The 288,358-nt window shown below is 38.5% G+C and overlaps 2 protein-coding genes across 14 annotated transcripts; one reads left to right on the top strand and one right to left on the bottom strand.

The window, feature by feature from the left end:
* Nucleotides 1-97,819: 97,819 nt before the first annotated feature.
* Nucleotides 97,820-281,754, bottom strand: HIVEP2 (HIVEP zinc finger 2). Of its 12 annotated transcripts, none has more exons than XM_074333647.2 (11): nt 281,617-281,754; nt 240,733-240,807; nt 178,719-178,830; nt 127,337-127,431; nt 121,151-121,195; nt 114,921-120,471; nt 113,769-113,923; nt 110,015-110,190; nt 106,261-106,362; nt 104,583-105,478; nt 97,820-100,268 (listed from the first exon to the last, which is right to left on the bottom strand). In XM_074333647.2, exons 6-11 carry the CDS (start codon nt 120,087-120,089, stop codon nt 99,453-99,455), a joined length of 7,314 nt encoding a protein of 2,437 aa, XP_074189748.2. In that variant the 5' UTR covers nt 120,090-120,471; nt 121,151-121,195; nt 127,337-127,431; nt 178,719-178,830; nt 240,733-240,807; nt 281,617-281,754; the 3' UTR covers nt 97,820-99,452. The 12 variants fall into 12 exon arrangements, with proteins under 12 accessions (XP_074189748.2, XP_074189749.2, XP_074189744.2 ...); XM_074333648.2 differs by lacking the exon at nt 281,617-281,754 and adding an exon at nt 281,457-281,541; XM_074333643.2 differs by lacking the exon at nt 281,617-281,754 and adding an exon at nt 280,062-280,875 and having other exon boundaries at nt 240,733-240,810.
* On the top strand, nt 281,071-282,628 carry LOC109460843 (uncharacterized). 2 transcript variants are annotated; one of them, XM_074333653.2, is made up of 3 exons: nt 281,071-281,847; nt 281,964-282,256; nt 282,337-282,628. In XM_074333653.2, the coding sequence occupies exons 1-3, from the start codon at nt 281,563-281,565 to the stop codon at nt 282,524-282,526; spliced, it is 768 nt and encodes a 255-aa protein (XP_074189754.2). In that variant the 5' UTR covers nt 281,071-281,562; the 3' UTR covers nt 282,527-282,628. The 2 variants fall into 2 exon arrangements, with proteins under 2 accessions (XP_074189754.2, XP_074189755.2); XM_074333654.2 differs by having other exon boundaries at nt 282,333-282,628.
* Nucleotides 282,629-288,358: the final 5,730 nt, after the last annotated feature.

Genomic DNA, 288,358 nt, shown 5'->3' with positions numbered 1-288,358 from the left:
ATATACCTTCTCATTACGATGGCCATTACACCTTTGATCTACTGTCAGACAGATATATGTTTCTTTGTCTGTTTATTTACTTACTTACTATAAGGAATAGGCTCATGAAGTTGTTGAGGCTGACAAGCCCCCATTATCTGCATTCTGCCAGCTGGAGACCTAGTAGAGAAAATTGCATAATTTCAGTCCAAATGCTGGCAGGTTCAAGACCCAAAAATAACCAGTGTTTCATTGCAAGCCAAAAGCAGTAAAGAACCAATGTTCTAGCTCAAAGCAGTCAGGCAGGAGAAGTTCCCTTACTTGCAGGAAGGTCAGCTTTTTTGTTGTATTCAGGCCCTCAACTGACTGGATAAGGCCCACCTACATTGAGAAGAGCAATCTGCTTTATTCGGTCTACTGATTCACATGTTAGTTTCACCCAGTAACACCCTCACAGACACAGGCAGAATAATGATTCACCAAATGGCTAGACATTTGGGCCCATATGTCAGTTAAGCTGACATATACAATTAACCATCACATGTACCTCCCATTTAATTCCCATAATTTTTCCAGATTCATTGAGAGAATAACTTTTTTTTATTATCAGTTTCATCGATTCCTCCAACAGACATTCATGAGTTACTATTATGTGCAGAGGTGTATGTTTTCCTATACTTTACGTACAATTCTGCCCTCTCAGAGCATCCCTTTATTTCTTTCATTTATCACTTTAGCAGAAGAAAGAACAATTGCTTTATATTTTCCTTTGAAAGAAATAAAATGTTTGGAAAAATAGATTTAGTAGACTACATGTTGTGCTCAACAGAGTATTCCAACATTTTAGGCTTACAAATAAGTGACTTCTCCTCTCACAGATATCGAGACTGGCATCTTTGAAACCCAGGCATGCATGAAAACCTACAGTGCAAGATATCTAATCACATGCAAATGTAGACATGTGCGTATGGGAAGGGAATGAAAGCTGGAATCACCAATCACTTCAAATTATCTGAGGGCCCTGCCTTAGCCTTGACTCTGTTTAGAGAAGGACAGGTTCCCAAAGGGTGTTGAATCTGGGAATTTGGGGCTTCTGACTCTGCAGAGGTCAGCAGAACTTGTGTTATTAAAAAAAAAAAAAGTGTTGATGTTAGCCTTGTTCAAAGAGTCACTGGATGACAATGATTCTTGACCTTTGCATGTTTCTGTTAGATTGATGTAGATAGAAACCAACAAACAAAAAATGTTGACCAAACTAACTTCCTTCCAGAAAAGGTAAAAGGTAGTAGGTAACTCTTGATGCTATTTAGATATGGACAGATGAGAACCACAATAAAGAGCCCCAAAATCTAATGACTGTGTAATCTTCATGGCAGCACTGTTTGGGTTTTCAGGGAACATGCCTCAGTCTAATCTACTTTCCTGATGTTTATTTTGGAGTCCAGTGCAATATAAGCATTATTATTTTCCATTTTAGAGGAACCTATAAGAAATGATAGAATCATTAAGTATTTACTAAAACTTTAGAGGGAAAAGGAACATAGTTTTCTAACGTATCAGAGAATTCTGACGTAAATCAATTTATAGGTAAAAGGGAACTCAGTAAATGTAATCTGAACATCCAAAAGCCTTCAAAAAGTTTCACTCAAAAACCTATCATAAAAATTTAGTCAAAATATGACTATTCCTACAGTTGCGTGGTGACTGGAAAAATAGGTTGATTTATCAGGAACAGAGAAATGCCTTAGGAAAGAATAAATGGGCACTTAAATGGATGAAGGATTTTAAACCATGGAAAAGACCAGTACTCAGTAGTCTCATGTAATAAATATTTGTCAGGAGGAATCGAGGAGGAATGTCAAAGTTTGATGATGATATTAAATTCTTTGGTGTAGTGAAAACAACCAAATTAATGAAGAGTATGTGGATTGATCTTGGTGCAATGAATGGAGACAAAACTGCAGATGAGCTCATTGTGAAAAAGTGAAAAAGTACTGCAACTATAGATATAAACTGACAGGTACTGAGCTATCATTTACAGCACAGGGAAGGGTTTGGGGAAGCTGTGAAGGGTGTTCTGAAAACATGAAGTTTAAAGCTCATTTAGCAAAAGGTGGGGAATAAATAAATAGAAAAAGAAAACCTAAATAACTGACCCATTGAGGTGCTGTTTTTAAAGCCAAGAAAAATATTGAATACCATCAGAGTTCTCAACCCTAAGCACATCTATTAACACTTATTATGTTTATAAAGGTACAATTTAATACAATATGGAGTTCTATATTACTTGTAATATGGAAAGCTAAGTAATCAGACCAAACCTTCCACTGAAAACATTTTAAAATGCCTAAAAAACACTGAAGACATAGCAAGGTAGTGAATGGGAGCAGAAACCCAGAGAGTTAAATAAAGCACTAAAGCCACTTTTGCCCTGAAAATATTTGCTAGTCTTTGGGAACTTGAGCTCTGATTTTGGTGATTCTATATGGGATGGAGGTCAAAAACACCAAAGCCCAAAGCCAGTCCAAGGTGGGGAGTCTAAAAGGAACCCCTCCTTATACAAAGGGCTAGCTAGGGTCTCGGAGCCAGGGTGAACAAGAGTTCCCCTTTTAGTAACTATACCCACAAGCCTGCTCTTGACTTGCTTCACAAAATCACATCACCTGAGTGTTCTCTAAACCTCAAGCCAAGAATCTGACATTTTAGAGACACAATATAATAGTTAAAAGTTATCTTCTAGCTGGCTGCTAGAGCCAGATTGTCTGCCTTTAAATGCTAACTCATCATTTGACCTTGGGCCAGTCACTTAAGCTCTCTGTGCTATTACTTTCTCAACAGTATATTGGTATGATAATAATGTCTCATAAAGATTAAATAAATTAGATCACTTAGGGTAGGGTCTGGCACATAGTAAGCCATATAGAAATGTAAATAAACTTTAAAATGTATTTAAGAATAAATCAATAAAAGATGGAAGGGAGGGTATGTGCTTAGTAAAGACAGGCCAGTGCTTTTGAGGAATTGCAAGGTGTTCTTGACCACAGTGAGGTTATATGGAAGAAGTCCGTTTAATAGCTTTTGTTAAATTAAACATATAATGCACTTTTCTGTATGTGGTTGTATATTATTTTTTAAAGTGGAGTAAACCCTGTAGAAGTGGTTCTCAAACACTTTGGTCTGAGTTTCCCTTTATACTCTTTAAAATTATTAATCACTGAAAATAACTTTTTCTTATGGGGTCTTTTTATCAATATTTGCAGTCTTAAAAATGAAAACCAAGAATTTAAAAATGTTTATTAAAAATACATTGAAAACTAACGATAAGGCCATTATATAGTAACATGAATAACAGTTTGATAAAATGTTGTCATATATTCCAAAACAAAAAAATAATGGAAGGAATGGCATTTAAAAATATTTTTAGCAAATCACTTTAACACCTGGCTTAATTAAAGCCAGCTCCATTCTCATGTCTTTAGCATTCAACATCTTGCAATATGTTGTTTCGGTTAAAGTATAGGAAAAAAATTCAACCTTATACAAATATACCTTTGGAAAGAAGAAGAATATTTTAATGGTCTGTAATAAAGGGTGTCATGCGGGGTCTCTGGTTCCGCTCCCCACCTAAGAATGCAGGATATGGTGAGGCCAAAAAGAAACACCCATGGAGCCATAGATAGGGGAATCATACCACTATAGTCTCACTGGCAGCTCTGTTGGAGACACAGGAGGCAGGAGCCACAAGATCCGCAACCCACCGTCCAATTGTCTCTGCCAACCAACCTCACTTGCTAGCTGCAATCTATCGTGCTAACTGCAGTCAGCTCTTGCTAGCTCAGCCACCATCTTCTTGCTAGCCCCCATTTTCTGCTAGCATAGCCACAGCAGTTATATTAGTGGCCAATGGCTCGCTGGTTACAGCTGATGGCCATCCAATCACAGTTGATGGCCATTTACTACCCGAGTGAGCACCTTTCCACGTGAGGGTGAGAGCCTGGAAACTGCACTCCTGGCTCTGTCCCCACAGACTGACAGTCTAATTTCATTAATTTTCTAGAAAATGTGTGCCAATACCCAAATCTGAATAATCATAGCTAGGTATGTGTCAGTTGTTCCTTCAAGAAACAACATCAACGACAAAAAATCATGAATAAAAGCAGAGTTCAGCTTGCAACTGAAACAATCTCTCAAGCATTTTTTTATACTTGGTATCCAACAGAAATACTTTGTGTACATTTCCCACATTTTCATATCAAATATTAAAAAGATGTGTACTCAAGGATCAGGATTTAATAAATAATATAGTTTGCTACTTTATGTAAAACTTCCTTAGAGAAACTGACTTTTCCTTTTTTTCTTTTCTTACTGCAAATGAGTGGCTTGGAGGTTAAGGAAGACAGCATTGGCCTTTTACCCTGTGAGTTCCAGTCAGAGATGAGATACAGACTAGAAATGCCCAGCCCAGTTTGGAAAGTCTTATGCGCATCGGTCTGTAGGACATGCAAACCCCTGGAAACACCACGTCCTATCATAACGCTATGAAACCAGATGATTAAGTGTTATGCATCTTTCTCATTGAACACACATGCAAACATTCACCTTGAAAGATACATTTTGTGTTTATTTCAAAAACAAACAAACAAACAAACGAACAAAACACGATTTAGCCCAATTTAAGTAGAAATTATACGTCTACTACAATATTGCAAGCCTTGATTCAGGCAGTCCTAACTACATATCTGAACTGTCCTAGGATCAAAAGATCCATTAACTGATAATTTTAATTTTCTGAATGCTTCACAGCTGGATCACTAAAAATACGCTAAAAAGACAAAGTTTAAAGGAAAAATATTTAAGATACTGTTTATTCGAGTATTTAATTTGAAGAAATGTGAAATCATTGGCAAGTTGAGGTTGAATCCCTCCCATCACAGGCTCCCTCACGCACACACTTCTCAGATGTGATTTTGTGAAAATAAAAGTTTTACCCTCAGACAGATTAGATACCATGTGAAAGAATGTGTGAGACTGAACATAAAACCTGGAGTATCTACGCAGGGTTGGCACTGATGGGGACGTGAGGCCCTGTGTGTCCTGGGGCACAGACTGGGAGGAGGAGAAGGCGTGGGGTTATTTGGCAAGGTCATGCAGTCATTCCTAAGATTTGAGTAGAGTGTAGTTTATATGCACTTACTGTGGGAAGAAAAAAGTCTAGAAAAAATATTATTAACCAAACACCATAGTTCTCTACATCATTTAAAAAGAAGAAGAGAAAAGAAACAATGAAATAGAATCTTAAATACGAGCATGAAGTTTGGAATCTCTATCAGTTTCCTATTGCTGCATAATAAATGATCACAAACTTAGTGGCTTAAAACAATACCCAGTTATTAGTTTATAGTCCTACACACCACAAGTCCTGGCACAGTGTGACTATGTTACACCAAATTATATATTAGTGGCTAGGGTAGCCATAACAAAATACCACAGGCTGGGTATCTGCTCCATACTTTTTTGGGTCATTGACCAAACTCAGTTCCTTGCAGGTGAAGGACTGATGTCCTATTTTCTTGCTGGATGTCAGCTGGGGGCCACTCTCAGCTTTTAAAGGCCTTTCACATTCTTTGCCATGTGGCCAGCAATGGAGAAACTCCCTGGCATCCAATCTCTCCCACGTTTCACATCTCATTCACCAGGAAGAGCCCCATCCCTTTTAAGTGCAAGTGCTCGTCTGCATCGGGACCACTGCTTCTCGCGCGGGTCCTTAGTGGCTGACAGGAGACGGTCCTTAGTATCTTGTTTACTAGAAAGGAGAGAACTGCAGTTCTCAGTTCTTCGAAAGGAGAAGAGAGCATTCCCCAGGTCTCACTCACAGCTGCACTTTCTTGACAAAAATCAGGATTCATGTCACAGCCATGGGTGGACATTTTAAAATGCTTGTGGTGCAAAAAATGACTGACTTCTTGCTTAGTGAGGGAGTTCGCCTAAATCCCTTGTTGTGTAAAAAGATACATGCACTATATCTGTAACAAAATTAATCCTTCTCCTGGCAACTGATGCATGGAACATTAATGTTTAATCACTTTCCACCCAATATAGTGTGGGCTGCATTCACTTTTCTTGAAAGCTAAAATTACAATAAAATTAGTATAAAGTATAAGGGAAGGCAGCATGAGTGTGCTTAGGGTCTAGCATCTTTTCTTTTAGGATTTATGGGGGTTTTGTCTCAATGGTTCTGAATCTCTTTCATCCCACGATTTATTCCTAGGCATTAATCCTGTTGGCTCCTTTCTCAGGCAAAAACAAATCCCAAGTGTCTAGCTGTGCGCCTACGAGTGAGGCAAAGGAATTCATCTGAGGAGTGGCAGCCATTCTGTGGAAGGAGAGAGGGAGCAAGGCTGCAAGTGGGATAGAAGTAACAGGAACTGGAGGGCATCAACTCCGAGACACACACACACACACACACACACACACACACACACACACAGCATTGTGACAGCATCCTTCTTTTTATTTGTATTTTTTTTAATTTCTTAACAGAATCCTTGCATTATTATTTTTTTTTTTCCCCAACCTAACCTCAATGCCAATACCCAGCCCACTGAAGGAAGCAGCCAGAGCTTGAGATACTAGAATTTGGGCCTGGAAGGAGAGCTGACCTCAGCCATGCTGACAGATTGGAAGAAGAGAAGTGAAAAGGAACATCTTGGCTCTTCACCTAGACTGAGAGTCTCTTGAATGAAAAGACTATTCTTACATTTTTATCCTCAAAACCTAAAAATATTACTTCCAAATGGACTCGATAAATGTTGTGTGATAATGTGATTTTTTTTGCCCGTGTTGTTGTCTTAGTGATAATGATGTTGACAGAGATGGCAACGATTATGGTAAAGAAGCCAAAGCCGGAGAAAGAAGAGAGAAGACCCACACAGGAGGGTCTGCTGAGTTATGGCCCTGAGTCAAGGGAGCATTTGGGGCAAAATATTTTGTTTTGTGGACAAAAGTTGAAAGACACAGGAATTATACATATTCCTCTTTAAAGGGGTGAGCAATATTTAATGAAAACAAGGAGGAATTAATGAATGTCCTTTATGTGTCAATAGATTCTCAAGCACTCCCACTTGTAATTCATCAAATTTCCCAGGGTCTAAGTATTTTATGCCAACTTTTCACTTGAAACTGAGTCCCAGAGATTTGGCCTTTCCTGAGGTCATCTGTAAAAGGAAGGCTGGAGTTTGCAGCCTGGTCTTCTGTGTTGGAAGGGCTCACTCCACTGTTCATCATTGCTGACCCTCACCCTAATGGAACACAGTGGACAGTTCCTACGGATGGAGGATGAGTCCAAGTAGTATTTATTTAAGACAGAACTTCAGATTCTTTCCAAACAGCAATAGCATCTCAGTCAGTTGTTGGCACAGACATCTGTGAGGCTATCCAGAAATCTGTGCACATCCTTTCGGTGCTTCCCTGCCCTTAGCTAATGCTGTTCTGCCTTAGCAATAAAGACAAGGCAGCCTGCGGCGAAGACTGGACCCATGCGACTCTTGGTTTCTCTGTTCACAGGCATGGGAGGTCACTGGACCATGAGCTGGAGGGACCTCTGGCCTCAGGGAAATGCAGCTCATAAACCAAACCAGAAAGATCACTGTCTGCCTTTCTGTGACACTCAGATAAGGAACTCCTATTGATCCCCTTGGGGATTCATCCTTTTCAGTCAGGATGTTTGCCCCCAAATGGCACCAGCAGTAAAAATAAAGAATAATTAGTAACCTTAACATAGGGATTCCAGATGGCAATCTGGCCTTTCATCTCTACTGAAGAGAAATGGCAGAGACAAAATTCAAGAGATGGAAAATGGAAGAGGCACTGCCTGTGGGGTGCTTCAGCTTAGCATTTTGATGGCTTTAGAGCTGACTCTCTATCAGGCAAAAGTGAAGTCTCTTCTTGAAAGGTGGACTGTGGGTTCAACATACGTGGTAGGATGTTGACAGCTACTTCCTGATCCCTCGAGCACATGTATGGCAAATGCATCTCATTACACAAGAAGATGGCAAATAAAATTGCTTCCAATATTTTTTGGACGAATACTGTGGAAGGCCATTGAGAAACAGAAGCCAGATTTCACACATATTTAATTTAAAAAATTCAAATAGTATTTAGCTTTCCCCACATCCATATTGGCTTAAAATTCATAATGTTATGATTTGAAGTACTTTTTTTAAGCTTAACGATTCTAAGCATGTGATTATTAAAGAAAATGTATTATTCATTGACCTTTTGCATTATTCTAACTTTCTTGGATTTTAATAGCATAAAAGCATTGAATGGACAGAAACTTTGCCCGATAGTCAGAAGACCTGAGATAACACTATTGGCCATAGGATTAAGTAAATCAAATTCGTCTCTGTATTTCCCTTGACTCACCAGTGCTAACATCCGACTAGAGCCACTCTGAATACTGAGAACTCTTGCATACTAATTGTACATTCCCTATTTTGTTAGAAATCTTATGAGGCAATAGCTGAGGCTGTGGAATCAGACAGGACCAACATCAAACTACGCACTAACTGGACCTACTTGAGCAAGTTATTTTACCTCCCTGAGCTTCAGCTTTCTCTTCTATTAATAGGGATAATAACGATAAATACTTCTTAAAGTTACCATGTGAAATTTATTAACTAGTATATGTAACAAGTAGGTGTTCAATAAATGGTAATTATTTTTATTGCTGTTGTTATTATTTTCATCGTTTAATTCATTCCTTCTGCCAGAAAATAAATTCTCTCTCCTTATAGTTTCATCCACTGAAATTCCACCTATTAGCCAATGTCCTTTCTCAAGTACATGTTCTCCCTGGGGCCTTCTCCAATCCCCACAGCTAGAAGTAAATTTTCCATAGTTTCTAATCCTATGCCATTTCTCTTATGTACCTAGTGTAGCACTTGTGTCACTTATTGTCTTGTACTATAGTTTTGTTTTGTTTTTTTCTTTTCCCAAATCTGAGCATCCTAATTAGACTGATAGCCTCTGGAAGGCAGGAAGCAAAATGTTTCTCCCTTAAGATACTTCTTGAATGCGTGTTGAATGCATATATTCTAGAATAGTGACATTTGCTTTATACATTAATTTGTTGAATCCAAGCAGAAATGATACTTCATTTTAGCATTTTTTTTTCAATTTTAGCATTTAGACATTTCAATTTGGTAATTTTTCTTTTTTTCTCCTGAAGTTACAACATGCTAGTTAAAATCAGAATGAAGAAAAAAAATGTATTGCTGAAAAGTCTGATTCTTTTGCTTTGACAGGGCACTGCAGCTGTCAATCTTTGAATGCCTGTAAGTAAACATGATTTCTTTCAGAGCTGGATGGCAATGCTTCCAAAATAACTGGCAATACAGCCATGTAACCTCCATCAAGCCACTTCACCTTTTTCTGCCTCAGTTTCCTCACCTGTGAAATGGGTGGGAAGAGATGATTAGATGATCTTTTAAGAGACTTTCCATCTCAAAAAATTTCTACTTTGCCATTTTTAAAATGAGAGCATTGAACTTAGTGACCTTGAGTTTTCCTTTCTGTGGTGTGATTTTTTTGCTACTATTCAAAACTTCCTCAGCTACTTCTGAGAGCTGCCTTAGGGTTTCTCATATGTATTCACAAATAAGTTTCTCTCTGCTCCCTAAGGATTCCGTCACTGTTTTCCTTTATTCCAGCCACATCTTCAGTGGCTCCCACTTTGCATAAAGTTGGCTGTGTTGTGGGAGCCTCACTGTTTTTAGAACACGATTTTTGCCTTGGCTTTCTCATCTTTTAAATGAACTACATTTCATTTCAGCATCTTTAAAATGAACTACATCTCCTTCAATGCTCGTATGCAAAGCTGGGGCTGCTTGTATCTTAGGCTAAATTTTTTCCGACCACTAAGAGAAACTCCCATTCTATAAGGATAAGATAATTTAGATGTTCTGTAAGATGTTCATAAAAATAACATTTGTATAAGAGTTTGTCAAAAGTAATTATTATTAGGAATCCTCAAATACAACCAAGATTGAAGTGAAGTGTCACCTCGGTTTGAGTGATATGAGTCATTTCATGTATTACCATTAGAAGGATGACGTCAGCTTGCCTAGCCTACCCTGAACACTGTATTAACAGTGGCTTGGAAATGCTCACCCTGTACATACGAACTTGAGATCTGGAGAGAGATGTGCAGAGGAAGAATGTCTTCTTTTCTTCATTGAGTCACACAAACTATGTGCGAGATACTTATTCTAACCTCCACAAAGAGTTTGAGGTGTTCAAACCCTTTGTCCAACCACTTACCCACGATGACAAAAATTTGGAGGAAGGTCAGAGATTAAAAAATGAAGCCAGGCTACTAGAGATTGGAGCATTCATAGAAAGGAACAAAAAGTTACTGGAAATGCTTTTGCTTCATTGGCGTCCCGCTTTGGGGAATTCTTTGGGCTGTCTCTTTTCCTTGCAATAGGAAAATGGTGGTGTCAGCTGCTTGGGAGAAAGCACCCTCTCTGCTGAGTGATAAGACCTTGTGAATGAAGCTACAAGAAGAGATTAAGGGTAGGGAGACTGTCAATGATTCCCCTCTCCAACTTCTCATGTGGATAACAGATTTCTGTGAGATAATGCACAGTGCAAATCATTTTCTCGCTATGAAGCTACATAAAAGTTTAGGGGCCAAACCTCTGATGGTAGCAGAGTGTGAATTTTTCCTGCAGGGTACCATCTGCTTGCTTCCCTGTGGACCTGCAAAAATGGTAGGCAGATGGTGGAGGATTCAGGGTTTTAGGATCCTAGCCATCTCTCTCTTTCATTAAAGACCCCACTAACACCTACTATGTGCCTAGCACTGGGTTCAGCACTGAAAAGATGGGGAAATAAGCGGGCAAAATCATTGCTGGGAGTTGTTACTTGGCCACAGTTCCAAAAGACTTGTTTCCATCCAGGTTCCCCGCATCCAATCTGCTCAGGGGGCTTAGTTGCAACAGAAATGTGTGTTCACCACCTTTGGGAATGTGACTCCTACCCTGGGAGCTGCAGCAGGAACCCTACTGCTACACAGAAAACCACAGCAATTTAACTCTCTGTGTGACATGCTGGCTACTTTGCTAGGCGAAAAAGAAGAGATTCAGTCAACTGAAGAATTATCCAGAGGTTGCAAAATGGGACCCTTTTTTTTTCTTTTTTGGAGACTGTCGTACTTTGAAGTATTTTCCTTTAGAAAACCGATCTCTGCCTTCTCTCTCTCTCCATTATTCCTTGATGAATTTGTAAGATCCTTTTTGGGAGGTGATATTCTGGCTATTAGAGCACTGTATGTTTATATTCTTACATCAAGACAGCAGGTGCAACTAGCAAGACATGTTGTTAAGCTAGAAGAGAGACTTAAAAGCACAATACAGAGAGCTTATCACAAGTGAGGTGAAGCATTGAGTGATAGTCAGCATTTCTGAGAAATTCCAGGGAGAAAAGCATTTGGCACTGAGGTGGAAAAACGGCCCAGTAGCAGAGGGCTTTTCTATTCCTCACCAAACCTCTCACCCTAGCTTTCTTCCTGTGAGTCATTCTTGCTGTGCCCATCTTCCCACTGGAGAATAAAACACTCAGTTAGGTAAAACAGCCATTCTTTGAGCATCCAAGGTTGTAGAAGTGCTAATAAATGCTGTCCTTGTTACTTTGAATCATTTCCCCAGGGTATTTGTCATTTGTACACTGAGACATTCTGACAGCCATTTGGCACTCGCATTTTGTCATATTGTAATGGAGTGCATTTCCATTGCCTTCAATATTTTTTCACTCCAATTACATGCGCTGAATCAGACCCTTGCTGTGGTGAAACTTGTCTGAAGCCCTCCCCAGAGCCAAGATCCACTGGAGAACCCTGTCTGTGAGTGTCAGTGGGTCTGCACAGTGCCTTCTCTCAATTTGAAGAGCAGCTAATTTGATTTGTTTCCTTATTTGAGAGTGAACCAAATCATTTGCATTGTAAATAAAACCATTTCTTGTCTTTATTTCCATCATTTTTTATTGCTTTTGGCTGCTTGTCATGGATAATTTCATCATGGGCCATACAAAAGAAAGCAGAGAAAGATTTTTCCCCCCTTCTTCCACCTCACCCCCCAACCCCCCCACCCCACCCCTACCCCCACCCCCGCGCGCGCGCACACACACACACACTCCGGTTCAAGCCCTTGTTTCTTAGTCTAGTTGTGTAGGACACAGCTCCCTGGCCCATGCTGGTGTTATGAGCCTTGCCTTCCTCCTGGCTGAGGCAGTAGGTTGCTCACAGCAGCTCATTGCCCCTTATGCAGATCTCTGGCAGCCCAGCTCCAGGGAGAGCCATTGTTCACAATCTTAGCTGTAGAGGGCGCAGCTCACTGGCCCAAGTGGGAATCGATCCAGCGACCTTGGCGTTAGGAGCACGACCACCTGAGCCACCCGGCCGGCCCAGCGAAACATGTTAAATTAGTTTAGGAGTGAGCTCAAAGCAACTCTATGACAGTAACAGATGAGTGAAGTATCTCTGATTTCTGACTTTGTGAGTATTAGATGGCACGTGCGTTATCATCTCAGCTGCTATAGAAGTAATAGAAAAACTGGAATATTGGCCTCTCAAAATACATCCCTGTGTTAATTTCAGGCTAGCTATGGCACATGGGGCAGCATTTCCGTGAGACCCTGGTGCTGTATCAGCAGTGGAAGAAAGAGCAGTTGCTCTGCAGCTAGGCGGTGAGGTGAGGGCCACCTGTACCCCACTCAGCCTGGAACCCACGTGAACACAGGGAGGCTCTGAGTGGGATTTGTTTTCTGCAATGATCATTATGGGAGAAAGTGGACAAAACAGCTTTAATAAGTATTGGTCTTTTTGCTACAATTTAATAATTTTTGAGAAAGTCGCCATTCCCCAGGATAGCAAAACGGAAATGAACTTAAAATAGCTACACAGGTTATTTTAAAGCCTAATTTTTTTTTCTGCTGTACTGAGTCATTATTGATTTGATATTCCCAGGAACTGCAATGATTTCTCCAGATGCTTATGCTTCAAGATGGGGCCTTCTGCGTTCCCAGGGAGGACTCAGAAGTGTTTCCTGCAAAGTTTCCAGCAGAGATTTTCATGCCTTCCTTGCTTCATGTTCAGTCTTGGCGATGGCTGTGGCTCCTTCCCTTGGCTACTTACATTAGTGGTGTTTGATCTGACTTCTGATTCATAAGGTGCTGGATCACAAGTCCTATGCAGAACAGTGTCAAGATTCTTTTCCCACTCATAGGTAACGTGAAACATCTCAAGAAGAGCTAGCTTGCCCTTGGAAGTTTCAGTCTAACCCAGCCTCAACTGCTTTTTCCAAAAAGACAGGATTGCACCCACCCACTGGAGACTCTCTCTTTGTGGGAAGGGTAATGTCCCCAGACACAGCTGACTCTGCAGACATCTGAGGGCCACACTCTGTGAACCACTAGGGGACTCTTGGGTCTAATCTAGGCAACATGGGGCCAACGAAACCCACCGTGCTCACCTCCCTTGCCCCTTTGGTTCTAATCATCTCTCCCCTTTCAACATTTTATCCTCATATTGCTCTGAGCTTCCTCTTTTCTTACCCAGACTTCAAACATTTTATTCTCTTCCTAACATTTCTTCAGTGCCTCCTGGTCCCCCATATCCATCCATGGAGACCCAATTCTCTTAATTTTAGGATTATTCCATTTACCTCCTAGCTTCTACTGAAAACTGAACCTTTCTGAGGATTTCCCACTCCAGAAAGCCGCTCCAAATGGGAATCTTCACAAGCCTCTGTCCCATGAGCCATGTGGTTGAGAGGTTGGATCAGCAAACTCCTCACTTCCCACCGTTTCTTCAGATTGTTACTTCTCTTCTCTCATGCCAATGCCCCTGCTCATCTGAGGCTCCCACTAAGCATTCATATAGCCCTGAACACCACCTCCACGTTAGATGTCAGCGCCTGCTGGGATCACTGCTTCATGTAGTATCTCATTGTGAATGTGCCGAATGTTGCATAGATTTGGGGTTCTATCTTTTGTTTAGAAGTAAAATTTTTAATGCCTATCTATAACCACAATATTTCTCTGGTCCTTGCACACACATACTACTCCTTGCTTCTGCCATCTTTACGTGTTGACCTATCGATTTGCTCAACCCCTCTAGTCTATTTCTTTCCAATTCATGAATCTCTGTTCCAGTCCTTTCTTTTGCATGAAATGCCCTCAAGCAGAACAACCCAATGTGATCTCTCATCCTGCCTATGCGTAGCATTTATTATCCCTACCAAGTGATCAACAATAAAACATGAAATAATCGTGACACCTTCTGATTCTGTGAAACTTTCCATTGAATTCCCTGCCCTTTCAAATATCCTGCTGTTACTGTTTGGTGCCACACAATAGGCCCTCATGTACTAGTCCATCGTGCTCATCACCACCATGGGGTATAAGAGGTAACCCTACAAGGGGCGCACAAACCCTTTGAACCCAAACAACAAATTTATAGTCACCATCACACATCTGATAATCAGTAATAATAAAATGACATCAGAACTTCTTCCAAATAGTAATTTAATCATTTCATTTGCACACTTAGGGTTTTTTTCATAATTGCAGAATAGACTGCTAATTCGTGTTTTGAATGGATTTATAGTGACGAAACTGGTCTAGAATCATACAATTTTAGAGATGAAGGACCTTCACTTCCTACATCCCTCATTTTACAAAAACAATTTAAGGTATGTTATTTTATCAGACAGTATAATTTTAAACCAGCAAAGCTTTGCTTTTCCACTCACGTTATGTATTCAGCACGGGAGTGCTGTGCATCACAGTCTCTCGGGAACCCAGGTGGATCACGTCTATATCTCAAGACACGTTTCCACGACAGGGTAGAGAAATCAGTGCTTTGCAGGGTCTTTCCCTAGTGACTCAGAAGTCCTGGCCCAGAAATGACACCTGTTGCTTTTCTACAGAAGCCAGAACCACTGGCCAGAATCAATCCGTGACCTACCCAACCACAACGGGCCACAAAGTTCAGTCTCCCTGTGGTAGAAAGCGCCGAATTTGTGAGCAGCTACCAGCCATAATGACAGCTGAGGTTAAGCCACTTGTGCTCTATGTACGTCATGTCAGTATAATGTGAATAACATAATGGGAAGGCAGTAAAATGAGTATACATTTTGGAGCTAGAACAGCCTACGCCCAGAACACTTCTTCCGCTTGTCAGCTGTGCCTGTGTGGCCTCGGGCAATGTATTTGATGTCTAAATGAATATTTCACAAGGCTGCTGTGAGGATTCAATGAGATAGATAGAATGTTTTTAAAAATCTAGGACAATTTCTAGCAAACAATAGGTACTCAATTACATATTAGTTTCCTTTTTCTTTCCTCCTCTCTATTAATGCTTTGTTCACCCTTTGTCCTTCCTTCCTTTCCTTATGGCTGTGGATTTATTCTTGTCCTGGGTTTGAAAGATTCAACCCCATTTCCTTCTTGCGCAGGTGAGCGTGTTCACTTCAATGCCGCAACAAGCCTGTGTTTTCATCAATATTTCCATCAGATTTATCACTTCCAAGACTGTATTGTGTTAGGTAATCTCTTTTTGATCTGACAGCTGTTAGATCAATCCCTTTAAATCATTTGTGAATCACTCCTCACCCCATTCTCACTTAAATTCTGTTCATTTTTCAAGACCATATTGTATATCACCATATAGATCTTAAGTTTTTCAGGGATAAGAGCCACATTTTAAACTTTTATGTCACTCACAGAGTTAAGCATTTTCTCTTCTGTCACCTACACAATATCAGATGTAAAGCAGTTCATTAGTGACATCCATGGTATATTATAGTAGTTTTCTAGGGCTCTTTGAACAGCATACCACTAACTGAGCGGTTGAAACAGCAGATCTATTTCCTCACAGTTCTGCAAGCTAGAAGTCCAAGATAAAGGTATCCACAGGGTTGGTTCCTTCTGAGGGCTGTGAGAGAGAAGATGCTGCATGCCTCTCCCCCAGCTTCTGGTGGTTTGTTGGCAATCTTTCACTTTCCTGGGCTTGTAGAAACATCTCCCTTGGCTCTACCTTCCTCTTAACATGGTATTCTGTGTGTGTGTGTGTGTGTGTGTGTGTGTGTGTATCCAAATTTCCCCTTTTTATAAGGACACTAGTCATACTGGATGAGAGCCCACCCTAATGGCCTCATCTTAACTAATTACATCTTTAATGGTATGATCTCTAACATTCTGAAGAACTAGGGGTTAGGGCTTCAACATATGAATTTTGAGGGGACACAATTCAGTCCATAACACATAGATTACTGTTAGCTGGATGAATATTTAATGATTTTACAGACGGAATAGTACGACATCAATATTTCTGCCATGTCAAAGTACACTTTTCAAAATGTCAAAAACTTGATACTAATATAGAGTGAACATACGTCAGAGATTAATTTACCTAATACATGACAGAATTAGCAGAATGGTAAAACTTATTCTAAGAGCATCTGAGGAACAGGAGTTTATGTATCCCTCAGCAAAAACAAGCTGAAGTAAGTTTACTAAGTTAGAGACAAAACTGGAAAATAGCCTACAGATCATAAACCCACAGCCTTTGGGATCATCTTTTCTGCCAGACATAAATTATTTACATCTCTACTGGACAAAAGGCAAAAATTACCATGTAACTTCTCAGAGTCTATGTTCTAATCAGTAGTAGATAGCAGGTCAAACAAAGTTGTGTGCTTCTACATAATTAAATAATTCTTGGGTAAAGCACTATTATATGAAAGGATTCTTAGCCATCCTTTTCCCTTATTTCCATGTTTTGGATATACTTTCTTAGTAGTATGCTCTAAATAATCCCTAAAGATTATTCTAAATCACAAAAAGGCTGGTTTCATAATGTGTCAGCTGGATTACTTTATAAAGATGAAATAAGAGGTGTTATTTAACTATATAAACTTCTTTATGGTCATCAAATCTAGAGCAAGTTACCAAGGTCACAAAATTAACTTTTTCTGGAAATTTCATACAGAATCCTGAACTCGGAATGGACTTTGAAAAGCCCCATTATCTGTTCTTCTATTTGGAAGCTAGGACACCAAGCCCAAGAAACTCTACCAGGTTTCACTTGCACTATTGATAAATACGTGCAAGTTCCTCTCTCTTCAAGGTTTCCAGTACTGCTAATCACCTGAGCTGAAAAGAAACGACCTTCCTTCTTAGCTGTAATGCAAGGACTCTGTTAGTACAGACCAGGTAGAAGTCCAGTTTCCTGGGAGGCTTTATCGGCACACATTCCACATGTGAATTAAGACCCTGTTCTTTAGTCCTGGTTTTATCATAAGGTATTAAATAAGATGAATTTTACAGCTTGGTACTCCAAGCATGCCTGGGTTACACAATCAATTTGTCCAATTATATCCTGGTGAAAAAAAGTAGTCAGATTCTTATTGAAACTATGCAAATAACTATCTTGCCCTGAAATGTGGAGACATAGTAAAAATACTCTTTCTGCATTCTGAGAGATCAGAAAGAAAAATATACATTTTAAAAATGTTTTATTTCAAACTGTAGAAGTATTTCGTATTGAGTTGAGGCATAGAGATACACTAAGAAAAAGTAGAAGAAACTTTCCCGAATACCAGTTAAAATATAGAACATTAAAAACAACATTAATAATATTTCAAAAATCTGCTTCACTCCTCATCCATCCTAGTTAGTCAATTTTTCCTCCCACTGAATCTTGGACCACTTGCTTTTATGAAATCATCACATTGTGGATTGAGAAGAGTTCTAGAAAATCTCACTTACTTCCCAAATACAGTGAGCGTTGCCCAAGTCAATCTGAGAGCCTAGACTATGAAATAACTATAGTTAAGTATATTAGTTTGCTGGGGCTGCCATAACAAAGTGGTACAGAATGGGTGGCTTAAACAACAGAAATTTATTTTCTCACAGTTCTGAAGGCTAGAAGTTCAAGATCAATGCATGGGCAGTATTGAGTTCATTCTGAGGTCACTCTCCTTGGCTTGTAGATGGCTGCCTTCTCCCTTTGTCATCAAATAGTCTTCCCTACATGTGTCTGTGTTCTAATCTCCTCTCCTTAAATGGACACCAGTCATATTGGATTAGGCCTATATGACCACCGTTTACCTCAATTACTTCTTTAAAGGCCATATGTCCACATACAGTTATATTTTGAGGCGCTGGGGTTAAGATTGCAACATTTGAATTTGTGGGGGGGGATACAGTTCAGTTCATAACATTAAGAACTTTTCCAAGAAATTCTCAGTTATCCTTTGTTGACCACCAAATTCATTAATTTGGGCAAGTATGAAAGAAAAGTAGAAACAACTTGTTGATAATAAGATTGAATGGCTATTAATTCATTACAGTAATCAACAATATCATAATGGAAAAGACTAAAATTCTCTATAGAAGTAAATAAGATACATAACTCTTATTAAAGGATTAGATCAATGTTTTCACTGAGTGTGAGAGCATATTATATGAACTGACAAATTTCCAGGGTCTTCCAATGAATCTTATAGAGAATACAACAAATAAAGCATATTTATACTAACTTTTTTCCCGTGCAAAATTAATTTGAGAAAGCTAAGCTTTTTCTTTTATTTAGCAACTTATCTCACAAAACTCATACAACAATGTTGAGCTAGTTAAGAAAAATAGAACATATAAAAATGTCTGATTATTTTTACCATCTCTTTTTTATAAGGTGTAAGACAAAATCTTTATGAATTTCTAATATCCATATGGAAAATCTGAAAAACAGTTTTAGGTGTAAAAGACATCCTGATTTTTTTTTTAAGACTTACTTTTGGGAAAAGAAAATGAAATGTGATATTAGGAGAGAGATCATCATTTGATTGAGATGGAAGCTTAGGTACATAAGAATAATGAATAGTTGAACTAATACTGGTTGAGATTAAGTACTGGTAAATTGAAATTATAATATTTTTAAATGAACATAAAGAAAATATAATTGAAAGAAACTGTAACAGTTCTGAAGTGAGAAACTTGCTTTTTAAAACAAATCAAGGATATAGCAGTCATTATGAAGCATAGAAAGTTATTTTGCCAACATATAAAATTCTATGATTACATAATGAGTGTAGAATATCCTTTCATTAACTTTTTGTTAAAAGCTGACTGGATATTCCATGACTAATTTGTCTTTTTAAGATTGAAAAGAAGGTGAGACTAGTCTTTTTTAACAAAACAATTTTATGAATAAACATCAAAATGAGTCAAAATCCTCTTCTAACAATAATGTAATGACACAGATAGGATTTGCCACTCCACCCTAAACAACTAGAAGAATGAACAAAATTATATAAAGCAACATTTTTTTTTTCAGACATGGGACAAGAGCAAGCACAGAACCATGATTCCTAAGAGAGGAGAAACAAATGAGGTGAGCTCTATGATTGCCCCAGTTTCCTGCTTAGGTATTGAATTTGCAGTTGAAATTTTCCAACAAAAAAAATTTCCAGACTCAGATGATGTCACTGAATTCCTCCAAATACGTAAAAAAGAAATAATACAAATTCTATTTAACTTATGCTAGAAAATTGAGGAGGAGAGAATACTGCCTAACTCATTTTATGAAGCCAGTATTACCCTAATAATAAAACCAAAGATATTGCAAGAACAGAATCCTAAAATTTAATGCCCCCCATAAACACACAAACAAAAATCCTTAACAAAATTTAAGCAAATTGAATCAAGCAATTTATTAAAGGGATAATATTAATCTCTTCTAGACATAATCAACAAGTTATCATGTATCTTCACAAAGCGTGTTTTTTTTATTTAAATAAATAGAAAGCCAAATAAATATATACGCCTCTAGAGCATTAGGTAACGTTTGGATGGACACGTTAGACAATTCTCCAAATGACAGCCTTCCTGTCCTCTAATTTCCATATTTGACATTTTTTCCCCTAACCGTTGCATGAGAAGTATTTGTTTTTAGCATGGACCCCAATCAGAAAGTGATTCTTCCCACCAAAGTAGCAGAATTTCCCCTACCTTCCATTGTCACATTATAAATTGAAATATAACACAAAGATGAAGATGAAAAGAACATCCCAAGATGCAGGACTATGCAAAATGGAAAAAAAAAATTTCTAGATCATCAAAAATCTATGGCAGGGGTTGGGTGTGTGCTACAGTGCACTGGTGAGCACAAATCTAGGGGTTTCATTAATGAGGAAACCACTTGGGGTAAAATTTGAGACATTATAGAAGCCCAGGCTGAAGGAATTTATATTTAATATAATTTGTAAAATCTCTTCAGTCTGGATAAACTCTCTAGGAGCAAAAAGAGGACAGCAGAGAAACACAAGAGCTATGGATTTCAAAAAATGTACTCATTTTAACAGGAAGGTACCAAAATAGAATGGACTCACATACACAAGAAGACACACAATTACCAAGGGAACAGAGATTTTCCCTGTCTTTCTTCAGCTTTAATTTTCAAAATGAAAGAATTATTTTTAAAGTTTATATTGTACACTTACAATATGCATATGCTGTGCTAGTTGATGAGACATTCAAAGGTGAATGAGACAAAAGAGGGCTGAGTTTTCATTTAGTTCCACTAACATGTTATGTGACATCAGCAAATCTCATCAGCAAAACTGGGATTCAGTTTCCTCATGGGTAATGATATCTTGGGTTTCTTAAAATTTCAAAACCTATAAATCTGTAATTTTATAATTCCTGTTCTCAAAGAACTTAATGAAGTTTTTAAAGACTTTTAAAGATGTACAGAGTGGAGCAGGGGTCCCAATACAGAGGTTATTTCATTCAGAATTTTTCAATTTTCAATATTTTACTTTCACCACAGAACTAGTTGTTCAAAAGCACTATCAACTAGAAACACAAAGAAGTAAAACAAACAAGTAGAGCTGTTCTGATGGAATCAGGTGGGAGCTGCTAGGACTCCTTCTTGGCAGACCAACGCACCTTGGTCGTTAGACTTCTGTGGTCCCTAAGCAGCTCCATTGAACCCCCCAGCGATCTCTAGGTCACATCTGAAAATAATTTTAAGTCCAACCTATGTCGTTTAAAGATAGGAAAAAAAAAAATAGAGAAGTTTCTTTAACCAAAAAATATTCTTTTCCAAGTTCATAGAGATCAGGGACAGAATTTGGGCCAGACCACCCAGCTGTCTCCTCTGCAGGCACTCCCTGTTACTCTGTCATCTCTCTAAAATATTGACCCTTTTCTGTACAATACCAACTCATTCACCCTCTTTTCACAATAGCTCCTTAAAATGCAAAAGGGACTCATATTTGCTTTCAAATCTACTACAGGTTGTTATTTTTATACTTTTGCAAAGGGACTGTTTAATAGCAAGATCAATATATCTGAACATTTTCATGTGAGTTATCTGGTAAATAAAAAGAACAAAGGAAACCTGGCTTGGAAATGATATTACACTATGCTTGGATAACACTTGCCTCCTAAAACATTTTGTAGAATTTTCATTTTTGCTCATGAACACACTGATGGAAGACCTGTAAGTTTTTTCTAAAGCTTCAAAGGTCATTTTCAAATCTGTTCACTTTCTCTGTCACTTTACATGTGTATCACTTCCTGCTCCAAGACCAGGTTAGATAGTTCCTGTTATGTCTCGGTGTTTCCAGTGAGGAAGAGCCTCATTGTTCTTTTAAGTATTTTTCAATTTAATGAACTGTTTTATGTTTTAGACCCAAATAATGGGTTTTTTTGCAGAGAAAAGCAGGGCAAGTAGGAAGGAGGAAAGGAGAGAGGGAGTGTGAGGTAAAGAGATAAACTCTAGCCTATTGGGATTGCCTTCTAAAATCCTACACAGATTTTTTTTTTCCCCATTCGGATAACTTGCTGACCTTATCCTATGCTGCATCTGATTGCAATTACTTCAGTTTGTTAGGCTGAGCAATTTTAGAAACTTGGACAATGTACTTCGTTGCAATCAGATCTGCATTAAAACACAGAAATGAAGGATAAATTGGTTATTGCCACTTAAGTTGTTATGATGTATTTTTCCCTAAAGAAATACATCCATGTCAGCAGGCCTGAACTTTCATTTCTCCAAACTTCTAACATGTCTTCTCCAAATAAGTCTGATATCTTCTACATAAGTAATCTATAATCTTATGAAACACAATTACAAGCTGTTTCAATAGCTTTTCCTAATTTTCCACTGCTCTACTCCTTTGTAAATTTTATAGTTATTGACAAAATATTTTAAGGTACAAAACACAGAGAGAGGAAAAAAAATTGGGGGAGAGATATACCATAAAGTTTTCAGCATTAGAATATAGACTCTCCCTGTTCACTGAGAAATTTCAATCTATCTTTCTATGAGGCTGCCATGCCTATGGGTGGAGTGATCTGGCAACTTCTTAACACAATGTGACTTGAGGGGTACAAAAGACGGTTTCTCTGAGTTTTAAATTTCCTCCACAAATTGCCTTAGCCTTCAAAATCCCCACCCTTTCTCTCTAGAGTGGGGAACTGGTTGCAGAAATCTGTTACAATACAGTCCACTTACTGGGAAAGTAGACTCTAATCTAAGATCTGGCTCAAGGCCTTGTAATTTCACAAGCAGAAAGCAAATCCACGAGGAGAGGCAATGGGACTTCGGGAGGGTAGGGTAAATCAAAGAAAGGTGCAGAGCCTTTCGGGCAGCTAGTCACACTCTCTTGGAATCAAAAAATTATATATGTTTTTGTTGGTGGGGAAGAGCCGGCCTAGGTGAAATACTTTGGCAGGGCCACCAACAGGTGTGGGATAATGAGAGTGACAATTACTTGCCAAATGCTGGTGCTCTCGAATGCATTACCTTATCTCAATCCTCAAGGCAAACTTGAGTATTACGGGCTACTCTACTAATAGGCAGAAGAGGAAATGAACCCCAAAGGACCCAAATTGACAAAGCTTTTTTATGTTAGCATCTGGATTTGAATTGATGATCAAACACCTTCACTATGTCACAGAGAAAGCAGGAAGGCACAACATGTGGAGGATGACGCATGCCAGGGAGATGGAGGAAGCTGAAAGCCACTGGTGTCTACTTCCCAATCCTGCTTCTTGTGATGCCTGGTATGTGAATGTGAAATGATCCGTAAGTCTGATTAATTCTGAACAGTATAGAAAAACTGGTTTCCAGATGGGTAAATATTTAGCTTCAAATTCATTAAATGAGATTCCTCTCCCATCATCTCCCTGGTTTCATCTTATGCTCCAATATTCTATTCTGCCCCATCTATGCTTTTGTTCATGTCATTCCCTCTACCAGGAGGGTTCTTTTCTTCATCAATGTCTGTCAAACTTCTATAAAGTAGAGTAACTTCTGGTACCCTGGTTAGGTTGTAAAGTCAACATGTAGGCATAAATCAACTCAGTCAAGGTTAATCTGTACAACTCCTAAAATCACCTTTAAAATATCTTTGGATTTGTCATTGCAAACCTCTATGGCACAAGAGAACTGAGAGCGGGCAGATTTATGGCTCCCATCTCACGCTTCCTCCAGGATGTGCTCTCATTAAATAGAAGAGTGATTGAAAATGGTCCTGCCCTAATTGAGTTGCTTTGTTTTCTTCTCCCTCCCTTCCAATTAGAACATGTGTAATTCAGTTTAAGTACATTACTCATATGATATAGCTTTGCTGTAATTCATTCAAAGTGGATTTATTTAACACTCATTTCTTCAATAGGTAGGACACCATAGCTTTTCACCTCTGTTGGCACTTAATTTATTCTTCTTTATGATGTTATTTTTATTGGACTCATCTTCTGCATGGATTGTAAGATTTCTGTGGTCACAGATTGTGTTTCACTCATATTTCTAGGCCTTACCACACATAATCAGGTGTTGAATTTAATCAAATTTAGAAGATGGTTGTATATAGATAGTTCTGCTGTGGCTAGCCAGAACCACTTGCCAAAAGGGGCCCATATATTAGGACTCCATGGATGTAACAGCGGCATAGTGGGGTCAGGTAGAGTAGGAAACTCCTACCAGAGGAAAGGTGCCAGGGCTGGCCTAACAGCAATTTTTAGCCTCGGAGCATCGTGAGGCAAAGTCAGTGATTCCAGGTTAAGGGAAGGCAAGGACCCAATCTCCCTGCCATCCCTCAGGAAGTACCAGAGACTTCACTATGTAGAGGAGGCCCTACCTGGAGACTGATGAACTGGTTACTGAATCCCATGTGGCCTCAGCACAAACAGAACACTGCTTGGGAAGGGAAGGGGACTGAGGAGATCATTGGAAGAATTTTAGGCAGAAATGTCAGTGAATAAGACAGATTTTCAAAAATATTTCTTTGGGAGGCCAATAGGAGTATAAACTCCATCTGAAGAGATTATCTAAAGTACACTAGGAAGACATTTTCTCTGCACCCTCATATGGACTCAATGCTGGCCTCAATGTTTAAATATATGTTCATCCTGATTTGTCTTTCAATGTTGGAAGCTTTATGGTATGTGGCCTTGAGTGAGTTTTTAAACTGTTCTGTGCCTCAGTTTTTTCATCTCTCAGGTGGAAATAGTTATCATACTTACCTCAGAGAGTTGTTTGATGGATTAGATGAGCTAGTCCACACAAATCACATAAGATAGTGTTGACCATTAGTAAGCTGTCAATAAAATTAACATAGTGCCTTATCCATCATCGATTCTTTGACAACAGCTTGGCTTTATACTGTTTCCTATTGCTCAATTTCACATACTCCAGCCTCTGAACTTGGCCTACACCATCTCAATTTCAAAATTATACTTGCATCCCTCTCGAGTGGCAGAATCTATTAGTTGGCACTATTGTCTGTTCTCTACCTCGTTTCCCTGAGGAAGGCCACCCAGCTAAAGACTACACTTCCCAGCCTTCATTAAAGCTAAGCATGGCCACATGACTAAATTCTGGCCAATAAAAGCTGAGATAAACTGGTATGTACAATTTCCAAAATACGTCATTAAGAAAGAAGAAGTATGCCCTCCACTCTACTGGCTGAAATGCGGTCATACCACAAGATGGAAGCCACATGGTGAGGGTAACAGAGTAAGAAGACAGAATAGCTTGGGTTCCTGATGACTTCATCCATATTTAAACAAGCACAGGAGGTTAACTATCCTCCCACTTATGACTTATCCTTTTCTACGTGGTACCTGTATTTTTTTATGGTCTATTATAACTCATGTTAGAGATAAGGCTATCTACACAAAGAATCAGTTTCAGGCCTCCAAAAACTTTAAATCTTGAGGGATCGTAAAGTGAAAAATATCACAAGACCCAGATTCCACTAAAATACACTTACTAAGACTAGCTTTCCTCCTCTTTGCTTCCTTTTTGGTTTGAGGAAAACTGAATTCTTGTTCCCTACCTCTCTTTCTTGCTAATCAGTATAATTTTTTTTAAAATAAAAACAACTTGCCTAAATCATAAAAGTTTTATTAAAATACCTTCTTTGTAAAAATTTGCCATGACTCATTTATGATTGTTCCAAAGATTTATGACTGATTCATGTCAGTTTTTCCACAGCATGATCTTCCTTCTTTTCTGAATATCTGTCAGCACACATCTGTGCTGTGTATACAAAAATATGTCTCTTAAGAGGCCCACGTTTGACAGAATCAAGTTTGCTTCATTTTTCAAACAATGTTAATTCAGTTTAAAACCACTTTTCTCTTTATGTGATTTCAAGGGTCTTCTTTTATTCTATCTCATACTTTTAGTCTATCCTGGATCTAACACTTATTTAATTAAAATTTTACTGTTTGGGAAGGACAGGGCTCAATAAAATGTGGCTACCACTTCCCAACCCCTGTAAAATTTCTTGTGGTGCATCAAATGGATGAAGGAAGGTATTACTTTCTGCAGATAACACAAGGCAAACACTAGAGATTCAATTCATTTGGAAAATATCTTCCTCACATTTTATTTATTTATTTATTTATTTATTTATTTATTTATTTATTTTTTTAATTAATTAGTTTCAGGTGCACAAGACAAAGCAAAACTTAGACGTTTATCATTTATATCCCTCACACTGTGTGAACCCCCCTCCCCCCATCCACTATCCCTCTGTACGTTCCCAAAACCTCTCACCTTCCCCTTATCCCCATCCCCCCGCCCCTCTAGCAACCCTCTGTTTTTCCTCCATGTTTCCAAAACTGTTTCTGATTAGTAGGGTAATTTCCTGTGTAGTGGGTTTCACAATGCAAATTAGGCACAGTCGATTTATACCCAAGTCCAGGGAAATGAATTTATATACTCCCCAGAAGAAAAGTTTTGTGGAGACATCTACTATTCCTCACTTTAAGACTATAAGAACCTCTGCAATATATCCCATTCCAGAAAGATTTTCGGGGTACTTAACAGAGCCAGTTTTCATGAAGCAAGATATCACCACTCCAACTCTTCATGGAAAACTAACTAGAATCATTGTTACCACTTCAATATCTCTTCAATTTGTTAGTGTGTTGTTAGCAGTCTAACTCAATCAACCAATATATATTTATTGATTACCAACTAGAACAAAGTCTCTGCCTTTTATAAAAGATACAAGTAAAGACATTATTTCTGCCCTTAAGGAGTTGCCAATCCAGTTACAGAAACTTGTGACAGTTCCTAGCTCTTCAAGACGTCTTTAGAAGGACAAAGTCAAGGGCTCCAGGTGCCTCATAAAAGAGTGTCCCTAAGAATGGCTACACTCTCCCTTGCCTGTACAAATCCATGATGTTTGTCATCATATCACTTGAATTTGAGCATGTTTTTTTAATCTTCAGTGAATTAAGTTCTTACCAGGGAGTGTGTTTCATAAATCTTTTCACTTATGCCTAACCCGGTGCCATACACAGTATACAAAAAACATTGATGAATGAATGAATGAATGAATGAATGAATGAGTAAAAGAGTTTATTCACTTTGATACAGTGTCAACGTAGTTTACAAAACTATCTAATTCATCTTCAGGTCTACATCCAGGACATTATGGCACAATAATTTCTATTTATGCCTAAGAGGGACTAAAGACAACTTGCTTCCATTTATATCCATCCAAATCTTCAACAAGTATTTACTGGGGACTCAGTATATGTCCAACAGTGTTTTAAATGCTGGGGATAAAGTAATTAATAAGCCAAGAATTTTCCCGAAGGAAACTTACCTTCTAGGGCGAAAGTAATATTGAGGAAAGAATTTCTCTAGAGTAAATGAAACAGCCAGTAGAGAAGGAAGGAATATTACAGCACCATCAGCTTGGGCTTACAGGTAAACATAATTTGTTTATTCAAGCTTTATATAATTCAACCACAAAACGGTTTTAGTCTCACAAATTAACTAAAATGAATGACTCCTAGAAAAGTAACAATGAAAAATTATTACCAGTCTTGGGTCGGCCGGTTGGCTTAGTTGGTTAGAGCTCAGTGCTCATAACAACACCAAGGTCACCAGTTCAATGCCCACATTGGCCAGTGAGCTGCACCCTCCACAACTAGATTGAGAACAACAACCTGATTTGGAGCTGATGGGTCCTGGAAAAATACACTGTTCCCCAAACTCCCCAATAAAAATTAAAAAAAAAAATAATTGTAACTCTCCTTTACCTAATTGGTATATCCATAAAGAAGACATTTTGAAAATAAACTAAAATAAAAATTTTAAATGCCCCTAAAAAAACAGCTGAAATACACTCTGCATGAAATTTTATCCTGTGCTTGAAGCCAATGTTTCTCTAACTTATGTGCTATTCTTTGTTATTTCCTTCTGTCTCTTTTAACAGTCTTTTACCAATGCATTAATTTCTTCACTGAAACTCTCATGAGAAAAATGCTGATAAGATGCTCAAGTAAAAAAACTTACTTATGTCTTATGTAATAAAAGTACTGTTAATAAAAAACACAAAAGTGATGCATTTAACTCATACAGAACTTTAACTGGTCTTAGCTTCCTCCCTGTGACCCCCAGTCTCCCCATGCCCCCCCCGAATGAGTAACTGAGCTAGAGATCAGCAATAAATGAGGTTAAAGTTTCTTTCTAAAACTTAAATTTCTAATTTACTATATTTGAATCAATATCAGGCAGTGCCTTTGATCACCAGTGGTAAGTAAAAGTGGACAGTAAAAATCCATCTTTCACTAATTTGATAAATTATATTTTTAAAGTAGGAAATTTGAAGTTAAAATTATCCATTAGTTTAGTTTATTATCCATTATACATATTGCTAAATATTGAATTCGGCTAGATATAGCTTTCTCCATCTCTTTGTGACTGCTGAAAATATTTGGCTAAGTTCATTTTGGAAACATTTCAATTCTATGACAATCTATGTAAAGACTATGTCAGGAATTTTGTGTCTTTTCTGCTGAAAATAATATACTGATGATATATATATATATATATATATATATATATATATATATATATATATATATGTCAGCCATATTTATCCGTTTATTTTCACTTTTATCCTTTTACCTCCTAATGATTAAACATTTAAAAAAGTAATCGTATCTGAAATTCCTTCCAGACCATGTGCTCATCACTGAGTTATGTTTCCCAATATGGAAGTTCTGGTACCCAGATCATTCAGATACCTCAGGAAGAGGCTAGAAACTGTAAACACCTCACCAAAGCACCTAGAACTCAACAGGCTTTGAGAAGGAAGGAAGGAGTACAGAAGGAAGGAGAAGGAAAGAGAAGACGTCTGGTATCTGAGAGAGCTGGCCTGCTATTCACCAACTCATTTCTTCTGCTGCGCTCAGAATAAAAGCCACATTTGCTACCTCCCTTGCAGTAGGGAGTGGCCATTAGACGGAGTTGTGGGGGTGGAATGTGGGAGGAATATCACCGCCTCCAAATGCCCCGCACACATCTGCACTCACCCCGCTTCTCATCCAGGCCAGTCGGCTGCAGAGGATAGGGGAAGCCTTTTCAGGAGGCTCTAGGGACTGTTAGAGCCACTAGATGGAGCAAGGGCAGCAAAGCATCCACATTGGATGTGTGATGTGAAAAATAAATATTCACTGTGTTAAGCCACTGAGGCTTGGGGCTTTTTTGTATAGCAGTAGCCATAAGATACACACCTAAAGAAATGAACTGGTAATGACAAAATCCTTATCCGCGAGTCCTATGACGTAGTTGAGCCTCATCCACAAAGCTTAGCTATGACATCTCTACTGAAAAAAAAGGAGCAGCAGGAGAAGCCTCTCCACATACACTGGGTAAGGGATGCATCCTGTCCATTTACACACCATAAACATCGGGGGAAGTGTTTCATTTTTCCATATAGGAATTTAATAGTTTCTGATGCTGTATTGATAGCCAGTGATCTCTTTATTCCTTTGGGGGGAGGCGAGAATCCTGTAACGTTAGATATCACTGACATATGAAGAGATTCTGGCAAACCTAGCGAGCCTTTTGGTTGTGATTTATATCTAGTCAGAGAGAAATGACATCTGGGTTGTCTGATTTATTCACTAGCAAAATGCTGGCTGAACCTAAAATAAGAATATAGAGATTTATGTAACAGATTGCAGTGCCTTAATTTAAGAATGGTTAGGAAACCAGCAGACACTCTGTGGCTCTGCTCAGCTTGGAATCACATGCTGCAAGTGAATACTTTCTCAAAGTATTAAGTCACACATGGAGAGTTAGGGCATTTTTTTTCTTCACCTGAACATCGTCTAGATGACTATTTCATATCCAAATAAGTCCTGGCATTTCAATTCTACATCGACTGCCATAAAAAGAAAGCAAACAGGTCTTGTGTCGTTTCACAGACAGCTATGGCTTATTGTAAGTCTACTTGGGAGCACACAAGCTTAGTATTAGTTTCCGTTACGGAAGGACCCGGGAAATACTGGGGCTTGATAGTAAGGAATTCTGTCCCCTTGGTTAAGAGCCTACTTGAAGACAATGTCATAATTGTTTCCTTTTCAAAACTTAACAGAATTTTCCTGGAATATTCTCAGTGTTGTAAACACCAACATGCAATTTCTCTCTGATCTGACTGCCCTCACTATATGCGGTGGACCTCCCGAACTGCCAGTGTCTTCTTATCTTGGGAATGCTGAGTCAAGTAGCAGAGTGCTTTCCTGCTTTGCAGTGGCTGTGGGAAAGCTCAGAGCCAACGCGAAATCCCCTCTAGAGAATGCAGAGGACTCCACAGCGTGACTGTGGTGCGCTAACTTTATTCTGACTTCTCCCTGCATTTCTCTCTCTATTCTGATGTTGTCACCCATGTTTTCATCAATGCATTAGTGGATCAAACAATGTTTATCATGCTAGCTGACTAAAACTTTTTTTGTGAATGAAGCTGAGGAATCCACAGAGAGAGCAAAAACTGGTAGAAGAGAGAACGATGAAATAAGAAGGAAATAAAGGGAGAGAGGAGGAAAAGAAGATAGGAGAAGAACAACAGGACAGAGGGTGGTGTACAGTCCATATTTCCACCAGTGTTCAGCGGATGGCAAAGTTGCGTGCCTTATCAAAGGATCACTGAACAGATGTATTTACCTTTTTCCTTTAGAGAAAATGGAGGCTCTTGCAATTGCTTTTTCTTCTTTTCAATTCCCCATACAGTGAAGGGATTGCACTGCCAAACCCCTCTTGCAATATGAGATTTTGTTACCTCGTTATGCCTTCCTTAATGTCAAGGTTTGGGAAGAGTCATTGTTGTAATGATTAGGGATAAGATTTTTATCCCTAGCAAGATTGATCTTGGAAAGCCAGCGGGGCTGTTTCGTTGCCCCCTTTCAGTTATACTTTCTGTTACAGACTGTTGAGTATCTCAGGAAACACGGTTTCAGCTTCTTTACAACATTTACTCTGGGTAGCACAGCTCCCTGAATTAATGGTGAAATAAGTAACTCTTATATATCTTCCTCCTCTCATCAGGAATTTAGCCCTTTGCTTAGGCAGATCGTGCCATCTCGCTGACCCTGGATACTCCTGGCTTTGCCATGGGGCTCTGTCTCTGCATCTAGCCCAACCAGACCCAGGAGGAGGACTTGATTCTTTCTTTGGTTAAATTTTAATAAATGATTTCACCATTAAGTGCTAGCAGGTTCCAGTTCTTAAGGCAGCCATGGGAGGAAGATAAAGCTATGTAGTCTGCCAATATGGACTTTTATAAGCATATAGAGAGCATAACCTGACAAAACAGGCAGGTGGCATTGAAGGTGAGCCGGCTCATTTCTTGTTGTCCATCTCTTGGGGTGCTTGATTGTAAACACTAGGTTGTACAACTTCCTGCAGGAGTATTTGTCTGCTTAACAACAACAAACTTTTCCTCTTTAGCCAAAGGAACGAATCTGTAGTGGATATGAAATTTGGTCCACAAGAAATGTCATATAAATTTCTTTATATGTCATATAAATTTCCTTTAGAGAAAATGGAGGCTCTTGCAATTGCTTTTTCTTCTTAATCTGCTCCAATTTCACTTTTCTCTGAGGTTCTGAGAAATCCAGTCACTGCCATGACAGGATTTCGTCTCTCCTCCCAGTCATGCAAAGTTCCCTGTAATCTGATGCATTTGACAAAGTCAGGGGAAGGATCCTAGTCTTCTTTTCATATGTGGTCGTCACTGATATGCAAACTTCCCAAGCTCAAGATGTCTCCCAAAGGCAGAGAATTCCTCAGCTTACATGTCAAGCCTGGGCTCCCAGGGGCTCAGCTTTCCTGTCAGCCCCTCCCCCCTCCCAAGAAATCCATCTTCTGAAGGATAAGTGTGTGATAGAGACAGTATCTGGCACTGTCTTGAGCCTCCAGTTTCCTTTCCTCCTCTTCAGCCTAGTCAATCCTCTTTTGAACTTCAAGCACAATTCATCTGCCTGCTTCTCTTACAGGACCATCCAATGTGACAAGCCTGAGGCTTCACAAATGGACATTAAGCATCTAAAGAGAACTGCCTTCTTGACTTGTAACTCTTGTTTTTCTTTCTGTACCACACATGTTTTCAAGATAAGGAAACAGAGACCTGGCCACAAGAACAAATAACAGTCAACAACTCAATAATGATCCCTATGCGAACAGCCAGAGATGGAACGACAGGCATCGCTGAGTAGCTGAAGTGGGAAAAGATACGGTGCAGTGTGGCACATGCCTGGTACCACGTCCCTCCCCTGAGGGAGGGGCACTGACCCTGTGCATCCAGGCAGGAGGAGGAGAGAACCTCCCTGGAAAGGGACCCGATTTAGTCTCGGACAGAACAAAGCTTTTGACTGAGAAAAATTGGGGCTCGAATAATGAATTCTATCATTTTAAACCTGTGTGACATTGTGCAAATTAACCTCTACCCTGTGGCTTAGTGTTCTCTCATTAAAATGGGACAGCAACACTTTCTTGCAAAATACTGTTGAGTAAATGAGTCCACTTTCTCTGAGAATGTTTTGTACCAAAACACTCTCAGGTGGATGCTGGGCAGAAAGGCAGGAAATGGCAGAAAGGCCAGGGGAGGAATCCTGAAAAATGTCCCAAAAGATTTTCCTCTCCAGGCCAATGTCACATTAAGTCCACATTCCTGATCAAGCAGATGAAAAGAGGGGTATGAGAAGCTGCTATTCACACCTCCCTTCCACTTCCCGTGGCCCTGAATGTTATCCTCTTCCATACAGCGTCATGGCTAAACACCCAAACCTTGGAGTTAATCAGACTTGGGTTTGAATCTTAACTTCATCAGAGACATTCGGAGTGAGCCTACTGATGTGGGAAACAGGGACAGTCTTACTCATCACAAGAAGTATTGTAAGAAAAAGAAAAGGGATGACACACAAAAGGTTTAGCCCACTGTCTGACAATAATAGTGGCACTCCTATGATTCTTATTGTCGTTAGCATCTTCTGTCCAGTTGCTCAGAAATCTTTAAATAAACACAAGCACTTCAGTTACTGAGACTTCTCCTTTTCCTTCTGGTTTAGTTGGTTTTATTCTCAAACTTCTTTTTAGCCTCTTCCTGATTATGTTCAGCCACGTGTGGATTCCATTCATTCACTAATATGGAATCCAAGTAAGTATCAGTCATTCCAAAGTAGCTCCAAGGTACAAGTATTTGCAAACAACAGAGAGCTGCTTCCATGGAGCTGCAGAGAACACCCTGCCCCACATTGCAGAGCAAAGTGTGCACAGGATACATATGTACAAACAGTCTCACCTTCACCCAGGATACCATCTTTTATTATTATTATTATTATTATTATTACTATTATTATTATTACTACTACTACTCTATTTTTTCCTCTTCAAGGCTGACAAGTTGCACCAGATACTTCCTTCTCACTTAGATACCAAAATAAAGTATCTTCCAAACTCCTGGCTTTTGAGTTCTTATGCCAGGGTGTCAGAGCCAGCCCCTGAGTCATGTAGCTGAAAGCCAAGCTGAGGGAAGGTGGTTTTCATTTCAGGAACTCAGCTCAACTTCCTGGAGACTAAACACGCATTAATAAATAGGGTAGAAAGGAGGCAGTAATAAAAGAAAATTTTAAACTTCAGTTTCAATCGCAATGAACAAGCATACAATAGTTAAATGTGGCTATGCAATAGAAAGCATTTTTATGGGGTGGAAAGAAGGGATCAAAATCAGAGGCAGAGTAAGACCTGATTCTGCCATCAGGCAGCCAACATTGATGGAAATAACATTTTCTTAAACACATAGCCTTTTTATTGAAATAGCCCACACTGTTCTTAATGGGTATTTTGAAATACTATTTTTTTATTCATTCATTATGTAAATATTTATAAACAAACTCCTCGTATATACCAGATGCTGGGGATAAAACAGAGAACAAGACACCAGTGGCCCCTAACTTCATGGAGCTTATATTCTACTGGGAAAGACAGATCACAAACAAGGATCTGTCCTTCAACATGGAATGATGAGCAAACTCATTGAACCTGGGCAAGAGTCTTGACCTTCTTAGGCCATTATTTCCTCATTGCATAAGGAGGATATTAATGGTACCCTATGCGAGAGGCTTGGTGTGGGGGTAAAGGAGACACTGTGTGTTCAAAGCTGAGAGTGAGGCCTGGCACAGGGCAAGTCTTAGCTAAGTGTTGGCTGCTAGTACCCCCACTGGAATGCAAGCTCAGAGGACAGGCGCCTTTTGTTGTTTTGTTCACTGCCATATTCCCAGAGCTCAGAACAGAGCCTGAAAATAGAATAGGTACTCAATAAATATTTGTTGAATGACTAAAATAAACTAAAATCATAGATTGCATTTCATGTTATGAAAGATATGAACAGGGTCCTCTAAAAGAAGAATGGGAGCGTAGGGAGCAGGGATGATATGGCCAGAAGGGTCTCTCTGTAAAGAGCTAGGAGAAGAGTACCTGAGGAGGAGGGAACAAAGAGAAATGCCCTGTGGCAGGAGACGCTTGCTGTACCCAAGAATCCCCTGACACTGTAGGGTGAGCCCACACATCTGCCAGCTGCTGGCTTCCAGGCTATACCCTGGAGCACGTCCGAGGTCCATTTCCTGCTCTCTTCCTTCCCTTAGTCTGTTTTTCCCACATAGGAACACACACCTTCTCATTTCTCTCAATTTGAATATTTCCTTTAAGGAATAGTACTGGAATGTAAAGGGAGCAGGAAGTGAAAAACTATGTTGTTCTCAAATATTTCAGCTCTCAGTAGGCTTGGGGGAACCTAGTCAGTCACAGAGTCAGCCATGAGTTTCCAGACATTTCGGCCTCGTGTTTCATGCCATTTCCTGAGGATGTTTGGCAACTTGGAATTCCCAAGACTTGTCCTTAAGCTCTTAAGCAAAGAGGTTGTGTTGTGTCTTACAAACTCATTCCCCAGTAAGGGATTTCCATTCTATGTGTTCCCATCCTTATAAACTCAAGTTAGAAGTTGCTGATGTGTCTTTAGAAATACTCCTATTTGCCCAAAAAAGAAAGTGGTATTTATTTTGTCTTAATGAATAATGCAGACTTCCTTGTTTTATGATGAAACCTCATATAATCTAGTAGGATTTGCTTCTGACTAGAAAGACAGGAAGGAAGAAGGACCCTCAACTCCTCCTGAGAGTTAATTTTTCAGGTCACCAATGTGCCCATCTACACAATGAGAGAGATCAGCTGCCATCATGCAGTTTGCAAAACTGTACGGTTCCCCCAACACTCTCACTGTCAGCCTTCTCAAATTCATTGTTCCCTACCTATGCTGAGGAAAGAGAAGAGGAGTAACTGAAGAGATACCCGTTCTCCCTGGTAGCCGGAGTATAAGAACGGAGCAAGAAATCTTCCAAGTAAGTTCTCTTCTGGATTTTTTTTGTCATGGTTATTTAATAACCAGGATATGTTTCTCAAATTAAGAAATGCAATTCTTTTCGAACTGGGTATAAATGTTTGCAGTACACAGTAGGTTCCTACTGGAAACCAACCAACATTGAATCCCCTTTCCTTTTTCCAGGACTGTTTAGTATAGTTGTTAAAGCCTCCAGCTGAGAGTTGAGGACAAGGGTTCCATTCCTGGAGGGTGAAATTCCATTCCTCAGAGGGTCCCGTTGGCCTGCCACATCCTTGCCTATAAAATGAAGGGCGTTGGGCTTAGTGTCGGTTCCAGTTCTCAAACATTCCATGGATCAATTTAACAAGCATAAACTTGTGGATGTTGAGCTGACACACCCAAAGAGGTATTCACCTTGTTCAGGCACCATTTAGTGATGTCTGTTGCTTATTGTCTCTGCCAATATCAGTTGAATTTAACTACTTCAGATATCTTTCTGTAACGAGTTCAGATAGGATTATTTTGGATTTAGATTTTTTTTTTAAGAAAAAAAATAACACCTGATGGATGCAATAAAATATATGATGTGTGGTTTATTAATATTATGCTCAAAGATCCAGAGTTGCAACAACCATTATACAGATATAACTATAGGGGGGCTTGTTGTATTTCCTCACTAACGTTTTCATAAAACACTTAGCCAGATACTTCTAAGGCAACTATTTGTATCATGGGCCTGTTCCTATCTTTCTTTTGTAAGCCTTGTTCAGAAGAGGGCAAGAATTCTCCTGGATTCTATACCAGTCGGAATAGAATATATTTCTTTACAGACTTCTTTATAGACTGACTTGGAGAATTCTTAGCGTCTTCTATGATTTCACAACATTCACACATTAAAGTTCAGAGTCTTCATCCATTGCCTCTATATAACTCTAGCTATTTCTGCTCCTACTTATGGAGGCACAGACTCATGCAAATGAAAGAACTATGAAAAGCAGGGCCAGTATCCAGGGCCTACTCTATAACTTGGGAGGGACGGCTGCCACTTGCCTGCTACAAAATACCTTTTTCTCTCTAGCCCACAGACATGGAAGGGCTTTTACAGACCCCTCTTTCTTTTTGAGAGAAAAGAACAAATGAACTGAGTGTTGCCTGAACACTTCTTCCCCATTATGAAGAAGCCATGACCCCAAGTACTTCCTGAGTCTCACCAGTCAATGGCCCCAAAAAAGACAGCAGCTGTGAAACCATAAAATTTCTGGCTACAGGGATTTTCTTGTTTAATAGCTTTACCCCCACTTATCCACATTATACTCTCTTGGTTGTCAAGGATTTGTCTTCTTTAGCTTGTGTCTATGGGACTCACGTTATCTGTAAGCATCAAGTGATTCACCACTTGTCGGGAATTACAGAAGAGGAAGCTCGGCAAAGCCTTTTTTCAAAAGTTGGCCCAGAATTATGCAAGTGTGTTGAAATGAGTAGTAGAAACAGATGATTTTAATTCATCTCATCTGTCCATTACCTGCAGTGCACACGCATGTGTTTGTAAGTATTGTAGAATATGCTCCATCTTTCTTTTCTCACATCCCTTTACCTCTTCAGTACACTAGAGATCCTTAAATTCCCGTTCTCAAAAAGTTGTAATCTAGGCATTCCTAAATTTCCATCCTGTGCTTTCCACATGACCAACAAAAATATATAAATAATTGTAAAAGTGTGACAGCTACTTCTGCTTTCTACTGAGAAATGGATTCATTCCTAGCATTTCCTCAGTGTATGCCCATGTCCAGTCCCTTCAAAATGGGTGACTGTTCATTATTCTTTCCTTTTCTGTTACTTTCAATATAACCACCTGTTCAGTTTCAACCTGAGGATTCATCTGTTCCTGGTGCATGTATATAGACTACCTTAACCTTACCAGGGGCTTATCACTTAAGAAGAAATCATCTTTGTACCATATACTCAATACATCTCTAGGAAATGTATGCAGTGGACTCCATCCCCTACAATAGATAGGATTCTTGTCCTGGATTATCCTACTTGAGATGTACAAATGAAAGCCGAACAAAGCACTAACCATGTTGCATGCTCAGCACTAACCCCTGCATAGACGTTTCCATAGTGACTCCTTGAAGGCAGGAGACTTTGTGGACCGCCATCTCCTCTGCAGCCCCATAGCACAAATGCTCTGTGTCCCGTAGTTAGTGCTTAATCAGATCCTGTGTCTAATCGATGCCTGTTGTTTTGTGTGGGGTACTCTTCTCTTGCTAATTACATGAGGATTTCCTGAAGGCTGTGTACATGTAGCTAGCTTTTGAACTCTTCATTGGTCCTCTGCCTCCTCCCCTAATAAGGAGTATAATTAACACTTTCTGTGATCCCCTCCGATCCCCTTTCACCCTCTAGAATAAGAGTTTTCATACTGAATGTAATTTTTCTTCTGACACTCCTAGATATACCACTAGATTTTGAACTCATTGAAGGCAAATCAATGTCTTGCTCATCTTTATATCTTTAATATCCAGTGCAGAACAACTCTTCAATAAGTGTTTGTTCCACAATGAATGGATAAATGGATGAAGAAATAAATTTTGTCAAGAATTTTTAAATTGCTTATAGTGCTTTCATGTAATGTTTTAACAGAGCACTTAATAAATATTAGAGAATCAATAAATACTACACATTAATAATGATTTGTATATTTTTGATTGGGCAAACTTATTTTCCCTGCTCAGATTTTCCCAAATGAGTAAAACATTCAATAATGTGCAAGAGGAACTCACCCATTGCTAAGATGCAAATAAAGTGTAGCAAGCACTCCATGCTGAAAAATGTGATCTGAAAATACTTGCTAGTTTATACATAACACACTTAGAAAAGTGAAGAAATGTTCAAACAGTGATTCCTATGTGTTTGATAGCACCAAGAAAGACATGGAAATATCATTTAAAAAAAATCCTACTAAATGTGAAATCCTGACAGTCTGCCCTATCTCCTGCTGAGGGTCTGCCCCCTGTCTGGTATCTGGAAGAAATGCTTTCTTTGTGTCATCAAAGTTGACAGTGAATATTGCCGTGGACTTTCACCTTACCTGAGACCTCTAAAAAAAGACCCCTCTACCTCTGCTCTCTAAGCTCTTTGCAAACGAGCTAACCTAAAAAATCACATCAGCTTGTTCTACCCACTGTTATTTCTAAGTGCAACCTACATGTGAGAAAGGAGCCTGTGGCAAGCCGTTCAAGGTATTAAAACCGTGACTCACTGCCAGACAGAAAAAAAGTATTTCTCTGCCCAGAAATTCAGTAACATGTTATTGCTAAAATTAAAAATAAAAAACTCTCAAAACAGGCCTGCAATGAATTTTTATAAATGATGGCATTACAGCATAAATCTGAAAAGAAAACGGACTATTTTTCCAGTAAGTTCATGGAAGAACATTAGATAATATCAAATAGCAGCAGCAAAATAGAGGAGATCGTCCCTGAAAAATGCTTTCTTTAACTGAATGAAGTCATAGAGTTATGAGAGGGGAAGGACAGTCTGGCTTTCTTGGCAAGACTGTTCTTAAACCAAGTTTGGAAGTAATTTAAAAAAGAATTATCATTCCACCAAGAAATGCACCGGCCATATAATTTTCAACAGCAGTTACTTTGTGCCCAGGACAGAGATTCCTTCTCATGTCTCTGGCTCATCGCTGGAATTGATATGGTCATTAACAGTAACTGCAGGCCCTGGGTTGCCCTTGGTACCCAGAGACTCACTACATTTTACAACAAGCCACCAGTCTTTCTGGGAGTTTACAATCGTGTATCACAAAAAAGCACATCAACATGATACATTGAGGCAAAAATTCAGGAAAAGAAATCAATGTTCCTGTTAGAAGTTGCTTTACCTTTTTTCCATCCAGGCAGTGATTCAAGTTTGGTAAGAACAAGGAAAGGTCAATACATGTCTCTGCAATGTCAAAATCAGTTGACAAATAAAAGATTCACTGAATTTCTCAGTTGTTTGTATTTGTGGTGTAAACAGATTCATGACTGTTTGGGAAATGAATAGGTCCCTTTGGATATTGCAAATCCAGAGTGGGACTTGGAGGAATGATGACCACACAATTATTTAAAAGGGCACAAAGAGTATAAAAATGTGGACAAGAATAATGGAGGAACTCTGGGAGTGGAGGCTGTAGCAGGTGGAAGAAAACAGTTTAACACGCTCATCCACCAGCAGAGAGCAGTTTCTAAGAACTCCACCCAAAGAGCCAAGAAGCTTGAATGGCAGACATGTTTCATTTCCCAAACAGGGCACCAGGAGGTGATGTGAAATGTTGTGCCTACACTTGATGCAGAACAAGCCTTCGTGGTCTTTAAGCATATAAGTGCCTTAAGTAAGAGCTCATAAAATAAAAAGTAAATTCAATTTTAACTGTATTCTTTACTGACTGCAACTAGATTCCTAGAGAAAATTTCCTTAAAGCATAACACAATGAGATGGACCTGGAAGAATTTGGGGGAGGGTTTATGTTGTCACAAAAACCTGCTGTGTTCACCATTTCTCTGCAATTCATATGAGAATGTAGATATCGTTTCTATGCTTCATGAAAACAAAAATTATAATTGAATTGAGATCCGGAATTATCTCCATGGGCTGGGATAATGGGTTCAATCTCATTCCTCCTTCAGGAATACCTAAATCGTATTTCTTCAGCAAGTCCTTACCCAACCCTTAGACAATGCAAGACCTCCCATGTGCTTTTGTAGCATCTTGTCTTGTCCATTTTTTCCTCCACTTCAGATGGTAAGTTTGTTGAGGGCCAGAGAACACATCTGTCTCATTCAGCATTGCGCTCTTTGTGCTCTCAGCAGTTCCTGGCACATAACAATTACTCAATGAACATGTGTGGGGTTAATGCAAAAATATACAAAAAGTTGTGTATTCAGACTGAGTGCATAATGAGAAGATGGATCAGGGTGGTGGAGGAGATTGTGATTGCTATATAGCAGCAGGTCTGAGAGCAAGACATGGAAGACTCAATATTTCAACAATGAGTCACGACTTCAAAAAGTGAACACTATACTGGCTACATAAATAAATACAAAGTTCCACCAAAAATGGTAATAGTTCTCTTCTAATCTTCCCTGAAATATTGTACCCAATTACGGGGAAAATGATAAACTCAAATTAATCCAGAGGAGAGCTTTCATGAGAGTAGGGCCTGAGAATCATGAAAGATGCCTGAAAGCCTGAGGACGATTAAAACCAAAAAAATAGGACTCGGGGGACCTGAAAACAGTCGTCACATATTTGAAGTGCTGTCCTGAAAAAGAAGGACTACACTTTTTATTGCATGTAGCTCTGGAGGTCAGAGAAAGAACCAATGCATATACATTTTAAAGAGGTAAGTTTTGGTTTGACAGAAGGAAAAATAAAATCCTAATAATTATAGCTATTTTTAAAAAATGAAATGTGCTTAATAATCCTTTGAAAGTGATGTTATAGAAAAACACTTAATGACAAAGGATGATAAAAGCTGGTTCTAAAATAAGGCTGTATGATTTTTCAAAATAAAAGTATACACATGCATACAAACCACACACACACTTAGGCATATGCATCAAAATGTTAATAGTGGTTATTTCTGGGTGATAGCATGATAGGTGTTGTTAATTTTTATTTTGTGATTTTCTCTTTTATTTTCTAAAATTATTACAATGAAGATAAATTATGGTTCTCACAGAAAAATACTATACAACAAAAATGAAGGTGCTTATTGCCATTATCAGCCTCTATGGTGCCTTTAGATTCTGAGAGTCTATTGTATAAAATATTAATTTTGAATAACTGTTGTAGTTGTTAATAATTTACAATATATAGTCATTAATACCATTTATCAATCATTAATAAAAAGTCATAGATGCTCAGATTTGTCAGGGAATTCAGAAGTCATCTTTTCTAACCAATACAGACAGAATTAAAAATCCGTTAGGCAACAAATACAGGTAGGCGATGGGCTATGCCCAGAAATAGGCATCTTCTCCTGGTACCCATTTCAACATGATCTACTACATGGTCTACTCCAGCATGGCAGGTAAGAGACATGTTTGTCTTACAAACACCCAGCCCAATAGTACATGAAACAAATTAATCTATTCGTTACTCAAGCATCAGAAGATGGCCTACACTCAAGCCTGTGGCATTGCAATCCCTCTCCAATCTTTCACAATGAAAACAAAGAAGAGTACTTTATCATATTTACAAAATATCTTTTCCTTGACTTGAAAGTCTCACCTTGTATTTCCTCAAACAACACATGACTTTTTCCTTAATCGTGTCTTGGTACTACTATCAAATCTTCTTTTTGTTGTTCTCCCTGCTCAGGATACCTGAACATTTTTATATGGAGTGATTTTAAGCACAAACCTAAGTCGAATTCAAAACAAGATGCCTAACTCTAAGGCAAGCCTTCGGTGAAATTTTGAAGTCTAGAACGTATTTATCTTGAATGCTAGAAGATGTCCAAACTCTCCCCAGCATTCTCTCTCCGCTTCCCTCAGGGACCCAGTGCCTTCTCCACCCTTCCTCCCTCTGTCACCTCAGAATGAAAGTTCACTATTAAGAAGGAAAGGAACCCTTATACACTGCTCGTGGGAATGTAAATTGGTACAACTACTATGGAAAACAGTATGGAAGTTCCTCAAAAAAATTAAGAATAGAATTACCATATGACCCAGAAACCTCTCTTCTGGGTATCTACCTGAAAATTTTGAAAACATTTATTTGTAAAGGTATATGTACCCCTCTGTTCATTGCAGCATTATTCATGGTGGCCAAGATATGGAAACAACCGAAGTGTCCTTTGATAGATAATTGGATAAAGAAGATGTAATACATACATACAATGGAATACTACTCAGTCATTAAGAAACGATGACATACTGCATTTGCAACAACATGGATAGATCTTGAGAATATGCTAAGCAAAATAATTCAGATGGAAAAAGTCAAGAACTATATGACTTAACTCACATGTGGGATATAAAGTTGAAAGCAACAAAGGAACAAGACAAATAAAGAAACAAAAGCTCATAGACACAGACAACAGTGTGATGGTTACCAGATGGAAAGGGGGCAGAGGGAGTTAAAAAAAGGGTAAAGGGGGTCCAATATATGGTAATGAAAAGATGTTTGACTTTGGGTGGTGAACGCACAATGCAATATGCAGGTGTTGTATTATAGAACAGTACATTTGAAACCTATATAATTATATTAGCCAATATCAACCCAATACATTTAATGAAATTTAAAAAAGAAAAAAGAAAGAGATCAGAAATTTTTTTCAATCAGAGTCTACAATGGAAAACCACTCAACTAATTTTGCAATTATCTCTTATATGTCCGACACTGTGCAAGACGCCATGGAAGAAACAAAATAATATAAGACAGTCCTATGAGCAGACAACTTAGTTGGGAAAACAAAACAAACCCATGAATCATGAAATCACAAATTAATATGCAATAATTAACAATCCAGTGTTTCAAATAGTAAATGCTATTGTTACATACTAAAGTTAAGAAAATAACAAGAATTATCTTTGAGCTGACAAATTTCCAGTGCTACAAAGTGGATGAGGAAATCATTGCACAGTGTGCTAGTAGGGCGGGGAGGAGGGTAGCTGGAGATAGAAACTGTAGCAGAACTTCAGGATACTACAGAGCAGCCCAGTTGGAGGGAACAGTCAGGCCTGCATTCTACTTAAAGGGCTAGCAAAGTGTGGTCTGCGGAAGATGCATTTTCTACACCACCTGGGAGCTTGTTAGAGATGCAAAATCAAGGGCCCCACCCAGCACTACAGAATCAAAACTCAGTATTTTAAGAAGATTCTTGGATGATCCACATGCATATTAAAGTTTTAGAAGCTCTGGTCTAAACAATGAAGTATCTGCCCACTTTCTTCACACTTGAGTACCGAGTATATCAAAGTTGCTTGTTTTTCTAAACAATTACTCATTTTTAGCCTGAAATTGTTGCAGTTGCAAATTTAACGCATTACTAACTTTAATGTATTTCTACTTTGTTTCCCTTCAATATCTTCTGTTCATCAAAGGGAGAAATTAAGAATGGCTGACATATTTTCAGTTTCAACCCAGTAACCAAGGAACTACCATGAGTCCTACACTAGGGGGTGCATGAGGACTAAGATTTGGAATCTTCTAGGCCTTCTCCTCAGTGATTTTTATCAGCTACTGCCCCCTTTCTCCAGAATTGGTTTTCCAATGTCATTACTTAGAAGAATAAAAAGAGTTACTAGAAGCCTCCTCTACACTCACAAACCAGACATTTCCTCAACCATGGCTGCTTTCTCCACTCTCCACCACAAGCTCATTTACCTGGGACAGGCATGATATGATCTACCCACAGGGAGGACCGCCGCTGGGACATCCTGCCTGGAACTGGTGACCAAGAGAAGGAAGAAAAAGCATTGCTTTAAACACAAAGGCAGATCGGAGAGGTTTTGGGGTCAATAATGCCATTTTCTTTTCTAATGAGTTTCTTGCTTGATCAGGTGACGCAGCCTTGAGAGTCTTTGACACATGCCTTCTTCTCTCTGATTCTCAGGTTTTAAATTTTTCGGAAGGTCACAGCCTTTTGTTACCTAATTTTTAAAAGCCCCAATTCTGTTCTTTTATTCAAAGATATTAAGAAACCTCCAGACAGAGAATAGCTAAGGGACGAGAGGACAAAGAATCCAGAAATGACTCTGGATCCCTACTAAGTTACTTTTTATCCTTTGGACTGGAACATAACTAGAAAATTTAATGTTTCATTCCTTTCAGAAGCCTTCCCTTTTCTCCATTGGAACCCAATAATACTCTCTGCATGGTTGTGTTTTAGAGAGTATCTAGTAGAGATAATTTACTAAGTCCACAATGGTTATCATTGCTTGCAGACATTGCCCTCCACATTTTGGCAGCAAGAACTCACAAATGCATTCTGGAAATTACTATAAATTTTCAGTGTTATATGGGTCTTCCACCCCCTAAAAGTTTTTGTCATGGTGGGATTCTTTAATCAGTTATTTAACTGTATGAACTGTATTCCTAATAGGGCTTTATTTCAAACTTTAAAAAATTTTGACTATTTGTATCAAACCTACACTTAAACAAATTGGAGCCCACTCCAAAACAAAATTCAAATGGTTTCAAAGAATGGCAGAAAAACATTTTTTTTGGCAGGGAACAACAGGAAGCCAGAAGGAAAAAGAAGAGAAATCCAGCGGAGAGTGTAAAGCAATGAGAGACCTTTTCCATATGTGTGGCCACTAAAAAAAATTATTACGATCCCTTACGTTACATATGCAGGCTACAACTCTATCTTATAATAAAACAATCTTTTTGCCATTCCCATCGTTATTACCACATAGGGTTTCTTCTAAAAGAAAAAGAATATGATGAAGCAACCAGAAGAAATACAAAAAATTAAGACCCAGAATTAGATAATACATCTAACCAACACTCAGTATATTCAGGTGGATCAAAGTGGTGACCTTAAATGTGCCTATGTCACAGAGTGGTTTCCTTTTGCATAAATTTAGAAATTCAGAATGAGCTTTCTCTGGCTTCTTGTCACATATGTCATATGAGACCTTTTACAGAACAAATTCATGGTACAGCCCCCTGGATCCTAAAACACTCAGTCCTCAGTGCTGTTGTGTGTGAAAGGAGCATTTGCCCTTACCTATTGGGCTCCTCAGCAAGAAAACATGGCATCTCTAGCATCTCCTTGGTTATATTTCCAAGAGATGGTTAAGCAGCCATTCACTGGCCTTTCCCCCCATTACAGGGGCTTTAATTTCATGATGCAGTTTATTGACATCAAACAGAGAAAGAAGTTAGATACACTGTGTATTCAAACCAAAACCTATCCTACCCTTTATACATTGGTGAACTCTGGCTTTGCCCAGTTTCCTTCCTTTGGGCTGGACATACCCCTCAAATCTTCCTCTATTGGAGAATCTAGCTCCCTGGATGAGCCTAGGATGCAAGCAACCATCCCCTTAGCCCACCCATTTCCTCAGGAGTTCAGATCTATTTTTCAGTTGGATAGTTCTTTCATTACCATCAATGCAAATATTAGCAAGGCTCAGTTTCTGTGTCAGGCACACAAAAGCCAAGGGCCTATAGGTCTGGGCATGAAACGTCAGTTTTTTTCATTGTTATGATTTCTGTTTCTTTAACATAAAGTCAGCATGTAGAAAGCATTTGATTTACATAAAAATATATCTCGTGTTCAATCTAGATGTATTTGTATGGCTGCATGGAAAGGGAAAGTCATTCTAATGCTAGGGAGCAAACCCAGTAGAAACAGAGAAAGGAAACCCGAGGAGTGGGTTCAGAGAACTGTGAAGACAATGATCAGACTCAAGCAAAGCTGCAGTGGCAGAAAGAAATCGTGTTGGATGGTTGGGCGGGACAGTGTAGGGAGTATGCTAAGAGTTAGAAAAGGGGTCATGGCATGGCGACATGGGCAGTTGGGAACCATGCAATTCAGAGACCAATGGGGCATTGAGATTTGGAATACCTCAGAACATCACATGTACGCTGGTTTTCTCCTTCAATGTGGAGATGGGTGTGGAGCACTTAAAGAGCTAAGCAAGACCTGACAATTCCCAAAACATGGAGGAAGAGTTTGTACTCAGAACATCCCTAGGATTATTAATCAATTCCCCAAATATGTCCTACATCCCTATTCGGTGCCCAGTTTTAGTGTGGGGTTTGGGCCTGTTGAGATAGAAAGACCATCCCTAAGCTGTGCTGGGGAAACTGGGTCCAGTTGCTGTAGAAAGTCCCTTCTGGGGTTCTGAAGGGTGTTCATTGCCAGGAAGTTTCCAGTCCTCTCTCAGCTTCCCTTTCACAACTCAAAGGAGCACGGGCTCCCTCCACCCTCTACTTCCGCCTGCCAGAATTTCCAGATTTGTTCTGTTTTGCAGTTGCATCAAGCCACACTCAATTCCAATCCTAGCAGAAGGCATAAATTAACATTTTATTATGTGTGTTTGTTAGGGTCTCTTAAAGTAGACATGCAAATGTGAGGCTCCCATAGTAAATTAGACCATACCCAGATTAACTGAAAATAAACCAGGTTGCCCTGGCCAAACCCTTGGAAAGCAGCACCTTGCTGAGCTATCCTGGGACAGAGCCTCACCTCAGCTTCTGCCCCCGGTTGTTTACCCTGGCCCCTGGCCATTTCCTGCTCCCTTTGGCATCCCAGTCTTCCCTGTCCAGCTGCCATTGGCTCATATGACTCCTGGTCGACTTTCATTTACAAGGAACCAATTTCACAGGCAGCTGTAGGTGAGCCTTTTACGGGCTTCTGGCAAGTGAGTGAGAGGCCTCGGGGCCTTCTCCATCAAGCAGCTGGACAAATACATCTGCCTTGGCCTTCCACCGGGAGCAGGCTATTTTGAGTCTGCCCTCTGATTGGCTCTTCCTGTTATTGTGCCTTTAATTCCAGCTTATAGCTCATAAAACCTTATATAACAGGAACTTCAAGCTAGCTGGAGTTTGATTTGATTTGGCTTGGCTCTAGTGGAGGAATTAGTAAAACTAAAAGTGAGAACTACTGGATATGCCACTCATACAGCTCTATCAGGTTAAATTTTAAATTGTTCTAAGGTACAGTAGATCCCGCTTATCCACAGGAGATCATTCCAAGACCCACAGGGGATGGCTGAAACCACAGACAGTACCAAACCCTGTATATACTATGTTTTTTTTCCTATCCACACATACTTATGGTAAAGTTTAATTTATAAAACAGTTTAAAAACAATAACTAATAATAAAGTAGAACAATTATAAAAATATACTGTAATAAAAGTTATGTGAATGGCTTTGAGGCTGTTATTAAGTAAAATAAGAGTTAAACACCGGCACTGCAATATCCGCCAGTCGATGAAGTGACTAATGGGTAGGGAGCGTCTAGAATACGGAGACACTAGACGAAGGGATGATTCACATTCCAGGCGGGAAGAAACATGATGGCGTGAGATATTGTCACGCTACTTAGAATGGCGTACAATTTAAAACTTACGGATTATTTATTTCTGCAACTTTTGTTTAATATTTTTGGATCACGGTTGACCATGGGTAACTGAAACCATGGGAAGTGAAGCTGTGGATGAGGGGGACTACCGTATTTCTTTTCTAAATGCCAATTTGGCCACAAAGTTTTGTGTATTGGGTGAGGAAAGACAGATGATAGAGGGCAAAAATCTTTTCCCGTTTGCCATTTTAATTTTCCAGCTTCTCTTTTGTATCCCTTGTTTTTTTGTTATTATAAACATCTGCCTTCCTGTGAGTATGCATGGACAATCCCACCCAGATAATGAGAGAAGGCGAAGGAAGACAGGGGAGCCGTCTGCAGAGCACATCCCCAGGCATCAATCATTGATGGGAAATCCTGGTTCGAACCTCACAGACTTCCGGGGGTCTTGGGCTGGCTTGTGTGTGCACAGTGAACATTTGCAGGGTATACGATTTGAGATGCCCTACCTTAGAGGTTGTGCCAGAAGCTACCTTCCCGGGAGTCTGTGTAGTGAAAGTGTCTAGAGATGCCCCCTGCTTCTGGATGAAGACGGCCTGACACTCCCCACCCCTCTGGTTCTCATGAAGTTGGCGTGTTCTTTGAGTGCTCATGGACGCTCTTATCCCGATGGCTGCCACTCTGAGGGCCCCAGTTGTTGCTTTCCATGTTGCTGTCTGTGTTTTATTTTTCCTTCCAAACAGATGCTTCTTTATCTCACTCCTCCCTTCCATCACCTCTATTCCAGCTTTTCCGCTTCCTTTCTCTTCTTGTTTCCCTGAGTTCTTCTTAGTATCTCATTTCACTTTTCTGCTCCGTAGAGAGCTATGTGTGGTTTCTTACCTTCCCCCAGTGGCATTTAAAGTGTTTCTTAGTGCAAAACACCCTATTCATTGCCATAGAAACAGGAAGCTCAGTGTGGAAGAAAATGAAGAAAAGAAGTCTGGGAGTCTGAAGCTTTGCAATTCTGTTATTTTGCCCAAATCCATAAATGGCAACATGCTGGGAGATATGCAAAAGCTTGCTCACTGCAGGAACAAGAGAAGGAAGGGACTCCCATTTCTAGGAAACTTTCACCAGTTTTAAGCCAGGAGAGAGCAGGCTTGTGCAGAAAGGATCTCTGCTTTTCCCTCACATGGAAGCTCCCCTGAGTCTGGGGAAGTTAGACAAAACTGCGTTCTGTTATCAATTCTGCATCTTAAAAGCTGTAGCACTTTGGACACTTCCTTAACCCCTCCCAATCTCTTCAATTATAAAATAACCATATGAGTATTCCCATGGCCTTTTGGTTGGGGTCCCGTGAGAGTTTGGGGAGCTGCAGCTTCGTTGCCTCCCTTCATAGACTTACCATTTCCTTACCAGGCCCTGGACAGCACTGAGATTGGCTCAATTGTTCCCAGCTCTAAGCCCCTCCCTGATATAAAACTAAGAGAACTTCACACTCATGCCTTCCATAAAATACAGCCAATCTTCCACAGTTCTCCTTGAAATGCAATAAGCTATGTTTAATTTTTACTTCTTCATGCAAAACCTGGAGAGAAGTCTGCTTCAAACCATTGATTGCAAAGATGTAGCTCCACCTACCCTCAATGCTGTCCTTTTTGCGGGGCCATTATCCTTAAACTGAGAATGGGCCAGCGAATGGTATGGATCAGAGATTCAAGCTAATGACGTCAATTATAAAGTTTCGATCCCCACTGTGGCAGTGAGTTTCTCAGAGACGATTTTTGTTCCATTTCCAGAAACGTACCCTACCTTCAAGCAACTTCCTGTGTGCTAACTGTGTTTTCTTAGATTCCGTCTTTGTCTATTTGGCACACATTCATCACAGAGCCAAACTAATAGCCAAAGTTGTTTACCCGATTCAACTTTTACAAGGGCACAAAAATCATATTACAAACCCTCCAACCAATTTCAAGTCTATACCCCCTAACCACCTCTTTTAACTGACTCACACACCAAGCCCATATTTCTCCTGCTGTAAATTACCCAGAGTTAGGTACCAGACAATTAAAGACCATGGCTACAGCTTAGAGCCCACCAACATCATTCCAACCAACCATTTCCCATGCCCTGCCTTGCCTGTCCCACGGAAAACACCATAAAGGTTCTGGGCCGTGCTTTCCTCTAGATCCTGAATCTGCCTCCTGAGCACACCCGGCACTTCCCTACGAGGTCCTGCATGACATTTCATGCCCCCTATCAGAAACTGTAAGTAATAAAAACCTTCTTTCGATACCTTCTTTCAGCATTAGCCTTTCTGTGTCATCACTCAGTCACCTTTATAAATGAAGACCCAGGCACAAATCAGCCTTGCCCACATCTATCTTATCAGCTACAAGGAAGTCCTGGTAAGGAGATGTGACTGGCTCATCACCTACACATCACAACCGGGGAAGGGCTGTCCCAGGGGCATGCTTTGTTGGTGCTAGTTCAGTATTATCTTCATCCATAATGGGGTGACCATATGTCCCACTGGGCCCCATAGAGGCCAATTTTGCCCCCATCAGCCTGTGCAATTATCCATAGTGCCCTCGTTCACTCTCAAAGCTGCCCCATTTCAGAATATAAATCATATGGTTATTCTAATATAAAGAACCAACAATTAATCGCCCATTAAGTAGGTAAATATCTTTGCTCCAGAGGAATAATTGCAACTTAATCATTTAGTTCCACATTTCCAAATGAAGAAAGGGTCAAAATGAATGTTAGAGACTTTCTAAAAATACAACTGTTTGTCTTTGCAAAATATGCAAGAAGTTAAGGAGGAAAAAACAGCTGCATGAAGTATGTATACAAAGCAGAGAAATGAATTATGATTACTCCGAGGTTTCTTTCATGAGTATTGAGGGAGACGGCTGTGTTGTCCACAAAGACTGACAAGTGAGACAGGGGTAGGAGTCACAAGGGGCCAACCAATCGCTTGAACATCTCCATGTGTTTTAATGTTTGGTGTCTGACATGAGAGATCGTCACTCAGTCATTTCCCAAATGTACTTTGTCTTTAATATGTATAAGTGCTGGAAATACAATTAAAATCAGCTTCAGTTCCTATCCTCACGGAGCTCATTCTATAACGGAAGAAGTTCACACACAGGAGAAGTTTTACAAAAGAGATTACAGAATTGTACACCTGAAACCTATATAATTTTACTAACAACTGTCACCCCAATTAACTATAATTAAAAAACAAATGTACAACCACAGGTTACTATCCTAGTCCTGGGAGGTTTATAGAACATTACAATTGAGATTTGGAGTGGGTGGTGGAGAGATAGGAAAGTAAATTGCAAGACCCTGGTAGTTCAACAAGTGACAATAGAGCCCATTATTTAAAGTTCCAGAAGTGAAAGGACAGACTCTGAGGGTATTGGAACACCAGGTTGGGGGCAGTTTGATATCAAACATCCAAATAAACAGGAAATAATGCCGTGTTTCCCCAGGAAAAAGACCTAGCCGGACAATCAGCTCTAATGAGTCTTTTGGAGCAAAAATTAATATAAGACCTGGTATTATATTATATTATATTATAATGTTATATTAAGGACTGGGTCTCATATTATAGAAAAATAAGACCGGGTCTTATATTAATTTTTGCTCCAAAAGACGCATTAGAGCTGATTGTCCAGCTAGGTCTTATTTTTGGGGAAACACGGTGATGACCGAATGCTGCTGAAGGTCTGGTCCCAAGTCTTAGCATTTCTTGACACGTGGAAATGAGGAATCTTAAGGACTGCTGGTAAGAAAAATTACTAAAGCCAAAGTATGAAAGAACTGATGCTGAGTGCTCCACATTTTTAGTGCCCCTCTAGTCTTCATCAGGTATGGATAGTTGCCCTTGAAATCTCTAGCCTCACTTCTGTGGAGGACAAGGATCAGCTGTGTCACAGGGACAGCTTCCTCGCCATTCTCCCAGGGATGTCTGTCTGAGGTTGTTTGTAATCAAGCCCTAAGTCTATGAAATGCAGCTGCACTGTCTGGGATGACATGCACATCAATGAGAAAAATTCATGATTTAGGAATGCATCTCAACTATGTTTTGTTTCTCCACATCCTCGTCAGATGTAGGGTTGTTTTGGTCCTCTACAGAGTTATAAATAAAGAGCCAGCTCTAAGGATTTGCTGAAGCAAACCCAGTGCTGAAGGAGCAATCCTTCTGAATTGACCTGACTTACACACTATGTTTGGCATATGGTCTTGCTCTCCCCAGGAAAGGAGAAATCCTATGAAAAGAAATATATAATATTGTCCCCAGCATTATTTTAGAGACATGGAATGTTAGACACAAAAAGGATGTTGGAAATCTTTTTGACCTGTGCTTTCATCTTGGAATGAGGACAGACAGAAGTTGTAGGGCTACTTAATAGAAGTTCTCAAACTAGGATTCTTTCTTATTCCAAAAGCAAACACAATTAGATGCAACACCTTGGAAAACATAATTTTGTTATATTGATAAGTTACAGACAACAGTCTCTATTGTATGATTAGTACACTTCGACTAGGCAAAAGAGCAAAATGGACTGTGTTATGTACCCCAAAGTACTCAGTGCCTCATAGTACAGCCCACAGGGCCCCCAGGGCCCAGCATGGGGCCCTCCTAATTAGTGCTCCCTGCTTGGGGTCATTCTCTCCATTCTCTTACCCATCACCAACTTTCCTCATTATGTTCCCTGTTAGCAAAGTAATCTCCATTCACAAATCCTGGATATCACTTTGGCAGGTGAGAAGTGGTCTGATAAATCACTCACCCCAAGATGTTCCTATATGATAACATCTTACTAAGGGTGAATTTGTAAAATATTTACCGACTAAAAAAACACTTGAAAATGTTTTGAGTGTGAAGAGTCAGGCATTGCACTATTTAAATACATCATCTTATTTAATCATGAAACAACTCTACAGAATAGATACATTATTCCCATTTTTCAGATGAGGAAAGTGAGGCTTAGAGTGGTTGTTCAATGTCATACTATGCATAAGTGGCATTACTGCGGTTTGGAACCAGGCTATTTGAATCCAAAGTCTACGGACTTTACCACAGTGCCTGGAATGAAGCAGGTACTACATGAATTGTGACGGCTATAAACAATCACAACAACAAAAGCAATGATACTTGCGTGTCTGCTCTACTATGTTTCCACAAAGGCACAAACTGTAGTCTTCCTGATTCAATCCCCTGTCAATAGCCTTCATATCGAGAGTTTAAAAACTACTCCAAATTGCTGCCTTGGCAGCCACTTCATGTGGTCAAGGGGCCTTGCCAGGCTCTTGAACGAGACCCTCCTTTAAGCATGCCCTAGACAATAGCTCGCAGAGTTACAAGTAAATGAAAGTAGCTGATATGACTCCCCAACTACCCTGTGATAACAAGTCACCCGCACCTCCCGGGGACCCCCTTGGGCACCGCTGATAAGAACCCTGTGAAGCTTTCCAAAAACCCACTCTTTTTACTTCAATTGACTAATCTGGCTTTAGCCCGGGACCCTAACAAAGGCATGTGTCCCAGGTCTTACCACATTCTCTGACTGCACCCTGCCTTGACCTTCCCCTGTTGTCTCTGGAGGCATGCCACGGACCTCCTCCAGACCTGTGCACAATAAACTTCTCCATTTCAATTCCCTTGTGGTCTTTGGTGGACCCTGTGGTTCACCATCTCAGTGGCTCTTCTTAACGAATGTTCATTTAACAAAGTCACAAAACTTCGTTTTACACCTTGTCAGCAGTTTCCTCGTGTCTCCATTCATTAGTTTGACCCCAATAATTTCAGTAAACATAAAAAAAAAACAAAAAAGCCAATAAAGACCCTCTCTGACGATGAAGCTGCCTCCTCTTTTCCAAGATGAGGAGCTGTAAATTTTCCTCTCTGCCCTGTTTTTAGTCATATCATCTTCATCATTGTCATTACTGTTCTCCTTCCTCCCTCAAGACTCTGTTCAAACTCTCCTGACTCCTGGAAATGTTCTCGTTACAGTAAGTGGCTGAGGAGAAAAGGGAGGTAAACTTGCCCTAAACCACTCCAGAAAACCCATCATCCCTTCAACTTCCCCTTTCCTCACTCTTAGCTCTCTCTGCTCTTTAGCTTCCTCATTTGTGGCAGGAAGGTGTGCCAGGAAACGAGCACAAGACAAATCCTGGATATCACTCAACATTTTATGCTTCATGAAGAGAATTGTCACCTCTGGGCCCAGAAGCTCGCTGTTGGCCTCTTGGGCTCTGAGGAGAAGGGTCTGTTACGTCAGGCCCTGAGACAGACTCAGCCACCCTGGCACCACAGCACATGGCCACACTGCCTGTCAGGGACTGTTTTTCACTGTCTCTGTCTCTGGAGCTTCTGCAGCTGCCTACAAGTTCTTTAATCCAATCAGTTACATTGTCCTGTTTCTGTTATCATCATGCTCAGCTTGCCAGACACAGATATTTGTCCACACTGGCAAACCCCTTTCAAGACAGGCCACCTCTAAAGTTGCCTGATCTTCCTTACCTGCCCAGACTGTCTAGAGACCCCACTCTCCAGATCTTTTGCAAATCACTCATGTTCTCTCACTCTCTCCAGGATCCTTAAGGCAAAATATTTAAAGTGTCCTTGATAATGTCCTGCATGTGAGGGAGTGTTCCACTTCCTGCCAGGTAATAGAAGGGCATGACACACAAAAGCTAAGCTCTCTGTCCACAGTATTCAATCAAGGACCTACTGCTGTGTTCTGTCTAACCAGCCACCTCCAAACTCTCCTCTAGTGGAAAACTGATCTACTCAAGGGCTAGTTGCAGACAACACTTGGAAGCTCCCTTTGAAATTTTTGTTAAAATTAGTATTCCATTTTTTTCTTTCAAGATAGGCAGGAGAATAGACATGAGACATTACTGGCTTGGAAGATAGAAAAGGGGGACACAAGCCAAGGAATTCAGACAGTCCCCACCAGCTGGAAAAAGCAAAAAAAAAAACAAAAACAGATTCATCTCCAGAGCCCCCAGACAAAACCCAGCCTTGCAGAAAGTGTGCCAAATCAAGGTAGACCTTGATTTTTACCCCAGTGAGACCTGTGTTGGGCTTCTGGACTCCAGAACTATAAGACAACCAACTTGTGCTGTTTTAAGCCACTAAGTGTGTGATAATTTGTTATGGAGCCATAGAAAATTAATACAGACTGAAAAAGAACTGGTGATTCAAAGCCCTTGTCTTTGCACAGTCCCATTAGAATAGACATTATCAAATGACTCCCTCTCAATGAGCAACTGTTAACAACTATGAAAAAGATAAGGTCATTGTGTCTCCAAATCAGACAGGAGAAATTCTGAGAAAGAAAGAAAAAAAAAATGTAAATGGCAATATTATCCAGGCTATCTAGGAATATATATCGCTACTGATGGGGAAAGACATGAGTGGTAGGTATACATTAACTCCTGAGATCACTTTCAATGCCCACTGTTAACTTTGAACACAAATGTTCCTTTTGACAACAAACTAAATGAGTACATTCCAAAGTTATACATTTTGTTTGCTAGGGTCTGACAGACAAAAGAGTGAGTAATCTTTGAGATCATTTGGAATCAGGTTATCTTGGATAAAAATCTCAACTCGCTATTGAGCCTGAAGAACTGGGCCGTAGAACCCCGAGCACTCCAAATCGTGGCATTTGGCAATTGTGGGAAGTCCAGTCACCAAATCCTTCAAGGAGAGAAAGATTGGCTCAGTGTTATTCCAGTATGAAATGAAGCTTCTCCAAATTTGGTCAAAGCATTTAAACAAGTGTCAAGGTAATTGATGCTTTCTCTTATCATTACCAATTCACTTCATATCCCCTTCCAAATATGAAAAAGTGAATTTCCTTTGCCTTACCTCACTACCCTTGAATATAGTCTTGAAAAAATAGCTTCATATTCCCTCTTATTACTTACTATTGTTTATGAAAGTGTGAAAAATTGAGTTAATAAAAATTCTTACCACTCACTGAGTAACTACTATTGGCCGACGCCTGATATTCACTTTCCATTAAATCCCTTAATTAAGGATTATTATTCCTATTCATTAGAGGATGAAACCAAAGCTCAGAAAGTTCAAATAATTTGCCCAAACTCATGGAGGTGAGATGTGGCAAAAGCCAGAGCACCTTCCTTCCTTAGTCAGGGGCCTTTTGGTTTCGCTCATTATGCTCCGTGTTTCTTGAATGGGAAATATATTCAAAAACAACAGTAAGAGTTGCCATGGATCAATAACTGGTCGGTTAGTGTTAGGTCATGAGTCCATTTCCCCATCCCAAGTTTGGGGTTGCTCATAGCAGTGTACAGAGAGGGCCACTGGCTTCCCTCTCTCGGATGGACAAATAAGGAACTCGTAAAACTCTTCCTTGTTTTTTAGTATGGCTTCCATCAGTCAGTAATTAAATTTATTTTCTGATGGGGACTCCTGAGAACACTGGAAGTGTAGGAATACCTACATGGTCCGAAAGAGAGTTTCTGATAGGAAATATTCCCATCCGATAGGAAAGCAATGTTGTTTGGTTACTAAGCCAGCATCCCCATTCTTTACTCAGTTGCTTTAATTTCATTGCTCTTCCCAAAACACCTTTTCTCCAAAGAAATATTTAGGATCCCGGTGCCATGCAAATCGATCTCCTTAGTCAAGATATTTAGCCCTCAAATATTTCCTCTCCTACAGTTCACAACTCACATCAAAATAATCATTTCATGCGTGTTTTCTACAGTAATGATTGGAGCATAATTCCCAAACTTGTTCTCCTGTCTTTCCTTTCCTCTAGATGCTTTCCTTTTGCAAGTTCAGAGGCCAGTCTTAATTTCCCAAGTTAGCTGTTCAGTGGCCATGATGTTGTGACATCCCTGTGAACCACAGTACACTGCCTGGACCCCCTTTCAGGTAGGTGAAGTATTTCAGGCAAAGAATTAGTAATAACAGTATGATTGCATTGGCTGCTATAGGAATGACCAAGCATAAAATAAAGTGAATTAATTTCTGTTTCCATTCACCAAGGAGCCAACTTTAGCTCATTTTAAAGTGATAAATACCTGTAACATTTTACTACTTAAACAAGTATATAATTAATATAATAAAATCGTTCTTCATATGCTGTGGCAGTACATAAAAGAAACAGGAGAGGTGATGAGAAAAAAAATGGAGATTTTGATGGGATCATATTTATAGTTTCAGAAGCATCACCTTCAGAAGAGACCATGGGCAAGGTACCTGTAGATGGGTAAAAATATAAGTAATGGCGTGTGAGAAAGTAGGTCACTTCTTGTGGAGGTTATCCTAACACTAGGAATAAAAGAGAAAGCAAGCCATCTGGGATCTGGCCTTTCAGTTTTCTGATTTAGAGTTCAGGTTTAGAAGTAAGAAAACCTGCGTTCTATTCCTGTATTTGGTCCTCACACTCCCAGGGTTCCTCAGGGACCTAAGTAATGAAACAGGAGGGGATTGTAAGCAAGAAAAAAACAAACTTCTTCTAAAATATTGGACAAAGTTGGGACGATCTGCTAACTAACGCAGAGTGAAGTTCAAGGAAAATGATACCAGCAAATGAAAATAAAATTAAAAAGCAAAAAACAAACAAAACTTTATGACAGTTCAACATCAGGAAATCTGGTTACCTACGATTTGCCTTAATAACGACTAAAGTGAAATGTAAGAATTATAATTAAGAGTGATAGAACATAAATTGCAGAATTTTCAGGGCTGGTCTAAGTGTAATCAGACCCCAAACACATCCAGATTCAGTTAAATGTCTTAATGCAAAATATTTCACCAAGAGAAGCTGAGAAAAGCTTAGCATATTAAAATAACAGTAGAACAAACATTATGTCTCTGTTTTAAGAACAACTGATACCTAAACTAATAACATATAGAATCTTATTTGAGGTTATTATTCTCCCCAAATCTCAATGTTCCTAATGCACATCTCAAGGTAATGGTTTTTCTCTCATTTCTAAAGTTTACCAAGCATATTACAAATTTACTTGAAGGGACTATATAGCGTGGGAAGTTTAAGACAACATGCTAATATTTTCTTCAGGTAACTGACCAAGAAACAGGCAAAGACATGTTGAATGATATTTTCAAAATCATATGTACGACTTACTTCTAGCTAAAGTGAAGCAGCTTGTACCAGAGCAATTGTTCTGGAACGAACAAATAGAAAAGTCAACTAAAATATAAAGAACAGAAACAATAACAACAGCCTTCTGACTGAAGGCATTGGAAAACGACTGAGGCAGGCAACCAAAGATTTGAGGGGTAACATCCAGAATAGAAGAGAAATGGGAACCACAGGGAGGTAAGCTGATATTCTGCAAGCAGATTCCCCCCTTAGGGCAACTGCTAGTTTTGTGCTTGGAATCAGAGGCTAAGAATCAACCTAGAGAACTGTGGCTGGTAAGCAGAGAAACAAATAGAATTTATGGAGCTTGTGTGTGTGTGTCTGCTGCACAGGACAAGAAACCAAGCAGGAAGTCACAAAAAATCAGAGCAGAATTTTGGCCTCACAGAGTTGAAGAGACGGAATAGGAGTTCAGAACATGACCAGGAGGAGAGGCCTCAGTCAACGCTCCTGGCTCTCAGTTGGGACACCTGGAAGCTACACCACCGAGGAGGAGCAAACCAGCAGTAAATAGAACTTTAAAACTTCAACCCAGCCCTGAGTAAGTTTAGTTGCTAATTGAAGCAAAGTGATCTGCCCACCACGGGCTCCATACTAGGAATTAGCATGGAGTTAATCCAAGTTTGTCCTCTGCCCTGTCTAGATACTCCCATGTATCTTTTCATCACTCCTCATCAGCTCCACCCACTCCTGCCAACAAGCTCAGTACTTCCCCTGTGACCGATGGAAGTCTCACGCTACCAATATCCGAGTAGGAAGTCATTCATTAACCTCCTACTTTTATAACTTTTCAGAGCAGGCATACCGAAATCATGGTTCACTCCATGCTATCACCATGCAGCAGCCCCACTCAACAGTCAGGATGCACACACTCTGGCCCTTGGGTACAGCACACAAACCAGGCAGCATTGCTGATGGAAGCTCAGAACCTGTCGAGTTAAATGTGTCAGTGACCAGCTGTTTGCTTCCTGGCAAGCCAGCCTTTTCCTGACTTCAACTCAGTCATTCAGACCCTGACTAAAACAAGCCTCCAAAACCATTGTTGACTTGAAGCCCGTGGTTTAATTGCTGTTTTTATGGGTGTCAGGCAATAATGACTCATATCTCACTTAGTTGAATGATACCAGTTATCAATGGTTTCAATAGGTGAACAGCATGAAATTATCTGCAGACTATGAAGCATGATTAATATGGAAGTTCTGAAAGAAATAGTCCTGAGATGGCTTTTGATGTTAAGAGCATAGCATGAACATCACACATTCTCCTTTCTTTGATAAGAGAAGGGAGACTATGAGCCTTTTTATGTGGGGTCAGGAGGACCCCAGAAATATTAGATTAATGTCTAAGATTCAGCAAACTTTTCTCCTTAGTTAAGTATGTCTGCTTTCAGGAAATGGATATCTAACACCAGTGTAATGCAGGGACTCAGCTCCCGCTCCCCACACAAGAATGCAGGACACTGTGAGGCCAGAAAGGAACACCCCCGGAGCCATAGATAGGGGGTTCATACCACTACATTCTTACTGGCGGCCAGTTTGGAGACACGGGAAGCAGGAACCACACGATCCTCAATCTACCATCTGCTTCTCTGCCAACCCACCAACTTGCTAGCTGCAATCCACGCTTCTCTGCCTGCCAGCCAACCAACCAACCAACCAACCAACCAACCAACCAACCAACCAACCCCTATGTAGCCACAGAAGTTACATTAGTGGCTAATGGCTAACTGGTAACAGATGATGGCCACCAAGCCACAGCAGATGGCCATCTGATTACAGCTGATGGCCATCTAATAACCAAGCCAGCACCTTTCCACATGAGACTGGGAACCCAGAAACTGCTTTCTGGGACTCTGTCCCCACACTCCACCCTTCCATGGTCTTGCCTCACAATCTACACGACAAGCGTCTTCCATGAGGGGCCCTGTGTCAAGAACCCAGCTCATGAGAAAAAGTTTCAGTCCAGTTCAAGTAATGTCCCAGGGGGGTCCCTCGATGTTCACCTACTTTCTGGGCACAGCCAAGGTTCTCAGGGTACCATGCTTGAACAATGGTGGCTCACAGCCAAGGTGCTTACATATTCTCGGCGGTGGCCGGGTGAGACACAGGAAGTAAACATCCACCTGCACCCCCAACAAGGGGTCTTCATGCACCACAGTCTCGCTATCGGCTGGGCAAGACACAGGAAGTAAACATCTGCCTGTACCCCAACAAGGGGTCTTCCTGTACCAGTCTTGCTGGTGGCCAGGCGAGACACAGGAGGTAAACATCCACCAGTACCCCAACATGATGATACGTTCCCAGGCAAACAGTCAAGCAGTCCATAAAATCAGGGATGGAAGGCAAGTCCCTATAGTCCACAGTCATTCACCAGGGCTGTGCACTGGCCTCACAATATGTGCCCTCTCCACAGGGCGAGGGCTCCAAGTCCTCCCCAACCCAGGGATGAGGGATGACCTTGACCTCACCCTCATCTTCCACCGAGGACTCAGCAAGTACTTCCTCCTGGGACTACAAGTCCCGCATCTGGGCCACCTCAGCAAGCACTTCCCAGCCCACACAGCCACAATGACCTTCGCTTTCTCTGGCCTGTGCTGGTTGGAGAACCGTCCACGTCTTCCCACCCCTCCATGGGGGTCCAGCTCTCTGGCTCCTGCATGGCTCCCTCCATGCTGGTCGGAGAGACATCCATGTCCCCCCACCCCTCCACGGGGTTCCAACTCCTGAGAACAGTGGCCACTGGGCACCACACACTGTGTGGGGGCCACATATCCTCCTACCCAGAGTCAGACATCGTTCTTACCTGGCCGGAATTTTGCTTGCTGCTCCAGGTATCCGAGTGCATGGTGGCTTCCATGTAAGATGTCCACAACCCTCAGAGCCTACAGCAGCAGTAGATTACCAAAAGGAAGGTGACACCCACCGTAGTGAACAGGGTGGTGTGCCATCTGGAGGCTTGAGAAGACCACCAATTCACCGAGGGGTCACGTTTCCCCAAGACAGATCGCGTTTCCTGCTCTTGGTGCCACTCCTCAAGGGCCTCCCGAAACTGAGCTTTCATACATATAAACTGCTCCATTAGCCTGTGAAGAGCTTTGGCTGGCACCATACCCTGCTCGCTGTGCCATGTGTCATGCAGGGTCTCAGCTCCCACTCCCCGCACAAGAACTCAGGATATGGTGAAGCCAAAAAGGAACAACCACAGAGCCATATGTAGGGGAGTCATACCACTATAGTCTCACTGGAGGCTGGAGTCACACAATCTGCAACCTGCTGTCCGCTTTTCTGCCAACCATTCCACTTCACTTGCTAGCTGCAATGCGCCCTGCTAACTGCAATCCGCGCTTGCTAGATCAGCCACTATCTTCTTGCTAGCCCCCATTTTCTGCTAGCATAGCCACGGAAGTTATATTAGTGGCCAATGGCTCACTGGTTACAGCTGACAGCCAACTAGCCACAGCTGATGGCCATGCAATCACAGTTGATGGCCATTTACTACTCAAGTGAGCACCTTTCCACGTGAGGCCGAGAGCCTAGAAACTGCTCTCTGGGGCTCTGTCCCCACAATAGTCTTACTGACCAGAATCTTTTGTGTATGTATATACACACATGAGCCTACAGATCTGCACTGTGAAGGGTTCTCCTGAGTTTTAAATCCACATTTTGTTGACAATCATGATAGTCATATTAGAATCACCTGGGGAACATTAAGCATATTGACGCTCGGTCTCAACCCCAGAAGAATTAAGTAAGAATTTCTGCAGGGAAGACTTTGACATGTCCCAAATGTCTTTATTATACTACCAAGGTCAAGAACTACTGAGTCAGAGGGTTGAGAAGACTCCCAAAAGATGGGGAAGAAGGAATGAAAGGGAAAGCCCCAACCAGCCAAAGTGACTCAATGTCAAAGCAAACCGCCTCAGTGTTGAGTGATTTGTGTCACGTATAGACCCCGCTAGGAGCACGTGGCTGCCTTGTCACCACCCTAGATGTCTCACTATTCCAGTGCATCTCCTCAGGGTGAAACTGCCTCTGGAACTCTGCCTGAAGTGCAACCACCCAATTCTCAGTCCTGACGCCTGCCTCTACTTCTAGGAAACACTACATTTCCCTCCCATCTACCATGAACAATCAAACCTCTCACTGAGTATATATATATATATATGCACTGAGTATATATATATATATATATATATATATATATATATACACACACACACATACACACACACATATATATACAGATATATACATATATATGTGTATATATATATATACATATATATGTGTATATATATATATATGTATTTCCCCACCATTGGAAAATAAGAAAACATCCCCAGATACTACTGTATTTTTTTATAAAGCACTAATGGAATCCTTCCAGTTACTTTTCACAGTCTTTGTCTACCTATAAAGGCAAAGGGAGACCCCTTTGGTAATGGATTTTCCTTCTTAACTGAATCCATTTTTAACCCTTTCATTTTCTGAAGCTATGGCTGCTTAGAGAAGCTGCAAAACCAAATGAAGAACAACACAACAGCAACAAAAAAAAAAAACTCCAAACATCTGTGCTAGCTCTGGTGAATGTTCACATGCTACTGCTCCATCTCTGCTTAGAGGTCCCTACTCAAATCTGCTCATAGCCTCCAAATTGTCCCCTCATACAGTACACGGGGCAACATTCCCCAGCACCATGCAAACAATACTGGAACAAAGCAATTTTTGTCCTGGCAACTTGTTTCAAGCTGGGACTGCTCAGCCTTCTGGTAGACCTCTCATGCTTCACTGTCCCCAAGAGGTCTCCTGACAGCCCATGATTCTGCCCCCAGGGAAGGGAGCTGGAGATCTGAGGGAGAAGAACTTGGAAATGGATCCAACCTCCTATATATATTATTGCATCTTGGATATCTATGTCTTCATTCAGTTAGCAGGAATTTGCTGAAGACTTATTCTGTGGTGTGAGAGAGAGAGAGAGAGAGAGAGAGAGAGAGAGAGAGAGAGAGAGAGAGAGAGAGAGAGAGAGAGAGAGATTGGAGAGAAATAGAGTTCTTCTGAGGCAGATGGGACAATGAGATGACAATGATTCCAGGAGTTTGGAATCATGAAATCTGGTCCCAGCTTCATCACTAACATGCATGGGACTAAGGGAAAGGGTCCATTTCCACATTTTCCTAAAGCAAAACTATCCCCAAGGAAAGCAGTGGAAATGGGTGGGCTTGGCATTTCTGCAGCCAGATATCTGAATACGAAAACAACTGGAACACAAAGGAAATTATTGGCAAAGTGTCAGTGGGCAGCATATACAAATTTAAAAGCACTACCTCTAATGCCTTAAATGAATAAAGGAATAATTACGTTAAAGGAGTGGTATGTGAAAAAAGAATTGAGGGCACGGAGTTCCATGAAGAACCACAGTTACTGCAGATATAAAAATTGACTATTTCCATTTTCTCAACATGCAGAGCTTTTATTCTCCATATGCTGTATCTTTGCTCCGTGTGCCTGCTTCACATCAGAAGCATTCAGCATGCCCAAATCTTGAAGAACTGGGATGATTTTGCATCTAACAACTTGGCTTCCAATTTGGATCCCTGGGAAATGAAATTCTAAAGGGAGATTTCTTCCAAATGAAGCCCCTACAGGAAACGCTTGCAGGATGCCAGCTCCAGCTTTTCAGAGCTCCCTCAGTAATGCTGAGAATGGCAGACAACCATCAAGAGGAGACAAAGAACCAAATGTGTTTCACAGATATTATCCATGCTGTGAATATGCCAGTGAATATCTAAAGATGTCCCTGACAGCACAGACTGCCCCACATGGACCCAAGAAAGTCCCACTACTTGAGAGATCGAAAACTGGCTTGAGAGTTGGCTAACACCCACCCTGAGTGCCCTGCACTGTTCTGACAGGGAAACCCACAGTGTGTCCTCATCCAGAAGGTCTTTTCCTCTGTGGGTATCTGGGCATCTGCAGGCTGGGAGCTTCCTAGAATGAACAGAAGGACGGGTCTGTGCATGTTCACACATCTCATTTAATTCATTCACACTTCAAACGGCTCCAGATTCTGTTAAAATTTTAGCTCGCACTTATTCCCAAATCCATTTTTGAAGCTGGCAGCAGCATGCCTGAGTTCCAGGTATAATATATAGCTCCTCACTGCCTCCCACTTCCAAGCCTTGCTACCAAGTATGCCACTCACATTTTCCTCCTTTCAACACAAACACGATGCTTCTCATGCTTTCCTTTGCAAATGATGGATGGTAGCTGTGCTAAATATGGAGACAGGGGTTACAGAAACATTTCATTTCTGTTAAATGTTCTACTTATTGTGTTATTGCCTTCTCTGCTTCACATTAACTCACTTCCTGCCTGGTTTCTAAAAAGTAGGTAACTATGATTGGAGCCCTGAAGGTCAAGAGCTTGATTCCATATTCTAGATCTGTCTTTAGGTCTAAAGAGTGCCTCTATTTATCTGTAATTTCCCATTAAAATGAGGTAAATCACCAGTCACTTTTGTGGTCTAAGGTAAACATGCTCCTTAAATTTTGGGACATCTGTTGTTTTGTGGTCAACTGATGAGATGAAAGGTCAATTGTGAAAATGGCACTTCTGGAAAACCAATGTTTAAAATTCTCCTCTAACTTTTAGCAGGCTAAACATAGAGTCTTGTGAAAACCCATGCATACTGACAGAAGTTTAGCATCAGGCTTTGGAGATGAACACAACCAGTTTAATCTCCTGTTTCTGCCTCTCTCTACCTTGTGACCTTGGGCAAGTTATTTACCATTGGGAAGCCTCAGTTTTCCAATCAAGGTTTCCACATTCCATTTGAGTGTCATATATGTCGTGTCTCTTTTAATATAGAACAACTCCCCTATCTTTAAAAATTCTGTTTATTGTTGGCTTTCTTGACATTGACGTTATTGAGTAATTCAGGACAATTATTTTGGAGAATGTCCCACATTCTGAATTTGTCCTATTATGTCTTCATGATTAGATGTATATTTATTATGTTTGTGTGTAATATATCTCCTTTATCCATTAGTCTATCTATGGACACCTAGTTTGCTTCCATATGTTGGTTTTGTAGTACATAAATAAAATGGAATATTACTCTGCCACAAAAAGAATGAAATCTTGCTGTTTGTGACAACATGGATTGACCTAGAAGGTATTGTGCTAAGTGAAATAAGTCAGACAGAGAAAGACAAAGTATGTGGAATTAAAAAAAAATGAACACACAAAACAGAAACAAACTCATAGATTCATACTAGAACAACCTGGTATGGTTGCTAGATGGGAAGGGGATTGGGGGATGGGAGAAAACTGTGAAAGGGATTAGAATACAAATTGCCAGTTATAAAGATAGTCATGAGGATGTAAAGTACAGCATAGGGAATATAGTCAATAATATTGCAATAACTATGGTGCCATATGAGTACTAGACTTACCAGGGTGATCATTTTGTAAGGTGTATAAATGTCTAATCACTATGTTGTACGCATAAAACTAATATTATATATCAACTGTAAATAAAAAATAAATTTTAAAAGATGTTTGGCAAGAATACTACAAAAGATGGTGTATACTTGCCATTGCATCTCATGACAAGTGGCACATGAAAACCCCTTTACAAGTGATAACAAGTGTGGTTACCTGTTAAGGTAGTTTCTGCTGAAACTCTATTCAAAAGGAACTTCTTGTCTTTGTAATTAACAAATAATATTTGGTAGAATAAAAATTTGAAACTGTGAATATTCAGTTCCTCAAAAACCTTTCACCCAGTGGCTTTATTCCCCATTAATTGTTCTTACACGAAACATTCATTTATGTAGGTTTGCAAAACATCAATTTTAAAATGTCTATCATTCCTTCTGCATGCACTAATTGGCGTTCCTTTGTAACAACAAAACAAAACTTTTCAATTTTTCTCGTTCTTCCCCTCTACTGTTTCTTTCTCCCTTTCTGAGCATCATTATGAAGTGATAGATTGCTTTTAATCAATGTGCCCCTGCTGTCATTATTCTTATCGACATTCAAATTGTCACAAACATGATCAGTAGAAGCCCCTTCAAAGGGGCCCTATGAAATTTTAGCTATTTCTCTTTGTTTTTGGTGGTTGCCTCAGAGTTTACAATATGCATATCTAACTAATTGCAGTCTATTTTCAAATATTATACTGCCTTACAAATACTTCATGAACTTTACAAAATGCTTCCATATCTCCTCTCCAGTCCTTTATTGTTGTTATCAAACAATTCACTTCTATATGTAGTATAAACACAATAACAATTGTTATTTTTGCTTTGAACAGTCAGTTACGTTTAAGGTAATTGAAATGAAAAAAAAATTTCTTTTATTTACCCACACATGTATCATTTTCTAGTACTTTCATTTCTTTGTATAGATCCAAAAATCTGTCTGGTATTTTGCATCTGCCTGAAGAACTTTCTTTAACATTTTTGTAGTGCCAGTCTGCTGGTATGAATCCTCGTGGGTTTTAATTGTCAAAAAAATAATTTTTGCTTCATTTCTGGAATATTTTTGTTGAGTATAAAATTTTAGATTATTTTCCTTTCAGTACTTTAAGGTACTGAAAGACAATGTCATTCCATTGTTTTTTAATTTGTAGTTTCTGACAAATGGTATCATTTCATTTGTTACTTTTTAAATCATTACTTCATACTGTTATCTTGAATTCATATCCAACTGCATTCTCTTCACGTTCCCTCATGTCATATGTCTGCCTCATTTTTTTCCACAGTGAGAACCCTAGTGCCCAAAACATCAATATATTTATTCATTCAATGTTAGGGTTTGCTCTTATTTCACTATTTTTAATTCAGTTTTATTTTTTGATAATGTATAATATTTATATGGTACATAAGTCAAAACTAGCAGAGAAATCTCACTCCTATCTCAGTCCCCTCTACTTAATTCTCATAAACCCTTAGAGTTAACCATTTTAATTATTTATTTTTATATGTTTCTTTTTGAAAAATAAGCAAATATGCATATATGAGAGGATATATATTATATATATTTACATTATATATAATATATATAATATATAATATATATATATAGTTTCATTTACCCTTTTCTTTATTTCACATACAAAAGGAAAACCACTATATATGCTCTTTTTTTGCACTTAACAATGGGTGTCCTGCATATAAGATGTCTCCTAGGCATCCAATTATAGATATCAAATAGGTAAGATAGACATACAAATATCAAGTTTAGAATAGAGTTTAGAACCTTAAGATTTCTTCCTGATAAATTTCTCTACCAATTATCAAGTAATCATTCTGGTTTTGTTAGTCATCTCCTCTTGAAATTGCCTATACACAACTTTGAAACAATTACCAGTGGTCTCCAAAACAGTTTTAAAAGACAGACTTCTCTTCATCCTGACAAATTGGAATTACATTATCCTCTTATCACTGACTCCATTTTTCAAAACGCAATTCTCTCTAAGTACAACTTTTGAAAACTTTCCAAGTTAACCACAGTTTGCTTAATTTGAGGAGGCCAGTGAATAAAATTGTCTCAGTTCAGATTCAACTTCCTTGTTTCCTTCTAAACATCTCTCTAAAGGTCAGGGACATTTTAAATTCTATATTTGCTCTACAAACAGATTTACAGAGAAGCCAACTTGAAATTGTGGGCAAAAAAGGAATTTCTGTTACTTGATCAATGAAAGTGATCTTAGTGCAAAACAAATTAACTAACACTGTATTTGCTAAAGAACTATCATTGAAAAAGTGTTGGGGACATTACACAGTAAGAGCAGCTGATATTAATAAATTTAATTGACAGTCTTAAAGCACGTTAGTGCCATGACCTTTTCATTTTTTCAACAGTGTTATACAACCAAGCGGACAGTGTAGGCGACGGGCTGAGCAATTGCACACCAGAATAAATCAGAGCTTTTGCCCTCTAAGGCCTTGCTGACAGTTGAGGAATCAAGTATATTCACAGGTATTATTAAAGTAACATATACTGTATATTATCCTGAGAAGAGCCTTAAGTAAAAGGCAATGAGAGTCAGTGACAGAGACATTAATTCTAAGGGTAGAATTTGATAACCTCTTAGAAGACATAAGATTGAATCTCTATCTCTGAAAGATGAGCAGGATTTTGACAACAACAAATAACAATGGTTTTTGCCTTCCACTGAAAATACCTACTGGAAACTGTTATAAGACACAAGACAGCTCTAATTAAGGCAATTTTAGTGTGAATGGGGAGGACAGAGATAATCAAAGGTCAAATGTCCAAAAACAGGAAGATTTACCAAAATGTCGTTGATGATACCACATTGCACATTATTAAAAAAAAAAAAAAAAAAACTAAAATGAAGATTTCATATCTTGGATTTGCTGAAAAAACAAAGTGAGTTTTCTGATAGATTTGTTTTGCTTTCTTCACAGGGTTGTTATGAACATCAATGAAAGTGAATGTGAAAATATTTTGTTTGTTACGTGGTGTTCCTATTATTTTTATTAATAAAAAGAGCAATAATAATATGGTTACTGAAAGAGTGTTTGTTTGTTTGTTTTGTGAATGCCAGGAAGTGAAGAGAAACTAAAAGCTGAAATGAGTTTTACTCTAGAAAATAATCGTGCCACAGGTTTCAAAGTAAACCGTTTGTAGCTGCTGGGATTAAACATACTGGGTTCTAAAACGGTAGAAAAGCGGTCTCCAAACTTATGCTTAGCAGGAAAAGAAGTTTTTTTTTTCCCCTAATGAGAAGGAAATCTGTTGGAATTCCAAACAGTTCAGTTTTTTTCAGTAGTGCAGCACCGGTTGCGGTAATCCAGAGTTTTCAGGAATTTTTATTTATCCATAAGGAGACAATTGAAGACTAGGTGTGTCACAAAAAGTCTAATTCCATGACCACCTGTGATCTCTTCTGTACTATATAGGGCACATCGTCTCAGAGGGACAAATTCAGGATTAAACTTCCAAAATAACGTACCATTATCATCATCCTCACTGCTATGGACTCAATGTTTCCATCCCCCCAAAATTCATATGTTGAAATGTAACCCCTAATGTGCTTGTGTTAGGAGATGGGGCGTGATTAGGTCTTGAGGGTGGAGACCTCGTGAATGAGATTAGTGCCATTACCAAAGGAATTCCAGAGAGCTCCCTGTCCCCTCTGCCATGTTAGAACATAGTATAGAGATAGCCATCTATAAACCAGAAAGCAGGCTCTCATCAGACACTGAATCTGCCTATGCCATGATCCTAGACTTCCCAGCCCCCAAAACTATGAGAAATGAATGTTAAGATACTCAGTCTATGGTATTTTTGTTACAGCAGCCTGAACAGACTAAGACAATGAATGACGCACAAAGCATTTTGGTAAGTATCTGGTTTCACACGACAATGAGGTAAGTGGTGCTTGTAGAATGACCGTGGTCTTACCAGTCTCTGTTAGTACAGATAACTATAGGCATAGATTCTAGAAATATGGCTCAAGGGCTACAATGCAGTGTATGTTTCTTCTACACAGAGAAAGTAATAATACCTAACATTTATTGAGTACAGATTACACATTCAGAATCGGTTTATAATAAACAGTCACGTTTTGCCTTATTCAAATTCACCATCAAATCACCATTTGAGGTAAGTCTTAATCTTCTCCTCATTTTACTGATGAGAAAACCGAGTCAATGAGTGATTAAATAACTTTCCAAAATTACACAACTACGTGATGGAGCCAGGACTTAAACTGAGGCAGTATGGCTTCAGAGTTCACGTTTTCAGCCACTAAAGTTTATTGCCTCCAATAGTGCTTTTGAAGGATGAAGAATAGGAAGTATTTATAATCAATTGGAGTCTAAGAACAGAAACAAAAACCTCTATATGTGTATATATTGGGTAAAGAGATAATGGCAGCTTCCAGGGCCCGAGACGAGAGAAGATTACAAATAAGACATGCCTGGACTTCAATTAGAGCTCTGCCACTTACTAACCTTGTAACTGTAGGGAGCTACTTAGCCACTGCATGTCTCAGTTTCTACATCTGTAGAAACACATACAGCAAAGACTTGCGGTAGGATTTAAAGAGTTAAGGCATGTGAAGAGCCTACAAGTAGTGGTTGGCACATAGAACATATTACAATTTTAGCAGCAGCAGTAGCAGCAGTAGCAGCAGCAGCAGCAGTACTAGTAGTAGTAGTAATAGTAGTAATAGTAGTAATAGTATTAGTAGTATAATAGTAATAGTAGTATAATAGTAATAGTAGTACAATAAGAATTTAGCTGCCAGGAAAGAGCTTTATATTCCTGTACTAGATTGGTCGTTCACAAGCGCTAGAAAATTTTCTCCTCAGGTAGGGAAGATTTGAATGTAAGAGGAATTGAGGGAGACGGTGTTTGGGGGATCCAAGGCTCACCCCAGCTGAGACTCATTTCTCCATCATCAGTTCCCCAGTCATGACCTTGAAGTGCACCTGTGAAATGTCTTCCTACTTTCTCTAGGGCTCTAGTCTGGCTTTCTTAGTCACTTCCTCCTGTGACAGACACAGAGAAGCACTGCCACTCACAGCCTCCTGGGTGCTGGCCTCTCACAGGAACACACGGAGATGTCGTCTAACCAGAGAGGCTCAGCCTCTCAGAAAATGGAAAAAAAGCTGAAAGAAAGTAGGAGTCCTAAGACATAAACGAGAGAGTTTATAACTTAGAACAGAAAAGGTCTGAACAGATCTAGTTCCAATTCCTCATTAAGGAAAGGCAATGCACACCTCACTTAAGATAAGGAAATTAAAAACTAGAGCGTGATTTGCTAAAGATTGATTTGCTAAAGATTGCTTAGGCAGGGTTAGCAGACCTAGAATGGCCAGATTTTGGTAAATGATCAATGTTTTCAAATAGTGCTCCCAGGCTTCTCTGATGTTCCTCAGAGACCTCCAAGGGAGAGGACAGCAGGGAGGCTTCCAGAGATTTTCACAGTGAGTGTACCCCTGATGATATGATGTATATAGTGGGGTTTCTGACTAAGACTGTGTGGGGCCAAACCCCAAAAAGTAGTTTCCAGGCTCTCGGCCTCACATAGGCAGGTGCTGGCTCTGGTAGTAAATGGCCATCAACTATGATTGCATGGCCATCAGCTGTGGCTAGTTGGCCGTCAGCTGTAACCAGTGAGCCATTGGCCACTAATATAACTGCTGTGGCTACGCTAGCAGAGGAGAGAGAGAAGGAAGATGGGGGCCAGCAAGAAGATGGTGGCTGGGCTGGCAAGTGTGGATGGCGGTTTGCGGACAGTGTGGATCCAGCCTCCAGTGAGAGTATAGTGCCGCCAGAGAGAATATAGTGGTATGACTCCCCTACCTATGGCTCCGTGGGCGTTCCTTTTTGGCCTCACCATATCCTGCGTTCTTGTATGGGGAGCGGGAGCAGAGACCCCGCAGGCCGCCCCGCACGACAGACTGGTTTTGAAGGAAGAGCTCCAGGGCTAAAAGAATGTGTGAGAACCACTTTCTTAGACCTTGCTGCTTCTCAGACACTCATCATTGAACAATTTCTAGAAAGAAAACTGGACAGTCTCCCCAATTGCGAAGCCTTTTTCAAAAAATGCAGGGGCCATTGAGGGCATACAATTATACTACAGATTAATGTTCAAATAAATCTGAAGCTAGACGGGGACAAACCTCAGTATGTTTCTGTGTGGCTTACATATGTTTATGAATTTTATTATTTTTATAGTAATAAAAATGGTAAACAATTTGTCTGAATATGACAGATATTGATAGCGTAATAAAAACAAATATTAAGTGCCTACTATGTGTCTCAAGCTTTGCCTGTATCCTGAATCAATTCTCACACATATGTACTATTATTTTTCAAATGTATCTATCTTTTTAGCCTGATAAAATCCAAATACATTTTAAAATGCTATTGAATTTATAATAACTTTCAGCTACTCTAATGTCTTCTCTTATAATATAGAATTATAAGGTCTATATTTTTTGGTGTGGTTGTTAGTATGAAAAAGATATTTCCACATGTGAAAATTTAAGGAACTCTGGTTAGACTACAAGATTGGAGTGAGCCTTGAGTAATCAATTTTTCTTTGCCATTAACATAAGACAAGGGAAAGCTATCTGAACCTTTCTAGGTTATTTCAGGCCCTCACATGTTTTTTATGAGACTGGCCATCACCAACCGTTCTTTTATATATTGTTGACACTTGAATTCAACAAAGTCTTCTAAGCAGAAGGAGGCGGGCCTGGGGAAGTAAACTGGTTACATTATTATGTTATTGATAAAAATAAAATCTTTTGAAAGAAATGTAATATAACTGTTTTATTTCTTCCCAACACATGACACTGAAATGGGGTAGGGGACAAAGCCCCATACAGAAAAGTTAGCACTTGTTTAAGATAAAAGTTGATTATGAAAAATGAACAAGCACAACAGATAACCGAGTCACTTTTCGTCGTCAGTATTAGCATGGGAGAGTGGAGTAGGCAGTCTGATGACACTAAATGGAAGTGAAGCTGTGCACTCAGTGTTTATGTGGTGGCTGGGGGAAAATCAGAACTGGGTTCAGTTGTAATGAAAATCTAAAGTAACTAGGATATCACCATACAACCTCCTTGGGAATATTGGGAACATTGGAGAAGCAATTATCTTTTTGTGGTGGTTTATCACTTTCTTCATCTCCAACCACAGTCTGAGTAGTGACCATGAGACTAGTTGGAGCTTGGAGGAGCATGGTCTCAGGAGTGAGGAGGCAGTCCTGGAGTGAGACGCAATGTTGTAGCCAGGAAAGCAGAGCCCAGGAAGGCAGAGCCCATCACCAAAGAGAAAGGCGGTGAGAGAATCTGAGAACACAAAATCGCATCAGTAGACTGGAGATATTTGAGCAGAAGGCAGAGCCAGAAGCCCCAGATTCTAGAACAAGAGTCTCCTTCTCCTGAAACTTAGGCAGACATAACTCTAAAAGGTGCCTCATGGGCTAAGCTGCCCCGAGTGTTTGAGTCACAAACATAGCTTCTGCAATTAAAAACTGTCTAGTTCCACTGGGCTTTGAATGAATACACTGGATTGCAGGGAAACTCCCAACACCTCAGCCAAGTGCAACAAAACATTCTACTGAACTTAAACTTCTTGAAACCATAACTGCTTAGGGTGTTACTTTCCCAGATGACAGATATTCTCTTGTCAAATTATTTTATTCAGCCCTCAACAAGGCTCCTTCCAGGATTTATACTCTCTAATTGTACAGTGTTATGGGCTGAATCTTTGTGTTTCTTTAAAATCCATGCACTGAAATACTACCCCTCTACCTATCCATGTGATGGTATTTATAGGTGGGGCCTTTGGGAGATAATTAGGTTTAGATGAGGTCATGAGGGTGAGGATGTTGTGATGGGATTAGTGACTTTATAAGAAGAGAAAGAGGCATCATATGTCTCTCTGCCATGTAAAGACACAGTGAGAAAGTAGCCTTCTGCAATCCAGGAACAGAATGAGCCAGTACCTTGATCTTGGACTTCCCAGCCTCCAGAAGTGGGAAAAATAAGTGTCTGTTGTTTAAGCCACCCAGTCTATGATATTTTGTATTTGTAACCCAAGCCGACTAATACACAGTTACAGGAGCAGGTCAGGTAACTCTTGACAATATATCAGTATCTATTACATTCCTTTTATTTTCAAAGACCCACTGAAAAGTCTTTTGAGAACACATGGAGATACGTGAAGAGCTCTTCAAAGATTCCCACAGCTCTTGAAAATTGATGCTATAAGCACTATGGGGATTTGAGTGTGTGAACTCATGCTACCTAATTTTTCTGGTTCAGAGAGTATATAAAAGGATCTTCAAGAACTAAACAGAAAAGAATTGTACCAAACTTGCTTAACTGGGGTTCCTCAAGTGAGGGCAAGCCCAGAACACTTGCCAACAGTTAAAGATTGTGACCTACAGTCATTGTAACAAATTGCATAAGACCAAATTGGCAGAATTCCAGGTAACACTTCACTGAGAACTGCTACCAGGAAATTGCTAGTGAAATGCCAAGAAAAAGTGGCTATGAGTTGCAAGTGGAAGCCCCCTTTCTACAGAGTAAGATTCTTATTTTTCAATCTCAAATGTGTGTGGCCCTTTGGGTTTAGAGGTTCAAACTTTGATCTGTTTAATAACATTCTTTTAGAATACATGCTAAAATCCCTTGCCTCATAAAGTTTTAAACATGTCATCTCCTGGGGAGGGGCAATGAGGGCAGTATGCAGGAAACAAAGCTGTAATGGGAAAACAAGTATGAAATCACATTCCCAGAGACTTCACAGTTTAAAAACAATTGACTTTAAGTTCTGTGTTGTTTCCTTTGCCTCAACTTCCTCTGCATATCAGTAAACCCCAATCAGATTTCTCAAATAATCGGAGGTTATATATATTCCACACCAAAAGAATCTTTTTTTTTTTGTTTTTACATTTTCTTGGTGACTACATCATAGATCTTAATGTTTCTCCTTAAGCAGAGCATATCAACAGCCATGCAGAATGTCTAGGGACTTGGTGATGCACTAGCTATTGCATCAAACAGCTTATATAAATCATATTTTCTGTGTTTCCTATTCCTGTAATGCAGGAAGTGCTGGTTTCACAGGCCCCTGTGCTCTCAGAGATAAGGAAAGTTCTGCTCCGTTCGGAGTTTTTAGATAGACCATTGGAATTTTGCAAGAGATATGGAGTGTGCAGTCCTACAGTGAATAGACAGGAAGTTGTTCTTAAGGTGTCATCACCCACTGGAACTGTCTATCAGAACCTTGGAAATGTGGCTAACTGGGATTCCTGTCAGGGCTTGATACAGGCCATTGTGTATGTGTACGTATAGATAAATATATATCCAAGTGCCTATCAAGCCACTGCTGTGGAATTTCATTCACGGGAACAATGTCCATAGTAAATGAAGCAGATCAAACTGCGTTTGGTAGGTCTGCATAAGCTTAGCTTTGACAGCTCAGAGTATGATTAAAGGATCAAATGAATCACCTGATACATTATTAATCATTTTTCTTTACATAACTTGAAACACATTCCCACCCTGAAGCAAGGTAGAGTATAAGCAATAAGGCAAAATATGATAATAAAGTTTATGATGTCTGCATGCCGGAAGCTTTTATTTGTCTGGAGGATCGTGGGGGCGGTGGGATCAGAGAGTACAAGAGTGAATATCTATATGTCGAGAAGATGACATGAATAATCCCAAACAGGGGATAGTCAGATACATTAAAATGCTTCTATTATAATCTTCAATAGAAATATTAGTAGAAAACAAAAATGAGATGCATCGTAAAGTGTGCGATGATGACTTCAGCATAGAAATTGTCTACTAACGTGGCTGAAGGGAAACATAAAGAAATGAGAGTAGTTATATTCTCGATGGGCAGGGGGTCTTGTTGTCCTCCCATGAACGTCATGTGCATGGTGCACAACTGCTGTAACAGTGGACAGAGTAATTCCTGCTTTCTTTGGCATTTCTTTGGAATGTATGTTGAATGTGTTCTGATGTTAGGGAATTACTTAGAGGTCTGCTGTATAACATTGTACCTATAGGGAACAATACTATATTGTACACTTAAGTTTGTTGAGAAGGTAGACCTCATGTTAGGTCTTATCACAATAAAATAATATTAGAAAAATAAAATAAAATAAACGAAAACCTAGAGAACAGTCTGGTTTTCTCGTTTTGTTCCCAGAACTTGTTCATATTGGGAATATCAGGGTATTTCCCTTGGCCAGACAGTCTCTGCTCTAGGACTTCTGTATCCAAAATACTTCCCTGAAGTGGTTAAAGGGAAGTATTTAAATGTTGGACTTATAACCTATTTTTCTAAGGATACACTCTGGGTTTATGGGGACCTCATTTGTCATCGTGAACATGGGCTTACATCCACAACCTAAAGGGATCCTAATGAAGGCCATTTTTCTTGGTCTTTTATGGTGTCAAATCTTCAGAAAAATTTCACTGAAAATTCAGCTAATTGAATCCTACCCATCGCAAAGATTAAATCTCCAAGAGTAATATGTGGTTTCTCTCCGTACATGCATATGGATAGAGTTACATACACATACATACATTTCTTAATTCTATCTGTTGAAAAAACCTTGGAGTAATTGGCACTCCCAGTAACAAAATGAACACATTTAGCATCCAGACCTCGACTTCTGACACCATAGCTACTAAAAGGAATCAGGGATTTTCAGAGAAATGATTGTTTCTCGGGCTGGGGTAAGTACAACACGATATTGAAAAGTTCCTTAATGTGACAGATTAAGGAAATACCCTCCAAACATAATGGGATTTGTCACAGTGACAAAGTGAACAGTTCACACTAGGACAATTTGAGAAATAAAATAATTAAGGACAGTGATGAACATAAACCATTTAAAAACTCTATCTATTCACATCAGTAATAAGCAATGAAATAAAAAGTAGAAGGGAAGCTTCTTGCTAACCACAGAGTGTGGGGTGAGTACTGAATGTGGAAAAGCATCATTTGCATGCATCGCAGTAAAGAGGGATTCAGGCGAGGATCATCAAGATACACTAATCTAAGGAGAAAATGTTGGTGAGGACCGGGATATCTGCATGATTTCTGATTAATAGCAAGAAGAAAATAGTAACGATACAGTGGACAAGCTGGATAACACCTTGGCTATGTGGTTAAAATTAATAAAAGTAGGGGCAGATGGACATTGTGCCTCTCTAGATGGGATATCCTGAGAAGGGCAAACATCAGTTCTAGTTATTCCTGCCAAGAATGCATAACCTGAATCTAATCATGAGGAAACATTCGTTGAAACCAAAACAGGGACTGATCTATTAAAAAGGAGTAGTGGGGGCAGGGATGGTAATGGGAGGAGGGAGAATGCATGCTTCAAAACTACCAAGAGTCATAAAAGCAAAAACAAGGCTGAGGAACTGCTCTAGTTTAGGAACTAAAGAGACGTGAAAACTAAATTTAATATGTGACTCCTAAACCAACTCCAGTACTGGAAGAGGAAAACAAAATGCTATAAAGGGCATTATTGACTCAATAGACACACTTGGAATACAGATGGTAATTTGGATAAAATTACTATATGAATGTTAAATTTTACTTCAGTTGGTAACTATTCTGCGGTTGTGTAAGGAGTATTAGTCAAGGTTCTTCAGAGAAATAGAACCAATAGGAGATAGATAGATAGACAGACAGACAGACAGACAGACAGACAGATAGATGATAGATAGATATAGATAATAAGGAATTGAAACACAATTATGGAGGCTGACGAGTCCCAAGATGTACAGGGTGAGTCAGCAAGCTGGAGACACAGGAGATCTGTTGGGATAGTTAAGTCCCAAGCCCAGCAGGCTTAAGACCCAGAAAGAGCCAACATTTCAGTTTAAGTCTGAAAGCAGAAAAAAAAAAAAAATGATGTTCCAGTTCTGAGTCCATCAAGCAAAGAACTTTCTCGTACTCAGAGGAAAGTCAGCCTTTTTGTTTTATACAATGAGGCCCACCAACATTAGGGAGGACAATCTGCTTTACTCACTGTACGATTTAATGTTACTCTCATCCAAAACACTGTCACAGCAACACTTAGAATAATGTTTGACGAAATGTCTGGGCACCCCATGGTCCAGTTAAATGGACACACAAGATTAACTGTCATGTAAGGAAATGGCCTTTTTATCGGGAAACACACATTGTAATGTTTAGAGTTTAAGAGCCATGATGTATGCAATTTATTCTCAAGTGGTTCATAAAATGAGTTTTTGAGAGACATAGAGATAGAAATAGTAAATAGTGAAGGAAATTGAGCCAAATATTAATAATAAGTAAATGTGAATAAAGGGTATAGAGATATTCTTTGTACTCTTTAAGCTAAATTTTCTGAAAATTTGAAATTATTTCCAAACAAAGTTTTCTTAAAAGCCTTCCAATGTTCTGCTAAAAGTACTCCTGCACTTTCCCATGCACTAAGGATGAATCCAACTCTCCTCACGTGGCTTGCAGGGCTGTAAGTGGCCCAGCTGTTGCACACTGCTCACCTCAGCTAGCCCTGCATACGCCCCCAGTCACCCTGCATGTTTCCCACTCCTAGGATAGGCCAAATTCATTCTCTCCACAGAACTTTCACTCTTACGCTCTCGCCACCTGAAAGCTCTTTTCCAATCTTCACGTGGCCATTCCTCACTGCTCAGCAGTTTTGTCAGATGCCACTTCTTCTAACAGAGCCCCTGCCTGAAAAAGCCTATCTTCAATCACATTGCTCTATTTTACTTTATTGTCTGAATTCATCATATTTGTTCTCTCCTTTACTTGTTTATAATACCTCACTGGGATATAAATTTCAGAAGGGTCATCTCCTCATCCATCCTGTTTACTGCTGTATCTCTGATACCTAAAACATTGCTTGTCACGTAGTAGGTGGTAAGTCCTAAACAATCAATAGATAAAGTGCCTACAGTTTCAGTGCCTATAGTTCTCAAACCTTTGAAATTAAAATTCTTAATCTATTAGCTATATGTCCTTCAGATATATATGTATGTATATATATATGCATATACATATATATATATATACACACACATATATATACATATATGTACACTTTTCAGGTTTATGACAAGAATTTTAATGATAAATGTTTTGATGTTATAGGTGAGTATCAAATATAGAGTGTTATAATAGAGAACTGAAGAAGAATTACTAGTGGCTAAACATAAATTTTTTTAAGTAATTCTGATGATTCAAATACTGAAGTACGCTGACCTACTGAATGTGAAAAATCTGATAGACATAGCAGTAATAAGGAAACCTCTTGATGGCAAGTCCTTGAATTCTAAGCATCTAGTACAATACCAGGAAAATAGTAAAGGATTCATAAACGTTTAACAAATGCAAGAAATAACCTATCAATAGTTCATAAGCAGATCATTCCAGGGTAAGTAAAAAGAGAGAGTTGGCTAGTTTTGCGCCTTCCAACACTAATACATATACTTTTTTTTTTTTTTTTTTTAACTAGAAAAAGATCTCATGATAGTCAGAGGTAAGGTTTTCCCAATGGAATAGGAACAACGTTAGAAATAACAATAACAGCATCTTCCTCAAGATAGTTGCCACCTTCTTAACATTTTTGTTTTGTTTTGTTTCTTGTTTTGATTTTCTTTGGCACCTCTGGTTCAACGGATGACTCAGACTTCCCAAGAAGCCATATGTTTCTGCACACGGCATTCACTCTCTGCATAAACTGGGGATGAGAGTCAAGCAAGTATAGTATAAGCCCTTTTTACCCATCAAAAGTAAGAATGAAATTCCACTTGCAGCGAGATTAGTAGGCCATAAGCCATTTTGGTATTGAAAGCATGCACTCAACTGCGCAGTGATGGCCCGATTTGCACCTTCAGACTCCGCTCTAACGTCACGTTAGTTATACAATGCAAAGGTGCTCCCATCATTTTTAGAAAAATTCTAGAATGTTCCAAGTTCCATTCATTTAGGTGAAACTATAGTCTCTGGGATCCTCTTTGGATGCCATGTCTTGCATGTTCACCTCCCCTGTTCCCCAACTTCCAACAAGCAATACTCTGCCTCTGTGGCAAGGACAACATTTACTTAACTACAACTGACTGTATTTGTAATTAACTTTAAAACTTGATCGAGTTTTGAATCATGGTCTTCTGGATGTACAGATGTATTACTCTGACCTCTTCAATAATGGAAAACCAATGTCATTATTAACATATCCTAAGCTTAAGAGAAAACTGAATTATTGACCCAATCTTTCTTTTTCCCCCCTGAAATTGGAGTACAATTTGAATAGAGTAAAATTCACCTTTTTAATGTATAACTCCATGAGTTTTGATAAATGCATGCAGTTGTATAACTCCCACCACAGTCAAGATTTAGACCCATTCTATCACCCCTCAAAATTCCTTCATGGCCCTTTGCAGTTAAACCTTCCCTCCACCCCCAGCCCCTGGCAACCACTGATCAATCCAATCTTTGTATATGAGCATGTTTATCATACCTCAGTCCTGTACCCTAATAACAGGAAGACTTATTAGAAATAAATTAGGGATAGGGATCAAAATGAAATTTCACCTGCAGGAAATGAGAAAAGGCAACGTAATGATACCTTTCCATTTGTTTCCATCACATTTATTTTTTATTATTTTCTCTCTGTTACCAATAGGAAAAACTCTTAGTTAATAAAAAAAAGGATGATGGTATATGTCATGGTAGATAAGCAAAAAAATCATTTTGGTGCATAAGCTGAGCAAATGTAATTTTCATAACAGTATATAAATTATTAATTGGCTTATATTGACACTCTGAAATGACTGATATTAATAATAATTAACACACCATTCTTCCAACCAGGGGTGTGAAAATAGTCTCAGTTTGAACCTTGACTAATTGCTAATAGCTGCCAAGAGTTTTAGGTTACAAAGAATTCGGAGGCTTAGTAGAAAATAATAATACATAACATTTAAGTTTTAGAAATTTTTAAGTATTACATGTGTATTATTTAATCCTAACAAGGAGCCCAGACCTATTGTCATCCCTGTGCTATGAGAGAGGAAACTGAGTTTTAGAGAGATTAAGTAACTTATTCAAGGTCAAACAGAGGAGAAGTGATAAAGCTAAGATTTTAACCCACTTAGATCACAAAGGTGAGTGTTTATCAGCTTTACCACAATATTGCACCCAAGCAATTAATCACACAATGAGGGGGGTGGGGTTCTGTACCTTTTTCTGAGGAAGTTAATCTGGGCTGAAATGAGAAGCATGTGCTAAGCAAGAAGGAGGAGAGGGCACAGAGCAAGGAAGAGAATTTTAGGCAGAAGGCAGAGCAGGTTCAAAGCCCCAGTAGGTGGAAGAACAAGGCATTTGGAGGAACTGACAGTGCCAGTGCCGGAAGCACAGAGGCCCAGGGGATGAGCCATGAAAGAAGACAGTGAGAGAGAAACCTACTCACTAGAGCACTACAGCCTTGTGAATGACTTTGATCTTTCTCCCAAGGGCATCTGGAAGCTCCTGCATAATTTTAAGCTGGCTAGTGACACAATCAAATATAGGCTTTCGAAAGGTCACTCTGCCTGCAGGGAGAAAAGCTTATTCACAGGGTAAGAGAGGTGGAAAAAGGGCATTGCAGGCAGTCCAGTTGAGGGACAGTGGCTGTGTGAAATCTTTTTACTTTCTATATTCTAATGCTTTAACATCTTGGGGCCCTGGCTGACCTTGGAGACACTGCCTTTCCCTGGGTTAGCTAACTCCTAGAGATTGTAAACTGGCCTGCAAGCATACCTTTCATATGCAAAAGAGCCAGTTCAGGGCCCATACCCCCCACTGCTTCTTTTATCTAATTCACACATTCTGGGCCACTTTCTTCCTGCCCAATCACCCCAAGGACAGGTACCAGATAATGAGAGACAGTCCCAGAGCCCAATGAAATTATTCAAACAAGCCAATCCTAAAACCTCTTATTCTGCCTCTCACATTCTGTCCTGTGGAAACCACAATGAAGGCTTTTGCTCATGTGGTCTCCTCTCTCCCTCTACTTCCTAATCAACCCTGGTGCTTCTCCTTGTGCCCCTCCCCCTCCCTTAGAGGGGTATGTCCCCTCCTTTTGGGTCTTTGGGTATAACAAACTATCTTTTCAACAGCAGTCAGCTCCAGTTCTGTTGCCCTCACCATACCTCAATAAAAGTAAAACCTATATTTTAAAACCATGGCATATTGGAGAAGAGAAGGCACATATGAGAGCTATTAGCAATCAATAGAACATGGTGACTGATTGAACATGGAGGTCTGGGGGAGTGTAGATGTCACAAAAGGATATCTATATTTCTAGCCTGCAGGCAAAGAAAAATAATAGTAAACACCTGTATGGCACGTACGTTGTTCTAGGCCTTGATGTAAGCTATACACACACACATACACACACACACACACACACACACACTGGGGGTGCCAAAATATGTACACACAAGACATATTCATCTTTTGTTATTGGCGTATACTGAGTATTACATTTTTTTGGCACTCTGCTATATATATATATATATATATATATATATATATATATATATTCAACAAAGAGATAGCAAGCATAAAAAAGGACATAGAAACCATAAAAAAGAACCAGTCAGAAGTGAAGAATACAATAACTGAAATGAAGAATGCACAGAAGGAATCACCAAAAGCCTAGATGAAACAGAGAAACGAATCAGCCATTTGGAAGACAAGGTAGCAGAAAACACCCAATCGGAACAGTATAAAGAAAAAAGAATCTAAAAAATGAGGATAGTTAAAGAGACCTCTGGGACAACATCAAGTGTAACAACATTTGCATCATAGGGGTACCAAAAGGAGGAGAGAGAAAGCAAGGGACTGAGAACCTATTTGAAGAAACAATGACTGAAAACTTTCCTAACCTGGTAAAGGAAATAGACAAATAAGCCCAGGAAGTGTGGAGAGCCTCAAAGAAGATGAACCCAAACAGGCCCACACCAAGACACGTTATAATTAGAATGCAAAGGCTAAAGACAAAGAGAGAATCCTAAAAGCAGCAAGAGAAAGGAAACTGATAACTTATAAGGGAGCTCCCATGAGACTGCCAGTTGATGTCTCAACAGAAACTTTGCAGGCTGGAAGGGATTGCCACAAATTATTCAATGTGATAAACAGCAAGGACCTACAACCAAGATTTCTCTACTCAGCAAAGCTATCATTTAGAATCAAAAGACAGATAAAGAGCTTCCCGGACAAGAAAAAGCTAAAAGAGTTAATCTCCACCAAACCAGTATCACAAGGACTGTTACAGGGACATCTGTAAGATAGAAAGAAAAAAAAAATCAAAATTATGACCAATAAAATGACAATAGCTCCATATCTATGAACAATTTCTTTCCATGTAAATGGATTAAATGCTCCACTCAAAAGAATTAAGAGGGCTGAATGGATATGAAAGAAAACAAAACAAAACAAAACAAAACAAAACAAAACAAAACAAAACAAAAACCAGAAAAACCTTATATATGCTGCCTATAAGAGAATCACATCAGTTTGAATGACACACACAGATGGAAAGGAAAAGGATAGAAAAAGATATTTCATGAAAATGGAAACAAAAACAAAACCCCCAAAAAATTAGGGTAGCAATTCTTGTACCAGACAAAATAGACTTTAAAACAAAGGCTATAACAAGGGAAAAGAAGGACCCGGTAATCTCACTTTAGGGTATTTTTCTGAAGAAACTCAAAACCCTCTTCCAGAAGACATGTGCATCCATATGTTCATTGCAGCATTGTTTACCATGGCCAAGATGGGGAAGCAACCTGGGTGTCTGTCGATGAATGAATCAATAAAGAGGAAGTGATATGTACATACAATGGAATATTGCTTTGTCGTGGAAGGGAATGGGTTCTTGCCATCTGAGGCATGAATGGACCTGGAGGGTATTGTACTGAGTGGAGAGTCAGACAGAGAAAGACACACGCAATGTGATTTCGCTTATATGTGGAATCTAAAGAACAAAATAAAGAAACAAAACAGGAACAAACACATAGATACAGAGATCACACTGATGGTTGCCAGATGGGAGGGGGTTTGGAGTGAGTAAAAACGGGGAAGGGATTAATAAGTCAAATTGGTTGTTACACAGTAGTCCTGGAGATGTAGGTTATAGCATAAGGAATATAATCAATAACAGTGTAAGATCTATGTATGACGTCAGACGGGTACTAGTTTTGTTGGGGTGATAGATGTGAGACGGTTGGGGGCAGGGTGAAAAAGGTGAAGGGATTAAGAAGTACAAACTGGTAGTTAACAAAATAGTCATGAGGATATAAAGTAAAGCACAGGGATTATAGTCAATAATATTAGGTATAACTATGTATCAGATGAGTACTAGATCAGTCAGGGAGATCAGTTCTTAAATTATATAAGTGTCTAGCCACTATGCTGTACACCTGACATTAATATAAAATAATATTGAACGCTAATTGTAATTGAAATTTTAAAATGGGGGGAAATGGTGAAGGGGAATAAAAGGTCCAAGTATAAAAGTTTCCAGGTATAAAACAAATAACTCATGGGAATATAATGTACAGCATAGGGAATATAGTCAATAATATTGTGATAGAATAGCACGGTTTCAGATGGTTGCTGGACTTATCATGGTGATCACATCTTTAGTTATAGAAATGTTAAATAACTATGGTGTACATCTGAAACTAATACTATATGTTATATGTTAAGCTATATGTTAATATATATAAGCTATATGTTAATAAAAATCTTAAAAAAAAAAAAAGAATAGTAGCCTGTCACTGTTCCTGCAATTCAAGAGTCCACACGAATCTGGAAGCATAATGCACTTCTGCTGAAAGGAGTGGAAGGGAGAGATGTGTCAGGCCTGGCTCTGGGATCATCTCAAACTTTCCAAGATCTACATCCCTTAGAGATGCGACATCTTACTTAAAGTAACTGAAGAAACAACAAGGATTTGTTCCTGGAACTTTACAGAAAGTAAAAATGAAAGGAGGTTAGTCTGGTATAAATCATCCTGACCATGTCCAGTTCCCAGATGTTGGATGGTGTACAATGTACCCCCAAACAAGCAGGTCTTCCTGGCATAAATTTGGAAAGAAATAAATTAGCCTTTAAAAAAATACCTCTCCTGCTCATTCCTGCCATCTTTCCCCACTAGGCAGGATTTGTTTACACTGGTGTTTATAGTTACCAGTTGGCCTCAAAATAGATATTTTAATTCTAAGATCTCACTCACGGATAAAGAATGTGAAAAGAAAGTTTCTGTGATGATGTTTGCATTTTTAAATTAAGGGTGCAGCTAATTAATCTCTCCTACTATCTCAGGAAAAAGATGATTAATAGGAAAACAGAGGTTGTTAGAGGAGAAAACAGTTAAGTGTTCATTGTGGAATTTTCCTTTGACCTTTTTTTTCTTTCCTTTTTTTTTTTTTTTTTTTTTTTTAGTTCAGGAAGGTAGAAGAGAACAGTTATTTTTATTTATCCTGAACCCAATGTTACAAATAGAGACAAATGAGGATCTGTGTCTATATACTTTTCCCTCTCTATGAATACTCCATTATTTTGTTGTGGTTTTGTCCTGTCATGCCAAATTCTAGAAGTGCAATGCTCAGTATAAGTTGCCTTGCACAATGCAACCAGAACTTGTAGTAGTTGGTTAATTTAAGAAGTCAAAGGACCACAAAAACTTGCTACACCTATCTTTAAATACTTTCTTATAACTTAAAAGTTAAGAATGCTCATACATTTACCATCTTTTAGTGTAGTGTAGTGGACCATGTTTTCTTTGAGCATGAGTCTGTGATTGGAGATCTAGCCAGGTAGCTTGAGTAAAACCCAACCGTAACGTATTGTCTAAATTCTAATTTCACTTTATTTAGAGAAGCATGAGAATGTAAAGACATTCAGGAATCGATTGGAGGGAAAAATCATTTTTATTTTTTAGTTTGAAACTTTTATACTTGCATCACCCACACATAATTCAATGGCCACTTTTAATGATTCATTTATTGTCTTTCTAAAGCATTTAACTTAGTAGTCAAAGATATAAGCATGCTGTCTTTTTGTACTCATACTTCATAGGTTTGTGGGAGATTTAAATTATGTACTTAAATAGACACAAAACTTGCATAAACCAGTTTGCATATAATTTAGCTGGTGATAGCAAAAATGCACAGATGTATAGAGAGCAGCTTTGAGCATTCAGCTCGGTTTGTGAAGAGAATGAAGAAATGCAGTTACTATTGTGGAGTCTATTAAGTAGCGGTTAATTTGAAGATCTTTGAATGTGTATGTAAAATTTGCATGTTTGTAGGTTTTACAAACCTATGTGATTACAACTTAATAAACATGGTAATAGTGAGATGGCATGGACTCTAATAGTGTAATAGAAACACTAGTGATGGTGGGGTCTGATTTACTTGGATTTGAACTTGATTATCTTAGAAACAGTGGCAACACAGTAATAAAAAAGCAGTTATTGCCATCATTATTTTTAAATTGACTTAAATAGCAGTAGTTTTCTTAACACACTATACATGTACTTCTTGTCAGCAGCTATATTCAGAATAGACTTACAGAAACTGTCAAGTGCATTGACATATTTTCTCAGACACAAAACCCAAAACGTTTGATTCTATGATGCTGAGGATGAGATTCTTAGGATAAATAAATAAGTAAATTTTTGTCTAATGAGCTTCTGTTCATCTTTATCTACTTCTGCCAGCTTCAAACAGACCAGTGGTTCTCCACTGGAGAAGTATAACCCCCCACAGGGCATTTTAGAAATTTATGGAGGCTTTTTGATTGATGCCATGTGCTCAGGGTACCACTGGCATTTAGTGGACAGGGTACTAGAGTACCAGCAATGTGTAGGACAGCTTTGTACAAGTTTCTAATGACTCTCCAGACAAGACACTCATGAAAGTAAAACATCTATTTATATTTAAATGAACCTAAAACCTAACTCTGTTTTATTATAAAAACAAGGTTTTTTGATGGGGGGTATAGATTTTTAATAAGTCATTTCTGCTCTAGGAAGACATGTGTGCTATTAAAAATCACTGTGCTATCAAAATTGTGCAATAAAAATTGCAGGGCTTGTGAGATAAATGGGGCTAAGGGCACAATACTCAAAAATTCCATAGGATAGGATCCCAGTAACAGTAGTAGCCCAGTGTTAAGTGGGAAGAAATGCACAAGTACTACAATAAATATAGCATTTAACTTGAAAAAGACCATAGGTTTGCTAGTGGAAGTAGGCAACAGAAGAGCTACAGTTAGTGAGCTATTGTAAAGTGGTGGCAGGAGGATTATCTAAAATGGAACAACACCATATACTATGTGTGTGAATGTGGCTCATCACACAGATGGTGAAATGAGGTAGCTGGTAGGTGTTTGAAGTATGCTAGTGTGTGCATGTGTATATTCCTACACAGCTCGTGCAGCTAAGGACAGTTTTCTGGGTTCACATAATGTTTCTCACCGAAAAAGTCATGGATAAGCAAATGTGTTCTGTTCAAATTGTTTCTTAATATATCAACTGTATTGGAACCAATTTTAAAACAAATATTACAGCAGAACTGACTGTGGGCTGAAGTTTTCTAGGAGGGCAATGACCGTGTAAAATTTTTTTAAATTTATATTTTGTTTTGTTTGGAACTTTCCAAGATTTATTCATCATTTCACAAAATTAAGGCCTTGAGGCATTGCTACTTGTGGTACTGAGTTCCCAACACAGCACTCTATCATGAGCCTGCATTTGTAGCTGTCATATTCATGGTGAAGTATGCAGAGGTGCAAGCACTTAATTACTTCATTAGATCTTCTACTGGAATAGTTTAAAACAATTTAACTATTACATAAGTAAATAAGATTTATTATAAATTACTTTCCTGTTATTTCTCCCTTACATACAGTTAGGATACTATATCAAAATTTTTGAAATGATATATATGGACAAATTTTATGATATAAAATGGACACTATAAAATATGTGTTAGGAAGATCCATAATGGTGAAGTAGATAAGCACTGTGCCTGCTTGCTTCTGTAAACACATTAAAATTACAACAAAATTATAAAACAATCAACCTGGAGAGCCATCTGAAGTCTGGCTGAACAGTAGTTTTATAATTAAGGATATAAAGAAGCCACGTCAAAACTGGTAGGACAGGTGGAGACACGAAACAAACTGGCCCCAAACTTGTGTGTGATGGTTGACAACGGGGAGGGATATCTCAGCTACAGAGGTTACCCCCAGAGGACCGAGAGCCCCCATCCCCACTCCCAGACTACTGGTGCTGGGAAGAAGAGACCCCACAACATCTGGCTGTGAAAAACTGGGCATTCCAACCATCTGGGTAGGACAAAAGGCTGCGGGAAACCCAGCCATCCTCTTAAATGGCCCACACAGACTCACTCCCTTGCAGGCACTCACCTTGGGCTCTAGCAGAGAGACGGTGATTCGGGGTATATCAGAGGCATACAGGGTCAGACTGAGGTGTGTGACTTCAAGGTAAGGCCTGTAGGACAGTCGGAATTTTCCCTGTGTGAGATCCTCTTTCTGTGCAGCCGGCAGGTAGGCGCCATCTTTAATGTGTTGATCCCTCCCCCTCATGGCCATATCTGAATCTGATTGGCCTGGTGAGATCCACTGTTCCACCCTGCTGACTCATTGAGACTCTGCCCCACCAAACTCCACCAACACCTGAGGCACTTTCTCAGCCAGCAGCCAGCTGCCCACATTGCACTCTTTCTTCACAGGACTACAGGAGTACATGGGCCAAAGGCAGGCGTCAACTGGTCTTAGTAGGGTCTGACACTTTTGCTGAGTAGCTCCAGGCTCAGCATTGGCACCAAACCAGAATTTACATTAACCAGGTGACCACAACTCTTCCTAGTCTAGTGTCTCTGAGACCCTGCCTCACCCAACTTCTGTACCACAAGATTTATCAGGGGCTGATCCTTAAGGGAGCTGGCAGGTGGCTGCAGAGCTCTGGGTGTCCTGGCTTTTTGCAGAGCTACCCCAGGCCTGGTAGTAGTGTCAGCTGTCCTCACTTCACAGCATGGCCTCTCCCAGGTGCCTCCAGCGTTAGCACAGTGAGCAAACAACCGCAGATCACTTTGTAGCTTCTACCAGGTAGTCCCTGGTAGGTCACAGGCAGTGGGTGACCTGGGCCTGCACAGGAGCCCCTCCCAAGAGGCCCCAGAACCAACATACTTTGAAGTTAGCTTTAGACCACATCACAGCATCACCCAATTAGCCCCACAAGTGGCACACCCAAAGGGTGATCTCAAAAGGCACCAGAGCCCAATGGGGCAAATCCCACTCAATGGGGTAAGCCTTCCACACAGCAGCCTATAAGCTGGGGACATGGCCATACCCCATAGCCAATCAGCCTGAGGGTCAATCCCACCTATTGACATGCCAATAGCAACCAAGACTCAACTATAAAAGGAGGGCACATACAGGGACACTCCTGGAGCACCCAGAGCACATGACCAGAGAGACTGTGCCAGAGCCCCACAGGGCACCTGCTATATAAGGCCACCTGGCTAAGACTGGGAGACATAGCAGATCTACCTAACACCCAGAAACAAATGGAGAAGCACCAAAATGAGGAAACAACAACAAAAAAATATGTCCTAAATGAAAGAATAAGAGAAATCTCCAGAAACAGAACTAAACAAAATGGAGGCAAGCAACCTACCAGATACAGAGTTCAAAACAATGGTTATAAAGATGCTCAAGGAACATAGTGAGAATTCCAACAAAGAGGTAACAAGCATAAAAAAGGACATAGAAACCATAAAAAAGAACAAGTCAGAAGTGAAGGATACAATAACTGAAATGAAGAATGCACCAGAAGGAATCACCAAAAGCGTAGATGAAACAGAGGAATGAATCAGAATCAGCCATTTGGAAAACAAGGTAGCAGAAAACATCCAATCAGAACAGAAAAAAAAAAAAAAAAAAAAATGAGGACAGTTTAAGAGACCTCTGGGACAACATCAAGCATAAAAATATTTGCATCATAGGGGTACCAGAAGGAGGAGAAGGAAAGCAAGGGATTGAGAACTTAGATGAAGAAACTTAGTAGAAGAAACATTGACTGAAAACTTTCCTAACCTGGTGAAGGAAATAGACATACAAGCCCAGGAAGCGTGGTGAGTTTCAAACAAGATGAACCCAAACAGGCCCACATCAGGATACATTATAATTAGAATGGCAATAATTAAAGACAAAGAGAGAATCCTAATAAGGGAGCTCCTATAAGACTGTAAGCTGATTTCTCAACAGAAGCTTTGCAGGTCAGAAGGAGTTGCCACAAAAATTCAACATGATGAAAAGCAAGGACCTACAACCAAGATTACTCTACCCAGCAAAGCTATCATTTAGGATCAAAGGACAGATAAACAGCTTCCCAGACAGAAAAAGAAAAAACAAAAAAAGCTAACGGAATTCATCACCATCAAACGAGCATTACAAGGACTTCTTTAAGATGGAAAAAATATATCAAAATTATGACCAATAAAATGGCAATAGCTACATATCTATCAACAATTACTTTCAATGGAAATGGATTAAACGCTCCATTCAAAAGACATAGGAGGGCTGAATGGATAAGAAAACAAAACCCAGGGGATCGAATATATGGTGATGGAAAGAGAACTGACTGAGTGGTGAACACACAGTATAATATATAGATGATGTGTTACAGAATTGTACACTTGAAATCTATGTAACTTTACTAACAATTGTCACCCAAATAAACTTTGATTAGAAAAGAGAGAGAGAGAGAGAGAAAACAAAACCCTACCTACAAGAGACTCACTTCAGAAAAGACACACAGAGATAGAAACTAAAGGGATGGAAAAGAAATTTCATGAGAATGAAAAAAAAAAAAAAAAGCTGGTGTAACAATACTTATACCAGACAAACCAGACTTTAAAACAAAGGCTATACAAGAGATAAAGAAGGACCAATAATCCCATTTTAGGGTATTTATCTGAAGAAACCCAAAGTGCTACTTCCAGGGGACATATACATCCATATATCCATTGCAACATTGTTTACAATGGCCAAGATGTGGAGGCAGCCTGGGTATCCATCAATGGATTAATGGATAAGGAGGAGGACACAGTGGAATATGGTTTGGTCATGGAAGGGAATGGGTTCTTGCCATCTGCAGCAGCATGAATGAACCTGGAGGGTATTTGTGCTGAGTGTAGTATGTTAGACAGAGAAAGACATATACACTGTAATTTCAGTTGTGTGTGGAATCTAAAGAACAAAATAAACAAATAAAACAGAAACAAACTCATAGATACAGAGAACATACTGATGGTTGCCAGATGGTAGAGGGTTTGGAGTGAATGAAAAAGGGGAAGGGATTAAGAAGTACAAATTGGTAATTACACGGTAATCATGGGGATGTAGGTTATAGCATAAGGAACATAGTCAATAATATTGTAATATCTATGTATGGTATCAGATGGATACTAGATTTGTTGGGTATAGATGTGAGGGGGTTGGGGGTAGGGTGGAAAAGGTGAAGGGATTAAAGAGTACATACTGGTAGTTACAAAATAGTCGTGGGGATATAAAGTAAAGCACAGGGATTATAGTCAATAATATGGTAATAACACTTTGTAGTGCCAGGTGAGTATTAGACTAGTCAGAGGGATCATTTCTTAGATTATATAAATGTCTAAACACTATACTGTACACCTGAAATTAATATAAAATAATATGGAATGTCAACTGTAATAGTAAAATTTAAAAAGGGAGAGATGAAAGAAAATAAAAGGTCTAAATTTCCAGGTATGAAACAGATAAGTCATGGGGATGTAATGTACAGCGCAGGGAATATATTCGATAATATTGTGAAAACATGGTACGGTGTCAGATGTTTTCATAATATTGTGAATACATGGTACGGTGTCAGATGATTTCTGGACTTACCATAGTGATCACTTCTTTAGGTACATAAGTGTTGAATAACTATGATGTACCCCTGAAACTTATATCATATTGTATGTTAGCTATATTTTAATAAAAATTAAAATATATTTTTAAAAAAAGAAATCAAGACATATATTGGTAGAACTTTATGATTTGCGAAGCTTTTTCTATGTGGTTTTCAAAGAAACTGTTTTGGTAAAATATAATCCACTCCTGACATCAAAGTGTGTGTGTGGGGTCTGTGTGTGTGTGTGTGTGTGTGTTAGGAAAGGAGAGTGACACCGATTTTGATGGGATTGTAAATCACTGATATAGAGACATTTAAAAAAAGAAAAAGAATGTTGGCATATTTTTATCCAATAATACATATAAGGATTAAACGAGCTATGTATGACATATGATAGAATTTAAATACATTATAGGTGGTATGATTAAGATTATTGATATAGTCCCAGAAGAACCAAATATTCAGTTTCTTCCTGGATCTTTCCTTTTGGATGCCCCACAGGTCCCTCAGACTCAGGAGTTCAGGGTCAGTAGACGGCCCCTCCCCCGGGGGAGTAAAAAGACATCATCTTTAACCCAGTACTGACTGGATAAAAATGGGAAATATCTATGACTCTTCTTTTTCCGAGAGGCTTATATCTAATAAACCACTGTTCCTATAAACTCTACGTCTCCTATATGTTTGAAATCTATCTGCTTTTTCCATCTCAGCTACTACTATATTATTTCTGGCTACCATCATCTCCTGCCTTCATTATGGAAAGAGACTGAGCTGAGCTCAGTCTCCCTCATCATCCCATCAGACCTATTCTCTCCCCCCGGTATCATCAATAGAAATGCGATGTGAGCCATACTGCGATTTTCAATTTTCTGTACCAATATTTAGAAAAAGAAACATGGGAAATTGATTTCAATAACATTTTATTTAGCTGACTATATCCCAAATTTTTCATGTTTTAAAAATTGTTACATGTTTACAAAATTTAAAAATGACAGGTTAGTTATTTTTACATCATCAATATGAAAAATTATCAATGAGATATTTGGCATCCTCCTTGTGCTATGTCTTCAAAATCTGGCATTACTTTGCATATATGACACATACTAATTTGAACTAGTAACATTTCAAGTACAGTTTGAAACAATTTTATGCTGTCCTGTGATACTAAATGTATAATTTCTGGTAAACCAGATCTGATTATGTGACTGGGCTTGAGTTGAGTTGGGAAATGTATCATGGTCCATCCCTTCACAAATAGGGTTCCGTAAGAATAAGAATAATAAACCCTGGTGTCCTAAGATATTGACTGTGTGTAAAGAATTAATTTCTATCCTGTGTATAAGACTGGTACTAGTTATGTATGCTCAGGAGATTTGAAAAAAACAGTTACTGAAATCATTTTCTAATTAACTTAATTCTTTCTGGAAAAGCCTGCATAGTCTAATTATTTACCTAAGATGCAGTTACTTAATTTAATGTCTTTGTCTAATTTGTTTCAGTTGAATATCACCTGATTTATAATCTCACTGATTCCAAGAGGATAACAGAGAGCCATAGAATGTGCTTAGGGGGAAGCAGTGGGTTCTTGACAATAGTGAATTTTCTCCAAAGGGAAAAATTCACAGTATGGTTGTCCACGAGTTTAGCTACTTAGACCAACAGCTACTTAGCATTTTCCCTCAGTTCCATCACTTAAGAGGAAGGAATACCCTCCCTTAAGAAGAAGGAATGCCCTCCCTTTCTTCCCTCTCTCTCCATCCCCTTCATTATTGTGGGGGAAAGGAATGGCAGAGCTGTCCTATGACTTCAAGATAAAACCCTTAGACTGACTCTTTTCTTCTGCTTCTCTCCTGTTTACTTATATGTGGTAATCAGAAATGCAAATGGGACTTCCAGGGGCACAGGTGTAGACAGCTTTCTCCCACAGACCTGTATTTCCTGTGCAGAAGCTACAGGCTGTCAGGGACCTTCTTGGAGCCCAGTCATGTCTCTTTCTCCATAGACCTGCTGGAGAGTGTGCATTTACACTAAGGCAGAAAGTGGAGACCCCATCCATCCTGACGATGTGATATAGCCTCCATCCTATCTCTTAACAGAGATTTCCAGCAGGAGGAGTTGCCTAGCAGGAGCTTGTCTACCCCTTCATAAAAATCATGCTTTGGCTGTTGTTCCTTGGGTGAGTTCCAAGGTCTATAACTCAACAGAAAGAGGAGCAATCAATAGCACTGCATCACTAAAATCCTTAACTGGATATTTAATGTTAAGCATGAACTCGAGTTCTATCATGGTAGATGTTTGTTTTGTTTTGTTTTTGTTGTTCACCGCTATGTACCCAGTACCAAGACTAGACCCTGGCACATGACAGGAACTCAATATTTGTCAAATGAATGGGTGCCTATGGAGGTCCGTGGTACAGCTTGTCAAAGGTAAGTGTGCAACCTCTCATGCTCGGCTGTCCAATTTAGTAACCACTAGCCACATGGGCTAGTGAAGCTTAAATTAAGTATAATTAAATAGAATGGAAAATCCTGCCTCTCTCAGTTACACTTGCCATATTTCAAGTGCTCATATCCATAGGTAGCTAGAGGTAATTGTATTGGAAAGTGCAGATATAGAACAATTTTATCATGCAGAAAGTTCTGTTGAATAGTGTGCTCTAGAACCCAACTGTCTGCTTTTCCATTTACTAGCTGTGTAAACTTAAGCAAATTATTGCTTTCAGTTTTGTGACTACTAAATGAGTGAATAGATGAACACTCTTAAAACAGGGCTATCATTATTAGCTAAAAATGCTTTCATCTTGGGATGCTGTCCCAATACAAAGAGCTGGGTCCCCAGACAATGTGCTGTGTGTGTGTGTGTGTGTGTGTGTGTGTGTGTGTGTGTGTGTGCAGTTTTCTCTACGTGGTACAACAATAATAAGAGATTGATTCAAGGGTAGCAGTTTTGAGTCTGCAAGGTCTAAAGCCGTTACCTACCCATAAATCATGACAAAGAGTACTCTTAGAATTGAAGGTTAACATCTTATAATTAGACCTGAATGAAACTCAAGACAAATTCTCCCTAAGGTAGAGATGCTCAAGACTAACTGATTCACATGGTCTTTGCCCATCTTAGAGCTGGAAACGTGGCTATATAGGGCCAATACCTGTGAGGATGCAGATTTCCATCAACTTTGATGGGCAGACCAAGTGCCTCAGAGTAAAGTGTCCCAGGCTCCAGCTGCCATGCTTTCATTTAATATATGTCAACAGCCACCACAGCTATTCAGGTAACCCCATATTTAGTTCCCATTGAAGAAGTCCTGCTTTAATATTTTATTTATTTATTTATTTATTTATTTATTTATTTATTTATTTATTTATTTTTACTTTTTTTCCTCTTCATTATCTGCAAACTGCTTGAACTTTTTACTTTGATTTCAGGATATGACTTGATCACTGATACCATTTTATGACTCATTGGGCATTTTTCAATAGAAAAGTTTTAATTTTAAAATACTTTATCCAGTAACATGATTTTTAATGAATTAATAAAATGTGTCATCATTTAATTATTCTATTCTTTTGCTGGAAAGAAATTATATTCACCTCAAACTACAATTATTAAACTTGTATTTCAACAAGATAACAAAACTTGGAATCTACTTGAATTATAAAACGTGTCAGGGATCTATAGCCGAATTCAAAATACATTTTAGGCATTTCATGAACAGAGAGGAAATCTGATGGTTTGGTTCATTTTGATGATCAACATACATGTGAATGTGATCCTAGCTGTTGCTAAGCAAAGGTTATGTACATATAAAACGATCCATGGAGAGTTCTAGAGAACTGAATTTTGGTACCTTCTGCTTATTATTCCTTGGCACCTTTTAATGCCACATAAAATGTTTTCTGTCATTTCCCCTGTTCTCTAGGACAGCTACTATATGGCCAAACCAGCTACTATATGTCATGATTGTAATACTGGTCTAAATGAGAGCAACATGAATAATCAGAAACTGTTCTTTAGGCACATGTGAACAGGGAGTTGAGAGATCTTGGTGTTAGCTTTGGTTCCTCGATGAACCACCTATTTCTCCTTGAAAACTTCACCTAACTTCTCTGAACCACAGGTTTTGGCAACGACCATTGTAAATGACAGACTAGTTTAATGATTTCTAATTGTTTAATAATAAAGCTGCTATGATACTATACCAAGGAAATACTGTAGTTGTATAATTCACAGGTGGAGTTGGCCTCTTCCCTCGTAGAATGATGTTCTTAAGGTTTTGCTTTCTAGATGTTATCAGGGAGAATTTAGGAAGATCAAATGTTCACAAATCTCACAAAATTATGTATAGTTCTCTGTCTTCCCTTCGGGAATCCTGAAACCCACTTCTACCTTTCCTTATGCCCTGAGTGATTTCATTCAATTCAGCACTCTCAGCTATGACAAAAAGAACTGACAAAACAGCCTCCAGGTTGGGCCTTTCTTGAGCCTGAACTCCTCATTCTCAATCACTTAGGGGATCTCATTTCATGACAGTCGTCTCCCCTTATCCATGGTTTTGCTTTCCATGGTTTCAGTTACCTACAGTCAACCACGGTCCAAAAATATTAAATGAAAATTCCAGAAATAAGTTACTTGTACGTTTTAAATTGCCCGCTGTTCTGAGGAGCGTGATGAAATCTTCCGCTGCCCTGCTCCATTCTGCCCGGAATATGAGTCATCCCTCTGTTCAGTGTCCATGTTGTATATGCTACCCGCCATCTTAGTTATAAGATGGTTATGGGCAGGGGAGGGGGAAGAGAGAGAGAGAGAGAGAGAGAGAGAGAGAGAGAGAGAGAGAGAGAGAGAGAGAGAACGCATTCCCGTCACTTGTATAACAGCATACTGTTACAACTGCCCAAATTTTATTATTAATCTTTGTTGATAATATCTCACTTTGCCTAATTTATAAATTAAACTTTATCATAGGTACTTATGCATAGGAAAAAACATGGTATATATAGGGTTCAGTACTATCTGTGGTTTCAGTGATCTACAGGGGAGGTCTTAAAATATTTCCTTCACAGACAAGGGGGGACTACTGTACCTACATCTAGTACAAATCTACTTTATTTGTTGATTAATAATACCACCTTCTTTCCATTGCCCGAGTTAAAACTCCAGTCATCTTGACCTCCTCCATCTCTCTCAGCCCAACGCCAAATCAATCATTAGTTATTATCAATTCCTCTTCATTGAGCAAAACTGTCCCTTCTTTCTTCATGACCCCATCATCTGTTTGGAAGGTCAATGCTCTTCTTCCCATGAAAACAACATAGCTTCATAATTCTCCTGATTGGTCTTTCTGCCTCCATGCTCTCTCCCTCAAATCCATTATCTTCATTGCTGTAACAGTGATTGTTTTCTAAATAATAGCAATAACAATGGCAACCCTTCTGTTTCAACCTTTCCATAACCCATTACTTACAGAGCCAGACCTGAGCTCCTTAGGCTAGATTAAGAAGTTGGATTTTAACTTTCTAGCTTACCCCTGTAGCACCCTGCCACATACCCAGGGAGCCAACTACACCTTGCGTTTTGCTTGTTTACTGTTTTGCACATCCTGGATCAACTAACATGCCCTTTCCATAGTTTTTAAGACCCCCCAACCCTACTAGAATATAAGCTCTATGAAGGCAAGGACTTTATATTTTGTGTTGTACTGTATACCTAGCACACAGAACAGTGTCCCAATGTAGGTGATGAAATTTTATTGGTTGAATGAGTAAATCAATGTATTGGTTCAAGGTTCTGTTTCACAGCCACCTTTGCAATGAAGCCTGTCCATCCCTCCTCCCATTTTCAGCAGGGTTATTGTTTTCTCCTTTGTGATTACAAAACATACCAAATGTACCATTATTTTAGCACTAACATCATATCTTACACATTTACTCGCATAACATGTCTTTTATTTACTTGAGCTTCTTGATAGCAGGAATGTTCTTATTCATCCTAAATGCCCATCATAGTATCCAGTTCACAGCAGGCACTCAAAAACTGTTTTATAAATGAGTGAATGCATGAGATAAATTAGACAGAGGAGGAAATGAAGTGATTTAATTTGGCCTGTAATCACATGCACACACACATACCCACAAACACCCCCCCCCCAAAGAGAGGTAAGACACATACATGTCACTCCATGTAATGAAATGTTTCAAGGATTCTTCTCCAAGAAAGACAGATATTAGGCTGGCTGGCTGTGTTGATCTTTAATTCACCTTTGTTAAACATAGTTTAAAAAGACAGTCTGGCTCATGAAACAAAACAGTTAAGTTGTAAATCCACCAATCTGAGATTTTTATAAGGGCAATATTGATAGATTTTGACCATTAAGGAGCTTCTATTTTCATTATTTAAAAAAAGTTCTACCGTTCTATGATAGAAAAACTGTGATTTGTGGATATTTTTTGGCATATTTATTTCAGTTGGTTTTTGCCTTCAGTCACCTCAGCAAAAATTATAAAAAGGTTTCCCCAGGGGAATTTCAGATTCATACTGAGAGGGAAGCAGAAGGGGAAATGATGATTTGCTTTATTCATGACTTTTTTCAGATACAGTGTGTTCTGCCCATGCCCGTGTTTAGGTTGCAATGACTCTGTTTCTAGAGCTCCACCGTAGTGACCACTATCTGTTCTAATCGGATGACATATGGAAGTCAATGTCTGTCTTCTCACTTGCTAAAAGCATTCGTATCAGCATACCTCAGATGGGCAGAGCTTAGCAATTAAAATCACAGATGGTATGTCGGTAGCAGCAAAATATTCTTTAGAAACAAAATTGGGAAATTAAAATGTAAAACAACACATAAAAACTAGACACCTCAAGCATGTAATTGTATATTTATTTCTCTTTTTAAAGAACACTCCTTAATGTAATTCAATATACAAACTTGGTTTCACAGAATTATAATCCACTATATAGCACAAAGATAACCCATATTGTGTGTGTGTGCACACACACGTGTGTGTGCACATGTTGTACCCTTCCCTTCTTTCCGTTCTTCTGGACCTACAAAGGCTCTGCCCACCTCCAATACTAGCCAAAGCCCACTGTCAATGTTATATACAAAAGACATCACCTTCCCACAAGTTCTTTTCCCTGGAAATCTTCTTCCCCCCATTCACCCTGAGATAGCCAGAAGTGTGACACTCTTCCCCTCTTCCAAAGGGTAAAGTGGCTTCTCCTAAAGCTGATGCCAACCCTGCTACCCTGTGGACTGGTTGACAGGAAGGGCTGGTAAGCAGATAGGTCTCCATGCCTCTTCCCCACTTCCACACCCACCCCTCAGAGTCCAAGCGTGACTCCTGTAGTGCCTTAGTTCCAGTCACCATGTTGTGCAGCAAGAACCAAGGAGATTTCTAAGCCCAGGTCTTCTCCATGGGCAGCGCACAGCACTGCCTGCCAAGCCACCGGGCCGGCCGATAACCAAGCTCTACACAGTCCCATGTGCTTTGTCACTTTAATTTTTAAAGACACCCTAGCATAGGTCTGTGGCAACCTAGTGTCCAACTGAGTTACATAAAATTGTACCAGTGATGCACTTGTACATATTTACATGGGGCGGAATGTTTTCCCATATTTTCAGATGAGTATATAGATCAACATGTTCACATAAGACCAAATACTTTTAATATTATTTATAACTGATTTATAAAGCTTTGAAAAAACTCACAATAGCACATTGTTTACTTTAATGCTTTACGGTACTATCAGTTTAAAATCACAATCAGCACTTAAGTTATAGTCAATCCAGCAAACAAGAGACAAAAAAATTTACAAGAGTTAAGAACTGACTGATACATCCTTTGTCTTTTTGTAACTAATGCATAAGTGCAGAATAAGATACTCTAGTTTAAATATCTTGTTTACAATATACATTTTTGTTCTAGTTACGCAACAGTAAATCCCATGCTTCACATAGAAAAGCAATCCACAACATTAAGAAAAAATGTACAATTTATGAAACAAAGTAAATAAATATTAGTATTACAGAATCAGAGCTGTACATAAAAGCTGTTCAGTTTTAATCATATAAAAATATGTTTTAGTGCAACCTCACATATATATTGATGCTGTTTTGCTTTACATCATTTAGATCCAAGTGTCCAAAAAAGGAAAGAAATTACATTTATTACAAAGCAGATACACAAATTCTAAAATATGTACAAATTACTGCTAAAAAATGCTTATAAGAATATAAGCAAAGTAAAGAAAAGGCACAAACATCTGTACAATTTTAAAAGTACCAGACCCAATAGGTTAATTTCAAATTTTGTTTTGGTCAGGCTCATGATGACTTGTTAATTTACCTAATTCTTTTAATATAACAAAAGTATATATAATAGCAAACTACTGTAACTTAGGACAGGCATGCTATAAAGTTGATTACCTCTATTTCTAGAAAAACAAAACAAAATAAGAAAATGTGGAAATGACAGTCTCCATGCATCTTAGATCAATGTAGCTGACTCTTTTCTGATGAAGGTTCCTTGCCTTCCTCTGTGCTTGAAGGAAAGTCTTTGCTGCCATGGAAGCCCGACTCTTTGTCATTCACACAACTCTTGCTGTAAAAGGTGGAGTGAGCTAATGCAGTCTGTGATGTACCAAAATTGTCCTTTTCACCATCATGCAAGTCAGGGTGGGTAGCTGAGGTACAGGCCTGACCTGGCTCAGGTCCACTAAAGTGTCTAATGGTAACCTGTGCACTCTCCAAGGGTTTCTGGTGGGGCCGCACTGGCTGGTCTGCCCCAAGCAGAGCGGCCTCTTCTGTGGCAATCCGGAGAGAGGCGATGGCTTTTGTACAAGTCTGGATATTTTCCTCCTGTTCCCTCTCTGTTGAATTTAGGCTGTCTTCTGAAGTGCTCTGTTTCATCAATAGCCGAGGAGAGGATGGCATGCTAGGTAGACCAGATGACTGCAAAACGTGAGGAGGTGGCTTCTCGTGCTGCTTGGAAAGAACATAGGGATCCTTAGCGAAGGATTCCCCAGACGCTCCTTTCTTCTCCTCAGAGCCCTCCATTGGCAGAGGCAATGTGGGTGGAGGATGTAAACCAGAGAGGGCCGGCGGCATGGAGTGAACCATTTGGATCCCACCAACTGGCACCATAGGGATAGGAGCTCGCACTTGCTGCTGAGAGTGGAGTGGAAGATGACTGAAGACATAGTCAGTAGGACCCTCAGGGAAAAGCCTGGAGCCTGGATGTTCATAAGCACCTTCTTGGTCTCCATAGAGACTGAAGTAAGGAACCTGAGGTAATCCTCTTCTTAAATTCTGCAAAGGGAAACAGAGAGGACACCATTTAGGATCCACTGCTTCTGCTCAGGTCAAGCTATTGCATTCGTTCACTCACTCATTCAAAACACTTTAAGACTACCCAATCCTTTTATGGATTTTTCATTTTCAAGACAAAAAAGATTTCTCAGTTATCTTTTAGAATCCTTGAATGGAGTTATCTTTGAAAAGTTATTTTTGTTTTTAAACAGCAATGTGATGAAACATGTCTTCCACTTGGTACAGAGACACATTTCTGCTTTTTTTTTTTTTTTCATAAGAGAGAATGAAAAGAAAATAATGGATAATTGCCAAAAAAAAGTGTACCAAGCCAAAAACAACAACAACAACAAAAAACCACACACACTAATATTTAATAGATTTTTAAATTCAAAAGAAATAAGTTTGCCATCTGTTTATATACTGGGCAGAATTTTAATACTTTTCTTAAGTGTTGATAAGTATAACCAGGGTGCCAAGCCTGAAAATTGGCTTTCTTTTTTAGTTTTCTACAAAACAGATGACAAAATGGTGGTGATACACAAACTAGTTCCTCCAAAGGGCAAGTTATTGGTCTAAAGGAATAAATTCCTGCTCAAGAGACACCCCAGAAGGAAGATCAGTATCTTCATCAAATCACAAATCAAGGCTGACTTTGTAAGGAAACTATCCATCAGATAAGCAGTCAACATTAAATGTTTCAAATAGTTACAACTCATACTCAGCTACATAGCTGGGAACCAAAGATGATTGTGTCTGAATTCCTCTGATTATATTATTTCCACTTACATATCTTCTTGGGAATTAATGAATTAAAGACACTTAAAATTTGGGGCCAGAATCAAGATTTCATGGCTGCAACCATGAACACGGAGGACTTTTTTTCTGGAGTAAAACACAACTTAGACTGCGAGATTATCATGTTTTAATGAAGTTATCCGGTTTCAATGACTGAGATTCATTCTTTTAATGGACTGTCATCCAAAAGGGACTAAGTTTATTTTTAATTTTTGAGAACTTAGAATCAAACATATATAAACCTGTCAACTATCCAGGAGAGACCAAAAAAAAAAAAAAAAAGAGTTCTAATTCATTTCATCAGTTTCAGTTCTAAAACTCAAGGTGTGTTCTATACTATTAATGATTCATCCAGTTCTATTGAGACTGTGACCAGCTCAGGAATGATAAATTATGCATCACTTCTGTTTATCTGTGCCATGCTTGGCCCTATCCTGCTCTGGGCTACACCTTAGTCAAGCTAGAAACAAATGATTTGTCCTGGAAGTGCAGGAGAAATCATGTCATCATCAAAGCTGTAATCACAAGGACCTAATAAGCTAGGTAAGGTGAGAATTTTTATGGTAGGGGAATCATTTAAATGCTACAAAAAGCAAACAAACAAACAAACAAACAAACAAAATGCCTCTTGTATTTGCTCTGGTTCAGAAAAAGGCATGTTTCCTTTATCAAACACTAGTTAAGGTGGAACCGTAATGCCTACAATAATCATCTCTGAAGACAATGGAATGAATCATCTTTTAATCACAATTATCACAGATTCAACATTTAAAATAAATGTAGCTTGGTTATTGTCTGCCTTTTGGTTGCTATTCCATGATGGTCACTGCATACCCCTAATCAGAATGGAGTCTGAGAGGAAGGGAGGGAGGGAGGGAGGGAGGGAGGGAGGGAGGGAGGGAGGGAGAGACAGAGAGAGAGAGAGAGATCCCATTATGTGAGATCTCTGACTCAAGGCTCACAGAGGGAGTGATGACTGTTCTGTAAAACTAGGATTTATTCATTATGTTCAGAATCTGATAAAATTGTATTTGTGTTAAGAATAAACGTTTCAGATTCAGGCCTTCACTAATCAGAAATTAACTGATTACAACCACAGAAGTACACAAGTAGAATTCCCAACATGTAAGTACCTCCACTGCTCTAAAGGCTGCTGGTCCTGTCCACACATTCTCCTCCCATTCACCCTTCTTCACCCTCAAGTAAATTCTCAATAAGGTTTTCCTACTTTGGTTCTACTCTATTTGCAACCCTATTTTATTGCATAATTTGGATCTTATCATTATCATATGGTGAACAAACTCCCACCTTACTTAAATCTCAGTAAGAAAAATCTTGATGTGGAAATACAAATAATGAATTCATGTGGGTTGTGTTAAGTGCATGTGTATTTGTGTAAATATATATATATATATACATATATACATTATATATATATATATATATACATACATATATATACATACATATATGTACATATGTATATATATCCCTATGTTATTTCTAAGGAGCATGAGAAACTACCGCCTCATGTTTTGCAGTCAACTGGTCTACCCTCGTCTGCTCGGCTATTGATGAAACAGAGCACCTCAGAAGACAGCCTAAATTTAACAGAGAGGGAACAGGAGGAAAATATCCAGACTTGTACAAAAGCCATCGCCTCTCTCCGGATTGCCACAGAAGAGGCCGCTCTGCTTGAGGCAGACCAGCCAGTGCGGCCCTACCAGAAACCCTTGGAAAGTGCACATTAGCTTCATAAATGGTAAGGTTTAATAATTCTATTAACTATCCAGGTGAATAGACATTAAAAAAAAATAATAATAACACCTGGTGCAAGCACCATGACTAATAAAACCAATATCCTCCAACAACATCTTTCTGGGCATATCCAAAAATGAGATGAACTCTCTTAACCTACCCCTCAAATTCCTCTGTGCGAGTTGACAGTGACTTATTATTATTTTTTAATAAGAATAGTGTGCTGGCACTAAAGACTTCTTTTTTTGTGACCGCAATTGACTGAATATGCTCCAACATCTCACAAATACCTGGGCAATGGCAGAACAGGAGAGCCTTGTCTCTCACACTCCTCCAGCATCATGGGGTCTATACTACCAGAGAGAGCACTTTACACCCCAGATGTGGTATCTTGGCGCTCTATTTATGCAGCAATGACATGACCTTTAGGCGATTCCCCCCTTTCTACTTAGCACTGCCAAGACACAAAAACCTGTGGAAATGTATTTTTCTCTTAGCTTGCTAGTTCATTAGCTTGGCAAGTAAATTCTGTCCTGCTCACTACACGTTTTCTGCAGTAATTACACGATGAAAACTAAGTTGGTGGCAGGCTTGTGTAGAGGGTGTTAGGAGTGGGGGAGGGGCATGCAGCAGGACGCTTTCCTGAAGTTAAAAAACAACAACAACCTAAGCTTATGATTCAGGGTGGTGAAAAGGTGATGAGAGGGAGGAACCTGGCCACCAGGGCAGTGAGAAGACAGAGCTGGGAGCTAGTAGTGCTTCCTTTGGTGGTGATCCACAGGACAGAAATCGAGAGCAAAGACAGAAGAGCAAATAGAGACCAGGAAACAAAAAACACACGAAACCACATTTACAGCAAACAAACTCAAGATGTATCATTCCTCTGTCTCTACTAAGAACCTGCTTCATTCATTTTTTTCCTTTTTTTTTTTCTTTTTTTTAATTCTACACAAACTGAAAGAGACAGCAAGGTCTACCATCCTTGGAATGAGGCAGGGCAGGTGCTTTTCAATAGATGCACATTGAACCTTCTGCCTAAATGTCATCTGTGATTGCTATTGTTGTTACCTTAATTTATACCAAGGGCTTACCATAGAAATCTCCTTTGCTACTTTCTCCCTTAGCTCTCTCAACTTCCCACTCTCTTTGGGCTACCATCTCACTGAACACTGGGTCCCAGGAGGTGGTAGTAATGGCAAGGAAAGCACATATGTTCATGCCTTTGATTTACAAGCATGCGGAGTGAATCATTCTGTCCTCTCCTAGTCCCTCACTAATTTCACATGTCCACTCACCATGAGCAAGATCATGAGTTGATTAAAACAAGTTATTGCAAGTCAAGGCTAATACGTGAATCAGAATCCTTACCTGTCAAAGGGTTATGTAACTCTGACACCTAAATGTCCCCAAGAGTGTCTGTCTAAGCAGACATTCCAAAGACTCTACCTTTTCTACTCATATCAAAGTTTCAGCTCGTGTTTATAATTAGTTCAGCTTAGAAAGCATTTAGAAAGGCCTCACCTGTTACCAGCTGGAATGCTCTACTGCTCTGATGCAATACTACTATACTTGGGGTCATGCCACTGCCATGTTACTGACAATAGCTTGCAATAAATATGTCTTCCTGCTCTTTTCAGTAACCGAGTTCACTCCTCCCCATGAGAGATACCCGTATTGTAAATTTCACACTGGTATGTCATCAAGAGGTTCCAATGTGCTACACTTATATATTAAAAAGAGAAAGCTACTTATACTCACAGGAGGCCCCAATACAATTGGCTCTGCTTGCAAATACTGCCCCATGGACAATGGTGGGTTATGGTACAAAGCCCTTCTGGGAGATGGCGCCCTGATGGAGGTCATGTATTTCCTCTCTCTTCTGGGAGAGAGGTCTCTTCTTGTCGTGATATCTTTCCCAGGTGACAATGGCCTCCTTGGGGATAGATGCCTTCTTGGTGAAACATCTCTTTGTGACATCTCTCTTCTCAACGCAGCTTCCTTTCTTGGTGAAAGATGCCTCATGGGGGATAGATCTCTCCTAGGTGATAAATGTCTTCTGGGTGATAAATCTCCCTTGGGTATCAGATACCTCTTTGGTGAATTATCTCGACAGGGTGAAGAATCATATCCAGGTGAGGAATGGTGGCTTGAGGGGGAGAAGTCCCTCGGAGAGGAGCTGGGCTCTGAAGACAGCATACACTCTTCATCCATACAACTAGGTATGTCTAACCTGTCTTTGTCTGGTTCTGAGTCTGTACTTTTACTCTGGAATAACCTCTGGTATTCTGTCATCTGGGTATCTTCACATGAGTCACTTGGTGTCATAAGCTGAGTAACCTGAATACTTGGCAAAGTAACCAAATAGCTGATCAATGAAGAATGCCCCAGGGAATTATCTGAAGGAACCCCATGGGGTACGGTGCCAACATTCACAGGCAAGGAGGAGAATCGAGGAGGCTGAGGACTGGTGCTTCTTGATCTGGTTTTTGGCGTCAAATCTCCCTGGTCATCAAAGTCATCATCATCTTCATCGTCATCATCATTATCGTCTCCATCCTCACCATCTGACTCTTCGGCATCTGAGAACTGATGATCAGTTGAAATGCTTGACATGCTATGCTTCTCGGTTGCTTTCTGCAAATCTTCCATAGTTTCTGAAAACATTGAACAAAGATAGTGATGATCAAGATCCAAACATCAAGGTTAGACACTAATTTAGGCCCCATCTCTTTCCAAAAGCTTTCCTCAACCCTCCAATCCCTAGAGATAGTTTCATCTCTGCACTTCTGTAACACTCACTGGACACTTACCTCTGTGATCCTGCATTGGTTCTTATCTTTTTATGTCCCTATCTGATTTCATCCCCATCCTGCAACAAAAACTCCAGAGTAGGACCTTATATCTCAGACCTCACACCACTTATCGAACACCCTCAACAAATGGGTATGTAATGTTGCAAACAATGATGTTAGAGGAAAAAGAAAAGCAACAACCTGTCTATACAGGTATAAGCTTATAGGTAATTGGTGTATCTTAGGAGGTTAGGCCGACCCTCGGGTTTTCTACTGAGGTTAATGATGATTTTGTTTTTCCTACTAGATTTCCTCATACAAGCAAAATTAACACATTAAAATGCTTTTCAAATTTCCCAAAAAGTTTCATAAAATTTAAATCACAATCAGATATCCTTTCTTGTTCTAGATAGAAATATTTTCATAGTAAGACCTCCCTCCCTCTCTAGGTCAGAACTGAAATGCATTTATTTCTTCTCAGTAAGTTTCAAGCAGTTCAATGTGTCAGACTTCTTTTCTATATTTAGTATTTCATCAAATGAAATGTGATCAGTTTTTTGAAAAAAATATCTAAACCTATTTTATCACTTTGAGCTCAAAACTGCAGCATAGAGAAGAGGTCAGTCAACTAAATTATGAAATACCTGCTTCCTCGGTTTCTGTATCATCCACGGATGTCATTGAGACTCCCAACTCCAGGCATTTTTTCATGTGTGCTTTTGATTTCATATGCTTTGTTAGGTTTCCTAGAAAACATAGCCAAATAAAGAGAAATCAATTAGTTACCAAAAGGTAATGATTGCTCCAAAATTCAATGTGAAATAAACTTACTTGAGATAACACAAATTTGTTTTTACCCACTACCCTTCCTTGCCTCAAATTTAAGAGGGACAATCTGGTTTCTGCAGGTATGAACCCCTGAGAGCTTTGGTCCAATCTCAGGTTTTCTTCATTTTAAAAGACTTATAGAAGTCTAGGGTCACATCTGCAGCTCCAAGCACGACTGAGAATCCCAGGCTTTCCTGGCTGAGAAGGGATCTAAGATCCTTGGCCCAAATGGGCCAACCTCCTAGGACTCTATAAAAACCTAAGCTGGGTCATATATCTCCGAGATACTACAGAATGAAATATTACCAAAACACCCACCAAACCCGAGCCCTACTGGCATTGATCAGATACAGATTAAATTTGCAGGATCCTAACTAGTCAGAAGTAAAAAATATCCAAACTAATGTTAGAAGCAACCTTGTAAATGAACTCAAAGATCCATATAAATATTTAGCTAACTACTTATAGGGAGCATTATTTTCAGTATTTAGCATCTATCTGTCTGGCATATGTTAGCCAACTTTATGAAGCAGTTTCTCAAGTTCTGGAGGAGCAATATCCCCTCGTGATTTGTCTTGAAACTACCATTGTTCTAAGAAAAAAGAAAGGTTTTTATGTCAAATATGTAGTATGATGACATAGATATATATATAATTATGTTTATACATAAAAATGCCTGTGTGTTTCTGTAGATTTATATAATTGCTATATGAAATGTAAGAAATTATGAAAACATCAAGCCACCACCTTTCACTTAGGATCTATGGTATTATATATATTATTCCATGTCGTTAATATGTACTGGGATGCCAAAAAAATGCATACACATGACTTGTATTCATCTTTTGTTATTGCTATATATTAAGGATTACAAATTTAATACAGTTCTTTCCTTTCTTAAAATATGTATACATTTTTGGCAACCGACATCTATATCTATATCTATATATCTATATCTATATCTATATCTATATCTATATCTATATCTATATCTATATCATCTATATCTATATTTATATCTATAGATATATAGATATATCAAAGGAGATCCAGGAACTAATTCAGTTGTAAGGGCCATAACATTATCTATGACCTTTGATGTTGCTTTAGCAATGTACCAGCAAATGCCTTCTTTTTAAGAGTAGGCTCACTGAATTTGGGTCGAAACTCTCAGCCAGCTGAAATAGTATGTTTTCCTTGTAGGGGTGTTCAGCTTACTATTCATGTAATATATGAGTCAAAATTCTGAACCTGAACACTGTTGTTTATTGTTTTATTTATATTGCTTTATTTTTTACTTCACATTTTGCTTATTGCTTATATACCTATGAATTTTAAGAATTTTATGCTATTTTGATAACTCCAAACATAGAAAAATTTCTAGACCCCTATTGCTTTTATTTATAAAAAAATTAAGTCTACAATTTTCCTAAAAAGCTCAAACATTTTTACAGACAGATCATCAAGAAGTGTAAAATCTGTAAATTAATTAAATGTATCTATAAATTAATGGAAATTAGCTGCTTCTGCAAGGGTGTGAGTAATCATGTATGTGGAGGGGTATGGATGTTAGGTGTGTCAAGATAATTTATTTAGATCTTAATATCCATTTCTTCTCCGATATTTTTATCTCTACTGGCTTCAAGGCTTTGAGCTCTCACCTTCAAGGAAGGTTTGTAGTTAGAAATCGGGCTCTGAAGCCAGGGGGCTCTGAAATAACCCCATGCTGGCTTTGGTTCATTGAAGTCTTAAACTTCTGATGGGCTTATAGCAAGGAGAGGAGAGCAGAATGGCAGGGGGAGGGTGCTGAATAATGGCACAGGCATGGAGAAAGTACTGGTCCTACAAGTGCGCTTCAGTATGAGCGCAGATGCAGAGTTTGGACAGTAGACATTTCAGCTGAAGGTAAAATCTGGTGGGGTTTTTCAGCATAGTTGCTTATTTTAAGATTCTGAGACATTTCCACATCCCCAAAGGGTGACTAGGAAACTCAAATAATGACCTAGAATAAATTATTTTTTGCTAAACTCAAGGACAATGGTTCAGAGCCAAATTTAATTTGATTTTTTAAAAAAATCTAGAATTGTGACATTTCTTCACCCAGTGTTTCACACCGCTTTCCCTGCAGCCAAATCATCTGCCCAGTGAAGATGTATCAGTTGCAATGACTGGCGGATTTGCAGTGTTTTCTACAACTGAAGTTTATATTTTCTTATTTCCTGGCAGCGTCTCAGTGAAATGGTACATAAAAGGCTTGATTGTGCAAAGGTGAATGGTATTTAAAGGACCTTATGGTTATTTCTTTTGAAATGCCAATGAACACTCCCTTCCCCCTTTTCTGGCTTCAGAGAAAGCATTCTTGTAATACAGATATCTTGTTAATAAAGAAACAGATATACAGGAGTGAGGGGTGGTGTAGGGGAATGGGGTGTCAAAAATTGTATACACATGACTTGTATTCATCTTTTGTTATCGGTATACACTATTACCCTTTTAATACAGTTTTTTCCTTGCTTAAAATGTGTATACATTTTTTTGGCACCCTCTGTATTGAGAGGCTACACATTTATACTTCTGACAAACCAATGAAACAATTCAGGATTTGAGCTGTAAGAGAAAATAGGTACACATTTCTCTACCAAAGATTATTTTATTTGACATTTAGTTTTCTTGAGGGGTAGTGGAGCAGATTAATTGGTATGCAAATTTAAAGTTAAAACACTGCAGATGCAACAAGATTAGTGAGGGGGTGTTCAAGAATCCATTCGCTCTAACGTACTTCTACAGTAAATAGTAAAATATACTTCTACAAAAGTCAAACCACCTCTTAGTAGTTGTATTCTGAGAACACTGGGCTTATGAACATTTTTATGATTTTATAAAATGATAGAAACATAATCAAAGTAACCTTCTTGGGTAAAATACTTCATATAAATCTACCTGTTAAAAACAGACCTTTTTTGAAAAGACAGAATATCATTTCAAGGCAAGTCCTAGTTTTGTGAGATTAACAGTTGTGGCCTGAGAGTAAAAAAATGTCTCTGTGCTGATAAATACACGGAACCCAAGCTATCAAATTTCTATGCATAATTAATACAACTGTGGATGGAGGGGCCCACCTGGGAGTCTATGCATTTCTACATTATTTATAATCTTGAAACTGACCATGGGCATATGTTTTCTTCCCAGCTGCTGCCTTGCTTTTCTAATGCCACTGCATGGATTGTCTCCCTGCAGTATTTCAATACTGGCACAAAGATTATCTAGACCACATAACATTTCCAACCTGAAGTAATAACTATCCAGACAATTCTGAGCCACTTCCTTTGGAGACAACTGGCCCAGGCCCAACTCTATAGCTCATACTTAGGTCATAAAAGGAGCCTCACTGTCTCATGTACATCCTATGATCACTTACATGAGGGAGAAAACACATTTCACGGGGTTGTATTTTCACAAATAAAACCGTCTTATTGTCGATGAAAATTAGTTATAAAATGCAATTCAGAATCTGAAGTAGCCATAAAAAAGTGTTTTTCCTCTAAAAAAAAAAAAAATCAGACCCCATACCTTTTGTTTTGAAGGCGAAGTTACATAACTTGCATACATAAGGCCGGACATCAGTATGAGTCCGGATATGCTTTTTGAGCATGCTTGGCTTCTTACAGCGAATCCCACATTCTTCACAAATATACTTTCCACGACCACGTCCTCTGACATATACATAATCTTCATTTGATTTATACCTGTTTTAAAAGGGAGGATCCAGTGTGTTTTCAAATGCTTCAGCACATTATATAATCAAACCGAAAGCTAAACATTGCGTGGCAAATTTTTTGAGGGACTTTTACACACAATTATTCAACCTCACTTCTAGGAAGTCTATGAAATTTAGACTTCGGTAAGTGCCTGAAAGAACTAGTTAACAGATTTGGCATTGTAAACAAAATGAAATTTTTTTCAACACGGTGTTCAACATGGAATTGGCTCTTCTATTAAGTGTAAATATGTGGACATGGTATAGATGTTCAAACAGGCTCATATAAGCCTCAAAGAGTTGCAGAGTTTTGCCTTACTACTTCTGGAGTCTAGTAAAATTTCCAACCAAGAAACATCCAGAAACTTATACCAACATATTCAAATCATCATACATCATTTGTTAACATTACATCATTTAAAATGTGCATACACAACCCACGTGCCCCTCTAAATTTGCTAAAATTAATATAACTGATAATGGAATTCTCTGCAAGTTTCTACTCTATTTTTACAATCCTGGCACAAAAGTGTCTCAGAAATTTCTAGCTTAAACAGGCTGAACTGAGCGCACCAACTGTTGTCTGCAGATTTTGATCTACGCTTCCCAAGGACCATGAATCCATACTAAAGTGGAGATTAAATTTCAAGTGGCTTCTGAATGGTAGTGTTACATAATGAAAGCTGGAGATTCTATTTTTCAATCAAATATGTATTGGTTTCCAGAAGGATTTAATTGACAGGTTTGAAAGACTGTCTGAGGTCATCTACTTGAATAAAATTAGATAGATGTCCTAGGTATTCACTGTGGTAATCAAAAGAAAAACCTACCCGGTGTGCAAACATCACATTTTGTTTAGAATACAATGAAAGGTGACCTATCATGGAGTCCAGTAGCAGTCTACTGAATAATTCAATAAATATCATTTTGTAAATCACAGCTAGGTTAGAATTATGGGTCTAACGTCATTCTTGGAAAGATATTTCTTTTGAGTTCTCTCTACAATTTCAAATGGTAAGCTGACATACAAAATGCTCTAATTCACTATGGATTGACTTAAAGGCACTAGATTTACAGTTGTTTTTTTACATTCTAAGACCATTGCAAACTTCTCTATTTGTCCTGCCTAATCCACCATCAGGAAGAAAAGCAAATTCAACTTCATTCATCCCAAGCACTGAAGGATTTTTAATAGAGAAAATCCACCCACATATTTAAATATCAACCCTGCTATGGATGCTATTTGATCCTAACATTATCTACTTTTTGGTTAGTAGCAATCCAGGTAAGAATTAAGTAGTATCAAAGATATGAACAGTTAATTTTGCTTCATTTTTACTCCTTTAAATCTGCCCCCTTTTACAAGGATTCTAGTGTCAACTTGTTCTTCAGAACTATTTTTGTCTTATATTGTCTTTTGTAATAAAGTATAAAAGAACCTAAAGAACCTAAACATCTTTCACCTTTTGATTTCACTATTTTGTGCCCCTAATTAGATGAAATTACACCTAAGGAATATAAGATAAAACAAGTAATTTCATAGAAAGCTAGTTTTTATTCAGGGAAGGATACTTTAAGTTTCTTGTAGCCCATCATTATAGTTGATGGAAAATACATTTCATCTTCAAATAATATAATTTTATTATAATATCTTAGTTATTAATTTGATTCCAGAATAAAAATACAGTGAAATTCTGTATGAAATATAACTGCATTAGAAAAATCTGTAGAAATAAAATATTTACCATTCAATAGTTCTGTAGACCCATGCATCTACTTAATATGTGAATTAATGGATTTTGCAAAAATAATTAAATGACACGTTTAATTAAATCACTAAATTTATGAATTAGATAATGTAAGAAACACTTAAAATATTGGTCAGTAATACCATATTTTGCCATGTATAATGCACTCCCATATATAATGTGCACCCACATTTCTGGCCCAAACTTTCAGGGAAAAGGAATTAGTACTACCCATGTATAATGCACATCCTTATTTTTCCCTCACAAATTTGGGCAAAAAAGCGTTCATTATACATGGCAAAATATGGTACTTTCTTTTTTTTAAGTTATCGTTTTGCAATCACCAAAATAAAGAGCTGGTAATACACTGCTTGGAGTGAACACCTGGTTACCACCAGGCAGAAGTTGGGTCACAGATTAAGAAATAATTGAGACCTAGCCCACAACATGGGGTAATGAAGGGAGGAAGGAATGAAATATGGGCACAATCCTTTGGGATCATCAAAACACAGCAATAAAATGTTCACATACGCTTTTTCACTTGTGTCCTTCGTTAGTGGAGATGGGTTCCCCAAAGCATAGAGTAACTGATGGTCTCTCTAATCTAGTACAAGTGTACTGCTATGAAGATTGCTGAATGTAAGAGGGTTGATTCAGTCACAGGGACCTCTCAGTCTCTGAGGAAAGATAAAATCTATATTTCTCTCGTTTGTGTTAAAAGATGAGGGATGTCAAAAAATACTGAGACAAGCTTCATGACTACATACAACTGTGGTTTTAGTGGTGAAAATACTAGACATCCATCCATAGGGGGCCAAACCTAAGAGGGAACCAACTTGAATCAGCCATCTCCAAACTTGTAATCTATGTGAGAAATCAATATTTCATATCACTAAACATTCAACATTCTACAGTCAACCAGATAACATTATTTTGTCCTCCAAATATAATTGGAATAGATTCATGCTCATGGAAATATTTAAATTATAGATCTGTTGTTTAAATAAGGACATTTACAGCATAATCCTCTAAATGGGGTTAATATACTTTAAACTTTTTCAATTTTGAAAGCAAAAATCTGGGGTTTTTTCCTCCCATTGGTTGAACTGAAAATACAGTTCTATCAAAATGAAAAACTAGAGATTACATATATCTGTAATTTTACTTAACTACACAGATAACAAAATCATTGAACCTTATTACTTGTGTTTCTACAACTCAGAAGTCAACATTTAAAAAGAAATTCCTAAAGACAGAGAAGTGTCATAGACCAGAGGAATTTGGGGAAACATGACAACTAAATGCCATGTGGTACCCTGGCCTGGATCCTGGAACAGAAAGAGGAAGTGGTGAAATCCGGAAGTGGTCAAGTTTGGAGTTTAGGTAATAGTAGAAGCAATAAAACAAATTAACTAGCTCCTATGATTATACATGAGCGTGCATGATTGCATTTTTGTAAGCATAGAATAAAAATATGTCCATTAATAGCACAACAAATACCCATTAAAAATAATATTAAAGAATAAACAAGCTTTCAAGATTACACCAACTTAGTCGATTTCATACTAAATTAGAGGCATGAAAATTTAAAGTAGAGGCTCAAACCATATACAACAGGGACATTTTCATTACAAGCAAGTCACGAAAGCAAGATGAACTCATTATCTATTACCAGCCAGACCACAGAAATATGAATAGAAAAGTAATTCGCTTTACACTTCCAACCCGAGTAGATACAAATTTTTTCCATGCAGACATTCAGTACCATTTGCTCTGACTTAAAACTAAATAGTTTACATTTGCACTTATGTGTCCTTACCCTCCTTCAAAGATTTTAATTCGGATTGGCTCAGTGTGTTTGGATCCAATATCTTTATCTCCATGAATATCTCCTTTCCCTCTTTCCTTTAAGATACTTCCCACTAATTTCCTTTCTAATTTGCTGCCAAATAAAAAGGATGTATCAGGTTTCATCTGTAGAATAAAAAAAAAAGAGAGAGAGAGAAAATCATTGCATATGCTTTCTCTAAGACAAAGGGGAAGCCCACATAGCCAGCTCTTCTATGATCCCTGAAAATTAGCCTCAGTTCCATACTAAAAGACTAGTTACATAAAATAAGGGACAATCGGGATAAAATGAGAAAAGAATGACAGCATCTACTGAATAAATTCAACATTTTGTTAAAGAAAAATACTCGTGTAACCCTTACACTGCACAACACTAATAAAAACTTTAAAAACATGTTCTATATTCTGAAGTAGCAATTCAAAGCCATCTTTATTAAGGAAATATTTTCAAAAATTTTTGAAGGGCAATGGTGACTGAAATAAGTAAAATATATATTTTAAATCCTCCATTTGCTTATTTAATAATGGCATAAATTCCAAAGAACCCCTTATGAATAGTTTTATAATTTTACATGTAAGGCATTAATTGTTCATTTTTTAAACAAACCAGATAATCACTTCGGAAAATGAGTTCTGAGAGAGATCTATAGAAAACACATTTTAGTAAAAAGTATTGTCAATAGGAATAAGCCCTCTGAAATTTGCAAAGTTCAATTCTCACATCCTGTACGTCTCCTGCCTGATCTTTTCTTTCAGCATCTACTCCCTGTTCTATATCCCCATTTAACAATTTCCTGAATTCCTCACATCAAAAGCAAAGTCAGTCTGCTAGGTCATGAACATAGGTCAGAAGGAAGAAGAACCCAGAGGAACTGGTCCTGGAGGTAGAATTTCATGGCACCCAGGTGAAGAAGATACTTTGTGGTGGGGACTTTCCTGAGCTCCTCATCACTAAGTTCATGCTCGTAACTTTTCTCATCCATGAGCAGGACCAGTGCTGCAAAGGACTCCCCCAGCTCTGACCTTCATTTCCCTGTATTTTTAGACCGTATGTCCTTCACTATGTATTCTGCTCAGCAATCAAATCTACAATACAGAATGCTTTCAGAACAATATTCGTTACCTGAGTGAACTGCTTCCAAGCATTGGATGACGTCAGCTTGCCAGTTCCAGGCCTGTGCATAGCAGCCAGAGTATAAATTTCGGTGGTGGTTTTTTGCTTGGACCTCAGAAGAGCCAGAGTGGTCTTGGTGTTCAATCCTGATGGGTTTGGGTTACAGGAACTAATGCACCATGAAGCATAAACTGAGGATTTGAAGGTGGCCTGTTGCACGTAATTGGGTTTTGTATAATTCAAGAAGCACCAACTCACAGTAGTTGTTGTCCGAAGACTAGGGAACTGAAGAATTTGCTGGAAATCTGCCACGTCCGTGAAAACCAGAGTCGAGTTTGCCACTTTCCCGCTTGGGCCGGAGGCCATGTGAACCAGCATGCCAACAGGCAGCTTCTGGCCCCTTCCTTGCTCTTCGAGCTGACTGTCCCCCTGTGGCAATGACGAACTCTGTGGGCTCATGCTCATATCTGAGGCTGTCTCATCAATATCTAGCTCATCTGAGGACTCTCTGCTTTCAGAAGGCCCACTGGACTTCTGCCCGAGAGAAGGTGCCCTGGAGATGGGCGGGAATGGCTCTCTCAAGGGCATACTGGCAGGCGGGTGGTCTTGAGAGGAGGAGGGGGACAGCGAGGAGAAGGAAGATGACCCTGACTGCATGCCATCCTTTGGCTCAGAAGCACAGCCTTGGCGAACTAGTTGGGGTTTCTGTGGGCGGACGAGATCCTTTTTGATATCTGAGTTGGTTAGCTCCACAGCACTAAGCTCCTCCACAATCTGTCCATACATCTTTTCTTCTTTGACCCTTTTCTGCTGCTTTGTTTCCATGAAGAGTTCTAAGCTGCTGGCTGGAGAAAGCATACGCTTGCTACCTCCCAGGGTGGCGACACCATCAGAGGTGGAAGGTAAGCATAAAGGAATTGAGGATTCTAAGTCAAGGGGTAAAGTCTGAGGTACTTTCCAGATGGGGTATTTTTCCAAGCCTGCATGCTGCCCCAACATCTGGGCAATGTTGAACCCTATTCCTTGCATGGCCGCATTGGTTACCAGTGTTCTCTGAGTCATGTTCTCATCAACTTTGCATATGACAATTGCAGGACTGTTCTGCCCAAGTATCTGAGAAATACTTGTGTACATGACACTCCCATAGGATGGGACATGGGTCTGGATCCTAACAGGAACCACTGTTCCCGGTAAGGACTGTAAAGGCCCAGTGTTTGCCAAGGCGAAATCTTCTTGAAGAACTTGCTCAGAGGGAGTATCAGGTGATTTGGTGCTCTGGTCTGACGGAAACTTTGGGAGAAGGTTCTTTGAGTGTAACCCTGATGTTCCTGAATAACACGGGTACATTTGCTCTTTTGTGTGTGTATAATCAGTGGCTTTCTTTCCAGTGTGCTCTGCAATGTGCTCTAAGGGATAGCTAGGATGAATTTCCGCCTGGAAAGAAGGTTTGCCATAGCTCTTCTGAGGGTGTGGCACAAGGGGATGTGGGAAATGGGCTTGCCACCAGGGAGGCTGCTGAGTGGGTAAGTGAACCATACAGACAGTAGGATATTGAAACTGAAACAAGGCATTCTGGATCGGAGAAAATGGAATTGTTTCTTGATGCGGAAATAAATGTGGTTGTTCAGACAAGTGCTTGCTTGTAATATAGGATGTCGGTTGTATCAAGGGATTTCTCAGAGACTCCTGACTGTCCATGTGCATGATCTGTTGCTGGGCCAGGTGGAGTGGCCCTGAGCTCAGCTGGGCACAAGGACCCACAATCTGCTTCCCTGGGTCCTCTGCCTGGAGAGGAGGCAGCACAGAGGATGGGACATGGTGCCACGTGGACCTGAGGCCAACATGCAGGTGCTCTAGCTGCTCCTGCTTTACGCCCAGATCTGTCCCAGCCTCCCCCTGGGCAATCTCAGGAGAACCGCTGAAGGAAGCCTGACGCACCAGGAAGCATTTCTTCCTCTCCCGTGATGGGGATAATGTGGAGGTCGGTGCCCCTGCCACTGGAGCATGGGACAGATTCCCATAATCAAACGATTTGCTTCGAATTTCTGGGACTTCAGTTGGGTGAGGGCAAGGCATCTGTTCAGATGAGCAGCGTCGCATCTCTTTCTGGTGGTGGTGGCCTGGGACAGACAATGAGTATGAACCAGCAGGGACAGTCAGAAACTCTGAATGCTTCCCAAACTCATCTTGCTTACCAGGAGCAGTGAGCTTAATGGTTTCTTCTCTTTCAAAAGACATCGAGAAGCTGGAGCTATGGGACAAGTTGCTGTCCTGACTGGGGCTACGAGATAGGCCTGTGCCGACGGATTCAAAGCTGGACTCCCCTGAAGAATGTTCCATATCTGCAAGTCGCAGACGCTTCTTTTTGGGTGGCAGCTTCTCTGCTGGGAGCTGGGACAGGGTCTCACTCCTCTGGGGCCACTGAAATTCCTCCACAGGCTTCTCTGGCTCTTTACTCGGAGCTTCTTTCTCCTTCTCTGGCTTATCAGGTTCCTCCGTCACTCGAATCTCAGGAACCTGAATGTTGTGCTGGCGAACCAGCCTGGGCTGTGCATGGTAGGACTGCTGTTGAACTTGCTGAGAAGGGGATGGTCTGCCCCCACTTTCTGCACTCTCCCCTGCAGGAGCCCACTCTGGACTCACAGGGGCTTCTGAAATCTCACTGTCACAGGTCTCGGAAGGTGAAGAGGCTTTGTCTTGTGCACTAGTCGCCAGTTCAGATGACTCAGACCTTTCAAATGAATTGGGTCGGCTCAGCGAGTTTGTGTGTTGAATCACAGAAATCACATTTCCTGGAGGTTTCCTCACCCCTAGGTCTGACGTCTTGTCTGAATCAGTGGCTGAGGGCGACTCTTCTGACCCAAGAGATGGACTTCCAGATTGTAGTTGGGGTCGACATGGGTCAAAGCGCTCAGAGTGACCATGAGAAGAGTTCTCATGCCCAGCCATGGCAAATCCACTTCTCACGCCTTCTGGCATCTGTACTTTGGGGTCATAATCTGAGGTCATCATGCCCACGGGAGTGCTTACAATGCTGCTGCAAATCATGGGGGTGTCCTCTTCATCCCCCACACTCTTCTCTTTCCGGCGTTTCCTATTTTCACATGTAGTTCCAAACATGGTTGGCACTCCCTGTGATGGCGCTGAGGGATCCACAAAATATTCTCCACCATGTTTTAAAGAACTTAAGCAGGAAATGTCCCTGTAGCCTTGCTTTGGTGTTTCCATGTCTTCCCACTTCTTGTAGGGTTTCCGGGAGACATCATAGTCATACCCAACCCTTTCCCCAGGAACCAATTTCTTTTCCTTCAAGGATGAACCTGAGATGCTCTTCAACATCCTGCCATGGTGCTCTGCCTCCACGTGTCCCTCCTGGACAGAAGGCAGCTCAAATGCAGCTTGTCTTCTTAGCATGCGCTGAGGGGGTATTCCTACAGTCCCTGGATAGAACACATCATCAGAACCAGTCATCCTCTCATCAAATGAGTGACTTCCTCTCAAAGAAGGCGGGATGCTTAGATTAGTTGCTGAAGAAGTTGGCATTGAGTTGCTTCGAATAAGGGGTGAAGAATCCACAGGAGCTTCTAAGAGGACTGGGCTGCTGCCTTGGAAATTTGCAGGATAAAGTTTCCCATCATTCCTGATAGACGATGGAATCGTCTGGGATTGTCTGGACTCATTGTTGAATTTGGTGGATTTGAGCATGCTAGTCTGATTGGGGTCGATTTCTCCTTGGCTTGGGACCAGCTGTGAAACAGGATCTTCAAACATCTTGACGTCTAACCTGGTGTTCACATGAGGTAATGATTCCATCACATCCTTCCTACCCATGCCGGCGCGCTCCTGACTTGGGGTTGTAACACTGAGTGTGTTTCTGGGACTAAGCCTATAGTATTTTCCAAAGATGATTTCTTCATAAGACTTTGCATTTGTGTTTGGAGGGCTTATTTGCTGCTCTGCACTTTCTGAGCGAGAAAAGTAACCAGAGTCAGTGCTTCCTTTACTGTGCGGGCTCAGAAGGTTTAGAGATGGCTCAGAATCTTGTCCTTTTTTCTCTGACAGTCTTAGTGCAAGTTTTTGTTTCACTGTGTGAGAGTCATCAGCCTTAGTACTTAAAGATGGATTGGGTAGCATATCAGAGCCAATATACTGAGAGCTTTCGTTAGGTAAAGGAATCCCACTTTTGGGAATAATCAAAATCGGCACCTTCATTGGACCTCCCAGTGATTCTTCCAATGACCCATGATAGCCCCCTCTGCTGGCAGCATCCAGTGGGACTGGTGGACCAGGACTCATTTTGTCAGAAGACTCAACAAATAGAGAGCTCTCCTCATCTGTGTCTGTACTCTGTTCACCATCTGAATGTATTTCTGCTTCTACATCAATAAAACCAGCCTCTAGGTCCAATTTAGCGACAGCTGACTCTGTGAAAGGGACCAGTCCTGCCTTAATTGCGTGGGCATGTGACTTCCTGTGCTTGTATAGATTGCTCTTTGTCTTGAAAGAGAAGCCACAAGGTATGCATGGGTATGGCCGCTCCCCAGTATGGGACCTGATGTGTTTCTTCAGCACGCTCGGTTTGGCACATGCCCTGCTGCAGTAAGGGCAGATATACTTGCCGGGCTTCTTGGGTTTGTGCTCTTTCTTGTGAGCATCTTCTGACTGTTCGATACTTTTCTGGGAGTATTGGCTAAAAGCGGGGTTCAGACTTGAAATCTTTTTTCTGGGATAACCACCACTGTGACTGTGGATAGGAAAAGGAAATAAGTCCTCGGAGGCAATAGATGGCAAAGGGCCAGGGAAAAGCCACGGAGGGCCTTCGAGGCTCTGATGTGGCTTGCTGCTGTGCATGACCCCGTGTGGCAATGAGTGCTGAGGGAAAGAGAGTGAATGTTGGCATGAATAAGGACTCGGACGGTGCGGTGGGTATTGCTTCTCTGTGACTTGCTGTGCCACTTCGCCGGGGGAGGCCAGTTTCCCAGAACCAAAGAGTTGTGCTGATGCTGTGTTTCCAATTTGCTCTGGATCAATTTGTGGTTGCCGTTGTCCTTCTTGACTGCCAAAAGTGCTCATCTTAATAACAGCTGATTGTTCCTGTCTCCATCTACCTGATGCTTTATCAGTTTCTCCAGACCTTGAGGTAGCTTTTTGTCCTAGAGCTGTGTCCCCAGTGTCCATTTTGTTAAACAAGGTCTTAAGTGCTAGTTTGCTTGAAAGTCGTGTAGACTCATGGAGTGTCTCCAAAGCTGTGCTTTTCAAAGCTTGCTTGTTTCCATGTTCCAGGATATCTGCAAACTCGCTGAGCGCCCCTTCTTGTAGGACTCGCCCACACCCACCCCGTAGTCTATGGGCAATGGGAATGTCCTTAGACCAAGGCTATAACACAGTTCTCTCCATTGTAGAAATGTCCATCCAAAAGCTAAGTGCAAATCTATAAGATTTCTTATGGCATTTGAATATTTTCAATTAGGATGAAATTGCGATGATGAATCGTCTAGGAGAAATTTTGCCCATCAACTAGAGCAAAGTTCAATTGCCAGTTTCACTAAGACAAAATGATCTGGGGGAAAGAAAAAGAAAATACAAAGAGATTTTCATAACAGTTATCAAGTAAGAAACCAAAACCAATCCAAACTAACCAACAAGAAATTGGATAAATTGAAAATGACTTTTACTCCAAGGAATTCTTTTTATAGCTGTTATATTAATTCCACAATTAAAGGATATTAATATCAAGCTTAACATTAAGTCATAAGCATAAATCTCTTCAATGCTTGAATTGTGGTCATTCTCTTAAATACACCTTAATTTTGGTTAAAAAAGAATTTAAAGAAAAACATTTGATAAATATTTTTTATAAAATCATGGTATTTTTAAAGCCTTCATTAATATAAATTTAGAGCTATTCCGAACCAAGTTTTATGACTTGCATGTTGAAGTGTACTACATCTTTCTCTATGTAGATACATTTTATAGACAATACAAAATATATATTTATAAATATATAATTATATAAATATAATATATAAATATATAAATACATAACATAATATATAATATGCAATATAGATATATTTTATAGCTTAAAAGCAGTGCTTAGTAGAGCTAAATGAAGGCTATAAGAATCAAAGTTTGTTACAGAACTTTGGAAAAGGAAGAAAAGTGAATCTAAACAAACAATTATAAAACCTTCATAAACAAGACATATTTGTGGGACAGTTTAAAAATGTAATGATTACCTGACTGGTTTAGAGTTCTCATGAGCATGATTGTCTTGACGCTACCTGGGTGGAAAATAAATTCAGTTAGGAAAAATTGTTCTATTAAACTGCAGCATTGCTGTATACAAATGTCAATTTGTCAATTTAAAGTTCATTACATAGAGAGCTCGTAATGCTATGTGCCAAAAACAAAACAAAACAAAAACCAAAAAAACACACAACAAAAACCCAGCAAGTAACTTTTTTAGAATACACTATATTAAAGCAGTAAACCTTATATTAACACTGTGTCCAAAACTCTTTGAGTTCAAAGAGAAAAAGTTATAAAAACTTCAGAATAATATTTTCTAAGGTATAAAATTATTATATCAAAACACCTTGGTTTTTTGCCACAATTAGCCTGGTTCTAACACCTTAGATAGCAAAACGTTTAGAATAGCGGGGTTTTTTATTGAACCTATAGGTTTGAACATTTAAAAGAATAAGTTTCCTTTTTAGAAAACATGCATCACAGCAAATAAAAAAGTTCTCTAGATGACTGTGAATGACTCAGGAAGAAAACCTGACAATGTAGAAACTATTAGATTTTAAGTAAACACTCAGCTTCCTAAAGCGAATGGCCAATGTATTGCCCAGAGGATTCTGAGAACTTTAATGCTCAATTGTACCAATTATGATGAAAGCTGAGATGTTTCCTTGATTGGTAATGCGGCAGTGCTTATCAAAGTAAGAAAGCTCATGACTTTTGGCCCAGAAATTCCATTACTGGAAATATATCCTTACAGATATACCTTCACAAGTGCACAAAGATATGCGTACAAAGATTGCTTAAATACATTATGGTTCCACCATAAAACTCAGTCATTTTTTAAAAAATGAAGTACAGTTATAAGTACCGATACATAAACTCGTACAGAAGAGAGTAACATTGAATGCAAAAATGTTTATTGTACCTTAGGATGTATTTAATAATCCCATTTGTGTAAAAGAGAAGCAGACAAGAAGCAGAAAATGTCTTCAAGGATGCCAAACAGCTTTTAACACTAGTAAAATTACAGAAGCAGAACCAGGGAGTCAGAGGGAGGGGCAGGGAGGGATTTCTACTTTTCATCTTATGACTTTGGTGTTTTTATTTTTGTTTATTTTCTTTTAACACAAGCGTGTTTATCTTTTTAATAAAATATTCGTTAAGAAAAAGATGCAAATGTACTACAATTTCTCAAACTAAAACAAGTACCACTCTCACTGCCATGTCCAATTTGCTCCCTAATACAGAATAGTACTATGAAGATCATAATAGCAGGTACGCTTAGAAAAGGGAAAAGAACATGGAAATTCCCACAGGAACAATAGGTCTTTTGGATGAGAAATCAGTAGCCCCAGCTATGTGTAGCAAGACATCTGTAATCAAGATGTCTTGATTAGAGCCATATAGATTCGTAAAGCAGTCATTGGAAAAACTAAACAACAAGCATATTAACTTTGGTTTGCTAAAAAGTTTTGCTCCTGGATTGAAGTTTTCCCCCACAGTGATTTTTCTATACATCCCTCAGTAGGTAATAAGGCAAAAATTGAAAGACAAGTGATGGCCTCAATACTTCAATGCAAATTTACATAATACGTTAATGCAGATTTACTTCTTCAGTTAGCTCCAACAACCATGCTAACAAGAAGAATACAGAATGTCAAACTCAAACACACTGACATTTTAATTTAATCAACTAAATATTTCTTATAGACACAACCTCTGTCAGACTTTCAGAGGTGAATCACACCCTCTAAAATTGAAGTAGAGTGTATTTTCAATTCAAGACAGAAACATTTGCAACTATTTCCTTAACTAGGAGGCAGAGCCTGACCTGAATAATTTCTAAGTGACTTTTCATATTTAATATTTTATCGTGGTATTGATCTATGCATGCAGTTCCATTGCTAGTAAAGAGTGATAATAGTTTTTTATTATGCATTTACTGTGCACTGAATACTGGTATAAAACTTCATATACATTATCTTACTTGATCTTCATGACAACCCTGTGCAATAAGTGTTATTACACCTATTTTACAGCTGAGAATTACACTTAAGGAGGCTGAGTGTCAGAACCAAAATCAACTCCAGGTTTGGCTGACTTCCAAGCCCATGAGGTTTCACCTCTCCCATCCACCTCTGCTGTTAAATTTTATCACAACTCAAAACAATCCATCTTCAATAATACTTTTTCCTAAATATTTTCACTTGACTTCAATATTTCCAATGCTTTAATTTTTCATGGTACTGGGAGAATATATCAGTTTTGTATAGTTGTGGTGAAGAAATTGGCCCCAACATGCCATTTCCTAGAAATCAAACAAATCCATAATTTAAATAATGCTCAAAATGAGTATATTAATGCTCAAAATGAGTAAATAATGCTCAAAATGAGAGGTATTAATGAGGACAGCTCCTTATGAGAATACGATAAGTTCTCATGACAAACAACTCTTTTACTTTGTTCTTTAGAAAGCATTACTTTTAAGGAAAGTAAAAATTTCATTCACAAGTAAAAATTAGGGATAGGATTACTTTCCATCCATTGGTTTACACATAATTATAATTTTGCTTAAAATATAGACTTCAGGTTAAACAAGTACGTAAAATTATATGAAAAACAGGACTGGAATAATATATTTAATAATTAAATAGAGTACAATATTTTCAGTGAGCAATGAGGTAATACCTTTATAAAGCAGATGTTTTTAATTCTTATAGTTTACAGTAATAAATTAAAATGATTACACCCTAAACAAAAATATATACAATAGTTATCCACTAATGACATAGCATATAAAAGAGATGCATCAAATAAAATTCATACAAAAAATAGCAATAATATTTTGCTGTTAAAGAATAGACCAGAAGATGAAGAAAGTTGATTTACATAAAAATTCAAAAGCAGATATTTAATGGTCAGAACAAGAATGATCTAAAACATTTAGTTAATTGTTGTTGGGTATAAACTTTAGGAGAAGGGGAGTAATCAGAAAAAGTCATATCTACTATTTTACTGAAAAAATAAAAATCAGTTTTGCTGATATTAACATAATGCCATCCTATATTCCAATAGCATTTATTTTCCAGAAAATTTTTAAAATTCAAAACTTTGATCCCAGTAAAAAACACATAAACTCAATTTTGCAAATAGCTTCTGTCAAAAAAACCTCTTCCTTTTAAATATCTAAGACATGTCTGCCTAAGATGTCCTACCATTTTATCACGAAATTAGATGACACCGAAGCCACGCTCCCTTCCGGTCATTCAGGAAGAGCTCTGAGCTGGAGGTCTCAGCAGTTCCAGGGATTTATCTGGTCTACATCTGCATTCCTCTGAACTGTAACGTTCATTTCAGTAAAAATCTTTAAAATATTAGGTTGGTGCAAAAGTAATTGTGGTTTTTTCAATTATTTTTAACCTTTTAAAACCGCAATAACTTTTGCACCAACCTCATATTACTTGAAAATTAGAAATCACTCCTATTTCACATGAAACTTTTGCATTAGATTTTAAACATATGTAAGGATAGTCTCTCCAACATTAACTAACTGCTATCCATAAAATCACTTTCTTTCTTGAAGTTTCTGAGGCATATATAGAAAGTTAGAGGAGAGAGAAAATGAGTGATGGATGCTTTGGGGAATTTACTGATCATATTCATGAACCATTAACAATATGGACTCTTTTCATGAATTTCTTGTCTACAGTTGCTTTATCTTGGAAACTGAAAAAAAACTCTGCAATGTAACTTGTGTGTGCCACAGATCTATTACAGGACATGGCATGACTCTCTCTTTCCAGGAAGGAGTTAGGAGTATTCAAAAGTCACTTTGCTGCTCTCCTCAACTTATACTTAGGAAAAAAGTTCACTTTCAAAACCATAAGGATTTCAAAGTTTAATACAAGATTTGATAACCACATTTGTTTTTTTGTGATCCTTTTACTTCAGAATCTAACTCTACCAACAATAGTATGAGTTTCTGAGCTTGTGTTTTATTATTTAAATGTATGAAAATGCTTATAGAAAGGGAAATAGTTACTTTGAACCTCATCATACTATTATAAACCATCAAATGTACCATTGTACATACCTGCGATTTTAGTTTAATTTCCTCTATAAGGATCTATTTGGCGCTATAAAGATCTATAGTAATGTGGTTAATTATAGTTACGTTACTCTTCTATGCCTGCGTAAGTTTATTTCATTTTTCATGTTCTCTAACTGTGTGTTAAAAGCAAATTTCCAGTTTCCCAATCAATTCATATGTTTAAAAAATGCAGTATGACAGCAATCCTCATATGAAAACAGCCAGTTATCATTTCATTCTCTGAGATTTCTTTTTATGGTAACCAGACCCACGCAAAGACATTTTTGGCACCCATTGCCAACAAAGGAGAGTTATTCCAAATACAGTTTCACATGCACATCTAAAATTTCCCCCTAATGTCTTTGAGTGCTACCAAGGCAGTAAGATATTTTGCAAGAGGATGCGACTTTTGGGTTTCCTGTGGATGACACTCCAGCTGATAGGCATCCTTCAGTCAGTAAAGACAGATGTTATCTAACAGGCTCAACACAATTTTTAGAAGTGGGGAGTGTTGACAAAGGTACTACCTACTGCAGGGCTATTTCAATGGCAATGGAACTAAAGGAACTGAGCAAAAGAAAAGGAAACAATACACTGCATGGAAGAGTTGCCATTTCTCTAAAAGCATGCCCTCCCCTTTGGCCACTCTTCACAGTCCCACTCAAATAAATTTGGCAAACAGTTACATAATTTCCTCAGGCAGGCCCTGAAAGGAAAGGCACAGAAACAGCCTCCCATATAGACCTTCACAGAGGTCTCTTCAGGATAACAGCTGGGTGGGATTGGCAAGAAGGCAGGTTTGCTCTGCAGATGAATAAAGGCTTACAGTATCCAGGGTTGTCAATCTGGAATCCTTTGCTTAGAAAAACATTATCTTAGAAAAAACTTTACCTCAGGAAATTAATCATTACTTGAGTGGTGGCAAAAGTCAAGTGAGCATTAAATAATAACATCCTAAATAATAATGGATAGCTAAATAAATACAATGACTGGCAACAAACACTACCTCTCTACTTCCAAAATTTTAATAATAAGACTTTTTAAAAATGAAAATGGTTATTTGGTCTTTTCCTGAGAATTTGGTGGTCTTACACTTGTAAGCAAATATATGTCTTATGATAGTAATTATTTTAGAGGCCATCTCCACTTATTTGCTTTTCAAATGCCAGAGATAACGCATAAACTATCTTAAGAAATACATGAGCATCTCAGAGCACTGCTGCTTTCACAATGATGGCCTACAAATCACTACTGCATATGAGTACCGGATGAGGGAAAAAAGGATCTACCAAAAAACCATGGTGAGTGCCAGAGTCCAACTGAATACAGACTTATTTCCACAGGATGATTTAAAAAAAAGGCACCTTCCTGAGAGCCAAATTCATTATAAATGCTTCTTTGATTAGTAAAAATTCCCATAACAACCTCAGTTCTCCCTAAAATGAGCAAGTCGCCAACATGAGGAAGCTACTGTATATTATATAAAACCCTGCCAAGCAATTCAGAGAAACTTTGGAGCAAAGTAAAAATATTACAACGATCACCCTCTAATGTGACATACATCAAAATCGAATTTGATATTTAAAGCCTGATGGAAAACCGAACTATGTTTTTTCCACACTGGTTACAATGAGGACATGATTGCAGATATTTGTATAGTTTGCATACTTAGTCAAAATATTTATGATTTATTTTGACTATGGTATGCTACTTTTAATAGTTCATCATAATTTTTTTTACCATTGTGATTTTGTTTTTCTAGTGGAATATCTTCCCATTATATAGCAAAACTAATTAGGATTTACTACTAAGTAGAATGTTACATAAAAATAAACTTACCAGAAAGAAATTCTCTTTAAATGAAGCTATCTCAATTAAGGGCATTATATCTGAAACTGGTCTATTATGAAAAAAATAAAATAAAACCAAACCTTTACACCACTTTTCTCTCTAAGTGGCATGTACATAGCTTCCTCCCAGACTTGATGACAAAGTCAGTTTACATATGGATGCATAGTCAGCCAAAACCACTTTTCAAGTTAAATGTAAAAACAACAGAATAAAATAATAAATTGTAGTTATTAACCTGTTATCATCATATCACAAAACTGCATCACAACCGTCTTTGCCTTCCACGATGCCAACTGTCCCCACAGGAACTAATGCACAACTTCTGGGAATCTAAAAATGAACAAGAAGATTTTTAAAATGATGACACTTATAATGAATTTAATAGGCATGCTTATTCTTCACAGAGACTGCCTCCCTTGAGGAAAAAAAAAGGGGGGGGGGGGATTGGATCTGTCGAGAAGACTTTTTTGCCCAAGAAAATAATTTCCTTTCTTTTGACATAGTTTAAAACTTTGAAATAAGTACTTGTATGAAAAGAGAACTGCCTGTAACAGCAAAAGTAGAGGCAATCAGGAGGATAATATTAGAGTTAAAACCTAGTGTATTGGAACTAGAAATGACTCCTCTGTAGTCCATGACACAGTCTGCTTTAAAGCTGAGATTTTCACAAAAAACTTTTGGTGTGTCACCAACTACACACTCCACAGGATGAAGTCTCAGATCCTTGCAGCAAATTATTTTCTATAGTTTATTTCAGCAATGTTATATTCTGTGCTAAAACTAATTTTTAAAATAGAAAGCCATAAACAACCAAAGGAAAATCCTGATACTTAACAAATGCTAGGAAGTGACAAAGAAAGGGACTTTTTCATGCTTAGCATTAATATTTATCCAAGTCTTATCCAAAGAAATGCATGGAAGGTCAGTCAAACTACTCAATCCAAACAGATTAATCAATCAACCATCTTAGAATGGTTTCTCCCAGAATAAAAGGCCCATATAAAAATATTACATGACCCCTAGATGGTTATTGTATATATGTTGTTTTTTTAAAAAAATTGCTCTTTCTTCCAGACAAGTTATTGTCTCATAGGAAGGACTAAAGCATCAAGACATGACAATTAAAACGTGCCTTAATCCACTACCAGTTCATGAGAGCATTCAAAGTGCTTAAAGGAAGCAGCCCGCTTTAATTGTCCCCCTCCTTCCTGCACACCACTGCAGTAGCACTTCAGGACACCCTGTGCATTTGGAGACATGAATCATTATAAGCAAGTAGGCCCACTCGGTTCCTCAAAAGACACAAAAGGTGTAAAAATAGCTCCTGCAATTGAAGCAAGAACCACGTCAGCAACCAGATGAATGTGGGTGGTCAGATAAGATTCTGTTGCTGCAAAGGGCAAATTATTAAGTGAATGCTAGATTTATTTTCTTCTTTAAACTTTGTTCTTCTTGTCTCAAATCAACCATTTGCTGGCACTTAAAATGACACTTGATAAGCTCAACTATTCTCAAAATTGAATGCTTCATCAAAGCCAAAGAGCATGATTGATTAAACACTGAAGGAACAGGGGCAGTGCCCTAAAACACACACACACACACACACAAAAAAAAACAAACAAACAAATAAGACATATACATTCTATAAGATAATTAACAATTAGCCATATTTTTAACAAACCAAATAGCACCTGTTTTTTTTAAAAAAATCAAGTTAAAGTGCTTAATAAAACACCACAACTGCACCTTGGATATATGACCTAAGCTGAAGTAAAGCATGGCATCCTCAGGAAAAACGAATAAATCACTGAGCTATTTTGCACTCAGAGCAAAATTCACCCAAGACACAAATGGGCCAAGATTCCTTAGATACAGCTATTTATAGGGAACAATAACTTGCACTATTCAGTGACTACCTGTGATTGGCAATTCCATAGTAACTGAACTAAAAGGTAAGACAGGAAAAGGAGAGGATAATCCACAGGAGGCCAACAATGACCCCCACTCCTTCCAAATGTGTAGCAACTATAGACAGGCATCCAACCATTCCCAGACCCCAAATCATCATTCCTACTAACAGCCTCCACAGGCAAAACAGAGCTGACAGGGCAATGTTCCCAGTTCTGATTGTGGTTTTCCAGTCTTACTTTCTTGGACTACGGCTACTAGAAATAGAAAACACTCCTCTCATGACATGCACATATATCTGGAATTTTAGAAGATACTTCTTTTCAGTCAGTAAGAGATTCAAAAATTGTTTCTGTCACGTGACTTACAATTCATAACCTTTTCAATGCTTGGCTTTCCTTTGAAGAACCAAAAAGCAATGGTAATAATGTTGCACTTATGTCTTACCTCACAGAAACTTCCAGGTAATTAGTATGATTTTTAAGCAAAGATTTAGATGATATTAACATGAAAGAAATGATACCAATTTCAGCTATTTTGCACAAGTCATTTTGTTGCAAATTTGAATCAGTCATGGCCTCCACAAGGGAGGTAATTATTGTTACTATTACAATAAAGACATGGTGATAACCATCTCTGAACATTATTTTTGCATTAACTCTAAGTGAATTATTTTTGCATTAACTCTAAGTGAATTTTTGTGCCTCAGTTTCTTCATCAAAATAAAAATCTTTCCTCAAACAGCTCTTGAGAATGTAGTATGACAACTCATGCTTCTATCCCCTAGAAACCAACAGTTCAATAGTATACTATTAAACAATGGAACAAAAGGAAGAGGAGAGATACTCATTTCTTTACCTTTACTTTCAGATTATTAGATACATGAGAAATCACCATGCAATGAAACCTTAACATTCAATCAAACTAACAAGTTTTCAGAGAATAATGTTAACAGATCTTGTTAAATATCTCCAGATCATTTAAAATTCATTCCTAAATATGAGATGGAAATTATCTTTCATTTACTAACAAACTACAGACTGTAACTTGTCACCTGCAGGTTTGTAGGAGAGTTCCTTAAACATATTTTCCAACCCTCCATCTCCTGTTTGTAATAAACAATTGAAAATTTGAGTATTACTGTTTCTATCTCAGTGATTTCTCAGCCTTTCTACTCTAAGGGAAAAAATTCTTGGCATTAGATATTTATTCTTGGATGTTTATAGGTTATTATCAGTAAGCAAAGCAAGGCTCTTTGAGCTATGATTAGATAGGTGATAGATAGATAGATTGATAGATAGATAGATAGATAGATAGATAGATAGATAGATAGATAGATAGACAAACAGATAGATGATAGGTAGATAGGCAGACAGACAGTGCGGAGAGGTTTTTTAAATATCCAATGTTGGTAGGATTCTCTATTATTTCAATTCTCTATTCTTCCAAATTACTTTAAGACAAGTTATGGTTTAATGATATGATTGTTTGATGAATTTTTCAAGAGGTTAAAGTTTCATTGACAAACTTCCCATGCAAATATAAGTACTTTCCATCATTCTCGTTTCTTCTGAAGTTAAACAAATATACAGTAGATCACAATCTTAGTAGAAGAGCTGACAAGATAAATCAGTTACAATTTAAGTCAGAGTTATCACGATTAAAAATAATAATTATTTGCATCAACTCTACAAAAAATGGTAAATAGAACCTGGAAATAAGATATGACCCTTATATTTCTTGGTTAAAAGGAGTGTTTAAGTATGATGTTTAAAATAATGAACACTACTCTTCATACTCTAGAGAAGAGATGTTTTTATTTACAGAAAGGAGAAGAGATTCGAAAGAAGTAGGTAAAGACGGGAGAAGAGTACTGAAAGATAAATGGATGGTCAAGATATACTTTATCAATTCCACCAGCTTTTTGCAGAGAGGCATCTTTTCCCATCTACGGGAAAAAAAAAAAAAAAAAAAGGCTCTAAATGGGCGCATTGTTCTAATTCAGAGTGCCTAGAATGGTCAGGTAAGAGGCACCTGGGAGGTGGTAGGGAAGGCAGGCACAGGCTATAAAGATACACACACACACACACACACACACACACACACACACACTTCGATCAGTATGATGACTATAAGTTTCTCAGTTTTGATATAAAGGTTGGGTTTGGGTTTGGAATGCAAAGAAGAAGAAGAAAGACTGAGGAGATACAAGTAGGAAAGGGAAAATGTGGTAATTTTGGAACATGGGGCAATTAAATACTCAGACAACAAAGCAGAAGGCTTTGAAAAGTCAAATATGTGTATGGGAAAAGGGATTTTTCCAAGAGTGGGCTGGGATAAACTGAGTCAAAACTCACCTACTTTGCTATATTGCTTAGGATTCTGGTTCTAGAAACTGCCTATAAAAATTCCCCAGATCTACCTCTGGTCTGTTATTGCGTCTCAGCAGGTAGTCAGTGTTGGAGCACAGAACTTATACAAAACAAAGCACTGTGTAAATTAACACTATTTAAAAACAAAGAAAGTGCATATATATGAATTAGTGTTTGTAATTTAAGCCTCCTTAACTACAGTTTCTGACTGTTTTATGACCCTTTTAGACATGTATTGAATGAATTCCTACTATATGCCAGAAAATGGGCTAAGTTTACAAAACACAAAAAAAGAAAAAGCAAGCTCTGCATCTAAGAGATCGGAGCCTAGAAGGCAGACATTTTAAACAAGTAAGTTGACATAAATATAAACACAGTACAGGAAGATCACAAAAGAGGGAACTTCCGGTCAATCCTGTCATGAGAATTAGGAAAGGCTTTAGAGGGGCAACAAGACTGAGCAAGTCTTTAAAGAAAACTGCATGCTAATACACAAAAGTACACTGTTCTCAATGTTAGATTTAAAATACATTTGTCAGATGACATAAAAATATAAGACTATCATTCCAGTTTCTCTCTAGCTGCATTATACTTCATTTTAGCGTGGTGAAATTTTGGTTCCTGGGGATGCTTAGGGAATAAAACGTTCTAGTTAATACAACCTCATGGTTAGGTAAAGACCACAGAGAAAATATTTTTGTTTTAACATCTGCTAGTGATTATTTTCCAAAGCACATTAGCCTTCTCCTTGAGTTAATTACAGTCTCCTAAACATAATTTAATCTTTCTTTGATGATTCAGGATCGTATAGTGCTCACTAGTCCTTACTCTGCATCTGGGCTGTGATCATTTGGTATTGGCAATGCAAATTTCTCCCCACATGTGTTGTTAAACACATGTCATGTTTTCCAAGACCATAGCTGTAACTGAGATTTGTTTGCTTGATTACATATTTGACATGAAATAAGTCATATCTAACTAACTTGCTTAGGAGCAAACTATTCACTTCTATCACCATTAGTTTTTTAGTTTATTCTAAATCATATGGGGGAATTTAGGATTATGAAAGGTTTTAGAAATTATTGAATCCATCAGCTAACAGAAGAAAAAGCTGAGAACCAAGGAAGTCAAAAGGCTTGCTTAAGGATCCAGAGGTAATTATGATGGCTCTGGGCTACAGCTCAGGTCTTCAAACTTCCAAGTCAATTATATTTTCCACTAGCCGTGCTACTTCTTATTGAAAGTTTATTAACCTGGCCCTATTATAGAAACTGATTGAATGAGTAAAGGAATGAAAAATGAATAATAAATGATATTGAACTTAGAATGAGCAAAGACATTTATCGTCCATACTTTAAAGCTAATCAAACAGAAAATAACAATAGCTACAAAGCAAAGCTCCATTGAACTATTTATCAGTTTTTATAGAAAATAAAATAAGTTCAATGAAAATATTAATTTTTCCAAAATTAATAAATGGTGGCAAAATTAGTTGTCAAAATGATCAATTTTACAAGTGGTACATTATTTAATATCCAAAACAAAAATAAGTATTTAATTCTCAATCATTTTTCAGCACAAGCTGTTTTCTGTTATCAAGCTTCTTATGCTGTTATAATGAAAATCTTTTTAAAGTAAATATTTTAAGTCAAGACATGAGATCATCTTCCCCAAAGCGAGGGAAACTCCTTCATTGAGAGTCAATGGAGATAAGCCCTTTGGTTCATATCAAGATTTCACCATGGAGACCTCTGAAGATATGGTAACTGCATCTCAACAGACACTAGTTCTTCAGAACGGTGTATGTTGCCTTGCTTTTGCAAAAGGGCAAGGCCAATTAGATGTTTTATATAATTAAAAATCTTTTTTCGTTTTCTCATTTGTGCTACATTTTTATTTTTACATTCCCATTTTTTATTTTTTATTTCCTTCCTTTCAGTTCCCTCTATTCTATGCCTTAATGTTATTACGGCAGGTACATAACTACTTCTTGCCAAGCTATCTTAAATATCTACTCTTTAACTAAATATTTGGAAGATAAAGCCAGAGAAGGACTTTTTGACTGCTACTCTCATGAGAAATATGGCATAACAAAGTCATAACTCTGTGTTGTTTTCTCAAGTTTTATCTTTTACAGTGCTTATGTTTACTGTTTGGTTGCCATAAGTATACATAAACAAGGTAATGATGCTTTCTCCAACTTTCCTTCTACTCCTGGATATGCCAAGATTAGCACAAATAAAGGTCAAAGTTCACTTTGGATTATATAAACAAAGAAAATGGAGAAATCAAATCATCAAATATGCATCATATTCTTAAGTATACATAAAACAGGTTTACCTTGCCTGAAGGAAAATCCATCTCTTAGGAAAGAAGAGCCTCCCACATCAATGTAAATCATACCAAAACCAATAAAAGCACAGCTGAAAACTTGACTTGCATTCCATATTTCATGCTACAAGTGATTCTCAGATGTGATGAAAAAAATTGTCTCTGTCTCCCGACATTAGGTCTACACACAACAAAGATCCCTCAAAAAGAAATCAAGGCAAGGCCTATGACATGTCACATAACCTAATCAAATGGGTCTAACCCCCCCTAATAACTGAGCTGCTGAAATCATCAATTCTATCTCCTCTCTTGAAAATTTTGACAGAGTGGAGAAATTGACTTGTGTGCCAGTAAAGAGGTATACAACCTCTGTAAATCAAAGAGCAAATCTTGATTCAACACTGTCCCAGACTGGTGAGGAAAATAGAGTAAATAAGTGACAGGGTACTTTAGAAATGAACATAAAGTTAGCACACAGCAAATCACTGGAATATCAGTTATTGCCAGAACTCAGGGAAGCATATGGTTAAAAAGGGCTTGAACAACCAGGTAAGACTCAACAGAGGTAGATGGTTAAAATGGAAGCCATGCTTTACCCAAATTAAGTAACAAGAAAAGCTTTATAATTTCCTACGCTTTGTGGTTATTCAGGTACTCTACTGGCACTTTGATAAACTGAATGGCATTTATATTTTCAGCCTCATCTTGGAATATATCATTGCCTACAGAGTTTATGGCTAGAAAAATACTCAAGTTTGAAGCAGGCAGGTGTTTTTAAGATCCTATTGTCAAATTTTGCCAGACAATTCCAGAATTCCATTTACTGGCCCATTCATTCATTCAAATGCCATTTTTTTCAAAACTTATTACATATAATAATGTAATTAAATAAAATATTATCACAGTGCAAATTTTATATTTATTTGAGTTAGAATCCAGATATTATTCTTATTTACCAAATATATATACATATATAGTGCCAAAAATATATATACACATTTTAAGAGATGATATCTATTTATTACTTTCCAAAGTTGAATTGAATTACAAGCAATGTGTAGTATGACGTTTGCTCAAAAGATGGTGTTAAGTGAATATTAGCGTTATTTATTGTATTATAATTTTAATACAGTTTTTCCTTTCTTAAAATGTGTGTACATTTTTTGGCACCCTCTGTATATAAGTTTGTATATAATTGAATATAAACATATACACATATAATTTAAGTCAATTTCAATGACACTTAACCAACTATGAATTAAGAGTTATGTACACATATAGAATTCAAAGATAAATAAAACATGATTCCTGCCTTCAAAAAGCTTGCCGTTTAGTGGGAGGAAAATCCATATAAACAACAAGTTGTAAAAGCAACAGAGGCACAAAATAGTACTGTGGGGGTACAAAAACAAGAGAAACAAGAGATTGCTTGGGAATGCTGCATTTAAGAAACACTATCTTAGGTTGAAAGAGGGCTAAGATTTGGCAAGTAGCAATGCAGAGGGAAAGCATTTAATGCGAACATATTGTGCAATAGAAAAGAGCAAGGGATGTTGAAGAATTAGTCTGTGTGTCTAGAACATTCAGCATACTGAGGTAATGGGAGTCAGGGCTGAGAGGAAAGGTGGTAGCAGATGGTAAAGGAACTTTATTTGGTAGACAGTGAGAGCCATCAGAGATTCCAAGGAGAGGATTGCCACAATCACAGAAACACTTTAGAGAGTGCACACTTGCATGTCATCCCTTTCCATTCCTTTTTGAGCAAACTTCTGCAAACGTATAGCCTGAAAAGGAATCAAAATTGAGAGGGAGTTTTCTAAAGACAGAAAAGACTTGAAGCTAAGGGGGAAAAGATGTGATAAGATGATTAGTAGAATAAACTCTTGGAAAAGTGGGAAAGAAAGGGGAACTCAAAAACACTCTTTCTTTCCTGCCTCCTTATTGATTAATCATTTTAATTGCTAAAGACCTGTGGCGTTTGATGCTGATTCGATGTATACTTATGCCAAACATATACATGTGAAGATCATTGAAACCAGGGACAAAGAAAGGTGACTCATGGATTAGAAGTGAAGCATTGAGACAACACAGCCACAAACTTCTGCCGCTGCCCTAAGTGATGGTCAAGACGAGTAGGACAGTGCTGACAATGGCCCTTGAGATGTAAAAAGTCACTCCTTGGGGTTGTTCAAGAATATTCCACCTTTTGCAGTCTCAGAGTACATTTACCTCAACGACTATCAAGATGCTGGTCTATTCACTAACTAGAAGGGCAGAATAGGTAAGTATTTAGGGCACTGGAGTCAGACTGTCTGGGTTCAAATAAATCATGGATCAAGCATTTGCTAGCTATGTGAACATGAAAATCTTAGTATAAAGGAAGTAGCAACACCAAATATCACCTACCAACCTCATTCAGTTGTGAGAATTCGATGACACATTAAATTCAATGAATGCCAAACATTTAGTAGAGTGTCTAGCACATAGCAAATATTCATGTTTTATTGTTGTTATTATAATGGGTTATAATTGCCCTCTGAGACTTAGCCTCAGCTTTGATCACTCCCATTCCAAATGGTACCAGGGTATAGAGCCAACCTAGAGTTTGAGGCAACCACACTGGATAACGATGGCTCACTCCAGCCTTCCCTGGTACTAACCTAAGCCCTTGAGTTAGGCTGAGATCGTCATGCACGCCCCAAGCACAGGAATGAGGGAGGAGTGCCTGACTGCATTCCTCTACCTGGAACTTTCTCATAATTGGTAATGGTTATGGACTGAATGTTTGTGTCCTCCCAAAATTCACATGCTGATGTCCTAGGCCCCAGTGTGGCTATGTTTGGAGATGGGGCTTCTAAAGACATAATTAGGGTTAAATGAGATCATAAGGGTGGGGCGCTGATCCCACTGGATCAGTGTTCTCATAAGAAAAGACATCAGAGAGCTCTCTCAGCATGCACACAAAGAAGAGGTTGTGTGAGCACACAGTGAGGTGGTGGCTGCCTACAAGCCAAGAGAAAAGGCCTCAGGATGAAACCTGCTTTGCCGACAGTGGATCAGACTTCTCACCTTAGGAACTGTGAGAAATAACTTTCTGTTAAGCCACCCATCTGTGGCATTTTGCTGTGGTAGACTGAGCAGACTAATATAATAATTTAACACAGTTTTACAAAAGGACACAAAATTGTTGAGATGAGGAAGAATTGGTGCACTGATAAGAATATTGGATTTTGAGTCAGGAAATCCACACTCCTGCACTAGTTCTAATACCTGGTGGCTGTGTAATCTTGGACAATTTATTTAACGTTTTCGATCCTTTTTTCTTCACTCAGAAAATGAAAGCAATAATTTCTCCTGATCATGGTTGTTGTAACCAGGATGCCTGTCATAGTAGGTACTCAATAAACTGATTTTTAAAAGATAATGGGATGAAGGGGGATGCCTGTGAGGAAGAGAACACAATAATTAATGATATCATATCTCACAAATCTATATTACTGCCTAAAGGAGAACACTGTAGTCATCATGCTGTGCTTCATTCTATCAACATTTAGGAAATATTTATTGATGGCCCGAATATGCACTTTTTATGATGTCATTAGTGAGTGAGGTGATTTTTTTCCCGGCGTTTTAAGTCAATAATTTATCCAAGGGCATTGATGATGATTCTATGCCACATTTCCCCTCCAATTCAGTGGTTACCAAAATATGCATTGCTTGCTACTATGGACAAGGCACGGTATCTACACATATTCTAGTTTACTTAGCATTAAAAGGAGCCCTGTGGTTTACAATTCTTAATTGTCTATTTAAAGTGAAGACCCATGGGAGAAAGGTATCTGGTGTCAGGATCAAGGAAAATTTTATTCTTACTGAAAAACTGGCTTTATAGATACTACTTTTTAAGCCTGTTAAGTGTCTCTCTTTAGGATGGTGGCTGGAAAGCTAAGGTCTTAATTTGGGGCCTCCCTCTAGGAAGTATCTAGGCATTCGTGGTACGTATTCTGATCACTAACAGCATTTCTAGCTTCAAGCACTAGTCCTAATTTTGTTCCCCATCATACTCATGTGTGAGCATACACACCTCAATAATCGGGACTGTTATAAAAGACATAATAAATATAGCTGGGAACTGTTTCCAAAATTGAATCTATTTATATATTTCAATAATGTTTGGGCAGCACAACTATGAAAACTAATTGGTTCCAGGTATATAAAAAGTGCTGTGGAAACCCCCCAAATGTTGGTATTTTCCTTCAGCTTTCAACTGTATTGATTCTAAGCAAAGAAAGGATTTCATAAATACAACAGAAAAGGTACATATAATACAACTCAAGAGAAACAGCAATTATTTTTCCTTCTCTAAGGAATTGCATATGAATGATATGGAAATCATATGGTCAAATTATATTATCTTTGAGACATGGTCAAATTTCCAGCTACTGTCAAGGCTCAGCAGCAGACATGGTAAATGCATCTGACATATTCTGGGACACAGAGAACTTCCCCTGGCAGATCTTACACACAAAGCCTGTGCAGTGTACTGAAAGCATTGGATGAATGGCTTCATTTGTCGAATACCCATAGGGTATAAAACCAGACTTGGACACATGTACTTTAACAGGTTTAGAATCCATTTGACCAGAAAGCATTTCAAGTCTCAAATCAACCTCTACTTTTAAGGCATCTGCATCAACTATCCTAAATGTTACTAAAATTTTAAACAACGAATTGGAGTCTAAAAACCATGTTCAGTACTATTTTGATTAACCAATTATATGTGATTTAACTTGATCTGTGTTTTCAAATTGATCCAAATGCTCGAGAATGTGTGTTAGTGATTCATAATTTGGGTTTCAGTCAACACTGACCAATATCCAATATGGGCATATGGGCTTAATCTCTGTGTTCTTCACACTAATGTGAATAATTTGATGAACACAATTTAAACACGCAACCAGAAAGAATTCACCTTGAAAAAAATTATAAATAAATAAATAAACAAACAAACAAACAAACAAACTTTTGTTTCAGCTTTGAAAGCAACTTACTAAAATCTGCAGGCCCACAAATGGCCTTAATTTATACAGTCTTCATCGACTCCTCATTTATTGATGTTATTTGGAATCTCACTTTCATTCTCTCTGGTATCTCACTGACAGGAAAAGAATTTGCTTTAAAAATCTTATTAAGAATTCTTCCTTAGCCCAGCTTCTCATGAAAACAAACAAAAGTAAAAAAAAAAAAAGAAAGAAAAAAAAGCAAAAACAATTAAGCAAATCAAAACACAGATTACAAAATTAAATATATTATATTTTCTAACTTATCAAGCTTTCTCTGATTTCATTAAGGGCCGTAGATAAGGTTCCAGAACTAATTTTATTGCAGCATCTGCTCTCTGCTTTTGACATGGGTGTAAATTATTTGAACAAGCAGATTAATTCTTTTAATCGACAACTAGCATTATAATATAAAGAAGAAAATGTTTTAATAATGCCTTGCATGTGTGTATTCTTTTATTTTCAAAGCTTATCACTTCAGTCTCATAATAGCCTGCTAATGTACAAAGAGCATGAGGAAATTGAGGCTCAGAAAAGTTAAGCAATTGTCTAAGCAGTTTCTCAAAGATTACACGATCAGCGAGTAGTTCCCTGACTCGCTGTCTCCCAAACACATGGCTATTTCCATGGACCACAACGGATCCTATAAACCAGTTAAGAAAGCATGTGTGGAATCAGTGGGCAGAAGACATAGGTTTAAGATCCCTCTGCCATGAGCTGACCTTGGGTGGTTCCCTTACTTTCTCTGCACTTGCATTTATTTACTCATATGTAGACTGAGAATAATAAAGGTGCTGACCCCACTTTTACACCACTCTCCTGGTGAGCCAAAAATTCAGATGACTTGTGAAAGTCGGCTGCCAACTTCAAATCATCAAATAGTAGATATTCTTGTTTTTGTTGTTGTTGATGATGATGATACTAATGCACAAACCAATTTTACTGCTAAAGAAACTAAAACGGAAGAAATAAAAAGGTCTGAGCTCTAACACTTCCTACTTCACTGAGGACACCTAAGTTCAATCAACATAGTAACCAGTTGGAAAGCTTTCACACAATAGACAGATGTGACAATTTTATGGTTAACCAAGGTCAGCCACAACCTTCTTCTATACACATCTAGCAGCAAAAAACTTACATTCATTTTATTCATTAAATAGAAATACTTTAGTATCCAGCCAATAGTGAGTTTCCATTGACAAAGGACCCACAAAGGTTGGGAAGGACTCTAGACCTGGAAGTCCTGCTAAGCTGCAATGGGAAGATGCAGCAGTTAGGGAGGTTTACTGTTCATCTAGTGTGGGCATTACAATGGATTCAACCCAGATGCTAAGAAGGGCATTATTTCAGCTGTGCCTGGCACATTCTACATGAGACATTAACCTTTAGTTTGGTAAATGGGAGAGGAGATAGCTAGATAACCAAGATAACTAGTTTTCTTAATTGTAGGGTAGGGAAATCATTAATACCCTTAAATATTCACCTTTGCTTGGTGATACCCAAGTCCATAAAAATGACAGGGATCTGCCCTTGAAGATGTGTGGCACATTCACTCTTCATGTCTTTCTGTATTTTGATCATAGACCTTTTAGCTAGTACGGTCCCTTCTCTTCAAACAATAGAACCCATTTTCCAGAAACTGGAGGTAAGTGCATAGGAGGGCAGAAACAGTACGATAAACACGCCTGTGGGAACCCTTACTTCATTACCTTTTGCCATGACTTGTTTCATAAAATAGACCTTCCTTTTCTTTTCTCCTCATGGAGAAAAGGAGAAGAGGCTAGAGCTCCTTACTCATAAGAAACAACAACAACAACAACAACAAAAAACTATAGAAAGAGAAAAGAAACAATTTGGACATAGTACTCAGAATTATAAAATATATGCACATCATATAGAAAACTTTTATAAATAGTACCTCCTCACCAGGGGATTACTATAAATGGACAGTTTTCATATTGTCAGCTTATTTTCTGTGACAGGAACATCTCAAAGAAAATTTCAAGTGACTATGTTGCTATTCGGCTTAATATCTGTGAGATAAAAATAGGGTTAGAATGTAAAATAGTTACACTTAAAAGTTCTGGGTGGTAATTTTTTTTTTATTTTTGGGGGATTAATTAAACTTGATCTCCACAAGTAAATCCAAGTTGAGTTGAAATAATTAGTTCTTAAAAAAATAATTAGTTCTAGTGGTTTCACTCCATGGAACAAAGAAAATACTCATCAAAAGTAGTAAATCTGAAATACTTTCTTTAAGGAGACAGTAGTTAGCATTTTAAAGTAAAATAGGCAAAAATCATTTATATAGTAAATGGAGATAATGTCATCCAAAATTGTAAACAAAGAGTTATTCTTCTAGAATAACAGTTTTCCCATTGTATACATAATTTGTACACATTATTTGTACACATTGTATACATTATGTACACCAAATACGTAATATTTGGTGTACCCAAATATTAATAGTATGCGCATATATCTGGAAAATTCTTCCCTTTGATCCTACCCTACTGTAGTGATTTGCTGTCAAGAAAAGTATTATAAATAATTGCATTGGGCTTCTCAGTAACAACAGGTGGTGACTGTCAAACATGAAGAAAGATTTACATTCTGAGCAGCCACAAGAAATTCTCTCTTCCTTTGATTTGTGTGGTGAGGAGAGGAAGTCAGGAATCTTTTGTCACTACTAGTACCATGAAAGGAGCCAGCCTAATGACAAATCTGATACCAGAGGGAACAGAGCCAAAAGAATCCTCACAAAGAAACCAGAATCTGCAGGCTTCACAAGTCTCTGGATCAAGCTGAGCCTGAAAGCATCTACCCCTGGACTGTTGAGGATCATTAGCCAAAAATGTTTCTATTTTTGCTTTAGAAAGTTTGGGTCAGGATCTCTGTTCCCTGCTATCAAAGGCATCATTCAAATGCTATAATTAAAACACCTTGGTTAGTATTTCTTACTTCCTAAATTTATTGGCATGCCCATGAAAAAGGCATAAAGCCAAGGAATAGGACAGTTATAGTTTTTCACCTGGGTTGCAATTTTCTGCCTAACTCACTCTCTCTTGCCAGAAGGTTGTTGTGAGTATTAAATGAGATACCACATGTAAGTCATAAGGACAATGCCTGGTACTTATAAAGACAAAGTTTTGTCATTCCTTTTATATACCAGTAGAGTTAAATTTCCAGCAGCTATAAATATAAGCAAACATATTTACAAAAGTAGGTGATTGACTATTTATTTGACCATAAGATCAAGTGTATCAAATTAGTTGAAAATGGTTATTTAATTTTGCATGTATGCTAGGACATGTGAATATGTGTGTACATACCTGTAGATTTTATCTCATTGCAGACATAATTCAAAGCATGAAAATATTAAAAAGACAAACTGTTTTTTATTGTATGTCATAAATAAAATTATTAAATAGAATACCAATGTTGAAATAATTTCCTATATATGTTATATATGTGTGTACACACACACACACACACACACACACACACACACACACAATGACAGAATGACTAGCCATAAAATATAACTCATTCTTGGCTTATCAGCAGAAAAGCCATTGGGGTAGCCCGGTATCCCTGGAGGACCAATGGGAATATGAAGGTTGTCAACTTCAGAGAGAGCCATTTCCTCTGCGAGGTGCTATAACACTAAGGAAAGGGGAAGAGAGAACATTAAGCATCATCTTTTCTTGGAACTATTGGATATTCATATCACTATTCATTGCTTCCTCTGATCCTAGAGAACATCAACTAAAAATTAGTGAATTTCTGGTCACTATTAGGTAGCTTCAAGCTCATCAAATTGTTTGGAACATTAACACTTGCTAAAATTATTCTCCCCACACACAAACATTACTAAAGTTCCAAGCATCAGAGTTCTGTCAACTAACTTCTATAATGCGTCCCGAAACTATAATTAAAGTTCAAGGTGGTAAAGTAGCAAACTAGTGACATCAGAAAGCAGGGAAGCCTGGGGGCGAAGATCCAGTTAGTGGTAGAAAAACAGTCCCTTTGCAGGAACCTAGCACCATTGACTAGTTTGAAATTTACCTTGCTCACTTGCTCACTTGTTCATGAAAATCCAATGAGGCACAAATTCTCTTCAAATGCAGGCTCAGATCGCTAGTATATTTTCCCCTCCAGTGTATTGAAAAACCTTAGTGTTGCCCAAGAACTTTCCCAGAAATTAGATTAAGCTGCAAATACTTTCCCTTTACTTCAGACTTAGTGTCTGGGTTGCAGCACAGCTGGGTGGCAGCAAAAAATATAAAAAATGTCTGCACTTGACTGGTGTGAAAAAAACTATCTTAGTTGCTCACGAATGTCTAAGGCATTAAACCTAGGAGAGAGAGCATCACCACATTTAGCTGCTGAAGTGTGTCTCTATTACCGTAATTTTCAGATACTTATCAACATTCAGTTAGCATCCATGATACAATGTTAGCCATTATTAGCACTTATTAAGCACCTCGCCTCTATCACGCCAAGTGCAGAATTCAAGTTTAACAAGGTGGGTCTCGAACTGCCAGACGGCATCTTCACTTGACTTATTCTTCTCTATTAGACATTTGACTCCTTTCCAAGCAAATCACCTTAAGTTTCAAAGTGCTTGCCCTTCATTTTTATAAATATCCAATATGCTTAGAGAAAAGGAAGATCATAATGGGTATAGTTATGTATGGAAGCTTATAAAGGAACACATTTTCTTCTTAGAGTAGTAAGTACCTATTTGATGAGAAAAATTTTAATTTGTTGAGATTAAAATGTTAAACCAGAAGACAAAATCTTAGAAATGGCTGCCTCTTAATATTCTGAGAGATGATAAGGGAAGAAAAGAGAATTTGGGAGACGTAGATGGAGGAATCCCCCCAAATGCACGGAAAGTTGTAATGTCTACAGAAATAATTTAAAGAACAGGTGCTCTTTCCTAAAGTCTTCTGTTCTGGTATGGAGTGTTTCTCCCCGAGCTAACTGCAGGCACTCCAGATGGCACAGGAATTGTGGCCTACGCCAGACAGTAGCTTTCGAGACATCGTAACTTTATCTTATCCTTTGTGGTTTCTTGATATTAATATGTAGGTAAAGAACGCTTACAAAGAGTGGTTACGTATAGTTGGTTACAAGGACTGGTTATATAACGATTATGATGTAGAAACCTCTACAGTTTGGACAAACAGACAATGGCAGGAGCCCCCTCACTGGGTGGCACAGAGAACACTAGGCCCTTAGAATCCGCGTGGGGAAGGAAGGACACCCAGGATGGCTCATGCAGCCACTCAGCCTATCCTTCCCTACTATTCTGATGCTGTCTGCAGATCAGATGGGAGAGAGATTTCCCAGCGGCCTCACCAAACATGAGGTCTAGGCAGTGGTCACAATAAAAAAAAAACGGGGAAACAAGGGGTACAGAGAGGCACAGCTAAAGGTAAGAGGTGCTATGGTAACACGTAAAGAACGCCAGATTAAAGCAAATACTAATACACTTTAAAATACTTTATTTATTGACTTCTCATGATAACACTGAAACATAACGTTTTTACTGTTGCGAAGGTTAGATAAGACCAAAGGTCACACAGATAGTAAATGCCAGGGACAGGGTTCTAAGCTAACTGTCTTTTACTCTAGAACCCCCCACATTTCCACTGACTCTGGTACCTGTCAATCAGCACACTCATTCAGCTCTCTGTTTATGTATCCTTCGGGAAATCACTTAAAACTAATGGGCTTTGTCTATAAGTTTTTGTCTTTCTGTCTTGTTCGTTTGTTGCTTTCAGACAACAGTTCAGTGGAGAGGGTTGTAGAAGAGGGAAAAGGGGGTCAAATATATCGTCATAGAAGGAGAACTGACTCTGTGTGGTAAACACACGATGCGATATATATGTGATATATTATAGAATTGTACACTTGAAATCTACATAATTTTACTACCCAATGTCACCCCAATAAATTTAATAAAATTTTTTAAAAAATTAATGGGCTTTGGATTCCCCATCTATAAAATGGACATCATAATTCCTGCCTTGCTACCTCTCTTAGTTATTTTAAGAACTAAATGAATGTGTGAGTGTGAGTGTGTGTGTGTGTGTGTGTGTGTGTGTGTGCAAAATGTTAAAATGAAAATCACTAGATCATTGGAAGATATAAATGCTAAATCCATGGCCATTCTTAGTCACAGGTTTATAGATGTCCCCAACCAGGCCTCTGCCATGATTTAAGTTCTAACTTGGGATTTTGATCTTTCCTGGACCTAGGGATGCACCTGGTTTATTCCTATTCCTCTTTAAGCCTAAGTACGCCCCTCCTCCCTGAAGGTGTCCAAGGCCTTTTCTGTGATCCCCCAGGACAGACATGTTCATCACAGTGTGTCATCATATGAGATGAACTTATCTCTCAGAGTAGAGTGGCGGGCCTTTGGAGGCAGGGATTCATCTATACTTGCTAATGCACTATTAGCTGCTATAACAAACAAAATCCAAAATGCACAATGGCTCATTCGCAAGAGCACTCTAAAATGAGTGTCCTGATAAATGAGTGCTCCCCTCTCAGGGTAATTAAGAATCTAGGCTCCTTTAACATTCTGGCTTCACCAACATCAACAAGGATTCCAAAGCCACCACGATTATCTGCCTCAAGCTGGAAAAGGAGGGAAAGATGGAGGGTCACCCAAGGCAGGGTTTTATTAGTCAGGCATTGAAGCTGTAGATAACACTTCCACCCACAGTCCACTTACTAGAACTCAGCTATGTGGCTCATGTAATTTCAGGAGAAGTTGGGAAATGCAGTCTAACTGTGAGTCCCAGAATAGGGCAAAGATTTGGTGACTAGCCTGCCAGTCTCTGCCACACTCATACTAGAAACTTCAGAGATGGTTCCTGATCTATGGATGGACTGACCAGTACACCCAAGTCTTGACCGTGCAGTAATAAAGAGGAAACATACTATATGTAAAACATCTAGTATTTAGATCTAACTCACTTCAACTTCACTAATTTCCTGCTTACCTTCCTTTTCATAATACACCCAAAACCTGTATTAAGGATGAAAAATTACACTACCAAGAGAAAAAAGGAAATCTTCAGAGGCAAAGCCCAAAGTTTCCAAAAAAAGAATTACCACATAATAGGGAATATTACAGAGAGGGGAGAACTATAAACAGAGACAAAATTCACTAGCAAGATATAAAAAAGAGATAGAGAGAACATGATAGGGTCTACATGTGCAATTTACTTTAGAGTTTCACATTTTTATGACACTAAGAGGTAAAATCCTGTCGTGTTTCTGTAGCTAAGCTAGATTTTACACTATAAAACTCTGATGTTAATACTTTAATATCTAAGTAGTTATAAAATCAGATGAGATTAAAAACAAATCAAATGCATGGATGAAAAAGACACAATTTTTGTTTTAAGTGAAGTCGCTAAGTACACCTAGAATGAATACAGGGTCTTTTAAATGCATCATATAAAACTGCAATATATAAATTACTTTGAAAAAGTCTACATTTGCTTAAGTCAAGATTGCTGATGTACGTAATTCTTACTAAAAGAAATCAATCAAGTATAACTTTAAGCTCTGACAGGAAACTACATGCATATGCCAGTATTTCATCGTCACCTGGAAATTTCAGGTGATGAAATGCTACGGATAATGCGCCAAAGCAGTGGATCTCTCTACTTTAGTGGAAGTGGCTTCACCACACAAGCTCTCAAACTAGGTTTATTTCTGATATTTTTCTGACTATATTTTAAAAGAGAAATGACACAGGTTCTGCACATGCTGGTGAAATAATTATAGTTGCATAGGCAAGGCATATAATTAGTTCAAGAAGAGGGTGAAAAAAGAAAAAAAGACTTCACCTACACTACCTGGGCACAGAGTTAAAATTAACTGTGAAACAACTGATGTCTGTAGCTTGCACATATGTAACCAACACTGAGGAAAAAACAACTACATACACGCTCATGCGCGCGCACGCACACACACACACACAACACAAAGATATTCTTCCTAAACTCAGACACCTACATTGAAAACAAACTGAGTAGTTACCTTGAACCCCATAGGTGTGCAGCAAATATCAGGATGCAGCAAAAACAGGATGGGGGACCAATGAAGTGATTCTTCCTGTCTTATCATCAAGGGCCGCAGTACACTTGCCCAAACACAGAGAAGAAACCTCTCCTCTCTGGTGACCTGCATGGAGGAATGTTGTCCCTTCATGCACCTGAGTCCTCAGGGATGGGAGGCTGGAAGTACTGGGAAAGGAACCAAAGTCTCTCATTTTCATACAAACCTTTGTTGAACTCCTAAGGGTTTCAACTTCTAAGCTGAAAGAGCTCTTAAGCATGAATATCAAAACCTATTTTTACCTGTTTTCACAATCTCCTTTAATTATTTTGTGAAGTTTGCAAGTTTCCAATGATACAGTGCAATGAACTCCAGTGCAAACTTTAATTGCCCATGAAAGTACAATACCAGTTTATTTTTACCCAACATGCATAAATTCTAATTGGAATAATTTGCTCATTGCTTAAACAATCACACGTTAGTAGTAAAGAGCTCCAAGGACTTGGAAATAATGATAAGTGAAGACTACATGTGGGTTTGGCCTGGCCAGCCCCACTCAAATTCCCCGCCCCCCCCCAAAAAAAATCACATCAGTACTGAAGCAGATTGACTGCCCCACAAAGCTGCGGTGTTGGTGAGGGGGTTGGCGATTAGAAGGTATGTAGATCAATAGGTTCATATTTTCCTCATCCAGCTTGATATCAGGATATATTTCAGAACATCAAGGTTACAACTCTACTCCCTTCAGGGCCAGGCAGGTAATAAAAATGTGTGGACTGGCATGGTGAAAACCAAGAGAGTAGTGTCCAAGAACCAAGAGAAGAATGAATGTTTTGCTTTCACGTGAATTCAGTGTGAATGGACTGTTTGTGCCCCGCCCCCCAATTCCTACGTATGTTGAAATCCTAACCTCCAGTGGGATGGGAGTAGGAGGTGGAGTCTTTGGGAGGTAACTAGGTCACGAGGGTGGGGCTCGCGTGCTGGGATTAGTGCCCTCTAAGAAGAGACACAAGAGTACTTGCTTGCATCCCATCTCTCTCTCCACCATGTGAGGATACAGCGAGAAGACGGCCATCTGTAACCAGGAATAGGGCTTTCACGAAGAACTCAATCGTGCTGGCACCCTGACCTTGTACTTCCAGCCTCCAGAACGGAAATAAATGTTGGTATGAGTCTATGGTATTTTTGTTGTAGCCGCCCAAGCTGATTAAGACAGGTGGTCAATGGGAGAAGGGCAAAGCTGACATCCTTTTAATAAAATAGGGCAACCTAATAAGGACGTGTGCCTGAATAGAAGGCCATTTCACCTCACCTTGGAGAAAAGCTGAAGGAATCATCACAAGAAAAATTCTACATAATTATTTTGAATAGACTTTAAAAAGATGAATGGGGAATAGCAATCCATTAAATTTTACACCACAGGGTATAGCTACCAAAATTTCAGCCCTTGTCCAAAAAATAAACAAGGACAAAAAACCCAAGAAACATACTCAACAAAATCCCTTAACATTACACCAACAGAATGTCACTTTGCTAGATTGTGAGGTATCTACCCTTCATGAAGAACCATATGCAAAATGTACACCAGGTAACTGAATAGGAAGGTGTGCTGTAAGCAGAGGGGTAATTACATGGGTCTCCAAAGGCCAGCAAATGTTCTTAGGTCACTGCTCTGTAGGTACATCCTGGTCTCACTGTACTATCAGCACTCCCAATGCACTCAGTGGATTTTGAAGAAATAAGATATGAAGCGGTTTGTGTGCTCTAATCCCTTACAATCTCTTTTAAGAGACAGCACATCTACATAAAATATAAATGACCGGCCGGCCTGGTGGCTCAGGTGGTTAGAGTTCCGTGCTCCTAACTCCGAAGGCTGCCAGTTCGATTCCCACATGGGCCAGTGGGCTCTCAACCACAAGGTTGCTGGTTCAACTCCTCGAGTCCCGCAAGGGATGGTGGGCAGCGCCCCCTGCAACTAAGATTGAACACAGCATCTTGAGCTGAGCTGCCCTCCGAATGGCTCAGTTGGTTGGAGCGCAGGCTCTCAACCACAAGGTTGCCGGTTGACTCCTGCAAGGGATGCTGGACTGTGCCCCCTGCAACTAGAAAACGGCAACTGGACCTGGAGCTGAGCTGCGCCCTCCACAACTAAGACTGAAAGGACAACAACTTGAAGCTGAACAGCACCCTCCACAAGTAAGAATGAAAGGACAACTTGACTTGGAAAAAAGGCCTGGAAGTACACACTGTTCCCCAATAAAGTCCTGTTCCCCTTCCCCAATAAAATATATATATATATATATATATATATATATATATATATATATATATATGAAAATATAATTGGAAAAGTACCATGAACAATTCAAAACTGCAAATATTCCATAAATAGGGTACCCATAAAATTAATCATCCAAAACACTTCACCTTTCAGAGCAAAAGGGGGCGCTAGCAATACTAACACTAGGGCTTGCCCTGGCAAACGAGAACCTAAGATAATTTTTTTCATAAATCACTTTTTTGGGGGGGAGAATTCTGCAATTTAAAAAGCATATTTAGTTCCTTCCTCAAAGAAATATTTATGGAATACTTGCTATATTCCAAGAGTTATAATAGGTTCTTTTAGAGGCAGGCTTTGGGGAGGAGCTCACAAAGATAAATAAGACACAATGTTTGACCTCAAAACTTATTCTGGGAGAAGAAAAACATAAAAATTGCTAACATGTTCTGCACACACCATGTGACAGGTAACCCTATGCTTAGATTTTTGTATACATTACCTCATTTAATCATCAAAACAACCCTAATAGGTGAGTGGTATTACTCTCATTTTATAGAAGAGGTTTAGAGCGGTTAAGTAACTTGTCCAGGGTCACACATATTGTAAGTAAGCTGGCTTTGGGACCAGGTACATCCCACTCAATGCCCCAGCTCTTAGTCTGTGACAAGTACTACAAGAATAATCCAGAGGAGGTAAAAGTGTATGTGTGGTTGGAGTAATCATGCATGGGTGAATGAAGGAGAGTGACATTAGACATGGACATGGAAGACTTAGAAAGATTTTAAAGGCAAAGATTAGAGGGGAAGGCAACCAATAGTCTAGAGATGGGAAAGAGTAAGTGGCAGGGCAGAGTCAACTTGGCAACGTAGTTTTGCATACAGGAATTGAGAACTGTAAGACTGGAAAGGTCAACTGAAGCCACTGCTGCCTTCATGTTTAATTTAAGCAAATATGAAACTCAATTTGCATGGCCTGAGTAACCTCCATGTTTCATTTGCACTGAGACCGACAAGTGCATCTAGATCAAGATATCTTGCAGGCAGAGTGTCTCAGAAGGCTGGACCGAAGGGGGCAGCTAGAAGGAAGACAAGCAGACATGTGTATCATCGAAAGACAGACAGGATGTTAACTCAGGGCTGGACACAGTCCTGGGAAATCCCTGTAAGTTAAAATAGTGTAAATCAAATCTTACTTTTCCATAGAAACAATGTTATAATGAGAGTGACATTTCATATCAACGTTCTAATAAAAGCACCACAAATACTGTAATTCGTGGTCCCATAACTTGTATTTGCTAAAGAATAATGCTTTCAGCGTGTACATATAATTTAAATAGCGTGGTTTCCAGTCATAATCTTAGTGAACTGAAACTATCCCTAGAGGCAAAGCCTTTGCAGGACTGGGAGGGAATGTGGAACTAGAAGCCAAGTGACTCCCAAGAGAGGTTATGCACAGGCCACGAAGCTCACCAGCTGGAGGAAAGCTGCCATGAAGAAAGGGGAGTGACCAGAGGCTCAAAAGCTGTGGCGCCAAGTCTTAGGCAAACTGACTGGAGTAATCACGTTCAACTACAGAGAGCGTCCCTATCTCCAGGTGCGTCCCCCGCTGACTTAACCCACATATGATGGATGCCACATGGAGCTTCCGAAAGCACTCTCTCTTAATGATCCCCTGCTTAAAAACTTTCAGTCCCTCCTCATCTCCTACCAAGTTCCAATCCCCTGGACTGCCATTTGTGACCCTCCAGAATCTGGTCCTTATCTGTCCATCCAATTTAATCTAATACATGGATTCCAGTAACCTGGGGTGTAGAAAAGATGGCTTAGTCATTATTCTCATTCGTGACCAATGTTCTCCATCTTTATGTCTTTGGTCAGGACATGAACTCTGCTTGACAGACTTTCCTTATCACCTCCATCATGATCCATCAAAACCTACCTAGACATAAGATCCAGCTCATGTGTCAGGTGTCCCACAAAGCCTGGTACACGATAAATGCTCTGTATATATGGGATGGATGGATGGATGGATGGATGGATGGATGGATGGATGGATGGATGGATGGAAAAATGGATGGGTGGATAAATGAATGGATGGATGGATGGATCTCATCATGAATTCCTTAGCTGGAAGTGATCATACCCTTGTCAGTGTGGCATAGTACAACTCTGTTCCTTTTATAAAGCTCTCTGCATGCTCCCTTTTTTTTCATAAACATCTGAATATAGTTCTTATCTCCATTACTAAATGGGAGGATCTTAAAATCTGAAATACATTCATTTTTGTATCCCACACAACTTCCAGTACAAGATCTTTTATAGAATATGTGCTCAAGATATAAGAAATAAAGCAATATGGTATACTTGGCAACAAGTGGCAAATATGCATAATGGCAAGTTAAATGCACAGAAGGGAGAGATCCTAGGTATGAATGGGTATCTTGGTTTGTACATGGGCCTGGCTTAGCCTTAACTACAGCAGACAAAGGTCAAGTCTCCAGGCTGAAGTTAACTTCTGCCAGAGACAGTCAAAGTCATCACCTCCTACTTCTCCTTCAGGGCTCCACTGTGGCACCATTTGCTCCTGGAAGTCTCCAAGGACACTCTTCCCACCGCACCCCCTCAAAGATTCTAGATCACCCCCTCTCCAAGCACCCTAGGCATTGTGTGTATGCACCGTTCAGAAACAAGGCTGGCACACCGCTGTGTAACTGTTGCTCCCTGCCTCTCTCCTCAGGGCAGAAGAGTGGGCTTTACTCCTTCTTGTAACTCATCTTCTCCACAGCAGGATCTGGTACACACTTGGCTCTCAATAAAGGTTTCTTACTATTTTATTTGAGAAGTATTTAGTTAATATTCTGATTTTTTATCTACCAAGGACACTCACTGCTGTTAACAAATATAGAATATGAGGCTACATTTCTTAGGGTAGTGAAACTTAGCCTGACATCAGCTCTGCTTCTTACGAGGGATGTGATCTGAGACAAATCACTTACATCTCTGGGTCGATTTCCCCACGTCTCCCACAGGGATAACAGTACCTAACCTGCAGGCTGTTGTGAGGCCTCCAGGTCAGGTGACTAAGTCACCTAACAGTGTCCCTGGCATTTGGCTAGTGTTCAATAAGGATAATGATTGTAAGTACTACACTTTATTAAGAGGACGGGTAAAAGTAAATGTTAATTTATGTAACATTTTCAAAGCATAAACATATAAATTGGTTTTCTTTTAATTTTGGTGTTGTTGTTTGTTTTTTTTTAAATCAAACTTAAAAATTAATTCAGAAACCCCATAAAGACAACCTACATCTTCTGGGGCCATAAATTATGTGCCACACTTCCAATAAGATTCCCCATCCAATTGGCAGGGAAAATGTAATGGAATATATAGGGGCCGTATTGAGTCAACAGAAAAACATGGCACAAGAGAGAAGGTTATAGGGTTTGTCTTCAATCTGATTTCTGCTTTGTGGTTTGCAGAGGAGAATTAAAAGAAAATCAGTGGGGAGGAAAGAGGATGTTTTCTCAACATTAAATATTTAAAGCATATCGATAAGAGCACTTCATATCAGGAATTCTTCATCAGTCGCCATGGCTCCCAAACATTAAATATGTAAGTGGTACATATGTATGCCATATTGAGAAAAACCAATGTGGGAAATGTGTTTCTGACACAGTCTCCAAAGAAAAGAATCTAGTGTCTGGCTTCCTGTATAAACAAATGTCATCACATTCAAAGAACAGTACATCAGGAAATTCTCTGGAAGATGTCTATGTTTTCATGAGGTGTGTGTGTGTGTGTGTGTGTGTGAGAGAGAGAGGGAGAGAGAGAGAGAGAGAGAGAGAGACAGAGAGAGAGAGACAGAGACAGAGAGATCTGAAAGCATTCTACCATAGAATAACCTCTGAAGCACTATAAGACAAATCATTAAAAATGCAACACATGCAAACTCTCTTCCATTGTAGATGCAGAGAGGTTAGTGAAAGCAAAATGATCACTTAAGATCAATTTAAGAAACCTGGCTTCTTACAAATAGGAGTAAGTAGGTGGATTTGTCCAAACCACGCTATTTACATCTTCTAAACCCTATCATTTTGTGTGCAATGGCTAAAATTTCATGCATGTCACAAGTCTTTGCCCTCCTCCCCCACCACACAAAGTGGCTGCTTTTAAGAATGTCAGACTGGGGATAAGGAGAAGAAAGAGCCATTATCTTGAAATCTCACAAATTCACAACTGAATTTAAACCACACGACTTAAAGTATTTTCAAATGGATGAAAGTTTTCAAAAAGAAAAAGCCAACAATACTAATTTGCATCAGGCCATGAAAATACTTCCTAACACATTTTCTCAACACAGATTTCACAGACCTAACTCTCCATGTTAGGTGTGTACATTAAGTTAAATCCTTTATTTAGCAATTATCTAACAGCACCTAGAATTCTTCAGGCTAATGAATATTACATAAATGAGGAAATAAATACTAAAATAGGCTTTGACTCAGCTTCAGATCAACATGGAGTAGCAGGGACCAGATTTATTCTCCTACCTGAAAAGCACTATAAAGGTAGACAACAAATATGAAACAATAGCTCTTAAGATACTGGGTACCCAGCAAAAAAGGACAGTGCTGCCTGAGAGAAGGGAAACAAATAAACTGAGATTTGAAATCACCCTGCATATTACCTGCAGAAAGTTTTCACCAAGGTCAGGAAAAGGAAACTCAGGAAGAGAACAGTGATCTCTGTGAGTTGAAAACATGGACGTAGACGTGCAGGAAAGCAAAGGTGGCTCGAGATCACAGAGCCTGGTGAAGATAGCACTGCATAGAGAGAACTCTGAAGATCTGCAGATGAAGTATCCAGGTGAATATTGACCAGTGTATGCATACGAGGAAATTACCCACAGTCAGGATTTTCTTTAGTGTAATAAGAAATAGTATATTGCTAAATCATTTAAATTCAATAATTGGTAAACCACAAAATATTTAAATCTGGATGCCTCATCATCAATTCAGATGTTTTATAATAGAACATATATTCAGCAGAAAACCACTGAAAATATTAGTGGGAACAGTGCCCAGTACTCTCAAAGGGCCAAGAAGAGTGCCTGTTCCCAACAGACAGAGTGGATAGCCTCCTGATTTATGGGGCACACAAGGTCTGCCAATTAAGTTCGCAAACTCATCCTAGAAAAAGTGCTAACTACCCCATTACTGAATATCACTACAGTCATCTTTGAAGTACTCCCCTTGGGAAGATATGCACTGACGCCAGTGCCTAGTCCACCTTTCAAAGCGATTTTGGAACTCTTTTTCTGGGATGGCTATCAGAGCTGTCGTTGTATTACCCTTGATGTCCTGAATGTCATCAAAATGTCTTCCTTTAAATATTTCCTTTCTCTTTGGGTAAAGAAAGAAGTCATTGGAGGCCAGATGAGGTGAGTAGGGAGGGTGTTCCAATACAGTTATTTGTTTACTGGCTAAAAACTCCCTCACAGACAGTTCTGTGTGAGCTGGTGCATTGTCGTGATGCAAGAGCCAGAAATTGTTGGCGAAAAGTTCAGGTCGTCTAACTTTTTCATGCAGCCTTTTCAGCACTTCCAAATAGTAAACTTGGTTAACTGTTTGTCCAGTTGGTACAAATTCATAATGAATAATCCCTCTGATATCAAAAAAAGTTAGTAACTTTATTGCAACAAGTTCACAAACTTAATTATCAGAACTTTTAGGTATTAAGAAGGGTATTGCTTGAGTAGAGGGGGAAAATTAATCTGACTAAATGCTGCCCTGGTCCTGCATAGCGAAGCTTAAAAGCAAGATCTGAAAGGATCAAACTACTTCAGGTATCTTAACTACACCCAATGACAAAGATCAAGAATATTTTTTAGGAATACAAAAGTCCCCGTTACACAACAACGTAAAATTCTAGCTTCCAATAAAAAATTACTAAGTATGCAATGAAGCAGAAAAATCTCACCCATAAAAAGGAGAATAATTAATGGATCAAAACTGACCCAGAAATGACACAGATGACAAAATTAGGAGAAAAGGTCATTAAAAGTTACTTTAACTGTATTCCATATGTTCAAGAAATCAGAATAAATAATAAATATGTTAAGTAATGACAATATGGAAGATATAAATAAGGCTCACATTGAACTTCTGAAGAGGACAACTTCAAAATGAGGGGAAAAATATACTGGGTGGCAGATTAGACATTATAGAAGAAAAGACTAGTGAACTTGAAGACATAGCAACAGAAATTATCCAAAATGAAACAGACCAAATACTTGGCCACAATTCCCAAAGCGTATCTGAAGGTTAAATGAGGTCAGTTGTCCTGAGGCTGAGACAAAATTCACAATGTAGTTAAAGATCCGTTTAACACAGTGAAAAGAAAGTGCTTATTGTTCTATTAATAAAAGTATATGACTTGATAGACTTGTCTCACTTTATAACCTTTCTATTGATGGTTATACACACTATTTATAAGACCTGTCACTGCCACCGTAAATAAAGTTGCAATGAACATTGGAGCACATATATCTTTATGAATAAATGTTTTCAGATTTTTTGGGTAGATACCCAAGAGAGGGTTGCTGGGTCATATGGTAATTCTATTTTTAATTTTTTGAGGACTCTCCACACTGCCTTCCATAGCAGCTGCACCAATCCAATAAACTTTAATAAAAACAGTTAAAAAAAAAAAGGCCTGTCACTGCTATAGAGCCTTAAATGAGGACTAACAAAACTTATAAATAACTTTTCAGTTTTAAATAACTAGTTTGACCTTACCAGCTATCTATGTTAATATAGTGTACAATAATAAAAAACTATTAGGCCATTATTTTCCAACAATTCTATTAATGTAATCAAAATTGTTAGGAGAGTTTATTTTACTTGAAGGATTAGTGTTCTTTGTTATTGTGATCTAGTTTCTAACTAAACCATCTTTTGATTTATCTACATCTTCCAGTTTCTGTTGTTAAATTTTCTGGGTTCTGAAAATATCATTTGTACTCAAGACTGTATTACACTACATACATAGATGACACACATATTTAATAATTATCTTTAGTGCAGTAAGAAATAGAATGTTATTAAATCATTTAAATTCAATAATTTGTAAACCACAAGATATTTAAATCTGGATGCCTCATCATCAATTCAGATGTTTTATAACAGAACATATATTCAGCTTTTATTCACAATCTTTCCTTTATTATTTTATGGAATGCCTAGCAGGCCCATACTGGTCACTGGAAATGTAATGATGAATAAGATACAACCCTCAAAGAACTTATGAACTAGAGTGAGATAGGGGAAAAATCATTTTACACAATATGTGTGGTCAAGTATGGACAAAGCACCATGGGAGCTGAAGTGAGAAAGTGAGTGACAGTGCTGTGGTTACAGATGAGGGAAAGAAGAAGGAAAACTTCACAATGGAGGTGACCTTTATGTCTTGAAGTATCTGTGGAAGTTCACTTAACAGAGAAATTGGAAATTACATTAGAAGCAGAGGAAATAGCAACTGTCAATGCACAGAAGCATAAAGAAACAAGATCTTTTCTGGGTATTGTTGGAAGCATAAGTTAGGTGAGGAATGATAAGGAGATGAGAGAAATTATGTAGGAATTAAAAAGTAGGTTGAGATAATAAAGTACCTTGTGTAATAGGGTAAGGATTTTGAACTTTATCCTAAAGCAGAAGGAAGATTTCTGACTTAGAAATACAGCTTTGGAAGCAGCTTTGGAGAGCATATTGAAGGTGTGTGGAGCTTAAGGCAAGAACACCAGTCAAGAGTCTACTACAATTGTTCAAGGCCATACAATGAAAAACTGAATGGGGAAGAGGGAGGAGACACTGTTTAAAGACACATTCAAGAAGAAGAATCAACAGAATATGGGAATTGGTTTTGTGTATCAGTGAGGAAGCCGTGAGAGAAAACTCCAGGGTTCTAGCTTGAAATGATGACAGGGGATGGTGGGCTTTTAATGAATAGAGGGAAGGAGGAACAAGTCTTAAAGGAAAAATACAACTCTGGAGATGTTGAAATTGAGGTTTATTTGAGCTACTTCAGCAAAGATATCTAATATACAGTTGAAAGTGTGGAATTAGGAAACTGAGCATCTATTACAGATTAGTAATCAAAAAAATAAAAAGAAAAAAACACTCAGTCCTTGTAAACATGTACAGTAAAAAGGGAAGTGAGGCGCCCTCGGTAGAACTCTGCACTGCAACATTTTTTGGGCTGATGGAGGGACAGAACCAATGATGGAGACATGGAGAAGGAGTGATCAGAGAGGCCCTAGAGAAAGTAGAGGCAGAAGAGAGTGGTGTCAAGAAAACCAATAAAGTAGAATATTTCAAGGAGAAGAGAGTTAAAATGCAATAGAAAAGTCATATTAAATAAATAAAAAATGTCCACTAGAGCTGCCAATTAAAAGAGGGAAAAGGGCATCAAAATATATGGTGACAGAAGGAGAACTGACTCTGGGTGGTGAACACACAATACAATATACAGACGATGTATTATAAAAATGTACACTTAAAACCTATATAATTTTACTAACCAATATCATCCCAATAAATTTAATAAAAAATAAAAAAAATAAAAATAAAAGACCACTCGTACCTGTAACATGAATAATTACAGTGTGCTTGAGTTGTAAAAGTCAGATTCTATTAGATAGGAGGTAAAGAACCTGACATTGCTAATATAGATCAATCTTTAAGAATTTCAGTTATGGAAGGTCTCGTCGGCAGATTACATTAAAATTAATAATAAGTGTAATTCTAAAAATTAATTATGGAGTACTTACTGTCAGGCACTGAACTAAGCACTTTACATGCATTATCTTGTTTCATCTAGACAATTTAGATGACTTCTAAACAGTCTTTCTCTAGTGTCAATTTTAAATCAAATTGCTAATCTTCTAAACAAAATATCCAGCTTCATTATCTATACTTGAAGAATAAGGACTACATCGTCTTAATGCTTCCTTTCTTTTGTCCCATCCAGTAAAATTTTAGGGACATAGTAAAAACTTAATATCCTTTAAAACTCTTAAAAATTATATACTGAGTTCTTGCTATATGCATGACTTTGTATTAGACAATAGAGAAGTGTTTTTTTTTGTTTTGTTTTTTTTGTTTTTTTTACATTATCCATTTCATCCAGTTCTACATAACTTTGGAGGCTCATTGAAGGGACAAGACATGCAGGTGAAAATTTAAATTATAGCTTTAAGCATCAATTAAGTGCCACTACATTTATAACAATAATGTATGAGCTCAGTAAAGGAGAGATTGCCATGAGCTAGTGTTGTGCAAGAAATATTTATGCAGCTGGTTAAAGTTAAATATGGGCTTGAAAATTCTGACAGGTAGAGACAAGGCTTTCCAGGAGGTGGAAATGCCTGAGTAGAGGAATGGCTGTGCATCTCATGAAAGCCCAGAATTCACTGCCAATGATTTATTGAACAAACTCTTCACTCTTACTGTTCTTTTCCCCCCAATTCAGCTCATTTCCAACATTTTTTCCTTCCCCATATCTCCTAAATTCATCTCTTTATCTATATTTCACAAGTACACAAATTCATATTCTGTTCATATTGCATTTCAACTATGACAACCTCCTTATCATTTAATTCAACATCATTAGCACCTGTATGAATCCTCAGGTCTACTTCTGAATTCCCTTCCATTGATCTGGTTTGCATATCAACTCATTCAGGGTTCTACTCATGGTTTCCTAGTACTCTGCATATTCGGACTAACAGCTTTACTCTGTGTCAGAAAAACTTCCCAGACCACCAGATATCATCCTCTACCTCCCAATTTCTTTCCACCTCCCCTCTTCACTCTTTTCTCTTTCTCCTTTCTAACTCATGGCTGTTCTTCCCATGATAATTTGCTCTAAGACCTCCTGTAGTCAGCTGTACATTTCCCTCTTCCAAGCCTTGCCTGGCTCAAAGTCACTATAAAGGCTCTAAATAATAACTTGCTGCTTGGAAGCTATTAATCACGTACAGAGAGAACAGAGCTGACTGGTGGGGGGGGGGGAGAGAGAGAGAGAGAGAGAGAGAGAGAGAGAGAGAGAGAGAGAGAGAGAGAGAGAGACTGAAGAACACCAGCATTTCCTTTAGGACAGGCCACATTTTTGTTCAACTCGAGTTAAACAACATTAACAAGGGCATGTGTGGGGACTTAATCCAAATAGAGGCAGATATGTCTGTCTTTCAAGCTATCGTTTGACCCCAGATTCTAGAAAATAAAATACAAATTAAGACTTTGGGGGCCTAGATTTTTTTCCGAGATTCAAACAATGCAGAGGTCTACACATTTTATATACCATGTAATAGTACCTTCTTTTTTTAATCACTTGGTAATTAACCTGATTGACAACCCTAACCAAAATACTAGGGCTGTGGTTGAGAATACCTTCTGGTTGTAGCCATAGCTAGAGAAGACAAACTTTCATTTTCAGACTCCATTTTCTCACTAAATTTGACTTTGGCTGTACACTGGTCACTTGACCTCTCTTCTGAGAAGACTGGTAACAATTAAAAGTCCAAATTATTCTATTTCTAATAAGCATTAAATTATTACTATTAATGTAATAAACAGAAAGAGCCTATGTGTCTTAAGCACTTTTCTGAACACAGCAGGCATAGAGATAAATAAAACATTACTGCTAAGATACGAGATCCTCAAAACTCACACCTTGAGATGTAACCATGGAAGGGTAACACAATTCTAAGAGTAAAGAAAATTACAAAGCAATAGAACAACACTAAGGGGAAAGTGAAAACAAAACAAAACAAAACTCTGCCTTGAGGCGTCGTAAAAAATGTGCAATAAAGTGATATTTAAACTAGATCTCAAAGGAGGAAGGACAGAAGAGATGATATATATATATATATATATATATATATATATATATATATATATATTAAGCACAGACTATTTGCCAGACACCAGTGACATATTATCACCTTGTTGCCACCATTTAACAGATGAAACTGAGGTAGAACAACTAAAATCATTTGCTAAAATGTCGCACAGCCAGCTTCAAAGCCAGCTATGTATATTCTGTTCAGTGTACATGCCTCCTTCCAAGGACAAGGAAGCATTATTCAAGTGGAAAAGGGAAAGAATTATTATTGCTACAGTTAAAATTTCTTAAGAAGTGCCTCTTATAAAATCTTTATTCATAATAAATTAACACTTTATGGCAGTAGCTATAATTTTCCATCTGTCCACAAAAAGCTTTAAAAATCTAGTCCTATGAAAAATGCTGGGGGTCCAAGGTCACTGAAGAGGTTTGTGAAACTTTTAAAGCTTTACGCAAAATGTTGTATATATGTATTTTTCTGGGGGAAAGGGTCAGAGGCTATTAACAGAGTGCTAAAGAGGTCTATGAACCCCTCCCCCAAAAGAGTAAGAAGCACTGATCAACAGAGAAATTTGCTAGGTTTTTTAATGTTGTCAAAAAAGGAAAATAGATATGTAAAATTTAGTTTCATATATAAGGAAAGACACTTCATATGTAACGGAAGAACAGTAATATATTCTATTAATAATGTAACAACTTGATAATGAGACATCGAAGTGACCCCTTCCCATGTTTCTAATAACTACTCAGGATGTTAACAGTGAAAGGATCATTTAGAAAGCTAATTTCCTTTTCATCATGCTTGTTAAGTGTTTACTTTAATTCACATCCTGTGTGACCCTATGGGAAAATTTTTAACTAATACTGGGGAAAATCCCATAGGGTTACACAGGATGTGAACTGGGCCTGTGCTGAACTACCTTTGGCTTGAAAAATAAAATTAGATAGGTGAGTTTCACTTTCTGTTTGTCATACGTTCCACTTTCTGGTTCCCAAAGTTTAGATTCATAGCCTAGCTGTGTTTCAGAAATGGTAGCACAATAAAAACCCAGAATCCTTACTCTCTTTTTAAGAAATGATTTCTCGATGTTCTGTAGCAAAATCTTTTCTGCAGAAAATGCCAATCAGTAGTGCACACACATCACGGAGAGCCTGCGGGAGCACTCCCGAGTGCTCCTCCATACCTGTGCTCACACAGTTCAGCTGTCGTTTTCCATTTCCTGTGGAGAACACACATCATACCACTTCCCCTATAGAAAAAAGAAAGCAGCCCAGCTTAATTGCTGATGGAAACACTGTCATAGTTTCCACTGGCCAAGCTTGAAACCATTACTGATCTAACCTTCATTAATTTTTCCACAACAATTTGCAGAAATGTCAGGAAGCAGCTGCATGAAAACTGATTAATTATTCTTATCACTGCTACTTCACCAAGATATATATATATATATATATATATATATATATATATATATATATTCAGTTTAAAAATAAAATTTGGGATTTTTCTGTTTGATTGGTATTGGTGGTGGTATATCTCATCCTGAAAAACCCAGATCTATTTTTGACAGCTTCCAATGGCCCAAACATTTTCACATCTGGAGGAGGTCCCATGAAATTTGGGACAGCATCCATGAAGGAAAAGATTGCTTCCTGCCGATTACTCAGTTTTATCTGTTTAAACAGACGTTAATGAATTCGAGTCTTACAGCAACACTGCATTTATTAGTCAATCACAGAAGCTAAAATTCACTTCCGAAATGTGAATTAGAAAATCAAGTGCCCTTTTCTATTTTTTTCACTTTTTTTTTCTTTTCTCCCTCATCATTTTAGTTTTAGCTATACCATCTGTCTCAACCTTTCAAATAATGTACTGTGCATGGCTGGCAAAAACAAGTGGAACAGTACACCTCATAACCCCAAGTGCGCAGCCAGTGAGCATCTATAAAAGTGGTACACAATGCGATCTGGCCATCTGGGGATAACTGGTTACAGCAAGCTTAGCTTCTCCGCCAGCACTCAGATTTGCAGACTTTTAACTAGTTGGCAAAACATCAACTAGTGTTCAAGAAGAGAAACACTAACAAACATTTTTTTTTCAAAACACAAGAATTCAGATATAAATGTTCAAAGGTGTGCTTGCCAATGTTGCTGACAAGAAGGCTTCAAAAGCAAAGATCAAAGCACTGTCCACGTCCTTGAAATGGAGACAGTGAATCCAAATGCAGCACTACTAAACTTTTGGGGTATGAACATGTTTTACTTCTCCATATTGCCTGATTACATACAAGCAAGGAATTGAAGCCGAGCAGACTCTGAACACCATAATGCAGTACATTTCAGAGACAGCTCTGAGACGCTGGAAAGAGTTCTTCCTAGCACGGCATCAAAGTAATCCAAAGGCTCCTTTCACCCCAGATATGGAGGTTCCTAGTCAAACCCCAGATCAAAAAAAAAAAGCAGAGATCGGACAACAGTGGTATAAGGCACTGATGCAATAATTGGACATGTAGTATAGTGACCCAGATTATAGGCTCTGGATCCAGAATCCCTATTTTGAAGCCCATCTCTGACACTTAGTAGACATAAAAATCACTCCAGGCATTACATAACCTTCCTCTGACTTACTTTTCCCATCCATAAAATGGGGATAATAATGTTGTTAGATTTTAAAAACATAGAGTGCTTAGAAATAGCACTAGGAAGTGAAACATAAACATCAGCTATTAATTCTATATTTTCTGTTGATATTTCAGGCATATGTTTGTCTAAAATGAGGAGGAAGTGATGTGGCAAGCGTTCCTAAATTAATTTAAGAAAGCCCACTGGGTTGGCTGAAAGACTCTCCCTGCTCACATGGGGACACGAATATTGCCTGAAATACCACCATTAATACTGGGTCAAGCAATCAGAGTTAAATATTCTGTTTTCTGTCAACCCCCTCAGATGTCTTAGGACAACATGCTTTGTGACGTAGGACCTGGGGCAAGCACTGCTGGAGATGACCACACCTCACCCCCGGCAGCAGCAGGCCTGGAAAGGAGAGGTGGGAGGAAGGCCACCACAGGCTAGGGAAGTGCAAACAAAGAAGGAAGCTGACTCGGCCTTCATCATAATCACAGGGCTTGCTGAATAAGACAAAGGAGCTCATTCTCCTGGCACTGAGACCGGGGTTGAGGTGCCAGGAGGCCACACAGTGCAAGAAGGACACCACTTTTCATTCCTGTTCCACCGGGTGACCTTAAGTAACTCACTACACTCTCTGAGGCCTTAACCTTCTGCAGTAAAAGATGGCTTTTCATCTAAATAAGAGCTTCTCAACCTTCTTCCTGCCATGAACCCATGTGTCAGTCTGGTGAAGCCCGGAGAATCCCTTCTTAACAAAATGTTTTAAACTATGTAAAATGAAACACATAGGATTATAAAGAAAACCAATTATAATGAAATATTTACCTCAAAAAAAATTTTAAACAAATTTGTTGACAGTGATATATGTGATTCTTTATTAAAAATTAGAAACAAGATATAATGAAGGATAATATCCACTATAATTTTGAGTCATCATAATCATAAAGATACTTCGAGATATTAGCCACAACAGTGATGTGATATGAAAATATCTGTCATCTCTATGGGTGCCAAGGGCACAGATACAACTAAAACCACTTTCATCTGTTGCGTACATTAATTATGAAGGGGGTGCTGAAGTTCAGTTACAGGTTAATAAAAAGAAAGTTGTAATTTCTTTCTTAACCAAATTCGCAGACCTTCTGAATTCTACCCATTTGTGTTTAAGATTCCCATCCAGGTAAATAATTATTCCCTGTATAATTCTAGTGATCTAGGATCATTGACTAAATTGTGTTCCTGGCTCCCTCCCTCCACAGAGGATATTCACAAAGGTAACTGGAACTGTTCTATCCTTTCCAAATGGGTGGAGGAAAACAGATTTACAGGACAGAAGAGTCTTTCCCCACCCCATCCAAGGGAAGAAGGGAGTCCTTATTGATTTGGAAATGAGTTACCCAAACACTCCCGGCCTCCCAGCCTACAGGCATGTACATATAAAGTGGCTCCAACACCAATTAACCACAGCTCCTGTTCCAGCCCCACCTGCTCTCACAGGACCTCCAGTCCCCTTGAAAAGTCCCAACGAAGGATGTCTAGGATGCCAGCAAGGGAGACTTGTAAGAGCCCACAGGCATTCTGACAGCCCGTCACAACACCATCTGTCATTTCTTCCTTCCCGAGCCAGCTCCCTCTAGTGTCCTCAGAAAGGAGCCCCTCTGCTGCCTCTGCAGATGGTGCCCCTCATGAGAATGCTAATGCCCACATGCTCCTACAACCAGGGACGCCCATACATCTAGGCAAGAGGGGTTCTTGCCTTGGGTTCCACACTTGAGAAGGCCCACATACCACAAGCACACACAAAAGAAATGTACTGAAAACTATATGGGGCCCTTTGTCACTGGCATCCAGAGGTCCTGTAGCTCTAATGGGCCTAGCTCCTCACTACGGCTTCTCCACATCCGTGCCTAATCTCTTTGCTCCAGTCCAAAAGTGACTGAGTCCGAATACCCTGAAGCTTGGTAGGTTGTGACATTGCAGAGTGTGGAGTTGGACACCCACAGAGCAGAACAGACGTGGGCAGCATTCATGCTTAGGTAGAAGAAGAGGCAGAGTACCTGATTATTTTTCTCGGATGGCACCAGTGCAACAGATTCTTGTGTAACAAAGTGTAGTTAGTGCCAAGCATCCCTTTTCTTGCTTTTCTTAGTGCTCTGATGAGTGGCTCTAGAATGATTAATGAATTAGCACTGTATTTTTAACATCACAAATGGTACCTGAGGAACATTTTGCAATTAAATAATTCTTATTAAATTTGTGAAAATATAAACTGCATGAAGCATGAAGCTAATTCTTTACCTTAGTAACAAAATGAACATTGAACATTAAACCTACACGGAGATTTGTTTCTATTAAAATATTTAAGAATACAATACAATTTCCAAAAAATATATTAAAAAGCTTCAGCTTTGTTTAAATAATTTTGGATTTAAAATGCTTCATACATTTATAATAATACCCATTATAATAGATTTGCCTTTTAATTTTAACATGTAATTCCAGATATTTAATAAGAAAAATAGCTTTTTGAAAATAGTTTTCAAATTTTTACTTATTCTAATTTATTGTTGATGAAAATACATTGATATTTTGTCTACTTTGAATGCAATTACAGTTTATTTTAATTCCCTCAGGTCACAGAGAAAGAGCATAAGTTGAGATCTTGGTATATATAGTTTCTTTTTTGGAGTTCAGAAACTTAAAAAAACAAGGGAAAAAAAGCACTAGGAAAATCTAAAATCAGCCAGCCTGCTTAAGTTTTTAAAGTGGAAACAATAAAAGTAAGCCGACTTTTGTCAAGCATGACTCATATAAAATTCACTAACAGGACATTACAAATTATTTAATGAAGATTTAATTACTGTTCAAAACCATAAAAATGAGCCAGAAAATTATTCAAGAAATCCCTGCAATTTCATATTCTTTACCAATAAAGAATTTATCACGGATCAAATTAAGAAGACTGTACTGTGTTTCCCCGAAAATAAGACCTAGCTGGACAATCAGCTCTAATGCATCTTTTGGAACAAAACCGGGTCTTATATTAATCTTTGCTCTAAAAGATACATTAGAGCTGATTGTCCAGCTAGGTCTTATTTTCAGGGAAACACCGTACATTCTTCGTAATTTGATCCATGATAAATTCTTTGTTTGTAAAGACCTGGTCTTATTTTACTATAGTAAAATATAATAAAATAAATTTTACTACAGTAAAATATAGTAAAATATTTACTACAGTAAAATATTTTAGTATAGTAAGATAAGACCGGGTCTTATATAATATCATATAAGACCGGGTCTTATATTAATTGTTGCTCCAAAAGACACATTAGAGCTGATTGTCCGGTTAGGTCTTATTTTCAGGGAAACACGGTATGTGGGCCTGCTTTTGAACTCTTGCCCTGGAGGCCCCACAAATATTGGCAGTAACAGCTAAATCACAAGTTGTGTTTTCTTAATGTCCAAAGCAATTCTCCTTCAAGGCTGTCATGAAAGCAGTTTCACCAAAGTTTTTGCCTCCAGTCTTACCATTCTCACAAAGTTTGTTGCAAATACCTTGTCACCATGTAACACAATGGCTCAGATCCAGTGCAAGGAACTGGGAAGACAACACTTATACCCTTCATTGCCCATCTTGGAAACCCTTTGCCCCATCTCAGCCAAAGATAAAACCATAGCTAACTATCAGTGGGTGATAACACATACTTGATGTGAGAGAAGAGGCATTCTGCAGCTTGAGTGCAATAAATTCCATGTGTTTATAGACAGAACCATGTACTTGGTTTACCCGTCTTCATCTTTATTCTGTGCCCTCCCTGCCTCAGAGGGCTCTTTGGGCTGCATGTGCTTTGCCATCTCCACACCACTTATACATCTTGCACATCTCCCTATCAGACTAATTAAAATTAAGGTCTATTAGGAAAAAGAATGGTCGCGAAGGCCAAAGAGAATGAAGCAGGCTTCAAAAAGCAGCCTTTCGCATTTTTGCTCATTATGCAGATCTTAAACTTGGAGGATAAATCTTGTAGGAACTTTTTTTCAACAATTTACATGAGCACAACGAATGTTTTGAATAGAGCTGTCCCTTTCTACTTAGAAGTATAGAGGAATGATATTTCCTAGACATCTGGATTAAGGGACTGACTCCTACAATAATCCATATCAATTTTTGTTTAAAGATCTGTATGGAGTCTTCATTTTCATGTTTTAAACAGTGAAAGGATTTGAGAGGTTTTGCAGACATATATACAGAAGTCTATATATATCCCCAATATCAAGACGTTTGTGGTGAGATCAGGGAGGGTTGCGTTACTTTGCCCAAGATCTGTAAACTATTCTATGAGATCCAGGGCAAGAACCTATGTGGTTTCCTAAAGTTTCAACCAATGAGTTTTTCAGTTAGTTACTGCTCCCTCCCCACCAGAGGTAACTAACCCCACAAGATGTTTATGTGCAGCCATGTAATATTGGTATTCTTCAATTCAGAGATCACTTATAGACTTGGAAATCATTGAGTTATCAACAGAAATCCTTCTTAGAAGTTATTTTATATATTATTACAAAATATATAACCTCAAGCATGTCTAAGCATAACAGACATAACAGAAACTACACAGAACATTTCCAAACTTAATTCTCACAGATATCTAAAAGAGGGTTTGAGTAATAATGTTATTACAAGTATAAAGATTTAAAAATGTGTTTTTAGAAAATGTTAACTAATTTCATCTCTGCTGAGGAACAATTCACAGTTCCCATCTTAAAATGGAATTAATTTATTTCAATTGGATTTTTCCATCAGATTTCCAAAATGCATCAAACATATGCATGGGCATATTAAAAATAATAAATGATTATAATTCTAGCAGTAAGTATTTAAAATTAAGTAATAAATATCATGAAATAAATGTTCCCTTCATCCACTGGGTCACCTCTATATTCTCAGCAAAATCCTATGTGAACAGATCTTATATCCCATATGCTGTACAGGCCACCATGCTGCTCTCAAAAACACAAGCTTAAAATATCTGATTTAGAAATTCCTTTTCAATAGCTGAAACTATCTCTTTAAAATAAAATGCCTCATTATAAAATTCTTAGTTTAGAAGAAATGTCCATTAGATGTGTGTTTAAATAACGTAAGAACAAAAGCTCCTATGAGGACTCTGAATATCTCTATTTTTACTGAAACTGGTAGAAAAGTTGTTGACAACTAACCAAAGTATTTCAGCTCTTTTTCCTACCAGCTGGTAAAGTTTCACAACATGTAAACTTAAAAGCACACACATAGTTCTAGATATTTTGAAAAGAGGGTATCCCTTTGACATACAATGATCAAAGAAAATTTTACAATCAATTAATCAATAATTTATCAAAATGATGCTGTTATATATCTCCTGATCTGATAGCAATTTTCCATCTACTTACAGTCACCTTAAATTTCTATATGTTGTTTAGTCCCTCCTCCATTAATACTATATTTCCCAGTTAAAACATTTAGTCAATTTTGCTTTCATCAGAATGAAAGCACACAAGTCATTGGTCGCCACCCTTCTATCCCTATTCTGAATAAATGAATGAAAGAGTGAATGAATGAGTGATCTAGATACATATATCAGACCAGTTCTTGTCTTCTCCTTCATGGCCACAGATATAAGGTGCAAAAAGATATATATGCTTTCAAAGGCAATACAGGCACAAATGCATACTATTTAGAAATTAGTAGAAAGTGAAATAATTTTTTTCTCTCTAAAATTAAAAAAAATCCACATAAACATTTTATCTTTGTTGAATAAATACTTCCAAATTTCAGTTAGGGCATTCTTAAAATATGAATAGTAAACTTCCAAATTAACGTATAATTTAATTCAAGTATTTTTAGTAAGGCTACAAAACATATGTTAATATGTTCATCAAGTCCAAAAACTCAAAATTTGTATTTTGACATAATAAAAATTATTGTATTTATGCATACATCATGCACATATATTTTTAAATTTTCTTTGGAAACAAAAGAACTCAAGATTAATAGTTCTACGGCAAAGGTCCCACGGGTTTATTAGTTCAAGTTGAATTTTTGAGTATTTAACATACAGGTTTTAAACAAGGTAGTATGTTACACCTGACCCTAATACTCATGAATGTGTGCTACAAAGCAAACGGGTTAAAAAATGTTTTCTGATAAGCATAACCAAGCTGAAAGTAAAACAGGGTAAATCCTCCAAGACACAAACCTATCAGGTACAGTTGCCAGTTGGAAGAAAAATAGAAAATTACAAAAATGAGGCAAGGAGAGATAATAAATAAAAAGGAGGAAAACAAGAAAGTTTTACCCGGCAGGACATATTGCTACACTCTCAGAGACAGGCCTAAGTCAGTCTCAATGGTCCCGCCCACTTCTGAGCTGGATTGCTGGTTGAAAAGATCTTGACAGTGCTTCCAAAGGTAGAAAAACCTTTGGGGAATTTGGAGAATCCCCTGAGGATATTTTGGATATTTACTTGTACAACAAATAAACATACTGACCCTATCTATCTCAAGGCTTCTGATAAGACAGGGGAAAGGCAGCCTGATAAAACATCTTTCCAATTCAACTCTTAAGGAAAAGGCATCCCAATCCTATAAATGTAAAATCTAATTTGACTGTAATGCAATTTCTTTAGAAGCTCTGAGGAGTCCCACTACCATTAATCTAGATTCTTGTATTCTAGCAGGTTGAACATATTTTAGGGTTCACAGCAGCACAGAATAGCTCTGAGGGGTAAAAGCAATAGTATATAATATTCACCTCAAAAACGTACTTTCATCAAGCTGTCTGTGCATAAAGCAGGCAAATTTACTTATATTGGCCAGTTGCCTGTAAGAAGAATGTGTTTTATTTAAAATGTTGCACGTCTTTTCTCTACTTTCCCCAGCCCCTGGCCTGGAACACAATAGGAAGTCGGTAAATGTTTACTGAGTGATCCAGTGAGAGAATGAAGGAATGAATACACACATACTCACACATACCACACTCGCGTACTATTACACATTTGTGGGGTTAAGGAGAAATTGCTTCTCCCTCCATTCTGCTACCCCTTTTAATTGCTCTCCTTTCAGTCCTTTTAAATTACAGGGTAGTCTCTTATAATTTTAAATTCCTCTTTGTAATACTATGTGTGCCTCTGTGAAAGTTCTTTTACTGGCCCACTTTGCTGTAATAATTGATTTTAAAAACACACAAAAATCAACTAGGCATAACCATGATATAAATCTCACCCCTTTACATTCTATAGTAATATGCTATTCATCTTAACAAAGCAATTTTTAAAAATTTTCTCTAAATTCTATTATTATTCCTATATACTAAATTGTTAATAATATCCCTACAACCTCCTGCTGGATTACTGTATCCCTGCCCTGTTTCCTGGGGGTGAATGTAACACGATGTGCCTATATGACTGTATATCTGTTTACTGGCACATAAATATCCTGAGGACTGGAAAAAAACTGGTGTGTGTGTGTGTGTGTGTGTGTGTACGCACTTCCCTGGATTGTTCTCCATGGAAATCTCCCTCCACATGGGAAAAGAGCCAAGGAGAGCCCGAGGACTTCCCTGACTCTGAGCCAAGGGTGTGGCAAATGTGTGTACCACAATCAGCTGGGTGCTAAGAGAGAAGGAGGGGGAAGGAGGAAGGAGGAAGCAGGGAGGAAGGGGGAAGCTGGTAATAAGTGTTGAAATCTTTACCTTCGGAGAAAATAATCTAGGAATCTAACAATTTTGCAATATTTTAAAGTTCGCAGACTTCTCAGGACTAGCACATTCTCTAAGACCAGCCAAAGCACTAGGATCTATTGATGTTTATATCAACTTGACCCATCCAGGAGAAATCACAGGAAAGCTCGTCCTTTTCTCTCCCTGAGGCAGTTTAATGATATCTTCAAGAGAAGTAGTAACCTTTAGAATGTTTCCACCCCCTACCCTACACACAAGTCTACAAAAGTCATCCCATAATCCTTAAATTGCGAAATGCAGCAGCCCTTTCTTAGATCACAACATTGGTGATGACTTGGTAGCACTTTACACTGTTGAAGATGGAGCTCCTTAAAGCGAGAGCTCCCAGCTCAGGATCTGCATACAGGAGGCACTCAGTAAGAGCTCTTCTCTCTTTAAAATTCCTCTCCCCTTAGTGTGGGTATTTGCCTCTCTTGGTTTTCCAGCTACATTTCTGACAGCTAAAATATTTTGGAATCCTGTATCTGATCTCAAGGTTGACGTGTCATTTCCCCGACATGCTTCCCCACTTTTCCAGTGTCAGAATTAAGACCTCCTTCCTCGAGTTCTCATAAGCGTTCTCTCTACTCCTGTTATTGCACTGACCATGATCTGCTTTGGATTTCAGTTAATTGAGGTGCATATTCTATATCCCCAACTAAATGTTCAGCTACTTGGAAATAGGACAATTCTAATTTTTCTCAGTATATACCTGTAGCACGAAGCACAAGGTCCTGTACATGGCTGGTTTCCCACAAATGTTGGTTGGATTCTAAAGCTTACTGAAATTGTTAAATGGAATTGTTAACTCCTTCCTGTTTCCCACCCCTCGTGTAGCCAATCACATGCCAGATTCTATACACAGCTTAGCGACAGTATCTCTGCCATCTGTTCCCTCCTATATATTCCTATTACATCCAACCTAGTTCATGGAGGCTATCCCAATAGTTTCTGAAATTGACTACCCCCGGATATTTTCACCTCTTATCTGTGAGGTGAGGAGAGATATATTTCAAAAATATAGTCCAGTCATGTTACTCGTAGCTCAAAAGTGGGCAATGATTCTCAAATGTCTAACAAACTGGTGTGCTAATTACATATTCAAGGTCCTCTATACTCTGTAGGCCTCAGTATTTTTCTTGTCTTTTTTTCATGTCTCCTCTCCACTTACCAACAGTTTGTCCCAAACACACATGTTACTTTTTGTTCCATGATAACACCCACATTATCCATCCCATCTCTTTGCCTATGTGGCTGTAACTCTCTCCACCTGTCAAAACCTTGCCCATCTTTAAAGCCTTCCTTAGGAAACACTTCCTGATCCCCAAGTCTTTCCCCCCACATCACCACAAGAAAATGCATATGATTTCTTTCTCCTCTGAATTGGCAACATTTTATGTATACATTTCTAAGAGTGCTGCTTAGGTTTCTTACATCCAAGTCCAGTATGTACTAGTATTATTTCTGTTTTAGGTTTATAAGCAAGTTAAAGGCTATAATGCAGACTTACTCATGACTGTATTCCTTCAATCACTAGAACACTAAACTTCATAAGGCAGAAATGCTATAAATATTCATTGCATTTAACCGAACTAAAGCTTTTACGAATCGCCAAAATGCTCAGGTTCCATGTAAGAAGGAAGGGGGCTCAAGCCAACTTAGTGTTGGCTTCTGTGATGATTGGTGTTCTCAAAATTTCCACTTAAAGCTGATGACAGAATCAAGCTCTGCTAGTCAATGAATAATTTATTTGTGCACAAAACATTCTGTTAATGGAAATCTTTTTATGGCTCAAGAACTAAAATATATTTACTGCCCTATAGTTATTAAATGTGTGCTTTAATCATTAGTATACAAGGTAATGACAAATGATAATTACAGGACCATTAGAAGCTCTTAAATTGATTTAATCAAGAATGCCTCTTCTAAAATTCAAAAACTCCTCAGTGGATGGGAATGGGGGTGGATTATACTGGGACCAGCCAACTCACTGCTACCATCAAATTTAAGAAACTAAGGATACTGTTGTTAGAAATACCACCAATTGAAAGAACCACTTGAGGTTCAAATGACTTACACATTTTTTTTTTTTATTTTAGTGCTCAAGTAGAAATTGCTCTGCTTCCTTGAACAAGACTGCCCCAATCAAATATATCATAGCGGGGGAGAAGAGTGTGTTTTTGTGCATTCCCCAAATTTTCCAGCCTGCCAAAAATTGTTCCTGTGCTGGGCTTTTTCAGCAAGTCCTGAGATGACAATGATCATGCTCCTCAAAAGGAAAAGAGTTATTTTGTGCGTGTGTTTTTATTTTAGAAAGCTGCAAGGCACACCTCTGGCTGCTGCGAGTACTCTGACAAGTACACATGTTCCTGACGAGGTGACTTTGTGGTGGATTTTGGCAGGGGTAAGGTTGAGGGGGAAAAAAATCCTAAGCTCTTGGAAATACTTAAGGAGCTGGAAAAACAGAAAAAGGAAGACTCAGATCTTCCAGTAAATTCCTGTTTCCAACTATAAACCCTCATGAAAAAAGAAAAGTCGAGTATAAGATTTTTATCTACTTTTATTTCAACCTCAACTGGTATACAATCACATTCACCACTCTACTTCCCAAACCCTCTTCTCTCTTTCCCTTTTTCTATTAAAGTAACATTCAAACTCCTAGGCTCAAAGCCTGGCGGCATCATTGACAGTGTTCCCCTGCTCCCTACCCCAGAAGTGCACACACAAGTGCACACACACACACACACACACACACACACACCCCTCTACCTAATCTGACACTCCTACATTGGCTTCCTGCACAGTCTCCCTCTTAATCATCTGTGTCCTGTCAATCCTATTGCCACCACTCCAATTCAGGCCCTCAACACCTGCCATCACACAACATCAGGAGATCAGAAGGGACTCTGGGTCCCACTGACAAACTTCTAAAGGACAGGTCTAGGCACTGTTCCCTTGGGTATATGGAATCCAAGGACAATTATCAGAGCCAGTGACCCATGGATTATCAGGAGAGTCTTAAGGAAAACAATTTGAGGTGAAAGTAGCCATAAGGGTGCCATGATGCAAAACCTACAATTTGAGGAACTAAGGAAGAGACTGGAGGAAGTTAACTCACAAAGAATTCTCTGTACCTGGGATGCAAGTGTTCACGAAAGTTTTCTAAACAGTGCTTTCATCTGTGATGTAAGTGTGGGAGGAGAGGTAAAGGGCACAACATGAGGTGACAGCTCCTCTGTGAATGAATATAAGTGCCAACTAAATGGCTTCTGTGCTTTCAGGAACTCTGGCGCCCACTCACCCCACCCTCACCTCTACTCCCACGCCATCCAACACAACCTGGCAGGATCCACGTACGTTAAGTACAGCTTTGATTGATTACATCACTCCTGCTCAAAAATTTTCAGGGGCTTCCCACCACCACAGGCCAAATTAAATGTATACCCTTCATGCTGAAGTCAAACACAGCTGTACTACACATTCACATTACAGCTACACCTGTATCTCCCAGGAAGCCTTTATATTCAGAGGCCATGTTTCATTTTATTTCATTAAATCTTTTCAAAGGTCAATGTTTTTGTTCCCATGGTCAAAACAAGGACAATAAAACGTCCTTGTAAGGGGAATGTAGGGATTTTTGTTTTGTTTTTGTCTGATGGGGAGGGGATTATTGCTATTTTACTTCAAGATGAATATTTCGCATTCAAAAAGATCACTAAAAAAATCACATAAATGTGTCTTATGGCTCTGCTCTGGATATTTAATAAGTATCAGGCTTGCTGATTCATCTCACTAATATGATTAAAATTAAATCTGTGCCCAGGTATCAATTTGCTGTCCCAAAATAAATTATAAAAGAAAACTCACAGCCAAATATTTTTTATTAAATTCAACAAATATTTATTGCATATCTACTATTTTGTGTCAGTCACCATTTTTAAGGTCGAAGAGAATACCAGTAAAATGAAGACATCGTTTTTGCCCTCACGCAGCTTACAGTGCAGCACGTGAGATAAAAACCTCACAAAAGTCAGTTTACTATAAAGCACGAGAAGAAAAATACAAACAAAAAGAGGCATGAGAGCAATGTAAAATGCTGAAAGGATTCAGAAAGAAGAGATAAAACATGAAGATCTCTAAGTGGCTGATTTTTGTCCAATATCCAGCTTAGTAATTTATGATGAAAACTATAACTGCCATGGGAATCAGAATTCCAAGGCCCATTCTTGATCTATAAGGATGTTGATTGGAGTTTATGAGATTCTCAGAGCGATTGGGTGAACTTAACAGTTAATATCATCAAGGAAAAGGTGCAATACCTGCAAAATTCCCTAAAATTAGGAGAATTGGTTCTTCCTCCAAACTCCAACATGGCTTCTGTTTCCTTATATGAATAGAGGGACCACGTCAACAAAGCTCCAATATCTGAACACTGCCAGTCAGCTAGACCGCTGATCTGGCAGAGAATGACACTGCTGGAAGAACTAGAGTCGGTTCTGGTTCTGTGACTCTCTTGGACTGTGGCTTTGAACAAATCACTTAGTTGTAACCCCTCATGCCTCCATTTCTTCATATGTAAAACAAAATGTGAGTAACAGCTACATAATAGTTATTGCCTTAAGTGAGATAATATAACATGGAAGCCACTTGTAAACTGTAAAGCATTACCCAAATGGTTATTCAGGTCATCACAGTAACAAAGCATAAGATTACTAAGTTTCACCGTGTAGGTTTTGTGTGGTAAGTAAAAGATGACAGGTTCCCCCACACAGCCATTCTATACAGCAAGTGAAAATAAGGAAACTGAAAAGAGAGGCAGAAGGAAATACTATGAAATGATATAAAAGCAACCCACAGTCAGTTTTGCAGGTAGCTACAGAATGCGTGTGGAAAAACATGTGCTTTGCTCATACACTGGTTTAATTAATGCCTGCCGACTGAGTGATGAGTACATAAATGAGTAAAAGCGCTGTCGGTATGAATGAATCGAGGTATAGCCAAGCGAAATGCTTGGAAAAGCAGGGACAGTCAAGTTTTATAGAAGAGTTAGGAAAGAAAATAATTTTGAAAAAACAAAACCATGTAGCTAATAGTAAGGCACTCCAACTCACAGAAACTGCGATGGGAGAACCTACGGCAGTCCTTACAAGCAGAGCATAAGCGTCCACAGGTTTCACAACAGTATTGTAATAATCAGAAATACTGATACCCTCTTCAGTTATCTTAAAACACAGAGGCCCCAAACAGAAGGACTGTATGCCCCTAAAAAGCTATAAAAATGACCCTACGTAAAAGGAAACATTTTGAAAGCCACAGCACCTTGCCGTGCCTAAGGTTTACTCTGAATTAATGTAATAGGAAAAGTTGTATCAAACCCACAGAGGACAGAGAGTCGATCTCATTTGTAACCTTATCAAATCTTTATAAGACCTGCTAAAATATGTCCAAATAGGAAGGATTTAGAAAGCATTAAAAGTTTTCCTCACTGTTATTTTCCACATTGGTGTAAGAAATAACAAAAAAAAAAAGAAAAAAAACATACAAAGGCATATCAGAAGAGAAAGGAGCAGATGGATGGATGAACAATGAGTCTGGGAAATCACAAAATCCAGCAATTTCCACAGAAAATAGAGTAACACATTTCAGACTTCCTAATTTAAAGATTTTGATAACTTCTGACTCCAAAAATTACTATCATAACTATGCAATTATCATCAAATTAATTAGTGCTCTGAAACCTGATTTCCTCAAACGAATATGGGATTTTGAATTCTTACTTTTAAAAGATTAAGTAGCTACAGTACAGAATCTGACGCTGCAGAATGTGCCCAGTGAATGTTAATAGTTTTCACTTTCCTTTTTATCTTTCCTCAGCTTGAAGAAGAAATACCACTTACATAATTCTTAAATAATTGCCTCCAATGCAATGAGAGCACATAAATCTGCACGTGAGATTAAAAGTCCATAGTCCAGCTAATATTGCCTTAAAATGAATAAAGTTGAAACCAGTCAAAAGCACTGGCTACTTGAAGTAAAATGGTAAGACATGAGGAGTCACATTATTATAAAGATAACATAATTTGGATCAACTATCTTTTACAAAAAGTACCATAAAAAGATCATTCTAATCATGAGGGTTTTCCTTTTTTATCTTGCTGTTTTCTATTTACTTCCACTTTGGAGTGGGGAAAATTGGACCAATTTTTTAAACATATTATTTAGAAAAAAATTTTTTCACGCGGGCTAATGGTCAAGGCCAAGTTCACAGATAAAGTCGAAGAGCAGTTGTTGATTGTGCAAGGCATACACATCATGAAAAAAACCTTACCAATTTCATAGGAAGTGTTTCCTTACCAACACAAGTATTTGGTTTAATTGAGAAAATGTACTCATTGCTACAGGTTATGTACACAATGAAAGGTAAAGAAACAGTTACATGATCAATAAAATATAATTATTGTTATGCTTAAACAATGATTGTGACCATTAGCCCTATCAATCACTATCACCATAATCATTACTAGTTACTGAGTCCCTACCACCTGCCAGGAGTTTAATCCTCACATAACCTTATGAATTAAGTGGCATCCATATTTAATTCAAAGAAGTAATTATTTTAAAACACAGTGAACCCAATGAGCTGACTTAACCAAAGGCTTCCAGAATTCAGTGTGATAAACAAAGAGAAGGCCAGCTGTACTCAATGTCCAGGCCATACCCATTCTCAGGAGGCACGTACAGAACAGTCTCCTAAACGTAATTTACATTAGCTCCTGCCAAACAAAATTTAACTGTAACACTGTAGGGTACTTTGGGAATAATTGTAAAAGCCAGCCTTGCAAGTAGATGGAAAATTAAATGTGGCAGACAAAGACATTTAAGTTAGTGGCTCAGAGCATTAATTTTCATCTTCTAACATCTATTATAGCTATTGAAGAAATTAAAGCTTTGCCTTTAAAACTCTCTTTAACATTTCTCTTCCTGATGGGTTTTTCATCTAACTGCTTTATATCCCTTTAATTATCCAAAAATGTTTCCGAATGGGACCATGTGCCCATAACAATGGAAATTATTGGTCACAAATGAATCTTGGGTTATGAACCTTACAGGCAAAATAAGAAGCCTGGGGTTTCCACACTTGATATTTCTACACTCACCAAATGCTCAAAAGGGCTACACTAGCAAATCCAGGTCCTCAAAGGACATTATCTTAGACAAAGGGCAGGCAGTTTTTGTCATTGCATGTAGTATGTAACTGTGTCCATGAAAAACCACCTGACCTCATCGTGTCTTAAGATGTCCACAGGTAAAGCAGACAGTATTATTTTGGTTTCGAAGTCTGCTCCCCAAATGATTATACACTTTCCTTTCTTAGTCAGTATCATCCGTTGGGTTTTAAAATAGCTCCACTTTATTCAGAGGAAACTTGAGTAACAAGCTGCACAGTTGAGAAAGAGGAATAAAATTTAGTATTTCAGAAACTCAAATCCTGTGACTTAGACTAGGAATACAATTTTTTTCTCTCTCAATTTTCTGGTACTGTGTAAAGGGTTAATTAAAGCATGAATGTGCCTGAATTTTAAAATAAATAAATAAATTACCAAACCTTAAAATCAGTATCATTTAGTCTTCTGATGCCAAAAATCTGTTTGACAGAGCAGGTTTCACTATACTGACATTTTAACAGTAGCCAAAGTCCTGTTCCCACTAAATTCTATCTTGGCAGCACCGATAATTTTCTAAAAGCTTAAACTCTTCCTAGTTTAGCGTTCTCTGCCTCAAGAGCTTTCTGCAGAAACACTGCAACAAGGAAGTTGAATTGAGTGAGTCTTTAAGATATCTATTCTTATCAGAAAAGCCAAGATTTCTGTTAAATGAGAATGGACTAAAATAACAGTTACTGATTTACTCAAAATGTTCATTATACCTTAGATTTGAATCTGACACAATACAGCACAGTTACACATAAATATCTTACTAAAAGTAAAGCCTGATATTCTCACATTACCTAAAGATTACAACAAGCAAATAATCTTCCAAACAGTAAATAAAAGGACCTGGTTTCAATCTATAAATGACAACATGTCTTAATCTTCTCATATTTCAGTAAGAACTGAAAAAAATACAATAAAAACTTAAAAACATGTTCGTCTAGAGAGCATGCCAGACATCTTTCACAGGTTTAAGGGCCTCAAATCATTACTGTCAAAAATTCATATAAAGCTTAATATTTTGCTTGAGATATCTTTCTAATAATTTTGAAATCAAACCACATAGAAAACACTTGACTCAACTTACCCAGCAGATGAATGTTAAAAAATTGGTAAGAAGTGTTCCAACCAAATCAATTCGCTTAATTTTTCAAGTAGATCTGATTACTATCGTCTTTTAAAAAATGCAAAGACTCCACCTAATGAGGAAAGAAAAACAACAACAGAGTGGTGTTTAAACCAGAGCAGCATTATATGATGTATACATTCATAACATAGAAATCAAATCAAGATTATTATAGCTTCTCCTAAGTTGCCGTGCTACTTAAAACTATAAAACAACAAAAGCATCTGCCAACTAAATTAAATTTTCCACTTTGGGGTAAAATGAATGTTCAAGCATAGAGAAAACAATAAAATAGCACAACAAAATGTGAGAGCAGATTTTATTTTCAGTAATGATGGGCACACGGAAATGATGACTATATAATGTCAGGATATGTAAAATTAAACATGAGGAAAAGATGCAACTGACTGCTCTGGAATTCGATTCATTGAATCTAATTAATTTACTGATGCAATGAAAATGTGTAGGTTGCAGTTCCTTAAAGCCCTACAGCCCTAGATACATGCAATCACTGCTGAGGAATATAAACTAATACCCAGATAGATTATTTGGAGAGAACTCACTAGCATGAATTTTCAAATCATTCTTAGAATGTTACACCTTGTATCCCATAGAGAGTTTATACTTCAGTAAAGACTCATAACCAGCTTAATTATGGTGTTATAAATAATATCAGTTACTTCTACTCGCCTTACCAATAGATGTATCTTTGCTGAAGCCCAAATATTAAATTATTATCTCAGCTCCAAGAGAAAGGTTGAGAGAAAGCGAGCTGTATCTTAAGCTATAGCTTGAGCCTAAAATAAATGGGATGCTGGAAGGTTAACCAGAAGAGTGAGACAGAAAATTGGACAGCTTCCAGCTACTCCCAAATCAGGTCCCTCCAGGGTAGAGTTAGTATGTTTTAAAGTCCCAGAGTATCAAACAAAACTATATTCAAGTGAAAGTTGACAAACCTACTCCAATGCCATAAATACACAATTTTTTTATTATACAATTTGGAATTAGCCACATAGTGTCATTTCCCCAATCCCACTACACACACTAGAAAAGTTAATTGATAGTTATCTCAGTTAAAAAAAATGGTTGAAATAGATTTGCTATCCACTATTGGAAGGTCGATGCTCAAAAACAAGAACAACAAAATAAATGTCCCTAACAATGGAAAAAACAAATGGCAATAATTATACATACTAAGTAGAAATCCACAGTAGTCATAGGAAATAGGTTTTCACTTCCAAGACAACCTAGGCCTAGATTCTAGTCTTACTGCTATTCAAGAAATAGTTATCAGGGAAACTCAATTGGACGTGGTCTCAAAAGACATTGATTCACAGAGATAAATAGTCTTAATTATTATTCTAGGGTTCTTGCCATAAATACGACAAGGCAAATGTCAAGTGGGTTGGTTACTTCAAACTACAATAGGTGAACAAATATAGGCACCTAAACAATGAACTGCAAAATGACACAACACATTCATTTTTCACATTTGAACATCTAGAGGTGAGAAAATATTTTTGTATTGTTTCAGGACTTTTATGAAAGAATTACAAAGGTTCTTTCAAATAATATTGGGTAGCTAGCTTCATCATTTTATCTCTGAATTCTTGCCATGATGGTTTTGTGCTAAAACACTGGTTAACAACTTATCTTTATGTAAGTCACTATCCAAGAAAGAGCAAGGGAATATCCTTTCATGATGCAAAATGAACTTGGAGATTCTTAAGACTCTTTTCTCACAAATGCAACCATCATGAACTGTTGGTGGGATTGTAAATTGGTGCAGCCACTACGGAAAATAGTATGGAGAGTCCTCAAAAAAATTAAAAATAGAACTGCCATATACCCCACCAATTCCACTTTTAGGTATTTATCCAAAGAAATGGAAAACATTAATTCGAAAAGACATATGCACCCTCATGTTCACTGCAGCATTATTTACAATAGCCAAGATATGGAAGCAACTTAGGTGTCCATCAACAGATGAACAGATAAAGAAGATATGGTACATATATACAATGGAATATTACTCAGCAAGAAGAATGAAACACAGCCATGTGCAACAACATGGATGGAACTCAAGGGTATTACATTAAGTGAAATAAGCCATACAGAGAAACACAAATACCATATGGTTTCACTTATATGTGGAATCTAAAAAACAAAACAAAAGATATACAAACTCATAGATACAGAAAACAAACTGATGGTTATCAGATGAAAGAGTGGTTGGGGGGATGATCAAAATAGGTGACAAGGATTAAGAAATAGAAATTGCCAGTTATAAAATCAGTCACTAGGATGCAAAGTGTAGCATAGGAAACACACCCAAAAATATTCTAATAATTATGTATAGTGTAAGATGGCTACTAGATTGACCGTGGTGATCACTTTGTAAGGTATACAAATGTCTAATCACTATGTTGTACTCCTGAAACTAATATAATATGTCATCTATAATTGAAAAATACATTTTTAGAAAAAGAATCCTTTCTCACTAATTTTTCTATGTGTAATATGGAATTGACCTGTACAAAAGTCTAAATCTATCATCCCTGTTTCTGCCTTTGCTCATTTAAGTTAAGTACTGCTTTCTTAAAATATGGAGTTCTTGCCTTATAAGCAGACTTTAACTACTTGAGTGTGGCCAGTCATTAAGCCAGTTTTTTTCAGAGGCTTTCCACCTATAAAATAGCAAATATGCTCTAATTTCAGTCTGACTATTATTATCTGAGTGGCCAGTAATTTCATGTTACCTAGGAATTATTCAGTGGTGGTATGGGCACCTCATATCAAACTTCAAAAGTAGTTAAGTACAAAATATATTAGTCACCTGTAAGGATGATTCAGTTAAATGATTGCCCCTAATTAGCACAGATCCAGATCTGTTGTCTGCTTAACAGGTGAGCCTCACGTGTACAAACCACAATACAACATTCATTGGAACTGTTCATTTCCTTAGCAGTGAACAGTAACATCTGTGATATTATCATAGGTCCCTTTCAATTTCTATACCACACTGTAGTGCAACACCTAAAACAATTTTATAACCTGATGAAAGCAGTTGAGTCTAAACCTCCTTACCTTCCATTTCTTTTTATTGCCTGCCTCACCACACTAGGAAACAAAACAAAATCAAACAAACGCCTCAGTCAGTGGTATTTTGACTCCATCAGAAAATCTAAATACATCTGAACTTTGTATTTCAGTTAGTTATGTGGTCTAAACAATGGAGTTTTACTCCATTAGGTAATATTTGATTGTGTCTGTCACTAATTGGTCTACTTCAGTTATTTGTGTATAATAAATCAGATGTACCTACAATGATGTATCTGAGTATCTTTCTCTAGCTGAATGGCTTACCCCATGAAGTATAAAGGAACCATGCTCCCTGAGTTGACCGGGACACTCTGGCAGTACTTTGGCCATGTGTGCTGTTGCAACAGTGAACATAGTAAGTCAGTTCTTTCAGAAGCACTATATGGTAGCAAAGAGCATCCTGAAGTAAGATTGTGAATTTTAAAGTCTTTATAGGCCTGGACTAATTCTTAGTGGTCATCAAACACCCTCCTTTTTATTGGGGATGAGCCTGAGGCCCAGAAGGTCACAGTCACTTGCCCAAGGTCATGCAACTAGAAAGTAGGTTTCCTGACGACCCCTATACCATTTTCTCTTTTACCTCACAGAACTTCCATAGGCAAAAGTTGAATTATATTCAGCAGGAGTTTATTGAGCACCAATGATGTTAAAGATGCTTCTCAATTTAGGATGGGAAGGAAATAAGTGCAAAGTGAGTGAGAGTAGATCCGCAAATACCACGGGCTCCAGGCCATCCTCTTTATCACGGTTATAATCAACTCACTTATATGCACACCTAGTAAAAAACAGGTGGAGGAGAATATAGAGACTGAAAATACCTTGAGGCTGTTACACACCCAAGACATCTTGGCACATTTTGGCAGCACTCCAGATAACATAAGGAAAGTGTTACCTAATGGCCAGAGTTAGTGTACCTGTCTTACTTAGTCATTTATATTATTGTTCCAATGTAACAACATTGAAGAGATTTTCAACCAGAAAAACACTCTTAATCCCACCACCCAAAGGCAATTATTTTCATTTTTAAAAATTTTAATCTAATATTTATTTGCCCATATGTAAGCATATTTTCACATAGATGCTTTCATAACATGTATAATTATGCATCCTAATTTTTACATTATATTTCTATGTATTTCACATAATTCTCTTTTTCACTAGCCATATAACTTTCCATAGAGTTAAGATATGTAGGCATTTATTTCCTTTATTATTCCTATATGTGAGAACATTACAGATCTTCTCATGTATTTTTAACACTACAGATGCAATTTTTTTCCTTAAAATATTAACAGAAATACAATTATTATATCAAAGTGTAAGGATATTTTTATTGACTTCATATTTATAGCCAAATGGACATCAGGAGATTGAAATGACCTATAAAGCCACTAACAATAAATGAGCATTCTACTTTCAACAAACTACCTCACCATTTTATGTGATTACATTTTTTTTGGCAGTTTATTTAATGTAAAATGGTATTTCAGGGTTGTTTTTTTATTTTAATGGTGACCATAATTACTCTCCTAGTTTAAAATAATTTTATTGTCTTTCATCGTTAATGAAGTTATCTATTCATATGACTTGATTATATTTGGGTCCTATTTTTTCTTATTTAAATGGGCTTTTAATATTATGTATATAGTAATTTTTCTACCAATTGCTCTGTAAGCTTATTTTTAGATAATTAAACATTTAATATATCTGGCATGTATTTGGATCCAGGTACATATTGAAACATTTATGACAAATTCCAAGTTACCCACAATACTACTTACTAAGCTTGCTATATTTCATTTTATGTGCATATTCTATTGTAATGTGTCCATTTCTGGGTTGCCCATTTTGTTACATCGACTTACGTATTTAAAATGGAATGTTCAAAAAAAAAAAAATGGAATGTTCAGATGTCAACGTGTTACAGTTTTCATGTTCATTATCACGTGAATGTGGTATGCACGTGTTAGGCGGTTTTAATTAGTCTTTGCTTTACACTATGTTTGAATCCATGGTAGGGCTAGATTCTACTCCTGCTTCTCTTTTTTACAAACATTCCTTGATATTTCTTTGTGTGCACATGTATATTTGTGAAATTATCATCCATTTTCCTCAGATTATGTTATTTCATTAAGTGTATCATCTATCCTCCATATTCAGCCATACCCAAAAAATTGCCGTTAGGAATTTGAATAAAATTGTGTTAATCACACACATAAGCATCTTTTCAAAATTTTGCTTTCTCATGCTAAAAAACATAGTATAGTATATGCATCTCTACTTTTATTACATTTTAACTTGTATTCAATAATACATTCTACTAGTCTCCTTCTGTACCTTTCCTAATTTCCATTTCACTTGCTTGGAAATATTTCATTCCTCAAAGCCAGCACTAAATTGTATTAATTCTTCACAAAATCACCTGAATATCCTTTACATCGGTGTGAACACTGATTAAATAGAAGACAAGTATTTTAAGTCTTATCTAAAATAAAACATCTTAACTGCCTCAACAAAAGTGAAATTAAACTGTATGTAAAAGACACAACCACAAAATAATACCCCACACAACCAATTTATATTCTTAGTATATTTATAAGATGAAGCCCTGAGTTCATTTAAAGCACAGCTGAATGGCTGAGGTTACCTAATGCCTTCCCCCTTTCCCTCCATCCCAACCAGTGTTTCTTATATCTGTTATCTGTGAAATAAGCTTGGATTCAGAGATAGAAAAAAACCAAAAGAGAAATGTAAATGACTTCAAATTATAATAAAAATATTTTAAACTAAAGTTTGACTGAGAATAGTCTACATATTGTTCTATATGTTAATTAATCCATGTGTTATCTTCCTTGATTTAAAGAACCTAGGTACCCTCGAGGAATCTTATATTTTATAAAATTTACATTGTACATGAAGAATTCCAGACACTATGGTGAAAGGAAAGAGAAACACAAACAAGAGGAATGGGAGGAAGAAAAAATCCAGGAATATCTGTGAAGTTGGGCAAATAAGGACAGAAGCTGTTTTCCATCCACACTTTGAAAGTCACGCTATGTGTCAAGCTGAGTGAAAGCATGAGTGATGTGCTTCTCCACTTTCCTGAAGAAACACGTAGAAAATGTGGCAAATATTTCATCTAAGCCTTGTTTCCTGAAAAACTGCAAGATGCCCACAAATTTTCTTTCCCAGAGTTCAAAATAGCAAGCTGAGTGGGTGTAAGCACTTGAAGTGAAGAAGAAAAAAAAAAAAAAGGTAACTAAGGAAAAGGAAATCGTACTTTTTGCTCCTCAGTTTGAGAATTTTAAAAGAGGCCATTTAAAGAGATTTTAATGATTTGGATCTGGTTGTCTTGAATAAGAATAATACGTCCTGATCATTTCAACAGGGCCCTCTGGCCACAATTAAACATTTTCTTACCCTTTTCTATGTTAGGACTAAATTTACAACCTCCTTGTTACAGTAAGAGTGGCAGGTTCGCTCAGCCACAACCAGATCCCTAAGACAATACAACACTGGCATAAAGGGAAAGTTGAAAGTTCATGGGGTCTCCACCCCTCCAGGAAAAGGAACCTTCCTCTTCAGGGCTGTGAAAACTTTGTATGTGAGTTAGCAGAGGAGCTTGTTAAAATGTTGATTATAGTTCTGTAGATCTGGATGGGGTCCAGGTTGTTAAAGCACCCAGGTGACGCTGATGTTTTGGTCTGAGGTGCACACATCGAGAAGCAAGGTTCTCACCTATCACAAAGGTTTACTAATAGCCAGACACTGGAAATAACACAACCAACCAGTAAAGAACATTTGCAAGGCACCTAACACTGTGCCAGCTCTTAGAGGAGATAACAAAGTGCCTAATAGCACAAGCTTTGAACAAGCACATAGAAAGTTATTTTAAAAACTTAAGGGCCAAATGCTACACTCTGTGGTAAGGATACTAAGAGTAATAGGAATTGAGAACAGGGACAGTTCTGTAGCAGGTAGAACAGTGGCACATGACTTCATAGAGCAGGTCAAACTTGATCATGCCTCAGGTTGCAGGGGATGTGGACAGAGAAAGAGCAAGGGACCAGAAAAGGCAATTCTAGAAGGAAGCACCCAGAGTTCCAATAAGAGAAAACCACAGTGCACTTGCTTTGTGGTTGTAGATATTATCATTTGAAACCTGTAACCAGAATTTACTTTTAAGGAGGTGAAGGGAACTTCCGACCTCCTTTAAAATTTGTAGCTTTGGGAACTATAATGCTGTTCCAGTTCAGTAAAGAAATGGGTAGTCTTACCTTAGTCTTATGCAAATTGTCTCCATTGGCAAAGGCAACAGTGTTACTAATGACATTTTAGGGGTAAGCCTGGCAGCAGAGAATTACCATTTTTGTGTATATATATATATATATATATAATATATATATATATATATATATGCCTTTGATTAACATCTGTCTTTAATGATTAACAATTTTAACAGCATTAGAATATAACTTTTCATTATAATAGAATTAATAATCTTTTATTCAGTGTTTGAATTTTACTTTCATAAGAAAAATCAACAATTTTTTTCCTCCTATAGGATGCTTTTGGATGGCACATACCCACACAACACCCTCGGCTCCAACATTATTCTTCCTTTTCCTCCCACACGGGCTGACAATGGGAAGAAAACACATCCAGAAAAAGAATGAAATTATTAATGAATTGTGTCCTAGGTGTTTTTTGTTTTAATCTCTTCAGAGAGTTTTAACTATTAACCCACAATATGTTAGATATATTGCCCAATGGAATCAGCAGAACAGGGACACAGGATTGCAAAAGTCAATATAAACATGAAAATTCAATTTGAAACATTTTTACTGAAGAAAACCACGGAGAGATGAGGGTACCTGTAAGCTGCAAGAGGGAAAGGGATGCATTTGAAGAGAAACAATACATTTTAGGTCAAGTCAACAATCTGACTGAGTTCCCAGTTTCATCTTCAGAACTACCAAATTCATGACCTTATTGTAAGCAGTAAGAAATAATAGATAGAACACCTGAAATATTATACTTCATACTGATGTTAAGTTCTATGACTATGGTTTAACCACAGCTACCGTCCCTTCCATGTTCCTGTCCTACAAAAATTCCCAGTGTTTTCTGGGAGATGAAGTTTAAGCAATGGATTATGGCAACCTCTGCAATTTCAAAGTATCTAGACTTAAACATTATAAGATACCTGCATCACTAGACCTGTTAAATAAGGCCCTAGTATTTAGATGCACCAGTGGAGTTACCTACTCCCCCCAATCTAATACACACACATCACAAATACAAAGACTCATTAATGACAAGAAAAAGATATTACTACAACGATGCTAAATTGTTACCCAGGAATGGATGCAAAGCACTAAATAGAATGCAAACAAGCATGGCCTACAAAGACAGTGCAAGTGGTCTTCTACAGATCTGATCCCCTTTCTATTCTGAACCCTCAAGGGTCCTCCCCTAACTAGGTCATGGGATCATACAGGTTGCACTCTCCAACCTACTACAAAAGAAGAGCTAATAATCTTTTCTATATGAGCCTGCCAAAAATGCAATGTGTCCTCATTAGAGAAAGAATTTATGGAAACTAATAAACAAAAATAAAAAACCTTTGGACATTATAAAATTTAATACAATGCAATTTTTAAAAAATGGTTGGGGAATGGGTTTTACTAAAATAGAAGAAACTCACCCTCTGTAGGATATGCTATTACGAAGCCTATGAAGATACAGTGCAAGGTACTGTGCCATCTAAACAGGAACAAAATATGGGCTGCTTTCAGTCTACTGAGGCAATTTCTGTTTGAATTAAATTGGCCCTTCTGAAAATAGTTCATCAATGAGAAATTCTCTTTTTCCCCACCCCTCTCTGGTCTGGGTCTAGCCTTTCAGTTAGTTATAAGGCATAACTCATTTTTTTCTTCCCAAGTATCTATAATTATAATCCTGTGTTTATGTGACCACCTGCTTTCAGAATTACATATATATGTGTATATATATATCTATATCTATATATACATATATATATAATTTCTCACACACACACACACACACACACACACACACACACACACACACACACCAGAAGTCATAAGAGTTAAATTTGCAACAGCACAGACTTCTAACTACAAGCCTGGAACCATGGAGGGAAAAGGTTCAGTTAAGAAAGATTTCCAGAGCCAGAATTACTGTCCTCACTAACCAGACTGCCAGGACTAGATCAAATGAAGGTCAATGCAATGTCCCCAGAGGAAGCTGTTCAACTCGCTGGGTCAGTTCCCCTGGGAACTGCCAAGGAGGCCCTTCAGACTGACAGCCAGCCTGGCAGACCTGGTGTCTTCCCCAGGCAGAGAGGCCCTCCCCCCAGAGGACAAACACCCAAAGCCAACAAAGCCCAGCTGAGCGGCTGGGGGCAGCCACTTGTGGCTGACACAAAGGCAGGCTCCCTCTGCAGCAGGAGTGTTAGAAACCTCTGACAAGGACTTGGGCTGTAGAAATGTATACTGCCAAACAGGACATCCCTCCTGGCATTCTGATGAGTGAAGCCCAGGCCAGGGACACAACAGCCTGGCCCGAGGACAGCCTGCTCCTCACATCAAAGCCCGAGGCCCTGGGAGGCTGGTGAGTTGCCAAAGACGCACAGAGCAGCAGGGGAGTGTGTTGCCTTAGGACAATAGCAAACTGGGACGTGGAGTCTGTACATTTTAAGCGCTTAGGAGGTCTGCTCAGAGATTTCACCCTCTCCTGTCAGGGCTCTGATTTCATTTCCTTTGAAGGGAAAAAAAAAGAAAGAAAGAAAAGAGAAGAAAAGAATATACATTCCCAAACCTCCTGTCTGCAAAAGCAGACACCACTAGGCGAGTTAATGCGCTCTGTCCTCCTTTTCAGCCCCGTAGCCACTCTAAAACAATACAGCTAAGTGAGATGTGACATTCTCCCGTTCATCCAACTAGGGCATTAAGTCTAAGGAGTAATTGAGATCATTTAAATGCAAACATCACTGTTCCATTGCTAATATCCGCCCCGATATTTCCCATCAATTCTGTTTCATTAGAGAAGCATCACGCGTTAATCACACCCTGACAGTTTTATTTATTTGACAGGACACAATATACATAGTCCCATGTTAGGTAACAAGAATTTGAGATGAGCCATCAAACTCTCACTCACTAGGACAACTCAGCTCTTGGACCTAAGAGGTTCTACCCAGCAAAGTTTACCCCCTTGCTCAACAGAAATGAAGTTAGTTCAGGAATCATCTTTTATCCCCCTCACTTTATTTTACAGCTTCTTGCATAAAAATATACTGAAAACAAACTAAGGGGGGAAAAATCTGTAAGAGAGTAAAAGAACAATCAATCACTCTTCTTTCCATGGTCCGAAAAACGTGAGTCCTCAGGACCAGGATAAATGCTATGAGTGTCCCTGAAGGCCTTTCATGGAGGCAAGCATCAAAGGCAAACACAGCATACAGGCCACTGGAGAAGACTGGGTGCCCTCATGAGCACCCACGCTATAGAAATGCTCATTGGAACAGAGAGGGCCTTGGGAGTTTTCCTCTCAGAGGAAATGAATATCAGTTGAGGTCACTGGACTCTAACCCACCCTGTTCATCAGGGTTATCCTCCGAGCAGCACATGGCCCATTTAGGCAGCAGTCTGTCACAGCCCAGCGTGTCATCTATAGTGGCATGCAGGGGGTGGAATAACTTCCAACTCTTTGCTAATCCAGTGTGGGGAGGGCCAAGGTACAGAGTTTTACTTGACTGCATAAAATGCAGAGCTATTTTCAGCTTCTGAATCACTCTTCTGGCTCTTTCACCCGTCCTAAAGCCATATTACAACCCTTTAAAAGTATCGTTTGTGTTCCGTTTCTCTTATTTTAACATAAACCAAAACTTAAAGTAAACCTGCAAAGTTTCCAAAGGATGAAACTATGAAAGAGAGAGAGAGAGAGAGAGAGAGAGAGAGAGAGAGAGAGAGAGAGAGAGAACAGAACAGAACAGAACAGAACAGAACAGAACAGAACAGAACAGAAAGAAAGAAAGAAAGAAAGAAAGAAAGAAAGAGAGAAAGAGAAAGAGGAAGAGATTAAACGAGTTTTATAAATATTTTCAATTTAAAATGATCACCATTGCAATGGTTGTGGGTCAGGCCCTACATTTTCTTCAGTTATAACCAAACTCTTTATAAAAACCCTGGACAATTAACACTTAGCAGGACTTCAGTGCCTGAGGATACAAATCAATTTTGTTTTAGTCACACTTCTAAGACTTTAAAGAGAAACATTAAATAATGGAAATAAAAGAAACTGCTAACTGATATAGGAAGAACCTTAGCTATTTCTGCAATAATTCCACTGGGATTTGTGCTGGATGTTATAAAAACAGGATGTTTTGTTTGTTTGTGCTCATAAAAGACTACCAAACCACTATGACTACAAAATACATCAAAACTACAAATCTATGTGAAGTTTGCTAGTATTAAAAAAAAGAGATGGAATTTCTATTCACGTATTTAAAATTTGTTCAGTGTGGTGTCACCTCTGGAAATATGTTTCTTGTTTTTATGAACGCCAAAAGGAAAACAGTTACATAACAAAATTCCGCAATGGTCCAGCATCACAGGGTAGGGAATTTAATCTGCAATACAGGACCGTCCGTCACAGGTGAGTCTTCACTGCTAAGACTTCCTATTTTAAAAATTTGCATGGATTAACCCATGGTAACTAGATACCTGTTCCATTTAGTTAGAAATTAATCCCAATGACATAAGGATTCCAAAAACAAACGTTTTCTAATATTCCTTCAATGAAATGTGATGAAACTACTGGCATTCAAGGATGAATTTATTAGTGGATTTAAAGATTATTTTAAATGGGTGTAACTAGCACACCCCGATATATAATCTTATCTGTGTGAGGGAAAGGGGGAGCAGGGGTTAGCATCTCTGGAAATGAAATAGTGATTTTTCATTACTTTCTGCTCAGGTAAACAGAAGCATGCATTTCGTCATCTTATCCGGACCTACATAGCCCTGTTAGCGGAATGTAGACTCAATGGGAGAAAGCGCATCTAGGAAACAATCACACCTAAATTTTCTCCCAAGCAGATAGTTGAGGTTTGCTCTGTCCATTCAGATACTTTTTGAAATAGCTGGAACAGTCACTCAAAAAACTGTACCCACTGCCACAATTCCATGAATGGGTCTCCATTCAAACTACATGTAAATACCAAGTCAACCGTGAGTCTGAGAAGGACAGAGAGAGGTTTCTCTTCCCTCTGATGTCCTACGGGCTACATTTAATCAATAAATCTGATGTTTTATTTTTTATAAAACTATAAAAAGTATCCTTTTAATATCTAACCACTTACAAACTTTTATGCCTGGTAAAATAAAAAAATTGTTTCCTCTCTCAGTAGCTGTCAGTTGGTATTTCTGTCTCCCATTAACAAATTCAACGATCATTTACTAAGCACCTGTCATATACCAGGCACTGTGATGCATCAGAAGGTACACAAATGTGTTTCTGACCTCATCGAATACCTGGCTTGCGGGTAGGATGGGAAAATTCTAAAGTACAGGTTACAAGACGACCCATAGGAGAGCGTGGGGTAGTATCAAGAAAGGTCTGAAAAGGAGACACTTGAAATGTATCTGGAATAAACAGCAGAAGCTTGTCAGGCAAACAAAGAGAAAACCAAGTTCAAAAGAAATGGAGTATATTTAGGTTTAGAATAAGCTAGGTTTGCCGTACTTTAGAAATGTTCAGGTAGAATTGACCAGGCAGATAGTTGGACATACAGATACAGAATTTATAGGAATATATGGGCTAAAAATCCAGTTTGGAAGATCATTAGTGTCATCAGCATGTAGGGTGATACTCAGAATAATGGGCCTCTGTAAACACATTGGGAAGCTACAACGAGTAAGAGGCCTAAGGGCTGCACTTTAGGGAAAGCTTCAAGGACAGGGGAGTGTGGCAAGCAGCTGAGAATAGAGGTGGGGTACTGGGTTGCAGTGTCACAGAGCCAAATGGGGGAAAAAATTAAATGATACACAATGTCAAATACAAATCAACAACAGGTCAAGTAAGTCAAAGACTTATAAGATTTCACTGAATTTCAAAATTAGAGGTTACTGGTATTTCCTTCCTTAAGATGGTGGTCAAAACTCATGTAGTCAAGGAAGGTCATGTAGAAAAGCCATTAAGATTATGAGTTTTCGTTTGTTTCTTTACTTTCAAAATGGAAGATATGTGAGCATGTTTCATTTTCCAAGTTGAGAGACATTTAATAGCTATGGCTCCAAACAAAAAAAAAGGAAAGATTTTATTGGATTCAGTGTTGGCCACAGCAGAGAGACATCATTATGACTTGACTCTGTTAAAGTAAAATTTCAAATTCTCGATAGTTAACTATTCACTAATATTGATTTATTGATTTGGGGATCCAAAAGAAATCACACAAAATGGGAAAAATTTTCGAAGTAAAACTCTAGAAAGGCAAAGGTAATCTTTGATCAGAGAATTTTCAAACAGAATAAACCTTTACCGATCATCCATTTAAATCCCTTACACTAAAACAGATTTTAAATCAATGCAATAAGAACTTACAATGGGACATATAAACACCAAATTTAAATTGTAAAAGATGAAAAAAATTGCATGTGACAAAAAGGTTGCACAAACTACTTTCCTGTTTCAGAAACTTTCAAACTTTTTTTTCAGCCTAAACCTGGCAAACAAGTCAGCACCATCTACACCAGGAGAATATCTATCTGAAGAGGCACCATGAAAGAATCCACTGGCCTCTGACATTCTCAGCACCTAATGACTCACTCATCCTGCTCAGGCTGGGGTCATGCCCACGAGTCCCTCTCACCCTGAAAGTTACCATGTGACAAAGAAATACGTGAATTGAAAAGAGTCAACCTGAAATTACACCAAATGAAAAGTGTTCGATTTACAGTGTGAGAGTGCGTGTTGTATGATTTAATACTGAAAATCCGGTTTTATCAACGCGATTAAAAATTCAGGAAAAAGAGTGCTTCTTTAGAACTTAGAAAATGACTTGTAACAGTTTCTGGGAAATAAAAATAATGGAAGCACTTTGGTACTTCTTTTACAAGTGTAATTTATAGGTTTCCAACTTCCTTGGTCTCTATATTTTAAATAAGAGATGAGAAAAAAAAATTCACCAAGAGGAAGCACCTTTACCAGGCCTGAGGTAAGTCCTGGTAATAGAATTTGGCTCCCACCTGCCCTCAGTCTGGAGAGACGCAGGGTTGTGGTTCTTTCACATGTTCTCACACAAGTGTGCACCAAGTATTATTTAGTTTCACTATAAGATGTAGTGGATAATTCTGGCAGCCTAGACTGTTTAGACTACTCTGATTTCCATAAAAAGGAACCTTAAAAGTTATGGTTTACTACTGAAAATATTAGCAGAATGAACTATTTGGAAATAGTAATGGAGTTTGAAATAATACTCATATCTAATGATAAAAATAATCAACATTTACTGAGTCTTTGTGTTCTAGCCATGTGCTCCATGATTTATGTGTATTTTCTCATTAAATCTTTTATGAGGCCAGTACTATTATTACCTCCCTTACAGAGGACTTGAGGCCTTAAGCGTTTAAGGAACTTGTCCATGGTCTCACAGTTAGGGCTGAAACTGTTTGGATTTTTGTTCGTTTATTTTTCATCCAGTGAGTCTGACCCTAAACCTATGTTCTCAAAAAACACCTCTAAAATCCATGCCTATTTAAAAAACAAACAAACAAACAAACAAAAAACATATCTAGAGTTGGCAACATAAAAAAAATTCTTGGGTTGAAAAAAATCCAAGAACCCTATAGTTCCTTTCACTCAATTTTCCATTCCACTCATGACTTTGATCTGGCAAATGGACCACTGGTAACCATTCCTGGTTACTCACTATCTGTACTGGTATGACTGACCCACATGGTACTAGAGTTTCAGGTGAGTCAACCAGGTCTGTATATAATAGTGATGGAATGCTTTCCCACCTAGAAAGGAGGGTCATTGCTCTAAATTTGGCAACAAAACCAAAAATCTTTCCTATACAGTTCAAGAGTATTCTTTTACCCAGATCATTGTCCTAATTCCCTTTGGCACTGAAAAGTTTTCATTATGATAAAGTAAGACTAAAATTGATGGGTTTGGAGGACTTTATACTCCCATGTTCCACTAGATTAATTCTGGAGGGCATGCCATGCTCTCCTTCTCTAGACAATGCAATAGTTCATTGTTCTTAAATTAAACCCATAAATTTCAAAAAAAAAATAAATAAAACTTCACTACATGATACGCTTTTAAATTTTGTTTTAATTTCATTATTGGAAAATGTCTTTATGTAATTTTTCTATCAAAAAAACACTATGCTTTACTTATAAAATATTTGTGATAAACTTCCCCCCCACCTCATTTATTCAATTATTCATTCAGCAAACAACAATTGTATACAGGCAACCCCTGTATAACATGGCACTTGTATAACATGGTTCAAGAACTGGGGAACCCTCTTACAACACGGCATCCTCAAACACGGGTTCATTCTAACACGGTTTGAGAATTAGAGAAATCCCCAAACAACATGAAGCACAATAAGAGTTTTAAGAATAAAAGGTATCTCATTTGAAATTTTTTTATTCGAGCGCAGATGTCATATAAAATTTGACTGCAGAATTTCCTAAATGAAGATCCTTCCACTCAAAGAAGCACAAAGTTTAAGAGAGAACTTCACACGTGCTTAGCACTATATAACAAAATTTATAAAGCTCACTGAGCTAAAAGCAAGCAACCTAAAATAACAGATATTTTGCAAATAGTATAAACTAGAAGTCAAGATAGTGCTGAAGAAAATTCAGAAGATGAAGATATCTTGTCAAAAAGAAACGCCTTTGGTTAATGGTGCTTAGTAGTGATAATGAAAAAAATATTATTTAATACATATTATTACTATGTTATACTTTGGGTGAAAATTGCTTTAATAAAGATATTTCTCCTAATTATAAAAACATAATAGTAAGTTTTTAATTTTTGGAACCTAACCCCCTTTTTTGTTCTAGTTCTTTGTTTCGTATAACACGGATTCACATAACACGGCATTTTTAGGAACCTAACAACCGAGTTATCCGAGGGTTACCTGTACTCCTGAAGCCACAGCTCTGGTCCTCACGGAATTAGGAGCTAGTAAAGGACAGACATTAAAAGTAGTTTGTGACAGTGTAGATACCTTATCAAAAGGCATGCTATGTAAATAATCAGAAGCTATGTACTTGTATTTGAGAAAGGCAACTCTCTTCCAAAGGTACATGATTTAAAATTTGGACTATTGGGGTGGCCAGTTAACTCAGTTTGTTAGTAGTGCTACTGTATTTCCCCAAAAATAAGACCGAGCCGGACAATCAGCTCTAACACATCTTCTGGAGCAAAAATTAATTTAAGACCCTGTATTGTATTATATTACATTACATTACATTATATTATATTAAAGACCCAGTCTCATGTTATAGTAAAATAAGACCTGATCTTATATTAATTTTTGCTCCAAAAGACGTGTTAGAGCTGATTGTCTGGCTAGGTCTTATTTTCGAGGAAACACGGTAATAACACCAAGGTTATCGGTCCCATCCCCATATGGGCCACTGTCAGCAGTGCCTTCCTTTAAAAAAAAAAAAAATTTGGAAGCTAAGCATCCCTTCTGTCATGATCTGAAGCCTCAGATTTAGAGATGATTAAACAATCACATCCAAAGGTGATTAAAACAAACACATCCACCACAACTATACTTTCTTTTAAAACTGCTAGATGTCCCAGGGCACCCTAAATCCAATTTGAAATCATCAGTATGGATGTTCTAGAAACTTCCCCAAAGACGTCACTGGTCATCATTCTCATATTCTACCTTGCACAGATTTATCATTCAATCTCACATATTAATTTGTGTAACTCAGCAAATTTAGAGGGAAAAGGAAGAAACAGAATTATCAGAATTGGAAGACCTTTTCAAGTCTTTGAGTAGCAGTTTTTTTCATTGTATCCTTCCAGTTTAAAATGATAAACATTCCTATCTTTGACAAATTTGATGTAGGCATTTGTTATAGAAACAAAGACTAAGGTATTTTTGTTCTTCTTTTCTAATTAATCTAAACTCCCCTTAGTTTAATTGCATACTTGTACAACATACATCTTTTCTCTTACTCTTTCTAGAACCTGCTAAGATTACAGTTGTTTTCTTATTGACTTCCTTCAGTTGGTATTTCAGTCCATAATTAAGGTGTTCTTCTTTCCCTCTTTTGGCAGACTTAGTACTCTGGGCAAAGATTATACACAAGAACATATCCAAATGCAATCTGAAAAGACTGCCAGATGCCTATTTTTTCCACATCAAAGAAGCAAACCATAGCTGGTCCAGCTTCTTAGAGTGGGAGGGTACAGTCCCAATGGAAGGGGGAGTCTAAGCTGCATACCCAAGGGTCTCCTTTTGGTTTTGGTGAAGAACTCACTTGGAACAGGTGGCAGGTCGAATATTACACCTTGTCTTCTAGCATGCCAAAGAGGTTCCTACTTAAAATACATCATGTTTCTGAACCTAGCTTTTTAAGCCTACTATTTGAAATCTGGAATGTGTCCCTCTAGAAGCAATGTCACAAATAATGATTGGCATCCCTGGTGAGTCAAAGCAATGTAATAAGAGTCCTGTAGAGCCTACCCACCTTATATGGCATAGCTTCTCTTAGACAAAATAATCACCCTGAGGACTTGAGTCAATAGGATAGAACTGCTCCTCACCTTTCCCTACATGGCCGTAAAGGTCTAGGCAGAACTCTAATAAGTAAATAATAAAGAAGAGCAGATGCATTATCCAGGGGCAGAGTGGTGGGCCAGGGGCATCAGCAGGAAGAATGTCAGTGGCTCTAGGCTTTTGCTAAGGCTACAGCTGTCTGGTAGCAACAAAGGCGGCAGAAAAATAAATGAGAAAAGAGGGCACAGAAAATAAGTGAATCAATAGCTAGGGCAGTCACGAAAAGGGAGTGTCCTAAAGTTGAGGGCAAGAGGAAGAGAAAGGGAATTCCTGCCACAAGCCAGCAGGGGAAATCCCCTGATCGGGGCTGCTATTCACTCTGTCACTGACTATGAATGTTCATTATTTAGTAATTAAACCCTCCCAATCCTGACTTTCCTACTCTGGTTTCTTAAAGTCAAGCTTTGTATTGTTAATAAAAATCTTGCTTCAGGTGGGTAGATGTTCAAGCCTCCTCAGATTTGTTAGTCTATGGAGGTTCTCAACCCAAGTGATTTGTGCCCCCCAAGCGACATTGGGCAATGTCTGGGGTTATTTCTGGTTGTCAGGATCTGGGAACGGGGAGGTGGTGGTGTTGTCATCTAGTGGGTAGAGACGAAGGATACTGGTAAATATCCTACAATACACAGGACAGCTCCCCACAACAAAGAATTAACCAGCCCAAAATGTCAATAACACCAAGCTGAGAAACTCTCTAATTTTGTAAAAACGGTGCTGGGGTAACTTTTTGTTACATGTTACTGCGCTTATGATGTGTTTAAGCAAATGATTATAACACAAATCCTGCAGACTACTATATCACTCAAAATCCATAGTGAAGCTCATGCTCAACTAGAAAAATTCTACAACCAACCAATGGTATTCTTCAGAATTACAAAGTCTGACATTTGTATTTTGGTTTTTTGGTTTGTGTGTTTTTGTTTGTTTGTTTGTTTGTTTTTTAATTGACGCAATTAAATCAATACAGCCAAACTTTGGTAGGCTGTCACAGAGGGTATGGCATGAACTTAGTATCGGCTGGATCAAACTGCATTTTTCTAGAGCAGGGTATTATTTTGCAAGCTCTTATGTGAATATAAACCCTGCCACCGATGCCACATCCTGCTTCTTAAGCATTTCCATAAACAGCAGCTGTGTTCCTCACCAAGTACCCAATGATAACCCAGGAGTATTTGCTAGTTCCTGAAATGCTCCCAGCTCACCAGTATTAAAGTAATAATCTTCCCCAGGAAAAGCTTACTGAGCTGTATGTGTGAAAAGAATGAAAGCAGATCTGTTAAACAGACACAGATAGTTCATGACCCAGGCAAGGAATGCAACCTCTTTCTGCCCCTTTCTTTCTTCACCTAAAACGAGAAAGAGTTTGACTTGGTCATCTTCAATCTCCCCTTCAATTCTCACCACCATGATGGTTTTCTTCCCAGGTGATAATGAGAAGGGGAGCTGCTCCAAAGGAAGTAAACGTGACCTTGTAAAACCCTCTCCAGTGAGGGTTCAATTGTGGGGTGTCTCTGAACGTAGCAGAAAAGCCACCCAGGCCATAAGCAGTCCCACAAGAGAGACCATTTTGAACAAAGGCAAAACTGGCCCCTGGCTTGACAGAGCGAGTCACTGTTTAGCTCCAGGCTGTACTAGAAATGATGACTGTTTAAGAATCCAAGGAACAATCTCCATGTGTGCACAGCAGGAAAGGACTAATCATTACACACTGGCCTCCTCAGCCACAGAGCCCTGCACAGATAATAATCACCCCCCATGCTCCATCTTCTCATTAGGAGGGACAAAAGAAGAGTACAGTGCGTTTTTAACTGCGTCTTTATAATAAAAATCACAAAGGAAAACAAAATGGGAGTGCAACAGTACAAACTGGAGGAGCCTTCCATTGTAATAAATACTTTACATATTTGTAACCATTTGCTAAAGACCCAAATTAGTTCTAGGGACCCACTCAGCCATATTGCGTGACCTACTGGGATAGTTTTCATTTATGGTTCTGCCATGTTTTCTTGAATCTCCCCAGGAGATGTCTATACTGTGCTTCTCTTCATATGTTTTGTGTGGCTATTTAAAAGTAATAGAGCCAACGATATACTCTTCTACCAAGTATGAAAAAGAAAAGATTATATTTCTAGTCCTCGAGATTTAAAAAATCTGAACAGGGAAATGTATTAAAATACACCATGGTAGGGGCCTATACAAGAAGTGAAAATAATAAAAATCCATCTTTCTGCCATTTCAACATTTATCACAACTTTTCTGGGCTATGTTTTCCTGCTGAAATATCAGGATTTTAATATACTTGAAATATGAAGCTTTCTGATAAAACGTTTGTTTGCTGAGTTTGTTTGCTGTTTTGTTTTTTTTAGTAAGGGCTAGCACTTTTTAAAACACACATCATGTGCACTTAAGAATACTTGACAACCATTGTTTCATTACTTTTTTGCCACATACTGGTGAGGGGGACACGGCAGGTACTCTGACCCTATCTCACTAAGAAGCAGATAGCCAGGGGTTAAAAATAAGAGATCTTCCTGTACCCCCAGTTCCAACTACCACTCCTCTCTACTACCCAGGGTTTTCCCCAAGCCACCCCCAGAGAAAGGAGTGAAAAGAATCTCCTTTGACTCATGTTACTGTCACCGAGAGACTGAAGACTCCATGCACAGTACTCTTGTGGTGACACAAAAAGACAGATGCAAGGAGTTGACTTCCCTTTCATTGCAAATAACTCTAACATGACCAATGTGCTACAAAAAATCAATAGGAGTAATGACGACCTTTTTTGGAACAGCCTGGGTGGTCAGGTGGATGGGGGTGGGGTTGGGGGCACACCGCCTGGATCACGCACCACAAACAAGCTTCACAACAGAGAAGCCTGAGTAATTTACTTATTAAAGAGGTAAGTGTGAAGTCTGACACTGACAGACATGCGTATCGCCTTCAACACACAGACCAAATGCTTGGCTTGGCGACCATACCAAGCAAAAAAGCAATGAAATCTAGGTTACATTACTCCACTTCCAAAATTTACTGCCCCTTTTGGTCCTTAAAAAGATGACACCTCCACGTGCACAAAGAAACGGCCTGCAAGGCAGAGCTCTGGTTTAGAGGGGCTCCCCGATTGCACTGAACCCACACAGGAAGTCGAGGGGAAACCTCTGTGACTAGTCTGTTCTCACCGGGTCTTCCGCACATGGATAGTACAGTGCAGATAAAACGAATCACTCTGTTTCAATTTGGTCCTAAAATACTTTACGTTATTCAAGAGAACACAAGTCTAATCAGTAATTATTAAAACAATCCCTTCTGTGATCATTTTTCCTCCCTTGGTCAAAACTGCAGCAGTGATGGTGCATTTGTGAGATTCTGAGAACAAGAGACATTGCTGTAACCTCAATTTTACTCTTTAAATCATTGTTTAGTTGCCACCAACCAGCAAATAGAAGCAAAAAATAAGGAGGTCTGAAAAGTCAGAAAGCGGAGCTTGAGGTAATGAGCAAATTAGGAAAAAAAAAAAAAATACTATGTCACTTGCCATCAAATGTTGTCTGTCAACTTAAAAATAAAAATCCCAATAAAGAGAGAATTCAAACAGTCCTTCTACAATACGCTATTGTATGGGTCAGAGGTCTGGGTCATTCACAACTCCCGGAAATAGCTGTATGTCGCCCAAGTGCTCTTATTTGCTATGTTCTCACAGGCTTTCAGGACTTCTGCAAATTGTTTTCCAAGCATCACCCGGCCATAATGAGCAGGTTACTAGTGATAATTATGCTTGCCTGTCTATAGGTTTGTCAGCTAAAGAAATCCACAGACGGCTGTCATAATGAGCAGAAATCGGCTTCTGGCACAGCTGCGCTGACCACAACGCATTAGAAAAACAACCCTCTTCACAATAACCAGTTCTGGGCATCACTGGTTAAAAAAGACTAGTTTCCTGTTTTTCTCAAAAACTTCAGAGTGTGGGTATTGCTATTTTTTACCCCACCCACACCTTTTCTCTTTAATTGTTGAAGATTCAGTGCAGTAAACACCTAACCATGGGCATTCTATATATTATAGCTGCGGGTGTAATTTTAGCTCCCATTTATCCTTTCCAAGCAGGGGCCTCCCCTGTACCACAAAGGAGGACGAACTGGGAGCTGCCAGGTATAGGCCTTGGGAGGAAAAGGGGGCTGTCGCCATGGAAAGAGATCTCAGCCTGGGCTTGAGCAACCCCCACGGCTCACCCAGTGCGGAGGACCAGAAGCAGGACAACGGCACCTCCAGGTTGGCTGAACTCCAGACAGGGAGTCTGGTGGCCATAGTGTAGCCTACAGCATCAAGTACCCAACCTGACATAGTCACGTGTTCTAAGCTATTTCTCTTCTTCACTTTGAAATGGTAATTCCTTTCTTTCACGGAGAGTTCTAAGTATATGTATGCAGTGCACGTTCTTGCAAGGGCAGTTGTTCCTTCTGCCTGACTCTACCAGGTCCCTGCTCCTATGTCACCTTCCCCCACACCCTTTCCCCACCTAAATAACAGGCACACAGCATACATGCTGGAAAGGATGATATGTATATCTGTCTCACAAACTAGGGTAGAAGCTTCTCAGGGGAGACAGTACTGTTTTGTTCACCCCATAAGCCCTCACACCTTAAACAGTGCCTGGAAAATAGCAGGTGATTGATTAATAATTGCTCAGAACGGATGCCCCTCCCCCTCCCGTTTTTTTTCACGACTGCCCTTAGCTCACCTCCTACCCTCCTATGCCCACCTCTGTGGAAACCCTCATCTACTGTACAGCAGTTTGTTTACATCTGCTTTTCGTATAAACCCAGAGCCGCTGGAAGTGGAAACTGCTCTACACACTGCTCAGGACCCAGCACAGAACAGGTGTTCAATAAACATTTGCCGAATGTTGTTAAATGAATCACTTGGGATTGCCTACTTCGGGGCCAGGAACCATGTAGACACCATAGAAATATAAAAAGGAGTGAATCACAGAATTCTGTCTATAGTGTTTTCTTTTACCAATGCTAGAACTTTTAGACACTACAAGAAAAGTCTGAGGTATTTCCTAAGTCGACAGCATCCGCTCAAAAGCAAAGCACTAAGACTGAATCCACATAAACGTGTCAAAACAAGGACCAGGGAAAGAATTTTTTAAGAGGAAGTTGAAAGTAAAATGTTTATTGCTGTTCTGCTAAGCAAGACATTGAGCTAATATCCTTTGAAAGTCACCGAGAGGGAAAGATTCTAACCAAAATCAAAATCCTTGTTTTGGTTAATCTTCACAATAGGGAAAGTGTAAATATATATATTTTTTTCCTTCTATAAGTTCTCCTTTAAAAAAAAAAGAAAGGCAGAAATTCAACAAAGGAGTCTATACCCTTAAAATGTCTAAATTTTTCTGCATGTAAAAGGAATAAGGAAAACTCTGAGCCACAATTACACTTAAATGGACATGTGTTGACTTCACATGATTCCCGCTAATGTTAAGAAGAACCAAGGGAATAAAAACTTAAATGAGCTCCTGATGCGAAGGAAATAAATTTATAGTACTTATCATCTGTCTCAAGCTTTTTAAAAAAATCACCTTGTATGTACACATGTATTTATAGGGTTCTAAAGTTATCCTTTACTGTCACTTCTAGCCCTGGTAGTAGGCCTTATTCCCTAAAAAATGTTGCAACTTGTCTAAGTAATAAATAGACTTTTTTAAATGAGGTAAACTTTAATTCCTATGTGCTTCACTTAACTGGAAAAAACATTTAAAGAACAGAGGTTAAGTCAACAACCATTTCATAGAAGACTTGGATCGATTTTCAAGAAAGGTAAAAATTTACTTAGAAAGTACATGCATACAACAGATAACTGAAAAACACAAGAGAGCCACATACCAACATGTGACAAATGAAGGCAGAAAAAACAGCATATTCAAATGTTGATGTGCAGTCACAAAGGAAAATGCTGGTTAGAATAACAAAGTCTCTTTGCTTCTGTAAGTTTGGAAGTAAACATGAGCATTGTCATATTTTGTTACTAAGCAGTGAAGTCTTTCCCTATTCATTGACAGATCAATTAAAATAGTCCTCCCCAGTATTAATACTCACATGACTGAGCCATAAGAAACACTTTAGTAACAATGATGAGCTCTAACATATGCACTATAGGTTTGAGATGAACAAACCACAATTTCTATATATGAAAAGAAAATGGAATGCCATGTCCCATGAAACCAAAGATCATAATGCAATAACAATCGAAGAACTAAGAACAACATGACCAGCCCAACAAAATAATTCTGTTTCTTACAGGTATCCTTGGATAACACAGGACAGCACTATAAAATAATAGGAATTTATGAAAGACAGACACATACATATTTTACAGTTAGGCCAATGCTAAAAATTTGATATTCCAAAAAAAAAAAAAAAAAAAATAGAACTGTTTTGGCTTTCTTTCTAAGTCATCAATAAATGCTCTTGAAATTATATCATAGCCATCTTCCTCTAAACAATTCAGTGTCATATTAGGTTTTAAGTTGTCAGCCCCACACTTTCAAATTATAAATAGATAAAATCCGGTGTATAGAACTTCTATTTTAAAAAGGATTCCATTTCACAGTGGACTCCCAAGAAAGAAATGGTAAGTAAGTAGACCAGACAGTGTGACAGCCTTACTAGAGATTAGGATTTGGTCCACCTGCAAGAGCAGATGGTTATTCTGGACAGCTGCAGGAAGATGGGGGAAGTAGCTCGAGAGCTAGTGATGATGAAAAGCAACAACAACAATGAAACAGCATTTAGAGTTTTATAATGTTACTTGAAATTTTTTTCAGGAAATCTTCGGTTTACAAAATTAAGGAGGCACATCAGCTCAGCAATCTCTATGAGACTCTGTTACCAATATTTCACACCTTAAACTTTTTGCCATCCTACAGTCTCTTTTCCCACTATGTAAATCTCCATAACAGAGAAGATAATGGAAACAAGTGCTTAACTAACATAATTACAAAAAAGAAGTAAACAAATTTACTGTACTAAATGCCAGATGTGAAAGACAAATGTCACTTCTGCCACAAACAATTTTTACTACTTTCCACAGCTTATAGAAAAATATTAATTAATGGACTTGCCACTGTAACAAATAAAATATATAAAAATGGCAAAACAGAATTGGTTATATTTTTCTTGTAAATTTTCTGTCCACAGCTCCATACATAATACACCGCAAAATTTAATAAATGAAACCTCAGACAGCAGAACTATATGTATAAATAAACTCTGAATTATGGTACTTTGGATTGCTTAATATAACTCTTGAATACAAGCCAAATCTTTTCTCAATCTTTTCAGTGTTCCTGACATTAACACATAACACTGTTTTTATTTTAAAACCTCAAATCCTGTTTGAAATTATGAATTAACTTCTTTAGATTATTAATGGCTACGAGTAGTCACTATGCATAAAATAGTTTTCTAAAATATTGCTTTCTGAATAACCAGAAGTATAGAAGATATAACAGAATATTTCTAAAGAGAGTACATGGCAAATATCAATTTATAAACCCTTCTACAGATTTAATTGAGTTCTCGGAAGTGAAAAGGAAATAAGTTTAGAAAGTCTTTCCCCAAAGAGATCAAATTCAACAGTAAATGTCATACCAGATTTAAATGAAAAATAACAAATCAAGGTTTTTCACATCTACCTTCATCTAACCATGATGCTTTCACATATTAACATTTTCAGGGCCCACTTTGTATCAAACCTTGGGACAAGTGCTAGGATCTTATAAGGAAGAAGATGCATTTCTTTCTATGGAAAAGCTCCCAGTCAAGGACCATTTCTAGTCCACAGGTCCCTAAAACACATTTTTAAACAAAATCTTTATTTAAGTCTCATCCTTATTCATTTTATGTGGCTTTTGTCCCAGTATGAAGAAATGTTTATACTACTATAAACAAAGACTGTATTAAAAGGATATATATGTGTTAGCAATTTTCAAATTAAATGTGCATGATTTACCTTTCCCTCTTCCATTGGGAAGACCACCCAGTAAGCAGTCAGACCAGCCGAATGTCTGATGGGGGATCCCTTTCTTTCGTCTCTGCTACCCACATTGAGGGTTTCTCTCTTTGGTCCCCTCGCCCCCTCAGTCCTGCAGGCAGGAACTAGCACCAGCCTCCACTGCACTTTCCCACACTCTCCAGCCTGTCAGAGCGTCAGCAGGAACCTACCTAGATCCCTTCAATCAAGAACTCCAGGAGTACCCTACAAATCAAGAATGGAAGAAATGCTGCTTCCAAATGGAAGAAATAACCTTCTCCCCAACATCACAGACTATCATTCAGAACACATTTTTTCCAGAGACACTGACACCCAGCTATATTGCTCCGTAACTATTACTAATACTTCAAGTAAATTACAGGTCAACTCAGCTTTTGTGACTTAGCAAGAAAAGTAAACATTATCCAAGAAAACTGTTCATAAGTTGAGGTTATCTTACGTTCACATAGAGGGGAAAGGGAACTGGAACCTTTATACAGGACATTTACACAGGACACAATCATTTTCTGAGCACCTAGTAACTTCTAAGTATGTATATTTGCTATTACATACCTCAGTTAAATGCCTTTATTCTGCTTGTCATTGCCCTTTTAAAAAAAGGATTGGCTCTTTTGAAATTACAACCTTCAGTTCAATCTACATCCTCTCACCGAAAAAAAAAAATTAAATACAAGGAGGAAAATAATTCACTGCACACAATCTGTTTCTCACATGGCTGATACCTGATTATGCCCTTCAATATTCTCCTTTCTTCGAACCCCAAAAGAACACATTCAGCCAGTTCCATTACAAACTACAAAGGGCTGAGTTATCTAAGTTATCAATTTTTACCTCACATTATATATATATATATATACACACATATATATATATATACATATATATATGTGTGTGTGTGTGTGTGTGTGTGTGTGTGCTCTTGTTTAGAATTAAAAAATAGGCTCTTCAAAAACAGTTTCCTCCTGCAACAGTTGTATTACAGCCAATGTTGTTGTGGTTTTTGTTGTAGTTTTTTTTATTCCCTAATAAAAAAAAATAAGTATTTAGACAGTCATTCTTGCTCCAGGAAAACCAAATCTCCTCTGAATGATTCCAGGTATTTAATATGCTGTCATTGCTATAATGTGACATAGAATTTGGACTGCTATCTATAACCCGTGAATTCAAATTTTGTTTTCTATTACATGTCTAATTGCTTATTGAGTTACGATGTGGGATTGTGTGCATTAATGTTGTCAGGAGCATTATAAGAAAATACTGAATGAAAAACATAAAAATCCTAATTTCACTAAAAATTAACCAAAAAAGATATTGAAGTTATGCTACTAACTAGTGAGGGTCACAAATTATTAAACTGAGAAGAGCGGAAGTGGAACAACTTTTAAAGACTAGTGTTACCATTAGTTTTCTCTTTATTTGGTTCAAAATCCTTGCATAATTCATACAGTAACACTTAATAAATGCATCTGAAACTACCACATCTCTTCTCTTGTAGTTTAATTAGGTGATTGACTTCAGGCATACTATAAATTACAATGACAATTTAATTACCTCTTTAATGTGCACACTTAAAAGATTTATAAACAGGAATGGAACAGCCCAGTACATTGAAAAGAGGCATACCCAAGAAGTGAAGCACACCCCAGAATGGTGATAGAGATGGATGATTTGTAGAAGACGTAGCTGAATCAGAAGGGGTTTCACATGCTCCAGTAAACAACTGCTCTATTGCCTTACGACAAGTTGTGAACTACCTATACAGGCTCTTTATAACCTTAACTGTCATTATACAGAAGGAGCTAGGCCTCCCATATCTGTTTTTATGTCAGCTGTGCCTCTGAGCCTTCCCAAGAAGGCTTCCTCTTGCAGTGAAAAAGCCCAGACTTTTGAGAGAGTCATACCTTAGTTCAAAGCCTCCCTCCGCCATAGGCCACCTGTGACCTTGATAAAGTTAGCCTCTCTGGGCTTTAATGTCTCCGTTTGCAAGGTGAAGAATACACCTACTTTGCAGGGCTGTGATGGAAATTAAGTTCGATAGACGCTACAGCTCACATACTCTGCCTCTTACTACCTCTAGAACCTTAGCAAAGCTGCTTATTCTCCATGGGCCTCCATTTCCTCATCTATAAAATGGGCATGACAGTAACTGCCTCAGAAGCTCGTTGTAAAACTAAATAAACTACTACACATGTCTGGCACACAGAGAGTACTCAGTAAATGTTAGCTATTAATATATCAATGAGCATAATCATTGATTATGCTCCCTTTCCCCAACTTCCAGCCACACAGATATTTCCAAAATAAACAATAAACAATTTTTTCCTGAAAAAAAAAAAATTCCATCTCTGCTGTGGGTCTTTCTTTTAGAATTAAGTAAGAGATAATGTCTCTATTATTTCTTTATCCTGTGTATATACAAAAATATTGAAGTGCCTATCTTTAAGTTTCTAGAATATAAGTATTTAGTCTGGGAGGTTCTCTTTCATAAGGCACCTGTAACCTTATAAATTTGTATATGCCATCAGTTACTTAGAAAATATATGGACAATCTCAAAAGCAATACGTATTTCGAAGTTAATGATGAGGAGAACTATTTGGAGGACTAATTACGTAAAGCAGTGCAAAAGGCTTTCTTTTTATCTGTAAGGTAAGTCTCTCCCTTAATTGATTTGACTGTATCGGGATTTCATTTTATCCCAACAGGGATAAAGTGCAAGGAGACCCAGTTCCACATGACTAATTAGCCCTTTCTAACTGCTAAAAAACAAAACAATTTCCCTTTCTCTTGAAATGTCTTTATAAAAAGTGAAAAAAGAGAATAAAAATCGAGCTACAACTGTTTTTGGTGGGGATTTTTTATTTCTCTTCTCTGCCCCCATGGTAAACTGGAAAATTAGAAAAGATGGGGGACAGGGAATGATGAGATCCAGTGGGTTATGAGCACTCTTAGGTAGGGACATACTGACTCGTGTATTTCTAACCAGCTCTGATAAGTATCGTGTTAGTATTCCTTGAGTAAGCAACTGGATATGTGCCGTGGTGTTGATATTTTAATCAGCATATACTTAATTAGGAAGCATCATCGCCAGCTGATATCAGAAAACAGACATTTTCTTCTTTTCCTCTTATGTATTTTCATTTGTCTTTTTTTAAAACTTTGCACACTATTAAGCATCAAGCTTTATGTGAATGACTTTACAGAATGGCTGCTGCCAAAACGAATGAAGACTACACATTAATGAGTATTTCTTACTGTACAAGTCAGGCAATCACATACCCTCAACCAGATTTTATGCACTATCAGTGGTATTTATCACTATGGCATACAGTCTACTGTAGATTTGGTCGACGATGAAACAAATATCTGGCTTGAACTGCTTTCGACAAGCCAGTTGTTATCACAGATTGATTGCAACAGACATGCTTTTGATACACAGAATCTGCACACACCATCTCTGATTCTTCCTCCACCCACTCCTGTGACAGGTTTGGTCACCAACAGCTGCAACTGATATATTACTCTACTTGTTTAAGAACGTGGCATAAATAGAGAGATTAGGTGACATGAAGCTGTAAATACTGGGCATAGCTCTTATAAATTTTTCCTGAGCTACTCAGAAAAAAACATAAGATATGTGATGAAAGAATCTGTATATGCCATCAGTTACTCAGAAAACATGTGGACATATGTGTGCTTTCAGCAATTAATACATTAATAGTGAGGAGTAGCACGCAAGTGTTGGAAGGAACCCTAGTGGTTTGAACACAATAAAAATTCCAAAAGGCTCCCATGTGAAATTCTTGAAATTGTGTGCTAGAAAAAGTTTATTTTTGTATATGAGTTTATTTTTCAAACTAAAAAGTTTCCAACAGTCTCAGGGTCCTCATCTAAATAACCCAACTTTAAATCTTATGTATTATCACTGCATACTTCTAATCTGGCACAGATTAGCAACAGAAAGGAAACATATGTCTATAATCTTAAAACTAGAAAGACATCACATTGCAAGACTGCTGTGTCAGTAATTTCCGTTTTCAAGAGTTACACAATGATTAAACAATAGTTATCCTACCGAGCTATAGTTCACTTAACCTCACAGTCCGGCTGAAGATTGATGAAGGGTCAAGAGGGTAGCAGACTTTGGGTGTACAACACTTCAATCCTTTATCAACGATGGCAAGAGGCCATGGGCTACAATAACGGAACAAATACTTCCTTTGACCGTACAGTCAATTCCTTCCTCTGATTGGCTAACGCTTCAGCCATGGTTCACAAGAATAAAAATATGTTCCATCGTTAGCAAAACACATTTTAGAAAGCAGTCACTTAATTCCTGGGCCAAGTGAAATGTCTGTATCCTACGGTAATCACCAGGTGTATCTATGTATCTGCCTCCTTAATGCTAAAACATACACTAAAAAGTCCCAAAAGAGACTTCTGAAACCCAACTTTAGCACCTTTTGCACAACTGTTTCATGGAGGCACACACCCATCCGTGAAGGCAATTAAACCTTTCAGTTTTTGCGTGAGGAACATAAAGAATGTTCTATGCAAATCATACTATTATTTCCATTTATTTTAAGTTAAAAAAAAAGTAACTGTCAGGTTCTTGTGATAAATTAATTCAGAATCAAGGGGACATACCTATTTTGAAAGAAAAGGAGGTAAAATATTCATCCAAATGTTTGGAATTCTGGTTAATTGGATTTGCTATGGTAACTGTTAATCAGAAAACATTTCAATCCATATTGTTGCAAAATCTTATTTTTTTCATAATTGATAAGTACAATTCATGGCCTCTATACTATTTCCCCCTTCTTGATGTTATTCTGAACATCTATTGAACATTAGAGAATAACAAAGGTTTAGGTGAGGTAGAACATTTGAATATATGTTGAAAATCCTAGATCAGTGATTCACAACCTGGGATATTTTGCTCCCTCAGGGACATTTGGAAATGTCTTGAGATATTTTTGATTGTCAAGACCTGGAACAGGGGATACTACTGGTATTGACTGGATAGCAGCCAGGGGTGCTGATAAACATCCTACAATGCACAGGACAGCAAACAGTTTGGACACAAATGCCAACAGGACCAAGAGTGAGAAACCCTGGCTTAGATGCTGCTTCAAAAAAATAAGTCACTATTCTCTACCTCTTCTTTAAAAAATAAAGTGCATTTACATATATATATATATATACAAATATATGTATGTATGTATATACATATATATATATGGCGTATGAAAATTTTAATGCAGCAAAGCAAATTTAATTACTTGACCAAAATATATTGTTCCAATATGCACATTTATTATTCAGAGTAGACAAAGAATGCGTTAACTAATGTATTTAAATGTAATACTAAAATCAATTCAATCTTTAATCATTAACCTGCATGAAATAATTCTTCAAATTTTAAAATTTATTCTCAGTATTTTTAAAATTCTGAAGCATTACACTGAATTTTCTCTGATCACTTGACTTTTAATATGACAAACAGGACGACCACAATGGAGAGAAAAACAAACTTTTAAAGCTGTGTTTAATCTTAGAACCAAAAAAAAAGAAGTAAAATCATATAACAACCAGCATTTTAAAATGTACAATTGAATCACAATCAGAAGACTTACTTAAATCAAACTAAGCTTTAGATTACATTCCTTAGTAATTCTGCTTAATAATTTCAAGTTTATCAACACAGTGACCCAAAAAAGGCCTAGGTTAGAAGTGTATTCATACTAGGTTGGTGCAAAAGTAATTGCAGTTTTTGCAATTATTTTTAACCTTTTAAACCACAATTACTTTTGCACCAACCTAATACTAATTTGTATCATATGTGTTCAACCACTGAACAGGTGTTCATTACCATCCTTCCAAGCAAAAAGGAAAAACTGACAGTTTCTCCCACAAAACACTGATCTGAAATGGCCCTTCATAGAGATGAAACACAATCTTCACTCAGAGGCCAGGAAGAGATAGGGGACACTTCAAACCTTCCCACAGCAGTGGCAAGGCTAGCCCTGAACAGCTGCGGGTTAGTGCTCTCAGTATCACAGGAGGTCCCCTGGACTCCCACCAGAACCACCCCCACCAAGATCTGTGGCAGCACATGACCCTCAGCTTCTTTGGGATTCATCACTGAGGTCATTACACATGTGAACATGTTTCTAGAGCAGAGAAGGACCAGACAGGAAATGACTACCCAAGTCCAGGACGCCTGCTTCTCTGACCTCACTGTGCCACTCATTGTTCGTGAGACAGTCATTGAGTGCCTCCAAGACACAATTCCCATATCTGTAAAATAGGGGTTGTTGTGGGGATTACATTAAATAAATGTATGTAAAAGAACTTTGTGAACTGCCAAGCACCATAAAACACCTGTGTTTGTTTCTACAAAGCGTTACCACAGCACAGCACCTTCTTTCTCTGTTCTTCCACACACATCCTTCCACTCTCTCTAACCACCCCTTCCTCCTCCCTTTCTCTTCCTCTCAAGATGCACCATCAAACTCAACCAAATTTCACCAAACAGAACCTACAACAGTCTAAGAGATGGTACACTTCAACATAGACTTTTATTTCCCCTTTTAATCTAGATTAAGTGCAAACTGCTTTAGTTGCATTATTCAACTTGAGCTTCACAACCCTACCACATAAAATTACCCCTATTTTACAGTTTAGACAGCTGAGGCACAAAGAGATTAAAAACTTGCCCAATTTTCACCCAGCTAGAAGTGAGCAAACCGGGACAAGAAGTATGATGATTTAATTCCAGAGCCCACACTCTCAACCACTACCAAAAATAGCCTCTCATTTAAAAAACAATGTAACTTATAAATCCAAATATCAGTTTTTGTAAAGTGAGCCTTACACTGTGCAGATAGCCAATGCACAATCAGCACACAATATAAATATACTGAATCTTCTCCCTTCATATACCTTCCCCTCACCCTCTCTCCCTGACAATCTCGGTCAGGACACCCATAGCAGGATTGGTGAAGTCAATATTTTGCCTAAGACAGGGTCTCATCAGTGAGCCCTATTTTCTTAATCTCAAGAAAAAAAGTAGCTCCTCCCTTGAGACAGTCACAATCATCTCTGCTGTCTCTGAATTACCGGCATCTTTGGTGGAATAATGCAAAGCAGTAAATACATGAAAACAAAAACGAGGATAACGATAACAATACATGCTTATTTATAACCCCTTTGAGTTTACAAAATACCTCTATATACATTATTTCATTAGATTTGGATCATCCAGCTATGAAGAGAGGAGATTTGCAAGTAATATTTGAGGGGGAAAGGCAAGCCAAGTGTCAAAATAACCAAGGAGAGAACTAGTGTCTTAAATTCCCCAGGTTCTTGTTTACGGCCAAAAATGCAATTTTGGAGCTTCTGAAGGGCAAGAAAAGAACACATACCTCATGATTCCAAAGTAATTTTGAAAATTCTTATTTTCTTTTTAAGGAAGATAAAACAAAACAAAAACTTTATAAAACTAATCCTATCTGCATTTTTTTTAAATATTTTTTTTTCAATTGTAGTTGACATACAATATTATATTAGTTTCAGGTGTACAATATAGTGATTAGCCTATCTGCATTTTTATATTACAAACATAATCCTAAAAATACAAAATTTACCTTTTGAACACACTATGTAAATAGATTTGGAAACTAAAATCACAGAAATCCGTATTTATAAAAGTGCAATTGCATATTTTTGCATTAACCCCTGTATCTGGCCCCCATCCATTTTTCTCTCTCATCTTCCCAATTACTACTACCCTTTGGCACCAGCTACGGATGACCTACCTCTGTCTGTCTCCTCATTTGTCTAACATAGGACTTTGTACATAGTGCAGACTCGACCAAGGCATGGATTGGTTAATTGATGGATAGGTTCTTAGCCCACTCCTATAAAACAAATGGTCTTAAATATATATATGGTCGAAAGCACACAGACAAGCAACTCTAAACTCAGCTGAAATACAGCTATGAGCAAAAGTGAGCCGCAGATTTAATGGTACTGCAACAAATATGCTCCTTTTGAATTTGACAACGCCCAGTCATTCAGACCCAGAGTAACACGCAGGGAGCAGTCCTCTAAATCTACTGTGGTAACTTCTGAATCACCGCCATTACCTGAGAAAACCCCAGGAAGTGGTTTCACTGAGTAGCTGGACCAGTGTGTAGGTATCAGCTGATGTCTCTCACATGTACACACAAGTTGGTAACAATGGGGACACTGTGAAACCAGGAATAACCTTCCCTTATCTGTGGTAGTTTGAGAAATCATTCCTAACGCAGTGAGTATACAACTTGGAAACAAGTGGTTAATTATTCACTGAGAGTTTAGTAATTAATTTGTTTTAGACCAAGTACCATAGGACCTGAATAGCATAAGGATGTCCGATGTCTGGAATAATGAGTCTTTGGAACCATTTCCGAAAAGCAGCAAAATTTCCTCAACAGTTATGACCAACCAAGAACAAAGCCTAAGTGCAGGCAGCTGCTAGCAACAAGTAATCAAAATGAACAGTGATTTCACAAAACCTTTCAAACTCACTTTAGTTTAAAATATGAATTGATGCCATCTTTTTCTGTTCAAGCAAATGGTTGGTGAAAATCACAGTTCTATTTGGTAAAATACTAGCTGCCAATGATCTGGGGGATAGCAAGCCAGTGAGCTCACCAGGAAGAAAACCACAGTCTATCACAGTCAATCCTCATTTAAACAGCATTCACATCTTTACTTAAAAACAAGAGGAAAAAGTCCAAGTCATCCTACCAAACCCAAACTAAGGAGATATTGTGATTTATTCCAAACACATATGTCTGAAATTAATATTTACCTTTTTCCTACAAGTTAGCCTGTATATGGCCAATTTTGAGGGCTGACGTAAGATTTCATACAGTATTGGGTTTCTTACAGTTCATAAATTTCCCATTTGACATTTTTCAATGTATTCTTCCAATGGTTCCCATCCTTTTTTAAAAGAGGCATCCTGAATCCACTGTTTCTCTACATTCCCAGTTGCCCCAACCTCTATAGGTATTAATTTTCCCAGAGATCTAACAAGGTTAACCAGCAGCCACTGAACACAACTTTTCTACCCGCCATATTGGTTGGCAGTGTTCCCCTATTAGTAAGAATCTGCAGTGTCCACCCTAAAGCATAGCATCGCAGACTTTTTTACAGACACTGCACAGCTTCAACTGTGGCATAAGCCTGCTGTATTGGAACACAGAACAGGTTCACCTGCCTTCAGCACTGAGCAGTAAGTACATCAAGAAACGCTCTCCCAGCTCTCCCATGCAAAACGACAGCAACTTTTTGGGAAATCCTTTGCATCTATTCACTAGGGGGGAAAATGGCTATTTACCCTAAACAAGATATTTATAGAAGCAGATTTTTTTTCTCATCTCTCCTTTTCCAAGAGAAATGGATGTCTTGAAAACAAGCTGGGCATGCAAAACAGCAAATTCAGGCATAGACTGAGAATTAATCCAATCAATGGTATTATTTAGAATGGCAATACTATTCACAAATAATTGATGTACACAATGATTACCATGAGCCACCAAGTGCCTTTAATATTATTAAACATAAAAAATACTACTAAGTGCATTTGACTGAATTCTTTACAAACAATCCATGAATGGAATGTACGGTTACTCTTCATTCTGGGGACACATTTCCCAGCCATTCTGGATTAAGAGGAATTTAGCATTTGTATATACTGAATTAAGCATGATTGTACAGTGTTAGGTTCACATATTAAGTGAAGAAAAAAGCCTGTGATTCTCAACAGAAACTCTTCCTATGCTAGCCCAAGGAAATTTTAAGAACAGCCTCCAAAAGGCTGATAATAAATCAACATATTTATAAAAAGAATTGATGAGGTGTTCCCTAGCTCCTGAATTTTTTCAAGTTGACCAGTAATTCTTCTATTTGGACAGGAAATGAGTAACATCCTTCTAGTTTTCAGAGATCTGACCAACACCAAAAAAAAGGAAAACACATTTGCACCAATCCCTAAGTAGTGAGCATGACTCCTGCTTGGAATGGGAAGGACACACTGTACTTAAATTTACCCACTACAAATGGCTCCCCTCCACTCAGCCATTTGCTATTAAAAGAACCAAGCTGTTCTGAAGATAAGCAGGAAGAGGATATTCAAAATGTGTAGGCGGGATATTTTCATAGTGCTTCTCTAAATTCCAAATACCTGAACAAACTGAACGAAATTAAAAACCCAACTCAAGCTTTAACCTGAGTTAATAATAAAAACAATACCCGTTTATTTCTCTTTTCAACTATCTATGAGTATATTTTTATAGAAAACGTTTTTGGTAAGATTGCTTACAACTGTTTGCAAAATGCCATGTCATCCTAAGTCTAAATTTCCTTTTTTTTTCAGATGTTTCCCCTCCCTCTAGTTCAGGCTTAATAAAGGTATATTTATCTGGTTGCTTGTTAAAAATCTATTTTGTCCCATGTAAATTAGTAAAATAGTCCATTCTTATTGTTCTGCCCTTATTTTGAGTTATAAGACATACACTGAGTGTGCCCCATATGCTAGCACCATAATAGCTTCCATGGGGATTCAAAAGTGTTATAACTATAACTCAATCATAGCCCCATGCTTTGGAGCTAACCTAAGCTAATGTAGTAGGACAGGCAAGACATGTACAAGTGAAACAATTACATTCCTCTCTGAGGGGTGTAGACAAAAGGAGAAAAAGGAAAATCCTTAAAGAATGTGTCTGGAATGGATGAGAGGAAGAACATTCCGGAAGGAAGAGAGTGAACAAAGGCCTGAAGACCTGAATAAACATGAACCATTTATAGGACATTAAAGAGGTCAATCGGACAGTAAGAATTAAATCTATCTAGGTAGGACTGGTTCAGAGGTCACCTGTCCTAACAACTTTGTTTTATAGATAAGCAAACCAGGATAAAGGTGGTGAATGAGTCAACAAACACTTCGAAGTATCCACTATATACTATTTACTCTACTAAGTACTGAGATGCAAAGGTGAGTGGCAAAATGTCATTGACCTCAGGGAGTCTATACTGGGAAAGACAAGCAAAAAAAAAAACCAAAAAAAAAACACACATAAAAAACCATCAACAATTATACTGATCCTTTCAGGTTCTGATAAGTTCTATGAAGACAACAATGTGATTAAAAAGTGAACTGGAGCCAGAGGGAAGAAACTGCTCAAACGTGGGTCACAGATGTTCTGTTCAAGGAAATGGCATTTGAGCTGAGACTTGGAGAAGGAGCCATACTTGAGGTGTGCATTGAGAGCATTCCAAACAGGACAACAGCAAGTGCAAAAACCAAGACAGGAAGAGCTTAGCAAGTTTAAGGAACAGAAAAAGGCCACTATGATTGAGTGTCATAGAGACTGGAGCTTGCGGTGGGAGATGCGCTCGGAGAGACAGAGCTTGGCAGGCCGTGGTGAATGGCTTGGATTTTATCTGAAGAGTAATGAAAATCTGTTGGAGATATTTTAGCAACAGAATGCATTATATAATTTATATGTCATAGGCTACTCTGGGGAGTGTGGAGTCAGGGAAGCTAGTTAAGAGCTTTTGCAACAGACTAGGTCAGATGCTGGTGGCTTGTACTGAGGAGACAGTAAGAAGACCTCCCATTCAGCATTTATTTCGGAGAGGACTTCCTGGACTGAATGTGAGGCCAGAGGAAAGACGAAGTCTGGAATTTTGGCCTGAGCAACAGGTGGATATGGTGGTTCTATTCACTGAAATGGGAGAGCAGAGTTAGCAGGAGGACATTGATAGTTCCCCTTTGACTAACTTAACTTTGATACATCCCTCAAACAGCCAACTGTAAATATTGAGGAAATATCTAAGTTGGGAACTTAGTAGAAGATCCACTCATGGATGTAAAACTTTGAAAGTTATCAGCATATCGGTGATATTTGAAACCATCAGATTGTTGATGATCTGCTAGAAAGAGGGTTTTAGATAAAGAAGATAAAGGGATTTAAGACAGAGCCCTGGGGGACTACAGCACTGAGGGAAGGCCAGCAAAGGAGATTGAGAAGACAAGGTGGGAAATAAAGTCTGACAAGTGTAGTGTCATGGAAACTGAGAGAATCAAGCATTTCATCAAGCAAAGTGTGGTGGTCAACTGTTCAAATGCTGTTAAGAATTGAAAATATGAAGCCAACTTGTGACCATTGGCTTTGGCAAGATGTATGGGAGATGAGGGAGTTGACACCCTTCGTAGAGATGCATACATTTGAGGAGTGCTGAACAGTGATGCTTCCAAGACAAGCAATTTACAAGCAGATTTCTGGATTCTACTTCCTGTACTATTTTTTTTATTTTTTTTTACTCTAAACTGCCTCTCATCCTGTAGACAAGAAAGAAGGGTGCCGAAAGAGAGTTTTTGTAAAGTTAGTTTGATGGTAATGTATGAGATCAATGAGAGGTAAAAGATGTCATGGTCTACAGTGTTGGAAGCCTGCCTTCGTGGGGACAAAAGTGGAGCTGACTGGGCCATGGGGGAAGCTCTAAAGGACACATAGCCCCAGAACAAGTTAGAGTGACTTTAACCAGAGTGCCACTGACACCAAAAGTCATTTAACAAGGTTGGAGAAGATAATGTGGTGAAGTACAAAAAGGCTAAGAAGCCCTTTTGAAAAATTGTATTATAGGATATGTCATGGGACATCTGTACTTTTAAAGATGGCATAAACATAGCTACAAAAATATCAACTTTCCACATATTTAATTCTTCTATTACCATACAGTACAAGCATGCTTCTTTTATCATTGCTAATACTTTGAAAAAAATATAAGTTGGTCTCCCTCTCTTTTACCTTATTGTACAGCCCAACATGTCTTCTTTAATTATTCAATGTTTATCAGGTGGCCAGCTAACTGTAACTAAGGCCCAATGAAGAATATAGACCACAATATTATTCAATATTTCCAAAGTGTATCCTAATAAATATTTTTTCCTGAAAATTCCCTAGAAAGTAAATAATACAACATTGACAGTTTGGAATTGAGATTCCATTGCAGAAGCATTTCCATTTAACGTTATTTAGAATTTACACGTCTTGTTGTCTCCCTAAAAGATTTTACTACCAAAGTCCAAATTGTATCTCATCCTAATATATTGTACATCATTAGACCTTTGGTAAAACTAAAAAAAATGAAGAGAAAAAAGTCTAAAGTTTGGCAGTTGTGTCCTTCATACTCGTACCCCATACCTTTTCTGTTCTTTTAATTCCAACATATGAAAGGCACTAAAAAAATTAAGAGCTATCTCTCCGCCTTCTGAGAAACTACACTATCGTCTCCAGGAGAAATGCACCATTGCCAGGAGATGGAATACAATAAGGATTATAAAATACTTTTTAAAAGTCAAAAAGTATTGCAACTATTCTTCCTTAGCTTTTCTTATCAGAAAAATGAACCCATTAATCATGGAAACCCAACTTAAAGGATGCAAGGTCACAATTTCTAGATAGATGCTGGGATTTGTGTGTGTGTGTGTGTGTGTGTGTGTGTGTGTGTGTGTGTGTGTGTGGCTTACAGTGGAGCTCACAAGGCAAGGCAGCACTCTTGTCATACATTATTTAACTCATCCTCATGCACCAATTTCCTTCAGCAATTTTTATAGGAGTAGGGACAATTTTTGATATTCCAGACAATTGTCAGGCATGTTTTTTTATATCATTTAAACTTCTGATGCAGTAAGTTGTCGCCAAAAACTCTGTCAAAATCCAAATCACACTGGCTTCAGTACAATGAGAAAATGATGGAAACAGAGTGTACTCTAAAATCACGTCAACACAGACACATTAATCATTACATGGCTAACAAATGTTCCTGATTTTACCATGCAGTTTAAAGTACAGCTCTATAGCTTTCTGAATACAGTATTTTCCAGAACTACTCATGTCTAAATGGTAACAAATCTATGCATTAATTAATATAACAAAAGAGAATTACACTTTTAAACAACTTGTCAGACCATTAATTCCTCTAGCTGAATATTCGAAGCATCTTTCAGAGGCACACCTTATTGGAGAGAGCAGTTGAAGGAGGAAGAGAAGGTCCTGTCAGTGGTCAAAAGCCATCCCATAAATCAATGCAAAGTCAGTGACAACCCTCTCCAAGTTCCATAGGAGACAAGCAGGCACCGAGGATAGCATCAGGGAAGTACCGTGTTTCCCCGAAAATAAGACCTAGCCGGACTATATAAGCCAGACCCAGTCTTCCATTAATTTTTGCTCCAAAAGATGCATTAGAGCTGATGGTCCGACTAGGTCTTATTTTCAGAGAAACATGGTACAGAGTGTTTTCTGTGCCTTCCCAGATGTCCTGGCAGGAGACAGACTTTCCCAGTCTAAGGCAAAATCTGCCAGGAAATATGTCTCTGTTGACAGCTCTAGATCACAATTTCTGAGCAGTGACAGGACAGTGAATACAAGAATGCTGTGAGGCCTCTCAGCAATCCTGCCAGAACTGAAGGGAAATTACTTTATCAACCTAATTACAGAAATCATAGTGTTAGAACGGAGATGGGGGCTCCACAGGCAAGGTGAGGCCAAGGTGCAGTACAAAGTACCTTGAACTTGAACCCAGGAGACGTGATTTTGATTCCTGGCTCAGCTATCCATAAATTGTGCAGCCCTGGGCATGCCACTTAACCTGTCTGATCTTCTGTTATGTCATTTATAAACCTGGGAAGAGAGCAACATCTGTCCATCCACCATATGGGTTTTGTAAGAACTCAGTGAGACTGTGTATATAAAAGCCCTTAGTAGATTGTGAAGTCTTGTGAAAATGGAGATTTCTTGTTTTAGGGAGGAGCCCATCCTTTAAACTTTAGGTAATGTGTAGCCAGTGGAGGTTTTAGATCTTTGCAGTAATCTATTAAAAACGGTATTTTAAGAAAATGTGCCTTGCCGTGGGCTGCTGAATTGATCCCAGATAGAATAACTTGAGTCAGGAACACCATCTAAAAGGATGTAGTAGACTAGGTGTGATGTAGCAAAACCTTTCTGGGGTAGTGGTAGTTGAAATATACAGCAGGGGACTGGGGGAAAGGGAGAGATTGTGGATGTGGAGCATAACATATCAGAATAAATTAGAGATGAATGTTATATGAGCGAACATTAGAACTGAATCAATAACTCAGTCTTTTCCAGGCCTCCACTAACATCCCACATTTAATCCCATCACCCTTTTGGACCTTCTCTTTCTGCTCTATCTCAAACTCACATCTCCACTTGATAGTACCAGACTCCTTTTTCAAAATAAGGAGGCTCTTTGCCCTCATGGTGACTTCCAGTCCTTTAATCCCTCCCTTCCCAGGCCATCGCACTTCTGTTTTGGCAACCAGGGACCACATAGTCAGACATTTCACTAACACCCTCACCTGCCTCCTCCAATCCCACAACCCTCCATCTGTCTCTCCTGTGCCCCTCTGCACACTGGCTGCTTTCTCTGTTTCCCTGGGTTACACGGCAACACAAGCAAAAATCACTGAGTAGTGTCACCTGGGTCCTGATCTCTGACTTCCAATGAATTCTTTAAGAACAAGGACAATGTCTGGTTCACTACCATATCCACAGAAGCTAAAACAGGGCCTGGCTGATAGAACACCCTCAGTATATACTGAATGAATAAAATTGAGAGTTTTAGGGAATTCTATGATCTATCTCTCCTGTTACTGAACTTTTCTTGGCTTCCACCTACCCTCTCACTGCTCCTCTTTCTTAGATTCTATTTTTCTTTCTGTCCCCAAATAAGAATAAATCCCCAGGTTCTCAACTCAGCTCGCTTATACATTCCCCTTTTGTTCTCGCTCCCACAAAGATCAGTTCCCACCAACAAACACAGTAAAACGTTGAGCTAGTTCAGACAATTATTCTCACTAGGTCCCAAATTCAAGTTCTGCCCAGATTCCCACAACTTGAACACTGCTCCAGGAGGCGAAGCCCCCAAAAGCATCAATTAATTAATTAATTAATTCAAGGAGAAGGAACAAAGGTCAGAGAGGAATTGGACTCTCCCAGTGGGGACAACTGAGCCTCAAGTGGGACTGGCAGGCCAGCCTTTACCACAGTCATCAATGTGTCCTACATAAATGACAAAGAAGCCTCTTTTCTCAGGGATCCTGACTTGCCTTTAAAGTCTAGCTTCTCTGAGTCCTGAGTGCTTTATACCTTTACAGGCATTGGGCGCCCTTCCTTGAAGACAATCTTCCACATTAAAAGAGAAAGGTTTGCCTCCACACTTCCTTACAAATGGGGGAAACGGACTCCACTGTTGGAGACCCACACTCAAATCTGTGCCTTTAGCCCACACGGCTTTGACTCTAAGTCTCCAAAGTTCAGCCGACAGCTGGGCTCTCTCTTGGTTCCTCCCATCCATCAGTGGCCAGACACAAATCAGAGCCACAATCATAGCCACAGGTTCCTCGTACCCCTATCTGGACAAAGTGGTTATATAAAATCAAATTTGTCTTCTCCCCAGCAGTTTTGTCTGGTATTAGGACACCCATTCCTTGAGCCCCAGGGGCTCAAATCTCAGTCATCCTTAATGCCTCTAGCGCTCAGTTGGGATCAAGGAGGGGACATATACCATTTTCTCCCCATGCAAGATTCAAGTTTCTGGAGGTTTCTTTCTTATGCTTTATGGTTTAAAAGGCATAGATCCTTTTTCAGGATTGGTAATATATTCTCAGTTTCTCTTAAACTTATTCCCTCAGTAGGAAGATAAATTCTTTATTGGACTATGCTATGTGGTGTTATGAATACCTTTCCACTCGTATAAAATTAACCCAAATAACAGAAGGAATCCATTTTCAATATGGCCTTACCCAGTTCGCACAGGAATCGGCTGCGATTTTATAGAAAATGAGGCACTTGTGGGCAATTAGTTATTTAAATATCTATAAATCTCCATGTCAAGAAATTTTAATGTCCAGTAAAAAATCTAAAGGTTTGAAAAGGGAGGCATTTTTTAAGTGAAATTCTGCAGCAAATGAATATTGAGAAGATGAGTGCCGATAATTATAACAACTTGTTTTGAGACATAACAAGAATTCCCCTACACATGTTCTCAGAGGATATTCCCTTCAGTTTGGAGGCAATCAGAGTCATCTAACCTTAGTAAGTTAAAAGAATGCCTTTGATGAAAATTCTTGGGTTCCATCGTTTGTATTCAACAATAGGGCATCTGAGATTCTTCCTTTTATAGAATATACACTATGTGGAAAACCGTAGAATAAAATATTTCCACTAGAATATGTGTATTTGCATCCACTGTTGTCTACAGTGATTTGTGCCTATCTCTGAACTCTCAGTCTCCTGCTCTATGAAAGCCCTTCCCTTTGCCACCATTCAACAGGAGCTCTACCCTGCTGACTCAAATAATGACATCTTGTTGTAGAAATCTGAGTACCTCACAGTAGACCCACGCATCAGTCACAGAGGGACACTGCCAACCTCTGTCACAGGAAGATTAAGACAACACATTCAAAGCTGCAAACATTGCTCTAACTAATGAGTAGAGTCTTGTTTCCATTATCAAGGCTGCAGAAGGACTGGGCCAGAGTCACTATGCTCTCTTGACATCATCCATGTGAGGTCTAAGCTTTCCAGCTCTTAAGCCCCAGCAGATAAGCTCCAGCAGGAAAGGCTTGTCCCTTAGCCACTGTCAATACAATGCATAATTGTGAGTCTAAAGCCCGTAAGTTTATGAGGCCTTATATAGTCTTCATCTGCAAAATGACGACCGTGAAATATAAAGCTTCTTAAAACTTGAATAATCACTAGGAAGAATTCATAAAACTAAGGAATTCCTTCATGGTTATTAACATAGGTAAGAATCATTTACCAAATGAAATATTTCTACCCCCTCCCAGAATGAGCTTTATAAGTGGGTCATTCAATTGTTATGACACTTCAGTTATGGTCATTTATGTATTACTTCCTAATTTTTCCTAATTGTAGGTAATTTTGAGGGTTGCTTTTTTTTTTTTCCTTATGTAATACTAGAACAATGTGCATATAAGAAGGCAAAATTAAATATCATATCACCGCAACATTTTAGGTCAGTTTTTGGTGTTTGTGTCACCCTCCTAAGCCCTGCAACATAATAGAGACCTTAGTGAAAAGATCACATATTAACCAGGAAACCCCATCAGCTGCACTGACCAAAGCTGATACACCAATCACTCAAACTGCATTCGAACAACCTGATCATCCATAAGTAATAAAAGTGTCTCCATGGAAACCAAGTATACAGTGGAATCTGCTCACAGTGAAGGATCAGCTTTAACAAAAAGATTTCACTTCAAGCCAAGATTTTTGCTCTAATTTAGGCTTACACATCATCCTACACTGATATCATTAGATATTATACCTTTGGAATTTCACAGTCTTGAAGGTTACAAAAAGCTCTGTACATGGAGAGAGAGAGAGAGAAGGAAAATAAAAAGTTTGGAAGAAAAGATTTGCATATGTAGTTTTAAAAATACCAAAGCAGATTCCATGCTAAGTTCTGCCAAAAAGAGAATAATTACTCTTGCCCATCAGCATGCAGCCTTGAAATTATATTCTCTTCTCCAAGCAGAAGTAGTCATCAGGTTATCAAAATGAGGTTATCCTACCTAAACTCAAATAGTTTTTACGTGGAATAAGCACAATGCAATCAACAGACAAGCAGCTATTTCTCTCCCACACAAACTATAATCTTTTGTGAAATACATTTTTAATGAAGAATACATAACCCTCCTACATGATTCGGTTCTGCTCTCATACTCCTCCACATGAAAGCATATATTCATTTTAAAAAGAGGGAGAAGAATTTTATAGCTTCTAATAATATCCTGTACAATGTAGGGCAAAGAAGAATGTTAGCATCTAAACTAACCCCCAAAAGTATCTTTTTCACCTAACGTTACTCTTATGAAAGTAAAGCTAGTTACCAATGGCTCTTGGGGTACAGTACGATGAAATAAACATAAACAATGGATCCCACCAATATTTTAATAATGTCTTTCTAATTAGATACATTACGATGGCTTAATTCACTCAACTACTAATAACCCAAAACTCATGGCACTCTGAATTTTAATCTTGCACACATTTCAAATTATAAATTGTCGTCAATCATATTGCTTATTCAAGAAGCAATTTTTGACAGGAAAGTTTTTTTGTAGGTGAGGTTCACAGTGGCACTCATTTTTTCTTCTTCAATTATCTGGTTTTAAAAGTCTAAAATTGAAACAATATGACGGGACACTTGGATAGATCTTTAGCATCAGGATAGCTAATTGAAAATGAGGCTGTAAAAATAATTATGAATGCCCATGCCCACTCAGTGGAATTGTAAGAGGGTTTTTTTACCCCACACAGCATCTGTTTGGGGGTGCTAGGCTCTGGTATATACCTCAGAATTTGGTTCCTAGGAGGTAAACCATGAAGAAATTAGTTACAATGACAAGTAACCTTGGTAATCTGTTACCTTAAGGGGATATGCATTTGTTCTGAATAAATAAACAAACAAATACAAAAGTCAAACTTGGTAAACGAAATCAAATGTTATATTTCTGTAATGAAAATAGTCTTAAAAGATCAGAAAACCAACTGTGCATAAATGCTTAAATGATAGAATTGCATTACACTAAAACGAGTGCTTTAATCTTGTTTAATTGTCATTTTTTAAAAAAACAACTTAGGCTCTGAAAAGATAGCCAGCAAACATGTACAAACCAGAGTTGGTTTGATTCACAGGTATACCTCACCCCACCTGGTCTTCTTTAACTCAGCAAAAGGTCAAGAACTACTTTTGCAAACAAAGTAAAATCAGGGGAAAATACAGAGGAAAGGATGAAAAAGAGACGGAGGAAAATAAGGAGATGAGAAGACAGAGTACCTGTAGGACAAAAGTTTAGGAGGTGGACCTGGCTTCTCGGAAAGCAGTTTTAATCTATTAAAATACTGGCAGTGACTACATCTCACTACTGTCCACCACGTGTAAGAAAGAGGTGGGGGAAAAGAAGAAGAGAAAATGAGAAAACATTTTGTGAATTATAATTCATGTGAGTTATAATTCATTTTCACACACATACACCAATGCACGGCTCTGCTCTGCTCCTCAAAGCACATCTAAGAGAGGTGCTGGTACCTTTCAGAATTACCGCCAAACACATCCAGATTAAAGAAAACTGTAGATTCCCATGTACCTCTAGGAATGCTGGCACATCTTTCAATTCAAAGCGCTTATTTCTACATAGGATCATAATAATCCAATCGCTCATGGATAAATCTGACTAACTGACTTGAAAAACAAAATGTTAACTAATTAAAGAGAACTCAGTGCCTTCTTCAGACAACCCCACAGTCACTCAGTGCCTCCATCGCAAGGTTCTGACTGTCAGCTTTCTCAGGTTCAGGAAATACACTGTTCCTCACACACAGCCTCCAAGGACTAAGGAACCAGCTGAGCCAGAATTGCCGCTGTTCACAAAAGGAATTCCCCCTCCCTTCCCCTCCTGCTCCCTCCGCTTTCTTCTCTTGTACCTCCTCCCATCATCCGCTGGTGAATAATACCACTCTGCTACCTGCCTGTCTTCAAGCATTCAGAGAATTTAACAGCCTGGAAATTCCTGTTGTCCATTCGCTGAGGTCACAGATAAAGCTAAACAACAGCCGTGGTTCCCATCAATCATAAGTCACTCACTGAGAGAATGTATGGTAGGAGACCTGATGTAAGCAAGTCACCAGAGAAAATACCCACTGATGACGCATATCCAGGCATAAAAATAGTTACAGGGCCCTCAAAGGGATTATTCAACAGCCTACATTTAGACTTTCTTACAAGAGACCTGAAGTCAACGTGCCACAGTTAAATGGCTGGAGAGAGTTGAAGTTTAAGCTTCCTCAACAGACATAACCACAAATAACTGGTTTAAATAAGCTCCTGCAATAACAAGCTGTTCAGTAAATGTTAACACAATTTTATAAGCATTAAACAGTACCACCAACTATCTTATAAAATGCCACATAATCTTTTCTTTTATTCATGTTCTCCTTTATAGAACAATTCCTCTTTTTTTAAAGCAAGCTCCCCAAACATTAATATTAATCAGTCCAAAGAAAAAGGCATTGGTCGCTTTCCAAATAAATGTTAGGAAAATAACACAAATTGCAATTCTGTGTGTATGTCCTTTCAAAAGATGCTTTTAAGTAGAGTTAAGCTTAATTATAAGTTCCACCAAAGAAACGGACGTTTTGCACACTGTATTTGCAATTATATTTTTCCTGAATTGGTGTAATTTCGCATGGATTAGATACACCTACTATGGTATCTTACACATAGTAGGCATTATTATTGTTTGCCAGAAAAGTGAATGAATCAATCAACGAAATGCTATGTACAAATATTTTAATTGAGTGACAAGATGTTAATAAGACTGAATTCCTGTTTTTTTTTAATTTTATGAAAAGGAAAACAACTTTTTACACACAAAACAATGTTAGTAGTTTTCAAGTCATCCGTTCTCTTTTTCCTCTCACTCAAACGTGCACAGCTACCCTGCAAAGGAAGGACTTTCACATAGCTTTCATATTAGAAAATACTCAATTTTTGCACATTTTAATATTTAGATACCTAAAAATATTCCCTTTCCAGTTTTCTTTAAGTTAATTCCATGGTGCCGATACAATGGTGCTGATACAATGAACAATAAAGGCAACTGGCTATGACAGAACCCAAAATTCTGCCTCAGAACTTGAATGCTTCCTACTTATATGCCCAATTTGTTAGCCTTAATTGCCAATCCTTTCCTAATAGTGGATAGATTTTCATTGTTACCTAGTTAATTATTAGCCACAGGACATTTCTCTGCGACAGAATTTATCTCAGTGCTTAATGATATTACCTATCCTGCCCAGGCAATGGGCGAAGACCTATTAGCAACATTGCTCTAACTTCGGACAAACCTTACGGGCTTTATTCTCGAGGGTAGGTCTGCAGCAACAGTAATGAGATGACATTTTTCTTCCTGTACTGCTAGGTTCTACCTCCCTTTCCTCAAGTATGATAATGCTGCTATAAATACAGGTGAAAATTATTTTTAGTACTAAGATTTCGCAAAGCATTCACGTTTCTCTCCTGTGGATATTTGTCAACAGTAGGTGGCCTACTTTAAAAAATCTAAATAGAAACGTTCGCTGGTGCCCTCTAGTTGATCATTGCTAAGTAACTTTGAAGAAACACACGTGTACCTGCATCACTCCACTCGTAAATATTGCAAAGTTCCTAATCATCAATAGTTCCACAAGGACTTCCTGACATCAAATGTGAGATAATAAAACAAATTCAATTTACAGTCCATTTAATTTTACAAGGTTTCATTCTTCCTTTTTGGAGGAAAAAAATTTAAAAAATTAAAAAGACAGGATAATGAGACATATTTTTATTTGCCAAAGAAGAAAGCATGGACTTAACATTACCTGATTCAGGAACCAAAAATGTTTCATGTATTTTATAGAATTTCATGTTTTTAAATAGCTCAAAACTAGACAAAGCACCTAGAAATTATCAGGTTTCAACCATGCTTTTGACAGCCTTCTGTTATAGGGGTCTATGCTGGTGCTCAGAGTGAGGATGCTCAGATAATTTTAAAACAATGCAGATCTCCAAAGCAGGCACCACTTCAAACTGCACAGACATGACTACTAATCCAGAGATCACTGATTGCGTTCCGTAAGGTATTATTTCCATCAGCAATCCTGGCTTTAGTAATTCCACGCCTGTTAGATTTACTATCAGAAGAACAACTGATGTTTTTTAAAAAGAAAATGGGACTTCCTTACCCTAGATTAGAACCTATGTACCATGATAATTATTTAAACCTGTGAGATAATTTTCTGCTGCAACACAATTAAACAAACCACTGCTGAAAATTAAGAAATTAAAAAAAAAAAAATGTTACAGAACACTTGCTAACTTTTTATTTTTTTTGAAATGTCAAACAGCATAATTACGAGGTCAGTAACTAAATTAAGACCAGATTAGAGAATACACACACACAACAAAAACAAACAAACAAACAAACAAACAAAAAACCATCTTCTCCTCATACCTAAATCTTCGTTGATGAGGCCAAACATTCACTAAGCAAAGCACCCAAGGTAAATACTACATGGAAGCAATCTTTACTCCTTACTCTTAGGTCTGATCACCAAAGCCTGACAATTTTACCAAGTTACCTCTCTCTCAGTCTATCTCCTCCGTAATTCCATCACCATAACCCTAGTTTTAGCCTTCAGCAATTCTTCACGTAGCTAAATACAATAACAACCCTAGGTTCTCCCTTTGCTGCCAAACAATGCTCCACGTGACCCAAAGCAAGGTTTATAAAGCTTAAATCTGACTATGGAATTGACTGAATTAAAACCTTCAATGGATCCCGGTTGCATCATACAAAGTCTTGTCACAGACATCACCCGGCACTACCATAATTGTTCATTATCTGTCTGAACTCCCTATTAGATTTGGAGCTTCTTGAGGTCAGAAACTGTGCTATGCTGATTGCTGTTACATTTCCAGCTCCCTGCACAGCGAGTGCCTGACAAGTTTGTTGAACAGAAGTGGACTGACCGATAGGACAATGCATTGACAATTTTAACTCCTGATATAGTCCAACTAGACTACATCGATAGAAAGACAGCCTGGCAGAGCAAAAGAGTATCCTCTCTGAAATCAAAGAAAACTGTGTTCAATGCATATAGCCCTTATCTTAGACAATTAGGTTTCCAATCTACAAAATAGTGTTAGGATAAAATGGAATAATATACAGTATGTGCCCACTCCAATATCTGGCATTTATGCAGAAGGTGCTCAACAAATGCTAGCTCTTATTATGTCTTAGATGGAAATATATGAGAGAATAATTTTGTTTTCAATATGCAATTATATATGTCAGACAGCAAAATTATCTATTTCAGGGCTCTTGAACTAGATACCTGTCTATAAATCTGTGCTTTCCAATACAGTAGCCACTGAAGCTGTATGTGGCTACTGACACTTAGAATATGGCTAGTATGATTGAGGAACTGATTTTTAAATTTCAATTCATTGAAATGTAAATAGCCCCATGAGACAGGTTGGGGGGCTACCTTATTGGACAATGAAGATTTATTCAATTCTGATACCACTGGTTTCCCTTTAAGTGCCTGTCTCCTCCCTTTCCCCCAAACCAGTCTTTTTCCAAGGTTCAAGTATCAATGTCAATAATTCTCCTTCTGTTAAAGAAATCAGACATAAAACAATCCATTCTAGTCAAAGAGATTTAGCCCTGGAAGTATGAGAAGATCACATGATACAGGTCCACATAGAGTGCACATGTTGAATGAATGACTATATCAATAAAAGAAACTAATGAAGAAAACAGTCCACAGAATGGAACCCCCACCACAACAGAGAAAGACAGATTATAGTGGCAAATGCGCAGGATTTGGGACCAAAAGACCTTGCTTCAAATTCCAGCTTTGCCACTCACATTCCATGAGGTCTTAGGGATATCTTTTGACCTCTCATCTGTCAAATAAAGATAATATTAATTATAACTCCCAAATATTGCATACAATCAAGTCAGATATAAATGTTAGTGCAAATGATGTAACTGAGAAAGTCGTAAAAATAACATTTAAAGCTATACCTTCTATATTATTAGAGTAAATAACTTCCTATGAATATGAGCTATACTATGCATGTGTCTTCACAATTTGGATAAAAGCCCATTGGGAAAGATTAATAATTACAAGGGTGATTACACTTCCACTTGTAAACTATTTAACTTATAGTTAAATAAAGCAACTTCATTGCAATCGCTATCTGTAGTATACAGTCTTTATCTGACACCAAGATCAGATAATGTTGAACTTTGCTTTTGAATTTATGACCTGTCTCCTTCATTTTACCTTATGCGCTGCATGGACAGGGTCTGTGGAATTTCATGGTATTTGACATTTCCGAAAGGGAATCCAGATTTTTGTTAATGTGCTCCGACAGAATTTAAACAGGTATCACACTGTACATACTTGTATATCTCATCAAACACCTATGTGTGTGTGTGTATATACTTTAATATCAGTTAATATTAATACATAAGTTAATAGTTTTTACAAATGTTTTTCCTGCACTCACTTATCATATCCTTAAAATTCCTTACAAAGAAGGCATGTCAGGTAGTATCACCCCCATTATAGATAAGGAAATAGGGGCTTGGAAAGAGCCTGGCTCGTGACCATATCTTTGCAGTGTGATGGAGAGCGGTGATGTATGCACCTGCTACATTTGCAGCTCCCAGATCTGTGAGTGCAGATCTACTACCAACTAGCTGAGTAAATTCATCTATGAGCCAGGAACATGTAGCAGGCACACCTGAACATCCAGGTTTTCTAATACCATACCTGCGTTCCATCCATTTTAGTCTGTCTAGTTCTGGAAAACTATCAGCATCTTTTCCTGTGTGACTGGCTAAGCTTAGATATGTACATATCAAGGTGTGACCTCGTATTAGCACAACTCCAGGTAAGTCACCCAACCTCTCTGGGTCTCACCTCCCTCCCGGAGAAAATGAGAGAATATGAATAACTCACAGATACCATCTCGCTGTTAAAATTCTTTTATTCTCAAGGGGCTAATTCAGTAACATCGCTGAGAGAAGGTCCCAGATGGTCTGCTTTTGCTGGTTCTTTGTCCCCTCCCACACATTGCACTGCCTCTTAAGATATCTTACAATTGAACAAACTGGACCTAATTAAGGATTTCATTCCGTTTGTTTGTTTGTTTTTATAGAGCATTAGGCCCTGTTTACTCTTTGTTCTCTTGGCTTATGAGTAGCCAGTAAAAACATTCCTCTACGAGAAAGCCTACGAGACAAGCCTGTGCAGCAGGTACAGGGGTCAGAGGAAAAGGGCGTGTCCTCCCAGGGCCTCCCTCACTGCACTACCACACCTTCACTTTGGGATGGGAGGTACATGTTTGTTTTGATGGCTTTTGATATCTTTTCCACTTTTACTTTTCAAAGAAAAGGTACAGAACCCATGATTGATAGGAAGGACAGGCTCCAACATCCAGGCGCTGGGATGGGGTCACAATTAATTTAAAGCAATTTAACTGGTCCAACCAAGAGCCTTTCCACCATAAAGAAGAGGGCAAGTCCAGAAGAAGTCAACACTGAGGGTGCCTGGCTAAAGGTGAAACTCTGGTGCACAAATCCACAGAGACCCCTCTGCTGGCAGACATAAAGCTCTTCCTACATCTCTGCTGCCGTAGGTGCCAGAGAAATAAGAAATCTGACCCCCAGAAGAGTCTTTGGAGTCTGGCAGTAACCTGAGCTGCTCTAGGTTATTTTTGCTGAGGGCTAGTAGTTCTTAAAGGGACTGTGAGCTAAGTGCACATGTCCAGACACAGAAGGCAAATTAACGAAAAGACCGATATGATATACGTATCTTCATTAAACACAGCTGATCGAACGTATATAATAGATCAATGAAAAGATATGTGAGCAAATATTTTAAAGCGATCAATAGTAATATCCTGTGCTATGACATCACCGTTTTAAAAAGTAGGAATCATAAATAACACAGAGCCCCACTGGTGTAAATATAAAAAGAAAGTAAGCCTCCGTCCTCAGGCTGAACTGCTACTTAAGAAAGAAGTGGAGAGTAGAGATTCAAAATGGCGATGGCTACCAGGACTGCGCTCTACAGTTTTTATCACGTTGAAATGCTCACTCCAGCCCTTACAAGTATAATAATTGTACTAAAAAAGGAAAGTGGAGCTCTGTGAGGCTTCGTAAGACACTCCGAAGTGACATGATGGATAAGTGCAGGCCCATTCCAATATTGTCTACCCAAATGGTGAAGATTCCGAAAGCAAATACTCACCCCATTCAAAAAACAATTGTTGTGAAACAACCAGTCCTTTCATTCTCTGTCCCACATCCCTAAACTGGCCAGGGAGGAACAGGAATAATTCAGTACTTAGGAAAGTGGGAGCTGAAGTCACAAGTGCCCAGGTTTGGAAACCTGCTCTACCACAAACTCGCTGGGTGACCTTAGGCAAGGTGGTTACACTCCCAGAGGCTCAGTGGCAATAACAGTAATACCTATGTCAGCAGGCTGTTTGAGAGGTTAAATCAGATAATCATATGTGTAATGCACCTAGAATGGTGCCTGGCACATGGAACCCTTCAGTTAAACAGTTGCCATGATTAGTTGTATTAGTGTCCCTATTCAGCAAGCATGTAATTCAAGCTGCCTTGCAATTTGGCAATGTATAATCACAATAAAAATAATGTACCAGCTAGTTGTTGGGCAGGTAGTTTACAGACAGGATCTCCAGTGCTCACAAGTTTGCCAGGCAACTCATTCTACTCCCCTCTCAGATGAGAGAAATGAGGCTCACAGAGGTTTAGTAACTTGCCCCAGTTACTAAACTAGTAAGTGACAGAACAGGGATTTTAACTCAGGTCTGAATTTAAAGCCTGTCCTCCTTCCATTCAATTGAGAAATAGTCAGGAAACGGCCTGGAGAGCAGTGGGAAGAACTCTCAGGTCCAGTTCCTATTCCACAGCTTGTTAACCGTCCCCTTAGGTCGGTCATGTAACCTCTCTGACCTGCAAGCTCTGTGTTTTTTTCTGTCTCATCTCTGCAGCAAGTTACCCACCCATTATTGATCTACAGGTAATTCTGCAGAAAATAATAAAGGTGTCTGTAACCCTATTAAAACTACATTATCCTAAGTGTTCGTTTTGGAATCACAGATCTTCAGAAATTCACAAGCCCTATATAATATAAATCATGGGGGGGGAAAACATACAAATACCTAACATCTTATAGTTCATAAATCATCTTCACAAACATCTCATTTAATCAATCTACTCAGCAGGGTGGCTATGTGCCTGTTTCTCAGGTGAAGAAGCTGAGACATAGATTAAGTCAATTGCCTATAGCCACATAAGCAGGAAATAGTAGAGTCAGCACCTGAATATCTAGGTTTTCTGATACCATATCTGTGTTCCATCCCTTTCACTCTATCTAATTCTGGAAAAATATCAGCATCTTTTCTTGTGTGATATGCTATGCTTAGAAATATATCAAGGTATGACCCAGTATTAGTATAACCCCTTTATGTCTTTTATGCACTATCTTTTACTTGTACTGAAAAATATAGTTTCAATTAACTTCTATGCTATCTCCCAACATAGCATAATATCTATCCAAGAAAAGCAAGTCAATAGGATAATTGTCCAAAGCTTGAGTGTCTAGGGGATGGGGCCATGTCTTAACACGACATTGTAGATCCTCGAGCCTTGTTATTACACTTACTAGTAGGTGTCCAGTTATTTCATTAAGTCTCAAGAAAACCATAATTTTAGAAAATCATATGTATATCCCTATTTTGAATAATCTTTTTTTTTTTTAATTTAGGTACTTTTAACGGAGAACTTGATAATAGAAGTTATGTGTCATGATAACATACACTGAATGTTTACAGTGCATGTTATCTGTACTGTTCCAAGTGCTTCGTATTGTCTAATTTATTCCTGCAAATAATTCTATGGATCAGCACTATTATTACTCCTATTTTACAGATGAGGAAACTGAGTCACATTAACTTGCCCAAGGGTATAGCGTTAGATAGTGACAGAGCAATAATTCGAACCCAGGGGCTCTGGCATCTAGAACTCAGACCTAATTTAATCTTCACGACAACCCTAGGCAGCAGTAGTAAATCATCTTGGAGACTGAAGGTTGCCTTGACAACTCACTGGCATGATGTGATATTCAGCAGAAAAATGAAATAATCCAATTAAATTGTTTATAATAATAGTCCTGTTCCATGACCAAAACCTATCACAGGTACTACACCCATCACTTTACAATTTAGAAGGTTGTTGGGAACAAATAAACAAAAACTTATAGACATAGACAATAGTTTAGTGCTTACCAGAGGGTAAGGGGATAAAGGGGGTCAAATATGTGGTGATGGAAAGAGAGCTGACTCTGGGTGGTAAATACACAATGCAGTATATAGATGATGTATTATAGAAATGTACACTTGAAACCTATATAATGGTACTAAACAATGTCACCCCAATACATTTACTAAAGATTAAAAAAGACAAATAAAATAAAAATAAATAAAAGATTGTTGGAAAAATAAAACTTATAGCTCCTTCTTAATTTTAAGACTTGGAGTTTGAATTCATAGCCAGTTTAGCTCTTAAAGGACTTTTGATATTTTTTTCCCATGCAATCTTCACATTTCACATTGGTTTTCATTTGTAATCTTAAAACTGTGATTCTATCTAGCATCTTTTGAAATTTGCCTTTTAAAACAGAAATTTATACAAGATTTCTTCAGGACTTAAATTCGTGTCTCTTTTTTAACCTTCATCCATCTTATTTTCTCCTTCTCTTTTTCTTTTTCTATTTTCCCTTTCTTGTTGTTTATTTTTTTCTTTGTCACATTGACTTAGGGAAGTGCCTGATACTGTAGCACTGTTCCAAAACAAGAAGCTCTACTGTAGGCTTCTCAAAGTTGAGTCTACAGAACCCCTCACCTCCAGGAATAGGCCCCCAAGTCTATATCATCAGAAAACTGTCCAGAGGAATTCTATACATACTGGAATAAATCATAAGATTTTCAATTTGCCAATTCCTATAAACATTTCTCCTACAGAGGCCTTCTTCCTTTAACAATGTGTATATGCCAGTTTTGTGAAGATGTGACCTTCACTCTTTAGACTTGTTATGTACTAAATTTAAGCCAAAGATTTTCACACCCTCTATTATTTATTTCAATGTGTACAATAAGAAAACACAACAAATGTGTGTTGGATCAAATGACAACTCCAAATGTAATTGCTTAAAGGAACATACCCAAGCTGTATCAGCTGAGGATGCTGATATAACAGATGTTTATTTGGGGCATTTGTTTTGAAACTTGACCATTTGGGTCTCTATATTTACTCTCATTACATAAAACCAACCTATTGAACCAACTAAGAACCAATTTTTGATATTAGATAAAAATACTCAAATGAAACGTATTCAAAGTCTTCATTTAAAGAAAAATACTTAGTGACTAATAATGCAGGAGATAAGCTCCAACTTAAATGCGACCTCTTTTGAAAGAGTATGTGCTTAATAATTTGTTTCCATAAAACCTTACAGGGAAATCAGATCTATGTGGGTAAATACGATTGGCTACTCTAGTCAGTCATGTTCCATCACCTACCCTGTCACACGCATACTTGCTATCAGGCTCACAGAGACACCCAGTTCCTCCAAGCCTCCCTTCCAATAGCTCACCCTCTTCTTTCCCCTCCTATCTCTCTTCTACCAGCTCCTTTCTCTCCTTCTCCTCCTCCTTCTCCTGGTTTCTTTCACTATCCTGTCTAGATCCCACTGTGAAACACTTCATCCTTCCCCTTGCCAGCATCCCAACTCATTTATCACCCATTCTTCAGTGTAGCCATCCTACAAACCACCTACTTTGGATCACTGACCTTTCAGTTCCTATATCACCTACTCAAGAGTGTCCAAGGAAAATCAATTACAAAAACTGAGCTGCTTCTGCTGAGCCCTCTGAAGGTTAGGTTCATCACCTCCCAATGCCCTGGGCAGCTCACTCTCCCTCCAGGGACAACTCCAAATAGTCCCCATTCCTTCTGTAGTATCCAGTTTTTCCACACTTTTTCCAGAAGGCAAATGACTTTGCCTTCTCCTTCGCAAAAATAAATAAATAAATAAATAAATAAATAAATAAATAAATAAATAAATAAATAAAAATGAGTTTTTCAAGGAAGAAATGTCTTCAGTTTCTACCCATAAACTTTGTAGCACACCTCCCTCTGCTCCCCTCCCATCAGTCCTGTCTAGAGCTCAGAGCACTCCAGCTGCTCCAGGATTCTTCTCAGTCAATGGTCATCTTTCCTTTATATCATCTACCTTTGCCTCTCCAGTGGCTCTATCTGGTCAGCACACAGAATAGGTTCACATCCATATAAAATTGCTCTCCGGGTCCCTCATCTTGCTCTGTCTACCATCTCACCCTTCCTATGCACAGCCAAGCTTTTTGAAGGAGTGATCAAGATCATAAACTTCATGAGGGCAGCAAGTATGACTCCAGTGCTCTCTTCTCTAATCAAGTGCTAGTATAGTTCTTAGTAGGCCTTCAATAAATAATTCTCCTTGTTTAATTGTGAGGCTGTAGAAAGGCAGAATGCCCCATAGAAGAGCAGAAAAAAAGGCTTCAATAGGCACATTATAAAAGAGAGACTCCAACAGCCAAACACAGGCTCAACTTCATTAATCATCAGACAAATGAAAATTAAAACTACAAGGGCACACAGCTAAGGAACCACTGGGATAGCCACAATAAAGAAAAAAATATGAAACTACTACAGCAGGGTGGGGGAAATTAGGACCTTCATGTCTTATTGGAGGTAGTATAAACTGGTCCATCCATTTTGAAAAAGTGTATGGCAGTTAACTACTAATGCTGAATACAGAGGGTGTCAAAAAAAAGTATACATATTTTAAGAAAGAAAAAAACTGTAATACTCTCTATATATATATCGATAACAAAAAATGAATACAAGTCACCTTTGACTTCTGCATTTACAAGAGGTGCTCAAAGTGGTTACCATCATCCTAAATTTAATACAGTTTTTTCCTTTCTTAAAATGTGTGTACATTTTTTTGGCACCCTCTGTATATGCAAGCCCTATGATCCAGCAGCTCCAGCTCTAAGTACACACCCAACAGATACGTACTATAGAATTATATAAGCATTATTTGTAGTAGACAAAAACAAAATCCAAATTTACCAATGGTAGAATGAATAAACTCTACTATATTTACACAATGGAATTCTATACATACACAACGATAAAAATGAATGACTGCTACATGCAATAACATGAACGAATCTAACATAGTTAACTAAAATAAGCCAAACACAAAAGAGAACATAACATATAATGCCACACATATAAAGTAGAAAAATAAGCAAAATCTGTATGGTGTTAAAAGTTAGACTAGTAATTACCCTTGGGTTTTACCCTTGGGAAAAGGGCAGGAGAAGTGCTCTTGGAATGCTGATAATGTTCTGGTATTTTTATTTGCTCTTTAGTTTGTGAAAATTCATCAAATCGTATTTGTCCTTTTCTGAATATATGTTAATTACACAACTTTAAAAATCTGAATCTATTGATTCAATGAGAAGACTCTTGATTTCCTTCCGTGTCACCCTTAGAGACTCTAAGATCCTTGAGGCCACAGACTTCGTTTCCTTAGTTCTTACACAAAATCTGGCACACACTGGCTGTCAATTGAAGATTCTGGACAAATGAGTGTGCATGCCGCCTCAGCCCCACTGATAAAATCCTGCTCTCTGATATGCTCTTGACTCTGCATTGTCAGCCTCTCTGCTGGGCTCCAGGCCTGGACATCTGCCTACAGAACATTGCAGTGACAGTAATCTGCCCTTTATTTGAGAACTGGCTTTGAGTCAGCAGCTTTGCACAGAGTATCTCTTCTACCCCTCACCAGTGGCCAGCAAGCTAATAATTATTACCTCCCACTTTACAGACCAGGAAACTAAGGATCCCAGAGGGTAAGTAACTTACCTAAAAGTACACAGGTTATAAGTCGGAGAAGTAAAACTGAAACTCAGTTCTTTCTTATCCCAAAACGAGTGATCTTTCCACAGACCGACCACATATGACCACAGATACAACAAATCTAAAACGTAAGTCATTTCTTTTCTCAAAGGCCTGCTCATTTTCCTGTATTCCTCATCACTATTCACCTTGTCATCCATCTGGAGACATGAGAAGTGACTTCTCTTCCCCCATCTTTCACGTTGACTCAGTCACAAGTTCTGTTTCCCAAGCTTGACCATCCATCCTGTGCTCGTTATTCTGAATATCATAGCATTAGTTCAGGCCTCTATGTTTTCTTTTGAAGAGTACTGTACCTGTCGGCAAACCACGTCTGCTACTGCAGACTTGGGTCCCTCTGATTCATTCTCATGATGGTACCTGAGCATCCTTTGTAAAATGCAAATCTGAATGTGTCTCTCCTCACTGCCTACAGGATAAAGTTCCACCACACCGGCATGGCATACCCTCCTTGACCTGGTCCCTGCAGAGCATTCCAGATCCTTCCCTCGTGACCTCTACCCCTCCTCTCCCTATACCCTGTAATCTCGCCATACAAACATTTACTGCCCACAAAAGCACTCTGCTGTTTGCATGTCGTGGGCCTTGGTATGTCAGGGTTCTATTGCCCTGGAAAATGGTTCCTTGTGCTGTCTACAAGGCAAACTCTTATTCATCTTGCAAGATGCAGCTCAAGCATTCATGCCTCTGTCACGCCCCTCAAGATCAGCTAACAGCATCCCTTTTACATCACAGGTACGCTTTGTGGGTCCTTCTCTTACAACCCATTTCACAATGTATTACAGCATCCTGCAGTCTGCACTTGACTTCCAGAACACTAGCTCTTCGGAGGCAGACACATCCCTTTTCTTTTTTTGTATGCTCAGGCCAGCACACCAGTAAGTCAAAAATAGTTGAACAAGTTAATTACCAAATGAAACTGAAGGTATATGGATCCATATATTATCTTAGTCACAGATCATTTATTTCTAACAGTAAGACCAAAGATTATGTTCTAAATAGAAAAAAAAAAAAAAATGGGGGAAATAGATCATTTCTTTGTGTGATGAAATGATGAATTATGGCCCAAACTATAAGCTGAAAACAACTTCAGCCATGTGTAAGTGTCCTTGAGAACATAAGATCCTCAGGTCTCTCATCAACAATTTCCTCATACTGTGTTTCCCGAAAATAAGACCTAGTCAACAATCAGCTCTAATGCATCTTTTGGAGCAAAAATTTTAATATAAGACTGTGTATTATATTATATTATATATTAGATTAGATTAGATCTGGTCTTATAGTAAAATAGGACCAGGACTTATATTAATTTTTGCTCCAAAAGACACATTAGAGCTGATTGTCCAGCTAGGTCTTATTTTCGGGGAAACATGGTAACACCACAAGAGACATCTGTGATGGTGGACAGGGGTTACATTCAGGAGTGAAAGGAAAAGGGTAAAAATCTTTATCAAAGAAGATATTCCTTGGATTTCTAATCTCTGAGCCTAGTGCAGATAACCATCCATATTAAAACCTACTTAACTACTAAACTACTTAAACTACTTAAAATCTCAAATTTTAAGTGGTATTAAAGTGGTCTAAGACTTATTATAGATTATTCTCAGAGCTAACCCGGATAAAGCAGAACGTTCGATTTATCCCCTGGATCAAATAAATTAGAGCACAGCAAAAATAAACATTTTTCAGATCATTCTATCATTTCTAAAGTGCAGGACAGAAATATGAACATATTTCTTGATAACAGTCAAGTCATGAAGTTGTCTTTTCAAAGTGACGAAACCAAGCAAAGGACAGGTGGGATCGATGAAGATGAGCATGGCTGTGAAGCATGAGGGAGAGAAGAAACCTGAAGTGTCAGAGTTGAGCCAGAGGCTAAGTAATTGTGGGCAGGAATACTTAATTCACCAATCACTCCACGCCACCCAGGGTCCTTAAGTAGAAGGCAGGACATCAGATGATTGACAGAAAGCACTCTCCCACAGAGGAAGAAGCTGATTAGGGCTTTCATGAGCCCCATACTGTTTGAAGGCTACAATTTAAAGGCTCTCTCTAGAAAAAGACTGTGGAAAGCAGCAGCCAACTCCCCCTAGAGACACACAGAAGAGCAATAACTATGCTGACATTCCAAACAGAGAAAGGGGCAAGAGCATTTTCCTTACAGCAGCATTCTTTAATTGCCTTTTCTTGCTTCCTATCTGGAGAGGAAAGGGAGTTGGGTGATGGCAGCTAGATCATGTAAAAGACCAGAGGGCAGCTAACACGAACTTCTATCTGGCCTCCATGCACAAAGGCCTTATTATAATACACACATAAAAATGTGTGGGCAAGACTTGGAGGGTTGGTCCCCGCCCCCGCCCCCCAACTCGCTTCCAACCCCGTGCTTTGAATGCATTTGCGTATACACACCCCCTACAGAATAGGTTCTTCATGTTGCCATGGAGCTGAAACCTCTGTAGTTTAGATGGAGGGATCACACTGCTTTTATACCTCCAAGAGCAGAGGTAAGACTCACTGCATAATATTAACTCCACTTGTATTATATTTCAGATTTTCAGTTGCTTGTCTTCATGTTTGCATGAACTCTTTATTTTATTTTTTCTAACTTACTCTTTGTAAGATTACCACAATGGAAGCTGCTGGCAGACTGATTCTTGTTTTTGTAAAATCAGTATGCAGAAACTTGAGGACAAGTGTGATGTGTGAGCTTCCTTTCCCGGGGCCCCTCCCTGCATACAGAGAGAGTTTGTGACCTTATCACATCTTAGGGGAGTTTATGAGAAATGCAAAATATAAGTCAATCCATATTTAGTAAGTATTCTGTGAAACTAATCAAACGTCCTATAACCAGTAGTTGTTTTCTCTGGCATGATAAATCTTAATATTACTCATACTCTGATGAGTACTTTTTCAAATAGGCCTCAACAATCAAAATCATATCTATAATACTTCTGCAAATATAGCTATATTTCTGCAAGATCCTCTTGAGTTTCACTTCAAAGCTCAGCTATTACTTTATTTTTTTAAATAAAACAAAATCTAAAAAAATAACACAACCTGATTTCCTAATGCAACCTCAATAATTACGCCACCTCTCCTTTTCAGATATTGCATCCTCCAAGAAAATGGTGATTTGACTTCTACAAAATCAAATGTAAAGGAGTTAAAGAAAAGGATTTTGATTTCCTACCTGGAATTCTGCTTTCGGTCCTAGTCACACCTTCTCATAATCTTGAGTCTCAGTTTCTCAGGTACATTCACGAATCTGCTGACAAGAAGTTTTGTATTATGACTTCTCCTTCCACAGTGCACACGTTAAAACTTGACTATAAAAATTACCTTGAGTGCTAACCAGAGCAGCAAAACTGAATCTACTGATTTGAAGAATGACAGCGTAAAACATGGGCAGGAGGGAGAGGGCCAAAAGGTGGGTAACAGATGCTGCACCAAACTCCATGTAATATTAGATTGCGAAGCAAAATAAAATTTAAAAAAATTAACATACAACAAAATAAATAGTGACAACACCAGACGATAACCCAAATAACAAAATAAATATCCACGTGCCTATACCTACGTAAATAATTAAATAAGTTGTGTAGATACTCCTTCCCTTCAACGTGTAAAGCTTCATTATTCTCCCCTTAAGTGTGGGCTGACTTCCAAAGAACAGAAGGCGAAAAGAGAAAATTTGTAACTTTACTAATGAAAAAACTTGGCAAACTCTACCTTAACCAAGTGATCAAGGCTAACATCACCAGTGATTAGCTCTGCTGATAGAACATACCCGATAACAAGAGGCAATAAGAAGGGTATCTCATGTCTGTGGTCTTCTTCCCTAAAACCCATAACTCCATTCTGCAAAGTTCCTGGCTAACACTCTTCAAAGATGTCCGTCCCTTCTGAAATGAGTGGAGTATGTCATGGTATGCTGTGTTGTGGTATTACATATCATTGTAGTTTGTGTTATGTTATAGTAAGTATTTTAAAAGTGAGTAGCCAATTAATACTAAATGAACTCAGGAAAGCCAGACGATTCTTTTTTAAAACTGTTAAGCAAGCACTCAAACAGATCAGCCCTTTTAGGTAATAATTGTGTTTATACAGTAGTTTTTCTTTTTCTTTGATTTTGAAGCCCATCAGAATGACACCTCCAAATGCTGTACACTTCAGTTTTTTTCTTACCACAAATAGTATGTATATTTTCACTATGACTAGACAACATGCCTGTTATGGCTGATTCTGGCGATTATTTAAATAGGCTTATTCTGTATTTATTTCAATGCCACAACAAGGTGAGCCGGTTACAGGACCCTGTGAGCACCCCAGCCAGATGCCCCAGGCTGCTTGTGGATAGGCATTCCCCAGCCTCTTGGCTGGGTGACAGCAACCACAACAGCCCACAAGGCGGGTAGAGAATGATGAATAAAATGATAAATATTTGTGATGAAACAGGATGTTAGAGAGGGGGTAGAGGAGGGCAGAATATTTCAACTACTGAAGCACTGAAGCTTCTTTGGAACTTTAACAGTATTCCCTTGTTGTAAAACTGGAAGCAGTAAACAGATCTTTTCTCCAGTGTTTTCCCCTTTATTGTAAATAATTTACAGAATTGCTACTGCACAACACAACAACACCCAGGCACAGAATTTAAGACTCTGGGCTATCGAATCAAATGCACTATAAGCCCCCTAAATGCTGTAAAATCATCCACTGAAGACAATTCAAACAATGATGTGAAAATATAATTTTTCAGGCCAGGAAAGACATTTTCAACAGATCCACCCTTGCTGTTGACTGAATGTGTAATTTAAACAATTATTTACTAGGTCAAACCTCTCATCATGCCACTTAGTAACAACAATAATAGTTCACAGGCTCTGGAGTTTTCTTGTCAAAAAAGAAAAAAAGAAAAAAAGTAAATTCAAGAAATTCTGAAATCAAACACAGTATTTCACATACAGAGTACCCAGACTCAGAGACTTCTCCTACCGTGTATCCCCGAAAATAAGACCTAGCCGGACAATCAGATCTAATGCATCTTTTGGAGCAAACATTAATATAAGACCCAGTCTATTATATTATATTATAATTATTATATTTATTATACATATTATATTATATTATATTATATTATATTATATTATATTATATTATATTATATTATATTATATTATATTATATTATATTATATTATATTATATTATATTATATTATATTATATTATATTATATTATATTATATGACTGGGTCTTATATTAATTTTTGCTCCAAGAGACGCATTAGAGCTGATTGTCAGGCTAGGTCTTATTTTCGGGGAAATACGGTATATGGAATCTCAATACTCAGGGCAAATGACTCAAGTGGTTCCCATTTACTCACATTCTGAGTCTGATATCTGATATTAACCAAGGGAACAAAACAAAAGGTGAAATTACCACGAAGGTGGTATGCTTTCGGAGTCATTTTTACAGGAAGTGGTATCACCAACAATGTCTTCTTAGAGTCTACCGTACTCTCGTCCATTTTACTCCTTGATCCCGATTTATTGCTGATTGCTCCACCAAAACAAAGGAAAAAAAAAATAGCTAAAACTAAAACATGCCTCAGTGACAATTTACTATTTTAAATGAATCTCTACCATCTGTTCGATTGAAAGTGTCCTAACAGTGATCAGTCATTTTGCTCTATTACAAGGAAGCAGAACGGTAACATGGCGTTAGGAGATGAGAACAGAGACAAGAACTGAACAAGATGAACAAGCTCACTCACTTTAGACTAAATATGAATGTAAAAGCTTATATCAGCACCAAACGTCAACTTCTACTAGTTTTAGACTTCCAAGCGCAATTCGCTCTGTGTGAATTTCAATTAGTATTATTTGACAGGTACCTCCGAATGAAGAAACAGGAAATTATACAGGTGAATGTAAATGCACATGTTCTACTTTTGTTTTCCATCTGTTATACTGATCATTCCCAAATATGATTTATCAATCCCTTTATGCACTTTGTGTTAAAAATAATTCCCTAGAAAACATAGTAATTAACATTTTGAAAGCAATGTCAGGGTAAAAAGGTCAGTGTCACATATACTTTCCTTTAACAACATATTAGATATGTGTCCATAACTCTGTTGTTCAGCATGAACCACAGGACATCAAACTTGAAATGACAAAATAAAACCTATGAAAAAAAAGAGTAGGTGCGGAACCAGAGATGAATGTCATATTTCATTCAAAACACCATCAAAACTGATAAATTTCCTATTAGTGTACTTAGGTCTAACTCATAACTCACTACAGATATTAGGTCCTACCCTCTTTCTGAGTGAAAATAAGACAACTCAATGAAACTGGTCATGTGATCAAAGGCTATAAAACACCCTTTCTTACCCCTCAAAAGAAAAAGAAAGTCCTACATACAAGAATATCTCTACCAATACGGAAGACGTTAAAAATGTAAAATCAAACCTATAACATTCTGTAGAAATAGTTCGTTATTCACTTGTCCTCATCTGTCAATCCTAAATTGCCTAAAGCTTCATTCTTAACCTTTCTCATGGAACCAGTTCAATTTCACATCCCGACCCTTTATTTATCAGTGAAGAAACCATGGGCAAACTGTGGTTTTCATATCTGTTGACCTGGGTTAAGATATGTCATAAGCACACAACTGGCATGACTCCTCCTCCTCTATTACTTATTAAAACCAACTTAATTATATTTTCTTAATAACTGTTTCGATGATTTTGCTTGCCCATTTATTTTATAATATTTTGACATGACAATTTATCTTCTAAAATTACTTAAGAGAAATCATCTTCCATTAGCTTTTGATTTCTTCCTCCCCTGTACAAAATACTAGAAGATATATTGAACTCCTATCTCTAAATACAGTTGAGAAATATACTGCTTGACTATCTACCAAAAACACTAAATATTTATAGACAACTTAGGTTATTTTTAAACGATTATAAGATCAATTAAACCAATACAAAGAAAACGTTGAAATGCTTTATAAATTCCAAAAGTATATCTCAGTTACATAACAAGAATCTGAGCCTCAGAAGAAGAATACCAACAAGGCCTAATTTAGATAACTAATAAAAGTCTGCTAAAATGATTTTTGCAAATGACCAATAATTTGAAGACACATTCCTGAAACTATATCTAAATTTTAAAATTAAGACACTGAAAACACTGTCATAAATGCTCAAAAACACATGGAAAAAATAATTTCCAAACATAGCGTGTTTTTAAAGTGTTTTATAAATGTAAAATATACTTCTTGATGTTAAAACTTAAAGTTAAATTCATTTCTTAATTAACCTGCTAGATTCACTGTGTTCAGAAGATCTCAAATATAATTTTTCTCTACATTCTAAACTCTCAATCTATCTACACTTATCTATAAATATTATTTACGAGATCCTCCAAATTTTAAAAATAGAAACTGATAATAACCCTCTAGCTTAATCATTCCATGATTGTAGAATATAGACACCTACACAAATCCAATCCATTTGATAGGAGACCAAAAAACAACATGACTAATGACAAGCAGAGAATCACATTACCTTTAGAACGGTAACTTCTAAATAACTTTGAAAGCATTCATCAAAAATAGATAAACTCGATGAAACTAAGCCAAAATTATAAAATAACAAAACAAACATTAAATCACATTGAGAAATATTAGGCCCAAGTATAAATAAAAGTAATATTATCATATTGACAGAGCTCACTGAAACTTATTTTTCAAAAATAACTAGGAAATAAATTAGAAAAAAATATGACAAGCCAATTCAAAAAAAGAAATATAATTAATGAAGAAACCTCAGTAATTATTAAAGAAATGTAAACCAAAGCAACAATGCAGTGAAGATTTTTAGTTTGAAATGGTTGTGATGAAAACATAAAGTGATCTGAAAATAGGGACATGCATAATAAAAATATTCATACCCTTTGACAAACAACCCCACAGGTGAAAAACTGAATATTCAGAAATAAGCGAATTTTAAGAAAATTGTCACCATTAAATTAGATTGAAATTATGTGGCCATTAAAATTAGACTATAGAAATTAGCAAAATGGAAAGTGTTTATGAAAATGCGATTTTGATAATAAGGACTATATCAATATCATGATTATAACTATTTCAAATGTGTGAATATGAGCAAAGATCAGAAACATATACAAGGAAAAATTAAAAATCAAGTCGATACATTATAAAATATGATCAGATAGTTATGTGCCTTTTCCTTACGTGTGATATAATATTGTTTGTGGGATAAATTAAAACCTTGACAAGAACAAATGAATTACAGTAATCCAATTGGCTCCAAAATAAAATCTCCCAAATGCATCAACCAGTACCCACCACGAGACAATGACTATTCCACGGGCAAGTTCACCAATGCCCAGATCTCCGTACTCAAAGCAAGACTCAAATTTTATATGACATGAGACTGTGAACGATATATACCCATATGCATATTCTCTTAGCCATTAATCCATGCCCAGGTCTTTAAAAGTTTACTCTCTAGTACGTGATGTTAAGGGACTATTCATTGTCATCCTTTTAACTGTACCGCTTCCATTATTTCTATGGGAGTTCGTGACACACTACCAAATCACGTTGTTTGAATACAGGCAGTTCTCAACTTACAAACACCTGACTGGTGAAAACCAAAAATAAAACCAGCTGCTGCTGTCCCCGGGTTGTCGCCTTCTAACGCCACCAGCGGTCTTGGTGATAGTCCCAGAGAAACTCAGCTGTTGTGAAAAATTCTTCAACATTTTAGAGAATTTAAAGGAGAAAGGCTCAAAATGGTGAAAGCAGGGCCAGCCAGGGAACCACACAAAGTCATTACATAACCTGGATAATGCTCAATAAACATTGAATGAATGAATGAATTTTCACTCCTGTAGTTTGAGCCTGATTACTCTGCCCCTATTCTGCTTCAATAGCCTGATAACAGGCCTCCTTCATGGGCTAGACCTAAGAAGGGAATCCAAACTCAGAAACAAACAGCTGCGATCAACAGGCTGCCCACTAGACAGTTCACAGGACAAAGTCCAAGCCCAAGACCAATTCAAGGCGGTCCATTTCCCAACACTGCAGGCAGAGAGTATACGATACACAGAGAGACAAGACAAGACATGAATAGCGAAAGAAGTCAGAAGCTGAAAGTCTAGCAAAGGTTATTAATAAGGATGTCAAATGAGAGGTCAAAGGAATGAAGTCTTCATGTGATATAGAAGTAAAGTTGGTAGCAAGGTGAGGATGGGCTGGGCCTGGTTTGGAGCTAAGCTTGTGACCCTGTGAGCACCAGTTTGATACATGTCTCCAGCTCCATTTGGATGGCAATAGCAAAGCAGAACAACTTTATACACATCTGAAGTGTAACTTCTCAATTCATTTCATCCTACATATATTCATCCTCTGAAATTTCAAGCCACTCCACTGCTCAAAAATCTCCCTCAGTTCCTCTTACCAACTGAATTAGAGAAAACATAGAATCTCAGTATTTGAGAGGGTTTAAAGGCGTTTTAGTTCAACAACTCAATGAAAGGGGTAAAAAACTGCCCTCTCCCTTATTCAAGATCCTTCACAGTATGGTCCAGACTACACTCCTTAGGATTCTCTGATCATGACCCTGTGCCTTTCTTGCCTTCTGGCTTTCATTTATGGCCACTATGCTGTACAACTATAAGGGGCACCATTTATATCATAGTCCATGTGACTGGTGTCCTCAAAAGCTTAGTAATGTTCCATTCTAGGGCAGCCATGTGAGGTGCTCCCACCTTCATCTGTAAGATTCTCTCCACCTGGAATGCCAACTCCAGACTTCATCTCTTCTGCTACAGATGCTAACAGTTCTTCAAGGCCTATGTCTTCCATGAAACCTTTCCTGGTTCCTACATTTGATTGTAGTCTTTTTCCCTAAACTTTCATTTCATTTGGTTTATGCCTCTTTTATGCATATTCTGTCTTTCTGTGTGATGAGGTGCTTATGTATGTGTGATTACCCATACTATACTATATGGATATTACCTAAGAATGGCATAGGCGTCACCTTTCTTTCTATTATATACAGTTCCAAGCCCATTGCCAAAATGAGATCAGGTACTTAAATAACTGCTGGCTGGGAGTTTTGATTGGGAAGGAATCAGGTGATTCAGGAACTACAGAAGTTTGAGGGAGTAGTTTTTAGAGTGGAAAGGAATTAGTGATGGGAGACGTAGGACTAAATTTTGATAACTTGGTGCTTTCAGGCCCACTGGGTTGGAGGGAGTGCTAAGTGGTAAGACGTCATGGTCGAAGATGCACTTTTCCTTATTTCACAATTTTGCCTAAGACCAAACATGTACTTATGGAAAAAGGAACTTCCTCTTCACCTCTTCCTCCCTCTCCAGGAAGAAGACACAACCCTCTGAGAAAATGAATTCCAAATTCTACACAATGAGTTAAAAGCTCACTTTTGAAACAAAGTACAAAGTAACTACATACAATGTAACCTGTTTTATACAATATCAAAAAATAATTTTCCTTTTTCAGTCAATGAAAGTCTACTAAAGGGCAAGTTTAAAGGACACAAATGTGAAACACTTGGAGAGCGAGTATACCATTGTAAATATGGTTTCCTCTACTATATGGAGCCCATGTGTCTGCCTAGCACAAAATATGCATTTTCTTAATTAGTATGCATGTTAAAATACCTATTGTAAGAGATGTATCATGCCCCAAAGAAAGCATTAAGATCTATGAAAAGATAATTAACCATATAAAATATGATTTAGCATTACTAGATAGAGGTATCTTCAAATTGATATATACAGATTTCTATCTCTATACAGAAATCTATCTGAATATTTTTGAAAACTTTTAAAAATATACTGTGTTCATGTGGCATTGATATAGTGTACATTGATTGATGATTCAAAATATTTTATTATATATCTAGATATCTGGGCATTTATAATCTGAAATATAAACCCCATCATTTTAAGACAATTTAAATATGAACAAGGGCAGGGGAAAGAATAATAATATTAAAGAGTAGACAGCCGGGGAATGAATTACATACTAAGCATGTAGATTAAGCCTTCACATACCAAAACTTTCTGAGATATTTTCGTATGTAAAAAGTTAAAATGACTGGACTCTTTCCTTAGCCAAAAAATTTTCAGGGTCATCATCATGAACACAGATTATGACAGCAAACCTATTTATTGTTTGTTTGTCTGTTTATAGTGATTTCCTAGAAAAATACTAGGGTCATTATCATGAACATAGATTACCATAGCAAATCTATCTATCTATCTATCTATCTATCTATCTATCTATCTATCTATCATCTATCTATATTTATAAACACACACACACACACACACACACACACACACACACACACACACACTCATGAGCCTCACTTATATGACAAGCAGTCCATTAAGCCCTGGAAATACAGTACCAGATGGTCTCAGCCTTGGTAAAGCTTAGATTCTAAGACAAAAGATCAACAAATAGCTACTATAAACTGGGGTAACTCGGTGATGCCTTCTAAAGCCACTGAGATGCATGCATGTGCTTACCCCTTCACTCTCTAGCTTCTTCATTGGCCTACATTTTGTTCCACCTTTTTAAGATCTTTTGCCTGACTTTTATCGTTTGTCTATTCCCTTCTTCACTTTCAGGCTGTCAGCTATCACCTTCGCAACCAATGTGCCATCCTTTACCAGTGACACTATTCTCCTTCCATCTAATGTACAGCTCTCAATCTTCTCTACAACATTGGATCATGGGGCCTGTTAAAACTGAGCCTAAAATAGAGACAAACAAGCGCTGAGTAAAGGATTAGTAAGTGATTTTATAACATTGTAGTTTGATGAAATTATCCAGTTTTTCTGATGTGATATTTCTATTATCTCACTGGCTGAAACATACATTTGAGAAGACCATTTCAACAAATGTCTTACCCACAAAATTTTCAACCTCTTCTCTCATCCTCTTCTACACACACACACACACACACACACACACACACACCTTGCACTTTTGCTTGGAAGAAATATCCCTGTTGCCAGAAAAGGTTTCTTTAAGCAGAGAATTTAGAACTGGCATCATAATATGTAGACCACTGTTTCTCAAAGAGTGATCCTCCAAAACCAGCATCAGAATGACCAGACTTGCTTCTTAAAATCTAGGTTTCCTAAGCCCCACCTCAGACCTAGTGAATCATATTTCTAGAGCCCCAAAACTTGGGAGCCTTCAAGCATGATCAAGCTTGAAACCACTAATCAAAATAATCAAAGAGCGCTCATTGAAGATGTCAGTCTGAGCCCTAAAGAGCCAAGTTCTTTATGTCACTATCAGTCTGCAACATTCACTGAATGCCACTATCTACAAAGCACTGGACAAAACTAAGTTTAAAAAGATAAAAGATAAATCAAGTTTAAAGACCACCTCTACCCAGGGAGCATCCCTTCTAATCAGGAAGACAAAACATAGACATATGAAAAAGTCTTTAAAATAGACACACACACCATTTAGGGGGAGCTGATGGGTGCACAGCAGCAGTCCTACATACACAGGGGCAGAGTCAAGGACCGAGCAGAATATCATTGAGTGTCATAACGTAAGAACTTCCCAAATAAGTTTCAGGCAGAATTTACAAGGAGAGGTTTTCGAGTGTGGGTCACTGAAGGGGTGTGGAGACAGCCATAGAGTATTTGAGATCAAGGCAAAAAATATGTATAATCATAGCTCTTGGTAGCAGAGTCAACACGGCAAGAAAGAGAAATGCCCCAGTGCAGGATAACGAAAAAAAAAAAAAGAAATGTTGAGATGTTGGTTTGGAAAAATCTCCCAGAAAAGAGCTTTTACAAATATATATTAACTAACTAAGCAGACAGAGGAGGTATTATTATGCCCACTTTATAGATGAGGAAACTCAAAAGCATCTGAGACCGTTTGCCAGAGTTCTTATTGTAGGACAGAGCTGGTCCCTTCCATCCACCAGGGACTCGTCTTTGCCCCGCCTGCCACCACCTCCAGTAGAGGATCATTTTGGAGGACACTACCTGTCCTCCAAAACAGGAAGTCATTCAGAAACATATTTCTCCCTTTTTCTGTCTCAAGAAGCCAGGAAAGAAATGTGTGTGTGTGTGTGTGTGTGTGTGTGTGTGTGTGTGTGTGTTTGTAAGTGCATGTCCACATGAGTGTACAAGTTTTTACAAGAGTGTGGGTAGAGGGGGTGTCACTGATCAATTTAACCATTCCTTACATCTTAATACAGTTACTGCGTTTTAGTATTCTCATGGATGCTCCAGTGCTAGTGTTTATGGCAAATTATGTTAAAAAGTAAAAATCAGTCAAAGCCTCTTTGATCTGTGATCAAAATGATCACCGAACATCGCCATACTGGGTTAGCGACACACATTTCCTCTGGCTGTACTATCCAATATGGCATCCACATGTGGCTATTTAAACTTAAAATTAGCATTAAATAAAATTAAAGATTAGTTCCTCAGGTGCACCAGCCACATCCCAAGTGCTCCAATGCCACAAGTGGTTAGTGGTTACCACTACGGCCAGGGCGGATAGAAGACATTCCCATCATTGCAGAGTTCAATGGGACAGTCCTGCTCTAGAAAATCACTCTTTCTGAAAACACAATTACAGGTCCCAATACACCCAACAGTTGCCATTTACATCTAGTTCTAAACAACACCAACAACAGTGATCAAACTTTTGTCACTTCCACTGACTTTCCAAACCCCTCCAGTAGAAATTCACATCTTCATCCCCAGAAATCACTTAGCCCCTTCTGTTCATCATATCTCTTTTCCTGATTTTGTCTTCATCCTGGCTTGAGACTTATGTGCACACCCACCTCCCTCCGTCAGCTCCTCAAAACCAGTGGGGTCCTATCCATTTGAGCACACTCGCACAACCTACCACAGTGAGAGTTCCATAAACACAGGGCATATGCTTACTTAAAAGATTACTGGGTAGAACAGCCAGAGAATAAAAACGTAGATACAGAAGGAAGAAAGAAAGGAGAGTCTAAAACATGGTTAGGTTTTGTAATCATTCTTAAAAGACAAGTGCTTAGATGGAAATATTGCCTGTGCTACACATTTAGAAGGACAAACATCAAATTATTTCAAAAGTGGGTCTGAAAATGTACTTAGCTCACATAAATCAGAAGAGCACTGGGCCATCCATCTATCTGATGACACTGTCATCAGCCGGCCCACAGAGATGGGCCCCTTACCACCCTGCAGGGTGCCAAACCCAGTGCTCACGGTGATCTCTGGGAATTGGACTGCATAGCTGAGGAGGACCTTTTCAAAAAATGTGCATCAATTCAATTCTTATGCAATTACAACAAACACGCAAGTGTTGGATTCCAAATGAGAACCTCTACTTTCACTCTGAGAAGTTCTTCTGGACCACTAAAAAAGAAAAATTTCCTTCATGTTATCATTTGGCTGGTTTCAAATTATCTAAAAGATGAACAAAATCTGATTTAAAAAAAAAAACTGTTTGAGGGGAGAAAAGCCATATATCAGGACACACTGGATGTGTCTATGAAGATGGGAAAAATGATCACACTTGTACTTCACTGCTTAGTGCTTTATTTAGCCAACTTGAATGCAGTGTCCCATACTTGACTAAGCTTCTGGACACTTTCCCACAAGCTGTGGAAGCTGGAGATACCTACCAGGCCACCTTAGACCAGAGGAAAGGTAACTTCACAGGAAATGAAACCAGGCAAAACAGTGAGAGCACAACTGATGACAATCGGAGAGATTCATGATAAGGACTGGAGGGGGTGGTGGGGGTGATGGGGGTGGCCTGCAGAGGAAATGAAACCTAAAACAGGGCTTAAGACACATCATTTTCCACAAGAAAAGTCACCCACTCTTGCCCCCATCCTCACCTCCACCCTCATCTCTTTTACCATTATGGCCTTTCTTCATTGTTAACATTTTAGATTGATAAAAAGTGGCCAGCAAAAGACCTGCCCCGCAAAGTTCTTAATCAGTCAGGTTCCCAGCAGCAAGGTGCACCTCTGCACACCCCTTTCCCACCACCAGACGCCCAAAATTGGCCTTGAAACATTATCAGGCTCTGAGTATATGAAAAAAGGCACCAGGGATGTGCTTACAGATTTTGCCGTCCTGGTACAGGAAATGGAGCGTGATGGCTAAGTGCCCAGGCTCTCGCGCCAGCCCCCTTGATTAGAATCTGGGCATCACTGCACATCCGGGTGTAGCCCAGGGCAAGCTATTTACCTTCTCAGGGCCTCCATTTCCTCATCTGTCAATACAGTTACCAGACACCATCACATTTAAGTTGTCCCCCAATACTAAGACATGCACTTGTTTCATATTTTAACATTTCTGAAAGCAGACTGTGTCTTACTATCAATAGCCTTATTGAAGCGTTATTGTTCTTTCTTAAAAGTACACCAAATGCTATGAAATGCTAACTGATGTTACCTCAGTGTCTATGAAACATGGTAGAACCCTACTTCATAGGGTTTTGGTAAAGATTAAATTAGTTAATGTAGTTTATTTAAAATAGTGCTTGGCCATGAGTAAGATACTCAATCAAATATTATTGGTTACTATTATTAAATGTATGATTCTGAAAATGAACACAGTCATAAGAGAAAATTCTATTGTTACCCATAAACTGTGTGTTAAAATGATGGTTAATGCAGAGGTATTGGGAGGAGCAGTTAAATACCTATTCAAAATCCGATTTATTTCCAGCCCTTGGCTCTGTGTCTGGAATATAGTAAGTTCTCAGTAACTGTTAACTAAAGCAATTGAATGTAGAACCAGCCCTGTTCATGCCAAAAGGCTCCCTACTGTGTTTCCCCGAAAATAAGACCTAGCCGGACAATCAGCTCTAATGCGTCTTTTGTAGCAAAAATTAATATAAAACCCGGTCTCATATTATATGATATTATATAAAACCCGGTCTTATATTATAGTAAAATAAGACTGGGTCTTATATTAATTTTTGCTCCAAAAGACGTATTAGAGCTGATTGTCCAGCTAAGTCTTATTTTCGGGGAAACACGTATAACACACAAAACATCTACTATCCCTTTATATAAATGGAAACCAGTACGTACATGACGCTTTAAACCTAAATCACATATAACAGACTCTTAGTTTTTAAAGGCTGGGAACATTTGTCCAGATGTTGTGCAGGTTTTCTCCTCCCATATACCCCCTCCACCTCAGTGTCTGCAAATTGAAATTCTGCACCCCATCTGTCAAGGCGTAATTCCAATTTCATTTCCTCTAAGAAGTTTTTTCCCATCTTATCCTTCCTCATTTGGTCTTTTCTATCCCCACCCTCACATTCACTTCAGCTACCACACACACTTTATTTTCGCCTCATTGGACTGAATAATACTACCTACTATTAAAATATTATGTAAGAATGAGAACTGTGTCTTGATGGTCACTGCCAACTCCAGAAGGCCTTACACAGAGGCAGTCCTCTTGTGTCCTCTTGTTATACATTGAACTGTGTCAGTCTCCACTAGTCTCTCTACTCCCCTTCTCAATACCTTCTTCCTTCAACCCTGCATCTTCACTTCCTATTTATTTTTTTCTATGAAACAAACTCAGGGTTAAAACTGCAACAGTACCCAGAGAGTGCTCATGGATGCCAATGCTGCTTGCTACTAACCACATCTCCCTGGGGCCTTACACCCTACCCAGGCCTCTTATCTTGGGGCCCAGCTCTGAATTTAGATGCTACTGAGAAAAACCTACTAAGGCATTCACAGATTAGATGCCTCCCAAATACAGCATCTGGAGGTTCTGCATTGGCTTTCAGCTCTGCAGGCCTGTGGCTGTTTCAGAATTGTCTCCCCAAGATTCATGCCCATGAGGTCATGCCCAGCTGACCTCTTTGGAACGTGATACCCTGAAGCACAGCTGTAAAAATAGAGCACTCTATAATGACTTCTTGTTCACCAATAAACATAATGTTCTTTCAATTTTAGCGAACTAACACATTCATAGAATTATATAAATACAAGGTGAAATTAATGAATGAAAGAGCCTTAACGCATATAAATGTATTTTCCCATGACCAAGCAATGTAAAAATAAGCTCTGATGCATACAGGTTCCAATAATGTAGGAAATGGTCATGGCATAAAAACAATTTAACTGAGCCTGAAGTCTCAGATTAAATCATTCCCACCAAGATTTTTTTAAAGAATATAAACATCTGTAAACACATCCATGTGTTTCTTTGAGTACATAATTCCCTACATATTAGTTTACTTTTAAGTAATACAATTTAGGTTGTTTTATTGTTAAAACATATTTTTCTGCTTTGTTTAAATGTCTTTGTTACTCCAACTCACCCATCTATCCCATTAACTCTACCTGGTTTAATGACAGTTTCATTCACTCACTCTGGCTTCCTTAATCCCAGTGTATTTTCAATGTGATTTTATTGTAGGTCTATAAAAACACAAACAAAAAGAACTCTCAAAAATTATGAGGACCTTTGAAGTAAGTCACCTTCTCTCTCTCTCTCTCTCTCTCTCTCTCTCTCTCTCTCTCTCTCTCTCTTTCTCTCTCTTTTCATCAGACAGGATCCCAATAAAGTAAATAAAAGGAAAATTAGAAAACAATATTGTTGAATGCAATTTGTATAAAATACCCTCTGCCCTCTTCCTGATAATAATGGTTTCCTTCACCAGTTTCAGAACTTCGTATGTTAATATTTGACTTATAATTGTACTTTAAAAATTAAAAACTGAATCCTACTAGATTCTTATTAGAGAGGTCAGGAATATGTTTTACAAGCTGCAGCTCAAATCAGGAGCTGTCTACCAATATCTTCTAAGCAAATCCAGGTCCACAGTAATCTTCTCACATATGGACCGTCTTTTTTTTTTTCAGAATCACATGGCTCTTAATGAAACACATGCCATAACATAGTTTATAGTATGAAAACGTTTATTCTTATTCTATCCAAAGACCCACTTTTATAAATATCCTCTTATGTTTCATCTACAAATAAATTCCATGTTCAAACCTATTAAGCTTTAGAAAATAAAATACAATGTACATTATCTATGCAAGAATATTGAAGTAGCATTTTTTAATATTGATAATTACAAGTACATTTAGCTTTAAAAATGATATCCCCACATTTGGTGTGACTATTCTTCAAATTAATACAGATAGACTGTAAATAAATATATGCCCACATTGGTCACTAACGTTATAAACAAAGAATCTTGGTCCTCAATGGAGGCAGAAATGTCTCAGAGAATTACCTATGTAATTACTAGATGTAACCATCGGAGTTAAAAACACTCTCTATATACTTTATTCTAGGTAAAAAACAGAGAGCTTTCTAAGCACATTTTTATGTCCTTAGACATCAATAAACTTTTTTTTAAGTATTTCTATGGTAGGAAAGTTAGTTGCATCATGTAAAGTTACTCTGTTAGTTGTAAAAGACACAGTAGTTCAATTTTTCTATAATATAAGCTCAGCAAACATTTCCTTTCACATTCATTTCCTCTCCAAAGATAAGAATTATACTCCCGTTTTGCATAACTGCTACATAAGGTCACAGAGCTACAGCTAAAAAGAAAGTCACACACATAAGAATAATGTCCCTTCTGTCATATTCTGCTACTTATTTGTCACTTAGTTATCTTGGTATCTTCTAAGTCCAGGCTTTCAAAGGTCAGGGCACTCAGAGCTGGCCATGGTCCACCAGCTCACAGCTCTCCCAGCAGTGTTCCAGTGGTGTTCCAGTCTTGCATCTACTGGATGGCACGTTTGTTTTATGGATTACCACCCCCAACAAATAAGACCCCATGCCCCACATCAGACAGACAGCTCATTTGGCTGTTCCCTAACTATCAAGAAACAAATTCCCAAATACATCTTAAACTTCAAGAATTTAGAAGCTGGATTATTGTTTGAAAGTATAAAAGAATAAAATTCCCTTAGAAAAATAAAAGGAAAATTTTTTAAATCAGATTTACTACTGTGGATGATGTAATTATTAATCCACGCTTTTTTTTTTACTAATTCATTCGCCCATTTATCCAGGAAATATACAATGAGCTACCATAAGGAACAGGGGGTGCAATCAGGATAAAGAAGAGTCTGGGGTTTGAATTCAGACCTCCTTTTCAACTCAAACACACTAGCTTTGTGTTCTTGGATGACATACTTAACCTCTCCATCCTTCAGGCTTTTCTTCACCTTTAAAAGGAGGAGACTAACAGCCTTGCCTCAGCAGAGGATAAAAATTTAAATATATGAGATAATAAAATATGAGGATTAAATTAATTCACACATGTAAAGTACCTAGAAAAATGTCTGGCACTCCATAATTTTTTTTTTAAATTATCACTATGAAAAAAAATTATCACTATGAACTAAAAACTTGATCAGATTCTAAAGCTGTAATGATAAATAAGCTTCTATTGCCCTCTCCCTATTGAAAATGACAATCTACGAAAGAGGGCCATAAACTAATTTCAAACCAAGGGTTTTATCCTCATCTGAAAGCACTAGAGAAGAAAGGATTACAAAACTCATTTTGGAAATTAGAGGACTTAATCCCCTCATAGAATCTTCTGTGTTGAATTTAAATGTCTCCCCTACACTTATAGTCAGACCTTAAATAGTCATTCACACTAAATAGCAAATGAGAGATAAAAATATATGCCAGGCATCTCATAATTATTAAAACACTTTTCAGTTCTTATCTTACTTTAACCCTCCAAAGCCCTTGGTATTGAGGCTCACTCCCTCTTTGGAGAAATGCTTGACTCTCTTGCTTGTAAAAGATGACTTTCCTGGTTGTCCTCTTACCTCGCTGGTCCACATCTCCATGGTCTGGCCTCAGATTGCATCTCTACCCTGTTTTTCACAATCTCCCCGTTGTCCTGTAAGCTTCAGCCATACTAACCCGGTTAGAATTCCCCTGTATTCTCAAACCCTCCCCAAGCTGCTCTGGATACCTGCTGACCCTTGGAAGGGCACTGAGGGAAATTTCCGTTTCACTCCTCCCCCAGGGATGGCTTAGGGCTCCCCCTGGGCCTTCTTACCACCCTCTACTTCCTTCACTTTTGCACCTATTCCACAATGTCTTAATTCCTGGTGTACAAACTAGTTCCCTCACTAGACCATGATATTGTTGAGGATAGCCATGTAAGCTTGCAATTATTATTTGATAATATGTGAGTAACACAAAGAAAAAAGTGAATAGACTTTTCTAAATGGTCTCCTTACTTAGCATGTGCTGAGTGCTTACTATAGAACAAGCACTTTACCTGTATTCATTTATTTATTCCTCACAAAAATCTTTGAGATTTTTTTAGGAATTATCCGTGTTGTACAGATGAGGAAAACTGAGGCTAAGAGAAATGCTGTAACTTTCTCAAAGTCACACAACTGGAAAGTGGCTGAGGCAGCATTCACACCCAGGCAGTCCAGCTCTGAAACCCACGCTCCCAGCTGCTCATGCCCTATACTGCCTCTTTTCCAGCCATAAATCCAGTTAAGCAACAGAACTGGTTCTCAACAAGAATTATGAAATTTACATCCCAGAGAGCCTTAAATTTTGGTTTTTAAAATGACTACCTTGCCACTGGAGGCAAAGGAAGAACCAGATGACCACAGCAAGTTTCTTCCATTACTATATACCCTCTCCTATTATTTTATATACATACTCAACGGATTCTCCAAAAAACAAAGAAACATGTTTTAATCAAACTGCGCAATATCTAATGCACTATTATCAATAAACCAGTAATTAGTGAAAAACATACATCACAGATCATAGGGAGAAATACTTAATAGTTAAAAATTTTAAAGTTAATAGTTAAATGAACACAAACCAAAATATAGCTGAGGCTATACAGAAAAACATTAGACAGGTGATGAGATTTACTACATCTATCATGTGAGCTCCCATCTTCCATATTCTATCAGCACTTTCATTTAACCAACCCAACTAAGGGGTTATACTGAGCACTTTGGAGAAGTCTCCTTTTTAAGGCCATTCACGTTCAGTTCCAACAAATATTCTAGTTGAGACACTTTCTTGGATGGACCCCAAACAGTTTGTTTTTCATTTTGTTGCACCTCAGAGAGATAGGGAAACTAAGACCCACAATCAAACCAATGTTTTCAGAAGGAAAATCTAAGTTTCTAAATTCTGTAGTCAAGTCACTCATTTTGTTACAAATATTTATCAAGCACCAAGATCAGGTACATCATTTGCAGAGCCCGGTGCCACACAAAAATGCAGGACCCCTTGTCCAAATATTAAGAATGTCAAGACAGCAGAGCATCACACCAAAGGCAGAGCCCTTCCAAGCTCGGGGCTTCTGCACAGGTCACACGCCCTCCCAAGAAGCTGGGCCCACTGAGAAACTAGATTCCAGTGCACCATCCTGGGCATGGAAGTACAGCAGTGGCCTTTTAATCCACAATCCCAATTTCTAGAAAGGCTCAGGGGCAGCATCAAAGATCCCGGTAGGCAATTTGACCACTGGGTCAAATATAAATATGTTTAAGAGCTCAAAGAATCTTTGGATCTCAAACTGCTATGTAGAGCCTTAGGGTTAAGTGCTGGTAAAAAAAAAAATGATTCAAATTCAAGTGCATTGCTCTTTAGCTTTGCTAAATGTCTTCTTTGGTAAATCAACAGGTCAACAATCTTTTTAAAAAATTATTCTCCTTAGATGAAACAGGAGGGTTGCAAATGATTATAATAGTAAATAAAGCCCCCAGGATGGCAATCTTGCTAAATATCTTTCAATATTTTTCAACTTCATAAACATCTACTGTGAACCTACTATATGTTTACATTTCATTGAAAAAAATCAAATCATGTTTCACATTCACTGAATTCAAATTATGGAACAAAAAGAAGATTCTGAAATTCTGGCCCAGGAACATGAAATAACATCTGAAACATGAGAGAGAGCAGCAGCATCTTTATGCTTTCATTCACACCTGTGCAGTGGGCATCTGCTGGGGTGGGAAAGAGAGGGGCACTGTTCTAGGCATTTGAGGACCAGAGAAAATCTGCTCTGGCTTGTGCAGTTTGCTGGGAAACACAGACAGTGGACTACCAATTTTTAAAAAATACCTTTTAAGATATTTCAAATTATGATTCCAAAATATAGCAGAGGATTGCATGTAGTCTAGGATTCTCCTCCAAGAAACACAAACTTGTTAGCTGAGAAGTGAAATATATACTTCTACCTACACTAATCCGAACTGTAGTTTTCGTCACTACAAAGGCACAAAATTCTTATGCAGCATGAAAAATAGAATACATCCCCAAAGTAGGTATATTCATAACTTAAGTATGAATCAAGTTACGTATGTCTGGACCACAATTGCAAATGAAGTGTTGGGTCTGGGTTAATGTTATAAAAATCCAGGTTCTGTGTACAGTCCATAAGACCCCCTCACATGGTGGTTTTCATGAAACAGCATGCTGACCTCCTGGTTGTTAGGAGATTGAATTAACATGTCTAAGGATCCTACTTAGCAACTCCAACGAGATGCTGCATAAAAACTGAGGATTACAGTTAATACAGAGCTGGGGTAATTGATCTTTATATTAATACTGCTAAATAAATAAATTCATAATACCAGTATTACAAATGGCCAAGATGGGTTTAAAAGCAGTCAAATCTCAAATCTTATTATACAGCAGATAAACATAGTTCAGGGGACCCAACTATAATCTGGGCACAAAGGATGAAATTAACATCCACTTGAACAGGTTTCCTTGTTATTATCAGATATACCTGTTGCATAATTTTACTTTGGGAGAGAGAAGGGAAATGAGAATCCTATAAAAAAAAAAAATTAATCTTGCATTAGCATAGTGCTTTCCAGTTTTACAAAACATTTTCCCTCGTACCATCCCATTTGCCCCTTGAATCCATTTACCTGTTGAGAGTCTGCTCTCCTTGGCATAGTACCAAGGAGCTACAACTTTCCCTCTGTTCTTCACTTCTAACTTTATTTCCTTGAGCGGGCCATTGAGAATATCTGTATAAATATTTTTGAGCATTTCATAACCAAATAAGAGTGCTACCATAACAACCTGAGTGACGCTCGAATGGTAAAAAGAGAGGATCTTTGTGTTATATTCTGTCAAAGGAAAAAGTGATCCAAAAATGATATAATTTTTACATCTATAGCTCTTATTCCAGATGTACTCAAATAATCTTCAATTTCCTTACTGCATAGGTCAGCTGAAAGTGTTCCAAGGGAAATTATATTATACTAGACACACATCTAATGATCCTGTGGGGACTTATTTTAAAGAAAACTATGTAGGTAATAATTACATAAGCATAAACCAGTGCTTAGCTTCACGACTCAGTTTAACTTGAACATGTAAATAGTGTATGTCTCAATGTAGAATAATTTCTAGGACTACTATGAAGGACGAAATAATATTTTCCTCTGTGAAAGTCTTTGATATAAGAAACCTTAGCAGACCTCCCAGTGAACTTTGGCATTTTGGCTGTGCGGCCAAAAGAACAATCTACCATTACAAAGCCTATTCATGAGCCAACCACAGGCCTTATCACAATGATGGCTGCCCAGCTGATACGCCTCTTCTTTATCATGCTCGAAATTATATGAAACACGTGAGATCCAGGTTACTAAATTCACACTAAACATCAGTTCTAAAATGTAACTTGGAAGATCATGAATGCCAGTTAAAACCCCTTTCACTTCCAAGGCTGAATTTACTTGCTCGGCTTCAATTTCTTAAGCCTCTCTACAGGAAACAACAAAAAAAAAAGCCCCAAAACAGTAAAAATCCACCTATAATTTGAGGATAGTACATCATCCAGGGCCACACTACTGTTCTCAAATTGACAAAACCATTAGTATTTTTTTTAAACTAGATTCCCTCCCTAAATAACAATGATTAAAATCATAAATACCGAGATAATTTTCTTGCAATGATTCTGTCTCAAAGTGGATAGCGGAATGATGTTTGTGCTTTGCACTAAATATGCATATGTTTGTTTCCACAACAAAGTAAAAGGTGACCGTTAGAAGGAGAACTAAACACGAGGTTTCCTGCCGGGGCTTTGTGAAAAGAAAGAGTGTACGTTCTCTCAGGGCGACGCAAACGTCTACGCAGGCCCTCTTCAGTCAGCATTATTCAGCACTATTCGCCCCTGTTTCGGGAGCCCGCCAATGCTTTTGGCCCACCTGACCCGGTGTCCTCTCTATTATGCAAGGGATGCGGTCTCCCCAAGGCCAGTGACATCCCGATCTGATCAGCACGGTGACGTCCCCTGGCAAGCTCGGCCAAGTGAGCCATTGCAAAGTAAGTGCATCCTCCACGGCGTCCCTGCCCCCGGCGCCCGGCCCCCGCCGACCCGAAGCGTGTAGCCTGGAGGGCCGGCCCGCGCGGCGGGCCCGAAACTAGACCTGGGCCGGCGCTGTGGCGACCGCCTGGAGAAGCGAGCCCCACTTTCTCCGGCAGGAAGGGGGGAGGCCGAGAGCATTTCCTGTTGTGCAGCTGCAAAGAGCAGAGACGTCATTGCATTCACACTCCCTCGGGTGTCAGCGGACCGGGGGCCAAAGTTCAGCCCCTCCAGGGCGGGCCGTGCGCGGCGGGCGAGGGCGAGGGCAAGGCGGCCGGGGCTCCGCCGGCTCCTGGAAGGACTCCCTACGCCTGGTACCCGCACAGCCTGGCGCATAGAAGCTGCTGAGCCACCCAAAGCAGCCCCGCGTTGGCTGCAGGGGGAGCCGCTTTTCCTCCCACCATAAACCAAGCCCCGCAACTACTGCAGGCTGCCCTCACCATCCCGTCCCGCGTTTATTTCCCAGGGTGAAGGGAAAGACGTGTGTTTCCAGGTGCTTAGAGGAAGCACTTTCCTTGTGCAAGTTTCTTAGCTTAATTTTTAACGTAATTTCCCCAAAGATGACTGTCCCTCCCCCTCACTACACACACACACACACACACACACACACACACACACACACACACACACACCAGGATTGTTTTTAAATAATCCACAGTGAAAATATTTTCGGTGTTGTTGCAATTGTTTCTCCTCGATTTTTCCTATTGTGGATTCCTTTTAACTGTCAGATAAAGAGAGGAAGAAGAACGTTTCTGCACTGCCTAGCTCCAGTGAGGTCAAAGTAGGTAAGAAGACACCCATTAGACGTCTCTAAAGTATATTCTATATGTTTCCATTATTAAAAAACCCATTGCACAATATATAAAGTCTTTTTATTTATTAGGTCCTTAATTTATCATATTTTTAAAAATCAGTCTCTGAAGATCTTCCAATCTTGTACTTGCCCATTTTAAAAGCACACAAAACTTTTGGCCAGAATGTTTTAAAATGGAAATTACCCATTCATATAAAAATAATGGTGTTTTTAAAGTTTCCTTTATCCTAAATTCCCAGCCTTCCATTTAGTTTCAGACCATAAACTAGATTTTAACCATATGTCATTCTAGAGAAGCAGTGATTTAAGGTTCACAAGGATTAAAACTAATACCATAGGTATTGTATAACCATTTTTAAATTAAAAACGGAAAGAGTTTAACGTGTCAATGAGATTGCCAATTACAACACAAACCATAGACTGTTTTTCTCATGGTCAATCAATGTTACAGATGTTATATTGTACCAACATCTCTAACATTTGAAGGAAGCAATGTTTCACATCACGCCATGGAATTGAAACATTTAGTGTTTTACCAAATGTAAACTAAGGACTGGGTGGTAATGATGTATCAATCTAGGTTGTATCACTGGATGCAAGATTCTAATAGCGAGAGAGGCGAGAAGCGTATGGGAAATCTCTCTTCCACTCCATTTTGCTGTGAATCTAAAACTGCTATAAAAAATAAAGTTTATTTTTAAAATATATGCTTAGGGTGTTATAAGTATCATATTTTAAATATGTACTGCAAGATTCACAAGTAAATGAATCTTGAGAATTGATAAAGAAATCATCATCTTGATGTTTTCTTGAAGTTCATTACCTGAGTTTGACCCTCCTTGATAAATAAGTTATACATATTATATATGTTACATATATATGTATGTATATATTATATATTTTAATTTTACTGAAAAAAATGTATATTTTAAATGTACATAAAAGACTTTACAATTTAATATATGTTAGTTGTCCTCTCCAGTCAAGGGCAATAGTAAAGGTAACCCTGGCCTCCACTTAAATTGATACAAAATCCTTGAGTACTTTTTCTGTTGTCTTATTTTCTAAACATCTGAATAACACAAATGAGTATTTTATCACATAATATCTTAAACCTGCATAGTTTACTATTGTTTACCATTTGCTTCACATATATTCCTATCCCCATTTTATCAAGAAATAGGCTCAGAGAACACAGGATTAGCATAGAGGATGGACCTCAGATGGGCTCTTTTCAATCTTGTTGAAGAGAAATCCCAAACCTTTCCCCTTCCCCTATTACAAACTCCAAACTAAAACCACGCCCTCCGTACTTCATAGGATGCTCTAGGCTAGCTTGGTAGCCAGTGTCTCTGCTACCAGAGAACTGGGAAAGGGCTATAAGATAATCACATCCAAAGGCTTTATCTACTTAGTTTGAATATAGCAATTTTTAAACAACTTCTATGAACTTCCCAAGCTGTATCAAAGGATTCTTGATTGTAAAAGTGATAACTATGTGTCAAACCCTAGGAAATACTGCCGTGGTTGTCTGTTTCCTGGGTGACTTCACACCAACATTTTTCAGTGTCTTTTCTCCCTCATAGTAATCAAATTTTACCTATTAAATCTCTACAGTGATGCTTGTGGTTTTGACTAGAACATAGTTTTACTTACTCCTTTAAATCATCTGTCAATGGTATATCATTAACACTCCACAAACTGCAAGCAACTGCCCAAATACTGCCTAAGCTCACTGAAGTTTTCATTCAAAGTTCATGCTTTTTGGTTTACACTTAATTGCTGGTGGTGGCACTTGGAAAAAGAAGAAAAAAAAGAGGGATGGCTAAAAATTACACTATGTTATAATCCTGATTTCAGACTAATGAAATCAGTATTACCAAAAATTTAGTATAGACTGAAATATAAAGACCAGTATGATAGCAATAAAAATCAATCAACTTGTGAATAAATAGATAATTGAAAATATAAACCATAATAATAAACTACAAGGTCTTCAGGTTCTTGGTGCTACTTTCAAATGCATCACTTTTGTGTCATGAAAGAGATCAAATAAACTCTGAGGATAAAAGGATGTTTTTCAGCATAACATATTTTACACTTTCCCTTTAGAAACTGCTGGAAAAAATTAATGTTCCAATTTTGTGCTTTAAATTATGTTGTGAGAGTGCACAATTCCAACCTAATAAAATGTATTCATTTCATTCAACGGAAAGGATTGAGACTTGACGTTTCCCAAGTTAATTCTTTGAAAACTCATTATTTAATTCAGGATTGGTTTCATTTAGATGTGTAGCTACAATTTGAGAGTAACAGTGAATTGCTGCAGTAATTATTTGGGTCTCCATATTTCTGAGATCTCAGTTCTCTACCACAAAAGCCTCCACATTTTCTTAGATTCTCAGTAGTCTTTGATATAATTTCAATGGGAGAGGCTGACTTGTTCACAATCTGACATCTCTAAAAATATTCAGAAGGGCATACTAAGTTTTTATTCCTTTCTCATAATATCCAATATGAGTATTATTCTTCTCAAATGAGCATTCAGTAATCATTTGTTGTTTTTCCTGAAAACTGGCTCCCAAGAAATGCAATGACAGAATCATCAAGTCACTCTTCTTCCTCGGGCCCACATCCTACTTCCATTCCACATTGTAGGACTCCAGTATAACTCTAGAGCCAGTACTTTCGCAAATCAAAGCCCAGCTGAAAATTAAATATCTGCAGATAGTCAAATAAAGATTATAGCTCACTGAGTGAACAGGAATGAAGAGACAAGTACATTATACACACACACACACACACACACACACACACACACACACGAGTGACTAAACCTTTCATGAAAAACCTACCTACCTACGTACTTCACCATCTTTGGTTCCAATGAGACCCTTTTCTACTTCAGTATTTCCAAGCCCCATTTTATTTTTGTTACAAATTACCCAAAAAATGACAACCTTCTCTTTATTAAATGGCTCTAAGCACAAATTACTAGTGTCTTGATCCCTTCAAGGCTGGATAACTATACAAAGTACAGCACCTGTCACTAAGACAGTCTGCAGACCTATGGGTGGTTCAAACACTATTCATTCCCTCTTCTAGAAGATGACTAAGATGAGGCATCATCACTTCATACCTTTCAGGCTCTAGGTAAAAGTCAGTATGTTCTTCAAATGAAAACATATGGATGTGGTACTCAAATGTTTAAGAACACACCTCATTTTTCAGCCTCTGTCTCTATTTACAATTTCAGAATCAGTGTAAATAATAGTAAATGCTCAGATGGCCTATAACCAACTGTGTTATTGAAACATCAGTGTTCCCATATGCACTAAAGTGTAATTAAAAATTAATTAACTGTATAAATCACTTTATTACAATAAAGTATTTTTTAATTCTCTCCTAGTCCCTCACAAAGTCCTGTGCACTACTTCTCCAGACACTAAAAGTGTGACTAAAGATCAATCTAAAATAAGTCATTTTCCATAATGATTAAAAAGAGTTCCAAAATCAAAGTACCCACTCAGAAAATGATAAGTTTTGTTTTGGTAACATATTGTATAATAATTAACACTCAGATATTGTCTAATATATTGCTTCTGCATATAGGTCCACTTGTTCTATGAAATATGTGTCCATCTAGCTATTCACCATCTTTATGATTCATTATGTGGGTTAATAAGCAATCTGTATAGGCAAATTGAAAGACGAGAGGTTTTTTTATAGATATTAAAGATAGTCTGGATCTAAAGTAAGAATATTTTTCTAAATTGTTATTAAGATGCAATAAAATTCATTGTATATTATCAGGTACTTCTAAGTAACACACCTGCATAGAAGTATTTCCCAATATTTTATATCTCCATTTTTAATTAACAGAAAATATAAATTGAAGAAAAGGTTAATTTATTGTATACTAAAATGGCAACCATTTGAGCTAACCTTGGTGTCAGCACAGCATGTCATTTACATGGCCAAAGAGTAGTAAGTAGAAAAGGTATGAATAACTGGCACAGGTATGAATATAACACTATGCCCATCAGCAATATATTTACTTTAACAATATCATTAGTGTCTTTGGAATTGCTGGGCTTTTGGGTCAAAGAAAGTAATAATACCTAATCCAAAACCAATGTGTCTTATATGCAAAATACACATGCCTCATACTCTTTATAAATGAAATAGAATTCCCTGCATAGAAATTTTCACACATCTTTTATCCATTTCATTTCATTTAACTGTGTTTGTAAAATCATGGAACTACAAAATCAGGGACCAAACTCTCGATATGTTACAGTATGTGTTTCCACCATTATTTATCGTGTTAGGTACTAACTCCTTAAGCTGGAATACAAGTCCTTAGACAACATATCCCAACCATTCTAAATTTTCTACCAGCATTCACTTGATACACATTTTATGCTGCCCTCAAATCAGATGCTCTGAAGACACTCTTGACACTTTCCCACATTTGTACCTCTCAAAACAGAGGCCTAGCTAAAGCATCCCCTTCTCCCATGAAACTTCTTGGGATCTCCTCAGCCAAGGGTGATTTTGCACCTTTATACTTCATATATGCCTCCCTTGTGGTAGTTAAACTGATTCTTTTAATTATAGCTCCCTTTGCATAGTTCTTTGCCTCAATATAGTAGATTATAAAAGTTTTAATGATGAGAATAGAGAAATACTCTTCTTTGTATCTTATATTGTTCCTGTCTCTATTGTATTTTATATTCCCACATATCTCATACGTGCCAGAACCTCCATAATTCTATTTGTTAAAATAGATTTGTATTACATTATTATACATGTCAACTCTGTTCCAGCTGTAAAAGTCTCAGCAAGCAAGTCTAGGCCTTTTCCATAAAACATTTCTAAACCAGTTGGCAAGAAGCTATATTCTGAAGAGTAACTGGAGATAAGCAATTTATTTTTTAGGACTCATAACACACATAGCCTGGAGGAAATTTCAGACATGACCAGCCTGATCCCTAAAGAAATTAATAAAATAAGAATGAAAACTATCTAATAAGAGGTCTAGTTGAAGGAACTGGGAATATTTAGCCTGGAGAAAAGAATACTTAAGGTGAGCGGGATCACCATCTTCAAATAATTGTGGAATTGTCATGAAAGTCAATGAGCAAACTTATTCTGGATAGTTGTAGAGAGTTCAACTGCTGATAAACTGAAGCCTCCACAAGTGGAATAGACCTCCCTAAGCAAGGAAGAGGTATTTTAGTAGAGACTGAATGCAGGTAGCCCTTGGTGATTTGTCCTGAGTGATTTCTCCTTGCTCAGTTGGGGAGTAAATGATTCCTCCCATGGTTTTCTCTAATCCTGAAATTCTATGGAAGATACCACATTGAAAGTGTCCCATCACCATTTGACGAATACACCAGACCCTGCACCTCAGCAAATTAATCAGCATAATTTAAATTAGACCCTTTAAGAGATGCATTAAATAAGTCATCACTGCATTTACTACAAATTGTATCAGAGTGATAGGAAGAAGAAAAACTTCTCACAAAATGCTAAACTGATACTGAAGATACAGCCTGCTCAAAACCAAGATTTGACCTATCTGGAAAAAAAACACACAGGGTAAGGTTGCATTGACTAAGGAGGCAGGCTATTTGCATATTCAAAAGACCCTCAGGATTCCATGTCTACACCCCTGCCCTTCTCCCTACCTCATTTTTTAGGAATACTTACATGTCAAATATAAAAACAGTAGTATGATTGACACAACCGTGTATTGTGAAAATTTCTTACAAAATTTAAACCAAAACCAATTTGCTTAAAGGAGATAACAAATGTTAGACATACTGTTAGGCACTGTTTGCTTTACAGCTATAAGAAGGGTTAATACAACCATAGCAGGCTTCAAAGCCAGGGCAATTTTGTTATTAATTTCAAAATGTCTTCTGTTTGCTTCTCATTGTTCCCATCCTATATAACCCATAAGAATATATGAAAAGAAAGACTAATTATCAGGACATTTTCCTCACAATATAAATTCCTGGGATGATTAGCTAAAAAGTTAATTTTTTCCAGATCAGTAAGTAATATCCATCATGACTATTTTCAGACATCATTAGGTTTAACGTTACTAAACTCCTACCAAATATGGCTAAAAATCAACTGATGACTGAACAAATTTGGAGCTTGCCCATTAGAAAAACCTAATCACACTTAGCATCCAAATTATTTGCTATATTCTATACTGTCAAGTGATTTATTTTAAAAGGTCATTTTCAATATTCTCAGCCACTTGGCCCATTTTAAAAGCTACATTTGATTAAATCTGGGCACCAAGTTCATTGCGAATATTACTGAGGTCATTTGAACAAGTAAACAGATGACAAATTCAAAACCAAATGTTTTTTGGATTCCTTTTCTTTTGCTTGAATATGGGTATAACTATCTCAGAATTTTATTGCACATGTGCATTAGTGACTTACACAGAATTTAAACGCACCAGGGGGTATTATAACAAGCTGTGGAGCTGCTGACCATTATCTTTCTGAAAACAATTACATATGCCTGCAATAAGTTGCATCAATAGCAGTCAATTATCTCAAGAACACTCTACTAACCCTTGTCACAAATGTATTGCTGTGTATCAGATTTTTTTTCAACAATTGAATTATTCTCAAACTTCGTGTTGCTTCACATCCTAAAAATAGCCACTCCAATTCTCTTGTGTTACTCTGCTCTGTTCCCAGGAGGTAGGGCAGTGCTATAAACAATGCTTCATTTTTACAGATGAAGAAACAATGAAATATAATAAAGGTACAGCCACTTCGCCTGAATCGTTTTGAAAATCAATAATGAGGCAAGCAATAAACTACTGGGGTCAGGGTTTACGGTCAACCATTCTGGTGTCCTTTGCAGGCCTGGTATGGGCCCTAATGAGCACATCTTCGCAACAAGGACAGAAACGATATTTGAAAGCCTCATTTTCTCCCAAAAGTCTGTATTTCTCCTAACATAAACTTTGACACATGGCAAACAAATTGCATGACAAGAAAACAAATTGAATGTTTATAACTCTGGACTTTTCCATTACTTAGAAAAATAGAGATTCAAAATATAAATATCAGAAGAAAGAAAAATAAAGTTTGATAGCTGTTCCATCGATAATTAGAAGCTGAACTTCCCATGACCTATCTATAAAGTTGGGCCAGCCATCGGGATTGTCCCACAAGGTACTGCTGAGTTGCAGACAGATTTCATCACTAGCTTCAAACGAGAGGGAAAGATTCACCCCCAGTCTTTGCTCCTTCATTTTTCTCTCCTTCAATAGGGCCAGGATCTATAATGGAGGAAAGGGACACAACCCCTCTTTGTGCTGAATTTATCCAAGCAGGCCCACCAGGAAACAACTCTTCCTCAGACTCTGCAGTGACTGCCTTCACACAGCTTTCCTTCTCAGAACACCCTAAACAAAATATGGCCAAAGAACACTGTCCTACATGGAAGAATCCCAGTTCAACTACAAACTTCCCTATCCCACTGTAGGAAAAAATTACCTCAAGATGGCTCCATCTGTTTGCATGCTGTGAAATCAAACAGGAAGTGCAGAGCCCAGGGAGACCTTTTTTGTGAGTGCAAGAAGTGCTTGTGGTTGCTGGGTGGATAGGTGAGGCACTTGTTTCCTGCAGGACTTCTTAAAAACTGAAGAAACAAGTAAGGGTGAGCAGATCGATGGACTAAAGCCATAGCAGTGAAGATTAGCCAGGATTTTATCCCTCATTTGGTTCTGATGACACCCCATCTTATAGTGGGTCAAATTTTTCCAGCCATTTAGATGTTTAAACATTCACCAAATATCTTCTATGCCTATTGTATGCCATGAATTATGTTTGCCACATTTTTGTGAAGGTATAAACCATTTCAATCCCCTAGAAATTTTATAACAAAAATTGTCAGTAAAAAAATGAAAAGAAAAATTTATTGAAGGTTTAAAATATACATTCCAAATGTAAGTTATGGTAATATCTTCTCTTTAAACCATTTCAATCAAGAATTTAAGCTGATAAATGTATTTTATAATAGAATGCGTCACTTGTACACCATTTTCTTTTCTTCCCTATGAAAAAATAGCCAGGACCTGATGCTACAGGTTATGAAAGCTATAATGCTGAACCATAAAGAGAATTTTTTTTTAAAAAAAGTGCTACAATTATGTAAAACCAGTACCTCCTCAAAAACTACCCTATTATGAAAAATATAGATATAATAAATGGAATATTTCCATTAGTGATTTAGCAAGTCTTGCAACACTTCTTTAACTGTTTTTGACTTGAGAGACCCAATGTACATAAAAGTAGATTCTAAAACACTGGAAAGTAGTACAAAGACTGCATTTGCCCTAAAAAGTTCTTAAATGAGTCCAATAGCATGTAAATGCCATAAGGGCAGGGTTTTCTGTTTGTTGTTTGTTTGTTTTTACTATTTTGCTCACTGATGAATCTCCAGTGGCTAGAATAGCACCTGTTTCATAGCAGGTGCTTAATAAATATTTGTTGAGTTAATAAAAAGCAAGTTTAAAAGTCTGCAATCCCGTGAAAACTCCAGTTGTGTCTCCTAAGCAAGCCCAAGGCCTCAAGAGTAAACACTGGTTCTCTCCTCTTGAGATTTACATTGAAGTTCAGGCCCCAAAGGCTATTTTTAGACCAAAAAATCCAGAAGGATGATCCACAGAGAACCAGAGGATTCAGTTCACTTCACTAGTGTGGCACTGGCTGAGCTCAATAAGAAATAGCCCGAACTTTAACTGATATTTCCATATGTTACCTGTTGAAAAACGTGCATCTGACATCGTTCCTTAGACCATTTCAATCAAGAAGTGAATAGACCATTTGAAACTTTGTACACCAATTTGAGTTCTCTTGTGTTTTTCTTTTGGTCTAATCCTTCCTTAGTAAAAACTACAGCTGTCAAGTATTGCATATTTATTATGTGCTCATTGAGATACACACATAATCATTAAAAATTCACAATGACCCTTAAACAGATATTGTCATCCTCATTTTGTAATCTCCAGAGTTTCCTAAATTCCCCCAGCGGGTGGTAGAGCTGGAATTCATCCAGGCTCTTAGCCCCTAGGCTGCTACCTACAGATCCCACTACTGGATGTACATAAACTACCAGGGGAAAACATTGTGCAAAGTGATTAAAAGAGTTAGCAATTTCATTTTTTTTAAATTTCTGCAATAGTTTTCATGTTTAATAGTTGCTAATGCTGCATGGAATGATGGAAAGACCAAATGTTTTGGGAGCCGAATAGCCCTGAGTTCAGATCCTGCTTCACCATTAACTACCATTTAGCCCTGCAAAACCATTTACCTTTTCAGAGTCTTGGTCTCCTTACATGTAAACATGAAGATAATAATACCAGACCTTCTTGGGATTGTTATTGGAGAGTGCCTGGTATAAAGCCTGGCACAGAGTAAGTGCTCTTTAAGCCTAAATTCCCTTCCTTCTAACGGATTTGCTAAATTGGCACTGTGCTGATTTTTTTTAAGTGTTTAGCTCATCCTTGTAATACCATAATTACAGAATATAATGACACTGCATTCTCAAGAACTACAAAGTAGAATTTATAAACTGATAGAATATGAGTTGGAAGAGGCTTGAGAGGCCATCTGTTCCAATCCTTTCCATTTCCAAATGAAGTCCAGAGCATTTAAACGACTTGTTTCCAAGTTTTTACAGAAAGTTCAATGCAAAGACACAACTAGACCTTATGTCCCTCCACCACCACTGCCACTCTACCCCCAGATTTTGCCTTCCATTACACAGGCATGGCAATGCATGTAATTTTCAGACAATTAAGCAGCATAAAATAACCTCAGTTTAATTGCATCCAATTAACAAGCCAAATTAGTGTTTCATATGTACACTATTAAACGAGTTGTCTGGCTTCCAAAAGAAATAAAACACTGTTTCAAATGAATCTAGCATTTTAGTGAACAAAGCTACTTGCAATTTAAATTACCTTTCCTATAATCTTCTTTATATGGAATTAGACCTAATCTCCATTTTAAAAGAAATACTATCTGCAACTATCAGGATGAGAATTCATGCTATATTTTAAGTATCAAAATTTTTTCTCTCTGAGCACATATGATTTTCTAAGATTAGTATATGTGTGCGTGCGCACGCACATGCAAGCTTACCCACACAGGCAGGCCTACAGATCCCTAAGCAAATACAAATGAGTGTGCGTCTACATTTACCTACTGCCTGGTTTCTAAAGTCCCACCTTTTTGTTGGGCTTCTGAAATCAAGTGAATCTGCCCAATGCAAATAATAAGAGCTTCACTGATCTCCTGCTTTCTTTTTCAGAGAAAATGAAACCACCAAATAAATCTTTGTCAAAAAAAGAAAAAAAAGAAGAGCATTGCCTTTCAATACACTGCACTACACTAGCTGGCCAGTATTATCATGAATTAGGTCCAACTGGGTACCAATTTAAAAGCTGTATTCTAATGAACCATGATGAAATAAATCATTTATGCATTCCTTAAAACATTTACACCTAAAAATATAAATACCTTATAATTTTACGTATAACCATTTTTATAAGTTGATGTTAAAAATATTAACATTTGGGAATATTGTCTGGAATAGAACGTTTTATAGTAGGTTAAAATAATACTTCAGTACTGTACTTAAAATGTAGTTCAAATTGACGATCTGCCATACATATTTGGCCATGTTTATCAAAATATTTTTATCACTTTTGTTACTGATTATTTTTTAAGATGTCCATTAACAGGAAGAAAGAACTCATATTGTCATGCAGTAGTGTCAATCTTTATTACTTCTCTTTTGGGCATTATAGCAATGTAACTGACTCCTCGCTGCCAAGATACCAATCCCATATATGCTCATAATCTTTCTAAACACACAATTTAGCATCACTCCTCTGCTCAGAAACCTTAATGAAGTTCAGCTTTCTCAGGCGGGCTCCACAGCCCCACATGACCTGGAACCAATGTCCCTTTCAAGGTCCATGGTATTCCTCTCCCCTGGTACTGTCAATATGCCCCACCATTCTAGATCGAATTATGCTGTGTCCCCCCCTACTCCCCCCGCCCCAGTAGAGCTTACTGAATGAAATTCTACTCACCCTTATGGGCCCCCAATTAAAAATCACTTCTTCCCACAAAGACCTTCTAATTATTCTGGTCAGAAGAGAACATGCCTCCATTAATACTCTACTTTCACTTGTAAATTTTAATGAAATTTAACTTAAAAGCCACATGTCTTCTCTAGATTGTAAAATTCTTGAAGTCAGGGATCATCATTTTTTATTTCTCCATTACTCATTCTGATTCCCCCCCCCCCCGCCCCCGCTGTCTGACTCTAAAGCCCATGCTTGAAACTGCTACATAAGCTGACTCTTTTGGACACCTAAAGTGAATTTTCTACATTACGTAAATTTTATTTCAGAGAGCAAATTAATTAAATGATATAGTAAACAAAATAGACTATGAGTCCAAGATTACATAAAGTTATGTTATTTTCACTCACTTTTTTTTCTATTATTTTCCTTCATATTCTTTTGTTACACTGACCCCTGATCCTATGGAAAGTAAAAAATCAGATCTAAACTTCTCCAAAGGTCCTAATATTTGCAATCATGTAGAGAAATTACCCGGAGAATCGGATGTTTCATTGGCTGTTTAGAAACATATAGATCCAGCTCATTCAGGGCTCCAAAGATTAATCGGTTACTTCCCACAGTGAGCTTGTAAAGACTTCTAGATTGGTAATTATTCATTAATTGAATCAATGATACTGGCCAGTTTCGTTTACTGGAGTCCCAAATAAGTATTTTTTAAAAAAAACTTAAATTATTTATTCTTAAAAAAATTATCTGCAAATAAAAACAGACAATTTACAAGTAAACCCTTCCAACTAAAGTCAGCACATACAATCATTACAAATGTCTAGGGACCAGGGACTATTGTGGAAGCACTGTGAAGAGACATGTGTTATATACATCAGCCTCCTCAAACTTCTAGGCCCTACCCACCAAATTCCCTCTCTACTGATCAGTCCCTAACATGGTCAATGGTACAGTCATCAGACATCCCAGCTTGCCAAGAACAATCACCATTTATGCCCGGTTAGCTAATCATTCAGGTGGTCAACCTGCCCACATGATCTGGCCTCACCTTGCATCACCACTCTGCTCTCTGCCCTCCAGATGCACTGGCTTGCTTATCAACTCTGCAAAACACTATACATCCCTCAATCTTAGGGCATTTGCATTGTTCCTCTTTGTACAATACTTTCCCCCTCTTCCCTTGACTCTTATTTATCCTTTAGTCTCATCTCAAATATCACCTCTTTGGAGGCCTCAGTTGATCCCCAAGACAAGGGTGATATACTTCTTGTTACACACTCCTTTATATTTCTTCCATAACACTACAAGAAATGTGGCATTACATATATTGGCTCACTTTATGATAAATATCCATCAGCCCCACTAGATTAGAAGCTCCTTTACTGGTCTGGATCATCATTATATCATTGGTGTCTAGCACTAGGCCTGGCCCATAGTAAATAGTTGTTCAATGAATGGATGAATAAATCATATTGATCAATGATGACCGAGGCACCTGTCATAGTACTCTGAAGAAAGGGCTAAGATTATATATGAGTTACAAGTCAAAAATGCTGGCTGGCCCTGAGCACTTCCTGAACTTACATCCGACCATCTGGTGACTCAGAAGTGGTAGGTCAAACCCCACCTGCTTTCTGCCCAGAATCATCTGCAGGCACACAAACATCATTTTCATTCTCCTCTCCAAAGCACTTTCTGCAAATATGCCTAAACAGTTAGACTCCAAATTTACGCTGATAGGAAATCTAAAGTTATGGACACTGATAGAATAGATCACATGTCATAGTTAATACCTCAAATGATGGGTAATGGGAGTATATTTGGAATGAGCACATACATGGCCCAGTACAATAGTGATCCTAGTTATCAAGCAGTTCTGATTCTATTCCAAATGCAGTCTTGAAGACAGGATAGTCCAATGTCTACCTTACTGCTAGTACCCATTGTCCATCTCAGAGAAGCCAAAGGTTGCACAGACCCAGCAAGCTGTTATCTTCTGGTACATGAAGACTTGGGAGTTGTGTCAAAATAATAACAAAGTGTTGAAATATTTTTCCAAATTACTTAGAGCCATTCCATTGCTACAAAAACTGATTTATAACCTCCTTTTTGTCAGTATTGCCATAAACAGCACGTAGAAAGCAATGCTTTTGTGATCAAGTATCAGGAACAAGCAGAAAAGTATATAACATATAATTCCCTTCAAATACATACAACCTAATTTTGATAAACTTTTCCAATTTTTCTGCAATCCTCTGTGTTCATCCACAGCTTCAAATATTGAGGCGTCTCACCGGAGCATTTACTAAAGTTTTACTCAAGATTAATGAAGGCTTTGCCTATGTGGTTACAACAAACCCAGACACGCTGGATGGTTTGAAGTTCCTTGACACCTGAAGTCCATGATAGCAAACTTCCTCTGCTTCTTTTTTGTAATATCACTTAAAAAGTTGCAACACTTACATACCAAGTTTGAGCCAAAATATGGATTCAAAGTGAATTCATAGATAAATTCAGGTGGAGATTTAAATTGTGAACTATTTCTCCATCACTACTGCAAAAACCAACAGACAGTTCTGCTGATGTTGATTGTGAACCAAAATGTGAAAACAGTGTTTATTTTTAACAAACTTTGGTGATTAGCAGCCTGTTTGATCCGCTACCATCCATCCGGTTAATCGTAGCCATTTTTCCCTTATCATAATAGTTACCACACCGAGTATTATACTCTGCCACATCCTAATGGCATCCTAATAGATTACGCTTTTCACTCATGCCAAATAACATTTTCTATAGGTCTTTAAAATGACTTTTCCTACATTGAAGCTTTCCAGTTAACTTCAGCTAATAACTGATAACCCAAAAATTGAAAACCAACACAAATAGAATACTTGCTACTTGTTGATGCTGCTGGTGGAATGAGCCTTGCTTTAATAAACAAAGTAGGCAAATTACTACATAAAGATGCTTATTTTAAATTCAATCAGCATGAAAGATTCTACCTGATTTTCTGAATTGTGACAATGTGCCAAGAGCTCAAGCAGACACATGTACCATTATTCCCCAAGGAACACCTGCATACGCATTGTCTCTGTTTTGTTTTCATGGTAACAAGAACATCTGTAAACACATCACATAGAACAGGAGCCTTATCAATTAAAATATTCTGTTGGCTAATCTTTCAATGTAGTCAAATAACATGATTTCATTAAGTGATAATATACACATAGTAAATCCATTTTCACATTCCACAGTTAATAGAAATATAGAAATTATTTATCTAATGGTATTTTTCCAAAGTGGTCCACAAGAATCTAGCAGTTAAAAATCAGTTAAATTTTAAGTTTGTAATATCATTAACATTCTACCATTCGCAATATCGTCCCCGAATCAATTTCCAATCAGTTTGTAAATACCCTTATATAAATAGAAGCAGTCTCTAATAAAGCCTACACATAAAATACAATCACCATAACAGAATATAGATGCCAAAAAGCGAATGTGTTTTATACCTGACCTATGTTCAAAACAAGAAACTCAGACAATTTTCAAAAGATTCACCATTGTAATATAACATTTTTCTGTACATAAGAAATATACTGCATACTTCAAACCTAGTGGTCAAAATGGATTATGACACTTGAAGCACACTGCCATTATTAAGTGGATGCTGGTAAATCCCTTCCACCTCAAAATTTAAAAATGCACCGTTCTCATCATGACTTGTTAGTGTTCCACAGGACTTTTGTCTTAATAATGAAAGTGATATCTATTTTACTCACGTGGAAGGTATTTCTGTCTTGATAAACTATTTGGCCTATATCCTAAAGATCAAACCCAATCGACTCATTACACAATCTACTTGGTTAAAATTTTGCTTTGGCACTCTTATAAAATTCATAAGGTAAAAAAGCACAAGACATTTGTAAATGCTAGTATATATGTAATCCATATCAAATATATGTATCTATGCACATATACTATATATGCAAGTATTTAAAGTAACTTGCTTTGCTCAAGGACAAACATCACCAAATATTACCGTATTGCTGGAGGAAATGTTTCTAATAAAGTTAAATGACTTTTTCTCTAGGAGGACAGATCATTGCAAATTTAATTAAAATGGATCTTATTAATATTTCAAGTAATTTCTGGGCTTCATTATGCACTACAAAAGAAACAACTGTACTGAAGAGAAAAATCAATAGCCCTTGACTAGGGCTCTGAGATTGCTAGAAAAACACAGTTCTCATGTGAATTACGGAGGTCTAGCCTTTGGGGGTAGGAGAAAGTACCAATATTTATTTGCAGTTATTAAATTGAGTTATTTTTAAAATGGCAAAAAAAAGGAAGGAGAAAAATCAGTTCAGATTTTCCATTATAATGAAAGTACCGGAAACAAACCTTTCTATGTTCATTTTAGGCCTAAGTAACTGTACAAAGGATGAGGCTTTTGCACTGTCAGTTGCACATACTGCTTCCTGTGAGAATTCTAAGTCATTACAGGTGTCTTAAGGCCTCCAGTGAAACCTATTATCAGTGGATTCCTCCGGTCCCTACCGCCCCCTACCCCGCATTTATTACTGCCCATCTCCTCCAAGTGTCTTTATTAAGGACCCTCTCTCTTCTCTGCACTCTCGAGGATAAAGTACCCACTTTCTTTCAGCGTAGCATGTAAAAACCTTCTCATTAGAGAAGACTGGTTCCGGCAGTCCTTTTTAGTGAGATGCTTTCAAATCAGAGAGGAGAGGAGCCACTTGAAGAAAACCCACCTTCCCCTCCAGCTTTTACCCACTGGGAGCCAAGTCCCCGAAGGACAACACCAAGGGACACTTCCTGACCTTCTATCCCTCATCCAATTTGGGCTTGGAGGGTTGGGGTCGCATTTTCTCGTGTCCTCTGCTGCACTGGATGTGTTATGTAAGAGGGACAGAACGCGGGAGGCACATGCGTATAAAGCGCACCGATCTGTGATAACAGCTGGGGTGGCAGAGCTGATCTGGAGTCTTCCCCACCAAATACGGCAGACACCACACACACGCACATCACCCCTCCCCACACCCCCGCCCACCCCCACAACAATGTTTTCCTGTCTCACCCCTTCCAGTACCAGACGCACAGAATGGAAAGGCGGGGGGAGGGGTGAAAGGAGGTGAGAGAGGAGGAGGAGCAGCAGCAGCAGCAGCACATCTGCTTTGATAGCAGCCGGCAGAGCCGCCGCGGCAGAGCCCCTCGTTAACCCCCTTCCTGTGGCTGCACCACGTCATGGAACATTCCCGGAACGGGCCAACGTTCCACCCACTTCAGGGAACAGACATAAAGGCGCAGGCAGACCCAGCTCCCCACAGTGCACAGCCCAAACACACATGTCCCTTCCCGGTCCCCGGGCAGACGCACAGACGAACACGCATGCAAAGCGCCCCCACCCGTCTCCACGCGCCCCCGGCCAGCCTGCGCCACCGGGAGCCGCTCTTCGGCTGGTGCACCCGCAAGGCGAGGACGCCTCCGCCTGAACCTTCCATCGAGACAGTCCCCTCCTTCCTGGCTTCCTTCCTTCTCTCCTTCTTTCCTTCCTTCCTTGCTCCGCAGGAGAAAGGAGTCACTGAAATGCCAACAGCCAGCGCCTCCGTTTAGCTCGCTCGGCCGCAGGCCGGCGGCCCGGCCCTCAGCCGCCCGCCCTCCCCCGGTCGGCGCAGCGCGGCGGTGGCCCCCTCCCCCGCTACCTGACAACGGGCGGCGGGCGGCCGCGGCAGCCGCAGCGGTGGCCCGGCGGTGCGCGCTGGTGCACGTCCCTCATTAGTAACCAGGCACATTCCAGCCTCCGGCGCTCGCGCGGGGCCCCCTCCCCCCAGGACATTACGCAAAGCAGCCTCCCCTCATCTGCATAGATCCGCGGCCAGGGTATTCCCCGCATTTCCCAACGCGCCGGACCCCCCTCCCGAGGTCTCCCTCATCCCCGCCCCCTCCGACCCTCACCCTCTGGAAACCGGGAAGCGGCCAGGGGCGCGCGCCGGGAGGGGTGGTGGAGTCCCGCGGAGGCGATTTCGGTATAAAGTGAAACAAGCTCCTAATGCTACAGTAGGCAGGAAAAACGCAGCGCCGAGGCCACTTACCGAGCCGAGGAACCTAGATTCCCGCCGCTCTGCTTTCCCAAACGCTCGGTCCGCCCTCCACGCACCCCGAGGCTGCACCCAGCACCCCAAAGTCGAGATGTGTAGGAATATTGTCCACGAGCTAGGAGACCCTCCAAGTTGCTCCAGGCTCCCGGGAGCTTCACTGTCCAAGACACAACTTGGCCAAGACTTGTGCCAGAGTCACCGAAGATGTTTTGACGGAGACCCTCCTCCGGTGGGGAGAGACAGCGCTCCGCGGCGCCCGCTCGCCTCCTCTCCACCCTCTCACCTCCAGCCCGCCTCCCGCTGGCCGCCCGCCTCCGGGCCGCGAGCCCCTCGGGCGGCTGTCAGCTCCCGACCACCGCTGGGTGACAGGGGCGGGAGGAGGGCGCGATGCGGCGGCCCGAGCCCGAGCGGATGAGGGGGATCCTCGCAGCAGCGGCAGCCGCTCACCTGGAAAGTCACCGCTGAGAAGAAAGAGGAGGAGGAGCAGGAGGACCGAGAGAAGGAGGAAGAGGAGGAAGAGGAGGGGGAGGGAACCCCCTTGGTGCCCTTGTTCTCGCTGCCGCGGCGGCCGCTCCTCGCCAAGGCTGAGCGTGTCTGGTGGGGGGTGTCTGGTAGCATTTCCTTAAGGACAGAGGGAGGGCGGGCGCGAAGGGAGGGAAGAGATCCCGACCGCCTGCCCAGGCTCCTCTTTCCTTTATTTATTTTCTGACACTGTATGGAAATGGGCCCGGGGCAGGGCTCCGGGCTCGGGAGGGAGCCGCGAGGCCCAGGCCGCAGCAGTCTGCGTGCGGGAGCTGCAGCGGCCGCCTCCCCTCCCGGTCTGTGGACGCACCGGGTTATTCCTGGCAGCGCCTCCCAGAACAGAAGTTACTAGGAGGAGAGCGCGGCGAGGGCGGGCGGGGGGTAGAGGCGGAGGGAGGGAGGGAGGAAGAGGGAGAGACTCAGCCAGCGACGTCATCGGATCCCCCAGCGCGTCCCAGGGAGGGAGGCTGAACCAGAAAAACCAGTCTGGAGCCGGCGAGCGAAAGAGGGATGTGCGGCGAGAGGGGAGACGGGGGAGGGAGGTGGCGGGGAGGACAGGGCCGGGCCCCGCCGGTGCCGCTCGGGGCAGTTAGATCAGGGCCGCGCTCCCGCTTGCTGGGATGGGGAACTCCCCGGAGAACCGGTCTCTGCTTGTCATGCAAAAAAATTTTGGGCGTCTCTAGGAGCCTGAGAATTTCCTTTAGGGATGTGGAAACCTCCTCTCCCCATCCCCCATCTTCCCCATTTCCCATAAAATCGTTCCCTGTCTTGATGACAAACGGAATTATATAATAATTCGTATTGTCACTATGATTTTGTCCATGTATCTCTGATCCCTTTCCTCTCCCTCGCCCCGCCTCTACTCACGGTTATGTTATCGGTCAAGATAAACAAAATCAGACTGTAGCTCCTGGCTGCGTTTCTGGAGCTTTGCAAAATGTTTGACTAGCACTTTCCGTACCCCGGCGGAAGCATGAACTTTTCACGCACTCGAAATGCCCCAATTGCCTTCCCTGGGGTCACTCACCAGGGCGCCCTGGGCGCACCCAGCTCGGGGACTGCGGCTCGCCCTCGCCGGGGTATTCAAATCAGTTTGGGCAGCGGCGCGAGAAGCAGCTGCGAGTCTCCTGGTGGGCCGTGCTGGGACCTGGGGCGAGCCGCCGCCTCCAGCTTGCTCACTCCTCTCTCCTCGGAAGAGACGGGAATGAAATCACACCCAGTGCGAGGAGAACCGGGCCAAGGGGCGGGGGAATCCCAGGTGAGTGGGGGCCGGAGCTCTGGGTTTCCTCCCCGGCCCGGCGACACCCGGGGGACACCGGGGCTCCCTCGAGCCGTTACCCTGCTTGTGTGGACTCGTGTGAACCCTCGGGGTAGGTTCCCAGGAGGCCGCGGCGGCCGGAGCGCGGCGAGTGGCAGCCCGGCAGGGCCGGCGCCCGGAGCGCCTCCTCCAGGTGGTCTTCCCGCCAGGCGGGACTGCGCGCCACCCCTCCCGGGAGTCGGAGAAGCCTCGCCGAGGCGAGCGGAACCGAATGCCCCAGGCGCCGCGGGCCCAAACGGCCCTCCCCATCCCTGGCCGCGTCGCCGCCCTGCCTAGGGCGGAGTAAACAAGAGACGCAAGATTTGACCTGGCGCGACCCGGATTTCTGGCCGGGGTTCCCCCTGAGCAGGTGACTCCGTGGGAGGGGTGGAAATTAGTCCCTGGAATTCCGGGCCAAAGACATTAACTGTGGTTCTGTTTTTAAGGCAGGTATTTCACCAACTGCGGAATGTTTCGCGTCTCAAGTTTCAGATTTCGCGGAAAGGGACCAAATGTCAAGATATATCAAATATGCCCTTCCGTTTTCATTAAAAACGAATACCTTACGAGGGAGGGCAGCCCCTTTAATGACTGCGGGCATAGCACGGCTGCTTTCGTTTTTGTTTTGCTTTGTTTTTGATTTTGACCTATAATCAGTGTATTTCTGAAGTCCCCATCTAAAGACGACATTGCTGTGAAGGACGGCTCTGCAGAATAAAGCGGCGATACATTTTTGTACGGATATTTTCTCCAAAGGAGAAAGATCTGAATGATTTGGAGTAAGTTTCACTGTGTCCTTTTAGGTTGATCTCATTTAAATTCAGGGCCTACTTCCACTTAAGCGGCTTCTCCTTCCATTGTATAAGTTCTTTAATATTCAGCCTTTCTTGACTTACCTTGAAGCACTTAATAAAAACCCCCAATCATCGTCTTCTCTTAAATATATGCCTTTGCATTTTTTAAACATCTGTTTAAAACGCAAAACGTGATTTTCAAAGTTTTTTTTCTTCGCTTCCAGACCCACCTGCTACCTACTCCCAGAGTCCATTTTAATTGCTTAATAGAGAAGATTAAGCAATTTCTTTAAGAATCCAATTTCCCTTCAAGACACAAAGGCAGCTGCCCAAGCTCCCAGAAACTGAGCAAAGAAAGTAGCAGGCAGCATTTTGCTTCGCTACAATGAATGTTAGTTGAAATCTTAAATGCCTCTTTAAAAGACTAGATTAAACACTGTAATGTGAATGTTAGGATACTCAAGTAACTGGACAGTTAAAACAAATTTTTTTTAAAAATGCAGATTTGCATCAATTTTGATGGCCTGATCCCACCAACAAAGAGGACCCCTAAACACAATCTTTAACCAAACTTGGTTCTTGTTACCTTGTTCCAAAATCCAAAAGTTCTAAAGATAGCCTGAAGTGAGTTGAAGCAGAAGTGAAAATGTGTATATGTGTAAACTAGGTGACATTCCCTCTATGGGGAAGAATTACTGTCTTTAAGTAAATGCATCCCTATTGTCAGACCCTACTGCTGCAACATGTCTGTCCAGTAAAAGTCCTCTCTCCACAAATCCTCAGAAGACAAAATCAGCATTGGTAAACTCAGCACTCAGCCCTACAAACCTCCAAGAAGAGTGAGGCTGGTTGGGCATAGTTGACCCCAGATGGGCACCCATAGTGGACATCAGCAAAGAGGTCGGAAATCACTTTCTTAACATTTCTCATTTCAAAGGAAAAGAAAATCTGGTAATCTGGACTACAAAATATTAAGAAAGTAAAATAATTAATGTCCACATGGCAGTATGGCATTTTTTTAGAGTCACAAAACACTTGAAACTGAAATCACTTTTATTCAAAAATACTTATTGAGTGCCTGCTATGTGCTAAACTTATTTAGGATACATCAGTGAACCAATCAAAGATCCCTGATTTTCTGGAGCTTGCAGTCTAGCGAGGGGAGGGGAGGTGGAAGAGGAACAGGATAAGAAGTACACAGTATTAAGGACTTTGGAAAGCAAAAAGAAAGTTATGGGGGATGGACATAAAATAGGGTAAAGAATATGGGAGAGGCGGGGGTGTTGTGTTGCTGTATTAAATAGAGAGTTCAGAATAGGACTTATTGAGAAGTGATGTTCCTCCCAAGGCTTGAAGGAAATGATTTAGCAATGGAGATATCTGGAGTAAAGAGCTTTGCAGGTAGAGGGAACAGCTAAGATAAAGTTCTAAGACCAGAAGCAGGCCTGGCATATTTGTAGACTTCAAGGGGAACAGTTTGGCTGAATCAGAATGTGAGAGCCAGTGAACAGAATCATCTCCCAGGCCACTATAAGGAGTTCTCTTACTCAGGAAAAAAATCTTGGTAAAGGGTAGGTTTATGGCCTTTGCCATCCAGTTCCTCTGAATCGGAATCATTATGAACCCCAGAATCTGCATTTTTAACAGCTAAGGCAGTTGATTCTTAAGCATTCTAAAGCTCAAGACCTACTGCCCCAGAGCGTGAAGCCTGATATACCCTGGCAGGAGAACTGGGTACCAGGAGACATGGTACATGAAGCTTCCAGACCCAGACACATCCATATCATCAATAGGACTCCTTCAGTTGCAAGTTTAATTCCTCAAGTCAAACCAGCTGAAGAATAAAAGCGACTTCATTGACTCACACCACTGGAAGTCAAGGATTAAATTTTAGCTCAGCAAAATCCTGGGGCTCCAATGATGCTACCCCGGTTCAGTCTTTCTCCCTCTCTCAGCTCTTTTTATTTCTGTTTCATTTTGCGCTTCAGACAACCATTCTGCACAATGGTGGCAGCAGTCCTACATTATCGTTTTCCTACTTTAGCAACCCCAGTGGGAAAAGATCTTCTTCCCAGATAGCTCAGGTAACCTTAGTCGTGTCCTTGCACTTGAACCAATTATTTGGCTTGGGTGTTGGGTGGTTTGATTGGTCAGCTTAGACCTGGAGTGGGGGTGTGGGCCTCATGGAAAGAGCAGTTCCCAAAAGAAAGAAGAGGAGCTATACAGGCTGAGGAACAGGTTGTCCACTATGTCCGTTAAGTTGTTGGCCTTGGTATCTCAACTTTTGAAATTAGGGGGTTGGACAAAATGATGTACCTGATTCCTTATGGCTGTAAACTATAAGTCTCTGTAATAAATCCCTCCGCAAAACTGCTAAATGAATTAATTGTCATGCCATTCCTGCAGATTAATTTATAGTACTATAAATAAAATATTAAAGGGGTTACCTGGTATGGGGTTCTGATGAATAAATAGAATATAGCCTTGGGTCTCAGTAAGGAGGGATGATTTAGCACTGCACTTCCTGGTCTTCTGCTTCAGTTGGTATAGAGAGAACAATTAAGCGGTGTCATGATTTTTGTGATGCCAAGAATACGTAGGTCTCCAAAAAATTAGTTAAAGAAAAGAGTTTTGAAGGAAAATCTGGCTGTCTCTTGAACTGTTAATAGGATACAAGCCAAACATTCTAATGTAGACAGGCTCTTTATCCCATTATAACCTCCTTTGGTTGGGAGTGGAGGGAGTGGTTGGTAATTCAGGACGAATCAGCCAGAGCGATAGTTACTGAGACTCAAAGTGACATCTGTTAGGATTGAAGAGTGAAGTGTGCTCATCCTCTCTCACAGGGTGGGCAGAGCTCATAGACATCCAACCAAACACATGTCACCACTTACTCCAAAGCTTCTCTAGGTATGTCCCAAAGACCATCTGTAGCAACAGCTCTTGAAATGTTTATTTAAAAGTCTGGGCTGCCCCCTAAACTTATAAAATCAGAATCCTCAAGATTAGGGCCTGGGAAACTTCATGGTGACATCAGATCTCCCCATGATTCCTATTCTCTTTAAAGTTTGAGAATCATTACACTTGGCCCCTAAGATTGAATTGGGGCTGTCTGGCTGCCTGAGAACCTTCTGCTCCCCTCTTTATCACATTCCTCTGGTTCCACCTGATCCCTTATGGCGAGTTGGCCCATTTTATTCTTCAAATATATTCTTGTGGCTCTCCTTTAAACCAGATTTCATCTGTGCAAAAATATGTTATGAAAGAAAAAGCCCCAGAGAATGAACCAGCCCTGGGAATGGGACGAGTAAAGAGGGGACAAAAGCATGCTGGAGCACAGATTTAGGAATGCACAGGACAGAGAAGGTGAGGGAGAGAGAAGTTGGTGGGGACAAACAGGATGCAAATGAACTTTCATGATTTTCTGGTTTAGCTTGCAATTAGCCATGTCTACAGTTTCTGGAAGGATACCACACATTTCAGCAGACCAGGCTGTTAGTGAAACAAACTTCTTATATTCTAGAGAGCATTCAAGGGATGCCCATTTCAGGTCTTTATCCTATAGAAGACGAGTTCAATGGTCTGTCATGGAAAACTTTCTTGAAATGTAAAGAACAAAAATCAGATTAGGAAACAGCTAGTAGTAAGAGTAAGACTCTATTCCAAGATTACTGAAGACTGAGCTACCCCCTTCGATACAGGGGATCAACAACTTACAATACATCATTAACAATTTAAGAGTATAACATTAGCTCTCCCTCATTCTACTCTCTTCCATCACACTCTCCCATCTCCAAAAATGGGTTATAGCGGAAATTCCTCCACTTAACAGTCAGTGCTTGGGGTTAAGGCTTTGATCTATAGAAATCTTCCGTTAGGAGTCAAACACAAGTATTGAGCTCTTAATATCCTAAGCTCTTAATAAGTCATTCACCTCTTATGAGAGATTAATTTATTAGATTGCCTTTTCAGAGTGACAGTGAGCTTAGGACTCAAACTGATTAATCTTGACAAAGCATAGGATGGGGATGCTACACGGAGGCTTAGAGGCGACGAGACAGGTAGGTCCAAAGCTTGAACAGGACTGTTATGGAGTATACTAGAGGCCTAGGAATGGATCACAGACTGAAGGGGAAAGAGTGTGGAAATATGAAGTAAGAGGGAGACAAAGCAAAAGCACCCACTGCTTTTGGGCACCCACTGAGGATGCCTCTGCTCAGAACCTGTGGAGAGGGTACATGATGATCTAGGCTTCTTAGGCAGGAGAGAGGTAGGTGGCTCTGTCAGCCCAGAGTACAGGTCCCAGCAATGACCTTGAACAAGCAGGAAGCTTGCCGCCCCTTCCTCATCCAAACTACAGTGGAGTTCCGTTAGAGCCGTAGATTATGAAATTTGAACTCCTAACAATCCAGCGTGGTCAGAAGGGGGAGGGAGGGGGGGGGGCGCCGAGGCGGAGAGGAAGAGAGGAGAGCAGAAAGGAGAAAAACAGAAAGAGAGCTTATCAGGGACCTTCACTTTCTGCCCAAACTCTTGTAGTAGTTTCTTTAGACAAAACATCAATTTCCAGTTTTAAAGACATTGATATGTATGTTAGGGTGGATAGATAGTGTAAGGATGAGAGAATAGAGATTTTAGCGTAAGGATGAGGGAATAGAGATTTTGGGTTAAACCAATGCCATATAAATTTGATATATGCTGTATGCTCAGAAATGAGAAGAGTTGTTTCTCATTATCGGCCTTAAGACATTTTGGGGGGAAAATGCATTTTTCTTTAACTTAGCCAACGAAGTCTTTTTTATCGCTACCTGAGTCGTTAAACTTTTAGGATTTCTGAGAACAGTGACTTGACCCACTCCCAATCTATCTGTTGATCAGATCTGACCCTGTTTTATATAGCTTTGAACCTGAGTCAAGAGAAGAAAAAAAAACAAAGTCAAATACTAGTCACAAAGCCTGTGCAGTGCCTCAAGCCCTTAACTAGAAATTTTATGTAAAATATGGTAACAAGTTAAAAGCATTACATCAAAGAGAAGATGTGCTAGTAGAGGATATTATCTCAGACCCAGAGGAGAATGTTCTGAGCAGGAAAGAGTTACGAAAATTGCATAGGTGTGCAGTAAGGTAGGTTTACACACTGGTACTGGGATCACAACACACTAACCTCTGAGATGGTCCCATGCAACCATCGATGTACGTGATGAACCCAAACCATAGAGAAAGGGGTGTGTCTGGGCAATACATTTTGTATAAGAGAAGGAAGAAATCCATGATTGTTTAGAAAGATTTCCAAAAGAGAAAATTAAAATCATTTTTTAAAAATATTTTGTATTCAAGAAGATTAAGATTCAATTATTTGAAAAGATTTCATAAAGGAACCCCTTATTCAATATTTCATTTCCCACTGAAATTCTTGCATATATAGGTGAATATGTTAAAATCTTCTGTTCTAGCAAATTGATATACTCTATGTCCCACTCATGCCCTCAGTTCTACCTGTCATTGTTTTTCATCGTTTCTCCTGACTGTGGAATCCTCAACTAGCAGAGACTGTGCCAACTATGTATTGTAGTAAATAAGTTCTCTGAGTTTTAAAGTTAGTGTTTTGCTCCTGCTTTCTTATCTTTTCCTGGGCTCTATGTACAAAGCCATGGCATGGCCACGGAAAAGTATGAGACTCC

Source organism: Rhinolophus sinicus, chromosome 2 (genome assembly GCF_057876585.1).
Source record: "Rhinolophus sinicus isolate RSI-liver-muscle chromosome 2, RSI-T2T, whole genome shotgun sequence".
NCBI classification, from domain to species: domain Eukaryota; kingdom Metazoa; phylum Chordata; class Mammalia; order Chiroptera; family Rhinolophidae; genus Rhinolophus; species Rhinolophus sinicus.
This window is presented reverse-complemented; position numbering and strand designations above follow the sequence as displayed.

What these genes read in the sequence shown, in the direction of transcription:
- HIVEP2 (XM_074333647.2), bottom strand. Translation starts at nt 120,089, where the DNA reads ATGGACACTGGGGACACAGCTCTAGGACAAAAAGCTACCTCAAGGTCT. An exon ending in CTTGGAAGCAGTTCACTCAG is followed by an intron (nt 113,924 to 114,920) that starts GTAACGAATATT and finishes TTTATTCTACAG; the next exon opens with ATGAAACCTGATACATCCTT. An exon ending in CAATTGTATTGGGGCCTCCT is followed by an intron (nt 100,269 to 104,582) that starts GTGAGTATAAGT and finishes TTCCCTTTGCAG; the next exon opens with AATTTAAGAAGAGGATTACC.
- LOC109460843 (XM_074333653.2), top strand. Translation starts at nt 281,563, where the DNA reads ATGAACTTTTCACGCACTCGAAATGCCCCAATTGCCTTCCCTGGGGTC. An exon ending in AAGGGGCGGGGGAATCCCAG is followed by an intron (nt 281,848 to 281,963) that starts GTGAGTGGGGGC and finishes CCCTCGGGGTAG; the next exon opens with GTTCCCAGGAGGCCGCGGCG. An exon ending in CCGGGGTTCCCCCTGAGCAG is followed by an intron (nt 282,257 to 282,336) that starts GTGACTCCGTGG and finishes TTTTTAAGGCAG; the next exon opens with GTATTTCACCAACTGCGGAA.